At 37.3% G+C, this 288,358-nt stretch overlaps 1 protein-coding gene across 1 annotated transcript; it reads right to left on the bottom strand.

Moving 5' to 3' along the window:
* Positions 1-64,201: 64,201 nt before the first annotated feature.
* On the bottom strand, positions 64,202-275,636 carry mtm (phosphatidylinositol-3-phosphate phosphatase). Its single transcript, XM_090373306.1, has 14 exons — positions 275,336-275,636; positions 223,668-223,752; positions 212,918-213,012; positions 206,935-207,153; positions 196,429-196,512; positions 172,026-172,100; positions 158,800-158,874; positions 150,868-151,056; positions 133,268-133,552; positions 113,124-113,231; positions 95,615-95,707; positions 88,380-88,493; positions 75,182-75,361; positions 64,202-64,433 (listed from the first exon to the last, which is right to left on the bottom strand). The coding sequence occupies exons 1-14, from the start codon at positions 275,567-275,569 to the stop codon at positions 64,287-64,289; spliced, it is 1,983 nt and encodes a 660-aa protein (XP_090229432.1). The 5' UTR covers positions 275,570-275,636; the 3' UTR covers positions 64,202-64,286.
* Between the last annotated feature and the right edge of the window lie 12,722 nt (positions 275,637-288,358).

The following is a 288,358-nucleotide window of genomic DNA, read 5'->3' as shown; positions in this document are numbered from 1 at the left end:
ATAATAATAATTAACAAATAAATAAAAATAATAAAATGAAATAAAAAATAAATAAAAAGGAAATTAATCCTATCATCCTATGCGCTTCCCTTACCCGAAAGTACTATCCAGATGACCTTTGAATTTCCCCAAACTGTCGGCCTCTACCACCCATGAAGGCAACTTATTCCAGTAATTTATAGCTCGCTGGCTAAAATAGAACTTCCTGCAATCCAATCTAAACATTTCCCCCCCGTAACTTGAATTTATGTCCCCTAGTTCTAGCATCATTTATAATCTTGAAAATTTCGTCCTCATTCATTTTACTGATGCCTCTCAGAGCCTTAAACACCTCAATCAAATCTCCTCTAAGGTGTCTAGTTTCCAAACTCTGCAACCCACATATTCGAAGTCTAGTATTGAGCTTGTATTATGTACGAGTTTAAAAAAACCTATTTGTTAAGAATTTTCACTCGGTACAATAGTGGAAACTAAAATTATTAAGTGCAACAAACAGGTGATAATCGGTACGCTTGTTTTTTTTATTAAAAGCATTTATTTTTTTATGTCTATAGAGTCTGTTTGGGAATGAAAATTAAAATAAATCAACTGGTCCGACTATACTCTAACAGTGAACTTTATATGTAAGATTTTATGAATAAATCAAAGACCTGAAAGAAGACACAGTGTGGCCAAAGGCTGAAAATTGTATGTGAGCAAGTATCCATCGTATCGATGTTTAAAATATCCAAATTTCGCCATCTAATTTAAGCGTGTCTTTTGTGGCATCACGGTGTATGTTCCACAAAGCAGCAACCTGGCGGCCAGATACGAAAGACCAAATAAAAGGCGATCTAAAGCGTTGTATAGTGATGATGAACCCCGGAATATGGAGTATCTCTTCAACAAACTTTAGCCTTCAATTACCACGAGCGAACAATAACATTGTAATGTGAACTGGGAAGCTGCAATCAGAGGTAAAAATAACTCGCAGATATTTATAAGATGACACTCTCATTAGCTTCCATTAAGAAAGTATTCATATTTGTACGAAGAGTACAAGGGTTCGTGTACGCCATTACAAAACATGTCGCTATATTTATATTAAAGTTATTAAGAAGATTCTTGAGGCACTCCAAATTTTAACGCAAAATAAGAGCACTGACTCCATTAATGTAGAAAGAGAGGACAACTCTTTGATCAAAGTTCCTTTCCTCTTAATATTTAAATATTTTGGTCCCATACCCAACATAAAAATGAGCGTCCACCACATTGAATTTCTATCTGTTGGTCCAATTAAGATAAGATGAATCGCATCAGCGATGCCTTAAGTTCTATTTCTTAAGTCACTCTGTAACGAATTTCTCTTTTATTATCTCATACGTTTATCAACCCAGTAAGCCAGCTTCATCGAGACCAGTGGAGTATTTCTGCGCTTCTTTCCACCGACGCCGGCTGCCCACACATCCCTTCCGAGACCAAATTCTACAGCCGATAAGTCCACAGCAAGCACGAGAAGTCTTAATGATAAAAAGAGCCAAACAAAAGCCATCCATCATGGGCGCGACTTGCACACAGGTGTATTTGCTGACGGACAGGCAGAGAATATTAAAGGAACACCCCAATCTCTTTATGAACGCATAAAACAACCCCACCGCTAGCAGTTGTTTCCGCAGCCAAACAACGCAGCTTACAAAGTCCGGCGGAAAGTCCTACGATCACGGCACGTATCTCCGGAGGCGATCAATGTTTGTAAGACTGACTGATGGTCGAATGTGATTCCACTCTCCTTGTTTTTTGTCTGTTCCGTTCCCTTCCGCAAAATCCACTAGAGAAGGTGTCGTCGTTGCATGCGCTGATAAGACGACGGAGCGGTTTACGATTTAGCGAAAGAGCTAAACAAGGAACGTGATGCTCTCTGAGGCACACCGTAACCTGGAATCAGATAAACAAACACAACCCTTCCTTCCCCCGCTAATCTAAACGTTTGTGCGCGCAGAACTTGAGGCGATGTTTGGGAAAGGGAATGTGAGCCATCGGTGCAACGTTAATTTCACATTGGTGGACTCGAAGACATCGAAATGTCGAGTCGCAGAGGATTCTGGAGGTCTTTCTCGTCGGTAGTCGTAATACTCGGTAAGATAAAGAGGACCCGATAAGGTTAGAAGAGGTTGGTTGATTTTTTTCCATCCGAAAGACAATTTTTTGTTCGTCGTCCAAAGTCAAATAGCGAGATTATAAAACCCAAAAGTTCAGATTTTGATATCCATAGGGCCATCTTAAGAGGTGAATGCGATCGCCAGTGCACCCGAATCTTTCAAATGGCTAATTTATTTTCTTTTTCTTATTATTATCGATGTAATTACATTCTTTAAAGGTTTTTATACATTTCGGCACATCTTATACACGCTGTTCTACAAAAGTCATGTGACACCTCTAATTGCAGGAAACTGTGTGTGACTACGAAATAATAAAACATTTTATCTATAAAGATGCAAAAGGAAAGAGCTGACACAGTTTCAGAGGGAAATCATGGTTGGATGCTACGTGGAGAAATTGCCTTTGCGTGCTTTTTGTAAAGAATTGAATATTCCAAAGTTAATAACCAGCGCAGGGTACTGAAGAAATGGAAGTCCAGAAGTGATAAGGATTAGCAAAACATTATCCGATAGGGGCAGATACCCCTTGAGACGGCTCGGATTCTCTTGAGTCGGCAAAAGGGTAACTCAACAGTATTCGAGTTTAGAGCTACCATAGGTAAGTCTGCCCACCTTGATTTCAGGCATCTATCTTAGCGTGGCGCTGTCTACAGATGGTTCTGGAATTGTTGGCAAATCCCAGTAATTCTGAGGAAGCCGGCAAGAGAGTGCATTGAACCTTCCAATTCAATGAAATCTCTGGAGAGATTCCATTGGATTGGAGAAGTACAACGCATCGCCAATATGTAAGGCGGTTCTAACAGTAAAGTCAATAACTACAGCTCAGTGAGACTGATTTCCATGGTAGGAAAAATGTTGGAAACAATGATGAAGAGTGCAATCCAGGGACATTTAGATAGAAATGGCATTCTGAAGGAAACAAAACACTGTTTTGTTAAGGGAAAATCGTGTTTAACTAGCCCGGTAACCTATTTTGACACAGGTATTCATGAGCTGGATGGGATGAAGGGAACAATTTTAGCAAGGCATTCTGATTCAGTACTCAAAAGAGGTTACTGTATAAGCTGGAACATGTTGGGATTACTGAAAAGATTCTAAGATAAATTGCATGATGGTTGCAGGAGTACAGGATTCTGACTGATGGATGTTCTTCAGATTTGTGTAGCATCAGAAGTGGGATCCCCAAAGATCGGGCTTGGACCACTGTTACTTCTGATTTTCATTAACGATATCAACGAAGGGACAGAGGGTGTAATGTCAAAATTTGCAGACGATGTAAAGATTGGGAGAGTTGTTAATGATCGGAGCCAAGCAGTGCTCTTTCAGGATGACTTGAACAGGCTGCAACAATGATCAGAAAACTGGCAGACACATTTTAATGCAGCAAAATTCAATGTCTTACACTTATCAAATAACAACCTTAAAATAACGCATACATTTGGTACTGTCGAATTAAAAACAGTAGAGAAAGAAAAGGATCAATGAGTTACGATACGGGCAGATATGAAGCTCTCTGAGCAGTGTAAATAGGCGGCCAGGAAAGTCCATGGTGTCCTATCGATTTATCGATTAATAACCTGTAGAGATAGGGAGGTCATAATCTCATCGTATAACGCAATTGTAAAACCGCACTTAGAATACCATGTCCAAGTATGGAGATCTCATCTGCAAAAGAGCTTCATGAAAGGGTCCAAAGACGGACAACCCGCATGGTGAGATCGGCAAAAGGGCGACCATATGATGAAAGACTCCGAATACATGGGCTGCAGAGCTTGATAAACAGGGACTTTACTGGGGAATTGTTTGAGGTTTGGCTGGTTGCTTGGTTGTTGTAGGGTTTTAGGCGCTGATCAACTTACACAATATTGGCCCGTATGTATTATGTCTGTAAACTATATGTGTTCTGGGATCGATTTTTTGTTTGCTGGACGAAAAACCCAAATTTCCAGGGCAGAAAGCCATGCTACCCTCATCTGAGACTGACTAACTCAGCAACATTGGGAAAAAGGACGATAGAAATTCTCGCGTTATTGACGGGATTCGAACTCAGTTTTTTTCCAGTCCATTGTGGGGAAGACGGTAATTATACCAACTGCTACCCACGAGGGTGATTAAGGTATATAAGGCTCTGAAAAGGGTTAGTAAAATGAGTGAAGGCAGAATTTTCACTGTTATAAAGAATCCTATTTGTCCAGATAGTCCAGTAATTAAAATCATCGTACTCCCCACACCTGGTGGAAATGGCCCAGGTTCTAGTGCCATCAATGACGAGGAATCCAAACTGTCGGCCACAACTCCGGAGGAAACTTGTTCCATAGTCAAGAACTCGTTGGCTAAAAGAATACTTTTCCTCGTAATTTGAATTTATAGCTCCTAGTTCTGGAATTATTTATAACAACAAAAACAGAAACAAAAAAAAAGAAAAAAACTGTCATATTAAGGGAACGCGAGAACCATTTCATCTGTCTATATGGCGTGTCTGCGCGCGTAGCACAGTGGTATCGTCACCGTCCTCTCCACACCGGGTGGAAAAGGCCCGGGTTCGAATCCCGTCGATGACGCGAGGAACTTTAATGGGTTATTTTCACTCCGTGGCTTAGTTAGTCGGTCTGAGGAGTAGATAGCAAGGTTTTTTCCCCAGAAATTAGGGTTTTTCATCCAGCAAAACAGGAAAATCTACCAGAGAATACACGCAATTTACAGACACAAAACACATGGGTAGATGTAATCAATTACGGGTGACCCTAATAAATAATTTGATTTTTTTTGTCCATATGGCGTGTGTTCTCTGGTCGATTTGCCTGTTTTGCTGGACGAAAAGGCGAAGTTCCCGGGTTACAAAACATTGCTACTGGCCTGAGACAGACTAATTCAGGTACGGAGCAAAAAAAAAGTCCATGAAAATTCCTCGCGCCATTGACGAGATTCGAACCCGGGTCTTTTCCAGCCGGTGTGCTACCAGCTGGTAGGATCTACAGATGGATTAAAGATATAAAGAGGAATCTACAGATGGATGTACAGATGGATTAAAGATATAAAGAACTTTGGTAGAAATAAGAGCAAGAAAAGGTTCACTTGCTACAGATTGATATAATCGTTATTAATCCAGGTCAATAAGTGGAATTCGTATTCGTATCTATTAAGAATATAGAAGTATCTGACTCTCTGTTTCCACTGTTGACAGACCTAAAATCCACGCACCGAATCCTTAAAAAGAAACACGATGACCATCGTTTACGTTAAACAGAATATCTCGTGGAGGACTCTTTATATTGAACTCATGACCCATCTGTATTGTAATGCCCCAGTTAGATTAAAGTGGCTTTTTTAATATTCTCCAAATACTCTAAGTGAGAGCAGCACTGCTCTTTGCCCTTTAAATAAATATCATTGCAGATCTGGTTTCTTTGAAAACGTTCCTGGAACTTACTCGTTAATTTCACACAAGACTCCAAAGCCCTGTTCACCAAAGTGAATAACTTCATATGGCTCATCTTAGAGTGCGCATATAGAGATACCCAACTATCTCATTAGCAAGTAAAATCCAAGAAACTTAATTTAAGCTGACAACCTTGTCCTTCCTAAATCCTCAACTCTAAAGTTCGCTCCGCTTTCAGTTGCATAATCCCTGTTAAATGCAGCTCACAGACACCGAGTGTGTGCCTTTTCGATTCATTTGAAACTTTCTCTCGCGTGCATTCTAATTTTCATTGGCCTATCATTGGACGAACGAAATTTGCCGATGAAGACTTTTTCCGAAGAAGGGGTAGCTTCATTTACCATTAATCCCTCCCCCCAAAGTAATTTCTTCACAAAAACCCCACTTAAAACGTTAATGAACAAAGCGATTGGACCGTTTTAAATGCTTCCTCGAGAAATACAAGAAAGGAGGGCGGATGCAGCCAATGCCCCCCCCCCTCCCCTGACATCATTTAGGGGTAGCGGGACAGTTCGAATGATGGATCAAAAGTTGGATATCGCTTGTTATTAATTAATTATTTCTTCCATCATCCACTGTATTAATTAAGTCCTCCTTCTGAGCAATTACACCCCACCTCGCTGTATCGTTTTCGTGTGGTGTGCAACTCGGGCTTGTTATTACCCGTGAGGCAATTTTTATAAGAAGGCGGTAATTAATGAGTAATTAAATAAAATGATTGAGCTAATGTAGAAATCAGGCGACACACTAATGAGAGGTAGGCTTAACGAAACGTAAAATACGTTAATAATCCCTTGTCACGAATACGCCATGTTTTGCCAGTTACGACATAAATCTTAACTCCTGCACGCACATCGGGCATCCCAATTAGTCGTCATGCTCGTGCATGGGGTGTTTATGACACTGCGGAAACTCGTTGACCTCCGCTAAGATCTGCGTCGCTTCTGCAGGAAATAAGACGCGACATGTGTCACTGATTACCACTTGTTTTGTCAATCTCTTTCTCTTTGTGTCTTTCGGTAGCCATCTCTTCTTTCCCGTTGTTTTTCAAGCCTTCATCGCACAGCAGGTGTTGAGAATTCTTTTGAAGGATTTACTTGTATCGATGCATTTTGATACTCTTGAAAAGCAGTGCAAGTTCAAATCAGTTAACCAAACAAATGCTTTTTGTTTATCAGAACTGTTCATTACATAGACAGCAATCTTAAATTCTAAATAAATATAAGCGAATTTTAATTAATTGAAAACAGATCATACTTACTTAAATAACGGGCTGAGTCCATTATAAATGGGCTCAACCACTGGGATGTAGCCAGTCCATTGTCTACCAGGGTCACCTGAGCTTCCTGATAGAGACAACAACAACAAAATAATAATAAAATAAAAGAAGAAGAAAGCGAGGATAGTTAAAGAGGGGGAAGTTAAAGTGGGAAGGAAGAAAGAAGGCGTCCTCCAGATGAGGGAGGGGGAGGGTACGAAGGTTGGAAACCCCTGGCCTGGAAAACCCATTCACCCAGTGCCACGGAAAGAAAAAAGGTTGCAGGTTAGAGTTACCTTGTAAATGAGGCACCACCGGTGAAAACCACGGAGGAGATTTTGGATATGTTTGGACGACAGAAGGTAGGAAAATTTTGGTAATAGCTTCTTTGATGGTGTTATTCCACGAGTCTTGACAAATTTCGACGAGTTGATCTGAAATACGTTTTCTCTCTCTTTTGGGATCGTTGGCCAGATCAAGGTGGTTGTCGAGGATCTCGGAGGGAATACCTTGCTTTAGTCTTTGAAATAGGCCTCTCTTGATCACCTCAAGATACAGGGGTAGATATCCAGCCACGACTTGATTGGCAGGCGTACCAACAGTGCAAAAGGCTCCAGTAACTGTGAGGAGCAGAGCTCTCTGAATGGAATCTAGCTTAGCTCTATTTCGCTGGATGTTGGCTCTAGTACATCACACTGCTGCACTGTAGCAGAAGATGGTTTCATATATTAAATGCAAGTGCCCTTCGTTTAAAGCCCCAGTCTACCCTACTAATTCTAGCAGTCAGTGCCGTATATTTTCTTTATTTTGATTACAACATGAACTAGATGCGGGAAAAATGTCAGCTTCATATCGAGTAGAATGCCTAAGTATTTTATTTCAGGGAACAATTTGATGGGTGCACAATTAATTTTTATGGTTGGTGGTCTAGTTAGTTGAAGCGAACCCTTGAACAAAATACACCTGGTTTTCTCACCAAAAGTGAGACGGTGTGTGAAGGCCCAGCCCTGGAGCTTTCTGAGGGCCAGATTTGCGTTGACTTCCAACTGGACTCTAGAACAAGAATGGTCAACCAAGACCAGAGACACAGCACACTCAACGTCCATCTCCAGGAACTCATCCAAGACAATGGACCAGAAGACAGAGCTCTGAGGATACCCCGGGTAACCAGCCTTGAGACTTGCTGGTACTTGATGGTGAGCATGATCTTACGCTGGTTTAGGTACGAGGAAATACATTGTAAAAGGGTGCTTGGCCACCACAGGGGATCAAAAGCACCAGACAAATCCACTGCAATGGCCAGGGAGTATGTTACAGGACTGTTTTTGTTCATAGAGATGAGGTACTGAAGCGTATCTTCCGTACCAGTTTCGCGTTTGAATCCGAATTGGTGGGAGGATGCCAGGTTTGGTTCTGTGTAATATCTTTCCATCCGAATGTGAAGAAGCCTTTCAAGCAGTTTGGAGAGGAGAGGAGAGGAGAGGAAGCAAGGCAATTAGTCTGTAAGATTTAGGAATTTCTGGAGGCTTTTCAGGACCTTTGATGATAAGTTTTATATTAGCCTCCTTACACTCTGTGGCTATAAAACTATTATTTTTAGGCCACCCGAATTCATCTGCTGTGCTGTATGTCTTATGTCTGTTAATTGCCTGTGTTCTATGGTCGATTTGTCTGTTTTGCTGGACGAAAAATCCCAGTTTCTGGGGGGGGGGGAACCTTCCTATCTACGCATGAGACCTACCAACTCAGCCACGGAGTGAAAAACTCTGCGGCTATAGAGTGTAAAGTGTATTGTAAGTGTACCGGTTCGCTGGGAAGGCCAGAGATTTAAAAGTGTATGGATTTTGTATCGTTCTTCTGGCCATTTAGCCGCTGGACCCCTGCTAAGGCCCAACGTTGCCCACATTTTGTCCCGTGGAGGCAGACCAGGTACCCAGTAGATTGAGATTTATACTCTGGCAAGCCCTGCCACCTAGTTTCCTGGGATTTCAGTGGCTAAGGCTTAATAAAAAAAAAACATGTAGGAATGATCGCTGAGGTAAGTTAGGCCAAGAGAGATTTGCGTAAACGTTTGGAATTTTTACCCGTTTGATTTTTTATCACTGTGTGGGGAGTACATTTAGTGGACAGACAAAGTAGGGGAGGGAGGGCTGAAGACTGGAGGGGAAAAGACAGAAGTATGGGGACGATAGGGAAGGCGACCCCAGGTGATCAGCGAGGCATGCTCATGCCCCATCAGGCGAAGAAGGGGACTGCGGGGAGGGAAGAGGACGGAGCAGGCCGTCCCCTATCCCCGCCTGGGAAGAGGGGGAAAAATGGGGCCACGCAAGGGAGCATGGCCTGCATCAATCTGTAGTTGGTCCACTGTTATATGGAGGTCTCCATTTGGGTTGTCACTTGTAGGACCAGGTCCCGTCCAGTTCAGTCAAGTCAGTTGGATGGAGTTTACCATCCTCTCTCTCATTCCTGGTGTATTGCTTATAGCGTTCTCCTTCTTGAGAAGAGTTCTTGGCCATAATGAACCATACTATGGGAAATCGCCTGCACGACAAACTTAACAGAACAAAATATTTTTCATGAATATTTTATTGTGAACAGTGTTGCTGAAGGTGAATATTTGATATAATAGGCATCCTGGCATGCAAATTTCTAGTTTCCAATAGAAATCGATCTACCACTTTACAGAGCCGTACATTACGCAAATTATTCATGCCTATAAAAACATGGGTTGCGACCACATCACTTTCTTTTCTTTCTTTTTTTCTTTTTTTTTTTTGGCTTGCTGAGTGGGATAGCCACATTTCCAGTACTCAGGATGGCAAGTCATCGTTGTTTAAATGATTATTTCAGATGGTGGGGCGTTGAACAATTTGAACAGGGTAGTCGCAGACAGCACGTTCGCTTAATGACACAGTGTCATCTCGTCACTATGGAACCAGTTTCAGGAGACAGAAACCATTACAAGAAGAGCGGGCCAAGGTAGCACGAGGGCTGAGAACCAGAACAGACTGCTATCTAACAGCAAGACGGATGTCCCTACGATGTCCTGTCATCAACCGTCTCTTGTGGTTGCTGGCGGCCACAGGGGAAAACATTTTAAACCGGACTGTGTCAAGAAGGCTCAATTCATTTGGGCGACTCTGCGCGAGGAAACCAGTCGTTTGTATCTCATTTATCCCAAACCACCGCAGAGACAGTCGGAACTAGTACCACGAACATGTTACCTGAAGCCCTGACAAATGGGGTACAGTTATTATTTCTCCAAGGATACTAAAGTTACTGCTACTGACCAGGGGGTGAAGATACATATTCAATTATGTTACAGAATACACCGATGAGCCAAAACATTATGACCACCTACCTATTATGATGTTGGTCCTCCACGTGCAGCCAAAACAGTTGGTACCCGGCGAGGCATGGACGCTACAAGATTTCTAAATGTGTCTTGTGGTATCTGGTACCAACACGTAACCAGCAGATCCTTTAACTCCTGTAAGGTACGTGGTTGAGACGCCGCAGATCGGAGTTGCTGTTCCAACACAAACCACAGATGCTCGATTGGATTGATGTCTGGGGAATTTGGAGGCCAGGGCAATACCTGGAAGTCTTCCTCATGTTTCGCAAACAAGTCTCGAAGAATCCGGGCAGTGTGACATGGCGCATTATCCTGCTGAAAGACGGCACTGCCAGAGGGGAAGACCGTTGCCATGAAAGGGTGTACCTGGTCAGCAATGATGTTTAGGTAGGTACTGAATCAAGCAGTGAATCTCACCGATTCAACTGCTGGGGGCGAACCACATGCCGAGGCCTCCCCTTTTTTTTTTTTTTTTTTTTAAGGTAAGTGGTAGACGTTAGAGTGCCCGGAAAATGGTATCCCAGCAGAACATCGCCCAAAGCATGCCACCACCAGCTTGTTTTCGTCCCACGGTGCATCCAGGCGCCATCACTTCCCCAGTTAAACGATGCACACGTACCCGGCAGTCCACACGGTGCAACAGGAAACGTGATTCATCCAACCAGACGACCTTCTTCCAATCACTCAAGGTCCAGTTTCGATGCTCGCGTAGCCCATTGTAGGCGCTGTCGCCGGTGAACCATGGTTAGCATGGGCACTCGGAGCGGCCTGCGGCTACGCAGCCCCATGCGTAAAAAAGAAACCTTACGCAGCGCTATGGACCTCCAGACAAGAACTGGTAGGTATCAGGAACCCTGACCTTGTTAAACAATATATTTTAAGATGCGTCATCCCCATCCCTCTCTACGCATCTCAGATATGGTTTCTGCCCCAGATGCTACCATCAAGGCTTTCTTAGGTTTAGAGCACTGGACGCTGAGATGGTTAAACAGGATCACTACGCAGCCATTTACAATCTCAAGAGCCATTTTATATGCCAACTTGGATGTCACGTCTTGGTCTCACATAATTGTCACCAAGAATATTCTCACGCTTGCAAAACTGCTGACCGGGAGACTCGACCTGCTGACTCGGCCCCGCATGACGCAAAGGTGGGCGAATAGAACACCATCCCCTCCCATCAGTAGCGCGCTCACGCAGCTGGAAAGCCTTCGGCGATTTTTTACTTTTAACACCATTAAGATGTACAGTACAACGATCTTCAAGCAGACGCAGAAAAGCTTTGCACAGAAAAGAGGTACAGGACTGAAATGTTTCAGAATGCATTACTCCACCTATAAATGTTGAGTGAAGCCCACAGATGAAAATAAAAGAGAATGCAGGAAGTGAAGAATGAACTGGTCGGGGCTGTTTTTGCTCCTGTTATGTTTATATTGGACGTCTTGTCTTTCTGATATATCACTGTAAATAGTGGTGTAGATGTGAACATTCTTTAATTCCTTGTAAAATTGCAAATTATGCTTGTGCTCTCTTTCTATCTGCCTGTCATGTAAAAATAAGGCAATGATATGTATAATATAGTTAATTAGACAATGTGTAATTTGTAAATTTATTAAGAAAACGATATGTATAAATTATAAATGGATAATTATGTATATAACTTATATTTGTATATCTGAATGTGCACCCCCTGGTTAACAGCCGTAAGCGGAAGCCTCTTAGGAGAAAATAAAGATGATAATAATAAAAAAAAAAATTTCAGCAGGGTTCGATGTACTGTGTGTTGTGACACATTACTCGCGAGGCGCCTCCGTAGCCAGGTGGGCAAGAGCAGCAGCGCATAGCACACGCTTCTTGATTAGACCGGGGTTCGAGCCCGTGACCACCAAATACGGAGGATGCGGAAAGGTCAGGGAATGACCACCGCATATCCCCGGAGCAATATAGCCTTAGTTGCTAATGCTCCTAAAAACCAAATAACAACATTACTCCGGTCACTAACATTCTAATTACCGGCGAATTACTACAGTCGCCTTTCTGTAGCCACGTACCATCCGGTAGAGCCTTCGCTCACCTCGAGCATCGATGAGCCGTGGTCGTCCAACACCTCGCCGGTGGTTCGTGGGTTTCCCCTCCTCGGACCACTTTCGGTAGGTACTAACCACGGCTGACCGTGCGCATCCCACCAGCCGCGCCGTTTCGGATATGCTCTGACCCAGTCGTCTGACCGTTACAATTTGGCCTTTGTCAAACTCGCTTAAGTCCACTGCCTTTCCCATCTGAAGAACAAGAGTAACACTGATTAACGGAGCTCAGTATCAGGTGTGTTTTATACCGTGTCCCGACCCGCGCGCGCTGTAGTTCACCTGCAGTTGCTTCGATTCGCATAACGACTCGCTGGTCATAATATTTTGGTTCATCGGTGTATAAGACTATACAGAATTTTAAAATACGGTTCTGTTCTCTGATGAGTCCCGTTTTAGCCAACAAACAGATTCTAGACGTTATTTCATCTGAAGGCAAAGAGGAATGCAGTACCGTCCCTCCAACATCAGAGAAAGGGACACTTAAGGTGGAGGCGGTGTTCTCGTAATTGAAAGCGTAAGGTCCTTTTCAATTATGAAAAGATCTCAGGAAAATGCTCGTGTAGCTAGTTCTACACTGGAGATGATTTAGGAGATTCGCTTTGAAGTGTTTCCCCATTCTGCATCTTGGCTTCGTCGTTGGATCGCCGAAGGATAAGTACGAACCTGGCATTCAGACGCCAGACTGTTCAGGCCAGACGAAGAATGTACAGTCTGACATTCAGACGCCTTTGGAAGTTATTTGCCGTTGATTCTAAGGTCTGGCAATGATACTAGAGCGCATCATAAGATTCTAGACAATTGTATAACCCCCCTTCATTCTAGACAACTTGTGGTTATCTGGAATGAGACATTTATTTACTTTCAGTTTATTTATACACCCCAAAACATCATGATGCTGAAAGGGTAAAAGTATTTTCTTCTGTGTGGACTTGATCCACAGATATAAATATTTGGTAACAGATTCTGTTTATGTTTTAAATACAGTTGGAATAAATAAATCGAGAATGAGTTACTCATTTCATTTCCGGGAAATCTTACAATTGGATTGGGGGATTTGTCAAAAAGTTTTGAGAACAGAATATTTAAAACGTATTAATAAATTATAGAATACGTTATTTTCACATCTTTTATGTCCTATAAAATGACACGAAAAACAACTGTATGTCAACGTCTGTTGTAGTTTCTAAAATTTAATTTTTTATGTTGGGGAGGTGGAAGAAGAATGAATATACAGTACAGCATACGAGCGTCCTTCAGTAATCAAATTTTTGACCAAAGAGAGCAGAAATACCACAGAAATCCGTGAAAGAATGACTAGCGTGTTTGGAGAGGAATTGCCCAGTTGTTGCAAGATGGCCGGCAGCGTTCAAAAGAGAACGGGAATCGGTTGAGGACGATTCGAGGTCTGGTCGGCCATCTGAGGCAATTGGTTCTGAAACAATCGCCATCGTTGAACAAAAAAAAAATTAGTAAACAGAATAATTAAAAGTGTTTGGACTTGAAGAAGTACTTAACCATGCGTGGAAGCATTTTAACAATTATACATGAACAATTGGGAATGTTCAAAGTTTGTGAAAGTTGAGTTCCCAGAAATATTTCCATTCAGAACAAATATCAGAAGATGGAGTCATCAAAAGAGAATTTAAAATTAATTCTTGCTAATCCAGATAGATTTTTATCCCTTTTGGTGACTGTCGATGAAACGTGGCTACATTTTTATGATCCTAAATCCAAATTAGAAAGCATGTACTGGAAGCACAAGGGATCTCGAACCCCGAAAATATTTCGAACCCAACCACAGTTGGAAAAAAGTGTTGGCCTCAGTTTTCTGGGACACCAGAGGATTGTTGTGAATTTACTACGTTGTATGCCAAAACCACAGCTTGCGCTATCCTTATGTCAAATTAAAAAAACAAAAAAAAAGATAAATTCGCATTTAATAAGTAAGATTAAGAAAATATACGTACATATTCATGATTAACTCGGAACTACTTTTAGCAAATAAAAAAACAAAACATCACGCGAGTGGTTCAATGCTTAAGTGAAGTCCAAAATCGGTCATGATTCACATTTCATAAGAAAAGATCTCATACATCCAAATGTTATTCAGTTCTGTGGTGAACCAAGGAGTCCATAGTTTCAAACTCCGGTAGTTTGCAGTAAAGTTCACTTCTCTCTGAGAAACAACTTCATTCGGAGCTACAGTGGATCCAGTCCACACCACGTATTGCTGGGTTTGTCTAGACACTGAAAAAGAGTTGCATCTCAGGAAGGCTGAAACAGCAAGGAGTCTTTGAAGAAAGATAAGGAAACAGCTTCAGACAACAGGTATATTCGCACGTTTGATCTTCAAAAGGCCCTACATTTCCATAAGCCCACTGTTTATAATGCATATAAGAGAAACATGTATATTTATAATTATGGTGTCCATGCTTTTAACAAGAACCAAGTATTCGTGAATATGTGGGATGAAACAGATGGAGGTAGAGATTCTCAGGAGATAGCAGCAGTTCTTTGTACACATCTTGCACTCCACTCCTCTCACTATTAGCACATAATCTCGCAATCTGATGCCTGTACTGGGCAAAACAGAAATTAGAAACTGGTTCTATTTCTAATGAAATTGGTAAATGGGACTCTCAGCAAATGTCATTGATGTGAAATTCATGGTTTCGGTTCATTCATTCTTACTTAACGAAAGGGACCGCACGTTAATTGAAAAAGCTGTCCACAAAAATAATCTTTGCATATCTGTAATTGATGTCACAGATAAGAAAAAAGAGAATTTACCACTCATGTGGTAAATTCTCAGAAACATGTAAATAATGAAGACGATGAAATGAAGGATGAATGTGTATGCTAATTAAGCTTAAGAAATAATTTAACGTCTTCTGAGAATACCTTTTCTTTAACCTAAAATATGAAATGAAGCAATTCTAGATTTACATCAAATTCAGGAATGAAGTGAATCGAGTCCAAAATTATTATTATTAATTATCATTAAATCTTGAAAACTATCAACTATTAATTAGCTGATACACTAATGTAACATCTTCTGTTCAGGTGTTTTTTAGAAAAAAGATCAGATAATTATACTGTCTGTAAATTGCGTATGTTCTGAGGTCGATTTTCTGTTTTGTTGGACGAAAAACCAAAGTTCCCGGGAGAAAAACCACGATACCCTCGCCTGAGACCATGCGTAATCTAGTGAAAAGGTCAATACCAATGGACTTGACTCACTTCAGCATTGAACCACTCACAAAGAAAACGGGGCGATACCTTTTATTCAAAACGAACTTTACGCTGTAGTGGTAACGTCATGCCCTTCTACAGGGGCAAAAATCATCGTAAAATTTCACGAAGTGGGAGGAAAACGAAATTTTTACGTTACTCCTTCGGCGGATTTGTTAGGCCAGAATCAGCCGATATGGGTTGGACTTCGCATCCTTCTGCAATCCGTGCAATTAGATCAACAACAATCTTTTAAGCTTACCAGCTGTCTACCGAACTCTACAGCGAACAGAATACGACAAGGGGGTGGGAAGAAAATCTCGCGTCCACCTCCCCGATAATAACTATTATTCCTCGCCGAATGCTTCGTCAACGTACCCTTTCTGCCGAACATCGGCGGAGTGAACAGTAATGAGTATTTGTGTGTAGCGAACGATTACACTCTTCAGACAACACGGGCCGGACTGCACGCGTGTGTAATTATGACGACGTGTCGTTAATATCTTCCCTAAGCATCCCTCGCCGGGTGGGTGGGAAGGCTTTTATCGACGTAGCTTCCACTAACAGTCCGACACCGCACACGATGAGACACGCTTTCAGTCGTGTGATTTCTCAAAACGACTGCCTTGTCTCGTCTCACCCTTGGCCAACTTTAATTACGTGCATTAACAGCCTGATGCGGCTCTTAATGCACGGCAAAATAATGACGCAATATTTTCCGCAGCTCGCTCCATAACGGCTACGAATTGCTTCGGACAAGCTCCCTCTTTGTGGCCTTTCGATTAAATGCGATCAGTAGTCATAACCTTTGGAATAACGCAACCGTTTTACTGCTGTTTAATATTTCTCCCTAATTGGCCAAATGACTTGCACGCCAATGGCTGGAATACAACAAGAAGTGGGGAAGGGTGGGAGGGATCTGGTCCCAGTGTGGTGGTCGAAGACGTCTTTGCTGTCTCTTATACTTGCTCCCAAAATCCTAGCTATGGTTCCCTGCTGTACTGGGTCTTTCACCCTTATAATCTATTCATATTAAGCCTCTCATTGCTCAGTCCTCATCCAAGTAACCATTTTTCTGAGAGAAATGAGCCTCAGTTTCGTGTATTTGTTCTCCATTACCTTGGAAGCACTCTTTAGTCAGCGATGACCACGAAATATAAAAATTTCCACCTAATTTTAAAAACTAAGGATTATATCTTAGCGATTTGTACACCTCATGACGTAATAAATGCACAACATTTAATATCTGGATACACTGACCAAAGTTCAATTTTAATAAGAGGTAATGGCGCTTGTTGTATATTAAATTTCTTATTCAGAAGGACAACTTAACAACTCCTAGTTATATACACTGAGTGATCACTGAATTATGACCATCTTCCTAATACCGTGTTGGCCCGAAGGAAACAAGAAAAAAGCAGAAGGAAAAGCACCTTTGGAATAAGAAAGTGAAAAAAGGCGGCAAAGAATAGGAGTAAGTTCAGAAGCACAGATTTTGAGAACAAGTGGAGAAATACCATCAGGTCCTGGAGCTTTCTGAGCATCAAGATTCGTCAAAATCCTTCTGACATCCTTTTGACGGAAGACCACAGGAGGCATTGAATGGAGTGTGTTGGGAATGGTGGGAGGTGTTTTACCAAGATCATTAATACATGAGTTGGAAGAAAAATGGGATGCTAGCAGGTCAGCTTTATCCTTGGCTGAAGTGACAACAGAACCATCTGGTTTGGACAGAGGTGGGAGCACAAATGAGCAAAAGTTGCGACCAATAGCTTTGGCAAGAGACCAGAATGCTCGGCTACCATTAGGGCAAGAAGCAAGTTTTCTACTCTTAGACTGTTCAAACTCTAGTTTGGACTGATTAATAACTGCTTTACAATTGTTGCGAGCTTTGGTGTAGGCAGAAAATGAAACTGGAGAATTAGAAACAAGCAAATTACGATATGCAACATTCTTCTCTTGAACAGCCTTAGCACATTTATTGGAAAACCAAGGTTTATTTAAAGGAGGAGATTTTAAAGTGGAGTGTGGGATAAAGGATTCCATTCCTGCAAGAATAATTTCACTGATACCATCTGAGCAAACGTTGACATCAGAAGTTTTGAAACAGTAATCCGACCAAGGAAAAGAAGAAAAGAAGTCTCGCAGGTCATCCCATTTTGCATTCTTGTAATGCCAAACAACACGAGGTTGGGAATAGCCACGAGATAAAGGTTCCATTGGAGAAGAGACAATCACCAAGTTGTGATATGAAGTGCCTAAAGGACCTCTCACTTCGACCGTGTGCTTAGAAGGGTTGTTTGTGAGAAAAAGATCAAGCGTATTGGCTGTATGATTAGGATTGTCCGGTATTCTTGTAGGTAAATGAACAATCTGTGCTAGGTCATTAGTAATTGCAAAAGCCTCAGCATCTCGACCTGCTGGGTCGGTGTGACTAGAAAACAGAAGCCAGCTGGAGTTGTGAACATTAAAATCACCAAGGAAAATTACTTCATCGTTAGGAAAGTTGGACTGGAGAAAGTCAAGTTGCAAAGAGAGGAAGTCAAAGAGCTCCAAGTGATTAGTGGAGTTGGGAGAACGGTAGAGACAACAGATGAATTTGACACAGTGAGGTAGAGAGATTTTAAGCCAGAGAAGATCAAAGAGAGGAGATTCCAAATTGCCAAATCTCTGGCAGGGAATATCAGAACGGACATATGCACAAGTACCACCTTTGAGGCGAAAGGAATCATACAGCGAATAATTTGGGCATCTGAGATGAGCAGTAGTTGAATCAACTGATAACTGAGATTCTGTCAGAAAAAGTACATGGGATTTGGCAGACTCAATGATGTCCAAGTGGAAATGGACATCGTTGAGATTAGAATTGGGACCACGTATATTTGTGAAATGAATTAGGAAGTCCTTGGGAGGTTTAGATCTTTTCGCAGATAAAGCTTGCTCTATTAGTTTGACAATTCATGGTGTATTCAATAGTAAGAAAAAGTGGGTGGGACATGCTGTATGAAGTAATGAAATTTTTGGATATGGCGTACACATGGTAAGAATATACCCAGATCCTTGACATAACGTGGCCTCGACAATGCTCCCCGCATACACACTACTCGGACTCCCTCCAGTCACTATCTGGCAGAGTAGAGGTAGCAAGATTATACACTAGCTGATCCGGAAGCCTCCTAGAGAGTTACCAGTAGGTTCGGTCCGGTGTACTATCTAGCGGCCGGCCTGCGAACAACGTTTTAGAGCTGTACCCTCGAAATTGATACAAGATTATAAATTAGAAATTTATAAGAAATCGACAGATTTGAAATTGATACAAGTGCGTTTAGTACTCAACCGCTATACATATAAAGAAAACATTTCTTAGCAACCCGAGTTCGCTTATGCACACTTCCCACTAGTGGCATTCTCTTCGACACACTCACTCCACCAATTCGGTACGGTTGTCATAGCAACGATCACCGAGCATCCGCGGTACATTAACGTAGTTCATCGTTCAAAGAGATGGGGGGGGGTAACTGGAACACGAAAATTATAAACACCGTTTCGCCGCCACCACCACCTCAGTCACCTCTTCGCACACCGATGATCGCTATCGTTAGGCATTCAGAACGATTGTGGCTGATGGAAAAAATATTTGCCAACCCCACTCACGCAGCCATTTACCTTCCCCGTCGATGAAGTCACCATCAGAAACACATTCGATCAATGACTTCGTACATTACCTTAGTTTATCCATTTAAAGTAAGTTTGGCCCACCGGAAGTCATCGAAAAGAGGAACGCCACGTCTCCCCCCCCTTTTGTTTTTCTCGCGCAAGATGGTTCCACGCGGATCGGTGTGATAACGATTGTTGATACCGCAGCATCGTTTGGAACGCGGGGACGGTGGCCTCGTTCAGTCATTACCAAAACTATTTTCCCCTTCGAGTGGTCCCTGCAGGGGTGAAGTGTAAATCTGTCGATATTCCTTTAATCTGGATGACGGATTGCAACAAAATCGAAGTCCTCTATTCAATCGCGAGGTCCGCTGCCGCCCTTCTGCCTATGTACGGCTATTTCGAAGTCCGTAACAGCTGCACGCCATTGATCGTTAAGGGTCAGTAGACCCATCGAAGTAAAAAACGAAGCCGGGATCTGGTCTTTAAAAGACACATATATTCTCCCGATGTGTTTTCTTACGCACCCACAATAAACAGAGAGAGAGAGAGAGAGAGTAGAGGAGGTGGATACGAATAACGAAACTATTTTATCATCCGGGCAGCCAGAAACTGGATAGACAGAGAGATAATGGATCAGAGCCCTCTAGTGGCTATAAATATAACGCAGATACGGCTCTCTTCTTTTGCTCTAAATAAAATCTTGATTCAATTTGCATTCAAAAAGGCAAACGCATAGCTGGCCAGGAATGCCGAGTGTTAAATGTTAATTTTCCTGAAAATTTCGCTTTGAATGGGTGCGAAACGTAGTTTAAAAAGCGTTCCACTTTTATTCGCAACGTTCGCTTCAATGGACTATTTTATAAACACCCACAAAAGCGTTGAAAAGAACGCATTTCAAAAATTGTTTCCTTTACAATTCGAGATTAAAAAGCAAATTCGGAACGTTCTGCGCACGCGTCATCTCGTGGTTATCTGAACGTAATGGTGGTTCGCTCGTGTGGCGTAAACAGAACAGACAATGAGTCCGAATGTGTGGCAACGTATGTTTTTCATTCTTCTATCATTCCAGGGCTGCCAATGTCCGATTTACTCTTCCGACTGCAGGTGTCCTTTTCAGGAGGATGTGCGTGCCGGCCGGCCACCGTGCTGATTTCCGTAACAAAGGAGAAATGTTTCGATAACCCTCCCAACAGACCCCTCCTTCCCTCCCATTGGTTGAAGTGGGTCGCTAACTGATGTAACTATCAATTATAGGCTCCAGAGTATCTAATTAAGAACCGGATACCGATAAAAGAGAAATGAAACTACCGATGAGCGACTGATGGAACTCTCCACTACCGGCAACCCTCTGCCGGCACTTCCTGCTATTAAATACTGTGAAGGGCCCTTCCGATTTGGCCACCGTATCACCTCACGGTAGTGCCCGTATTCGGTTGCACTCGGTTCATTAGCGGACCACCATTTTTCAGGGTGCTTTGCAGAGGCATCCCCCCGCCCTCCCGTGCTCTTAACTCCTCCAGCGTCTTCTCTTGTATTCCACCTGATTACGATCCCTTTGTTATCACCAGTTTCGGATTTCCGGCTAACCGTCTAAACAATTAATTGATCCTCTGACTCTACCCGTTCGTTAACAAAGAGGCTAATAAACACGCAGCCGGTGCTGCCACCTATTCTCGTCCTTTGTTCTGTTGTTGCCTCTTTTCAACGGGCTACAAGGAAAGTTCGAACAAACTCGAAACAACTGAACAAAGATTCTTCGCGATTAGCATGCACTCGGCTCTATTTAAGACGGAGATGCGAAGGAGAAAGGTATGAATATCGAACACGGTTTTCTTCCGGGATGACAACGTAAGAAAGTCGAGTAACACGAACCCTCACTTAATACAATTAACTCCCAGTAGCGGAACAATAGTCAAACAGCTGTGGTAAGGGGCTGTCTTAAACAAGGCCCCTTTTTTTTTTGTTCTTTCTTATTTCTTTCACTCTTTGTACAGTCTTTGCTTGTTTTCCAAGTTATAACTTCGCTGCAATGTACAGAAAATAAAAATCAAGGGATCTAACCATATATTGTCAAAAGTGCCCTTGTGGCTAGCGCAGTGGTTATGACCGTCGTGTTCTACCTCCCATCTAGAAGAAAGGAACAATATACTGACTCCTCCTGCCATAGTTAAATGGGTTGAGGTTTCGAGATCTCTCAATGATAGCTGTAATTCTTCTGGAAATGTTTTCAACCAATTTATTATAACAAGCGGTTGATAACTTGCTAACCTAACCAAACCAAAGTGTGAAATGCCAACGGATGTAACTGTTAGAAAAGTCATTTGCGATTCTAATGCTCATGGGCATCGAGAGCGAATACGGGCCCAGGGGAAAACAGATTCACCGTGCCCGCCCACCCTTTTCCAGTGGTGGTCTGAGCGTCAATTCTGGGCACCCTGCGCGATGTTCGAGCCTGGGGGAAGCTGACCCATCCCCTCCCATCGATTCTTTTGCTACTTCACTTCGTTATAAGAGACTTTTATATCATTTGAACTGAAAAAAAAAAGATGAAATTTCAAAGAGAAATATTTTATTCATGCCCCCCTTCATGAGTGTCTCAAGTTCGTGTTAAAATACGACCAAGCGGTGACTCGGGTTAAAACTGCAGGATGGAAGCCTCCTCAACGATTCATGTCGATGGAAATGGACCATAATCTGCCACACTGGTCCAGTGCGGTTGGCAGATCGACTGTATTTAGCAGTCAAGGGCTTGAACCCCGGTATACTCAAAGAGCGCGTGCTGCTGCACTCTCACTCCTGACCACTCGACTACGAAGGCTTTTACTGTGATTTTGAGTACGCTGTTTAGTTCAACGATACTTATACCGTATTCTTACTGACCACAGGGATAAAAACATTAGTCATTTAAGCATAATTATGAAAAAAACAAGTAGCCAACAAGAAAAGATGGCGCAAGCGCAGATATTGCCACTTTTCTTACTTCGCATATAACCAAATTCGACTTATTTCACTAGCGCCGGAGGGATGTACGCATACTTTTTACAATATAGTCAGCAGGGGTGGGCAACCTTTTTCGGAAATAGTGGAAAAGCCGCACCGATCCTTCGAACTAAAACATACTTAATTATCAGTGTTCAATTTTATTACATATAAGTATAGAAAAGGCAAATAAATTTCAATAAAACATACATAGTTGCAATATTCTCATCATAATACATCCACCTACATTTTATACGAACACAATTTTAAAAATATAATTATAAAGATAATAAATTATTTTCTGAGTCGTTATTCAAATGAAAATTTATAGCAATTATTTAACATTCTTTCTCTCTGTGTATTGTACAAGAATAATTAGAAACAAACTGTACTATTGTAAAAAATAATTTAATATGAGTTAACTAATGAGTTGAAGATTTGATGCTTGAGTTGTTTACCAAAAAAGATGTCTCGACTGAAACCACTTCGATTGCACATTTTTAATGAGCTAAACTCATCAGAATGCATTGGTTTCAGCCGAAACATCTTTTTTGATAATTAACTAATGAGATTTTTGGGTTTGTTTTTTATTAGATAACAACTGGATATTAATTAGGCTCCATCTTAGTGGTACGCAACTTGAGTTGGTCTTCCAAATGAATATCAGAGTCCTTAAATGACTTTTAATTTGTGTAAGGTATGAAAAAGTTGATTCTCAACAACACGTAGTTGCAAAGCAAGACAGCATCGTTGACAGTTGGGTATTTAACTGCATTTTTCCATATTTCAACAGGATCTTTTTTTGTATCAAGAAAAGTCTTTATCATATTATCTTCTCCTAATTCAATTAATTCCATCTGTAGTTCCGTGGGTGCCGTCAGGATATCAACTAAATGTGGCTCATACGCCAATTTCATTTCTAAAGTGTGTTCTTCGAAATCAGAAAATCTATCATTGTATTCTTCAATTAGCGTGTCCAATACAGTTATGTAGTCTTTGAAAGTGTCACATACAACATATTTCTGCTCCTTTAAAATATTTTTTAAATGAGGGAAATGTTTCTTGTTGTTGTTCCTCGTAAAATTTTTTAATTTGTTCTCGCAAAGCCAAAACTTTTTCTAAAATTTGTCCTTTTGATAACCAGCGCACTTTATATTAATATGGCAAGTCGACATTATATGTCTCATCATCCAATATAAGCGTGCTTCGAAATTGGCGATGTCTTAAAGCATTTACTCGAATAAAGTTAACAATTTCCTCCTTGAGGATAAATCCTCAATGTGGAGGATTAGCACAAAGGTCTTGTTGGTGTAATATACAGTGGAACGAAATTAACTTTTCTAAATTGGGCTTTTCTGTTTTTTAACAATGAAACGAATCCTCTGGCTTTCCTCTCATAGAAGGTGCATCGTCCGTGCATACACTCACCAGGTTACCAAGGTTTAGTCCTCTCTCAAGACACATTTCTTTAAAGTTGTTAAAAATATCAATTCCACGAGTCCTTCCAGTGAGCGTACCCAAAGCCAGTGGTTCCTCGTAACAATGAAAATCTTCAGTTATAGCACGAATAAAATATAATATTTGAGCAGAGTCATTTCTATCAGTGTTTCATCTAACGCTATTGAAAAATGTACATCTTTAGAGTGAATTATTACCTGAAGTTGTTCTCCTACATTCTGAGCTAATTCGTGTTGTCTATTAGTTATAGTTTTTCTTGAGAGAGGTAATTATTTGTATTTGTCAACTTTTTCCGGATCTAAACATCCTCTTGCTTCAACAATACATTATTTTATCATTTCGATGTCACTAAATGGTTTCCCTTTTTTTCCAAGTACATGCGCTATTTTGTTTATAACATCGGTTGCAGAAGTTCCTCGCTTAATAAAAGCCTTTTCCTGGTGCTGTTTTTCTTTCTTCATTTTTTGAAGTGCAGATTTACGAGCTTCTCCTTCTAATTTTACATAATTATGGTCCTTGTGAGATAGATAATGTTGATTTGCATTGTATTTTTTAAATGTTGTTCGTGCTGTATTACATATCAAACAAACCATTTTGTTTTTCACAGAAATTTACAGATTTTTATTAATAAAATAAAATAAAATAAAAAAATAAAATAAAAAATAAGAAAATACTGCATCTCCCAATCTTCTTTAAGTGTTCTGTTTTCTTCATTCAACTTCCTTTTAACTTTTTTGGACATAATGGGCAATCTAAAAATTAAGCAATTGTGAAATCAAACGTAAGAAATTAAGGATTACAAAATTCGAGAGAAGTACATACGCGGTTGTGAAAATATTCGCAGTTACAAATATGCACATAAAAACAACAGATAAAAAATCACGATGTCACAATTTAAATTTTAAAATAAAAAACTATTTTCGTCAAATTATTAACTCTTAAAATATATTTTTTTTTTATTTTAACAAACTTAACAGAGGATTAGAATTTTTCTTTTATTAAATAGCTTTCGTTTTTTATCATTTGTGGTACATAAAAACGATTTTTAAATAAATAGAAAAAGTTAAACATGATATATTTTACTTTTAAAATTTTAAAAAATATTAGTTTAAAAGTAGTAGGATTATTTAATGATTTTATTTCATCTTTGTGTGACAAAGGCCGCACATACGATCTTAGAAGGCCGCGGGTTGCCCACTCCTGATATAGTGTATATGAAATCCTAAAATTACAAGTTTCATTCAAACACAACACGAATGAATGCTAGAAGGCGCACACATTTATATATTTCTAAACAGTCATTGGAAAGACAACTAATCAAAAGAATTGACTGAGCACATTTTCAAAGAGATTTAACCGTACTATCGATCTCGGTCTCGCCCCCTCTATGTCATTATTATCAGCGTCGCACTCGATTGCAATCGCAATAGATTCGTGTCATCGCATTTCCAATCCCATCATTGTTTACAAATTAATCATGAATTGTTTTGTTGTGGTTTTTTTTTTTTTTTTTTGCATTGGAGGCTAATTGAAAACATCAAGCACTTACCCTTGCGAAGTGGGGGGAGGGAATATATTTAAAGACCTTATTATATTACTATTCTACACTTTACTTTTCCTTTAGTATCTCTCTGTACACCTTAGTATTGCTCTCTGACGATTTGTGTCTATCTTTGAAACAACAGCTCCCTTCAAAGTTGGATTCATGGCTTTAATCGCCCATGCGCCATAAAAACCAAAACCAGAAACCAAACCAAAGCTCCAAGGCCCACAATGCAACCTGATTCTCAATATAAATAAGATCTTTATTGTAAAGTTCATCGGTACACGCAAGTACCACGACCCTACATAAACGAACCGTTGCTAATAAATGCTCCACTTTTTTTTCATTCTATTACACGTTCTTGCACCTTCTTTCGTTCATTTAAAGTTCTCTTAACACTACAATGCAACTTCAATTAATCGCATAAGCGCAATTAGTATTCTCAAAATTGGCCCGACACTTACCTTTACAGTTCAATATGCAAATTACCTCTTATTCAATTATGCTGAATTCAGCCAAGCTTCTAACATTAATAACCATCATTCCATCCCTTGTGGACTGCCATTCCACAATACTTACAATTCTTAATGAACGCAATTATCATTAAAATTGCCATATTTCCAATTTAAATTCCAATCCCTTAAGTGTAAATCTGTCAAATCTCGCCAATACAATGCTCTCTAACCAAGAGAATAGAGCGAATCGACTAATACTAACTTTCAAGTTATTATGAATTGATTATTTTAGAGGCATTCTATTAGTTGTACACGACTAATTCTTCTTTCTTTTGAGTTCTCAGTACAATACATAGCATCGTGCCCTGTTATTCATAAACCTTCAATTCATATAATTCATAATCTGTCCTTCACAAATCGTAAAGAATATCTACGACTCATAAGTGTGTGTGTGGGAGGGGGGGGGATTGTCATTCAATCTTCTACTCTAATTGCGTTCTTAAACTTAATGAAATTTATTTTCCCACTATCTTCACTTGCATTTATTTTCAACTTACCTTATTTTAATATTCATTTTACTTTCATTCCTTGCCAATTACTTTAAGCCTTTCTATTTTTTCCTCTCATATATTTTCTCTCTCTCTCTCGTGTATTCTACTTTGCTTTATTCATACATTGGCCGCTTTGTTATTATAATTACGTCAGTTCTTATACAACTATTAATGTTTATTAACAATTCTGCTGGACCACTTACATTTTCTTCCACGGTGCCTTTATCTGCATTGTCCGGACCACCCTCCTAAGGCTAGAACACTTCATCCTCCCCACAGACCATTATATTTTCACGTCTACAGTTCTTCTAGCTAATAAAGTTGGGCACCTGCGTATAACGAGGTAATTTGACTAGACTTGTACCCTGGTTCTCAACAAGCAACAGGTCACAGTCCGCCTGTGGAAAGCTACAGCTCGATTCCGGCCATCGTCGACTTCCTCTTGCCATTTTTCTTCCTCAGCTGCTTTTGCACTCATATCACGTCAATTTTCTATTCGCTGTTAACTGGTAAAACCTGTCTTTCCCTATTAAACACTTCTTTTTCTTTTCTTTACCTAAGAAAAGACTGAACGGAACTGCTTTAAAACTATATCTTTCCTCCTCAGAATCAAACTGCCAGTTCTGTTTCATACACACTGGGTTCCTTACACCGATTTCTTTTAATGGCTGCCTTTTCCTATTCGTCTAAACCTTCAGTTTTATAAGTATCTAAATTTGTTTACTGCGCCTTTTCAAATTAATGTATTTCCTCCTGTTTAATTTTTTTCGGTCATCAGTTCACACGCTGATCAATCCGTATTAGCCATTTTTACACGCAATTATCAAAGCAAGAGACGTCTCTTGCTGTGGTAATTGCTCTTTAAGGTGAATCCGGAAAGTCCTGCTTCCTTCTCTACTTAAGCCTGTATGTTCCCATTTTAATTGAACACACTGGTTCCGTTCTTTGTTTGCCCGTTTATTTTTACCTAAATCTAAATCCTGCCTGTATAATTTCATACATAGATATACTGTATGCACATACGAGTATAATAATGATAATAATATTGCTTCCCTTTTCATTTCTACATTAAAAATTATACTCGTAAAACTTACAAGACATTATTAATTAATTTTACATCGAGCAATTATTTGCACACGACAGTGAATCCAAAGCATGGAATTTCTGACTGAGTAATTATAGGTATTATTAGAAAAGTAATTCCACACCTTTTTCCACTGTATCAATTTTACCAGAATAAGCACAGAAGCCTTCGCACGCTACACCTACTAAAAAGAAAAAAAAAGGGGGTGGGGGGGAACAAAACACAGAGCCACATCAGTAATGGCGTCCACTACTATTTAAATAACAGAGTACTCCAGTTTGACACAGAAATGAAATGTCTGCCCACAAATACAAATTTATGTAAACGTTCGGGCATGTACAGAATAGAGTTGTCTTGCTATTCTAAAGATCAATCCTCCCTGCATGGAATTAGGAAGGGAGTAATCATTTACTGTTCTTCCACTATGCTAAAAGGAAACGGATTCGAGCCCTCATACTGTGGCCGAGTTAATCGGTTTCAGGAAAGACTATATAATATTCTTTCGAAAGTTTGAGATTTTTACAAAACAAGCAAACCGACTAAAGAGTACACACAATATACTGACGCCTAATCGCCTTATTTTACCTCTGAGTTCTAATCCCATTGATGACCGGAGGAATTTTTATGGGACTTTTTCCCAACGTGGCTGAGTTAGTCAGTCTCTTACGAAGTTGGAAAGTTTTCTAAAAACATGAAGATCGCGAGGTTTTAAAAAATGGGGTAGGTCGATCTCGGGACCTCACTTATTTTGAAAGTAGCCCATGTGGAAAAGCTAACTGGCCTCTGTCTTAACTAAATCGCTGGACATTGTTGAGTCATTATAAATTATAGATTTATAGTTTTTTAAAAATTTAAAATTATAGTTTTTTTTTTTCTTTCTTTCTTTCTACATCCATCGATTATACTCAGTATAGATATTCATTTAAAAGGTGGCTATATAGAAATTCAGTTCAATCATTTATGTTCAACTGAAGTTGCTGACGCCCGGACCACCGGTAACTTCTTTTTTTGTACTCAGCAGAAGGCCATTTAATTAAAACACTGGAGAGAGAAAGAAACAGACCGGTGACGTAATCCAAACCAAGATGAGAAGATTGTAAAACAGCAGGGCGTAGTGCATTTGTGTTGATAGCAAAGACCCAGGAAAACAGCTTGACTGTTTCGATACAAGAGGAGGCCAACTCCTAAAAAGATCACGCTTCGGTTAACAACCTCAAATGCAAAATCTCATACTTGCGTCTGTTTTAAAGGATGCGGCGGCCACCTAGCTTCATGTAATAAACATCACGATGCATATTTACCACTGAAAAAACAATCTTCCACCGCTGTTTCAAATAAGTCGAGTGGAGATTGCTTTCCTTCTGTACACAGCTCGAACCGGCTCACTTTATGTTGGCTCGCATTCTTTTGCCACATATATTGAATTTTAAACGCGCTTCGTCCACACTTCTCCACTCCCGAAACAGGTGGCACCCATAAAAATAGGCCGTGAGGTAACAATATTAAAAACAACGCTATCCCGCGCGACTGGGGTTACCATAGTAACCACAAAGGTAACGAACTTTTGTCGGAAATGTTCCGCGATGTACTTAATACAATAACCACCACGCCCCCTCTCCCTCCCTCTGTCCCCACACACTTCTAACGGAATTACCGAAATTACAGAAGTGCCTCGGATCGGCGAACTTAAAGGCACCGAGTGACAGCACCATCCCGGCCAAGTTAATTAGTTAATAAATTAAGAACATAACCAAAAGATGACTTTGTTAAAGAACTCGTATAAAGGGGGTCGACCCATAAATAACTACTTAAAAGCTTTGTCCAAAGCGAGTGTTGAAAATTCATTTTTATTCCCCCAGGGGACGCAATGTGAGTTTGGCTAAATTGCGATTTTATGAGCGACAGACGAAAATGTACAAATCTTCGTTTGTTGCCGGCTAATAAACGCACGTACTTTGATCGCTTAATTTCGGCCCGAAAGAAGTGACTCCGCAACAACAAGCTCAACACTTAATTACTGTACGGTTAATTAGAACATAATTCCTTGTCATTTCTAATTACCGCCGGATGCACAGCGGACTAAAAATCTTCGCCAACAGCCAGTACGCCTGCTCGATGCGGGTGAACGCACGTAGAGCGTGGAAAGTAGTCGTATTCGTCGCTGAAGATCGGCTCGGGCAACTTTTAAAAATGGCCCGTTTAAGCGTCTTTTCTTTGTGAGCGGCTAATGAAAATAGATCCCCATATCGGATGAAATGCGACGCAGTGACGTGTCGCGTTTGAAAGCTGGGTTGCCGGCTACGAAGGGGGAGTATTACGCTAATAAATGTCATTGCTACACACACAGAAAGGACACGTCACCTCTCGCTTCGTACAATTGGCGATAAATCACGGCACGGCTTGCATCAAAAATAGGCGCTTTCGAAAAATGACTTCGTAGGTGTCGTCAGATAGGATGGACGGTTCTGATGCGGGCAAAGGGAACGTATTTATGCGGGGTTATTAATTAAATGGGTTATTTGATGCGCAAAGAGGTTTAAGAGTCGGAAGTGCTCGAAGTTGTTGAAGCACGCGAAGTGACGATCGTAGTAGTAAAAAAAGTGAGAGCTTAAGCGAAGAAAGTGGGTGGTCATTGTTGGTGTGATGAATCCCCTTTCTGCGATCCCCTCAATGAAACTTTGCAGGGATTTAGAACGAGCGATTTGGCGTAAATATTCCGTTATTGCGTGCGATGTCATTCATTCATCGTAGAGTTTGCAATGTTTTCAACATCGTGGATTGAGCAACATTTCAAAGATACTCCTACTTCCTCGTCCAGGGTTCCAAAATCTGCCTTTTTGAGAGGAAGGCTCACACTGCCTCTCTAAGTGTCTCTCGTTAAGACAAACCATCTACGCTACCTCAGTTTCTTGTGCGTTCCATCGCCCCATTAGGTAGTTAACTAATCCAACAGTCCATCGACCTTGTTTGCATCAGAATGTCCGCTTTTGTTGCGCATTGCGATTGAGTGATGCGCCACGCGTTTGACGAGTCCCGGATGACAGAGATATATGGAAGACGCTTTTGGTTAATTAGCCCACACCGAAATAAAGGGAATCGGATGATCGTTAGAAGAGAGTGCAGTAGCTCCCTCTGGTGGCGAGTGGGCGCACTGCCGCTAGACAGCAAGAAGGGCAATCAATATTCATTATGTTGTCAGTGCGCGGAAAAGCCATTCATCACGATGCATCGTCTACTTTACATACAGTTAATTTCGCTGCCAGGAAAAACGCACCGCTGTAGCTATTGGAGAACACGTCACTTCACACTGTTTAGCCGAACATCAACTGTAATGCGAAGTTCGCCATTTTTTATTCGGCTCCGTCCAATCTTATTCTTTTGGCTATAAGCAGACGCAATAAATTTCGTTCAGTCCCATTGAGAGGATTTATTTCGTACTCGAATTAAGCGAATGCGATTACCCCACTGAGCATTACTATTTGCAAACTGTTCACTCCTCCGTCGCCCTCACTTTTGTCCACATCCTATGTTTATGCTTTTCATTGAATCTTTCCTCCCCGTTCTTTCTCTCATTTTTCTATTCCTTTCTCTTCCTTTCTTTCTATATAAATAAATATATATATATATATATTATATCCTTCCCTTCTCTCACTCAGTTTTCTTTTTCTTTATTGCTTTCCTTTTTTCTTTCTTTATTTACTTGTACTTTTTTCTTTCTCTCTGTTTGCTTCTTTCTCCCTCTCTCTATTTCGTTCTTTTATTTTTATTTTTGATATTGCGGCACCTACTACATTGAGAACGGTAGTAAAATCAGTTTGTCACGATTTTGCGACGCGGAAATGACGTCCTTTGACGTCATTTCCGTTTCATAACAAAGAAAAACGGAGTCGGGAGAGGAGATCGCCCAAAGGATCATCGGAGGTGATCTTGGATCTTGGCAGAAACCTTTTGGTAACCAGAGAAATTGATATCTTGAGGGCAGTGATCTTGGATGTGCTCAGAGAACATTATATTACATTCTTCTGCCTTACCAGTTGAAGTGCACGTAATATAGGTGTTAAAGTACCCGTCTGTATTACTGAAGAGGTTGTATATTTCCATCAAGAGGCGAATCATACGTTTTTCCACAACCAGCTGGGCCGGTCAAGAATATTTGAATCGGTTCGCGATTGGGAGATAACAGACTGCAAATTACACGTATGAGTAGAATCTTTTGTTGCCAATTCTCATTAAGTTGCAGAAGTTCTCGTTGGTCATCACGTTTTCGCGTTTCTTTGCAATTGCGCTGAGTCGGTTGATCGTGGCGAGCTTTAGACTTCATTCATCTCACCGTTTGAATGATCGTAAAAGTTTCGAAAGGGGACTTCTTTTCTCAGTCGCGTTACAAGGCTATGCAGGTCATTACCGCATGCTTCGTCAGGGTCAACGTCGTCGTTGTTTTGACACATCGTCTTACATATTCCGATCGTTTTGCAAAGGTCCAAGTCCGATTTGACAATTTACGATCTAGTATGAGCTCTTCGTTGTCGTCGTAGATCTTGAGATATTTCATCTCTGTTTTCTCATTGCGAAATGGAATGTGTAGCATTACCATCTTGCGCTTGTACTCGTTGAGATCCTCAGCCAAGTCATAGTTTCGATAGCGTAGTATGCGTGGATGCTGTCGTTTCTTTCAGATCTCGTAGCGTTGCATGTGTAATTTGCGACAAAGCATGACAAAGTAACATGATCCAACACGATAATATGATTGTAACGCAATCATACTATTCAACAAATGGGTAATTAGGCTATTGGCCTAACCACTTCCAAACGTAGAGTAAGCAGAAGGCGTGTGTATCCTATTTATCACTAACATTGATTCGATGGAGTAAGTAGCGGGCGTCAGCATAAATTACATCGTTCATGATTTCGATACTAGCTGTTCGAAATTCGGTAGGTGTCGTCAAAGATGTTTACACATAAAACATCTTTCTTGAGAGAGAACAAGAGTCAGTCAGAAATAGAAGAGAATGACCAAGAAAGAGAAGAATGACGGTATCCAGCTGAGGACCCTGGGTGTGCCAAGCCCATACCCGCCATATGTGATTACTCTTATATATCTCTGTATACTCGTATATATAAAACTGAATGTTGCCCTTTGATCGTCACAAGATGGATGAGGACACCCGTTAGTTATTTCCTTTTTTATTAGCTTTTAAATGTAAATATAAAGGTGTAAGGCACGCGCATACGTATAGGCAATGCTAATTCAATATAAAAACAATCGAGAACTTTCTCAGCAAGTAGGAATCTTTAGGATTCTCCATAACAGAGGTCAGCAACCTGTGGCTCCAAAGACGGTCCCTGTATGGTACCGAGTAGTCATTCCTTCAAGGGATTACCACAAAAGCAGACAGTGTGTCAATATGACTTCAAAGTGAAGCCGCCTTCAGCTCAGTTCACAAAAACCCACTCACCGGCTCCAGTGCTCCAACAGACCCGCACATTTCGTAATTAGGCCCAGAAATTCAATTTCATTGCAAGTGCGAATCTTAAATATTAATTATTATTTGAACATTGGCCTACAGTTGCCTATTTGTACGTTTGATGGCATAGAGAACAGCTGGTACTGCTCTTTGGATTTTGGAATTTAATTTATGGAACGAGAAAGAAAACCTGTTGCTATTTGATGCCTGCCCGAAACCACCATTCAGATGAAAAAAAAAAACTAATGAAAAATTTTGAATTCTAACAGAAGAACCCTCACGTTGCGAAAACACGAATTATACATTTCTCCAGTACACATTTATAATACACCCCGTACACATTTCTACAGTATATACACGGAAGTAAACTACACATATTATTATTATTATTAGCCTTAAGGTGCAAGGAAGTCTGAGGGTTATGCTGCACCAGCCAAAAAAAAAAAAAAAAAAAAAATTCCCGTGTTACCCTGAGAGAGAGAGAGAGAGAGAGAGAGAGTCAGAAGTAGAAGGGAATCACCACAAAAGCAAGAAAGAGAAGAATGATGATATCCAGCTCAGGATCCTGGGTTGCCAAGCCCATACTCATCAGATGTGAGCCCCTGGATTTTATTATTTCATAGATAGACAGATAAATAAATACGTAAATAACCTCTTAAATATTTATAATTAGAAGTGTTTCTTACCTTTCTGCATCCACAACTACCGAATTCTTTCGAAAATTCAGTTTTCAGTTTCGTAATTGAAAGCAAGCGTTTCTTCTGTAGCTGGTCCAAAAAAAAAAAAAAAAAAAATGACTTCGGGAATATTTAGCCTGCTGTGATTTTCGACAATGGCAGTTCTGTGGCTTGCAATAGTGACCTCGACACTGACACAAAGTGGTTCTTGAGACAAAATAACTCCACAGTAACCTTCAGACTGACACAAAATGGTTCTTGAGACAAAATAATTCGTCTGCATTTGCCTGTCAAAGAAGAATTAAGTGTTTCTAAAACTGAAAAGAGCTTTCGGCTGGCAATTGAAATATCCCTTTTATTAAAATGTTCATAACTACAGCCCCCCCTTCTTTCTGACTACTTAAGTACGTGACGCCTATTTTATCTCTTTGCAAGGTATAAATCGTTTTGATTGCTCTTCTATTCCTGTTTTACACCCCAAAAATGACCCAGCACTTCTACTGAGAGTTCTTGAACGAAATGCTTTATACAGTGTGAACAAAGTACAGCAGCACTTTTAGTGGCGACATTATGTATTATTAAAAAAAAATTCATCCAGTTTGCGAGATGCGTCTGATATAATCAGCAGCTTGGTTTTATTGAAGAGTGGTTAGGTCGCGATCGCATTCCTGCTACATGTCTCAGTAAAGTCAACTGGAAGGATCTACAACGTAAATCAATAGACGTCTCTAAATCAAACTTGGCAAATAAGCCAGTTGAAATTGCCACGCAAGGAAATGGAAAGCAAATTAAAATCTCTTGAAGATCTACTTCATGGTTCAACACTGAAGTCAGGGTAGTATTCAACAGAAAACAAACAAACAAAAAATGGAAAAAGTATAATAACTCGGCTGACTACCACATTTACGAGAAAGAGCGGGCCACTTTTCTCAAATATTTAAATAAATGAAATACAATGAGGCAGGTGTACTGAATAGAATAAACCATTCCAGAATAAACATCCAAATGTAACAAGTAATTCCACAAAGTGGAAAAGGTCATTCGGGAATGGTTATCTTTCACTTCCAGCCAAGTGCTATCAAACCTAAATGGCTTCATCTTCCAGTCCAAACAGACCCTTTCAACTAGATATAACAAAAAACACCTCATAAATACTACAGGGTACTGTACTATCAACGAACAATCCAACAAGCCTAACATAGGTCCTGATGGTTTTCTCTCTCCATAGTTAAAGTGCGTAGCGCGTACCTTCTTACAGTCTTAATCAGATCTTAAAATCTAGGACAATATCGACCATCAGAAATGACCACAAGATTAATAATGTAATATTAAATATTACATTATTAATGTAATATTATATATTACATTATTAATGTAATATTATATATTATATTAAAATTATATAATTTTAATATGTATAATAATCAATCAAATATTTATTCAATCTAAAATCATAATATAAAACGAACAACAACGATTTTTGTGAAATGTTAGAAATAATTCTTCTAACGGGACCGTGTGAAAGCAAACTTTCGCTCTAATAAAAGAAATTAATAATAATAACAATGTACACATCCTGATCAGCTGCATAACCAAGAATAAATCACACCACTAGGAGAGCCAGAATATCATGGAAGAGCAGCAGAAGGGTTGCAAACAGATCAGTGAAGGATGCAAGGAGCAATTGACTATTGACAGAGCAGTTATGGGGCAAGCCTACAAGAAGCACTGCCACCTATTACCGAAAGGCCTTCGACCCCGTGCCACATAGCTGGCACTGAGTCGAAATGGAGGACCACCAACAAGGTTGAGAACATCACGACCAGACCGATACCAACAGAAGAGGAACCTTCCAGGGAGATGAGCGTACTGTGGTTCTCCCCAGCATTCAACCCACTGTCCTCAGGCACGAGGGTGCATAGGTACACGTGCTTTGAGCGACTGGTTAAAGTCTGCGTGATGACTAAATACGGTTCTGTTTCTTGTATTCTCTCTATCTTGTGAACTTGTCTACGCAGGTAGTACAGTGGTATCGTCACCGTTCTCCCCACACTGGGTGGAAAAGGCCCGGGTTCGAATGCCGTCGATGGCATGAGGAACTTTTATGGGCTTTTCCACTCCGTGGATGAGTTCTCAATGGATCTCAGGCGTAGATAGCAAGGTTTTTCCCCGGAACTCTGGGTTTATCGTTCGGCAAATCGACCAGAGAACACATGCAATTTACGGACACAATACACATGTGTAGATGAAATAACTTTCCGGGTAACCCTAATGAACAGTTTTTTGTTTTGTTTTTTGTCTTGTGAATTCCTCTGACCGTGTGGTCGTCTCGGGGTATAAACAGGAAGTTTATTTATAATACTACTAGTAGTAGTGAAGTTAAATAATGCAAGAAAGCAAGCTTATATAGCATCAACCCAAAAAAATACAGTTCACACATCCGTACCCTCCAAGAATTTTTCTAGTTCTCCCTTGGTTTTATTCAACCCATTCACTTCCACAACAACAGATGGAAGCCTGTTCCAACAATCAACCACTGGTTGGCTGAAGGCAAACTTCCCCACATCTAACCTGCAACCACCCTTCCTCCACTTGAATTTATGCCCCCTCATGTGTGCAGCGTCAGCGAGTGGAAGAATACCGTTAACATTCAGCTAACTCAATCCATTCAAGGCTTTAAACGCCTCAATCAGATCTGCCCGCAGGTTTATAGTCTCGAGACGCTGCAATTTGCAGAACAGAAGCCTTTCTAGGTAAAAGCACTTTTTTGTTCTCTTAACCAATCTGGATGCCTTTCTCTGCACCCATCCAGCAGTTCTATCTCCTTTAAAATGAGGCCTCCACACCAGTATACAGTACTCAAGATGAGGGATAACCATGGCCTTATACAAAGGGATAATCATCTCCTTATCCCTGCTAGCAAAGTTTCTGTATATCATTGACAAAACCCCATGAACTGTACTGGCACATGTCTGCACTGCTCAGAGAATTTCATGTCTGAATGCAGAATAACCCCCAGGTCTTTTTTAATCTCTTCTTCCCTGAGTCTATTTCCACATAGTTAATAAGTTATTCTGGGATTATTGCTGCGCATATGCAGTACATTGCATTTGTCAATGTTAAACTTCAACAGCCATTTCTCAGCCCATCGGTCCAATTTTCCTAGATCTTGTTGCAGTAGCTCACCCTGTGACTGTCGTTAACCAACCTGCCAACCTTTATATCATCTGAAAACTTAGTTACTATTAAGCCTGCTATATCTTCATCAATATCATTGATAAATATTGAAAACAACAATGGACCCGCATTGAACCCTGGGGAACTCCACTAACAACATTAATCCACGAAGTGCAGTGGCCATTGTTTAACCATCCCTTTATCCATAGCAGTAACTTCCCCTTAATGCCATATTGCTCCAATTTGTGCAGCAGTCTTTTTGTGCAACAGTATCAAAATCCTTCCGGAAATCCAAATATATGATATCAAAACTACTTTTTAGATCGAGTTCCAAGGTCACTGCATTACAGTAATGGTTACACAAGACCGCCCCTTAACAAATCCATGTTGTGATTACAGTATAATTGCAGTCCTGTCCTTTACCAGATGGTCCTGCATTACTTCTTTTAGTGTTCCATTATTTTCCCTGGAACAGATGTTAAGCTAACAAGTCTGTAATTACTCGTGTTGCCTTTTGATCCCTCTTTGTGAATTGTGGATATATTCTCACATCTCTAATCCATAGGGACCTCCCCTGAATCCAAGAATGCCCTCATAATTATGACTAAGTGTTTGTTTACCTCCTTTGCTGCCTCCCTTAATATAATATGATAGATTTCATCCGTTCCAGGTGTCTTTTTACGTCCACCCTCAACAATTTCTTCACTTTCCTTTCGGTTATCACAAAGTCATTTATCTTCTCGTTAGAGCTTGATAAACTTCTAGCATCCCTTTCCCTAAAGATTTCCTCATGTGTGAATATAAATGCAAAATACCTGTTCAATTTGTCCGCAACCTCAGCAGGGTCAACAGTTAATCCATAGACACCAAGCTGCCCAATGAGATGCAACCCTTTCCTTCTACTGTTAATATAAACATAGAAGTCTTTGCTATTTTTCTTTCATTTTTTGCCAGACTTCTCATAATCTGCCTTAGATTGCCTAACCCCCTTTGTTGATAACGTTCGTAGTATGTCTTGTGTTGTCGAAAAGCGATGATCTCCGAGTGGTTCTTTCATCTTATATAACAAATAAGTCATTTAAAATTCTTCTCGAGGAACGTGCATGACATATACGGTGTTGGCTGAAGAAACAGCATAAAACAAAATGATGCCATCCCAGTATTACGCAATAATGAGAACTACTTTTGCGCTCTCGTCGGCTGCACAGTTGGTAGAATCACCGTCCTCCCCACACGGGTGGAAAAGACCTGAGTTCGAGTCTCCTTCGATGACAACAGAAATTTTTACGGGTCTTCACAACATGATTCAGGTCGGTCTCAGGCGAGGGTTGGATGGTTCTCTCTCCCGGAAACAGGTTTTTCGTCCATCAAAAAGAAAATCGATTACGGAACACACGCAATTTACAAGACTTTATACACGAATCAATATGGCCTTAGTCGCTGATACTGCTAAAACCTAACAACAACAACTACTTTTGCATTTGCTGTCTTTCGTGGGTAGCACAGTTGGTATGATCACCATCCTACCTACAACGAGTAAAAAATATCTGCGGTCGAATCTAATGACGCGAGGAATTTTAATGGGCCTTTTTCCTAACGCGCTGAGTTAATTGGTATCAAGCCAGTGTAGCATGGTGTTCTCTCGAGGAAAATCGGGTTTTTCGTCCAATCGACCACAGGACACTCGCAATTTACAGACATATTATATACCGCTGAATGCAGCCTAAGTTGCTGATGCACTTAAAAACCATGCGAGAACCAACAACCATCACATTCTCTGATTATTGTTTGAATTTTTTTTTGAGAAGCCCTCCTTCCCAAAAACAAATCCAACGATTGGTGCTATCCAAGTTTTAATTTTGGACAAGAACAATTTGGGTAGCACCAATCATTGGAGAAGCGTTTGAGTTGTGGCTCATAACATGGAGCCCAGGTTTTCTCCAGTGCGATTATATTAAAAGAACCAAGGAATATGGAAGTGATGATGCTTGCTGAATATAACTGTATTCAATAATATTCAATTGTATCTATCGCTGTAAATGCCGCGTGCTACCACTCATTCCTGGAGAAGTGCATTGGCTATGCAACACAACGAAGTACCACTATTTCTTGGAGATAGAGCCAACCCACCTTGAACAACGATGCAAGGTGTTATGTGTCGTTACAACTGTGACAATTCTGGGGGTGTTTCTTGAGTCCCTCCCAACAAATCAAAGTTTTTTAAACTTTGATTTGTTGTACAAGATGAAAGAAGTACTCAGAAAAGAACGCTTTCGGATAATGGAAGACATAATGCGATCGCCCCTGGCGATTTTTCAACAAAGCCAGGCATACTTTGAGGGAATGTAACTTTCAAATGATTGCAAATAAAGTCTTTTTTTGTAACAGTTCTTCCGAGACTATTTCCGAGCAACCTTCCTAATTACGCTAAAAAAGAAAACGACAACCACTATTTCCTCTTTATTCATTATATTGGTAATATGGAAAAGGAAGCGACGATGTACACAGCTTGAAAATGCTGTAACTGTATGTCAAGATCATTTCCAAAAACTTGAAACCTAATTTAGCATTAAACATAAACTGCATTCAGTTCATAGGCTGTACACCGCATAGTCTAAGAAAAATTTTAATTTTTAAATTTTTAGCAAAAAAAGTAGAATTGTTCCTTGCATTTCATTTTGGCATAACTATCCCTTAGAATTCTCCGCGCGGTAGCACAGTGGGTTGGTCAAAATCATTATCCTCCCCCACTTTGGGTGGAAGTGGCTCGGATTCGAATCCCGTCAATAACACGAAGGAATTTTATGGGCGTTTTTCACTCAGTGGCTGAGTTAGTTGGTCCCTGGCAAGGATTTTCTCCAGAAACTCGAGTTTTTCGGCAAAACAGGCAAATCGACCAAAACATACGCAATTTAGGGATAATACACTGGAGTGGGTGAAGATATTCTCAGGTAACTCTAATTTGACAGTTTTATTCTTTACAGTTTAAAAGACTGAAGATATTACTTATTAATGTAATGCTATTGGAAGCCTTATGCGAATTAATATTGTTGGGTTTGGGAGCATCACTGACTAAGGCCATATTTTTCCTTGTGTTCTGTGGTCGATTTTCTGTTTGCTGGACGAAAAAAACCGAGTTTCTGGGAGAAAAAACCATGCTACCCTCGTCGGAGACCGACTGACTCATCAACGTTGTTAAAAAAGGCCCATAAAAATTCCCCCATCATCGACGGGAGTCGAAACCAGGTCTTTTCCACCAACTGTGGGGGGAGAACGGCGAGTCTACCAACTATACAATCCACACGGTTTGCGAATTAATGATTTACTTTATAATTTGGATCAACAACTATCGAACTTTCAACAGCACTGTTCGGTCTGTTTCTTATTAATAGGTACAAAACCAATTTCCTTCCTCAGTTTATCCCTTGACAACGAGAAGACCAAACTAGGTTAAGTATTAAACAAAACCGCTCTCTTTATGTAACTCACGACTTGTAAAAATAGGCGAGATTAAGAAAAAGGAAAGCGAAAACATTAGCGCTTTTTCTTGTAGGGCAAAAGAAAAGCATTTTATTACGAGGTTTAAACATAATTTCAGAAAACGGTTGTAATTAATGACGCTGCATTACTTGTCGTGTCATTAATTACAGTCAAATATTGTGTGACAAGTTTTTCACTTCTGACGATAACAACTCACTTTTTCAAAAGTTGTGGCCATCTCCATTTTGCCACAATGCCAGCCAGGAATGAACAAGGAACGGCTCTTGAAGAAATAAAAAGTTGGCGTCTCCTGAAAATGTAAGCGTGGTAAAATTAATTGCCTTGGTTTGTAGTCGGTGGACAGCCTATTGTTATCACACGATGCTGAAATTATGACTTTTTTTTTTTTTTTTTTTTAATACATTTTTCTGAAATATATGTATTTAGTCACGGTTAGCCTGTTTAACTTTCTGCTTCACCGAAATATTCCCAAATCTATCTAAGTTTATCTACAGGGTGATTTACCATTCTACGGCTTATAATCAGAAAGTTCACCGACCGGCTTTTTATCTTCAAATGGCTGCATCGTAGCGAGTTGAGACTGGTCAGTTAGAAAGTGTTCGGTGACTCATTTAGACACAGTAACACACCAATTTATTTGTAGTCAGTTGGAATTCGGGCTCGTTGAATAGAAGGCGTCTTATGTGTTTCGTCACATTTTTAAAATGATTGTGATTGATAACACTGAGGCGAATATTCATTCGCTTTTGTTTCAAGTTAGGGAAAAATGTAAAGAAGAAATGAAATGTTAAACCAACTTTCGGGAAAGATGAGATATGTGTCTTTAGAAGAATTTACAGTGGTTCGAAAACTTTTAAAGACGTTGTTTGTCCGTCGAAGATACTCTTCACTCTGACCACCCTTCAACTACAAAAACCAATGATCAAAGATATTAAGTTGCTTGCGTTCGCGCTGTGATCAGGAGTGTTAGATATTTACCAATATGCAAAGTTGCTAGTGAAATCGTTATTTCTCATAAAACATGTCATTCAAATTTTACACAAAATTTGGTAAGGCAACACATTTCAGTTAAGCCTGTGCTCTGCACCTTCACTGATGATCACAGAGAGCAGCAAGTGATTTCTCTCACGTCAAAATTTCGTAGAATTTTTTTCAGCCTGGACTGTACTTGTTAACAGGAGAGATTGCTTCTACAGGGATGGGTACACTTAAATAGAAAGGGTGCAAGAATATTTGCTGATGCTATCGAGGCAGTGTTAGGTGGGTCGGAAAACTGCTAGTTTGGGGGGATACAAAGACTAATAGTTTAACAGTAACCGCAGGCAGAGGTGAAGGTGATTCTTGCACAACTTCTATTAGAATAAGAAGCGACCTGGAGCGAGGGGTGTTGGGGGTTTCAGGGACGGATGGCAGTCATCATGGAATAGTTGGGTATATGGGATGTGTTAGGGTAACAAGGAATAGGCATAGGAGCATGTATGCTTGCATGTATACCAATGCTAGAAGTATAGTAAATAAATTTGATGAATTTGAAGTGTTGGTCAAGACATCAAAGGCGGATATTGTTGGGATAGCAGAGACGTGGTGTCACAAAGATATAAGGAATGCAGAACTGGAATTTGGGGAGTACAATGTGTACAGAAAGGATAGACAGGACAGAAAGGGAGGGGGTGTTATGCTGTTAATTAAGAAAAACATAAAATCAAAGGAAGTGCACCCAGTTAATATAGATGAACAGTGCTCTGTTGAGTCAGTTTGGTGTGAGATAAGCACTGCGAAAGGAAAAATAAGAGTAGGAGTGTGTTATAGGCCTAATGACTTGAATGAGTACAATGAACAATTGTACAGAGAAATAGAGTGGGCCAGTAAATCAGAATGTCTTATAATGGGGGATTTTAACTTCCAGATATTGACTGGAACTTGTGGGTTGGTCACTCACACACTAGTCAGACTTTTGTGGATTTATTGGATGATTGTTTTCTGCAGCAGCATGTTCGAGAGGCAACCAGAGAAAGTAACACTCTTGATCTGGTTATCAGCAGTGATCATTCGTGTATTAAGAATTTGCAGATAAAGGAACCACTAGGTGGCAGTGATCACAGTGTGCTGAAGTGGAATTTACTCAAAGAGGTAACTACCGTCAGGGGTAAAGGAAAGGGTTTTTGCTTCCGTAAAGGGGAGTACAGTGGTCTCAGACAGTTTTTAAGTTCTGTACAGTGGGATCAACTGACGATGTTACAAACAGTAAATTCTAGGTGGGAAGCATTCAAAGAATTAATCGTGGAAGCTACTAGACTTTATATACCGATTTTTGATAACCATTTATAGGCCTAAATGGTTATCAAATGAACTAATGAGACTCGTGACAGAGAAGAAAAATGCATGGGATGCATATAAATTATCAGGTGACGCAGAAGCCTGTGGCAGATATAAGCTAGTCTGTAATCAGGTCACAAAGGAGGTTCGGCAGGCGAAGGCAGATTACGAGAAATCCTTGGCAAAAGATGCTAAGAAAAACAGCAAGGATTTCTTTACTTATATAAACTCCAAAAGGAAGGGGATGAATCTGATCGGTCCACTTCACATCGATGGTTCGACTGTTGATGATCCTGCTCAGATAGCAAATAAACTGAATGAGTATTTTGCATCTACATTCACACGTGAGGAATTATTAAGGTTTGAAAATGGCAGAAGGTTATCAAATTGTAGCAGGATACTTAATGATTTTGTAATAACCGAGAGCAAAGTGGAAGAGAAATTGTTGAAGTTAAACGTAAGAAAAGCACCTGGGGTGGATGGGATCTATCCAGTTATATTAAAGGAGACGGCAAAGCAACTAAGCAAACCCTTAGCCATAATTATGAGAGCATCCTTGGACTCAGGGGAGGTTCCCACGGACTGGAGATGTGCAAATGTGTCCCCAATTCACAAAGGTGGATCGAAGGGTGACACGAGTAATTACAGACCAGTTAGTTTAACTTCTGTTCCGGGTAAAATAATGGAGTCACTGGTTAAAGATGCATTGCAGGATCATCTAGACAAGACTGCAGCAATAATTCAAACACAGCATGGGTTTGTTAAGGGAAAGTCTTGTCTGACAAATTTGATTGGTTATTATGATGTGGTCACAAAGGAACTGGATGCAAAAAATAATTTTGATATCATATACTTGGATTTCAGGAAAGCTTTTGACACTGTTGCGCATGGAAGACTACTGTACAAATTGGAGCAGAATGGTATTAAGGGTAAGTTGCTACAATGGATAAAAGGATGGTTAAGTGGGAGAAGACAGAGGATGGTAATCAATGGGTGCTGCTCTTCGTGGACTAATGTTATTAGTGGAGTCCCACAGGGTTCGGTGTTGGGTCCACTGTTGTTTTGTGTATTTATCAATGATATTGATGAAGGTATATCAGGCTTAATGTCGAAGTTTGCAGATGACACAAAGGTTGGCAGGGTTGTTAATGACAGTAATGGCAGTGTGCTACTGCAACAGGATCTAGATAATTTGGGCAGATGGGCTAAGAAGTGGCAACTGAAGTTCAACCTTGACAAATGCAGAGTACTGAATATGGGTAGAAGTAACCCCAGAGAAACGTACCAACTGTGTGGTACTACACTTAAGGTGGTAGAAAATGAAAAAGACCTGGGAGTAATTGTGCAGTCAGATATGAAGTTTTCTGAGCAGTGCAGACAGGCTGCTAGGGCGGGTCATGGGGTTTTGTCAATGATATATAGGAATTTTGCTAGCAGGGAAAAGGAGGTGATTGTCCCTCTGTATAAGGCAATGGTCAGGCCACGCCTTGAGTACTGCGTACAGGTCTGGAGGCCTCATTTTAGGAAGGATGTAGATTTGCTTGAGCGTGTACAGAGAAGAGAAACACGATTGGTGAGGGGAATGAAGGGATTCTCTTACCAAGAGAGGGTTAAGTTCTGCAAATTGCAGTGGCTGGAGACTAGGCACCTGCGCGGTGATCTGATTGAGGTCTATAAGGCCTTGAATGGGTTGAGCACGCTGAATTCTGATGGGATCCTTCCACTTGTTCAGATTACCAACCTACGGGGACATAAGTTCAAATTAAGAAAGGACAGATGTAGAATAGATGTGCGGAAATTTGCCTTTAGCCAGCGGGTGGTTAATTGCTGGAACAAACTTCCATCTGTCGTTGTGGAAGTTGATAGGTTAAATAAATTTAAGGAGGAACTGGACAGGCATTTGGAGGGAATGGTGTGATTTTTTTTTTTTTTTTTTTTGGCTGATGCTGCATAAGCTCCTACACTTGCTTTCTTGCATCATGTGCCACTACTACTACTACTTTGTTTCTTCCATCATTACTGGTGACAGATCGTGGGTTCATGGGCCATGATTCGAAAACAAAGACTCCTTATTCTCCAAGACCAGAAAAGCAAAACAACCTCGATCCAATTTAAAGATCATGCTTATCGTATGTTTTTTGACCCACAGGTTCATTGTGAATTTATCCTGCATGATCAAAACAGTGAACAGTTACTAAGCTATGCTGTTCGGAGGAAACATCCAGAAAAGCGGGCTTTGGAGAGTTATGTCAACACCATACACACTCAGCGCTTCCATCGTTGTTGTGCTCCATCCACCGTACTCATCGGATTTAGTTCGCTTCGCCGTGGTTTTTCTTTTATTCCCATTTTGTTTCCCAAGCTTAGAGCTCCCTCGAAAAAAAGCCCCTATACAGCTATCATACTCTGTTAGCTCTATGGAATGAACTCTACACTTTCCATCCACACAGCGAATAGTGTGAAAACTTGGTTTGAGGAAAACGAAGTCCAACAACATATTGTTATTGGTTTTTAGGAGCATCGGTGACTAAGGGCCATGTTGCGCCGTGTATACTGTCTGTAAATTGCGTGTGTTCTGAGGTCGAATTTATGTTTGCTAAATATAAATATACGAAAAACCCGAGTTTCCGGGAGAAAAAACATGCTACCCGCGTCCGAGACCGACTAACCCAACCACATTGTGAAAAAGACCCATAAATATTCCTCCCGTCATTGACGGGATTCGAACTCGGATCTTTTCCACGCGGCGTGGGGAGGACCATGATCCTTCCAACTGTGCTACCCACGAGGGCCCAACAACAACATATACGGCCGGCCTAGAATACAGAACTGAATTCGATCCAGTACCTTTGGAATCAACTGGAAAGCCGAATCAGAGCGCGATCAATGTGCCCCACTTCTATAGCCGAACTGGTGGATGCACTAAAGGAGAAATGGACACAAATGCCCGCTACAAGGAACTGATAGAAAAAGTGTTCTACGACGGCTTGATACTTCCAGGAAGCACACACACACACACCTTATTAATTCATTCCTTGAAACTTGCTTTTCCAAATGTGGTGGCGTTCAATTTTTGGTAGGGTAGTACACATTACTTAACAATAGACATTTTTATATAAATCGGTGTGATGAGTATGTTGTGACAATCAAAAAATACGACAATAATCATTTTGAATGCTTATTACAAAATATTTGAAAGAAAAAACGAATATTCAAACATAAAAATGGAATTAAAAGTTGATTAAAGGTATACATTAATTATATATAGAGAAAAAAAATTAAAATTATACAATCCGTAAATGAATGAAAATTCTGAAAAAATAAGAAGAAACCAAACACTTCGGTAATTAAAACCCAAACAGAATTACATTTCAGTTTGATTTAATAAAAAATATAGTTTATAAAATAATTTTTTATAAAATATAAATTTTATATATTTTATAAAATTTTACAGCATACTTTTCTTCTGATTGTGTCCTTAATCAGGATTTGACTAATATTATTAGGGAAGTGGGGTCATCTGTTTGATGGAGCGTACCCCTGAAATTCCTTTTTGAGAAATGAAACTGATGCATTGTATGGTTCTGCCATCTAGGGATAACACATGGCAGTATAAGAGTCAAGTTATATTTTTTCAGTAAATAATTCGTACACTCAAATTCATTTCAAGATTATTTCTGTACTTTTTTTCATCCTTGCTGTTTGATTTAGAGACAAATGTACATGTCTTTTGAATTAGTTTACTCCCTGTGAAATTGCTAAAAAATTGGAATTTTTAAAGTCACGTGGCATTCAATTTTGTTCACTAAATACTCGATACATCGAGTATTTAGTGAACAGACTTACGAGAATGGATTACATTCTCGTAAGTCTGTTCACTAAACACAATTTGCAACACGGTGTTTGTGAGAACGTTACCGTAACTTGGACTTATCCCGGTCATGCCTACTGAACTTACTTGCCTGTAAAACGAACGGTCGTGTACAGTGGATAGCATCGTTGTTCTGTCATAAACAGTAGGTATATACTGAGCAATATGGCCTTAGTTGCTGATGCTCCTAAAACCCCACGACTACTAGTTGCTTTGACATGCTATGTGCAAAAAATGGGTCCCATTTTTTGTGAAAAATTCTTCATATCGGAAGAAGGGAAATTTCAGGCTTTTTTCATACTATGGCTGAGCCAATCACTATTAGGTGAAGATTGCATGGCTTTTCTCCTAGAAAAGGGAGATTTTCATCCCGAAAACTGACCAGAGAATGCCTAATATACTGACCCCGATTACCTTAATTGATTCAGTGAAAATCGTAAATAACCAAACCTACTCAAAAGTTGGTTTGGTTATCTGTCTACTCATCTGGATCAAATCACGTGGCCCACACTTGCAAGCTAAAATGTACAGGTCGCAAGCTGATCAAAGAGACTTTCAGAACCGATTTTCATTGATCCACAGACACAGAACAGGTTCTGAGTGCCTTGCACCATGCCAATCAACTGAGTGCATCTTTTTTTGTAATCAAAACCTGGGCTATAGCTCCTTACACAGGGCAACATAGGTTTGGCTGTCCTCTGTGACAGCTTAGCCACACAATACATTCCTGTCTACAACTCGTTTGGAACGTATAGAGTTCGTTTCTTGTTTATGCCTGTAGTTAGCCGGTCACAAAAAACTATGCTATTTAAGCCACCCGATTAATTAAATTCATCTGCTGTGCTGTGTCTTATCTATGGTCGATTTGTCTATTTGCTGGACGAAAAACCTTGCTATCTACGCCTGAGACCGACTAACTCAGCCACGGAGTGAAAAAAGCCAATTAAAGTTCCTCGCGTCATCGACGGGATTCGAACCCGGGCCTTGTCCACCCGGTGTGGCGAGACGGTGACGGAACCACTGCGCACAGACCAGTTAGCCGGTCACAAGAAGAGTGGAGCTCACCCCATGTTGTCCAAATATGCAAATTGGCCAGTGAACACATTCCTAGACAAGGCACACTGGCGAGCGCCACGTTGCAACAGCACAGCAATTAATGAATATTCTCCTAATCCTGTTATACGCAGTCTGCATGGAATCTTCACGATCGTCCCCACACCGGGTAGAAAAGGCCTGGGTTCGAATCCCGTCAATGACGCGAACGAAATTTTATGGGCTCTTTTCACTCCGGTTGAGTTAGTCTCAGGCGTCGATAGCAGGGTTCTTTCCCCCCCCCCCGGAAAAACTGCAGCCTCTCTTCCAGCAAAGCAGGCAAATTGACCAGAGAACACACAATTTACAGACACACTACACATGGGGTTGAAATAAATTTCCAGGTGATCCTAGTATAATAGTTAATCCTGCTATCCCTAGCTACGAAGCTGGATACGCGATTATGGTTGGCTGTGGCTGCTTGCAGCTCGACTCAGATTCTCGAGGATATGATAGTGCATGTGTCGATCACAATCACTCAGTATTTTACGCTTCCGGGGTTATCATTGATTCGGGCTATCACATTTTGTATTCACGACTTTTTACATTAAGAATAGTATCCCATGACTTTTGGCAGAATACTATACTTTCAGATATTTGGCTATTTTCGTTGTGCCTATTCTTTAGCATGACTATTAAATGGACAATTACCAGGCATACATTTTTACACAACTGTTAGGTGCCCATTTTATAGTCATTTAAGCTTGTGTAGTATCTCATATTTCTTCAGCTTGCTGTTATTTGGTTTTTAGGAGCATTAGCAACTAAGGCCACATTGCTCCAGGGATATACGGTGGTCATTCCCTGACCTTTCCGCATCTTCCATATTTGGTAGTCACGGGCTCGAACTATGGTCTAATCAAGAAGTGTGTGCTACGCACTGCTGCTCCTGCCCACCTGGCTACGGAGGTGCCCTTTCTTCAGGAGTTATGACGTATTAGTATTTACATGCACGGTACATAAATGAGAGCATCGTTTCGTTTTATACTCTGATGCAGCCACAAGGTGTAGTTCACAGATTTACTGAACTGTTTCTGGCAGCTGATATATGATGCTTGTTCAATAGAGAATAATCAATTTTTTATGAACCGCTTCAGTTATTTCTAGCTGAGCTGCGGAATTTAAGACTAAACCAAGCTGCATCACAAAAATGCAATGAATCATGAGAACAGTGACCTTGGTGGTTAGTCAAGTTATGCCTGTTCAGTTTTGCCTACGTAACAATGGATGTGACATTGCAAGGAACATCAGCTGAAGCACATGAAATGTTGAGGCTTATGGTGAATTTAGCACAGCTCACAGGTGGTTAAAAATGTTTAAAGATGGACCTGATTCAGAAAACCACGTCCATCTCCAGGATCGCCGATTCACAAAAATCTGCGACCTTTTAGCTCCAACCACTGATGTCACCACAGAAACCGTAAACACTGTTTCTGTAATTGTGAGATCGTCATGTAACAAAAAAGGCAACTGGCAGATGTTGAGAATATCAGTAGGAGGCAAGGACGGTATTTCTATGACAATTTGCATGTGACGTGTTGATGTACTCTGGGTTCCAAGACTACTTGCATGTGAGCAACAGTAAGTTCACATGGTTTGTCAGGAGTTGCAACAAATGGTTACTGAAGACAGTGAGGTGTTGCATAAGATGATGATAGCAGATAAGACATGGCTTCATCATTTAGACCAAAGAGTAAGCAATAAAGCTGTTTGAATGCATACGTCTTAGCCAACACTGGAAAAAAGCAAAAGCTGTGGCTTCTGCAAGAAAGACTGACCATCTTTTTTGACCTTTAAAGAATGGTTTACAGCATACTGTTGTATCGTACGACCGTTATGGGACCTTATTACAGAACTGTACTGCACACTTTGCAGGATCATATTCATCGCAAACGACAACTGCACACAGGTGGGTGGATGTTGCATCACAATGCAAGACATTGCTCATACTATTATGTACTTAGCTAGCATTAATGTCAAATGTGTTCATTTGCACTGTAGCCCTCACCTTGCACCCACCCTGTGATTTCTATTTCCAAAGTTAAAGAAGCTGCAAAGAAAACATTACCAGTTGTCACAAGTTGTAGACATCAGATGCAATTCTCAATTCTCTACCGTGTTTTTTGAAGAATTACCGAAACATTGAAGCTTCATCAAATGGAGACTACTTTGAAAAGGACCATCAATAATAATGAATAAAGGTATTACGATCATTCTTTACTAAACCCTCATACAAATGCCTTATCATGGACTGTGTAACTGGGCAGTGAATTGACAAGGTTTTTTGAAAGTGCATGGCTCAATTTAATAATGTAATTGCACTGAGCACCTCCGGTTACAAGGCATGTGCATTCTGTGGGTTTGCTGGACGAAAAACCCAAGAAAAACCATAGTAAAAAAAAAACTACATAAAAATTCCTCTCGTGATCGAGGGGGATTTGACCATAGGCGTTTTTCGGCTGTATGGTTCGGAAGACTGATTATTATCAATTGTGCTACCCAGGCAGGTTGTTCATACTCTTGCACCCTTTGTTTTCACCTGACAAACAGCTCATTTGAGTCATAGAAGTAGCTAGATCTGTCCAAGAAACAACTTCAGATCAATTATGAAGATGGCATTTGCAATAGAAGTGAACCAAAATGGACTTCTGAGGCAAAAGCCTCAAGTTATTAACCAGATGTTTTTCTCCATGACTATTTACTCTTCCCCTATCACAAGATATTTTAAAAAAAAAAATTTACATGTCAAATAGAGGACCAAACTGTTTTACAAAAGCATATGTTGTAGATATTTCTAGTTATGTTAGATTGTCTAGTGCATGTAACTGAAAATGTCATTTTTTATAACCTTGTAATGGGTATTCACCATTCCCTATCCCTATAAGATTTTATTTACAGATATACAAAGCCCTTTCAGTACTGGGACATTTCATACCTAGGAAGTAATGGTTAATTCCAGATGTCACATGACAGGTAGATGGCAGTACCAGTTAAAAATAGGATATAAAAGGCTTGAAATCAATGATGGGTAGGACAGATTGGGATGAGCAGAGGAACTAGAGCCCACACAGTAGGCTGTCATACAGCATATCCAATTACTAGACAGTAAAAAAATTGGTACACTTAAAATCAACATTGGAAACATTAGATAGAAATTGAAGAAAGAAGGTAATGTGTCCATTCATCCCAAGTCAGGTAGACAACTATTAATGACTTCCAGAACATAAAAATTAATTTCTGTTTATACTCCAGGACGACTACACAGTCAGAGGGTCTTACAAGATATATTGTTGACAATTGAAACAGACAGCGAGAGAATTATTTGTAAAGTACTCTTAATGAGCTAATTCAAGAAACAGCTGACATGGATTTTAATGATAGTTAAAACCAAGAAGGTTATTACAATTGATAATTGCAAACTGACATTACAATTTTTTTTCCAACTAAAACTTTTCACTTACTGTCCTAATACATGTCGGAGGGCAGTAATGTGGAAAGCAACTCAGAAGGCACACAGTTTAATATAAACATATCAGTTGTCATGGTATTTATTTTCACTCTGTGGGGCTGATACTGCATCCAAGAATAATACCACCTCTGCAATTTTCTCTGCCAAGTATCACTAAATGACAATTCAGTCTGTTTTTGTTTCAATTTACTACTGATTATATATAAAGGATTAGCTGAAAAAGAAATTACTCGTGCAATGACATGCCACTGGTTCAATATACTCCAAAAATATATGTAGTATACATGTGCATTGGGGTGTTTCATAACACAGGGCTGCACTTTTAGGACCAATTTAACACCTGAAAACAATGAAAAAAAAAAAAAAAATCCATATAAACATATCCAATTCTGAACAGTTACAGAGCTATGGTTGATTGAATTTTACAAAATGGCTGTGGAGTTGTCAATGGTAAAAATAATAAGAATAAGCAAGCATGTACCTCATATGAGGTACATGTTTACTAGGTATGTGTCTGCTATCATTTTTACCATTTGACAACCCCAATCAGACACGCATTTATATCATTTTTTTTTTTTTTTTCATTGTTTTCAGGTACTGAATCCATTGTCAAAGTACAGCTGACATGTATGAAATCCTAGATACAGATAATGACAAGTTCAGGCACAAACAATGGTAAATGATATCTTTGTGAAAATTGGGATATTGCATGTAACAAACATCATGTGAAAAGCTGATTGGATCTACAATGGTAGCTTTTACAAGCTTCAACACACAATACAATTATATAAAATAAAATAATATTCTTGGGAGAGCTTCAGCTCATCATTCTTAGCAAAGCAAGCATATATGGTAAAAATGCACTGAAACTAATTAAGAAAGCCAAAGTTCATAAAAAATATTGCATGTTAGAAGAAGTGCTAAAATGGTTTGGTTATTGAATAAATTTTGGCAGAAACCAAGAGTTTGTCAAGGAAAAAGTTCAAAGTTGTTACCAAATAGCAATTCATTTCAATTACTAATATTTTATCAAGAGAAAAAGACTGAATTTTTTGATGTTACTTTAAAATCCATTAAAAATCCTGCATTAAGAATAAAAATTTAATAAGCAATGCATATTTGCTCCTAATTATCCTGTGCAAATAATGAAATACAGAAACAGGCCATTCAAATTTGTTTGACAAAACTGGAATAAGAAGTGAAATATCTATGCAAAATAACTCATACAAGGTTTGATCATGTTTGGTGAACATTACAGAAAATTTATTTTATTCAATGGTAAATGCTTGTCATTATATTGCTTTTGATTGGATTCCTTGAATCAATTCAAATCATTTTCCCTTCATGCCCTCCAAAGCAGGTGAATAAGGTGGGTACAGTATGATGGGAATGTTTTTGTTGGTCAAAAATGGCTGGATGGCAAGCGATGTGTGGCATGGTACTGTGAAGGAGTCAATGTTTTTCCATTTTTTGGGTCACTTGCAGTGGATTACATCTCAACCATTTTAAAACTTCTTGGCATAGGCAACATTAACATCTTGCAGAACAAAATTCTAATAACATTCCTTCATTGTCAAAAAATGCAATTAGCATGATGTTAACTTACCATGCTTTTTTGGTCTTGGCAATGTTTTCCACCTTAGCCTCTGGGTCATATCCATACATCCAAGAATCCTCACCTGTTTTAATTTTTGCTAAAAAATGCATACCTGGCTCAAACTTGATGAAATGAGGACTTGCACTGTTTTTAACCTTGGGAGAATGCATGGAATAAACACACACAAATCCCCAGTCAAATAGCCTAAAAGACTTCTTGTCAGTAATTTCTCAGTCAGTTGTCAATCTGACTGAATGATCGTGTGCACTTCATTGATGTTTTGATCATTTTGGCATGTTGAGCAGCAATCACTTCACTTTCAAGTAGAAAAATTTCCCCTCATGAAGCCTTTGAAGCACCTGAAAATTTTATCACCATAGCATCATATCTGCAATGAGTTAACAACCATTGTTAATATTTCAGTGGCTGATATTCCAAGTTTCACACAAAATTATGTCCATACATTGAAAACACAGTTCAAATTTAATCATTTTCAGAAGATATGCAACAAACAAAAAAGTATTCACCCAAAACAGTTTTCTGCTAGACTGGTGTGTAACAATAAGTTAAAACTTTGTAATAACCTTTGCTAAATCTTTTAGTTACTGCCATGCATTTAAGAGTAAGACCATTCACCAAACTTTTTGATCCAATAATGGTATGAATGATATATCTACTGCACACATCATTTTCAGTGATGTATTTACAAATGAATACATTAGCATATCATCTGAAAGATAAATGTTAACATACAAATTGATTTTTAGAATTTATCAATAATTGCAAGTGGTAAAGAGCTCCACGAGGAGTTAAAATGGGTATATCACCTTGCAAGCAAGGAGCAGAAACACAACATAGCTCTATCTGATAATTAAAAAAAAGCACATCTAATATTCAATTTTTTTATTTTAAAAAAGTGCTCACACATACACACAATTTTTACACATCAAACATTATATTAATGAGGTCCGATGAATATGATTTATAAATGAGATTGTCTGAAAAACCTTAGAAATGCTGTATGAGATGTGTCTACATTTCAACACACACAGTTGAAATCGTTGTAACCAAGTTGCCCACACAAGGCACGACAACATAAGCTTCATATCACATCATATGAAATTTGATTGACAGTTACACTATAACTGATACACACAAAGTTATGTACATCTAAATAAATTTTAAAACTCCTAATATCATTGTGAATATTTGTTGCTATGATTTAAGTCCTCCCATAGACTATTTTACAGTAACTATACATTAATTAATCCAAAATTTTATACTGCTGATTTTTTTTAAAAAAAAACCATAACTTATTGCAGTTTTCAGAAACAATTAGAGAAAAAAATAATAATAATAATACTCAATATAAACATTTCAATAGGAATTCAATATTTAAATATCTGCTTCATAATGTGCAAAAATTGTTTTCCAAAATTTTGAAAACAAACAATTTTGGCAAAATAATTATACTACATACAGTACAATATAAAAATGGCATACTTTACAAGATGAACAGCTACCATACTCTTTAAAACTACATAACAGAAGTTGCATATTATGAATTGTTTTTAAAAAGGTTTAAAAGTATGGTAAGTGTAAAAGGAAATTAGGCCCAGCCCTTACACTATGTACAGCAATATATATATATATTTATATACACAGATACACAAACTCAGATATTTATATTTGCACATATCTATAATAAAGTTTTCTACAGCAAAAGAATAATAAATTAATGAATAAAATTTCTGTGAAAATATTTCTTGAATAACGTTGGCTTTTTTAACAATTTAGAGAATAAAGCTAACCTCATTAACAATTTAATTCTGACGTTGGGATCTGATATGATAAGTTACAAAGGAAAGTAATATATAAATTACTAAATAATATTTTTATTCATGGTAATGTTAAACAAATTCCAAAAGAACAAGCATAGTTAATGACATAAATATACAATAACAAAGATAATTCAAAACAATTCATGATTACAAATATTTGATTTTTGCTTACATTTTATCCCTTTTTTCTATAAAAAAAAATTCAAATAAACAGCCACTGTTAAATTAAACTATTAGCCAATATAAAAAACAAAACATTTTGGCATATTTCTGTAAATAGGTTAAAATTTGATATGACCTGATCTGAAAATACACGGCTACTTTAAATGGGGGAAAAAAAAAAAAAAAAAAAAATCTCACGTTCCACATTGCTTTAAACCACAAAATAAACTAGCTATATTTTATTAAACATAATTAACATGAAACTCTCATTTAAGCCCTTCAAATCAGCGAATTATGTTTGAGAGAAAGAAAGAAAGATTAATTATACATCACATTAACTGTGTTCAGATATGATATACAATATAGTTATAATACACTGCATCTATGTCAGTACATTTCAACCTTCTTTCCTTCATTGCCATTTTCAGAGAATATGATATACTGCTGTTAGAACTTTCCACATAAATATTAATATATTCACATTAGATAAATTTAATTAATAAACTGTTCCCAAATTTAATACTAACAAAAACACATTGTGGTTATTTATAAGAACTTGCCACTTAATTTTAACTATACACTACCAATGGTATGCTGCTACAAGCTTAAAAGGTCTAATCTATATTACAGGTCAAATTTAATAATTTGGCATCTCCAGAAAAAAATAAAAATAATAATAAAAATTTTTTTTTTTATTAAAGCCAACATGCTTTGAATTCTGTGCAGTAATTAGTTTTAGCCACTTTTTTAATTATAAGAATTACTTCCTGTAGTTCTGAATATCTATGAAATGCAAAACAAAAATCTAATATTTTATAGAATCTTACCCCAAAATTATAAACATACAGAAAATGACATACAGGATGCTAAAAACAAGATTAAAAAGCACCATTATGAACATTGTAGTAAAAACATTCACTAAATATGGAGCAAGAAATTTTCCAAATGGCAGAATTTTACACTGCTTTACAATTTAAAAAGCTTTCCTTTTGCAGCTCTGTTTTCTTTGCTGCTCACACATTGGTTTTAGAATATTTCTTTGTATTCTTTAACTATATATTTATTCTAAGGATGGTTTGTTAATTTTACAGAAAAAGGCAAATAAATTCTGGAGGGAAACTTCATTATCGCATTCTGAGATTGATGAACTCAGTAATGGGAGGAAGGAATCCTGGTAGAGGGAAAATACAAGGACAATTCCATCAGGATAATTCAAGATGTAATCAAAAAGTTCCTGGACTGTATTAAAAAAACAATAAAAGAAATGTTATTGATTACCTGGTATTCCATGCCGTTACCTCACATGTAGCCCCCATGAGTCTTATTACATGCTAGCTCAACTTTTCTGTCACTGCTGGAAACATTTCTGCAGCTTCTGTTTCTTGATCTCCTTTAGCAGAAACAGCCTTAGAACAGCTGCTAGCAACAGTACCCTAAGCAAACCACACATTTGGCATCCCCCCCCCTCTGCCAAACCTTAAAGGCAGATGTATGTTGAGATTTTTTGATACTTCAGGCACAACTGACTAGTTGGCCTACATGGATAGGACACTTTTACTTTCAGCATGTTCTGTGATTTTTCTCTGAAATGGCATAATATCATTATTTTAGCTTTGAGAGCAAGAATAAAATTACAAAAAGCTAGACGGAATAATACGTAGACAGAGGACCACAGCCATGTTGCATTTAGCCAAAAATTGCTTTACATTCTCACTAGTGTGAACAGATCTGCTTGAATATCAGAGAAAATTTCCCATATTGTGTGCTTTATATTTTTATAATTTTTTTATTTTATTTTTTATGAAAACCCCAACACGAAAGGTATCAAAACCTATAGTACTTAGTACCGTGCATGGGTTGAAGGAGAAGTATGGGGGGAGGGGGGTACCGGAAACTTTGCTCTAGAGACTAAACATAGGTTTCACCACTTCAAGCCCCCAATAAGCAAAGTGGTGGTATTTCACCGGTTGATGAAAGTCATCTACCACCTACGGGATCATCCATTGAAAATTTGTTCAGTGAGTCAAACTATCAACACTTCTACAAAGCAGCAAGTAGAGGATGATGCAAAAATATTTGAAAAAATACATATTGGAGATTAGATATTATTCATGCCAGTCTGAAACAGTGATATTCCCCATCCCCAAACCAAATTCTGCATTCTACACACACAACATGATTTCTTCTTGTTCCCACATCTGACTTTCACATTCAAAATCACAAAACAGCAGCTCTGGAAATGCTTTCAACATTAACAGACTGCACCCAGCAAGGAATAACCTTTTTTCATTTTGGTGGAATCTGTGAACTTTTTTTGATCATAACATGAGATCTAACAATTCAACCAATAAGCAAGTGAACGTTCAGTTATCACACATTCTGTGACTTTTTTTATGCTCTCTCCAAAGTTGTACACTGTCTTATAATAGTCATATACATATAAGCCAGTTTGTGTGTGCTCTTGGTCCACTTTATACAATTATTTCTCCTTTGTGCTCAATCAATGAAACAAAAAAAAACAACAAAAAAAAAACCTTTTAGGACTACGGGTTTTAGAAAAGACCATGCTTCACATGAAATTTAAAATTTAGTTTATAAAGGGGAAAAAATACAATCTGACCAAATATGAAAAGTAATCTATGTTCTAAAGATGACTTGCTTACTAGAACAAATTAAATAAATATTACACTGATACTCCAGAAACTATGCTACCACCCTTTTCCAATTTAAATAGCTAGGTTACATTTAAATTTAATGGATGTAAAGATATAATAATCACCTGAAGATTCTGCACAATAAATTCAGCAATTTGTTTTGTATCTTTATTCCTGCTATTATTATTAAAATCTGCTCAAAATATAATTATATTTTAATATAATTTATATAATTTAATCGTTTTAATTAAAAAAATTATGTAGCATAGCTTTTGAAACATCAGTGTAACATTTAACTAGTTTTAGCAAATAAATCCATGATCCCAGAGTAATTTCTGGGTTAGTTTCCAGAAACAAAAAAAAAAAAAAAAAAATACATGGCCCATTGTTAGTTGTCACACTGGTAAGTCAGCTACAACATAACAATTACAATTAGTTGTAAACTCTTTTGGCCTTGGCTCTCCAGAGTATAAATAGAAGTTTATTTATCTATCTTTATAATACAGGTTAGCATCAAATTTGGTCAATCTGAACTGCTACATCATGTTGCATAAAAATTATATTTGTTAAACATCCTCAAAAAAATAGAACAAAACAAAAATAATTTAAAAATGGTGAATATTATTCATGATGTTTACTGCACTGATAATGCAAACTTTAAAACCACAGGAGAACTATCTCCAGCATTGTCAGAGACTAAAGTACTTCACATTCAGTCTGAACAAAATATATTCCACTTGAGATACACTGCATGACAATCTACCCCAACACCATTAAAATAAAATATATGAGTTATTTGAGAGTGTCATACATAGTGAAAGATATTAAACTTATACTACCAGGAGGAAATAAGAAATAATAAAATTAAAAAAGTTGACAGGAAGAATGACAGCTAGAGAAGAGCTCACAGTCAGATTAATTTCTGCAAGCCAGTTGCCAAAAAACAGGAAAGCACAGCAATTTAAATTCTGAGTAGTCATAAAAAAAATAATAATAAAATAAATAAATAAAAAAAAAACACCACCCAGAAGATGTTGTTATTTGGTTTTTAGGAGCATTAGCAACTAAGGCCATATTGCTCCGGGAATATGCAGTGGTCATTCTCTGACCTTTCCGCATCCTCCAAATTTGGTGGTGACGGGCTCGAACCCCGGTCTAATCAAGAGGATGTGCTACGCCCTGCTGCTCCTTCCCACCTGGCTACGGAGGTGCCCCACCTAGAAGACACTGATCTCTAATTTTAAGGGATGATCAGACACCAATACTAAAGAAATTAATAAATTCTGAATGTCTCCCTCATATTAATGTTTAGATAACCTTTTGGTCAGCACAAAAGTTTTAACATAAAGGAAAATAACTGCATTAATGGAAATTAATGTTCTAACAATATTAAACTATTAAAGAACTATTTCTTACTAAATTTAGGACACATACTTAATACATTTCAGGAGGAAGAACAATTTAACTCAAAAAATTCACTCAGAACAACTTCCTGAATTCTGATTTATGTGATAAAGTCAACAAGAGTACTAATTCCACACACAGAACAATTTTCCAGAACTGTACATAATGGTATTAGATCTTAACTTCCTTTAAAGCATGTAAAACCTTAAGAATATCACAATCACTACTCAAGAACTTCTCAAAACTTGGAAGTTAATGTAAGAAGGGAAAAGAGAGGTAAGATCTCAAAACATACAGCATGCATTTCATGAAAAGTCTATTGAATATTTAATAAAGGAAAAAAATTACTTATGAGAAAAAAGGAATAAATTCTTTCAAAGGATTATCACTAACACTTTAAAATTGTTTCATACAGCTTGTACTTCTGAAGAATAAGGAGGCACCTACTTCTCAAAAGAATTTTGTTAACCTTCCTGTTGCTTTTATCAAAAATTTACATAAATAACTATGGACATATTTTATATTCCATATTTTTATACGGAAAAAATTAAAGAAAAATGGTATTTTTAATACAAACTTTATATTCAATAAACAGGAAACCAATGTGAAATTTGCAGAAGGAAACAAAAGCATATCTCAGAGACTTGTCTGGTTTCTTGTAAAAACGAAGTTTACAGATTCAAAACAATTAGTGCAGAAAATTCATTAACAAACTTTCAGTTTTTCTCCCCCAGTTTGGGATATTTTTGTCTCTAAAAAAGCAATGGAACGTCCAAATCAATAACGAAAATCACCTAACAACAACAGAGAAGAAAGATGTAAAAATATTTATTTTTACATCTTTCTGTTAACAAATAATAATATATTTTAATATGCTTTTTAAGATTATATAAAATTAGAAGAAAAAGAAAATATTTTAAGTTATCAATAAAAATCGTAACTAGAGTATAGAAAATATCCTGTACGGTAACAGAAAGGTTGGCAATAAATTCTGCACCCTGACTGTTGATTCAGTAGTTTCTTCTTTAATTACCCACACACTTGCTTTAAAAAAAAAAAAAAAAAAAAAAAAAAAAAATTTTTTTTTAAAGCAAAGGCATGTTATGGTATGGATGCTGCTTTTAACATTCAAATAATGCAGTTTCACAATAAACTTTACCTATGGTAAGATTTTCACCCAACAAAATGACATTCGAATCATGAGGAACTTAAAATATTTAGCAGATTATTTTGATATAACATCACACAGCATCATAGATGCAATGTGGTTATTTTTATTTTATTATAAAATAAAACATAATTGGCACTAACCAGTGGGGGAGCTAAGGGTGAAGAGATAAACAGAAGCAACTTCTCACTGCAGATATACAAATCCATACAGCCAGCACATTACAAATTTCTTGGGAAACAGTATATATCTGCCTTTTCTTAAGAATATTAATTTAAATATTACTATTAAACATTATCAAAGGTCAATCTTTATCTTTCATTCATCAAGGATAATTAAGAGTTTATCCTCTAATAATTTATTTATTTGACAGTATGAATTTCTTATTTATAAAACTTCTGAAGTAGGAAAGGTACAACTGACAAAAAAAATGGTACCATCTGCACAACATATGTAATACGAGGAAGAACGCAACAAAGTTATCAAGTATTTAAACAATTTGCAAGCAGTATTACTGTTGCTCAATTTTCTCTTAAAACAGTCCACCAAGGTTCACTCTGAGCAGTGGGTTTAAATTTTAACCCCTTCAATTTGCAATGAAAATTTCTGCCACTAGAATCTAAAAGCAAATTAATGACGTCTAATAGAAATTTCTCTTTTAAGGAGCAAAATGTGATTATTTTCTCCCCTAGTTTGCCACCTTCAATGTTCTAAAGAACTATCTTTAAGTATACTACTGGCCTTCCCCCCCCTTTTTTTTGTATTAGGTACTCTGAAACCCTGGTTTTATGTAATAAATAAAAAAAAGTTACAAATAAAGAAAAAACTGAATAACTGCTAATCATGTAGTCTCATTTTATCTACATAAATACAATAATAAGAGTGATGTATATAAAGTAATCACTTTTTACATTGTATACTGCACTTTCTCTACAACAAATGAACACTAAGCATAGAAACATCTTGGATATTCCAAGGTTTTTACATGTAAATCAAGCCTATTGACTTATTATGAAAGAAAAACACTTATATCATTAAATAAATTTCAAATATTAAGCTGGAGAAAAATAAAATTTTCTAATGATACAGATGATTCTCGATAATCCAGGTTGTTGCAGATTAATCAGAGTTTTTATGGCTCGTCAAAGTCAAAGTTGATCTAGTCATATAATAAAAAGAAATAATTCTCATTCAAAAGAGTGACAACCCAAAAATAGTTCTCCCCCTCCACCTTTAGAACTAACATTCTAGATTGGTGCACTGAAAATGTAACTTATAGGAAGTAGTGCCAGCACTCTACCATCCATTATTACTTTTACTTGTGACACTTTTCTTAATAAAAATATGCCCTTTTTGCAATTTATTGTACTAAATTATACAGTACTTCTGAGTTTTTAAAACTCAAAAATGAAGGTTTCTGAGTTATATAAATCTTCTTCTTGTGAATGAGCAATATGAAAAATTCATTACAAACTATTTGTTGTTGTTGGTTTGATTTACTGGTGCAAGGCCATAATTCACCTATTACAATATTACTTGGTACAGGCTTGATACAAACTATTTGCTTACATACCGTAATATTCTTGAAAACCAGACCTCTGAATTTCTGAGAAACCCTCATCCCAACTTTTGCTATCTGCTGACTAGCTCACTCAAGTCATATTTCAGTAATCCTTTAGTTTACTATTGTACAGTGAGCTCCCAATTTAAAAATGTGATCTTACAAACAAAAATTTTTGACACCTGACATTCAAAACAAGCACATATGATGAAATGGCAAATTAAGGACAGCATCTCCTAATAGATAAGTGATTTCTGTTTAGAATAGTTCAATTTATTGTCCAGGGAAGCTGTCTGCTGTTCTTTCTGAAGCCATTTCATGTTTCCAATGGTAAATAAGCAGCTTTTGATAATTTTAATGCAGCTGCAAGGTGTCGTTTCCCTTAGATTGATGCAATTTGACTTGACTGGATCAATCAACTGTAAGTATTACAGTTGTATATTACAGTACTTACTGTTGTTACAGTACTATAAATTATATAGTACTAACTGTTCTTTATAACAAATCCAAAGCCATTGTGCTAAACTGCAGTGCTGAGTGCTACTTCATTAACTCTACAGTATGACTCCTCAAATGCAATCTAACTCTACTATTCTGTATACTGCAAGTCAAGATGTTACTGAACATTTAATTTTAACACTCTTTGTTCAGTATTTATTAATTAATTTATTATTATTATTTTTTTTTTTGCATCTATCATGTCAAAACAGAAAACATTCTTTCTATTGAACAAAAACTCAGGTCATCAATATATGTGAAAAAGGTAGTGAATGGTAGCTTTAATGAGTCTCTACTCAACTAAAGAGAACAACATGGACTCTGCTCTTACTGACAAGATGATGCTTTGAAATTTATCAAGTACTAATCGCAATAAGGCACCTGAAAGGAAAAGTGAACTCCACTGTTTTACTTAAAAAAAAAAAAAAAAAAAAGCAAGCAAGCACATATTAAATTTTCTACCAAATATTTTTCGTGGTGTAATATACTTTTATAAATATAAATAAAACTTTATGTACATAAAGTTTTTCAAGTTGTTTACAAGTTTTTCTTCCTTCCTGTGGATTAACCGAGAAGATTTATTTTCTGACCACCCTGGATAATCGGGAATCTACTCTTAAAACAAAAAAAAAAAAAAAAAAAAACACAAGTAAGCTGGGATTAAATCATACAATTCTGGGCAAGTAATCGCAAATTTGGTGGATACTAATAGTAGAAAGATAATTCAATATCATTCTACCATTAGTATCAATATATTCCTTCAAAAAAGTGAAGATAACCTCCACAGATATCAGTTTAAATGATATCAGTAGACATTTTGTCAATAAGCAGGCTAAAAATACGGCTCAAAATAAAATTTTCCCCCTTTTTAATTTTTATTATTTAAACTTCATTAAACAAATACACCAATGAGCCAAAACAAAATCAAACCAACAGGTGAACTACAGCACGTGCACAGGTAGAGACACGGTATAAAAAACACCTGATACTGAGCTCCGTTAATCAGTATTACTCTTGTTCTTCAGAAGGGAAAGGCAGCGGACTTAAGCAAGTTTGACAAAGGCCAAATTTTAATGGCCAGACAATTGGGTCGGAGCATATCCAAAATGGCACGGATGGTGGGATGCTCATGGTCAGCCATGGTTAGTACCTACCAAAAGTGGTCCGAGGAAAGAAAACCCATGAACTGCAGGCAATGTGTTGGACAACCACGGCTCATTGATGCTCGAGGTGAGCGAAGGCTCTCCCAGATGGTATATGGCAACAGAAGAGCAACTGTGGTGCAACACACTGGTAATTGAATGCTGGTGACGGAAGTAATGTGTCACAACACACACACAGTACATCAAACACTACTGAAAATGGGGCTGCATAGCCGCAGGCTGCTCCAAGTGCCCATGCTAACCATGGTTCACCAGCGACAGTGCCTAAAATGGGCACGTGAGCATCGAAACTGGACCTCGAGTGATTGGAAGATTGTCTAGTCCAATGAATCACATTTCCTGTTGCACCATGTGGACGGCCAGGTATGTGCACATTGTTTACCTGGGGAAGTGATGGTGCCTGGATGCACCATGGGACGAAAACAAACCTGTGGCAGCGTGTCATGCTTTGGGCGATGTTCTGCTGGGATACCTTGGGTCCAGTCATCCATTTGCTGGGCACTCTAATGTCTAGCACCTACCTAAACTTCATTGTTGACCAGGTACGCCCTTTCATGGCAACGGTCTTCCCCTCTGGCAGTGCCATCTTTCAGCAGGATAATGTGCCATGCCACACCACCTGGACTGTTCAAGACTGGTTAGCAGAACACGAGAAAGACTTCCAGGTATTGCCCTGGCCTCCAAATTCCCCAGACATCAATCCCATTGAGCATCTGTGGTTTGTGTTGGAACAGCAGCTCCAATCTGTGGCATCTCAACCATGGACGTTACAGGAGTTAAAGGATCTGTTGGTTACATGTTTACCACCTACCTAATCATAATAGGTAGGTGGTCAATGTTTTGGCTCATCGGTGTATAATCCATAGTATTTTGAAAATCAAATGGAGTTGAAATACCTGATCCAACATATCAACTGTGAACATATCAACACAAAAAACTGTCATGTCTAAACTATTCTTTAAGAAATTAACATTTGTTCAAATCTACATTTAAACCACAGATTAATTACAAAATGATTCCTCAGATTTTGACTGGTTAGAATAAACCATATTATAAAAATATGTTACATAAATGTTCTTAATTTAGTAATAGTTAGACAAATTAATATGTAGATGAAACTGAAGATGGTATAATATAAGAGAAATAAAATTCCTTATCCTTCTTGGTTTCCTTCTTTAGCTGATTATGGAATGATCAACGTGAATGATCTATAAGTAAGTATAAGCCTTCAGTAATCACAAACTTTGAAATATATACTGCTTTTTTAGAATGGGCAGACTTTCTCTAAATTGCTTTCCACAAGGAGCACTTCAAGTTACAGTCATTATAGTCAACTTTGGCATCAATAACCACTTTAACAAAAACTAAAATTCTTTGTAATCTCAGAATTCTATTAAGTTTCACTATCTTATTTCCCTATTGCATCTGCTTATCACACTGTTACTGGAGATGAAACACGAGGAGAGGGTGCTAGGTTTCGAGTATTCTTTGCTTCCAACTCTTTTTTAAGCTCTTCAAGCATTTTTTGAAGTTGGTTCTTTAAGTCTAGCAGTTCACGACATCTAAGATGGATAGGCTCCTAAAAGTAATAAAAAAAAAAATGTAAAATATTATCTAGATTATGAGATGTGGTTTTCAATGAAGATATTTAAATTACACTGAAATTGTACATATGCACAGTGCATACTGATGGCTGAAACTTTGAAGGGACTCCCTTCAATGACAATTTCCTTATCATATACCTTGTTCTATTTAATATCCTATGAATCTAATGAACAGGCAAAAATTTCAAGCCCTATGTGGATTTTAACCACTTCTTTTCTCCCAGTCTCAGATAGTATAAGAACTGATAAAGCTAGATGATATAGCATCCTCGATCATTTTCACTGCCAGGATGTATACAATGGATGAAATTTTTAACATTTGCAATATCATGCACTAATGGCTAAGTAAAAAATGATAAATGATATACAGTAAACACTCGCTAATCCAGTTACAGTTAATCCAGAGGTCAGATTATCCAGATCAAAATACGAAAAATTTTGTTCACATTTGAGTACTTTGAAAGACAGGATTTTGGAAGGCAGATGAGTCATCTGACTGTGCAGAGAGAGGGACCATACATTAGATTGTCATGCATGTTGCTCAGTATCATTGCTAACTCTGAGCCAGATGGATGTTATTGCTTATATGGCTTCATTTGCATACTTCTTTATACGTATATATGTACATAAGTTGACATATTTTATATAATTATGGGTTCTAAAGAATTGAAAAGTGGAATAAAAAGAAAACACTTTACTTTAACTACATTAACAAGCTCAAAGTGATAGAACAACTTGAAAATGGTGTTCCCAGAAAAAAAATTGCTGAAGAATTTGGTATTGGCCAACAGACTGTGTCAGATCACTGGCTAAAGCCAAATTTCTGCACACCTATTCTAGAACTGTCTTTCCTGAATTTGAATTTATGCCTCCTCAGGTGTGGAATCTGAGCAAGGGGAAGAATCCCATCAGCATTGAGCTTGCCCAAACCATTGCTCAAACCATTCAAGACCTTATACACCTCAATCAGATCACCTTGCAGGTGCCTAGTCTCCAGATTCTGCAATTTGCAGAACTTAAGTCTTTCTTGGTAACAGCAACCCTCTGTTCCATTCACTAATCTTGCTGCTCTTCTCTGTACTTGTTCCAGCAGCTCATCTTTCCTAAAATGAGGCTTCCAGATCTGTATGCAATACTCAAGGTGTGATATGACCATTGCCTTATATAAGGGGGTTAATCACCTCCTTATCTCTGTTAGCAAAATTCCTATATATCATTGACAAGACCCCACGAACTACTCTTGCAGCCTGTCTGCACTGCTCAGAAAACTGCACCTCTGATTGCACAATTACCCCCAGGTCCTTTTCATTCTCCACTACCCTGAGTGTAGTACCGCACAGTTCGTATGTTACTCTGGGGTTATTGCTACCCATATGCAGTGCTTTGCATTTGTCAATGTTAAACTTCAGTTGCCACCTCTAAGCCTATCTGCTCAACTTTTCTAGATCCTGTTGCCATTAACAACCTTACCAACCTTCGTATCATCTGCAAACGTGGGCATCAAGCCCGATATACCTTCATCAATATCATTGATAAATACAGAAAACAACAATGGGCCCAACATCGAACCCTGGGGGACTCCACTAATAACATTAGTCCACGAAGAGCAGTGTTCATTGATTACAATTCTCTGTCTTCTCCCATTCATTAGGTGGCAGATGACTCTCATCAACCGGTGCAATACCACTACTTTGTTTATTGGAGGCTTGAAGTGGTGAAATCCATATTTAGTCTCTAGAGCAAAGTTTCTGGCATCCCCCCACCATACTGCTTCTTCAACCCATGCACGGTACTAAGTACTATAGGTTTTGATACTTTTCGTGTTTGGGGTTTTCATAAAAAAAAGAAAAGAAAAACTCAACCATCCCTTTATCCATAGCAGCAACTTTCCCTTAACACATACTACTCCAAATTCTACAGTAGTCTTCCATATGCAACAGTATCAAAAGCTTTCCTAAAATACAATATATGATATCAAAATTATTTTTTGCATCCAGTTCCTTGCTTTTTGGGCTTGTAAAAACTGAAATTGAAGAATTTTTCTGGAATTCAGATCCAGAAGTTGATAAAACTGAATGAAGCAATACATAAATAGAGGTAGAATAGGATTTTCCAACCTAATTTGGCTAGAGGCCAAAAGTTACAATGCTAAAGAACATGGGCCACGTGGGTTCCTGCAGGCAGCAGGCTGCAAGAATAGTTCATAACCCTTAATTATGCATTTTTCAAAACAGGATTTAATTTTTTAATAAATAATTACTTTTTTTAAGACTAAATGCACAAAGCATAAAGTAGTGCAATACCTGGTATCTCATTGTGAAGGTGGCCACAATATGAAATAAAATCAAACGATGCTGTTACATTACTTATGTAGTTAAATTTATGGGTAAACTAGGGTGTAATTTACTAAGATATTATATAATAAATAACTACATAAAAAAACAACAAATACAGTCAGTCCTCATATAACACATGTTTACACTACACAAATTCGATCATACATGATTTATAAATAGGGGAACGATATCGTATATAACACGAACCGAATTGGCTTATTCACAATTCGCCTTTGTGTTTACAAGAAATGGCAGTCGAATGCGGAATCACCCCAACCGAATGCAACACGATAGGAACGAAGAAAAGATTCTGAAAATGTATTTATGTTTTTTATATCAGTGAAGGGGAACCACATTTCACCATAATAATGTAAAAACAGACAATTCCAGCTATCAGTATTATCGCAAATGCAATTAGATCGAGTTTACTACCAGTTTATAACAGATTCCACTAGCAGAAACGTAACTGGAAATTGTTTTTATTGTTTTATGGTAGTAAACCCCAGAAATGTGCTTTAGTAAAATGTGAGATAGTGAGGTGTTAATAGTGTTAGTCTGCCTTTACGGTGTTGTTTATTCAATTGCTACATGCGTGCAGCTTTGTTTATGTGTATCAAGCGTGCCTCTTCATTTTGTAATTGTGCTTTATTCCCTAAAAATGAGTAAAATACTTGGTGTGAAAAGGAAGCATCCTGGTGAAGACACTACATATTCAGAGAGAAAAAGAAAAGCAATACCGATAGACAGAGGTGGACTGGATCAAAAATTCTTACCCGGGAAAATTTGTCGTGGCATCATATTAGCGTTTATGGCCAAAATCACACTGGCCTCCGGCCCACCGGGGTTTCCCAGGCAAGGTTTATGGCCAGTCTGCCTCTGTCGATAGAGGAAAAAATATGAAATTGTGAAACGCTTTGAGTGAAATGAAAGACCATATGATATTGCACGTGCTACAGGCCTAAATGAGGCAATGCCGAGAATTAGAAAGAATGCAGAGAAAATAAAAACAACTTTCATAGCAGGAACAACTCAAAGTGTAATTAAAATCCATTAGATCAATACACAAAGAATTGGATTGTTGTTATTGTTGTTATTTGGTTTTTAGGAGCATTAGCAACTAAGGCCATATTGCTCTGGGGATGTGCGGTGGTCATTCCCTGACCTTTCCGCATCCTCCGTATTTGGTGGTGACGGGCTCGAACCCCGGTCTAATCAAGAAGCGTGTACTACACACTGGTGTTCCTTCCCACCTGGCACAAAGAATTGGAAGAGATGGAACAGCTGTCATCTGTTTGGATAGAAAATCAAACAAAGAACAAGTCTGCTTACGATAGCAGCAAAATCATTAGCAATACAGTATTTTATTACGACTTTATAACCAAACACAATAAATAATCGTAATAAAATATTTACGCATTTTATTACGATTATTTATTGTGTTTGGTAATGTTTTGGTTACAAATGTGTGTTCAATCTTGGGTGGTTGGCACCTAACCCTATTTTTCCCATAGGGCCTGTTGTTTATATTGTACGATTTTGCATTGCATGAGGGTTTCTAGGAACACAACTATCATGCTATACGAGGACTGACTGTAATTACATACAAAAAAACTAATATAAAATTTATTTGATATTAAATGGGTTGTAATAATATTGTTAAACACTAAGAATGATGCCTAAAACATCATAAGAAAGCTATACGCAAAAATTAAATACTGCTAAGAATAGATACTTTTTGGAAGTCACCTTGAAACTACATTTTGTGACATTTTAGTTTTAAGATTGGGGAAAGTGACAATGCTTAGAGCTACCTACATGGCCATATAATATGAAGAAATGGACAGCACTTGGACATGAGTAATTGCATCGAGAGAGAGAGAGAGAGAGAGAGAGAGAGAGAGAGAGAAGATAAGAAAATACAAATTATTTGCTTTCCTCCTCACATAACTATCCAGTTGACCTTTGAATTTATTCAGATTGTCAGCCTCAATTACCTGTGAAGGCAGCCTGTTCCAGCAATCAACAACTTGCTGGCAAAAAGAACCTACAATCTAGTCTAAATCTCTTCCCTTGTAATTTGAATTTATGCCTCCTAGTTCTGGAATCTCTATAATAGTGAAAATTCCACGTCCATTCATTTTACTTATCCCTCTCAGAGCCTTATAAACTACAATCAGGTTACCTCCGAGATGCCTGGATGCCAAGCTGTGTAGCCACATAGTCTTTTCTCATACAGTAGTCCTCTTGATGATCTCACCATTCGAATTGCTGATCTTTGGACCCTTTCAAGAAGCTCAATGTCTTTGTTCAGATGAGGTCTCCATACTTGAACACAGTATTCCAAATATGGTCTTACAATTGCCTTTTACAGTGGGATGATAACCTCCATATCTGTACAGGATAATGTTTGATAAATTACTGAAAGGACACCATGGGCTTTCCTGGCTGCCTGTTTACACTGCTCAAAAAACTTCATATCTGCCCTATTTCTATATCCTCCTCTACTGTTTTAAATTCAACCTCACCAAGTGTATAATTTATTTTGGGGTTGCTATTCCTCAAGTGTAAGACCTTGCATTTTGCTAAATTAAACATAGCTGCCAATTTTCTGGCCATTCTTGTCGTTTGTTCAAGTCATCCCGAAGGAGCATTGCTTTGCACTGATCATTAAAGTGTTTATCAATGTTTCACTGTTAGCAAATTTTGACAAGAAGCCTTCTATCCCATTGCTGATGTCATTTATGAAAATCAGAAACAACAGTGGTCCAAGAACCAATCCTTGGGGGACCCCACTTCTGACTTTACACCAATCTGAAAATATCCATTAGAATCCATGAAATATCCATCACAATCCTCTGCCCCTTCTGCCCTGCAGAAGGGGCAGAGGATTGTGATGAGGTTATTCAAAAAAAAAAAGAGCCAAAGTGAAGGAGAAACAGTGGTTTCACTTTCAATATTGAAACAAGAATTGATAACTAAGTGGCACATGATGCCCTTCTGAACATTGGCAGAACATTTAGAATACCCACCCCATAGTCCATTATCACATTGGCAGAAAGCCTTTAGAACATCCAAACCTGAATCCTGCGATTTTTAAGCTTTTCACAAGTGGAAAAAATAAATCTTTGAGAACAAAAATTCGCAAGCAGTATGGAAGTGAAAATTGCCTTAGCTGTTGCACTAAAAATTCTCTCAGAAAATGGAATGTGCACATCTTTGAAATGTGACTGGGCCACTGTAAAAGGCATTCAGATTGTCAACGTTTGAGAACAAAACTAATTACAAGAACACGGATACCAGAAATGATTAATAGATATAGTCATATAATTTTCAATCTACACTTGTAATAAATTTGAATCACCCTGGCAGCTACAGGGTGTTTCAAAATTCATGCACTCTAAATTGCAAAGGCTAAGTTATCATTGACAATTTGATGGAATTTAATTCTGACGACTACAGTAATAGCACTGACCATCCTCCGAAGTACAACGGTTGTTATTTATACGATTTTTAAGCTTTTCACAAGTGGAAAAAATAAATCTTTGAGAACAAAAATTCGCAAGCAGTATGGAAGTGAAAATTGCCTTAGCTGTTGCACTAAAAATTCTCTCAGAAAATGGAATGTGCACATCTTTGAAATGTGACTGGGCCACTGTAAAAGGCATTCAGATTGTCAACGTTTGAGAACAAAACTAATTACAAGAACACGGATACCAGAAATGATTAATAGATATAGTCATATAATTTTCAATCTACACTTGTAATAATTTTGAATCACCCTGGCAGCTACAGGGTGTTTCAAAATTCATGCACTCTAAATTGCAAAGGCTAAGTTATCATTGACAATTTGATGGAATTTAATTCTGACGACTACAGTAATAGCACTGACCATCCTCCGAAGTACAACGGTTGTTATTTATACATTAGCTTTCAGTCACTAACCAATAGTTAGTTTACAATGAAGGTGTTGGCAGCACACCGTTTTCCAGACACAGCATATGTTCATAATTGGATAGCCATGAATTTCAAATTTTTATCTATTGGACTAGTTAAAAGGAGTGATATACACTAACATCCTTCACATATTGGTATGGTTAAATATCAAATCAGAAATATCGATGATAACTGTTCAAAAAGTTAAGATCTTTGAGGAGAAAACTATTTTAAGTCTCAAAGAAAAGTGATAAGAGTGAAAAGATTTACACTTACATTTGGGAAAACACTTTTCAACATTTATTGCAATTGCTATATTATATTTAATAATAATTGAAATAAAGCTGAAAATGTACTATGGGCTGCATGTTTTTTGAATCACACTGTAGTATCTATAATACAGAGTAACTGAGAAGTTATGCGATTCAAAATTCAGGTGGCTGTACATTTGTGTGATAATACTGTTTCTTGCTATTTTGCAAAAAATGGTACCAGAAGAGTTATGCATAACAGTTGCTGATGGAAGTGTAATGTGCCCACATTTGATAACATTAGTACTTTTTATGACGGGCTTAAGATATTTCTGCATGGCCAAAACATATTCATAATCAAACAGTATTCTGCAACTTGCTTATAAGCACAGATAGCCAAAGAGTTTAACAAGATGGCAACAACACTGCTGGACAACTTTCATGAAAGTAGAAGTGTTTGTGACAAGAAACAGCATGGAAAACCATCTGTTTTGACCAATAATATTAAAGTGAATGAAGTAATGGAAAAGTTATGGAGATCATAATAAATAAAAAAAAAAGTCTCAAGAAACTTGCAGTGCAATCATAATTGTCATATGGAAGCATGCACCAGGCTGTGAAACAGTTACACTACTGACCATATCACATTTACTTGGTCCAGGAGCTGAAGAAGTGGGATTAAGGAAAATGCCTACTCTGCTCTACTGTAGGCAGTTTCAGATATTCACTAGCAAATATGGAATAGATAAGCTTGATCCAGTTTTATTCATGAAGAAATCTCATCCTTGTGTTTTGGCTGTTCACATACCATCTCAGTGGATAAATGAACATCCAAAACACGAGGATTTGATCCACTGAAAAACGTGTTCTACAAAAAGCCCTTGCCGTCAAAAAAAAAAAAAAAAAAAAATTAGGATATGGTGGCAGGACCTATTTTCTTTGAGACTACAGTGAATGGTGCAGTATACACTGAGTGATCACTGAATTAGAACCACCTACCTAATGCTTCTCAAGTCCTCCTTTTGCCCTCAGTACAGCAGCTATCCAACGTGGTATCAATTCAACAAGATGTTGGAAGCGTTCGGGAGGTAGGGCCAACCAAGCTGTGTGTAATGCGGTTAGCAATGCAGGTATGGAGGTGATTGGTGTATCCAGACGTCTAATGTGCCTTTCCATAGCGTTCCACAAGTTGTCTATGGGATTGATATCAGAATCAGTTTGGATGCCAATCAATATGCCGGAAGTCAGAACTGTGTTCCACAAACCATTCCTGCACAACAAGTTTGTTGTTGTTTGTTATTTGGTTTTTAGGAGCATTAGCAACTAAGGCCATATTGCTCCGGGATGTGCGGTGGTCATTCCCTGACCTTTCCGCATCCTCCGTATTTGGTGGTGACGGGCTCGAACCCCGGTCTAATCAAGAAGCGTGTGCTACACACCGCTGCTCCTTCCCACCTGGCTATGTAGGTGCCTGCACAAGTGCCCGATAGCTCGGCACATTGTCATCTTGGAAGACGCCATCGCCATTCGGGAAAATATATAACATAGCGGGGTGTACACAGCCAGTAAGCAGTTGATGATAGCGGAGACCACTGATACATTGTTCCACATGCACCAGGGTTTCAAGTTCCTGTCAGTGAAACATGCCCCATACCATACAACCTCCTCCACTGGCCTGCACTTTCGATACCATGCACGGTGTATCAAGAGCCTCATACGGTTGACACCAAATCAGTACACAACCATCCATGGTGTGGAGTAAATAACGTGACTCATCTGACCAGCACACCTTCTTCCAGTCTTCTAATGCCCAACTTGCATGCTTTTTGCATCAGACAAATCTTTTACACCGATGAACCTTGGTTAGGAGAGGATGCCGTAGGGGTCGTCTGCTGGTATAGCCCATACATGCCAGATATTGTTTTGGGTTGGCCCACGTTGTATTGGGTAGCCAACTCTTCAACAGTGCTGTGCCTGTACAAGTCATCAGACCCGGTGCTCACCTCTAACATCAACACGTCACTGGCCTTTGCAGTTTTGCCGTCGGGTCATTGTTTGACCATTTTGACACCAGTCCTGGTACACTTTAACTATGGCAGCTCTCGAACACCCCACACCAGTTCAGCCGTTTGGGAAATCAAGGCACCAGCTCGTTACGCACCCACAATCTGTGCTTTATCAAAGTCCGATAAATCCTTCCTTTTGCCCATCGTGCTCGGAATTTTACTACCTACTGAACCACTGACACCTTATCTATGCTACACAGGTCGACTAACTCTGCACTCTTGTACCTCACATGGTCAACGGGTCACATTGAGGTTTCAGAGGGTTGGTCATAATTCAGTGATCACTCAGCGTATACTGGCCCAGTTCATTTCACTCCTCAAGTATGATCGAATATGATTATTGGTTTCAGCAAGGTGGTGTAATGTGCCATACCTGCTAAAACCATGTCCTTTCTGTGGGAGTTCTTTAGTGTTCATCTAACTCAGTGGTTTCAACTTTTTTTTTTAATAATGGCACCCTTAAGTAGTTTATTTTTTTTTGTGGCACCCCTACTCAATTTTCTACCTGTTAGATCCAACACTCTCTCTCTCTCTCTCTCTCTCTCTCTCTCTCTCTCTCTCTCTCTCTCTCTCTCTCTCTCTCTCTCCATATATGATCAAATTAATCCAAAAATTAAATAGAGAAATAAAAATTATATATTAAAATAAATAAGAAAAATAATAGGAAAAGCTAACATCAGTTACAGCAGGCAAGCACAATCCACTACATGTTGTGTATAATAAGCTAAATAAAATAAAATATTGCCAGTAGCATGAAAATGAACTGAAACAAATAAAATAACAATAACAGAAAAATATGGGGGGGGGGGTTAAAGAAAAGGGTAGTGTTGAAGCAACGTTCCTAAAATAATTTAGAAATTAAGCCAATTAAGAGAAATTTAGCGGCACCCCCTCGATGGCACCCATTTGCGAATTATGTGAAATCTCACTAAGGTGGATTTTGGGTACTAAGCCAAGAATATTACACTGCCCATCCAAAATATTAAAAACTGAGAGTGCATCTCAAAGAACTCCCATGTACCCAAATTAAATGTGCAGTTTCAACTAGTGGCTGAAAGGTATCCAATGAAACTGCAAGACACCATTACAGCAACAATTCCTCTAGTTACTTTGGTGATGACAGTGATAGGCTGCACACCCATATATATGATATAACGAGTCCCACAGATTTTCAATGGAGTTCAGATCCAGCTTTTTATTTTGATTACAGGGATATCTTTGATCCCACTGAAGACAAAGTTTGACTATATAGTTGCTGTTCCACTTAAGAGACAAATATTGTTATCTGCAATTATGTCCAATTTACTAATATCCTTTTGGTGTTCTGATATATATATATATCAGAACACCAAATTCAAATTACAGTTTTTTTTAATCAGAACAGTGGGAAATTAATTATCTTACCAATGTATGCCAAATTGTAAATAATAAAAAAATAGGCATTTTGGTCAAGCAGTGCACAGAACAAAATCTTATATTTAAAAACATAATAACAACATTGCTACATGACTGCTAAATATAGTTAATGATTGTATTCTTGTTAAAATGATTAGATGTAAATTCCTCTGGCCTACAGGATAAAATATAAACAGAATAAGTTCTGTTTATATTTTTTTATATTAGTTTAATGAAAATAATACAGTTCACAATTTTGAAAACCAAAATATAATAAAAGTGAAACTGACATGACAAACAATATCATCGGTGCCAACATAGTAATGCAAGTCCAGAGCACTATAAGCTGAGGACATCTCATGTTAAAAGCAAACAAGTATATGAATTATCACCATATAAGTGATTGCACTACATAAGCTGTGGGAAAAATATTTTTCAGCTGCAATAAAATTATTAAAACAGTGCAATCAAAAGAATTCTGAATATCAAATAAACATGTTCTCAAGTCATGAATAATTTATAAACAAACTGGTTTAAACCCAATTTGTATTTCAGACACCTTTATGGTGGAACTGGTGAAACACAGAATGCCAGTTTCAAATTGCTACCCAAGCTTCAAATGCAACCGTTTTTGATTTTGTTGGAATTTTTTGGAACTATCGGTAAAGGGTTCAAGTACCGTACTCTTTTATTCACAAACCAAAATTTTGAATTGAATTGTTTAATGAATTTCATATCTTACTTGTGGCCTCATACGTGGATTCCACCTGCAATAATATCTTTTCCAAAGAGTCAACCATCTCATGCTAGCAACTGGAAATAATGCATGATTTTGAGAGGAGGGAGTATGCATGGGATTTTTAAAGTCTTCTTTATTGCTGTTAATGAATGACCACAAAGACACTGTTCGGTTTTTTACATCCTAAGGAATATGAAAAAAAATAATAATAATAAATAAATAAAACAAAAATATATATAAATAAAAAAAAAAAAAATATATATATATATATATATATATATATATATATATACAGGTCGACTGTCATTAATCCAGCAGCATTGGGACTTGTAGGATGCCGGATTAGTGACTTTGTCGGATCACCAGTAGTTATTTTAGCACATATAGTTTACCCAACAGCTAACCACCTCATCCTACCTTTAACACGTTGACTGCCAAGCTAGTTTAAGAAAAAAATTCCCCAGGGGCAAAAAATATTTAGCAAATAATTTGATTAGTAATTCTAAAATAAATATTGTAATATCAGTGTTGTCGCTTTTTCGCTTAAAATATCAAAAAAAAAAAAGTCTTTTGTATGTCGCATATATGTAGCCGACATGGCCCAGTAGATTAAATTTTGAGAAGCCATGTCAGGCACATGTGTGTGATGGTATTACAGCATACATACAAAGGTCATTTGTGATTCATTTACTGCACGCGCGGCGTGCAGTAAACGAATCACATTACGATAAAATAAACTCTCAAACGTCGCAATAAGGTTGTCAGTATTGTTAGAGATTTTGTGAAAACAAGTTCATCAGCACGCTGTATTATCCATCATTTTGTGTTGTTTTTCCGGAAGTTTGTACAAGTAAAAAAAAATATATATATATAAAAAGGAATGGCTAAAAGAAAATTACTATAATAAGAGGAACTGAAAGAAATTGCTGGAATTTATAATTAAGAAGAGTTAAAAACTTCTCACAGACACACTGCTGTCGAGTTTTTTCAGGTGTACAGTGTTTGCACTTCACACCACAAGAGGCACTTCCTTTAAACATTGGAACCATGGCTGGGGCTAAATGTGAGCAGGTTATAATAATAAATGCAGAAAAACAAGTGGGAATGGCTTGCCAGTGTTTACAAGTTTGTGCCAACAACTGATGATGCCACCAAAACAGTAGCAGCAGGTCTGTGTGCCGACCCAGGAAATTTGAAATTACGTCCACAGAAATTATGTCCGAATTAGCGGTGGAACTGGATTACCGGTGGCCGGATTAGTGATGGTCGGTGTGTGTATGTGTGTTGTGTATCAGAACACCAAATTAAAATTATTTTAATCAGAACAGTGGGAAATTGATTATCTTTGAAGGAATTTAATTATTATACAGGAATACACCACAAAGAAATAAAAAATTTTCCCCATGGAATTTTTAAAGTTTGAGAAATGCAAAAAGAAACTAAGCATCTCTTTTCCTGAAATATTTAATTTTCATTTATTTTAATGATGGTTATAAAAAAATGGATAAAAAGTAGTTGTGACAAAGAAGTGCTAATAGATTCCCTCCCCACCCAAGAATTTAGGCAACCTGTACAATTAAATGATTGTTACAATATAACAAATATCTAAAACGACAGAACAATTATCCAATATAGTGTGTGTAAATGAAAATATTTAACTATTCCTTAATTATTTAAGTAGCAAGTTTGCTGCATGTATATGGCTCCTCACAGTGAATTTTTATGCTGATTTCACCAATTAAACTGCAAGACGTGACTAAACTAGAAAAATGTAGCATATTGCCTATGATATTTCAATCATGTGGATAATTCCAGGCAGAGGCAGCCCTTGAAAGACAGGTGCACTGGTGTCCAAAAGTAAAGTTACAATTTTTTTTATATAACTGTATGAATTTTTATATGAAATTTGGCACCAAATGTAATTTTATTTTATGTAATAAATCAAAATGTCAGAAAATTCAGAAAATATAAAAGTGCAACATTCTCTTTTCACAGATTTTAGATGGCAATAGCAGCAAGGGAACTGACTTGAAGGCATCCCTCCTGGAAAGTTATAACAATACGGCCACTCCCCGACTTACATGAGGGTTGCGTTCCGTGAAACTCTACATAAGTCGGAATTTTCCTAAATGCTTATGTAGTATTCGCAACTATGCTTGCTGAATTTTGTCAAAGTGAAAAAATAAATATTCAATGAGCATGTAAATAGAATTATTTATTCAATTTTTTTTATCTTGTGCAGGAAATGATACAAAAGTGTGCAATTACGAAAACATTTCAAAATTATAAAATTACAAAAAAAAAGAGAGGAGCCAGGCATAACATCAGCAAGTGTTTACCTCTCAAGCATCATTGCCAGAATCAACATCTTCAGCTAATAAGTACACCACTGAGGAGATTTAGAATCGGCCACTCAACCTTACGAAAGAACATATTAATGGTTGGCTGGATGGTGTCTTTCTTATTTTCATCATAGATTTCTTTGTTGCAAGCAAGCGTATCATTCGCCTCTGTTAACTTTTAAGAATCATTTGCTGTCAGGTTCCATGTTCTCAAACTTTGCCATTGCCGATGCAATTTCATGTGAAATGCCACTGCCATCTCTCTGGTGGTGAAATGTCTCGGCTCCTCATTTGGTTCATGCTGCATCTCATCAGCATTTTCTTCTTTCACTATTGCTCTTTGCAAATCAATAAGTTCTTTGTTAGATAACTCCTCTTTTTCCTCTATTAACTCCTCCACGTCTTTGGCATCAACCTCCAACTGAAGTAGCTCTGCAAGCTTTACAATCTTATCTGTAACCTCTTCATATAATTCATCTTTTTCAAATCCTTCAAAGCCTTTTAATTTCCATGGGCATATTTTCTTCCATACACCATTTAAACAACTTTTAGTAATTTCTGCCCAGACCTTATTAATGTTTAAGATGGCATGGTAAATATTGTAAGATTTCCAAGTCTCTTAACGTCAAAATTTTCTCACCATCCACTGCAGACAATGCCTGAGCAAATGTACGTAGTATGCTTTGAAATTCGAAATAACACCCTGATCCATAGGTTGGATGAGTGAAGTCATGTTTGGCAGTAGAAATATAACTCTCAGGTTCGAATTGAAATCATCTAGGTGCATATGATGTCCATGGACATTATCTAATAGAAGTAAAATCTTGAAAGGAATGCCGTTGTCTTTACAATATTTTTCAGCCTCGGGAATGAAGCAGCATTTAAACCAATTCTCAAAGAGAGATACCACACTGGTATGTAAAATTTAAGGACCAGTCAGGTTTTCACCCATAGCTTCTCATAGGAGTGGCCTGGATATGGGAAAAGCATACCAAAGGAACCTTGTGAGGTACAGAAATGATGAAGGAAACAACACCAACACAACAACAGAAACAAAACAGTACAGAGGGAGGGACTTTATTTTTGCACCACCTGTCCATACTTAGAACAATGTTGTTGATAAGTTCTTGCAGTAACATCGTCCATTCCTCTGTCAGCACCATCTTCAGCTGGTGAACATTTTCTGGTGGGTGTGGTCATGCCGCTAGGTTTTCCCCCAGAGCGTCCCATATATGTTCGATGGGATTTAGATCGGCGGAATGGGCAGGCCAGTCCATACGAACAATGTTCTCACTTTCCAAAAGCATGTCAACAGCTGCAGTGCGATAGAGCGCATTACCATCCATAAACACGAACTTGGGGCCAATGGCACCTCAGAACAGATGCACATGGGGAAGGGTTACCTCAGCACAGTAGCATGCACCAGTTACAGTACTGCCTTCCAGTATCTGGAGTTGTGTACGTCCATCCAAGATGACGCCTCCCCAGACGAGAACACCTAATGTAGGTGTTCTCGTCTATAGGCCTAATGACTAAAATATAGGCCTAATGACTCTGATGAGTATAATAATATATTGTACAGGGAAATAGAGTGGGCCAGTAAATCAGAGAGTCTTATAATGGGGGATCTTAATTTCCCAGATATTGACTGGAATTTGTGGGTTGGTCACTCGCACACTAGCAAGGCTTTTGTGGATTTATTGGATGATTGTTTTCTACATCAGCATGTTCGTGAGGCAACAAGAGGGAGCAATACTCTTGATCTGATTATCAGTAGTGATTCTTCATGCATTAAGAACCTGCAGATAAATGAACCACTAGGTGGCAGTGATCACAGTGTGTTGAAGTGGGATTTACTCAAGGAGGTAACTACCATCAGAGTTAAAGGGAAGGGTTTTTGTTTTCGTAAAGGCGACTATGATGGTCTGAGACAGTATTTAAATTCTATACAGTGGGACCAACTGATGATGTTACCAACAGCAAACTCAAAATGGGAAGCATTCAAGGAACTAATCTTGGTGGCTACCAGGCTTTACATACCAACTAAGAAATATTGTTCAAGGTTTAGGCCTAAATGGTTGTCAGATGGACTAATGAGACATGTGGCAGAGAAGAAAAATGCATGGGATACATACAAATTAATGGGTGACATGGAAGCCTATGATAGATATAAGTTGGTCTGTAACCAAGTCACAAAGGAGATTAGGCAGGCAAAGGCAGACTACGAAAAATCCTTGGCAAAGGATGCAAAGAAAAACAGAAAGGAGTTCTTTACATACTTGAACTCGAGAAGGAAAGGGATGAATCAGATTGGTCCACTGGATATTGATGGTTCAACAGTTGAGGATCCTGCTCAGGTGGCTAACAATCTAAACGAGTATTTTGCATCTACATTCACGCATGAGGAGTTATTCAGGAAGGAGAATGATGTAGGTAAAGTAAACATTGGCAGTGAGATGGATGATTTTGTAATAACTGAGAGGAAAGTGGAGGAGAGATTGTTGAGGATAAACATAAAAAAGGCACCTGGGGTGGATGGGATCTATCCAGTTATATTAAAGGAGGCAGCAAAGGAAGTATGCAAACCCCTAGCCATAATTATGAGAGCTTCTTTGGACTCAGGGGAGGTACCCATAGACTGGAGATGTGCAAATGTAACCTCAATTCACAAAGGAGGATCAAAGGCTGACACAAGTAATTATAGACCTGTTAGTTTAACTTCTGTTCCAGGTAAATTAATGGAGGCACTGGTTAAAGAAGCACTGCAGGATCATCTAGACAAGAATTCAGTTATAGCTCAGACGCAGCATGGTTTTGTTAAGGGCAGGTCTTGCCTGACCAATTTGATTGGATACTATGATGTAGTCACAAAAGAACTGGATGCAGGGAATAACTTTGATATTATATATTTGGATCTTAGAAAGGCTTTTGATACTGTTGCACATGGAAGACTGCTGCACAAATTGGAGCAGTGTGGCATTGGAGGCAAATTGCTGCTATGGATAAGGGGATGGTTGAGTGGCAGAAGACAGAGAGTGGTAATCAATGGACACTGCTCAACGTGGACTAATGTTATTAGTGGAGTTCCTCAAGGTTCAGTGTTGGGTCCATTGTTGTTTTCGGTGTTTATGAATGATATTGATGATGGGATATCAAGTTTAATGTCTAAGTTTGCAGATGATACAAAGGTTGGCAGGGTCGTTAAGGACACTACTGACGCTATGCTGCTGCAACAGGATCTGGAAAGGTTGAACAGATGGGCTGAGAGGTGGCAAATGAAGTTTAACATTGACAAATGTAAAGTACTACATATGGGTAACAGTAACCCCAGAGCAATGTATCAACTCTGCGGTACTACACTGACAGTGGTGGAGAATGAAAAGGACCTGGGGGTAATTGTGCAGGCAGATATGAAGTTCTCTGAGCAGTGCAGACGAGCTGCAAGAGTAGCTCATGGTGTCTTGTCAATGATATACAGGAATTTTTCTAGCAGGGATAAGGAGGTGATTATTCCCTTGTATAAGGCAATGGTTAGGCCACATCTTGAGTACTGTATACAGGTCTGGAGGCCTCATTTCAAGAAGGATGTAGAGCTGCTGGAACGGGTACAGAGAAGGGCAACAAGATTAGTAAATGGAACAAAGGGTTGCTCTTACGAAGAAAGGCTTAAGTTTTACAAATTACAGAGTCTGGAGACTAGGCACCGGCGAGGTGATCTGATAGAGGTGTATAAGGCTTTGAATGGTTTGAGCATGCTCAATGCCAATGGGATTCTTCATCTTTCTCAGAATAATCACCTCAGAGGGCATAAATTCAAATTGAGGAAGGACGGATGTCGGATAGATGTGCGGAAATTTGCCTTTGGCCAGCGGGTGGTTGGTTGGTGGAACCGACTTCCATCACTTGTTGTTGAAGTTGATAGCCTAAACAAATTTAAAGCTCAACTGGACAGGTATTTCGAACGAACGGAGGGGTGAAATGGGAGAGGGTTTTTTTTTTTTTTTTTTTGGCTGATGCTGAATAAGCTTGCTTTCTTGCATCATATGCCTCTACTAATGCTAATGCTAATACCTCAACCACCACATCGATCCCGTTCAGTGATGTTTTCAGGGTGATACTGTGTGCCAATCTCTCGCCAGATTAGCTGATGTCCAGAATCGCTGAGCTGCTGTCCAGTCCTTGTATTCGATGCACCACTGTAAACGGTGTCTCCGATAGGCAAGTGTTAAAGGGACAAAGTGTACTGGCCGTCAGGCAAACAGTCCACCTTTGTGGAGTTTCATGGCCACAGTAAACCGCAATATCCTGCATCCTGTGCAGCTGGTTTGCAATGGATCCTACTGTCTGGTGTCAGTCCCTCTTGGCCTGTAGGAGTATATAGCGGTCATCATTGAGCTTTTTTTCGTGGACGACCACCACTGGTCCTTTGAACAGCTGTACCTGTCGTTCTGAAGGCCAACCATGCACGTGAGATGATGCTACGGGCAATACCGAATTCTGCGGCCACACTCCTCGCACTTCAACCTTCCTCGAGCTTCACAATTATTCGACCCAGGTAAAGTCATCCAGATGCTGTCTACTGGCCATTTCGTTGTCTGTAGCACTGTATGAAACCAATCAAACATCTGTAACAATTGTGCTCACCATTCGGTAATTTGCAAATAACTGCTGAACTGCAACTTTTATCTGTTTATGTGAACCCTCTAATCACGATTCAAATTTTTGAATGTGCAACAGCTTTCTACTGAATGGTCACAGTTATGCAAATCATCACAGGTTGCTTTGTTTGATTTTTTGATTGTAACCTTTAGAAATAGTGTTGGTTTGGCCATATTGCCATATTGCTCCGGGGATATGCGGTAGTCATTCCTTGACCTTTCCGCATCCTCCATAAATAGTGTTGGTCCTTAAGTTTGCACACCAGTGTATTATCCATACTCTCTGGTTGGACAAGGATTTCCCGAATGGTACACAAGCAGTGGCTTCAATCTGTAATCTCCTGCTGCATTAGTCCCAAGCAAGAACATTGCCCTATATTTTGAAGCCTTGAAACCAGGCATTGTCTTTCCCTCTTTGGCAACGTATGTGTGATCCGACATTTTTTTCCAATACAGAGCAGTCTCGTCATGGTTAAAAATTTGCTGTGTTGAATAGCCGCCTTCATCAATAATTTTTTACAACACATCACAAAATTTCTCTGCAGTTGCAGAATCGGCACTGGCAACTTCATCGCATACTTTAACCCCTTCATGGATTATCCCGAGATATCTCGTTTTTAGTTTTAAAAACTTTTTGGAACTGCACGAAATATCTCGGGATACAATAATACCTCCAAATTTAGGGCTGAAACATTTTCTCTGGCAATTATCTGGCTAATTTTGCATTACGCAGGTAAATCCTGAGTTTTCTTAAGGTTTTCTTATGCCTGGCAGCAAACGGCTGGCTTTCATTTTACTTATATCGTACAGCAATGTCAGAACAGTAGCACACGTTACTGTGCAGCCAGTAAGCAAAATATAATTTGCCGTCCTAAATGCAGAATACTAAACCCACGAAAATAATTCACAAAAACAATATCGAAAAATATTTTGCCGCCCTCTCGAACTGCCGCCCGTAAGCAACGCTTACCTATGGGCAGTATTGTCTATCCTATGACACTGTAAAAAAGTGGAAACAGGAGTTCCAGCGTGGTCGTACAAGTGTCTTTGATGAATGAGCCAAGAGAAGGAAGGCGATCAACATCCACAGACAGTGAGATGGTTGCAAAGGATGAGCAGCTGGTGCTCTGTGACAGGCGTGTGACAATTCATTTCATCACAAATGCAGTGGGAATTAGTTATGGGTTTGCCCACAGCATTTTATATGACCATCTGCATATTTCTAAGGTCTCCACACAATGGGTTCCAAGATTGCTGACGCCTTTGCAGAAGCAATGTCTAATACAATGTTCTTGCCAACTGTTGGGTTGAGAACTTTTTTTGATCAGTATGTGACAAATGAGGAATGCTGGGTGTACCAGTATAATCTGGAGACTAAAGACATATCAAAGCAGCGGAAGCACACCTCTTCGCCACCTCCCAAAAAGGCAAAAGGTGATTCCATCTGTGAAAAAGGTGATATTGTCTGTGTTTTGGACAGAAAAGGAGCTATCCTGATGGATTACCTACCTCATAGTTCCAAACTTACTAGAGAATACTACAGAAATCTTTTGAAAAAGTTTAGCGATGCTTTTAAGGTGAAAAGGTGTGGAATGTCAACCAAAGGTGTCTGTCTTCTGTCAGACAATGCACTGGGTCACACAGCCATTGCCACTACCAACTTTGTTGCCAAATTCCAGCTTCGAACTAGTGGAGCACCCACCTTATTCTCCTGACCTAGCACCATCAGACTTCTTGTTTCGAGAAATGAAGAAACCATTGCGTGGACGCCGCTTTGATTCGTCTCAGGAAGTCATCAATGAAGTGGAATTGTGGTTTCAGGCAAAAAAAAGTGCAGACTTCTATGATCAAGGCATTAAACAACTGATCCATAGATGGGAGAAACATTACCATACATGGAGTATATAGAAAAGGATTAAAGTTTCTAGGGCTTTTATTTCAAGGTAAGGTTCTTTCTAGGGCTATTATTTCTAGGTAAGTGTACAAACCTTTGATACCCCCTTGTATAGATTGTTTTTTTAAGGAATTATTTTAAAAATTTTGATTGACACTTTAAATATTTTAAGATATATATTTTAAAAAACTAATTTTTTTAAAAAATATTTCAAATAAAAATAATATATTCCTTTAATTATAATTAAAGGAATATATTTTAGCCTCTTATCTGTCCTTTGCTGATGAATAAGCACGATAAAAATTATGTTCAATAAATAATAAATAACAACCACTGAGGGTGAACACAATTCAAGTATCACAATGTATACATGGTAATCTAGGTATAAGTAATTAATTTTCCTAATTCTAAAAGGATATCTTGTTACTGAACAATAAAAAATTTACCATTCTCTTAATAGCATTAGCAGAGGCATATGATGCAAGAAAGCAAGCTTATGAAGCATCAGCCAAAAAATAAAAAAATTCCCATTTCACCCCTCTGTTCATTCCAAATACCTGTCCAGCTCAGCCTTAAATTTATTTAGGCTATCAACTTCTACAACAAAGGATGGAAGTCTGTTCCACCAACCAATTACCCCCTGGCTAAAGGCATACTTCCACATATCTATCTTACATTTATCTTTCCTCAATTTGAATTTATGCCCTCTCAGCTGATTATTCTAAGCAAGAGGAAAGAAGAATCCCATCAGCATTGAGCATGCTCAAACCATTCAAGGCTTTATACACCTCAATCAGATCACCTCGCAGGTGCCTAATCTCCAGACACTATAATTTGCAAAACTTAAGCCTTTCTTCGTAAGAGCAACCCTTTGTGCCACTAATCTCGTCCTTCTCTGTACTCTTTCCAACAGCTCTACATCTTTCTTAAAATGAGGCCACCAGACCTGTACACAGTACTCGAGGTATGGCCTGACCATTGCCTTATACAAGGGGATAATCACCTCCTTATCCCTGCTAGGAAAATTCCTGTATATCATTGACAAGACACCATGAGTTACTCTTGCAGACCATCTGCACTGCTCAGAAAATTCATATCTGCCTGCACAATTACCCCCAGGTCCTTTTCGTTCTCTACCACTGTCAGTGTAGTACCATAGAGTTGATATGTTACTCTGGGGTTACTGCCTCCTATATGTACTACTTTACATTTGTCAATGTTAAACTTCATTTGCCACCTCTCAGCCCATCTGCTCAACTTTTCTAGATCCTGTTGCAGTAGCATACTGTCATTAGTGTTCTTAACAACCCTGCCAACCTTCGTATCGTCTGCAAACTTGGAAATTAAGCTTGATATACCATCATCAATATCATTTATAAATACAGAAAACAGCAATGGACCCAACACTGAACCCTGAGGGACTCCTCTAATAACATTAGTCCACGTTGAGCAGTGTCCATTGATTACCACTCTCTGTCTTCTGCCACTCAACCATCCCTTTATCCATAGCAGCAATTTGCCTCCAGTGCCACACTGCTCCAATTTGTGCAGCAGTCTTCCATGTGCAGCAGTATCAAAAGCCTTTCTAAGATCCAAATATATAATATCAAAGTTATTCCCTGCATCCAGTTCTTTTGTGACTGCATCTTAGTATCCAATCAAATTGGTCAGGCAAGACTTTCCCTTAACAAAACCATGCTGTGTCCGACTATAACTGAAGTCTTGTCTAGATGATCCTGCAGTGCTTCTTTAACCAGTGTCTCCATTAATTTTCCTGGAACAGAGGTTAAACTGACAGGTCTATAATTACATCACGTGCACACACAAAGACATCCCCCATGGCAATATCATGTTCTGTTCCAGAGAGTTCGGAAAACATTTCACAAGTTGCACATTTTTTTAGGCTGTGATGCGTTGGAGAATCACCCCCCTCAGTTCTCCCCCGAGTCACAGCACTTCTGCCACTTTGTGCCCGTTGCTTTGCTGCTCTAGTTTGAGGCATGATATTTTAAATTAATAAGATCAATAAATTTAATTAATTATATGTCAATGCTATCTATCTAATAGAAACAGTGATGTGTATTACGCTATATAATTATACGTTAGAGCTACCTAGTTACCTCGATTAAAAATTTGAATTCCCTACCACTCTATACAAAAACAATGTCTGCAAGATTCGAATGAAATAACGGTTTTACACATATTAAGTTGTAATGCACAAAAACTCTTTATCTAAATTAAAATAAAAATAACCAGCATAACTATAAGACTACGTATAAAGTACGATATAAAATAACAATTATGTAAATAAAAAGGCAAACACTTACTGCTTTTTCGGAGCCTGTAATTCACAGCTGTAATTTTTAAGGAGTCAGCGCCCTCTCATGTAGATGCTAACAAACTAAATACTCATTTAGTTTGTTAGCCACCTGAGCAGGATCATCAACAGTTGATCCATCAAAATCCAGTGGACCAATCTGATTCATCCCTTTCCTTCTAGAGTTTACATAGGTAAAGAACTCTTTGTTGTTTTCCTTTGCATCCTTTGCCAAAGATTTCTCATAATCTGCCTTTGCCTGCCTAATCTCCTTTGTGACTTGGTTACAGACCAGCTTATATCTATCATAGGCTTCCATGTCACCCATTAATTTATATGTATCCCATGCATTTTTCTTCTCTGCCATATGTCTCATTAGTTCACCTGACATCCATTTTAGGCCTAAACCTTTAACAATATTTCTTAGTTGGTATGTAAAGCCTAGTATCTTCCAAGATAAATTCTTTGAATGCTTCCCATTTTTAATTTGCTGTTGGTAACATCATCACTTGGTCCCACAGTATAGGATTTAAATACTGTCTCAGACCATCGTAGTCACCTTTACGAAAGCAAAAACCCTTCCCTTTACCCCTGATGGTAGTTACCTCTTCGAGTAAATCCCTTCAGCACATTGTGATCACTGCCACCTAGTGGTTCCTTTATCTGCAGATTCTTAATGCATGAAGAATCACTACTGATAATCAGATCAAGAGTATTACTCCCTCTAGTTGCCTCCCGAACATGCTGATGTAGAAAACAATCATCCAATAAATCCACAAAAGCCTTGCTAATGTGTGAGTGACCAACCCATAAATTCCAGTCAATATCTGGGAAATTAAAATCCCCCATTATAAGCCTCTCTGATTTACTGGCCCACTATTTCCCTGTACAGTTTCTTATTATACTCAGAGTCATTAGGCCTATAATACACTCCTATTCTCAATTTTGATCTCCCAATGCTTATGTCACACCAAACTTACTTGACACTGCATGTCCAGCAATGTCGACTGGCTTCACTTCCTTGGATTTTATGTGTTTCTTAACTAATAGCATAACCCCTCCTCCCTTCCTATCCTGTCTATCTTTCCTGTACACATTGTACTTCCCAAATTCCAGTTTTCCATTCCTTTTATCTGTGTGACACCACGTCTCTGATATATCCCAACAATATTTGCCTTTGATGTTTGACCAACACCTCAAATTCATCAAATTTATTTACCAAACTCCTAGCATTGGTGTACACGCAAGTATACATGCACCTGTTCCTATTCTTAGCTACCCTAACACAACCCATGTGTTTACTTGGGTTGTGTATGTCTCCCAGCAGTCTCTGAAATACCGTGCATCTTGTTTTCCACTCTGCTGCTCATTCCAATAGAAGCAGTGCAAGAATCAATTTCACCTCTGCCAGTGGCTACTGTTAATCTATTAATCCTTGTAACCCCCAAGCTAGCAGTTTTCCAACCCCACCTAACACTGCCTCGACAGCATCAGCAAATATTCTTGCACCCTTTCTATTTAAGTGTATCCCACCCCTGTAGAAGCAGTCTCTCCTGTTAACAAGTACAGACTAGGCTGAAAAAAATTCTATCCCTTGAGCCTTGCACAATCTTTCCAGGGCCAAATTGATCGACAAGGCTCTCATCATATACTCCCTCCTATTGTGTCTGGGCAGAATTGCAGACACTTTCAAATTCAACTCTAATTCACAGCTTTTTTTTTCAACAGTCACCTGTACTTGTTAAGTAATTCCGCCGGTCTCCTACTCTTAATATCATTAGTGCCAACGTGTACAACAATATCACCTTTTGTGCCCTTAAAATATACCACCATTTTCAGGATTTCCCAGAAATCAGCTCCTTCACCCAGGGAATTCCTGGGATGAAGAAAGCTGCATACAAAGAGAAACCATAGTTATAAGTAAAACTTCAGGAACTCCTTCAACTGAAATGACTGTGGATAAAACTGTTTTTAAAATGTTGTCACCTACCTCCTTAAATCTTTGCAATTCATAGTTGAAAAGGAATGTTCCAAATAAGCAGCTATACAAGTGATCAAGGATGGTTATAAGGAAATGTTCATTGAACTCAAAGGCATTTGGAAACTGAAAGAAAAGTGATTAACATGGTCACAGAAGTACAAACTGCATACAACTAGAAAGAAAAGAATTGCCATTATGTATACTGAAATTAAACATATTATGCAATGTTTAATTATCCTAATAGAAAATTTGCATAAAATGAAGCATACCTTAAATGCTTCAATGCCTCTATAACAATAAATAAAATCAATTTTCCTATTAACCTAGAGAAGTCAAAAATATGATCCACTGAATTGCATGCATGAAGAATTAATTTTAAAATCTAAACAAATTTTAATCTCCAAATGTAATTATGAAGTACATTATAAATCAAATAAATTTGCATTATGAAGTATCTATTATCTGATTATTCAAATATAATAAATGCTTTATCTTTTGTAATTACACTAGCCAACACGATTTTTACCTCCAAGAACTTAAATGCTGTTTTTAACCAATTTTTATGTGTAGATTTCGAAAATCACCATGATAATTTCACATGAACGTTACAGTTATTAAATACTGAGGGAGTCATGTTTTACAAAAATATGCCAATTTCGCATAATCTAGCCAGTAGTGTATGACATACTGATTTATTTCAACAGATATAAGCTAATTCTCTTAATTTTAGCAACTGATTCTGGCCTTGGTTTCCTTGTGATAAACATAATCAGACTTCTACCTATGGTTCTCAGGTTTTAAATTCCGATGCAATAATTTACAATTTGAAGAGAGCACACAGCATTTTTGGTGAGGATTTTTGTAGGCTGTGCCAAGGTTTTCCAAGTATTAACTGATCATGACATGTTCTCAGAGTTGTAAATCTATCCTCCAAACATATAATCTTTTTTTACACTTGTATTACAAACTTGAATTATACATATATATCCCTTTATTTTAACATGCATTGGCACATCTTTTATTACAGACATGACAGAGACTTTTTCAGAATCAGTGTGTTTATTTCTTTCAGAATCACATCTTTTTTGTGGAGGTATGACAAAAAATATTTTTTGGTGGCTAGTGTTATCATTTACTTAAATGGATATATAGCTGTTTTTTTAAGAGTCTCAATCTAACTTTGGGAGCATCTGTTGAGAAAAATTGATGAAAAAAGTACATATGGATATAGAAACACTTCCTTTCTAAGTTACAGCTTGTTTTCCTTTTTAATAGAATGAAAGTAGATGTAGTCAACTGTCAAAATTACAGGCATTTCATGGAACCATACCATCAAGTGGTTCATGCATGATGGGGCATCTCATTTTAGACCCACTGCTCGAGAATTTCTCTACAACTATCCTGGCCAATGGATTGGTAGACCCACTGCATGGCCTGCACACTCTGATTTAAATCCCTTGGCTTTCTTCATACAGCACTGCAAGGATTTTTTTTTTTTACACTACACCAGTTTGCAACACACAAGTCCTCAGAAAACAATCTTGGATGGTAGTCAAACAATTCAAAACACTCCTGAATTTTTGAAGTTTGCCAATCTATTGTGTACTGCTGCTTGAGGAGCAATACCTTCACTCTATGAAAAGAAAGAAAATGGACTATAATTCAGAAGAGAAACATTTCCCAACTGAAGTCCATATGAACTTTTTTCATCACTCTGCTCAGTATAATATTCTTGGAAAGATTGACAAGACCTTTCAAAAATCCCTATATAGCAGCTTTTACCTCATGCATAACCAGTAATTACTATATAGAACCTGTATGTAGTGTGTCAAGACATTTCTAACAGCCAAACAATTCTCAAAATTAAAATAAATCTAGACATTTGTGTACAAGCATTCTAAAATCTCTTTATGCTATACAAGATGTGACATTAAAGTCCCCTGGTTGGTGCTGTTGCAGTCATGTTCGACGAGTTTTAAAATAAACAGAAGTGGTATGTCAACAGATAGTAACACAGAGTGCTACCATCTGTTGGAGGAAGTTTGAACATAAATACAGAGTTGTCCAGTTTGTTTGTTATTTGGTTTTTAGGAGCATTAGCAACTAAGGCCATATTGCTCAGGGGATATGCGGTGGTTATTCCCTGACCTTTCCACATCCTCCGTATTTGGTGGTCACGGGCTTGAACCCCGGTCTAATCAAGAAGCGTGTGCTTTACACTGCTGCTCCTGCCCACCTGGTTACAGAGGCGCCAGTTGACCAGTAGGCTGACAGGTTGCAAGTAACAGCCAGTTTCATTAGTAGATGTTCCATTTCACCATTTTGGAATGGAAGAGCAAACAAATATTGAATTTTGCTTTAAACTGAATTTCTGGGAAAATCTTAAACAGAATTATTTGTTTGTTTGTTTGTTTGTTATTTGGTTTTCAGGAGCATTAGCAACTAAGGCCATATTGCTCCAAGGATATGCGGTGGTCATTCCCTGACCTTTCTGCATCCTCCGTATTTGGCAGGCACAGGAAACAGAATTGTATGAAATGCTAAAAACTATTTATTTATGGTGATAAAATGTTAAGTCATACCAGTGTGTTTGAATGGTATAAGCAGTTCAAGATAAATGTGATCATCACAGGACCCTCAGGATGATGGCTAATGAGCTGGATATGAATAAGTAGAAAATTTGTCAAATTCTGCATGAAAATTTTGGGAAAAGGAAGGTCTATACAAAATTTGTGCCATACAGCCTCATGGGCAAGCAGAAGCAACAAAGAGTGTCATCATGTGAAGACTTCATCCAGACTTGTCAAGACAATCCAAATTTCCTTGACTGTTGCTGTCTTAAGGGTTTGAAAGCATAAGGTCAACAAAGGCCAAGATGTGTCATTCTAGGTTTCTTAATGTAACTCATGTTTAGTTAGATTTGTTAATCAAATCAGATTTGCTGAATGAAATTATACAGTTCTTCTAGATTTGAAGGGTAGGTGCATTCTGATTAAAACTATGGAAGAACAATAATCTGAATTTCTGAAATGAGGGCATTCCAAAATAATGTGTTTTACTGAAAGATGGAAGTGAGCAAAGAGGTGGTGGTGGCGGCAGGGGAGAGGGAAATTTTCTTTATCACTGGGGAAATTATCACTGGTATAAGATGCAATCAATCCATCGTCATTTGTTTGTGTGTTCTTAAATAAGGAAGTAACAGTGTTACATTGCTCAAAATTTTGTTTTAATTTTTTAAAATATTCTATATGTTTTTATATATTTCTATATATTTTAGGAGCATTAGCAACTAAGGCCATATTGCTCCAAGGATATGCGGTGGTCATTCCCTGACCTTTCTGCATCCTCCGTATTTGGCAGGCACAGGAAACAGAATTGTATGAAATGCTAAAAACTATTTATTTATGGTGCTAAAATGTTAAGTCATACCAGTGTTGTTTACAAACTTTATCAGCATGTTTCCATTTTAAGTGATCTAAAAGTCTTGATGGTTTCATAGCCTCATTTGAAAAACAACTATTACACATAAGAAACATGGTCTGTCTTAAGTCAAATGGACTTTCAATAAAACCATAAGCTAGATATTCATTCAAATACTGTCGACACTTTCTTTTCGGCACCTGACACAATTGATGATGGGTTGAATCTTGGATGGATCAAATGTTGAATCAAAAAATAAAATATAAACAATTTTTATTTAACACTCATAGCCCATATCACTCAAAAAAGCACTGTGGATCAAAAATAAAAAACTTCCACAAGGAAACAATAAATCAATACTAATTGCCGCTTAGAATGTGTGCACATGCGTGTGTGTGGTATCGCTAATGGCTCCTAGGCATTTGCCAATCTCCACCTTGTTCATCTGTGGTGGTGCAGAACCTCTGCAGAGCGGGCCCAAAAAAGTGTTGGCACTCATGTGTCAGCCTAATGTGCTGGTCTGGGTCCACTATCACCTGTAGTGCTGAAACGCACAAAATCCCGAAACCACTGGAGATAGTGAAATACCAGTGGGCGCCAACAAATCTGCTCCCACGTTGCCCAAACCAAGGAGCCGGCAAAAAAAAAAAAAAAAAAAAAAAAAAAAAAAATGTAAATTAACCTAGTAATTATTTTACTCAGAAATTCTGATATTTTATCTTACTTGAATTTAAGTTTTAGATATTACAATGCAAGGAAATTTAAGTTAAAGCTAACTATATACAAAAAAATTTAAAAGGATAGCTGGTGGCAAGTAGTCATGATGAGACTACTGCTGCCACAGGAAGCTTGTTGATATTCATCACTTCTGCTCCAAGGTACACAGCAATGAAATACATCTTAACAATCTTCCCCGAGAAGAGGCATACTGGAAGCAGATGATAAAGCCAGTAGCATGAACAGTGAAACAACAGCCGCAATAAGACTGGTTCTCTATAAAGCATCATTTAGAAAGTAGAAACAACAAACATTTCCTCGTCCCATCCATGCCTCATATATTGACTAATGAAACAAAGAATAAATAAATAAACCATGCTGCCGCCAAGGTCACAGCTGTCAGAAAGGAGCAAACACCAAGGATTGCAGAGACATTACATCTGAAAGCACTTAAGCACACAGAAGGGGAGGTAGTGTTGCTATGTTCTTCAAAGATATGTCCTTCGAATCGACCAACACTAACTCCAGTGACTCACCAAATTTCAAAGCCCTAGCCATCACACTGCTCAGAAATGCATCCACAATAGATATCTGCATAATGTACATCCCGCCGGTACTCACAATTGATATCATTACTGAGGCAACCAACTAGGCAATAACCCATTTTCACCCCTCAGCTCACCATATCGTCATCGGGGATTTCAACCTTACTCCACAGCTCCACAGCGTGCCTGGATATTGAGGCTGCCTTTGACGCCATCAATGTGTCGATGCTCCTCTGCTTACTGGAAGGCCACTATCTAATCCAAAGTAATATCCTCTGGTTCATAGCATCAGTCCTCTATGATAGGGTACTACAAGTCAATGCCTATGGACAATCGCACAAGAAGGCGATCTCTGCTGGCGTTCCACAAGGAGTCCTATCTGGCTTATTATTTACAGCTATCATTGCGCTTTTGTCCGTAACAATGAGAAAATCATTCCATGCAGATGATATAAAACTTTTAACGCCTATTACTTCCAACAATCACCTCGAGGCTACAGCGTGTGTCAATAATAGCCTCATCAATGTCACCTTTTACCTCAAACAGCATGGACTCTCAATCAACCCACAAAAAACAAAACTAATGGTGTTCTCTCTCAGACCAACCCTACAATAATAGCCCCAACACTCGGAATTGTAATATCTGCCACTCCCACCCATGCAGATCTGGGAATAGTATTTGACCCAAATCTTCAGTTTTACACTCATGTAGACAAGCTCACTTCCAGAGCAGCCTCTCTCCGATTGGCAGCTAAACAACAACTAATTTATGTTAAGGAACCTCATATAATTAAGAAATTCATCAGAACAGTAATCTATTCTCCATTCCTCTATGCTGCTGAAGTGTGGGCATCAGCAGCTACTACAACGAAGAAACCAATCCTCACTGCAGAATTCTGGCTACTTAAATGGGCTAACCGAAAAGCTTGTCTCCCAACCACAGGACAGAACTACAGCCTTAGCTACTTCACTGGGGATGTAGCGATTGCCTGATATCATCGAAATACGACTACCGATAGCTACAGTTAAAATGATCACAGGTCAGATCTCAACATCATCCATTTGGGATTCGTGCTACTGGCAAATACCCAAGCCAGAAATTCAGTCAACCCTGATGCTCTGCACGAAGCATCGGAGGCTTCATATCTCAGACCGCTTTCTCCCAAACCAAATGCCACCAGAAGTACAGCACCTCAACTTGCTGACTTGCATAGGTTTTGCAGCAACATATTGGGGTCAGATGGCCCGATATGCTAGCATTATTTGGAATGCAGTTAATTTCAAGGTGGCAGCACCCTTGCAGTCATGCACCAAGGTAGACATGTAATCTATAATCCATTTTCTGAATGTGGAAGGAATAACACCTGCTGAAATTTAATGCAGAATGTTGGTTCAGTATAGTGAAGCAAGCTGACAAGTCAGCAGCAAGTCTACAAGATGGTAAATAAGTTTAAGAACAGTATTGAAAGTACTGAGGATTTTCTCTGATCAAGCAAACACTGTTTTTTAGGTGCATCAGTGACAGACCATATGGCACCATTGGGTATTACGCCAGCATAAAGTATGATCGTTGGCCAATTTTTTATGTTGTATGGGCAAAAAAAAGGAATAACTCGTGGGGGGAGGAAGACCTTACTCTCTCCACTCGCACCCAGACCTTTCCAAACAAACAAACAGCAAGTGATGAAATCACTATACTATCATGGAGGACTACATTATGTTGTAACACAAGAAATCACAGTGGCAGTGGAAGAATTTATACAAAGAAACTGTCACAGTATAATGTTTAGTGTTGGTTCAATGCATACTATTGTTATGCAACCAGCTGCACTTTCAAAAAGTGTTCGCTCAATGTATTTAACATCAGAATGGAAGGAATGGCAACTTAATGAGTGTTCCATGTTTCTTGGATGATATGAGCATGAATGCAATGTCTTTTTAGAACACACAGTAATTGAAGATGAATCCTGGGTGCACTATTACACATCAGAAAGCACACATGCAAGTTCAGAGTGGCACCACACTCAGACATCTGCAAGGAGAGTGTATTCTACGATCATAAAGGAGTAATTCTAGAACATGAGAGAGAGAGAAAGAGAAAAAAAACAAGGAACAGTGATTGATGAGTTATAAACAATGTGCTTCTGAACCAATTAAAGCAGAAAATTTAAAATAAACGTCATGTTTTTCTGTCCTCAGGTGTGGACATATCTGAGGACAGCAAATGCCTGAATTATTTTGCATATTTACACCTCCTATGAGTGAGGAACTATGTACTGAAACAGTATCTTATTTAAGTTTATTTAAAAGGTTAAGAAGAAATATGTCCATATGCAACTTTTTATATATTTGTTTCCTTCTATTTCACAAAGCAATAAAAATACTGAAGTGTATCATCATTAATTTTATGAGTTACTCTGAATATATGAACAACTAGAGAGATAAATAACAAGCAAGATTAAACAATTCTCACAGTATATTAAAAACCAAATTGTGTAAATAATTTAGAGGGATATTCATTTTCTCCATACATTATAATATAAAAAATGAATGAAATACTTGCCTGATTTGTTATCTGCCATACACAATCAATAAACTGTAAAAATACTGGAGATCGATCAGCATCTGAATGCTTATCATCACCATGGCCAATGCGCTATAACAACAAAATAAAAAAAAAATTCCCATATAGCAAATAAAAATTTAGAGACCCGATCTTTAGCCAACCAAACCTATATTATTATAAAGCAAATTAGAAATTTTTATGCAAATCATGTAAGTAGTAAATTGCCAAAGTTGATGAAATGGCATAGTTTTCATTACATCTCATATTGTGAATACCTTCATGAGTTGCCTGTCATTGTACTACTTTGAAAAAGTAACACTTCCATATTAGAGAAGACTTATTATTACTTATTCTCAGTGGATACCACCACCACCACCACCCAGATAGCCATTTCAGTGCTATTTGGCCTTCATCGGTGGGTGGGTAGTTACCTGGTGGAACAATGACTGATCTGACAACCCCAGTTATGAAGCTAACTTCACAACATGAGATGTAATGACTGGGTTTTCAGTCTTTATACCACCAGATACCTACCCACCCATTGATAAATGTGCTTGTCTCACAGGAGATAGCTGCTGCCGGTGACTTTAATGTCAGGGAAATGGGAAATATATTGTGCAAAAAGGATAGGTGAAATAGGACCAGGGTATGTCTTCTGTGGGGCAAAAGTTGATGACGTACAGCAGACAATATTTTAAGGGCACAAAGGGTGATATTGTTGCACATGTTGGCACTAATGACATTAAGAGTAGATCTGCAGACTTACTTAAAAAGTACAAGTCAATGTCAAAAAAAAAGTCGCAAGTTAGGGTTCAATTTGAAAGTGTCTGCAATTCAGCCCAGACATGATAGGAGGGAGTATAAGATTTGGTTCTGCAGATTGTGCAAGGCTCATGGGTTAGAATTTTTCTCAGCACAGTGTGTGCTTGTTAACAGGAGAGACTGCTTCTACAGGGATGGGACACACTTACATAGAAAGGGTGCAAGATTATTTGCTGATACTATCAAGGCAGTATTAGGTGGGTTGGAAACCTGCTAGCTTGGGGACGGGATACGCAGACATAGATTAACAGTAGCTGCAAGCAGGGGAGGAAGTGATTCTTGCACTGCTACTACTGGAATGAACAGCAGCCTGGAAAGCAAGTTGCTGGAGATTTCAAGAACTGCTAGCAGTCATCATGGAACAAGTAAATACATAGGCTGTGTTTGGGCAACTAACAGTAAGAACAAGCAGATGTATACTTGCATTTACACCAATGTTAGGAGTATAGTAAATAAATTCAATGAATTAAGTGCTGGTCAAGACATCAGATATTGTTAGAATAGCAGAGATGTGTTGTCATAGATATAAGGAATGCAGAATTTAAATTTGGGGAGTACAATGTACATATATATGTACCCTGTCTATGGTAGCTCCCACACTGATGTCCATCTCCACCTAGTGTCACTGATGAAATACAGAAACTCTGTAAAATGAGCCTGATGTGTGGTTGATGAATGTACATGTATTGTTAGTGAATGTTCTGTAGTATGTGTTGTGTCAGACCTCTTTGCCACCAGGGAGCAGCCATCACCTGGAAAACTGCTGCCCAGTGCCTGTCCTTAGCATGTAGAACCGGACCTGTTTCTTGTATTTTATTGAATCCACTGGGATTATTGCAAAACCAGTGGATACATTGACCCCTTACTCAGGTTGCCCGGTCCTGAATACCATACTATCTTAACTAAGAGCCTTTTCCACTGTCAGTGCGCAATGCACAAAATCCCACATCCACAGGAGGTAGTGTTATAACTGTGGATGCATACAGAAAGGACAGACAGGATAGGAAGGGAGGAGGTGTTATACTGTTAGTTAGGAAATGCATAAAATCTAAGGCAATGCATCCAGCTGACAAGGGTGGCCAGTGCAATACTGAATCAGTTTGGTGTGACATAAGCACTGGAAAAGCAAAAATTACAGTAGGAGTGTGTTATATGCCTAATGACTCTGATGAGTACAACGAACAACTGTACAGAGAAAGAGTGGGCCAATAAATCAGATTGTCTTATAATGGGGGGACTTGAACTTTCCAGACATAATTGAAAATTGTGGGTTGGTCTCACGCACCCTAGCAAGACTTTTCTGGATTTACTGGATGACCATTTCTACAGCAGCATGTTCAAGAGGTAACCAGTGGGATTAATACTCTTGATCTGATTACCAGCATGATTATTAATGAATTAAGAATTTGCAGATAAAGGAACCATTAGATGGCAGTGATCACAGTATACCAATGTGGGATTTACTTACAGATAAATAAATCCCACAATGTAAGTACAGATGTGGGATTTACTTACAGATGTAACTACTATTAGGGATAAATGGAAGGTTTTTTTCTTTTGTAAAGGTGACTATGGTGGTCTCAGACTGTTTTTAAATTCAATACGGTGGTAACAACTGATGATGTTAGCAACAGAAAATTCTAAATGGGAAGCATTCAAGGAATTGATCTTGAAGCTACTAGGCTTCTCATACCAACTAAGAAATACTGTTCAATGTTTAGGCCTAAATGGATGTCAGATGAACTATTGAGACAAAAAAAAAAAAAAATCTATAAAAATTATCAGGCGACACAGAAGCCTATGATAGATATAAGCTTGTCTGTAATCAAGTCAGAACATGAATTGAAGAAAATAAAGAATCAAAAAGCACAGGGTGAAGATGAAGTTACTTAGAGTTGGTAAAATTGGGAGGAAGACACATTACACAGAAACTGGCAAGACTCTTCACAAATTACATTAGGAAAAGCTGGACCTCTAAGCAGTGGAATAATGCAATCACAATTTTGCTGCATAAGAAAGGAGACAAATCAGAAATTCGAAATTATAGACCAATTAGGCTTGTTGTCCCACATCTACAGGGTCATCGCTAACAGATTAGAAACAATACTTGATGAGAATCAACCAAAAGAGCAAGCCAGCTTTAGGACAGGATTCTCAAATATGGATCACCTTTCCGTAATATTACAGCTAATGGATATAAAACACCATTATGCCTGGCATTTGTGGATTATGAAAAGGCATTTGACTCTATATAGGATACGGCAATGTTTCGCACAATGCAAATACAAGGCACAGACACCTCATACATTATGATTTTGAAGAAAATATGAGAACACTACCTCCTTTATTAGACAAGACAGAGACAGTAACAAATTTAAAATTGAGAAAGGAGTCTGACAAGGAGACACTATCTCCGAAGTTGTTTACTGCTACCGTAGACGGCCTCCATAGCCGAGTGGTCAGGAGCAGGAGTGCAGTAACACACGCTCTTTGAGTAGACTGGGGTTCAAGCCCCTGACTGCTAAATACAGTCGATCTGCCAACCCGCACTGGACCAGCGTTGCAGATTATGGTCCATTTCCCTCAGCATGAATTGTTGTGGAGGCTTCCATCCTACAGTGGGTTGATAATGGCTGCAGTTTTTTCTTTACCACAGAGGAAACTTTCACAAGATTGGACTGGTCACAGAAAGGAGTCAATGTGAATGGAGAGTACCTAAACCATTTACGATTTGCAGATAACATTGTGATCATAAGCAACGATTACAGTTCAGATACAGCATGGGTATGTTAAGGGGAAATATTGTCCAACCAATTTGACTGGATACTACAATATAATCACAAAGGAACTGGATATAAAAAATAATTTTGACATCATATACTTGGATTTCAGGAAAACTTTGGATACTGTTGCACATAAAAGTCTGATGTACAAATTGGTGTAGTAGGCATAAAGTGCAAGTTGCTGCTATGGATTAAGGGATGGTTGAGTGGGAGAAGACAGAGCGGTAATGAATGGACACTGGTCTTCATGGAATAATGACATTAGTGGAGTCCCTCAGGGTTCAGTGTTTTGGCTCATTGTTGTTTTCTATATTCATCAATCATACTGATGAAGGTATATTAGGCTTAATATCGATACAAAGTTTGCAGATGATACAAAGATTGGCAGGGTTATAATGACAGTAATCACAGTACGCTGCTGCAACGTGACCTAGGAAAGTTGGAGAGATAGGTGAGAATTGGCAACTGAAGATTAACATTGACATATGCAAAGTACTGCATATGGGTAGCAGTAACTCCAGAGTAGCATACCAACTGTGCAGTACTACACTAGTGGAGAATGAAAGACTTAGGGGTAATTGTGCAGTCAAATATGAAGTTTTCTGAGCAGTGCAGACAGGCTGCCAGAGCAGCTCATGGAATCTTGTCAATGATATACAGGAACATTGCTAGCAAGGATAAGGAGGTGATTATTGCTTTGTATAAGGCAATGGTCAGGCCATATCTTGAGTACTGCATATAGGTCTGGAGGCCTCATTTTAGGAAGGATGTAGAGCTGCTGGAACAAGTACAGAGAAGTGTAACGAGATTAGTGAGGAGAACAAAGGGTTGCTCTTAGCAAGAAAGGCTTCAGTTCTGCAAATTGCATCGCCTGGGGACTAGACACCAGCGAGGTGATCTAATTGAGGTGTTAAGGTTAGAATGGTTTGAGCAAGCTCAATGCTGATGGGATTCTTCCCCTTGCTCAGATTACATACTTGAGTGGGGGCAAAAAATTCAAATGAGGAAAGACAGTTGCAGAATAGTTGTGCAGAAATTTGCCTTTAGCCAGCAAGTGGTTAATTAGTGGAACAAACTTCCATCTGTCGTAGTGGAAGTTGATAGCCTAAATAAATTCAAGTTAAAACTGGACAAACTTCTGGAGTGAATGGATTGGTGAAATGTTAAGTGTTTTTTTAGCTTGCTTTCTTGCATAATTTGCCACTACTAATGCTAATCCCCCCCCTAAGCTCAAGGCTTAAATGGGCAGGACACGTGATGATGAATAGAGGAAAACAGATGGCCAAGGAAAGCAATGGAAGGGCAAGTAGGAGGAAGAAGAACGAGAGGAAGACTGAAAAGGAGGTGGGTGGATGACATAAAGAACGAACTACGACAGCTTAGGGTGATACGATGGAGAACAATGGCCAGGGAAAGAGACAGCTGGAGAAAAATCATTGAGGAGGCCAAGGTTCTACAAGGACCGTAACACCTTGGAGTAAGTAAGTAAATAAGTAAATGCTAATGAAGAGCCACATAGCCCTGAGACAGCAATCTGGGTGATGATATTCACTGAGAATAAGTAACAATAGACTTCTCTAATGGGAAAGTGTTACTTATTTGAAGTAGTACAATGCAAAGCAACTTGATGTGAAGGTATTCACAAAATGAGATGTAACGAAGGCTATGTCATTTCACCAACTTTAGTGATTTACTACATACAGAACTGATGCGAAGCACCAACTTGTATAGCTGAATTATGTTTTAAATGTCTACAAATGTAGAAGAAATCTTCAAAATAAAAGATTAAACTGAATAAGTACACTGATCAACAAAATGAACAGAACAAAATGTTTTTCAAGAATATATTACTTTTATCTTTTTACACATGACCATGTTCTGCATATTCCATTTGTAAAGTTTCATATTTTATATTTATGTATGTATTCACGCAGCTGATGAAGGGATACTTAAATCTCGAAAGCTCCAGTTGATTAATTACTTATTAAACCCAGTTACTGTTCTTACTAGTCACAATGAATTTCACTGTCATCTAAGGAACCCGGTACCACAGGCCTCTTTAATTTCAAGAATATTTTATTGCGAACAATGTTGCCGAAGACAAATATTTGATATAATAAGCATCCTGGATTGCAAATCCCCAGTATCCAATAGAAATCTATCTATCAGCTTACAGAGCAGCACATTATGCAAATTATTCATGCCTATAAAAACACTGTTTGCCACCACATCACTTCATTCCCGTTTTCAGGCTTGTTCAGTGAGATAGCCACATATCAAGTACTCTGAATGGCAAGTCGTCATCATTTACATGATTCTTTGAGATAGCAGGCCATTGGACAACCTGAAGTAGTCGCAGACAAAAGTGCCACGTTGGCTTAATGTGTCACACAGTGTCATCTCGGCACTATGGAAACAGTTTTAGGAAACCAGTACTGTTACAAGAGCTGGCCAGGGCCACTCAAGGGCTACATTAACCAGAACAGACCATTAACAGCTCTAACAGCAAGACAGAACCCTATGATGTCCTATCATCGGCTGTCTCTTGAGGTTGCTGCGTCCACAGATGAAAACCTTTCCATACAGACTGTGCTAAGAGGCTCAATTCAAGTGAACTCTATAAAAGGAAGCCAGTGGTTTGTATCCCCTTAACCCCAAACCACCAACACAGCTCGTTGAAACTGGTGCCATCAACATGTAACCTGGAGCCCTGACAAATCGGTACAGTTCTGTTCTCTGATGAGGTCTCGTTTTAGCCTATAAACAGAATATAGACATTATTTCATCTGGAGACAACAAGGAATGTGGTACCATCCGCCCAACGTCAGAGAAAGGGACACTTATGGTTTTCATGTTTTTGATAGAGGTACCATAACTGCATGGAGGTACAAAGAACAGATCCTTGAACCCTATGTCCGACTTGTGAGGGGTTCACCCAGGCTTTCTTTTCATACATGAAAATGCCTCTGCACATAGAGCTCAAGTGGTGGAGGAATATCCTGAAACTGAAGATATCCAATGACTGCCCTGGCCAGCACAATCACCAGACTTAAATCCGATTGAACAAGTGTGGGACACTCTTGGGTGTTGCATTGCAAACCGACAACCAACTCCTCAGTTGTCACACCCAGGGTCCTCAGCTGGATATCATCATTCTTCTCTTTCTTAGTTGTTTGTTTGTTTGTTTTGGGATTTATTGGGTGCATCAGCAACTATGGCCATAGTGCGCCATCTTTCTTAGTGACTCCCTTCTACTTCTGATTCTTGTTCTCTCTCTCTCTCTCTCTCTCTCTCTCTCTCTCTCTCTCTCTCTCTGGGTAACTCAGAAATTTTTTTTTGGCTGGTGCAGCATTAGCCTCAGGCTTCTTTGCACTATATGGCTAATAATAATAATAATGTCTGCACTGGTGGAAGAATGCAACAGAATCTTATAGGCACCCTCATATCAAGCACGGTTTACCGCTGTCAGGCCTGTTTAGCCTTTGGAGGGAATCATATGCCGTACTGTTGTCATGTGACTATATTTTCAAGCAACTTGCATCGACTTCTGTTAATATGAAGTTTTTGGGAATTCTCATACAACCCCTATAAATATCTCTTATACCTGTCTAAAGTTTCTTGCTGTCTTCTCATTTCATCATTATTCTGTGGTACACCACCATACCAAATTTTGTCCTGCTTTGGCGCAAGCCACACAAGTAACACCACATTTTCTACGTGTTCTGTTAATTTTGTCAAGCAGTGTAGTTGGTAATCACTATACTGTATTTGATTTATTATCTATTTATTATAATCTTACTTTTAGTAAGGTAGCATCAACAAAATGGGAAAAGTAAATCATTTTTGTAGGATAGATGTGCGGAAGTTTGCTTTTAGCCAGCATGTGGTTAATTGCTGGAACAAACTTCCATCTGTTGTTAGAAGTTGATAGCTTAAATAGATTCAGGGCAGAACTAGACAAACATTTGAAGCGAGTGGATGGGTGAAATTAGATTTTTTTTTTTTTTTTTTTGGCTGATGCTATATAAGCTTGCTTTCTTGCATCATGTGCCTTTACTAATGCTAATGCTAATTTCTGATCGTGCAATACAAATTACACAAAAATTAGTTCAGTGGCTGATATATAAATAAATAAATAATATTAAAATAACATAATAAATAAAAATCACTTCATAAACAAGTGTCTGTAATGGTAAAAGATCACTTCAATGCATATGTTAATTTATTTTAAGTTTGTCATTTTCCAAATTGTAGGGTGCACTACTCTTGGGAGCAAACACTAGTTGTGTGAAACCTAATACAAATAAAATAACATATGAGAAAAATTACAATTAACAAATGGAGTACACTAAGGTGGAATGTGACAAATGAATTTAATGTGTGATGAGCATGCAGGGAATGAAAGTTTGAACACATAAATAATAGATTTATCTAAGATCTGAACTAAGCAAATCTTTGAACTTTTTTCAAAAGTTAAAAAAATAAACAAAATACGGCTGCATATGTCAATTCGTTTGTATACTAACTTTTTTCACACTTTTAAAGCAAATTATTTAAGGAACAGTCCCCCCCCCCACACTTAAAACGTTCAAGAGAAGCAAATTCTGTATTCTTAAAAGTGCAAAACAATGTTACTTGTTTTGCACTTTTAAGAATACAGAATATACAAGAGGATAATTACAAGACTATTATCTTCTGTTATTATCCAAGATGGAAGATTTAACTGTTGATATAAATTGCTTTATTCAAGCCAGAAAAAAAATCACGAACAGACTTCCTGAATGAGTGAGGACAGAATGATCAGCTTGCCTGTATTGTTTAGGATTGATTCACTAGGAGTTAGCAATTAAAAAATTCTTTTTTCTGAGTTCACCAAGTTGTCTTCTTTCAAAACCTTTGGTCCATGAACTGGATTAGAACATGAGTCAGTGTCACTCATTAGTGATCACTTGTACTTTTCAATTTGATAACTCTGAAAAGTGCTCAAATGGTTTTTCTCACTACTTATAATCTCTTTAATTCACCAAAGGTTGACACCACTTTACCAGTATAGTTAGTATAAGTAATGACCACATGGTGCAAGGAAGCCTATGCTGCAGCAGCAGCCAAAAAAAAAAAATAATAAGAAGAAATAAAAAAAATATAAATAAATAAATAATTAATAAAAGCAAATGAAATAGACAATCTATGCATTTCCTCCTACTGTAGGTAACTATTCAGCTGACCTTTGAATTTCTGCAAACTGTCAACCTCTACCACCCACGTAGGTAACTTATTCCAGTAATTTTTAACTCGCTGGCTAAAATAAAGCAGTCTAAACATCTTCCCCCATAACTTCACTTTATGGCCCCTAGTTCTAGAATCATTTATAACTGTGAAAATTTCGTCCTCATTCATTTTACTTATGCCTCTCACAGCCTTAAATACCTCAATCAAGTCTCCTCTAAGGCACTTAGTTTCCAAGCTCTGCAAACCCACATATTCGAATTCTTTCCTCATATGGACGCCCTTTTGCTGATCTCACCAGGTGAGTTACCCATCTTTGGACCCTTTCAAGAAGCTCAATGTCTATCTTTAGGTGCGGTCTCCATACTTGAACACAGTGTTCCAAGTGGTCTAACAACAGTCTTATATAATGGGATTATGACGTCCTTATCTCTATTAGCAATTGCTTGATAAATCATCGATAGAACACCATGAACCTTCCTTTCAACCTGTCTACAATGCATGGAGAACTTTGTGTTTGACTGTATTGTAACACCCAAGTCCCTTTTCTCCAATACTGGCTTTAGATCAGCTCCACCAAGTGTATAAATTATTTTGAGGTTACTGTTCCCCAAGTGTAATACCTTACACTTTGTGGGATTAGAGCATAGCTCCCATTTTTCTGACCATTCCTGAAGTCTATCTAGGTCACTCTGAAGAAGCTCTGCTTGGCAGTGATCATTAAATACTCTACCAAGCTTTACATCATCTGCAAATTTAGACATCACGCCCTCTATCCCTTCATCGATGTCATTTATGACAATCAAAAACAAGTGGTCCTAATACTGATCCTTGGGGCCACTTCTTACTTCAACCCAATCTGAGGAATAACTATTTATCCGAACCCTTTGCCTCCTGCCCTGAAGCCAGCTTGCTATCCATCTAAGGATTTTTCCTGCGATTCCAACCTGTTTCAGCTTATAAACTAACTGCTGATGTGAGACTGAATCAAATGCCTTGCTGAAATCCAAATAAACAGTGTCGAAATTTCTTAAATCCAGCTCACAAGTGACTGTCAAAATAGCTAACCAGATTTGTTAAACGTGATTTTCCCTTTACAAAACCATGCTGAGATTTCTATCTAAATGATCCTGAATTTCACCACTGATCATTGCCTCCATGATTTTCCCTACTACTGAAGTTAAACTGACTGGTCAGTAATTTCCCACTTCACTCTTAGAATCACACTAATGTATGGAGATACATTGGCAGTTTCCCTGAACCTTTAAGGTATCCTCAATAATACTGACAAAAACCCTTGCACCACCTTTGTTTTAACGTATCCCATCTCTACAAAACAGATTCCTTCTACCTTCAAGTGCCAGCCAAGCTGATAAAAATTTCCCCCCCAAAAGCCTTGCAGAGTCCTTCAAGTCTTGAGTTAATCCACAAGGAGTGTTATTACACCTTCAACCAAGGAGAACTAAGTTTACACACATTTCAGAATTTTTTTACATCAGTGGCATGCAGCAGGCAAAATTGTTTAAATCTATCTTTCCTTTTAAAGTTTCTTTCTAAATAAGAGTAAATTTCCAGCAAATATTCACCCACTTTCAAATGAAGGCATGTGGCTACCTTTCTGGCACACAAATTAATAAGATGACAAGACTAGTCTATTACACCAAGTGCTAATAGGCTGGCAATCTTCTCTCTTAATACACTTTCTACTATTATTTTTGGGCCTACCATTAACAAGCACATTATCAACACCAAGTTCCATGTTTTTTCCAAGGAATACCATATGCTTTTAGGCTGTTCAGATGCCAAATGCTGAACCCTGTAGTCACTCTCCAATGCTAGCACTGAAAAAAAAAAAAAAAACTTTACCCCCCCCCCTTTTTTAATTACAAAAGGTCACCACAATGGCATATAGCAAGAAATCCCTTTGATTAATGCCATGTGTAGTAATCAAAAATAGCCCATTTTTCAGAACCATCACTACTTCTTATATCTATGCAACTTCACTTACAATTTCTGTTGTTTTTGTTCTTCCACCATTTTTCTTTTTTTTTTTTCTTTTTTTTTTTTTTTGCTATTTTGCTATCAGAAATATATTTCTGAACAATGTGCCTGTATGATCCACACAACTTAGAGGAAGTTTATGTTCTATGGCAAAATGTGCAAACAATCAGTACATACGGCATCATTGTTACTATGCAACTACATTATTTTTTTCTTTCTGTGCACTGCACACTGTCCTTATGCTATGCTCCACACCTGCTGTTATTAGAAACAAAGGTAGCCCAATCTGAAACCGAATAAAGATTGATGTATTTTTTTTTGTCATTGTATGAGAGAGAGAGCAAATACAGTCAGTCCTCGTATAACACGTGTTTACACTACACGAATTTGATCATACACGACATCTTATATAACACGAACCGAATTCGCTTATGCACGATTCACCTTTGTGTTTACAAGAAATGGCAGTCGAACGCGGAATCACCCCAACTGAACGCAACACGATAGGAATGAAGAGAAGATTCTGAAAATGTATTTATGTGTTTTATATCAGTGAAGGGGAAACACATTTCACCATAATAACGTAAAAACCAACACAATTCCAGCTATCGGTATAATCGCAAATGCAATTAGATCGAGTTTACTACCAGTTTATAACAGATTCCACTAGCAGAAACGCAACTGGAAATTGTTTTTATTGTTTTATGGTAGTAACCCCTAGAAATGGGCTTTAGTAAAATGTGAGGTGTTAATAGTGTATCTCTGCCTTTACAGTGTTGTTTATTCAGTTGCTACACGCGTGCAGCTTTGTTTATGTGTATCAAGCGTGCCTCTTCGTTTTGTAATTGTGCTTTATTCCCTAAAAATTATTAAAATACTTAAAAGGTGTGAAAAGGAAGCGTCCTGGCGAAGACACTACAGATACAGAGAGAAAAAGAAAAGCAATATCGATAAACAGAGGCAAACTGGGTCAAAAATTCTTACCCGGGAAAATTTGTAGTGGCCTCATACAATGGTTTATGGCCAAAATCACACCGGCCTCCGGCCCAACCGGGGTTTCCCCAGTAAGGCTTATGGCCAGTCTGCCTCTGTCGATAGAGGAAAAAATATGAAATTGTGAAACGCTTTGAGTGAAATGAAAGACCATATGATATTGCACGTGCTACACGCCTAAATGAGGCAACGCCGAGAATTAGAAAGAATGCAGAGAAAATAAAAACAACTTTCATAGCAGGAACAACTCAAAGTGTAATTAAAATCCATTAGATCAAGACACAAAGAATTGGAAGAGATGGAACGGCTGTCATCTGTTTGGATAGAAAATCAAACAAAAAACAAGTTTGCTTATGATAGAAGCAAAAGTAGTAGCAATATTTTATTACGTAATAGTCGTAATAAAATACGTATTTTATTACGATTATTTATTGTGTTTGGTAATGTTTTGGTTACAAATGTGTGTTCAATCTTGGGTGGTCGGCACCTAACCCTATTTTTCCCATAAGGCCTGTTGTTTATATTGCATGATTTTGCATTGCACAAGGGTTTCTAGGAACACAACTATCATGCTATACGAGGACTGACTGTAGCATGATTATGTACTCCTATGTTAACTCAGTAATCTTCCTACAAAAAATATTTTCTTTTCAATCTTTTAAATTTCACCTTTATTAGTATCAGTATTAGCCATTTGGTGCAACAAAATGTCTGAGGTTTTTTGCACCATAAATAAATAATAAAATAAACTACCTACTTGGCTTCCTCCTCACATAGTTACCTATCCCAACTTTTTGAACATCCCCAAGCTATTAGCCTCCACCAACCATGGAGGCAACTTATTCTACTAATCAACTCACTGGCTAAAATAAATCTTCGTGCAATCTAGTTTAAACTCCTTTTCCTTTAATCTGAATTTATGAACCCTAGTTGGGGAATCATCTATAGCAGTCAAAATTTCACCTTCATTTATTTTACTACCACTTCTCAGGGCCTTATAGAACTCAATAAGTTCCCTCTAAGAAGCCTAGTTGCCAAACTCTGTAGCCCAGATATTCACAATCTTTCCCATATGGACATCCTTTTTCTGATCTTACTCAGCACTTTGCCCACCTCTAGACCACTACAAGAAGTTTAATGTCCCTTTTTAGGTGTGAGCTCATACTTGAACATAGCATTCCAAGTGCAGGCTTGCAATTGCCACATACAGTGGAATTATAACCTCCTATCTCTACAAGCAAATTGGTGACAGCACATAATGGGCCTTACTGTCTAAACTGCTTGGAGCACTTCATGTACAACCATATTGTAACTTCTAAAACCGTTTCTTCCTCTACTATTTTTAAATCAACATGAAGTGTATAGGTTACAATATGGTAGTCATAATATGAGATACATTATCATACTGTGATAATTAAATCGATGCCTTTACACTACTTATGTAGTTTTTCATTACGAGTTCACTATGGTGTACACTGATATTTTAGTGTATTTTAAACTCATAATATATTATGCCTTGAGCATTTATATTTTGTTTATTTAAGTATTACCTTGCACACCTTTTGGCATCTCTCATATTGTGAAAATAACTTCACAACTGGGTTGGCATGATTGCAACACCAGGGTACCTGCCATCTGGGTAGTGTTGCCCACTGAGAATAAGTAACAGTCTTCTCTATTAGTGAAGCGTTACTTATTCGAGATAGTGCAATACATGGTAACTCGTTGTGAAGGTAGTCACATTACGAGATACAATTAAAGCGATGCCTTTACACTAATGTAGTTTTTCATTATGAGTTCACTACAGTGTATTTACACTGATATTTTATAATTAAAAATTATATAAAATTTAGCTGCCACTTCTCTGACCATCTGTGAAATCTAACTAATCCTGAATAACTTTAACATTATTGTAATATGAATTAAGAAATAACCAGAATTCAGAACAGTCTAGGGCAGTAGTTTTAAAAATGCATTCTATAGAACCCCCTGCCAATGTTTCATTTGTTTTTATCAAAAATTTTCTTATTCAATTTGTACACACATTATGTTTTTAATTTATTGTTAATTATTACAAAGATATTGGGGTTCTGTAGATGATTTAGATTTGTAAAAGGGTTCCACAGCCAAATAAGTTTGAAAAGTTCTGCTCTGGTCTATATTTGTTAACAGAACTTTTAGATACCTCTTTAGCAGATGAATGTTAACAACTTTCATTCCTCCACTCATAGAATTAAAGAAATAAAGTCACTATCACAATAAGCTTTACCTCCCTGTCCGATACATGAGCTGATACAAATAAATCTACACAGTTTATTCCATGCAGATGGCTCAACTTTTGCTAAAAAATTTAATGCAATGTTTTTGCTTTATTGGACATGGAAAAAAAAATTTTGGATAAAATATCTTCAAAACTAATTTTGAAGACATTCAATCCAAAATATTCTCTGCATGTTCAAAAGCAAAGGTATTGCATTAAGTATTTCAGCAAAAGATTAATGCCTGAACTGTTTTCTGTTTCAAACTTGTCAGAGAATTGACAAACAAGACAAAAATAAACTTTGCATTTCCCACTTACCTACATTCTCATGTTATGCATGGGAAAGTGAAAATGTTTAACAAGCTCTTCATCTACCACCATCTTAGTAAAGATGTCCACAGAGAATGTCTAAGTTTGTCATTGGCTGTAATGGCTTGCACCATATGCAACTTGCATGGTTTCAGATGCAGTCATGGTTTCAGATTCATTCATGCAACAATCTACACATTTTTTTGTGGTAAACCAAGTTTTATGATGGCCAGATACACTGAATATGAGGACTGTGGATGAAATCCCTTCTCACTTACAGTAGGCCTGCTGGTCTTCTTAACATGTTGCACAGAACACCTGGTAACTGTAAAAGTCATGTGGAATTGTAGATCAAATGCTCGCATGCTCTTTCCGTACTAGTGTATGTTTTTCTATTTCTACTACAACAGTGCCACAGGTGCTAACCTCAGCAATCAATAACAAATGAGCATAAGCACAACAACTTTAATGTGATCTATTTTTACCATAGCCAGCATGTGTGACTGTAGTGAACACATTTACAAACTTAAATGTTGTGAAGCTACTTCTGAACTTGCTTTTACCTCTCTTTTGGAAGTACTGTTTATTTTTAGTATAACTGGAGAGCATTTGATAATAGTTTGAAAATGTGAGAATTGCAAAAGAAGACTTCACTTATAATGCAAACTTTGCTTGCTATTCCCTGTCTCTTAGCAAAAAGAAAATGAAAGTGTCTAATGGATGTTAATTAGCACAAAGTTATATTGTTGGACCTCTCTTTAATGAACTTCCATATAGTGAATTTTTCTATTTAGTCAATTTTGACTAAATCGGTTTTAGAATTGTGGGAAGTCGTGGATAACATGGTATTTTTGAGTTTTTGTGCTGGGAAAACCCAGCTATTATGTTAGATGTAATTTTCAATGTTTCCATTCCTTTTTGTGAATCCCTGCTGTTGACCCACTAGTCGTTATCACCTTCATGTTATTTTTCTAAAGCACATTTCTGGAGGTCACTACCATAAAACAATAAAAACAATTTGCACTTTCCGGTTTTAGTCTTCTCCTTAGGTGAAGCGTTACTTATTCGAAATAGTGCAATATCATGGCAACTCATTGTGAAGGTATTCACAATGTGAGATATGACTTAAAACGATGCCGTTTTACTAATATTCTGATTTATTCAGATATAGCTATGTGTTTCTGATGCATTTGCACTATATTTATACATAGTTTATAAATGGGTAGTAAACTCTATCTTCTTGCATTTGCAACAATACCAACAGTCGGAATTCTGAGGGTTTTCAAACGTTATTAAGGTGAAATGTGTTTCCCCATCCATCAAATATTCAATCATATAAAAAACATAAAATTAAATTTGCAGAAACTCATTACTCCATATCGTGTTTGTTGCAACTTGTGTGTGCCATGTTCTTTGTTATTAATTGCTTATTTTTACTGTTTTAAATTTTACAAAAAAAAAGTCGGTGAACAGAAATATCAATTAGTTAGTATGTACATATTAATTAAGTTATGTCATCATCATCATCAGCCATTTTCAATCCACTGCAGGATGAAGGCCTCTCCAGCAACTTTCCAGTTCCTTCTGTTTTGAGCACTGGCCATCCATTTACTACTCAAAAACTCATGAATTTCATCTATCCATCTCCGCCTTTGTCTTCCAGGTTTTCTTCTAGCTCCTCTTGGGTACCATTCTGTTATTTTCTTAGTCCATCTGTCATCATGTCTTCTAGCTATGTGTCCTGCCCAAGACCATTTTAGTTCTTTAGTTTTGATAAGAATGTCCTTTACTTGAGTTTGCTGCCTAATCCATGTGTTTCTCTTCTTATCTAACAGTCTGATTCCCAATATAATTCGTTCCATTCTTCGCTGTGTAGTTCTTAGCTTCTCTTCCATTCTTTTGGTGAGTGCCCAAGTTTCACTTCCATAAGTCATGGTGGGGAGTATACATTGATTCATTATTTTACGTTTCAGACAAACTGGGATATTGCTCTTCAGTATGTGACTATATTTCCTGAATGCTATCCATCCAAAATTTATTCTTCTCTTGACTTCCAGCCATTTATCATTATTACAGCTAATAACTTGTCCCAGATAAGTATATGACTCCACCTTTTCAATTACTGCTCCTTCAATCATTATTTCCCTTTCCGTGGCATACTTGTTCATCATTACTTTTGTTTTAGCCATATTCATCTTTAGTCCAAAATCCTTACTAACTGTGCATAACTGATTAAGATTTTCCTGTACTAACTGTGCATAACTGATTAAGTTATGTATGTAAGTGTAAATTTATTTTTATTTTGCTAACTGGAAAATATTCTTCCGATTTTCATGTATCATTTAAAGCGGGGGTCCACTGTATTTTGTTGGAAGATCCCTGGGTTAGGTTCTGTGCTATTGAACTTGTGCTTGTTTGAGACCATAAAAAATAATTGTGACTTCGAAGAGTGCAGTTCGTGACTTTTAAAGAGAGCAGAAGGTGTGCAAAATCTAGATGCTGCAGAAGGGATTGTGCTTAGCAGCGATGAAGAGGAAGGAAGAAAATTAAATGACCGTACATTATCTCACATACAAGTATCACAGTTTGTAAGGTAAGATGTTTGTTCAGTTATTACTATTTAAGTTACTATTATAAAAATAAAGTTAAAATATTAAGTTATTACTATTATAAAAATTAAGTTTCTGATAGTTAAAAAAAAAAAAAAAAAAAAAAAAAGGCATATTTTTGTTAGCTTTTGGAACATAACCCCCTTTTTGTACTGGTTCTTAGTCCCTATATAATGTGGTTTCACATTACACGAGATTTCATAGGAATCAAACTACCGTGTTATTCAAGGGTTGCCTATACAGTAAAATCCGGTGTATAACAAAAAAATAACCAAATATTTTATTATTTAATAAAATAATACTTATTTTTGATTTATTTCTGAATGTTGAATTACAGTATTTTTCATTGTTGAAAATGTGATATTTCTTTATAACGAAATTTCTGTTTAACAAATTTTTTTAACAAATGATCAATTTTATTATATAGAGTTCAAACTATATATTAAAAAAAAAAAAAAAAAAAAAAAAAACACTTTACAAAGAAAATTAGCTCATGTTCTTACCTGGGCAAATTTATGGCCAAAACTTATCCATTCTTTTTCGACCAAAACTTCGAAACCTTCAATAGTACGATAATAGGAATCCAGCATTATCATAGCTAAACTTGTGAGCTGTGGATATGCAAATAACAAAATGTATGCTGAAATACAGACAATATGTAAGCACATAGAAATTTAATTACTTCAAAGAGTAAAGAACTAAACCAGTTTTAAAAAAATAAGCACGTTGGTAATAGGGAAATCAGAACCTTAATTAAAATGGTAATTACTATTTACCCTAACTAGTAAATAAATAGTAATTATTGTCTTAATTGAGGGGTTCTTAATCAGAAAACATAGGAAATCTGATATTTTATTTTTATGCACACTCGGTGATCACCAAATTATGCCCGCCCCATCTACAGTATAATGGACTACGCTGCATAGCTTGCAGTATAAAAAGCCGAACAGCTCTGTATGCTAGAGTAGTGGTAATTTGCTTCTATTCATATAAGTCAAAGTGATAAAGTAGTAGTTACAGGACACAGTAAAGTTATCACTGAGTTTCAAAAGGGTATGATGGGAGCTCGTGCATCACATATTTCCATACCGGAAATGGCACATCTTGTCAGTTGCTCACAGCCCGCTGTGGTTACAGTGTACAAAGAATGGTGCCAAACGGATCAAACCACCTTCCGACAGAACTGTAAAGGATTATACATGGTAGATGGTCATGGTAAGTGAAGGGTGCAGCACAGACTGGATGACAGGTCACTATCTGACAGCTGACATAGCAATACAATGAGGAATGCAGAACAACATCCAAATGACAATGCTCCGCACACTCAGCCATATGGGATTCAACAGATAGCCCAAGGGACACCCTCTCCTCACAGTCTACAGTGAATGCTGTGATGTCAACAACAAGCTGGTTGGACACTGGAGGACTGGTGAGTGTGCTGGTCGGATGAGTCCAGATACCTGGTGCAACCTGCTAACAGCCACCTTCGTGTGTGTGTGTGTGTGTGGTGCAAGCAACATGAGTCCATGGACCATTGTGCACAGTGCCCACTATCCAGGCAGGGGGTGGTGGTTGCTTAATATGGGGCATGTTTCGCCGGCAAGAACTAGGACACCTGACACGCACAGACCAATGTTTCTCTGATGAGTCATCCAGCAGCTCTTAGAAGACCACATGCATCCTACAATGCTGCATCTCGGATAGAAACAGGACTTTCCAAGACAATAATGCACTGTGTCATCAGGCCCACATTGTGTATGAGTGGTTCAAGGAATACAGTGCAGATATCGCTTATTTTGATTGGCCTCCAAATTAGCCTAATCTCAATTCAATTGAACAACTGTGGAATGGGAAGTGAAGCATATGGATTATTGATCTTCTATTCTGACACAGTAGAAAGCCTTGCAGGCAGCAGTGGAGTCAATGCATAGGCAAATAGCAGTGGTTATCGATACGAATGGTGGCCCAGCATGGTATTAAGTAGGTTATCATAATTCAGTGATCAGAGAGAGAGAGAGAGAGAGAATTATTATTATTATTTTTTTTTCTTAATAAATCACATAAAAGAGCAAACCTCAAATTACTCTATGATACATCTCTCTCATATATACTAGGTTATAGCAATTAAAGTAGCCACATTCAGAGATGTCAGAAGTGCCAGGTGGTACATACATGTGCATGTGTGAATCCATGTGTGTGTTAGTCATGAATATGCAGGGGTGAATGGCAAATGAAAATGCAGTTTGGAGATTTCACTACCAGAGGAAGAGTGCCTCTGTGCAATATGTTTCACATATTGTCAGAGAATACACTAATGTTCATGTTCATCCAATGCAGAGGGTTGTTAACATCACAAACTGTGTGACATTTGAAAGTGATGTTTGAAGAAAGGGGACGTCTCACTGGCACTGATGAGAGCTGAAACCCATCAGCAGTACAAGAAAGTCTAAGTTGCAATGTCAGTGCAAACGAAGGGTTAAAAAGAAGTAGACATATTATATTCCACAGTATGGAAGATGCTATACAAAATTTGACATTAATATTCCTGTAGAATCCACCATATGTGATAGCTGCAATCCAATGATGCACAGGCTATATAGCCATTTTCTCTCTTCCCTCAAAATGGAGCTTGATGACTAGTGATCATCTTCAATTACTGGGCCATTCTTATCTGAACAGATTCATCTTACAGGAACTCTAACCACTGTTTCTTCCTAGAGATACTGGAAAATTCTGGATGGCTATCTCTGTTTCTGCACTGCAACAGTAGGGATGTCTTCATATGATGTTATTCATAAAGGATAAGACGCCTCTGCATATCAAGCACCTGTGCAAGAACTACTGTGATGGCATTTCACTGACAATAAAATGACGAGCAGCTCCTGGCCTACAATGTTTTATTCATCCAAATCACTCCCCATGCCTTTGGCTCTGGGGTTATCTGAAAAGCTCTGAATACAGATACTGCAGTTAACAGTATGTACCTAAAAATCAATACAGAATGATCTCAAATCTGCCTTGCAATGGAATATTGTTCTCACATCTGGGGTAGTGACTGCAAAACTTTTCTCAAGCTTCTAGACTCAACTCAAAAGAGGGCAATAAAGTTAATTAATGACCTTACCCACCTCTTACAAAATCTCTCCACTCTGTCTCATAACAAACATTCAGTTTTTGCTGCATGCCTTTTTCTATAGATACTTCCATGAGCTCTGTTTTTTTTTTTTTTTTTTTTTTTTTTGTTAGTTGTTGGCGCATCAGCTTCTGTGGCCATAACACACCTCCCAAAAGTTTTTTTTTTTTTTTGTATTTTATTTTGATCCAAGCCCAAGGCAGGATTCGAACCTGCAACCTTTGGGTTGCCAGGCAGGCACTTTACCCACCTGGCTAGCCCAGTTGGCCCATGAGCTCTGTTCTCCTGAATTGGCTTCTGTAATTCCTCCACTCTTCCAAACCAGTCCAAAGATGTGCTGCAAACAGTCAGCATCCATTCACTGTCCAACTCCAAAACCAGAGAACCAACTTTTCCCCATTTATCCTTTATACTTCTGTTTTTTGTAACAACCTTCCTTCACATGTATCTCCTGAAAATTACAATCTACAGAAATTCAAGTCTAATGTTAACAAGTATCTCCTGTCTTCTCAACCTACAACCCATACACGGTACTAAGTATTATAGGTTCCAATATCTTTTGTGTTTGGGGTTTCATTAAAAAAAAATAATAATAAATTTACTAGTAGTTTTAAGTAAAAAATTAAATAATTATTTTAAAAAAAACTAAATTATTTAAGGGTTACTAAAAAGTCTGAGGTTATCTAACCAAGAGGAAACCCATGCATCTAGGTCAGGTTTGTGGGAATTAGCAATAGCATGCAAAGAAGTCCTAGGCTTTTATGCTTGCAGAGTATACAGATTAATTTCTTACAAAAAAGCAATTAATCTGTATACTCTGCAAGCTATAGGTATTAGGAACGACATAACGTCACACATTTTTTGCCACAATAAAATTACATAAACTGGACAGACCATTTCGACCCATCGTATTGTACAGACACTTAGCCTTTGCTAATTTATCTTCTTACGTTGTCAAAATCATATTTCTGCTTATAAAATTTTCAAAGTTCAGAATACTTAATACAGCTCATGTTTACATGCTAATTAGCAACATTAAGTTATCCAACACAGACATTTTGGTGTCATTTGATGCCAAGTCATTGTACACCAATGTCAATGTAGATTACACAATATCTAAATTTAAAGAATGGCTAACACGTGATACTAACCTTAAATAATACACAACTCTTTCTGTGGATAATATCATCATACTCGCATCTCATCCAAACCCAGAAATTTTAGATTTAACTCAGATATCTATAAACAAATACATGCACTACTGATGGAAATTTCAGCTTCATTATCAGAAATATGCTTGGCATCTGCATAAGATCATACCCTTAACTCTCCTCCTCCCCCCAGTTAAACTATTCATTTGTTCTGCTTATAATCTCTGACAAACAAACCATAGGTAACCTTTTCCTCAAAATTTAATTCTGTTCACCATAGACTAAAATATACATTTAAACAAGATAATAGTATACATTGCTTAAACATTTTATAGTGACAAATGGGCCTGGAGTACTGGGGTCCATAGTTTAATAAATAGATATTTACAGTATACCCAGTATAAAATAAAATATAAGTACAAATTCAGTAGCTACTGAATTTGTACTTATATTTTATTTTATACTGGGTATACTGTAAATATCTATTTATTAAACATTTTATATTTTAAGCACTATGATGAACTAAAAAATTGTATTTATAGAAAAAAGAAACACTGGGAAATTTCTGAATTTTTATTCACATCATCCAAACATTTTAAAAAGATCTGTTTTATATACACAGATTTATAATGCAATTAAATATTGCCATAATAAAAATGATTTACAAACAGTTACAATATTTAACTAGTGCTTTTTCAAAAAGGAAATATCTTCATAGTCTAATTCAAGATACCATACATAAAACAAAAAATAGATTACACAGACCTACTGTAATAAAATAATCAGTCACTAATAGAAAAATAATATACTTTATCAGTGTCAACTTTCCAGACAACATAAAAATGTATTCTGTAACACTAATTTTGCTTTAGTTTTCTCATCTTACAATAAAATTAAAACATAAAATAATTACTCCCATTTTTAATTCTTTCATAATTATTTTTTTCTTTTCTCCTTTGTTCTTTTTTCTTTCCCTTTCTCCTTCCTTTTCTTTTATTCCCTTCCTCTTTTTTTTCCTTCCCCATTTTTTTCTCTCTTCTCCCCCCACATTTTTTTTTACAAACTGCAAACTCACATAAAACGTTAAACTTTCAACTCAACAATTACTAATATAAATAAAACCTCATCAGTGCAAAAATAACTGTGATATAAATAACTCAAAAAAAAAAAAATATATATATATATATATATATGCAACATTTAAATATGGCATATAAATAGTTGTGGTAATATTTATATATTATATATATAAATACTACCACAAGTATTCAAGTATTTGTGTTTGTTAGGCGGGATCCAGGGTTTCCCCTATACACCGCAGTGTACTCTAAAAGCATATCGCTGAGCCGGCAGAAAAAAAAAAAAAAAAAACTTTTCAAGGAAAGAACAACTAATAAAATGTTTGAACCCGTTACTGTGTGTAAGTGTGTGTTCTGTTGTATGTTGTGTGCCGGCTCCTGGCATTTCGCAGTCTGGGGGCAGAAGCAATTTCCTTCTACCCCCAGACACCCGTCCCTAGCCACGTGGAGGCAGCCAGGAACAACTATACTTCATACTGATGCAAAACATCAAGAATAAATGGGAAGGACTTAGTAGGAAAATAGTTAGAAGAAAGAAACGGAAGAAATAGGTTAGAAAAGGAAACAGAAGAGGAAAAAAGAATTTCCTCAACACTAGTGGCAAATAATTAAAAACATTTCAACAAATATTGCTTTAAAACTCTTACTATTACAAAATATTATTTATATTTTGTTATATAAAATCTTCCAATTGAAAGCAAAAATAAGTAAGTATATTCAACTACAGTTAAGTTAAATTTGATTCAATAACACCAATTAACTTATTACAACAAAATTCAGCAACTATTGGAACAACACTTAAGTAAATAATTACATTTACCATTTAACTTAATGAATCAACCACCAGCCCGAATGGGGCTGAAATTTACAAAATCTCAATTTCTCAGAAGAGATATACATATATACAAAACTAGAAAACAAACACAGAACAGACTCAAAAACCCAAAAACAAAACCAGGTAATAACTGTAAGTTACAATATAATACAAAAGTTCTAGAAGAGTTAAAACTTTGTTACATATTTACATTTAACTACGAGCTAAGACATCTCATTTACAACAGAAGTACAAGAAGAAAGACTCCACCCTAACCAGGGCAAAACAAAAACTGTGCATTATTATACCTAAAACACAAGAGTTAGATTCCTAATGGTGTCGATGTTATCTAAGAACTATCTGACATTAAGATTTTCCGACGTTTGAAAACCTTATCCGCAAAAGTTGAAAAAGCCCCAAACAATTCCAAAGAGGAAACCAAAAGAGGAAACTCAGAAACATCAAACACGTTTGTTATTAATTGAAAAGGAAGCCGTAAATCAACATATAAAGGACAGTCTAATATTATGTGTGGAACTGTTTCCAATTCACCACACAAACAGTTTGGAGAGTTAGCAAGACCGAAATGAAAAAGCTTAAAATTAATGCTACCGTGCCCAGAAAGAAGAAAGGTGAGATATAGACCTGGCGTAAACCAGGGAAAGTTATCCCTAGTAAAAATTTCTACTGTAGGTTTAAAACTATAAGTTACTCTTCCTTTTGTATTAAGATTCCAATCCTGTTGCCAGGAATCTTTAAAGAGTGCTGTCAACCTTTTACATTCCTCCTTATAGGTAAGATCCAAATTGTTAGAATACTGGTTCAATTGGACAAGAATACCTCGACTTTTATGGAACATAAGAAAATTTTGAATAACCTCATATTGAATTGGTAATTTCCCAGTTAAAACTAACAGGGCTGGGGTAGAAATGGTTCTGCAAGCACGTGATGTTGCTAAAAGGAAAAAACGTTGCGCTTGTATAAGATACTTTGCAACCATAGTTGTAGTACATTTACGGCCCCAAGCACCAGCAGCATAGACAATAATCGGGATAAAGATGCATCTGTAATATGTTCGAAGCACACTGGATTTTAAACCAGAAGTACATCTTGCTATATGAAGTATTTTGCCAGTGAGGATTTTAATTTTCTTTAGCAAGTATTTCGCATGCTGGACGAAATTTAGCTTATTATCCAGCATGACTCCTAAATATTTGAAAGAAGTTACAAGGCCAATAGAATTATCATTAAGTTTTACGGTTGGTGGTCTGTTAACAGCTAGCCGCCCCTTCAACAGCATCTGCTTTGTCTTTGAGACTGAGACCTCGAGCTTATGCAGTTGGCACCAGCAGTCAAGATCAAGGAGTGCCTCATTGGCACGTTCCTCCAATTCCAACCTGGAATTACCAAGGATGAGAACGACCAAATCATCGGCGTAAGCAACTTTATGTGTAAATAGTACCACAGTTAAATATGGCACCTCCAACATAAGCAACAGTAGAGCTTATCACCAAGCCAGTTAATGTACACAATACCACAGAACCAAACTCAGCCAACACTCCAATTAACATCCAGCCAACCTTAGATTGACTCTGCCATAACATTAGTTAAATTATACGCTAGTTACAAATTAACCACCTATGAAAAATTAGCAATAGAATGGTAAAACAAAATTGAGATTCCAGCTCTCAATGCAAAACTATCTACAAAACCTTTTCATTAATACAAAATTCGAACTTAAACAATACAAAACTCCCAATGCACATGTACAAGTTGCACCATGGGGAACTAAGGCTTATATATTCAGAACACCCCTTCTTCCTCTTTCCAATCATGAACCAAATGATAATATTTTTCGAAAGTTTGCCATTTGAACTCTTGCTTCTGCAGTATGATTTTAAACACAGCAATTCTCCATAATGAAGATTAGAGATGAAATCTATGGGATTTCATTTTAAATTTCATTAGAAATAAAATCTATGGGATTTCATTTTAAGAAATTAAGGCTTATATTCTTTGTAATTTAATTTCGTCTTAACCATACAAAAGCAGTAAGGAATAAGTTCCATTATATAAAGCATACCAATTACTTCATGTCAATTATAATCTTAGTAATTAATTGATAAGATAACTATACAGGCAGCCCCCGTAAACGCGGTACTTCTACAACACAGATTGTTCTAACATGTTCTAAATTGCAGCAATCCTCATACAACACAGTACTTATATAACATGGTTAGAGAATGGCGGCAAACCTCTCATAACTCAGTATTTTTGAGTTTTTGCCAGGAAAACACTGCTATTATGTTGGATGCAATTTTTTAACATTTCCATTCTTTTATCCCCACTATTGACTGACTAGTCATTATGCAAAAATCCCCATGTTAGGATTTTTCTGTGCTATTGAACTTGTGCTTATTTGATATCATAAAAAATTGACTTCGAAGCTTGCAGTTCATGAATTTTAAAGTTTTTGTAAGGTTATTTTGGTTTTTATTTGATCATTTATAAATGTTTCCAGGTATATTACTAAACTTTGTTCTTAAGAACCATTTTGGAATAATTTCTTTGTTATGAATTAAATTCCAGCCATAATTATGCCTAAGTAAAAAAGCACCACTCAAAAAAAATTTATTTCTCTAGAATCAAAGATACAAATTTTGGACTGTCTTAAAAAAGGGGAAAAGGTATTATACGTTGGAAAAAGTTTAAATTTAAATTAAGCAACAATCCGGACCACAAAGAAAACTGAACAGAAAATTAGAACTGCTGTTGTTGCAGGATCTTTCAATTTTACAAATATGATAGCTCGTCCCCGAGCGTTGATAATTAAGAAAATGGAAAAAGCACTTGGTATTTGGATTGATGATAGCAGTAAAGAACGAATCCAAATAGATGGCAATGTAATTAAACAAAAGGCACTAAAAATTTATAACCATTTAAAAGAAAATGGAGAATCTTCTGTTAGCCCTTAGTTTGTTGCAAGTAAAGGGTTGTTTGAGCTATTTAAAAACTGCTTCTCATTACATAATATAAGAATTGAAGGGGAAAGGCATCGGCTGATAATGAAGCTGCAAAGACGTATGCAGAGGAATTTCAAAAAAATTATTGAAGAGCATGCATACACAACAAATATTCAGTGCATATGAAACAGGTCTTTGGTGGAAAAAAATGCCCGAAAGAATGCTTATTTCAAAAAAGAGAAAACTGCACCAGATTTTAAAGCATCAAAAATAGTGTAATGTAGCATTAGCATACGATGCAAGAAAGCAAGCTTGTGCAGCATCAGCCAAAAAAAAAAAAAAAAACCTCCCATTTCACCCCTCCGTTCGTTCCAAATGCCTGGCCTTAAATTCATTTAGGCTATCAGCTTCCACAACAATCAACCACCAATCAACTACCTGCTGGCTAAAGGCAAATTTCCACACATCTATTCTACAACTATATTTCCTCAATTTTAAACTGTCCCCTCAGGTTCTTAGTCTGAGCAAGAGGAAGAATCCCATCAGCATTCAGCTTGCTCAACCCATTCAAGGCCTTATACACCTCAATCAGATCACCGTGCAGGTGCCTACTTTCCAGGCACTGCAATTTGCAGAAGTTAAGCCTTTCTTGGTAAGAGCATCCCTTTGTTCCCCTTCACCAACCTTGTTGCCCTTCTTTGTACTCGTTCTAGCAACTACATCCTTCCTAAAACGAGGCCTCCAGACCTGCACACAGTACTCTAGGTGTGGCCTGACCACTGCCTTGCATAATGGGACAATCATCTCCCTGTCCCTGCTAGCAAAATTCCTATATATCATTGACAAGACAATGACCCTGGCAGCCCATCTGCACTGCTCAGCAAACTTCACATTTTAATGCACAACTACCCCCAGGTCTTTTTCACTTTCCACTTCCCTGAATGTAGTACCACACAGTCGGTATGTTTTTCTTCGGTTACTGCTACCCATATGCAGTACTCAACTTCAGTTGCCACTCCTCAGCCCATTTTCCCAAATTATCTAGATCCAGTTGTCTACTTCTCTAGATCCAGTTGGAGTAGAATATTGTCTTTACTGTCGTTAACAACACTGCCAACCTTTGTGTCATCTGCAAACTTGGACATTAAACCTGATACACCTTCATCAATATCACTGATAAATATACAAAACAACACTGGGCCCAACACCGAACACTGGGGAACTCCACTAATAACATTTGCTCATGAAGAGCAGTGTCCATTGATTACAACTCTCTGTTGTCTCCAACTCAACCATTCCTTTATCCACTGTAGCAACTTACCCTTAATGCCATACCTCTCCAATTTGTACAGTAGTCTTCCATGTGCAACAATATCAAAAGCTTTCCTGAAATCCAAGTATATGATATCAAAATTATTTTTGGCATTCAGTTCCTTTGTGACCACATCATAGTATCCAATCAAATTGGTCAGACAAGACCTCCTTTTAACAAACCCATGCTGTGTCTTAACTATTACTGCAGTCTTGTCAAGATGATCCTGCAATGCTTCTTTAACCAGTGATTCCATTATTTTCCCCGGAACACAAGTTAAACTAACAGGTCTATAGTTATCTGTGTCACCTTTTGAAACCCCTTTGTAAATTGGTGATACATTTGCACACCTCCAGTCCATGGGGACCTCCCCTGAGTCCAAGAAATTTCATAATTATGGCTAAGGGTTTGCTGCTTTCTTCCTTTGCTTCCTCCTTTAATATAACTGGATAGATTCCATCCACCCCAGGTGCCGTCCTTATATTTAGTTTCAACAATTTCTCCTCCACTTTGCTCTCAGTTATTACAAAATCATTTAGCTCCCTGTTAGCATTTGATAAACTTCTGGCACTCCCCTCATTGAATAACTCCTCATGTGTGAATGTAGATTGCAAAATACTCATTCTGTTTATCAGCTACCTGAACATGATCATCAACAGTCAACCCATCTATTTTAAGTGGTCCAATCTGATTCATCCCTTTCCTTCTAGAGTTTACATAAGTAAAGAACTCTTTGCTGTTTTTCTTTGCGTCCTTTGCCAAAGATTTCTCATAATCTGCCTCTGCCTGCCTAACCTCCTTTGTGACTTGATTACAGACTAGTTTATACCTGCCATAGGCTTCTGTGTCAACTGATACTTTATATGCATCCCATACATTCTTCATCTCAGCCACAAGCCTTATTAATTCATCTGATATCCATTTAGGCCTAAACCTTGAACAGTATTTCTTACTTGGAATAAAAAGCCTAGTAGCCTCCAAAATTAAGTCCCTAAAGGCTTCACATTTAGAATTCAACGTTGGTAACATCATCAGTTTATCCCACTGAACAGAATTTAAAAACTGTTTGAGACTTCTGTAGTCACTTTTACGAAAGCAGAAGCCCTTCCCTTTAGCCTTGATGGTAGTTACATCTTTTAAGTTATTCCCACATCAGTACATTGTGATCACTGTCACCCAGTGGTTCCTTTATCAGCAAATTCTTAATGCAAGAATAATCACTGCTTATAATCAGATCAAGAGTATTACTCCCTCTGGTTGCCTCTCGAACATGTTATAGAAAACAGTCATCCAATAAATCCACAAAAGTCTTGCTAGTGTGCGAGTGACCAACTCAAGTTCCAGTTAATATCTGGAAAGTTAAAATCCTCCATTATAAGACATTCTGATTTACTGGCCCACTCTATTTCTCTGCACAATTGCTCATTATACTCATCAGATTCATTAGGCCTATAACAACACAAGTACTGTCATTTTTCCTTTCCCAGTGCTTATTTCACACCAAACAGACTCAACACTGCATTGTCCACCAACATCAATTGGATGCACTTTCTTAGATTTTGTGTTTCTTAACTAACAGCATAACCCCTCCTCCTTTCCTGCCCTGTATATCCTTCCTGTACACATTGTACTCCACAAATTCCAATTCTGCACTGCTTATATCTGTGTTACACCACGTCTCAAAAATCCCAACAATATCTGCCTTTGATGTCTTGACTAGCACTTCAAGCTCATCAAATTTATTAACTATACTCCTAGCATTGGTGTACATGTAAGTATACATGCACCTGTTCCTAGTCTTAGTTATCCTAACACAGCCCATGTATTTACTTGTTCCACTATGACTCCCAGCAGTCCTGGAAATCTCCATTACCATGCTTTCCAGCTGCTGCTCATTCTAATAGAAGCAGTGCAAGAATCACTTTCACCTCTGCCAGAGGCTACTGTTAATCTATTAGTCTGTGTATCCCCCAAGCTAGTAGTTTTCCGATCCACCTAACTCTACCTCAATAGCATCAGCAAATATTCTTGCACCCTTTCTATTTAAGTGTATCCCATCCCTGTAGAAGCAGTCTCTCCTGTCAAAAAGTACAGACCAGGCTGAAAAAAATTCTACCTCTTGAGCCTTGCCGAATCTCTCCAGGGCCGAATTGATCAACAAGGCTCTCATCATATACTCTCTCCTATCATGTCTGGGCAGAAGTTCAGACACTTTTACATTCAGCCCTAACTTGCAACTTCTTTTCAACATTGACCTGTACTTATGTGCAGTAATGCATCAGGAGATTACACGATAAAACATATGCTAGTTTATAGATCCTCTAATCCTCATGCAATGAAAGGCGTAAATAAAAACATGTTACTGGTATATTGGAAAGCAAATAAAAATTCTTGGGTAACTGCTGATTTATTTAAAGAATGGTTTCTAAATTTTTTTTGTGCTAGCTGTGGAAAACTATTTAAAGTGGAAAAAATCTAGATTTCAAAGTTTTATTACTATTGGATAAAACGCCAGGCAATCCAAATGGTTTAAGTCATACAAACATATGACTTAATCTTTTGTAATTTTTGAACATTACTTAAGTAATGGTCCTACCACCTAATACAATTTCTTAATTCAGCCATTATATTGAGGCATTATACTTATCTTTAAAACTCATTACATCAGAAAATCATTACAATGGATTTTAGAAAAAATTGATTCTGAATCTATTGAAGTGATGGAAGCAAGGAAACATTTTTCAATTGTGGACTGTATCGAAATCATAGCTTTATCGCTCAAAGAAGTAAAACTGTTAACATTAAACACATTTTGGAAAAATGTATGGCCAGAGTCAGTTCATTCGGAAAATATGGTTGAACTGGTACAACACAGAATCGGTGAGATAGTAAAACTTGCTAAGTCGGTAGGAGGGGAAAGTTTTGAAGATATGACCACTGAAGGCTTCAAAAGAATTATTGGTAGAAAAACAGGCTGGCAAAGCAGATTTGGTGGAAATAGCATCAAAGCATTCAGATAATAACAGTGCAAATGAAAATTCCAAAGTTACAAATTTTACACTAAAAAGCATATGGGAAGGCGTAAACTTACCCAAGCAATTAGAATCTTATTTTTTGAATGCAGATCCTTCGACTGAAAGGAGCACAAAGTTCAAAAGGGAGCTTCAAAAATGCTTAGCTCCATACAAAGATCTATCAAGCAAAAGCAAACAAACCCAAGTTACTGATTTTTTAAAGAGAGCAGAAGATACACAAAATCTAGATGCTGCAGAGGAAAGTTCACAAGGTGAAGATATTCCACAATAGATAAAAGTTCTTGTTTGATTGTGATAAGCAGCAATGAAGAGGAAGAAAATTAAATGAATGTACATTATCTGACATATACGTATCACAGTTTGTAAGACGTTTGTTCAGTTATTACTATTTTTAATAAAAATTAAGTTGCCAATAGTTATAAAAAAATGGTGCATTTCTGTTAGCTTTTGGAATGTAACCCACCATTTTTGTACTGATTCTTAGTCCCGTATAACACGGTTTCACACCACACAAGATTTTATAGGAACTTAACTACAGTATTATACGAGGGTTGCTTATATTTAGTTTCCATTTCTTAATCACAGAAATAGAAAAAAAAATTCACGAATTAAGAAAAAATTACCTTACTTGTTTATTACATGGTAAGAGTGTTCTGTTATTATTAATTTCAATATTTAAAGGTTATGTTTTGAATTCACAGTGAAACCCTTCCTCTGTCCAAATGAGGGAATAAAATTCAGAAAAAATATATATTTGTTAATATACAATGTTAAGTAATTATTTATGGATTAAGATATTCAACAGAACTGACTTGAATCATAATTACACAGCAGCATGCCAGAGAGAGAAAGAGATAATGTCATTTTGTGACAATGTACGGTTGTCTCAATGCTAAATATGAGATAATAAGAATGAGTCATTTATATAATAAAACTGCTTATCAAATTAAATACACATAGAACTGTTTGAAATATAAGGACTTATTTGGCTTGCTTGATGGTTCTTAGTATAATAACAGCAGTAAATTATAATTATTAAATGAATGGCTCCCAGGTATAAACCTGGGGGCCATTATTCCTTGAGGTTGCCACAGACATTCTCTCAGATATGCCAGACAAGCTGCACTTGCTACATGGGAGTCTAAAACCTGATGGAACTGATATTCGGGTGACACTCAAGTCAAGTGGACCCAATTTCGGCGAAGTCCGGACAGTCTGTGACAGCCAAATCCTCTGCTTGCACCTTCACGATGGTGGGACTGTTAGTAATACTGGGTATAACCTCCATGCACAAGTACATGGTGGGTGACCAACCAGGTGTGAACCAAAGTAAGCAGGGGTCGAGGTGTGGGGCCCACACCACATGGAGGAATGCCACCCCTCTATGTTACCAGGCAGTACTAGGTGGTAGATGACTCTCATCAACTGGTGCAATACTACCACTTTGCTTATTGCAGGCTTGAAGTGGTGGAACCCATGTTTAGTCTCTAGAGCTAAGTTCCAGTCAACCCTTCCCTATCTCTTCCATCATGCAGTATGATTGATGACTTTTGAGGTTATGATGAACATTGTGGCGAAATCCAATATTCCTTAGATTTTGAGGATACAGCTCTAAAACGGTGTTTGCAAGCCAGCCGCTAGTTAGTACACCGGACCAGACCGAACCTATTGGTAACTCTCTAGGAGGCTTCCGGATCAGCTAGTGTATAATCTTGCTACCTCTACTCTGCCAGATAGTGACTGGAGGGAGTCCGAGTAGTGTGTATGCGGGGAACATTGTCGAGGCCACGTTATGTCAAGGATCTGGGGATATTCTTACCATGTGTACACCATATCCAAAAATTTCATTACTTCATACAGCACGTCCCACTCACTTTTTCTTACTATTGAATACACCATGAATTGTCAAACTAATAGAGCAAGCTTATCTGCGAAAAGATCTAAACCTCCCAAGCACTTCCTAATTCATTTCACAAATATACGTAATCCCAATTCTAATCTTAACAATGTCCATTTCCACTTGCAGTCTGCCAAACCCCATGTACTTTTTCTGAAGAATCTCAGTTATCGGTTGATTCAATTACTGCTCATCTCAGATGCCCAAATTATTCGCTGTATGATTCCTTTCGCCTTAAAGGTGGTACTTATGCATATGTCCATTCTGATATTCCTTGTCAGAGACTTGGCAATTTGGAATCTACTCTTTCATCTTCTCTGGCTTAAAATCTCTCTACCTCATTGTGTAAAATTCATCTGTTGTCTCTACTGTTCTCCCAACTCCACTAATCACTTGGAGCTCTTTGACTTCCTCTCTTTGCAACTTGACTTTCTCCAATCCAACTATCCTAACAGTGAGGTAATTTTAATGTTTACAACTCCAGCTGGCCTCCATTTTCTAGTCACACCGACCCAACTGGTCAAGATGCTGAGGCTTTTGCAATTACTAATGACCTTGCACAGACTGTTCATTTATCTACAAGAATACCAGACAATCCTAATCATACAGCCAACACGCTTGATCTTTTTCTCACAAACAACCCTTCTAAGTACACGGTCAAAGTGAGAGGTCCTTTAGGCACTTCATATCACAACTTGGTGATTGTCTCTTCTCCAATGGAGCCTTTATCTCATGGCTATTCCCAACCTCGTGTTGTTTGGCATTACAAGAATGCAAAATGGGATGACCTGCGAGACTTCTTTTCCTTGGTTGGATTACTGTTTCAAAACTTCTGATGTCAACGTTTGCTCAGATCGTGCCAGTGAAATTATTCTTGCAGGAATGGAATCCTTTATCCCACACTCCACTTTAAAATCTCATCCTCTTTCTAAACCTTGGTTTTCCAATAAATGTGCTAAGGCTGTTCAAGAGAAGAATGTTGCATATCGTAATTGGCTTGTTTCTAATTCTCCAGTTTCATTTTCTGCCTACACCAAAGCTCGCAACAATTGTAAAGCAGTTATTAATCAGTCCAAACTAGAGTTTGAACAGGCTAAGAGTAGAAAACTTGCTTCTTGGCCTAATGGTAGCCGAGCATTCTAGTCCCTTGCCAAAGCTATTGGCCACAACTTTTGCCCATCTCTGCTCCCACCTCTGTCCAAACCAGATGGTTCTGTTGTCACTTCAGCCAAGGATAAAGCTGACCTGCTGGCATCCCATTTTTCTTCCAACTCATATATTAATGATCTTGGTAAAACACCTCCCACCATTCCCAACACACTCCATTCAATGCCTCCTGTGGTCTTCCATCAAAAGGATGTCAGAAAGATTTTGACGAATCTTGATGCTAAGAAAGCTCCAGGTCACGATGGTATTTCTCCACTTGTTCTTCAAACCTGTGCTCCTGAACTTACTCCTATTCTTTGCTGCCTTTTTTCAGTTTCTTATTCCAAAAGGTGTTTTTCCTTCTGCTTGGAAATTTGCTCATATCCAGCCAGTTCCTAAAAAGGGTGACAAATCCCTCCCATCCAATTATCGTCCCATTGCAATTACTTCTACTCTTTCTAAAGTAACGGAGAAATTAATTAACCGCCAACTCTTAAACTACCTAGAAACCTTCCGTCTGATCAACGATCGCCAGTATGGATTCCGTCAGTGTCGATCCACTGGTGATGTTCTGGCTTATGTTACCCATTTATGGACTAATTCAATGGAAAGGTTCGGTGAAACACAAGTAGTTGCTCTTGACATCTCAAAGGCTTTCGATCGTGTTTGGCCTAAAGGTCTTCTAAACAAGCTTCCATCTTATGGTTTGCCAACTGTTTTTAGTAATTGGTTATCTAGTTTTCTCTCTCTGATTGCTCACTGAGGGTGATGGTAGATGGCTCTCTGTCTTCTAACTTCTCCACTAATGCCGGTGTCCCACAAGGTTCAGTTCTTTCCCCCATTCTTTTCCTCTTGTATATTAATGACCTTCTTCCATTGACTGGAAATCCTATCCATAGTTTTGCCGATGATAGCACATTGCATTCCACTTTCCATTTTGAGAAACCTTGCCCTGTTCAATCAGCTTCAACTTCTCGAAAATCTGCTACCAATTCCTTAAATGCCGATCTTCGGGTAATTCTCCAGTGGGGCAAAGACAACTTAGTTGATTTCAACCCTTCTAAAACTCAGTCTTGTCTTATATCTCTCAAAAAGGATTCTTCTGCTCCTATGCTTATCTTTAGTGACACTCCGATTTCTAGGCAAAATGATATATCTCTTTTGGGGATTACCCTGACTTCTAATCTCTCTTGGCACAAGCACATTACAAATATTGCTTCCTCTGCATCTAAAAAACTTAGTTTTCTCTATCGCTCTGGGCGTTACTTTTCTTCGAAACAGCTGCTCACTCTGTATAAATTGCAAATCCGTCCTGCCATGGAATATTGTTCCCACATCTGGGGTGGTGCCCCCAAAACCTCTCTCAGGCTTCTTGATTCCATTCAGAAGAGGGCGGTTAGGTTAATTAATGATTCATCTCTAACAGAGTCTCTCCACTCGCTGTCTCATAGACGTACTGTTTCTGCTGCATGCCTCTTCTACAGATACTTCCATGGGCACTGTTCTTCTGAATTGGCTGCTATAATTCCCGCTCTCTCTCTCTCTTTCAAAACAGTCCGAACACGTGCCGCCACCAGCCAACATCCATTTACTGTCCAACTTCAAACTCACAGAACCAACTTTCCATCTTCCTCGTTTATTCATTCACCTGCCGTTTTCTGGAACAACCTTCCTTCATACGTATTTCCTGAAAATTACAGTCTACAGAAGTTCAAGTCCAGTGTCAACAAATATCTTCTTTCGTCTTCTCAACCTCCAACCCAAGCACGGTACAAAGTACTATAGGTTCTAATACCTCTCGTGTTTGGGGTTTACTTAAAAAAATAAATAAATAAAATAAAAAAATAAATAAACTAGTCTCCCCCCCCTCAAGAATAGGATTTTATACTGAATACCGAATCCAAATTGTTACTGTTTCTTGCTGAATCAACTTACTTTCTGAACAGACAACCTTGTCCCTATGGATTATGCCTTGTTGCATTTAGTTTATTTAAGTAAATTAATTAAATACCTGGTAATAGATGTATCATAATTTTTATTTTTGGATAATTTATTCGAGGTAGTGCAATACATGGGCAACTCATTGTGAAGGATGAGCACAATATGAGATACAGATGAAATTATGCTTTTCACACTACTGTCGTATTTGTTCTTTAAGAGTTATCCATGATGTATCTACTCCGATATTATACAGCATCTTAAACTCTTAAATATTATGCCTTGTTGCATTTAGTTTATTTAAGTAAATTAATTAATTACCTGGTAATAGATCTATCAATTTTTATTTTTGGATGCTTCCATATATGGACATTCCAAATTTAATGCTCATGCATATTTAATTTTAATATGCATGGCTTGTACTTAAGTTGCTAAAGTATTTACTAACTTAAGTGTTAGTAGCCTAGTACCTTGAGCCTATACATTTTGGTTTTTGTACGTTTAAAAAAAATTAATTTTAATGTTTATATTTAAAAAAAAAAAAAAAAAAAAAAAACCTTGCAAATCGTGATATTTTCATTAATATACTTGTTAAAAATTTGTATAACAAGTTGTTGTACAACTTTAAAAGAATAAAAAAAAAGTAAATATCATTTACATGGTATGTAAAGGTAAATTATTTAGTCATATTTAAGGTCATATTTGGTTAAATTTAATGACATCATTTCATCTCACACTAATGACCTCACATAGCTTGTTCATTTACCTATCAAAATACCAGACAATCCTAACCATATACCAGAAGTTGTAAACAATAAACAACCCTTCAAAGTCAATGTTAATAGTCTTCTATGCACCTCAGATCAAAACTTGGCCATTCTCAGCCTAGTGTAAATTGGAATTACAAGAATGCAAAATGGATCATTGGCATGATTATATTCTTTCTATCCTTGTTTGGATTACTGTTTTAAATCATCCAATCATAATGTTTCTGCTCCAATTGTTTCAGTGAAATTATTCTTGGAGGGAATCCTTTATCCTGCACATTACATCCCTAGAATTGCATCATTTATTTAAACCTTACGTTTTCCAATAAATTGAACAATGCTAAGGCTGTTAAAGATAAGGAGGTAACATATCCCAAATGACTTGTATCCAAATCTCCAGCTTCATTTTCTACTTATGCTAAAGCCTGTAACAATTGTAAAGCAGTTATTAATCAATCAAAACTCAATTTTGAACAGGCTAAGAGCAGAAAACTTTTCTTCTTGTCCACTGGTAGTTCTACACTCTTACCAAAGATATGCTACTGGTGACAACTAATGCCCAGCTGTACTCTCATCTCTATTACAAGGTGATGGTTCCATTGCATCCTCTAAAAACAGAGCAGACTTACTAGCATCCTACTTTTCTTCTACCTCTAGTCTATCACTTGTTACCAAATCCAATACACTCCACTCAATGGTTCCTGTGGTCTTCCAACAAAAGAACTTTAAGCAATCTTGATACCAAGAAAGCTCCAGGTTCAGGGAGCTTTCTGCACTTGTTCTCAAAACCTGTACTCCTGAGCATGCTCCTGTTCTTTGTAACCTTTTTATACTTTCCTATTCCACTGGTGTTTTTACATGGAGTAGGAAAGCAGGACTGAGAAAAAAAAGCATTCTTTTTAACATTAATACTTGGCCCTATAGCTGCCAATACAACCATTGCAACATTCATTATTCTGGATTGGGAGTTCCTGGACTAAAACATTTTTACAGTCTAAAGATATCAATCAAATTTCCACCTCTTTGGATTATTAAAAGAATTTTCTCCAAGGGCTGGAATACTCCCATGTCGACAGGATAAATGTGTGCATGTAGGGAAAGAATACCAGACAAGACTGCCTAATATAAAACAGATAACACAATTCACTGACTAATTGTGATCTAAATTCTTGATGAAACTTGAACTGCTCTCACAATTTTATTATTCTTGATGCTAGAAATTTGCATCCCATGTAAACTTTATATGAATATAAAGAGAAAAGGTTCTTAAAATTATCATATAAGGATATCTACACCTGGAAACTTGGCATTAACAGGATTAAAAATAAAGGATTAATTATTTTTTTTGATGAATTAATAATAAGAACGAAACAAAACTTAATAATTTAAGCTACAAAAGATGTAAATATTACCTGTGCAGTTCTATCCCAACCATCACTACAGTGAACGACAACTGATGTTTTATTACTCTCAACTTTATCTGCGATACGCACTGCTCCAGCTAAGATACAACGAACATGCTCAAGCCAATGGGTAGATTCAATATTAGATAACCAACGTGTTTCATCAATGGATGGAAAGCATATTTCTTTCAGTTTTCGAAGACTCTCCCTCATTACGTGGATATTATGGATATCTAAAAATATGAGTTCAGCATTCTGATAAGCATCTTCACTTTCATAACCACCACCTCTTGCCTGTAAAAAAAAAAAAAACAAACACACACACACACATATATAATTGAAAGAAATGAAGAACCAACAATTCAAGAAACAGAGAAAAGGCATATAAATGAAGAATAATAATATGTAAAGTAAATTTAAACTTAACAGAACTGATTAATATCATAAAATAAATGATTAAACATAACATACAAGACTGTATTAGAGAACACAAAATTTTACAGATATTTCTATTCTATATATATATATATATATATACAAATTGTATATATATATATATATATATATAGAATGGAAAACAAGCTAATTAATACTGGAAGAAAAGGCATGCATGCCCTAAGCTATAAACAAAAGAGAAGCCTAAAAATTAATATTATAATAATAAAATTACACATATTACTAAAATTATTATAGATAATTTTCTATAATAATTATAATTATCATATAAGGATACATTGAATGGTATGTTATCAAGAGCTAACAACGTTTAGTACAACTAACTAATAATCAAAAAATCTATTTGTTTCTGGTTACTACCTGCCAGTAATAACAGAACCTAACAATAATTTGCCAACAGGCCTGATTTTGAAAGATATTATGAAGGTAATGAATAGTATAGCCAGTAATTGTAACAATGGAAATATTACAGAACTGAAACACAGAAACTGAAATAATAAAATTTGGATGTAAAAGTCAAAAATATTTTTAGAAAACTTAAATTTAGAATAACTTCTAAATTTATAAGCCATTGAAGAGACTGACTGAAGATGTGAGAGACTAATATTACAACAATATTAGTCCAACAGTATAAAAAAAATAATAATAAAAATTAAAAAAAATAAATAAAAAAATTTTGTCAGCCATGAATCTAATCTCTTCGCAAAGCTGCTAAATCCATACATAACAAAGCAGTATTTTATTAGCCAGACATCAAAGAACCATGTAACTTGTCTGAATGGCTATTGGGGAGGAGGGGGAAACAAAGATAGCACAAAGAAGCTTATTCAAATGCTACTATATATATAAAACTTACAAGAAAACAATAAATGGATTATTGAATAATGTGTGAAGAAAAACTGTAAAAAAAAAATATTAAATACTTAGCAGATATGGAGAGACAAAGCAGCAGAGACCAATAATAGAATTATTATTTTTCTTCATTTCTTTTGGTGAGTTTCATCATCATCATCCATTTTCAATCCACTGCAGGATGAAGACCTCTCCAGCAACTTTCCAGTTCCTTCTGTTTTGTGCAATGGTCATCCATTTACTACCCACGAACTCATGAATTTCATCTGTCCATCTCTGTTGTTGTCTTTCAGGCTTTCTTCTAACTCCTCTTGGGTACCATTGTTATTTTCTTAGTTCATCTATCATCATGTGTTCAAGCTATGTGTCCTGCCCAAAATCATTTTCGTTCTTCAGTTTTGATAAGAATGTCCTTTACTTGAGTTTGCTGCCTAATCCATGTGTTTCCCTTCTTATCTAACAGTCTGATTCCTAATATAATTCGTTCCATTTTTCACTGTGTGGTTCTCAGCTTCTCTTCCATTCTTTTGGTGAGTGCACAAGTTTTGTTTCACTTCCCTAAGTCATGGTGGGGAGTATACATTAGTTCATTATTTTACGTTTCAGACAAATTGGGATATTGCTCCTCAGTACATGACTATATTTCCTGAACGCTATCCAACCAAAATTTATTCTTCTCTTGACTTCCAGCTAATGGAAGTCAAAAGATCATTATTACAGCTAATGACTTGTCCCAGATAAGTATATGAATCCACCTTTTCTATGAGTGGCGTCTCCGTAGCCAGGTGGGCAGGAGCAGTGCGTAGCATACGCTTCTTGATTAGACCGGGATTCGAGCCCGTGATCCACTAAATACGGAGGATGCGGAAAGGTCAGGGAATGACCACCGCATATCCCCGGAGCAATATGGCCTTAGTTGCTAATGCTCCTAAAAAAAAACCTAACAACAACAACAACCTTTTCAATTATTGCTCCTTCAATCATTATAACCCTTTGGGCGCCTCCGTAGCCAGGTGGGAAGGAGCAGCAGTGCATAGCACATGCTTCTTGATTAGACCGGGGTTCGAGCCCGTCACCACCAAATACGGAGGATGCGGAAAGGTCAGGGAATGACCATCGCAGAGCAATATGGCCTTAGTTGCTAATGCTCCTAAAAACCAAATAACAAATAACAAATAAATATAACCCTTTCTGTGGCATACTTGTTCATCATTACTTTTGTTTTAATCATATTCATCTTTAGTCCGAAATTCTTACTAACTCTGCATAACTGATTACTTTGCTTGCTCACAGCTAAGTATTCATACATAGTCTGTATAAAAATATTTTCACACACAGTTCATTCCTTTATTAATATGTTACTGAAAGTTCTTGGTTTGGTTTTTGCTGTAATAGCTTTCCATTCTAAAGTATTTTAGCAATATAAAAGTTGCAGCAATTCAAATAAGTTACACAGGTTCTTGGTTATCTGTTAATGAAATACTACTTTCGGGTTGACAGATCTAGCCTATGTTATTTTCTTTTATATTATTCTTTCTATAGTATTGTCTAAATTCTTTTACCATTTATGTTTTATACTGCCTTGGATTCCCACATTTTTACCGTATAGTTATACTGTTTCAATCTGTGACTTTTTACTTCAATTGACAACTTAAACTAAAGGACCTTCTACAGGAATTTAACTCCAACTTTTTAACTATACTATATTCTTCATTTTTATTTCTCTGAAATTACTAGGTTTACCAAAGGACAGACATGAACCTATTTCTAAATAAACCAGTATCTCTTCACCTTTACAGAGCTTTCCTATTCCATTAGCTGTTTTTACAACTATACTATTGCCAAGTTTCATTATGCCTGAAATTAATATATTACATAGAATATATTCAAGCACCATATTGAACATTTTACCATGAACACAGAAGTTGCCTTTATCCAAACCTTTTTTTTCTTAGAAGTCTCTACTCTACAGAAATGAAAAAGTGGTTGCACTTTTTCATTCCTTTAATTAGTAGCTGTGGTCTATGTATGATTTATTGCTCGGACATGGTAAGTCTACTCATTACTTTTGTTTTGAAGTATTTTCATTTGGTTCTCTGCCATGTCAAAGTGGAAGAGCAAAGTGGAGGAGAAATTGTTGAAGTTAAACATAAGAAAGGCACTTGGGGTGGATGGGATCTATCCAGTTATAATAAAGGAGGAGGCAAAGGAATGAAGCAAACCCTTAGCCATAATTATGAGAGCATTCTCGGACTCAGGGGAGGTCCCCATGGATTGGAGATGTGCAAATGTATCTCCAATTCACAACCGGGGGGATCGAAGGGTGACACGAGTAATTACAGACCAGTTAGTTTAAATTCTGTTCCGGGTAAAATAATGGAGTCACTGGTTAAAGATGCATTGTAGGATCATCTAGACAAGACTGCAGCAATAATTCATGGGTTTGTTAAGGGAAAGTCCTGTCTGACAAATTTCATTGGATATTATGATATGGTTACAAAGGAACTGGATGCAAAAAATAATTTTGATATCATATACTTGAATTTCAGGGAAGCTTTTGACACTGTTGCACATGAAAGACTACTGTACAAATTGGAGCAGAATGGTATATATTATGGGTAAGTTGCTACAATGGATAAAAGAATGGTTGAGTGGGAGAAGACAGAGGGTGGTAATCAATGGGCGCTGCTCTTCGTGGACTAATGTTATTAATGGAGTCCCACAGGGTTCCGTGTTGGGTCCACTGTTGTTTTGTATATTTATCAATGATATTGATGAAGGTATCAGGCTAATGGCAGTGTGCTACTGCAACAGGATCTAGAAAATTTGGGAAGATGGGCTGAGAAGTGGCAACTGAAGTTTAACATTGACAAATGCAAAGTACTGCATGGGGGTAGAAGTAACCCCAGAGGAACGTACCAACTGTGTGGTACTACACTTAGGGTAGTAGAAAATGAAAAAGACCTGGGAGTAATTGTGCAGTCAGATAAGAATTTTTCTGAACAATGCAGACAGGCTGCAAGAGCAGGTCATGGGGTTTTGTCAATGATATACAGGAATTTTGCTAGCAGGGAAAAGGAGGTGATTGTCCTTCTGTATAAGGCAATGGTCAGGCCACGCCTTGAGTACTGCATACAGGCTGGAAGTTTCATTTTAGGAAGGATGTAGATTTGCTTGAGCGTGCACAGAGAAGGGCAACAAGATTGGTGAGGGGAATGAAGGATCCTCTTACCAAGAGGCTTAAGTCTGGAAATTGCAGCGGCTGGAAACTAGGCACCTGCAAGGTGATTTGACTGAGGTGTATAAGGCCTTGAATGGGTTGAGCACGCTGAATTCTGATGGGATTCTTCCACTTGTTCAGATTACAAACCTAAGGGGGCATAAATTCAAACTGAGGAAAGACAGCTGTAGAACAGATGTGCGGAAATGTGTCTTTAGCCAGTGGGTAGTTAATCGCTGGAACAAACTTTCACCTGTCGTTGTGGAAGTTGATAGGCAAAATAAATTTAAGGAGGAACTGGACAGACATTTAGAGGGAATGGCTGTGTGAATTTTTTTTTTTTTTTTTTTTGGCTGATGCTACATAAGCTCATATGCTTGCTTTCTTGCATCACATGATTACTATTACTATCAATGATAATTAATATGCACTGTGGATGCAATTTAAAATGAAAAACAGTAATAATAAAATTTAAATTATATTAAATTCATATATATTCCTTAACATTTAGGCTGGATTCTTTTTTTGATAGACATACTGCATGTTGATTATGTAGAAAGCCCTCTTTTTTTTGTTTTTTCCTTTCAATCTAAGTGGTTGACCCCTGAAAATATCACCATATATTCAAAATACTATTGTATTTTCTTTATATAATACAATAGTATTTTGTATATAATTAAAATTATATACAAAATACTATTGTATTTTGTATATAATTTTAGAAATTTTAAACATTACTCTGCCTGTACCCCAAGGGTTTACCTCTGTATTTCTGTCAGATATGCTCTACTCTTCTTCATTAATTCATATACATACATTTTCTCAAATACTCTAGCATTATTTTTATACTGTGCATATGTATGTATGATATTTCAATTACCAAAATGCTTAAAGTAATAATAAACAGAAAAAATAGTTAATGAGAGCACATGACTACCCTACATACTTAGAATACAGACAATTTTCCTATTAGCTTGGTTTTGAGTATATTTACAATAGGTCTGAGGGGCATTTATGGATATTTACCCAACAAAATATTTTGAAGTGGCCTTCACTACTGGTTGAACTGATGGATATGAGTGTACTTGTAAATAATTTTTTTTTGTTATTTTTTAAGGACTTTTATTTTATTAAATACTTGATATGCAGTTAAAGATTAATCAATAATAAGAATAAATTGAGAATTCTTGTAATTCTCAGTTGTAGAAGCAGTCTCTCAGGAGAGACTGCTTCTACAGGGATGGGATACACTTAAATAGAAAAGGTGCAAGAATATTTGCTGATGCTGTCGAGGCAGTGTTAGGTGGGTCAGAAAACTGCTAGCTTGTGGGGGATACAAGGACTAATAGATTAACAGTAGCCACTGGCAGAGGTGAAAGTGATTCTTGCACTGCTTCTATTGGAATGAGCAACAGCCTGGAAAACAAGATGCAGAGTATTTCACAGACTGCTGGAAGTCATTGCGGTACAAGTAAACACATGGGTTGTGTTAGGGTAGCTAAGAATAGGAACAGGTGCATGTATACTTGCGTGTACACCAATGCTAGGAGTTTGGTAAATAAATTTGATGAATTTGAGCTATTGCTCAAAACATCAAAGGCAGATATTGTTGGGATATATCAGAGATGTGATGTCACACAGATATAAGGAATGCAGAACTGGAATTTGGGGACAGAAAGGATAGACAGGATAGGAAAGGAGGATGGGGTTATGCTATTAGTTAAGAAACACAAAATCCAAGGAAGTGAAGCCAGTTGACATCACTAGACAGTGCAGTGCCGAGTCAATTTGGTGTGACATAAGCATTGGGAGATCAAAATTGAGAGTAGGAGTGTGCTATAGGCCTAATGACTCTGATGAGTATAATAAGAAACTGTACAGGGAAATAGAGTGGGTCAATAAATCAGAGTCTTATAATGGGGGCCTTTTAATTTCCTAGATATTGACTGGAATTTGTGGGTTGGTCACTCACACACTATCAAGGCTTTTGTGGATTTAATGGATAATTGTTTTCTACATCAGCATGTTCGGGAGGCAACTAGAAGGAGTAATACTCTTGATCTCATTATCAGTAGTGATTCTTCATGCATTAAGAATCTCCAGATAAAGGAACCACTAGGTGGCAGTGATCACAGTGTGCTGAAGAGGGATTTACTCAAAGAGGTAACTACCATCAGGGGTAAAGGGAAGGGTGTTTGCTTTCGTAAAGGCGACTACGATGGACTGAGACAGTATTTAAATTCTATACAGTGGGACCAACTGATGATGTTACCAAAAGCAAATTCAAAATGGGAAGCATTCAAAGAACTTATCTTGGAAGCTACTAGGCTTTACATACCAACTAAGAAATATTGTTCAAGATTTAGGCCTAAATGGATGTCAGATGAACTAATGAGACATATGGCAGAGAAGAAAAATGCATGGGATACATATAAATTAACATGAGACACAGAAGCCTATGATAGATACAAGTTGATCTGTAACCAAATTACAAAGGAGGTTAGGCAGGCGAAGGGAGATTATGAGAAATCCTTGGCAAAGGATGCAAAGAAAAACAGAAAAAAGTTCTTTACCTAAAAAGTTCTTAACTCTAGAAGGAAAGGGATGAATCAGATTGGTCCACTGGATATTGATGGTTCAACTGTTGATAATCCTGCTCAGGTGGCTAACAAACTAAACGGGTATAGTGCATCTACATTGCACATGAGGAGTTATTCAGAAAGGGGAATGCCAGATGTAAACTCTGGCAGTGAGCTATATGATTTTGTAATAAATGAGAGGAAAGTGGAGGAGAAATTGTTGAGGATAAACATAAAAAAGGCACCCGGGGTGGATGGGATCTATCCAGTTATATTAGGCAGCAAAGGAAGTAAACAAACCTTTAGCCATAATTATGAGAGCTTCTTTGGACTCAGAGGAGGTACCCACAGACTGGAGATGTGCAAATATGACCCCAATTCACAAAGGAGGACTAAAGGCTGACACAAGTAATTATAGACCTGTGAGTTTAACTTCTGTTCCAGGAAAATTAATGGAGGCAATGGTTAAAGAAGCACTGCAGGATCATCGAGAGAAGACTTCAGTTATAGCTCAGACACAGCATGGTTTTGTTAAGGGAAAGTCTTGCCTGACCAATTTGATTGGATACTAAGATGCAGGGAATAACTTTGATATTATATATTTGGATCTTAGAAAGGTTTTTGATACCGTTGCACATGGAAGACTGCTGCACAAATTGGAGCAGTGTGGCACTGGAGGCAAATTGCTGCTATGGATAAAGGGATAGTTGAGGGGGAGAAGACAGAGAGTGGTAATCAAAGGACACTGCTCATCGTGGACTAATATTATTAGTGGAGTCCCTCAGGGTTCAGTGTTGGGTCCACTGTTGTTTTCTGTATTTATAAATGATATTGATGATGGTATATCCGGCTTAATGTCCAAGTTTGCAGACAATACGAAGGTTGGCAGGGTTGTTAATGACAGTACACTGCTGCAACAGTATCTAGAAAAGTTGAGCAGATGGGCTGAGAGGTGCCAAATGAAGTTTAACATTGGCAAATGTAAAGTACTACATATGGGAAATAGCAACCTCAGAGCAATGTATCAACTCTGTGCTACTACACTGACAGTGGCAGAGAATGAAAAAGACCTGGGGGTAATTGTGAAGGCAGATATGAAGTTTTCTGAGCAGTGCAGACAGGCTGCAAGAGTAGCTCATCGTGTCTTGTAATAAGGAGGTGATTATTCCCTTGTATAAGGCAATGGTCAGGCCACACATTGAGTACTGTATACAGGTCTGGAGGCCTCATTTCAAGAAGCTGGAACAAGTACAGAGAAGGGCAACAAGGTTAGTGAATGGAACAAAGGGTTGCTCTTAGAAAGAAAGGCTTAAGGTTTTGCAAATTACAGTGTCTGGAGACTAGGCACCAGTGAAGTAATCTGATAGGTGTATAAAGCCTTGAATAGTTTGAGCATGCTCAATGCTGATGGGATTCTTTCCTCTTGCTCAGAATAATCACCTGAGAGGGCATAAATTCAAATTGAGGAAAGACAGATGTAGGATAGATGTGTGGAAACTTGCCTTTAGCCAGCAGGTAAGTTGGTTGGTGGAACAGACTTCAATCCCTTGTTGTGGAAGTTGACAGTCTAAATAAATTTAAGGCTCAGCTGGACAGGTATTTCAAACGAACGGAGGAGTGAAATGGGAGTGGTTTTTTTTGGCTGATGCTGCATAAGCTTGCTTTCTTGCATCATATGCCTCTACTAATGCTAATACACCTTGTTTTTATAAGAAAACAAAATTTTACCCATTTTTTTTCATTCTTGTTCAATTAAAATTAACTAAAATTAGAAAGGGGCAAAAAAAATAGCATGCATTTAAAGAAATCAAACAAAACTGACAAAGAGATAATGATCAATACATTGAGTTTCATATGATTAATATCATTTCTTATTCTGGAAACAAAGTTGCTTTCGGATAAGACTAGTTTGGCTTTAATTTTACTGATCAAATTACATCTAGTCTAAAATTTGATACATCTGCATCAACAGCTTTATACAACCCACGCTTAAAATTCTACTGCTGACGGTCAACACAGAAGTGATAATGCATTTCTCTGATTCTTCTGATATCTGCTTGAATCTCAGAATGTTCTAACACCTCTCTTTTATTTTTGAACCTGTTCATCCCACTACTTTGAATTCCCTATAGTGATAGGGAATTCAAATTTTTAATTGAGGTTGTTAGGTAGCTCTAACGTATAATTATAGAAACGGTAATACGCTTCACTGTTTCTATTAGATAGCGTAGTATTGACATTTAATTTAATTTATTGATCTTATTAATTTAAAATATCATGCCCCAAACTAGAGCAGCAAAGCAACGGGCACAAAGTGGCAGGAGTGCTGTGACTCGGGGGAGAACTGAGGGGGGCGATTCTCCAACGCATCACAGCCTAAAAAAATGTGCAACTCGTGAAATGTTTGGCAAACTATCTGGAACGGAACATGATATTGCCATGGGTGATGTCTTTGTGTGTGCGCGATGTAAGAAGTGTAAGGAAATCAGGCGACAACTCAGCGTTGCTATGGGCCTATATGAGAGTTTGAAGGACAGGGTGGATGCTCTCGAAAGATCTAAATTGAGGTGCCCATCAGGCTCTCAGCTGCCCACATCAATGCCAGAGCTTGCATTGGTCATCGCGCAACACAGCAGCAACCCCCAAGGCAGAATGCGCTGGTCCCACAGGAACTAGTAGTTGTTGGTGACTACTGTCAGGGAGACGGGAAATATATTGTGTAAAAGGATAGGTGGAACAGGACCAGGGTATGTCTGCCAGGGGCAAAGGTTGATGACGTTGTAGAGCAGATATCATCTTTTAGGGGCAAAAAAGGTGATATAGCTGTACACGTTGGCACTAATGATATTAAGAGTAGGAGACCGGCAGAATTACTTAACAAGTACAGGTCACTGATGAAAAAAAGCCAAGAATTAGGGTTGAGTTTGAAAGTGTCTGCAATTCTGCCCAGACACGATAGGAGGGAGTATATGATGAGAGCCTTGTCGATCAATTCGGCCCTGGAAAGATTGTGCAAGGCTCAAGGGATAAAATTTTTTTCAGCCTTGACTGCACTTGTTAACAGGAGAGACTGCTTCTACAGGGATGGGATACACTTAAATAGAAAGGGTGCAAGAATATTTGCTGATGCTATCGAGGCAGTGTTAGGTGGGTCGGAAAACTGATAGCTTGGGGGGATACAAGGACTAATAGTTTAACAGTAGCCGTAGGCAGAGGTGAAGGTGATTCTTGCACAACTTCTATTAGAATAAGTAGCGACCTGGAGTGAGGGGTGTTGGGGGTTTCAGGGACGGATGGCAGTCATCGTGAAACAGGTGGGTATATGGGATGTGTTAGAGTAACTAAGAATAAGAATAGGTGCATGTATACTTGTATGTATACCAATGCTAGAAGTATAGTAAATAAATTTGATGAATTTGAAGTGTTGGTCAAGACATCAAAGGCGGATATTGTTGGGATATCAGAGACATGGTGTCACACAGATATAAGGAATGCCGAACTGGAATTTGGGGAGTACAATGTGTACAGAAAGGATAGACAGGATAGGAAAGGAGGAGGTGTTATGCTGTTAATAAAGAAAAACATAAAATCAAAAGAAGTGCATCCAGTTGATATAGATGAACAGTGCACTGTTGAGTCAGTTTGGTGTGACATAAGCACTGCGAAAGCAAAAATAAGAGTAGGAGTGTGTTATAGGCCTAATGACTTGAATGAGTACAATGAACAATTGTACAGAGAAATAGAGTGGGCTAGTAAATCGGAATGTCTTATAATGGGGGATTTTAACTTCCCAGATATTGACTGGAACTTGTGGGTTGGGCACTCACACACTAGTCAGACTTTTGTGGATTTATTGGATGAGTGTTTTCTGCAGCAGCATGTTCGAGAGGCAACCAGAGAAAGTAATACTCTTCATCTGGTTATCAGCAGTGATCATTCATATATTAGGAATTTGCAGATAAAAGAACCACTAGGTGGCAGTGATCACAGTGTACTGACGTGGTATTTACTTAAAGATTTAATTACCATCAGGGGTAAAGGAAAGGGTTTTTGCTTCCGTAAAGGCGAGTACAGTGGTCTCCGACAGTTTTTAAATTCTGTACAGTGGGATCAACTGACGATGTTACCAACAGTAAATTCTAAGTGGGAAGCATTCAAGGAATTAATCGTGGAAGCTACTAAAAGTTTCATACCTATTAAGAAATATTGTTCAAGGTTTAGGCCTAAATGGTTGTCAAATGAACTAATGAGACTCGTAACAGAGAAGAAAAATGCATGGGATGCATATAAATTATCAAGCGACTCAGAAGCCTATGGCAGATATAAGTTAATCTGTAATCAGGTGACAAAGGAGGTTCGGCAGGCGAAGGCAGATTACGAGAAATCCTTGGCAAAAGATGCTAAGAAAAACAGCAAGGATTTCTTTACTTATATAAACTCTAAAAGGAAGGGGATGAATCTGATTGGTCCACTTGACATCGATGGTTCGACTGTTGATGATCCTGCTCAGATAGCAAACAAACTGAATGAGTATTTTGCATCTACATTCACACATGAGGAATTATTAAGGTTTGAAAATGGCAGAAGGTTATCAAATTGTAGCAAGATACTTAATAATTTTGTAATAACTGAGAGCAAAGCGGAAGAGAAATTGTTGAAGTTAAACGTAAGAAAAGCACCTTGGGGGTGGATGGGATCTATCCAGTTATATTAAAGGAGGCGGCAAAGCAACTAAGCAAACCCTTAGCCATAATTATGAGAGCATCCTTGGACTCAGGGGAGGTTCCCACGGACTGGAGATGTGCAAATGTATCCCCAATTCACAAAGGGGGATCGAAGGGTGACACGAGTAATTACAGACCAGTTAGTTTAACTTCTGTTCCAGGTAAAATACTGGAGTCACTGGTTAAAGATGCATTGCAGGATCATCTAGACAAGACTGCAGCAATAATTCAGACACAGCATGGGTTTGTTAAGGGAAAGTCTTGTCTGACAAATTTGATAGGATATTATGATGTGGTTACAAAGGAACTGGATGCAAAAAATAATTTTGATATCATACATTTGGATTTCAGGAAAGCTTTTGACACTGTTGCGCATGGAAGACTATTGTACAAATTGGAGCAGAATGGTATTAAGGGTAAGTTGCTACAATGGATAAAAGGATGGTTAAGTGGGAGAAGACAGAGGGTGGTAATCAATGGGTGCTGCTCTTCTTGGAATAATGTTATTAGTGGTGTCCCACAGGGTTCGGTGTTAGGTCCACTGTTGTTTTGTATATTTATCAATGATATTGATGAAGGTATATCAGGCTTAATGTCGAAGTTTTCAGATGATACAAAGGTTGGCAGAGTTGTTAATGACAGTAATGGCAGTGTGCTACTGCAACAGGATCTAGATAATTTGGGCAGATGGGCTAAGAAGTGGCAACTGAAGTTTAACCTTGACAAATGCAAAGTACTGCATATGGGTAGAAGTAACCCCAGAGAAACGTACCAACTGTGTGGTACTACACTTAAGGTGGTAGAAAATGAAAAAGACCTGGGAGTAATTGTGCAGGCAGATATGAAGTTTTCTGAGCAATGCAGACAGGCTGCCAGGGCAGGTCATGGGGTTTTGTCAATGATATATAGGAATTTTGCTAGCAGGGAAAAGGAGGTGATTATCCCTCTGTATAAGGCAATGGTCAGGCCACGCCTTGAGTACTGCGTACAGGTCTGGAGGCCTCATTTTAGGAAGGATGTAGATTTGGTCGAGCGTGTACAGAGAAGGGCAACAAGATTGGTGAGGGGAATGAAGGGATCCTCTTACCAAGAGAGGCTTAAGTTCTGCAAATTGCAGTGGCTGGAGACTAGGCACCTGCGCGGTGATCTGATTGAGGTATATAAGGCCTTGAATGGGTTGAGCACGCTGAATTCTGATGGGATCCTTCCACTTGTTCAGATTACGAACCTAAGGGGGCATAAATTCAAATTAAGAAAAGACAGATGTAGAATAGATGTGCGGAAATTTGCCTTTAGCCAGCGGGTGGTTAATTGCTGGAACAAACTTCCATCTGTCGTTGTGGAAGTTGATAGGTTGAATAAATTTAAGGAGGAACTGGACAGGCATTTGGAGAGAATGGTGCGATTTTTTTTTTTTTTTTTTGTTGGCTGATGCTGCATAAGCTCATACATTTGCTTTCTTGCATTACATGCCACTACTACTACTACTATTTGGATGATGGGAAACACAGTAGACATACATTGTTTTTGATACCTTCTTGGTTGGCTATTTGCCAGCAATTGTGAGTTCCTGTTTGACATTGTGGATGACTTTCTTGATGCATACATTTTGAATGGATCTTTAATTCTGAAATGTTTGGGAACCAGATTCTCTGCCTTCCATACAATCAGAAAATATAGTTGTTCTTTGCTTTTCCATTCTTGTTCTTTCTTCATCAGGAAAACTATCCACAATAAAATAGAGATCATTAAAAAAAAAAAAATTACTTGAAATAAAAATCAATTTATTTTTTATTTTTTTATTTTTTTTATTTAGCTGGATAAAAAAAAAAGAAAAAAAAAGACAATGACTTCAAAAATTATAAAATTGAAATAATGGTAATTGAAGAAAACTACTTCAGGTTTGCCCTACTGTTCACCTATAGAGTAAACAGGCATACAGTAGCATTAGAATGGTTGCTTCAGAACTCAATTGGACAAAAAAAAAAAAAAAAAAAAAATTGGCCAAATTTTAACTGAAATTTTAGGAATGAGAAGACTCCAAGTTTATGAAGATGTTTTGAAAAAAAATTGAAGATTCAGACTTTGAGTACTGTAATTACTTGCAATGAAAGTCGGCTGTTCCAGTAGGACCCAGAAACTAAAAGACAGTCAATGCAATGGAAAATAAAACAATCCCCCCAGACCAAAAAGCATGTCAAAATCAAGATCAAAAACATGCTTCTTGTTTTCTTCAATATTAAAGGAATTATTATGGTTGAATATGTCACACCAAATCACACTGTCAATCAAACATACTACATTGAAGTGCTGACAAGGCTGTGTGAAAAAATTTGAAAGAAAAGAGATGAATTGTGGAAGGATGGTTGAATGCTCCATCAAGACAATGTTGCAGCGCACAACACACTCACTGTTCACCAGTTTCTGGCCGGGAAAAAAAAAAAAATCTTCTCTGTGCATGAACATGCAACTTACTCACCAGACCTAGCCATTTGACTTTTTCTTCCTTAAACTGAAGAGTGTACTTAAGAGAGCCCTCTAAGTACACCTGAAAGTCTTCAGTCTACTGAAGACATTCAGAAAAAAATGATTGAAGTGTTAAAAGAGCTTACAGAAAACGACTTCCAAAAATGTTTCTGTGCTTGCTGAAAGAAATGTATGGTACAGTGTGTGTACAAGCACAAGGCCATTATTTTCAAGAGGATAACTTGTAAGATACGAAATATTTCATTATATTTATTTTATTGAAATAGTCTCATTATTTAATAGCCACACCTTGTATGATGCAAGAAAGCAAAACGTATACAGCAAAAAAAAAGGGGGGGGGTTACCATCCCTTCCAATAATTTTACCACACCTTCCATAAATTTACTCAAAATACTATCCCCCTCCACAACACTCGGTGGAAGATTGCTCCAACTACCTTTGACTGAATGCAAATTTTTGCACATCTAATCTGCAACCACTCTTTTCCACTTTAAATCTATGCTCCCTTCTGTGTTTTAACCGAGAAAGAGTAAAAATGCCATCAGCATTTAGTTTACTTAACCCTTTTAAAGCCTTATACACTTCATTTAAGTCAAAACAGATGCCTAGTTTCTCAAGAATGCAATTTACAAGGAGTGTTCAATGAATTATCTACCTACCTATGAAGGAAATGAGATCGAGGCAAAAATCTGTTTATTTTTCAACATAACTGCCCTGAACTTCAACACACTTGTCCATTTCGTTGGCAATAAGAAAATAACAGACAAATAAAATTCTTTGTCATCATCTCAATCAAAGAATGCAGAAACAGCAAACTTCAGTTCATTATCATCAGCAAAGCAACGTCCACATATGATTTTCTTGGTGTTGAAACAGGAATTAGTCACTGGGCGCCAGATCCAGACTGCAAGGTGTACGATAAAATTCTGTAAAGTCAGTCTCTCAAAGCAGCAGCAGCAGCAGCAACAGCATGTGACCTGTGCACTGGTGCATTTGTCCTGAAGAAGCAGCACACCTCTGGAAAGTTTTCCACAGCATTTTTCCTTTATGGCATCATTTAGATTGTACAGTAGGGATACACGACTCCCCAGTGACTGTTCCAAGGAGTGAACGTACAAAATTCCCTCAACATTCCAAAAAAATGGTGGCCATAATCTTGCCAGCTGATGGTTGTGTCCAAAATTTTTTGGGTGCAGGAGAACCCTTGTGCCTCCATTGCATTGATTCTTGCTTTGTCTCAGGATCCCAGTGATGAACCCATGTTTCATCACCAACAACAATTCTGACCAATTCAATAAAGCTCTAAATTCTCCTAGCAACACTGTACTCTGAACTGGTTCTGCACAGGGGTCAGAAATCTGGGGACCCACCTTGTACTGACCTTAGTCATCCCCAAATGCTCATGGAGGATGGTTATAACTGCTCCCTCAGTTATGTCATATTCCCTAGAGATTTGGGATACCTTTAAATGTCTGTCATTCAGCACAAGGTTTGGCACATTTCTGGAGCCATTGTCAGAAGCCTTCCTGGATATGGATCATCTTCAATAGACTCTCTACCCCACTTGAACTATTTTGACCAGAATTTCACCTGTTACTCTGAAGGTGCACTGTTGCCATACACAGCCACCATTCTTTCATGAATGGCCTTTGTCCCATTTCCTTCTTTGGTGACTTGATGACTGAATGATGCTCCAATTTCAGCAAATCCATAATTCGATAGAGGTGTCTTCCTTCTTTCTGTTACAGCAGTACAACTTAAAAACAGTGGAATCAAAATTAGAATGATTCAAGTTGATATGCAGAAACATGATAAATCATGAATCACTGAAATATAACTATAAGTACCTTAGATAGACTATTTATTGAATGCCCCTCATACAGAACTGCAATCTTCCCTGGTAAGAACATCCTTTGTTCCCACAACTAATCTCGCTACTCTTTTCTGTACTCTTTCCAACAGATCATGTCCTTGAAATGAGGTTTACAAATCTGCATACCATATTCCAGGTTTTGCCTCTGTGTACAATAGGATGATCACTTCTTTGTCACTGCTGGAAAAGTTGCTATATATCATTGACAAAACCCCACGAGTTGTTATAGAAGCCTGTTTGTGTTGTTCAGAGAATTTCTCCACAATATCTTTTTCCTTATCAACTGCCTTGAGGTTTGGTATTCTATTCTGGGATTACTACTACCCAAACAAAGCATTTACCAGTGCCAAACCTCAACTGCCATTTTCCAGCCCATCTCCTTAGTTTATCTACATACATACTCTTGAAATTCATGTCTAGTAGACAATTTGTGATTCATCTTTCCCTCCTACTGTTAATATATGCAAGACTTCCTTGATGCTTTACTTTGCACTCTTGCCAAGGATTTCTCATATTCAGCCTTAGCCTATATAACCCCATGAGTAACTTGATTAGACAAGTTTGTACTTATTGCCCAACCCCTTGATAATTTATAATCATCCCAGGAATTTTAATTCTGTCACTGAGTTCATCAGTTCACCTGATCTTGAATAATACCTCTTGGTTGGATAAGGGAATTGTGAGATCCTGCTTTCACAATCCCTCTATCCAACATACTGATATATGTAATGTGATTATTCTCCTTCAGGAAAATATGGATTCAAGTAAGTTGTAAAAATGACTGCTTTTATCATGATGTATATGATTCTATTTAATTTTTCCAAAGTAGGAATTTCCTTTGTGCCAAAATAAACATTTCTAACTCAAAAGTTTAAATAAACTGTACAGCACTCATCGACGAAAAAAAAAAAAAAAACATTCAATGTGCCTGACAGGAAAGTAACAGTATCATACATGCAACTTTACATGCATTAATAGTTATGCTGAAAGTGAATTTTAATGATGAACATTTCCAAATTAATTTCTGTGGTGAAATGAAAAACAGTATGTGATATGAGATGACCAGAATACTTTGTATTGAGCAACTTATATATCATGCAAAGGAATTTTGGTGAATATCTGAAATCTCATCCTCTTTCTTTGTAAATTTCTAGTCTCATGATCTCAGATCCACACATATTTGCCAATGAGTTTGCTATCAAACTCATTCAGGTCTGTCATGTTATACTCCTACTCAGAAATGCAATAAAAAAAAAAAAAAGTAATATTGTTAAACTCCTACTCAGAAATGCAATAAAAAAAAAAAAAAAAAATTATTATTTTGCTTGTGAAAACAGAAGGCAAGTGGAAGGTTATCATGCAATGGATCTTTGCAGGCATTACAAACAAATTCAACAAAAGTATTAAAAAATACATACTTTATTGGCAACAGCATTTACACTTGGCCTAGCATCCATAATAAATATTTTATGAGACTGAGCATTTGCATCCATAATCATCTGAATATATCTTTCATCATCCTTGCTACGCTTTCCACTAACGCCTACTAAGGGCTGACCACAGCGGGTAATGGTTGCCTGACTTTCACGATGTATCCAAGAAAGAACCTAAAATAGTTAGTACAAATCTCAAAATTTCAATTATAAAAAAAAAAAAAGAAAGCATTTTTAAAAAAATTACCATATAACGGAGCTAAAGGATATTTTTAAATTACACAAGATTTTGAAGGCCTCTAATTTATGATAATTAAAATAATGTTGCAATGCCAAAATAATAATTCCTAAAAAAAGTGGTAGTGGAAGTAATTTTAAAACCAACTCTTCAGATTTGATTTTTACATGATATCCAGTTATTGGGGTGAAATAGTTTATTATTTTTTTTATTGTACTTTGTTGTAAGTACTAAATAAAAACTTCAACTCAATCACTCAAACTTTAACTAATTCAAATGATACTGTGGTTACAGGCCAAGGCAGAAAAAGTAATACATCTAATGTTTTGCTGGTATTTTATGTTAAGATGCTGACTGTTTACATATACATTTAAAACTGAAATAGTTTAAGCTAGGAAAGGACACTTGATTTACTAAACAATTAACAACTACAAAGCAGCAATAAAACTTTTAGCCACAAACATACAAGAATTATGGAAGCAGTAGAGCAGCAAGGTGATGAGCAAGTATAGAGAAAAGGCACCCACATTACTGGTTCAGGTCATTTCTCCCTCCATCAAACCATCCATAGCACACATTGAAATTCACATCTTAGGCTTCTGCTGCAATCATTATAAGTGCATCAAGTTTTGTGTCAGAATGGAGAAAATGGAACAGAAATAATCCATGAATTGCATTTGGTAATATCAGTGGTTGAAACATTTCCAAACCATCTGAGAAAGTGACCATTTGGCAATGAAGCTTCAAAAAATCCCATAATCAGAAGTCAATGGGATTTAAATTGGGCTTTGCACAGATCATTTATATCATTTATACCAATGCAGAATTGCTGAAACCATGCTAAAAACCATGCTACACTTCAATGGAAATGAAGTAGCACTTCTGTCAAGGCTGCCTGATTTACTTAAAATTCTTCCCCAAAGAAAAAAAGATCAATCAAAAATTGTGAAATCATACAGTAACCTTTTCATCACAGAGAGGAATTTCAATAAGAATGGGAATTCTTTAGAAATGAGTCTCATTTATTCAAACACATTAGCTAGCTAAGTCTAGGTTTTCATTTTACCTTGATAAACAAATGTTAACAAAATCCATCCTACTTGATCATTTTGGAGTTATTGACCAAGCAGTTTTGATCTTACATGGATGTAACTTTAATGTTTGGCCTCACTTGTGACTTTTAAAACTATCATCTGTAGAATTCTCCAAATACACTGTAAATGTTTAAACTTTATGGTGAAGTAATTTCTTGAACAGTTTCAGATATTTTCTGCAAACAGGAACTGTTTGCCTACCACTACTAGGGGCATTATGTACACACTTTTAAATGTTTTCAGAAGGGGGAATAAGTACTTAGTAAAGCGCCGGAAAAAAAACTGTTCTTCATTTTTATCTCTCTAATAGGTATCCCGGGACAGCAGAATCATATTTATATAATAACAAATTTTTGATTATTAGTCATTTCAGAGCAATTAAAATAGTGTTCACAACATTCATCCAACCTATCGTGCACATTTCTTTATTAATCAGTACCCAATATGTAAAATTTGCATTTCATGAACTTTTGCATGATGATTAAACAACATCTAAAAAAAAATTTTAATTCATCATGGAAAGTTATTTTATGCTCACAAGATATATCAATGACCTTCCTCAAATCAAATCCAATCCATAGTTTTGGCTACGTATACTACATTCCTTCCTCCTTGGGTGACTTAGCACTGTAGAAACACATGCAATTATTCAAAAAATACCACAGACTTCAGCCCTAGTTTGTGTTTGAGATCAACTTAAAAATATATAAGCATTAGAAGAATGGGCTTAGGAGACTAAGGCCTGAACTGTACTTATGCTCTTAATTATTCCAATTTCTCATTTACTCCTCTTTCATTTCTAACCATCCTCTACATAATTCTGTTTCCAAATACATCTCTCCAGTGCTTCCCTACATTTCTTCTCTATTTTCAATGTTCATATTTTTCATAATTTTTTTAAGTGACCGGTTTTGGTTTAATGGCATCTTTTATGATTTCAACAATAAGTTTTGTTCGCTTAATGAAAGAAGCCATTAAAATCAAACTCCAGGCTTTCTCTCACGCACTCTCTCTCATTTTTCTTGTCCTACCATGAAGCTGTTCTGCAACTCCCATTATATTTAAAAAATTTTTTTTTTCATATTTCCTTCCCTTTTCTGAGCATTGCAGATGTTTTCTTATTTTTCTTTAATTCTATGAAACTAAATCCCCAGTTTCATAGTCATGAACTTGGTCATCAGCAGTATATGATCACCCTTCATTGCAACCGACATCACTTTTTATGTGATGTCGGTTGCAATGAAGAAACCATGCTAAAAACCTGCTACACTTCAATGGAAATGAAGTGTAGCAGTGATAAAGTTCTGCTGTAAATCCAGTTTTTTCATCCATTCCCTCACTATCAGAAAGAAATCAATTATACATTCAAGCATTCAATTCCAACTATATCTAGTAATTTTGTGGCTGTCCCTTTTTTTATGAACCAGATATTTCCTATTTTTTTTAGGGCATTTTTGTTACAAGTTTAAAAAAGTCTTTGTCCTTTAGTATTTTTTCTTCCACACTCAAAATTTATTCTCGTTCAAGCCCATCCAGTTAACCATTAAAATCTCCCATTATAACTGACCTGTTGTTGGTAATAGTAGTAGTGGCAAATGATGCAAGAAAGCAAGCTTATATTCCAAGAATTTGTCTAGTTCTTGAATTTATCCTTTGTTATCATTAGTCCTTGAATTTATTCAAACCACTCACTTCCACAAAAACAGATGGAAGACTGTAGCAACAATCAACCACCTCCTGGCTGAAGGCAAATTTCAGTACATTCATCCTGCAACCATCCTTAACTTAAATTTATGTCCCCTCATGTGTGCAGTCTCAGCAACGGGAAAATTGCCATTCACATTCAGCTTACTCAATCCATTCAAGGTCTTAGAAACCTCAATCAGGTCACCCACAGGTGCCTAAGTCTCCAGAAGCTGCAATTTGCAGAACTGAATCCTTTCTAGGTAACCCCATCCTTCTGTTCCCTTCACCAATCAGGTTGCCCTTCTCTGCACCCATTCCGGCAAATCTACATCCTTTCTAAAGTGAGACCACCAGACCTGTATACAAAGGGATAATCACCTCCTTATTCCTGCTAGCAAAGTTTCTGTATATCACTGACAAAACACTATGAACTGTCCTGGCAGCATGTCAGGGAATTTCATGTCTGACTGCACAATTGCCTCCAAGTCTTTTTCATTCTCCACCACCCTGAGTTTAGTACCACACAGTTGATAAGTTACTCTGGAATTACTGCTACCTATGTGCAGTACCTTGCATTTATCAATGTTAAACTTCAACTGCCATTTCTCAACCCATCAACCCAATTTCCCTAGATACTGTTGCAGTAGCTCACCATGATTGACTGTCGTTAACCACCTTGCCAACCCTTTGTATCATCTGCAAACTTAGACATAATCTAATATAACTTCATCAATTTCATTGATAAATATCGAAAACAACAATGGAACCAGCACTGAACCCTGGGGAACTCCATTAATAACGTTAGTTCAATGATAGCAGTGCCGATTGATAACCACTATGTCTCCTTCCACTTAACCATTCCATTAATCATAGCAGTAACTTGCCCTTAATGCACATTGCTCCAGTTCGTACATCCTCTTACATGCAATAGTATCAAAAGCCTTCCTGAAATCCAAATATATGATGCAAAAATTATTTTTTGCATCCAGTTCCTTGGTCACTGCATCACAGTAACCTATCAGAATGGTTAAACAAGAATGCCCCTTGACAAATCCATACTGTGATTGCCTGTCCAAACGGACCTGCATTAATTCTTTAACCAGTGACTCCATTATTTTCCCTGGAACAAATGTTAAGTTAACAGGTCTGTAATTAGTCATGTCACCTTTTGATCCCCCCCTTCATGAATTAGGAATAGTTAATAGTTTATGTCCTAGGACAATTCAAATGTCTGCTTTTTCCCCCTTCCCTGTTATAGTGCAAAAAGCTGAAAATATACTGCTCTCACATTTAAATAGTCATTTCAACAATCCTTTCATTTATCATATCTTATAACTATTCTTTTATTATTACTCTAGATACAAAAAAATCAATTCCATTCATCACTTACTTTTCCAGTACAGCGTAAACCCTTCTAGGTACTTCCTCCTCCTTTCTATTTGGTTTAGCTAATCTTATTACATCCAGTTTCTGACATTATATATCAATCAATTTCTCATAATGCTAAACTTAAGACATTTACTGTTCATATAACCTTGTTCTGCCCAGGTTATTTATTCAATGTTACCATCCAGTTTTAATTTTAAGAATTTTCTTTAACAATGTAATAATCTACCATTGGCTTGCAGGGCATGTCATAGCTTCATCACTGCCCATTATCTAAATGTTTTCAAGGTTTCTGATGGGTTTCAAAGTTACTTTGGAAACAGGATGCTCAAAGTCCCCACTATACATTACCACAACTGACAATACTCTATTTACATAGCTTGGATGTAGGAGTTGGACTTTGTGAGAAAATTACAATGAAGTTATTCAACTCTCTGGCCACAGCTACATAGCATATTAAACAAAAATTTATTCATTTTTGAGCTCATTTATGAATTAATTTTTTATGAATTTAATTTTTGAACAATTTAAATATAAATTTAGTAATAACTTACACTGACAAAACACTGACACTAAGTTGTGTTAATGCCAAGATAACAACATAGAAAAGTAGTGCTATCAACTGCCTTTTTAAGAGTGGTATAATAGAACTGTTTGCAAAAAATAGCAAAGTTGTTAGAAGCCTTATCCACTGGGGTGATGATAAAGTTCTGCTGTAAATCCAAAATGGGTTTTTTAAGATAAGAATACTTCATGTGCAGATTATTATAAAGATTATAAGCCTCAGAAACTGTTTTTACAATGTCTTGGTATACAATGTTTATCCAATTTTGAAATGCTTCATGAGGTATCATATATTTGTATGCTAATTTATTGCAAAAATGCAAGATATTGAGATACAGATCTTTGTAGATGTTATTTAAATAAGCTTTAGGGATTGGCCTGAATTTGAATCCTTTTTCCATGCAAGCTTTGAGCAAGATGTGATAATACACTGTGCTGCCTAGTAGCATGTTGATCTTTCTTTAGCCTTCAAAACAGCCTGAATTTGACTAGGCATGGATTGAACAAGATGCTGAAAACGTGCAGGAATGGAGTACCATGCAGACACGAGAGTGTCACGCAGTTCCTTGAGATTCGACGGAGGTGTAGGCCTGCAGCAAACAGTCCTTTCCAGCTCATCCCAAAGATGTTCAATAGGATTGAGATCCACAGACTGCAGCAAAGAAAAGTCATTGTCATGTTCCTGGAACAATTCCATAGTGATTCGGGCTTTGTGCACCGGCACATTATTCTGCTGGAAGTAACCATCTGACAGGATAAACTTCAACATGAATGGATGCACTTGGTCAGAAACAATGTTTAGGTACGATGTGGCATTCAGACGTGAATCTATGGGTATCAATGGACCCAACGTGTGCAAAGAAAACATTTCCCACCCATAACACTGCCCCCACTAGCTTGCAGAGTAGTCGCCAGACACGACAGGTCCATGGATTCATGCCGTTTTTGCCAAATTCTGAGCTTGCCATCAACATGATGCACCAGGAACTTCGACTCGTCAGACCAAGCAACTGTTTTCCAATCCTTGATAGTCCAGTGCTGGTGTTGCTGTACCCACAGGCGGTGTGCTCTCTTGTTCTTCATTGATAACAAAAGTACGTGATGTGGCCGTCGGCTGTTATAGCCTATTCGCAACAAAGTGCGACTAGTGGTCAGTTACGATATTTTGTTCTGCACACCAAGGTTGTATTTTGATGTGATGCACGACATTGTGGCCTGCCTGTTTGCTTGCACAATTCTAGCCATCCTCCTCTGACCTCTCTCTCATCAACAAGCAATTTTCTTCCACAGGAGTGCCTTTGAGAGGATTTCTGTTCGTTGCACCACTCTCGATACACCCTCAAAACTGTGGTGCAAGAAAAGTTCAGGAGAACTGCCGTTTCAGAGATGCTTTGTCCAGCACATCTTGCACCTACTACCATGCCACATTCGAAGTTCATTAGATCACTCCTTTTCCCCATTCTTGCTATGGTTTGTACGCTTAACTGATACTAGAAAGGTTGTTTGCTGCATTTATATCCACAACTCTTGTCATGTGACTTTCAACGTTGTAGGACAGACCATGTGTGTGCACAGCAGGGGTGTACCTAATAAAGTGGCAGCACAGCATATGTCCATAATGTTGATCTACGAAAGGATATATGCGATTATTGCAGTGACATGGAGGATCTGAAAGCTGCAAATTGCCTAAGTTGGTAGCTAATGTTTTATATTTTAAGTCCAATAGGAGATTCATAGCTGAAACAGTGATGAATATTGAATCTAAAATTGCTATTCAATGCGAGAAAACTATTACAATTATTAAGCAAATGATGCCAAGGAATTTTATCAAACCAGCAATGCACAAATTTAATGATGCAATATTCATTGCTGTAAGTGGTGATGTTACCTATTCTAAAAAGCGAGATATCCTGAATGATATGTTTAAGCTGGACATTCTTGAATTTAAAATTATTAATAAAAGAAGTTAAGGCTTTAAGATACAGAGTCCTTAATGTTGAAAAGAAAAAAAGTAATATTGTGTACATCAAGAATAATGTCATCCCAAGAGCTTACAATATTGCTGAAATTATGGCAAATATGCCTGCAATGGCAAAACATTTTATTACCATGCTTGTATCAATGTTTGGTATCATTGAGGAAATGACTAAGATGAAATAATTTGTAAATACAATAGTTAGTGTTTAAACAACCATTACTTAAAAATATTTCGTTAAAAAATTTGTTATTAAGACCATATGGACATAAAAACTTATACACACAAATTTTCATAATAATCACGAAGGATATTATCATTAATGATAAAACCATGGTGGTGGAATTGTATAATTATATATATCTATATAATTATAGAAGGTTTTTCAAAAGTGCATAAAAAATTTTTGCAATGTATTCCAGGATTCAAAATAAAAAAGTCATACAAATGTGTCTGATTTCCAACATATGATGATATGGCTGTTTAAATTGTAAAAAGTAGATATAAAAAAATAAAAATTAAATAAGAATGTGTAGACAGTATTTAGTGAAATTTTTATTCAAACTAGGTATATGTCTGCTTATTCTTATTTACTTTATTTTATTATTTTTAACATTTGAAACCCCATATCCAATTTTTAAAATCCAAATAGCCATAGCTCCATAACCATTCAGAATCAGATATATGTGATTCCCCCCGCCACTTTATTTTACGCCCTAGAATATGCTCCAGAATTTTCTGCGCATACTTCTGAAACATCCTGTATATACAAGATATTTTAGTCAAAATAATTCTTTCTTTAAAATTATCATCACATTAAAGCATGTATTATTTCTAAAAGCAAGTTCATTCCATTTGTGTTGTATTCTACAGGTTGCCGAACTATGGTAAATCAATTTCATAATTGTTTTGCTTGTACCTGCTTAACACAAATGCGAAATAGATATAAAATTAAAAGTTTTTTAAATACATACTGGTATTCTTCCTCTGCTACGAAAATTTGCTACTGCTCTCAGATCTTCATCTGTTGCTGCTGCAGGAACAGCCAGCTAAAAAAACAATGACAGAAACAACTCAGCAAGTTCACTTTATTAGTAATTTAATTCATCTTTATCAAATAGTATTAAAATTTTAAGGACTGACCACTTAGACGGTGTTTACAGTTTTCCAAATGTTAACCAAATTGTAGTAAAACTGATGTTATTTTATTTACACCTTATTTTGAACTGAATAAACTGATATTTGTTTTTTTGTATTATTTTTCACTCAATACAGCTTACACCCACTTACTCTATTATGTACTGCACTTTTGTGGAGATCAATCTAATGTCCTGGTGACTTTTTAGCACTCCTCAGGGCTAAACTACCAGTTGGGGTCCTCCAACTGTTTGTTTAGTTTTCCTTGTGATAAAATTTTGTTATACTCCATATTATTTTTTATTTTTTGGCATCCATCCAAAAAACTGAATTGCAAACTTCTGTGGGGGGGGGGGGAACTGAGGCATTATTCTACTTAAGTAATTCCTATTACCTCAATAGATTATTTTTACTTGGTGTTTTCTTGTAATAATGGTGATATCCTCCTCAGTTCAAGGATATCAAGTGAATGAAAAGAAGAGAAGATACTCTGTTGAACATTCATCTTCTCTGCTGGAGGTGGGGAAGATGAATATTGGCAACATAAGCAGTTGTTTATGTTGTGAACATAAACAACAATGGTTTACAACATAAACCTTTCATAAAACGTTGATGGGGATGCCATTCTTAAAACCTATTTAATGGTAGATAATTCATCTTCCAGCAGATGGGACTACAAATCTGGAAAGCCAACCTTTTTACAATTCTAGCTTTGGTATTAAGACAGTCAGAATTTAAATGCAGGACTGTGCTGATTCAGTATTCTTCCTGTACATATATTTATATATAAATACTGTTGTTGCTAAAGTTTAACAAGTATGTAGACACAAAAGGGATTTGTTCTCCAATTCTCCAGGATGAAGTCAATGTTTGCATTCAAGTTGTTAATAGTATGAACCAGAGCTGTAATGCTCAATACGTTCTACGTTGATATCAATATTTGTACAATAAGAGAAAGTTGTTAATGTAAGAGAGGAAGTTACCTAATACATATTTCCATTTCCTAACCCTTCTCTGGTATAGTTTCATACTGCTAGGACATCAAAATACTAAAAACATAACTCAGGTGTACATGTATAACTGGGTATGAACTTGGCCTTGAAGCTGGCTACAAGTTTCACCAAGGAGTGACACAGTGGATCCCTATGCTTAACCCATTCTTTAAGAATGTAGGAAGAAACCTGGAACTGAAAACAGGCTAAGCCAAAACATGAATGAGAAGCATAATATCACTAATAGATAAAGATATAGAGTGTACTCTGTAAAGGTCTTGATCAAACTGTTTGCCAAACTGGTTTTTGCACTGCTTCTACTGGATAATACAGAACACTAAAAAGCAAGGTGCTGGAAATTACAAAGCCTGCTGGAGATCCATGGGAAAACAAATACATGGGTTGTGTTAGGGTTATTACAATCAAAAACAGGTACATATATAATTGTTTATACACTAATGTCAGGAACATAGTAAATAAATTTGAAGTCCAAATTAAGTCAGAAAATGCAGAGATAGTAGGGCTGCTGGAAAATGGTTCCACTCAGACATAAGCAATGCAGAATTTGAATATGGTTTTGTTATTTGTTTTTTTTAGGAGCATTAGCAACTAAGGCCATAATTGCACCGGGGATATGCGGTGGTCATTCCCTGACCTTTCCGCATCCTCTGTATTTGGTGGTCATGGGCTCAAACCCCGGTCTAATCAAGAAGTGTGTGCTACGCACTGCCGCTCCTGCCCACCTGGCAATGGAGGCGCCGTTTGAATATGGTGAGTACAATGTGTACAGGAGAGACAGAATGGGGTGAGAAGTAATGCTCTCTGTCAAGGAGCACATAGAATAAAGGCAGTGCACCCAAATGATGTGGGCAACTAGTGCAATGTTGAGTCAGTTTGGTGTAACATAAGTACTTTGAAAACTAAAATGAGAGCAGGAGTGTGTTATAGGCCTAATCACTGTGACGAGTACAACAAACATCTGTACACACAAATATAGTGGACTAGTAAATAAGAAAAGACTGTCTTATAATGGGGATTTTAATTTTACACATACTGACTAGTACCTGAGTTGGTCACTCATACAGTAGCGGAAATTTTCTGGATTTATTGGATGACTGTTTTCTACAATAGCATGTTAGAGAAGCAACAAGAGAAAGAGATACTCTTGATCTGATTATCAGCAGTGACTCACCATGCGATAACTACTGTCAAAGGTAAGGAAAAGGGATTTTTCTTTCGTAAAAGTGAAAGGCAGCTTTTAAATCTTTTCAGTGGGAAAATGCATGGGACAATTATAAAATATCAAGGAAGATGGAATCCTACAGCAAATACAAATTAGTCCACAATCAAGTAACTAAGGGGGTTAGGCAGGCTAAGGCAGATTGTGAGGAGTGCTTGGCTAAGAATGCAAAGAAAAGTAGCAGAGAATTATTTGCTTATATTAATACTAGAAGAAAAGGGATGAACAACATTGGCCCATTAGATGTGAATGCAGTAACTATCAATGCTCCTCTTCAAGTTGCTGATAAACTAAATAAATATTTTGCATCTACATTCAGGTATGGAGAGATTTCTAGAAATAGGGACACAAGAAGTAGACACCAAGTTATACCTGGGAGCTAAATGATTTTGTTAAAATTGAGAAGAAAATAGAAGAGAAATTGCTAAAGCAGTAAGCAAAACCTTGGCTATAAGAACATCCTTAGATTCATGGGAGGTTCCTAGTTATTCCTTGAGCAGCATGGTGTATAGGTAAACTGTGTTTGAAGATGATAAAGCATATCAAACATATGTTGGTATAATTATGTTTATTTCCAATTTGAAAATATGTATACCTAATGGAGTCAAACAATTTGTGGTATTTTATTACCACTTCTTCAGTGACTGCAAAAACATTAACTAAGAGTTATTTTTATAGAATTCTTAAAATTTTTAAGATTTTTTTTATTTTTTAATTTACAAGTTGTTGTGACTGAAGTGACCTATTGTGATGGTGATACTGCAAAGACAGCTGGTAATTGTCCACATATTATTATTATTTACATATATAAAATTAACCTTAAAATAAAATTCTTCAAATTAGATATAAGTTTCATACTCTTTTTGCAGTTACTGAAGGAGTAGTAAGGAAATACCATGAAACACTTGACTCCATTATGTACAGAGAGTCAAAACTTGGTTATAATGAGCATGGAAATAACGAGATCAAGGCTTTGTATAAGTATAGTGCAAAAGCATCAGTAATACAGCCAAATCTGAATGAACAGAACATTAGCAAAGCAGCATCGTTTCAAGTTATATCTCATATTGTGAATACCTTCACAACGAGTTGCCACGATATTGCACTACTTCGAATAAGTAACGCTTCACCTGAAGAGAAGACCAATGTTACTTATTCTCAGATGGATACCACCACCCATTATACGAGATCGTGGCTGTAACGAGCAAAAAGCCATAATGATTTAAATTTATGCATATTCCTATACAATCGCTCACTGTTATAACGAGTGTACTACATGGATATACCAAACAAATTTTGGTAACTATGCAAACATTCTTAATTGCACGGGTAGTCGAAAAAAATCCAATCCTTGGAATAGATGAAAATGAAAAGGGTGACTTAGCTCTATAACCACCTGCATTGGATTAGCGGCCAGTTTATGACCTTTTCCTTCCGAGGATGGGGGCTATACAATATCGCATTACCCTATTTACAGATAGTCTTGTATTCACTGAACCACAAATTTATTTCGGGACTTCTAAGAACTCTGTATGCAGATCACTTTTTCATTTTAAAGTAAAATCAGTTAGAAACAAACCTTTCCTTCGGAAACATGTCTATTAACAAAAGAAAGTGACTCTAGATTCGCAAAAAAGTCGAAATTATTCATGAATTAGAACGTGGTGCAAAAAAGGTTGAAGTGGGTAAAAAGTTTTTTGTCCTCTTCAAGTGTATCAACATTGTGGAAGAATAAAGATGTTTACATATCAGCACTGAAAAAGAATATAGCCGAAAAAAAAATAATAATTTTTTTTTGAAATTGCGGGGTTACAAACGATGAAGCATTGCATCAATGGTTCGCCACACAAAGAAGTGCTGGATTTTCAATAGACGATCTGACCTTGAAGCCTCAAGCGGAAAAATTTGCTAAACAATTTGGATGTGACGATTTTATGTGTAACAACGGTTGGCTGGATCGATTTAAAAACTGACATAACATCGTTTATGCAAAAATTATTGGAGAGTCTTGATCTGCAGATCCAATAATGGCAAATGAGTAGACTGAGAGTGTTTGGGCAGAAATTAGGAAAGGTGACAATGACGAAGACATCTACAACAGTTGTGCTACTGCAACAGGATGTAGAAAATTTGGGTAGATGGGCAATCTGTTAAACTCCATCATCATTGGCAACTGAAGTTTATCACTGACAAATGCAAATTACTGCATATGGGTAGAAGTAACCCCAGAGGAACGTACCAACTGTGTGGTACTACACCTTAGGGTGGTAGAAAATGAAAAAGACCTGTGAGTGATTGTGCAGTCAGATATGAAGTTTTCTGAGCAATGCAGACAGGCTGCCAGAGCTGATCATGGGGTATTGTCAATGATATACAGGAATTTTTGTAGTAGGGAAAAGGAGGTGATCATCCCTTTGTATAAGGCAATGGTCAGGCCAAGCCTTGAATACTGTATACAGGTCTGGAGGCTTCATTTTAAGAAGGATGTAGAGTTTCTTCTTGAGTATAACCCCATGGGCTCACAATCAGGTGAGTATGGGCTTAGCACACCCAGGGTCCTCAGCTGGATATCATCATTCTTCTCTTTCTTGGTGATTCCCTTCTACTTCTCTCTCTCTCTCTCTCTCTCTCTCTCTCTCTCTCTCTCTCTCTCTCAGGGTAATTCAGAATTTTTTTTTGGCTGGTGCAGCATAAGCCTAAGGCTTCCTTGGACCACATGGCTAATAATAATAATGTAATGTACAGTGAAGGGCAACAAGATTGGTGAGGGGAACAAAGGGGTTTTCTTACCAAGAAAGGCTTAAGTTCTGCAAATTGTAGTGGCTGGAGACTAGGCACCTGCAAGGTGATCTGATTGAGATATATAAGGCCTTGAATGGGTTGAGCATGCTGAATTCTGATGGGGTATAAATTCAAATTGAGGAAGGACAGTTGTAGAATAGATGTGTGGAAATTTGCCTTTAGCCCAGCAGGTGCTTAACTGTGGGAACAAACTTCCATCTGTCACTGTGGAAGTTGATAGTTTAAATAAATTCAAGGAGGAACCGGGCAAATGCTTAGAGGGAATGGTTGTGTGAAATTGTTTTTTTTTTTTTTTTTTTTTTTTTGTTGATGCTACATAAGCTCATAACGTTTGCTTTCTTTCATAACATGTCTCTATTACTATTACTACAACGCCAACAAAATGACTTTTTTTATAAATTGACACCTGATAATACATTTAAATTCAAAAGGGAAAAATGTGTTGGTGGGGGTAAAAATCAAAGGCTCGCTTGACGGTGCTCGTATGAGCAAATATGACAGGTACAGATAAAAAAAAAAACTGTGTTATCGGAAAATTGTTCAAAAACGTAAGGAAACTTCCTGTGGATTAGATTGCAAACAAGAAAGCTTGGATGACTTTGGATATTTTTTCAGCAATAAGTAAATGATTGGAATAAGGAGCTATTCAAAAAAGAAGAAAAATATTTTATTGTTAGTTGATAACTATCCTGGACATCCCCAGATTCAAAATCTGTCCAACATTAAGCTAGTGTTTCTGCCTCCCAATGCGACGTCAATTTTACAACCAATGGACACAGGTGCAATCAAGAGTTTGAAAGGATTTTATAAAAGATTTCTATTATTCTATAAATTTATTGAATGATGTGTGGAACAACTTTACTTCGACAACCATATCGAATTGCTTCAAGAAATCTAAATTAAATTCAAATGAAATTTCAATTGTAGATGAAGATGGAAACGAAGAAAACAACTTAACATTATCCAAATGGTTGCTATGTAACAACATTGTAGGTTTTAATACAGATAACATCGATGAATTTGTACGAGCCAATGACAACTTATTAACTAGTGGTCTTCTTACAGAGATGACATTGTAGATGCTGTGCTCAACAAAGATGATAATGACGATGGTAAAGACAATGATGATATGATGACAACTGAAAGTCAATCAAAATCAATACTGACAATCTCACAAGATGCAATGGACACATCAGTCAATATTTTTGAAAGGAACTATGACAAGTAATGAGACTTATGCATTGAGTGTTTTAAGGGGAAACTTAAGAAATATCAAAGTGAAATCTTAAAACAATCATCAATTTTAAGTTTCATAAATAAAGACTAACGAAATAGTTTAGTATTAAGTGTATGGTTTTAAAATTAGACAAATAAATTGTGTTTAATATTAAGTGTATTGCAGTTTATACAAGCATATTAATACAAATAATATGTAGGTATATACTTATATTTTTTTTCTCTCTCTAATATTTGTTTTGTTTTTTGAATATCTTTTTATCAAGTTATTGAGAATTTAAAAAAAAAATAGGAGGTACATTTAACTCATCACTGATATAAAATGTTCATTGTTTAATGGCCCCAGGCATTCCCAATCTAAGTTAGCATTAATAGAGGTATACGATGCAAGAAAGCAAGCTTATGCAGCATCATGCAAAAAAAAAAAAAAAATCCCATTTCACCCCTCCATTCGTTCCAAATGCCTGTCCAGCTCAGCCTTAAATTTATTTAGGCTATCAACTTCTGCAACAAAAGATGGAAGCCTGTTCCACCAATCAACTACCCGCTGGCTAAACGCAAATTTCCGCACATCTGTTCTACAACTGTCTTTCCTCAATTTGAATCTGTGCTCCCTCAGGTTCTTAATCTGAGCAACAGGAAGAAGCCCATCAGCATTCAGCTTGCTCAACCCATTCAAGGCCTTATACACCTCAATCAAATCACCTAACAGGTGCCTACTCTCCAGGCACTGCAATTTGCAGAACTTAAGCCTTTCTTGGTAAGAGCACACCTTTGTTCCCCTCACCAATCTTGTTGGCCTTCTTTGTACTCGTTCTAGCAACTCTACATCCTTCCTAAAATGAGGCCTCCAGACCTGCACACAGTACTCTAGGTGTGGCCTGACAATTGCCTTGTATAACAGGATAATCACCCCCCCCCCCATCCCTGCTAGCAAGACTCCTATATATCATTGACATGACCTCCACCCTAGGTGTCTTTTTTATGTTTAACTTCAACAATTTCTCCTCCACTTTGCTCTCAGTTATTACAAAATCATTCAGCTCCCTGTTAGAGTTTGATAAACTTCTGGCACTCTGCCTCGGGCTTGGATCAGAGTACAAAATACAAAAACCTTGGGAGGTGCAATATGGCCACAGAAGCCGATGTGCCAACAACTAACAAAAAAGAAGAAAAAAAAAAAAAAAAAGAAGAAAAAAAAATAGTGTATTTTATGTCAGAGGTTCCCAAACTTTCTTGGTTCGTGGCGCCCTTAGTGTCTCAGCAATTTTTTCACAGTGCACCTATAACAAAAGAAATACTTAACAGTTCCGTTTATTAAGTAGTTAGGTCCAAACAACTTAATAAGAAATGTTGAAACTGTGAATTATCTCAAGCTAATAGTTCGTGTGGTGTCCGACAGATGTCAAGTACGCTGTGTTTCCCTCAAAAATTTAAAATATTCCGTGGCGCACAGTTTCGGAACTGCTGTTTTATGCAATATACATTTAATTCCCTAATTATTTTCATTATCTTTTACATTGTATACAGTTAAAAAGTTATTTAAAAGGTATTTTTAAAATTCTTTATGGACATTCCAGAAGATCAAGGACCAATTATAATTTTTCCTATTGATTATTATATTCTATTAACGCGTTTCCGTTTTGCCCGAAGCACTCGAGGGATGAATTAATCACATTAATCGAGGCCAGCCTATACATGCACCTGTTTCTACTTAGTTACCCAAACACAGCCCATGTCTTTATTTGTTCCATTATGACTCTTACCAAGAGAGGCTAAAGTTCTGTTGTTGTTATTTGGTTTTTAGGAGCATTAGCAATTAAGGCCATATTGCTCCGGTGGTCATTCCCCGACCTTTCCGCATCCTCTGTATTTGGTGGATCACGGGCTCAAACCCCAGTTTAATCAAGAGTCATGTGCTACGCACTGCTGCTCCTGCCGCTTAAGTCCTGCAAATTGCAGCATCTGGAGACTAGGCACCTGCGAGGTGATCTAACTGAGGTGTATAAGGCCTTGAATGGGTTGAGCAAGCTGAATTCTGATGAGATTCTTCCACTTGTTCAGATTACGAACCTAAGGGGGTATAAATTCAAAGTGAGGAAAGACAGATGTAGAATACGTGTGTGGAAATTTGCCTTTAGCCAGCGGGTGGTTAATTGCTGGAACAAACTTCCATCTGTCGTTGTGGAAGTTGATAGGTTAAATAAATTTAAGGAGGAACTGGACAAACATTTAGAGGGAATGGTTGTGTAAAAAAAAAAATTTTTTTTTTTTTTTTTTTTGGCAGATGCTGCATAAGCTCATATGCTTGCTTTCTTGCATCACATGCCACTACTACTACTACTCCCAGCAGTCCTGGAAATCTCCATTGCCTTGCTTTTCAGGCTGCTGCTCATTCTAATAGAAGCAGTGCAAGAATCACTTTTGCCTCTGCCTGCAACCACTGTTAATCTTTTAATCTGTGTATCCCCCCCCCCCAAGCTAGCAGTTTTGCTCGATATAGTGAGTAACAGTTATAACAAGGAAATTGTGAATCCCTTGATGCTCGTTATAACCAAGATCGACTGTATTTCCAATTTATAAATAAACATAATTATACCAAAGAAGTTCCCACAGATTGGAGGTGTGCAAATGTGTCTCCTATTCACAAAGATGGATCAAAGGGAAAAGTCATCAATTATAGACCTAAGTTTGCTTTCTGTTCCAGGGAAAACAATGGAGTCAGTGGTTAAAGAAGTACTGCAGGAATGGAATTATATGGAAATAAATGCATGGGTTTGTTAAGAGGGATCCTGTCTAACCAATCTAATTAGCTTTTATGATGCAGTAACAAAGAAACTAGATGCAAATAATAATTCTGATATCATATACAGTGCAACCTCAATACAACATGCCTCTTCATATCACGGTTTCAGATATACTCGGATAAGATCGTATCCACCAAAACAAATTATGAAAAAAATGTAGTGTGGTCAAAGAACTAGCAATTTAATATCAGAACTGAAAAAAGTAAATATTGTATATACTCTTATCTCCTGTACATCCTACTACCATATTTCCAAGAGGGAAAATTAGCTAAAAACTGGCTGTACATTTGCTTCAATATATTCAGTATTCAGTTGCAGAGTAATTTTAGTAAATAAGAGAGATTAATTACTGGAGGCACCCAGTTTCTCCCCTTAGCATGAGTTGCAATAAAAGAATATATCAGTAGATCACTAATTACAAACAGCTACCTCTGGAGGGGAATATCGCCACTGTTCATCAAGTGCATTACATCAGTTACAAAGTAAATTTTTGTAAACAACAGCATACAACATCCTTTCTTTGACTAGAAGTTACACTTAAGATAGCAAAAACTGCTAAGGGCTAAACTAGACAAAAATATACGTGAACTGACAAGCAATTTATGGAGAAACCATGTGACTTAACTTCAGCACTATGATAGAGCGGATTAGTTTGATTTAGCTTTCTCAAAACATGGTAAATTCTAGGGAATCAGAAATAAATACACAGAAAAATAAGTAAGTCAGTACGACTGAAGAAATGGCAACCAAAAAAAAAAAAAAAAAAATTATACAATTGAAAGTTAAAGGTTATCGAAAGAATTAAGGGTGGCGAAACAAAATGCAGTATATTTTGCAAGTGTGGAATTCTAGAAGGAATGATCCATGGCTTAATGAAAGAGGAAGGAAATATGCATTCATTTGTAGACTCTATAGAATATGAAGTAGCCCTCCAAAGAAAGAAAGAAAGAAGGAAAAATAAACTTTGTGAAAAGTGGTGTGGACTAATGATGTTACAAGTGGTTTCTACAGATGCATAGTGAAGGAGTACCGATAAAAGGGGAAATTTTGAAATCACAGGCACTTAAATTTCATAATCTACTTGATGGAAATTATGATACATTTAAAGATTCTGAAGGGTGGTGGAATGTATTATGATACATTTAAAGATTCTGAAGGGTGGCTTTGGAGATGAAAGGCTCATACAGAATATTTTATGTTAGTCTTACAGATGAATCTGCATTTGGTGACATTACAGAAACAGAAATGTTTCCTGAATTTCTGGGTAATGCAATTCAAGATGGTGAATTCAGAGCTGAACAGGTGTACAACTGTGACAAAATAGTGCTGTAATATAATCTTCTCCCAAACAAATCACTTAATAAAAGGCAGCCAACAAAGGAGCATAAAAACTAACAAAGGGAGAATTACTGTGTGCAAACAAGAACAGAAATCACAAGATAAAGCCACTATGCAATCAGTAAAAGTTGAAGTCCCCAGTGTTCTCAATGTGTCAAACATGAAATCTCTACCTGTCATTTATAAAAGTAACTCCAACACTTGAATGATGGGTGATATTTTTGCTTCAGGGGGTTGAAAGTAAATTTGCACCATCAGTGAGATGCCACTTTTTTTCCAAAGAACTTGAAGAAAAGGCAAAAGAAAACCCTTAGCCATTATTATGAGAGGATCTCTGGATTCAGGGGGAGATCACCATGGACTGCAGAGGAGCAAATGTATCACTAATTCACAAAGAGGGGGTCAAAGGATGACAAGTAATTATAGACCTGTTAGTTTAACTTCTGTTCTGGAGAAAATAACAGAGTCACTGGTTAAGAAGCATTGCAGGATCGTCTAGACAAGACTGCAGTTATAGTTCAGACACAGCATGGGTTTGTTAAGGGGAAGTCTTGTCTAACCAGTTTGATTGGATACAATGATATAGTAACAAAAAAACTGGATTAAAAAAATAATTTTGATATCATATACTTGGATTTCAGGAAAGCTTTTGATACCGTCACACAAGGAAAACTACTATACAAGTTGGAGCAGTATGGCATTTAGGGCAAGCTGCTGCTATGGATAAAGGGATGGCTGAGTGGGAGAAGACAGAGTGGTAATTAATGGACATTGCTCTTCACAGACTAATGTTATTAATGGAGTCCCCAGTGTTAGGTGTTGGGTCCATCATCAGTTTTCTGACGATATGAAGGTTGGCAATATTAATGATAGTATGATTCTGCAACAGGATCTAGAAAAGTTTAGCAGATGGGTTGAGAGGTGGCAACTGAAGTTTAAAATTAACAAATGCAAAATACTCCATATGGGTAGCAGTAACCCCAGAGTAATATACCAACTGTGCAGTATTACACTCAGGGTAGTGGAGAATGAAAACGACGTGGGGGTTATTATGCAGTCAGATATGAAGTTCTGTAAGCTGTGCAGACAGGCTTCCAGAGAGCTCATGGAGTCTTGTCAATGAATATACAAGAATTTCTCTAGCAGGGATAAGGAGGTGATTACTCCTTTGTATAAGGCAATGGTCAGGCCACACCTTGAGTACTGCATACAGGTCTTGAGACCTCATTTTAGGAAGAATGTAGAGCTGCTGGAACAAGTACAGAGAAGGGCAACAAGATTGGTGAGGGGAACAAAGGGTTGCACTTACCAAAAAAGGCTTAAGTTCTGCAAATTGCAGTGTCTGGAGATTAGGCACCTGTGAAGTGATCTGAATGAGGTGCATACAGCCTTGAATTGTTTGAGCAAGCTCAATGCTGATAGGATTCTTCCTCTTGCTCAGAGTCCACACCGGAGGGGGCATAAATTCAAATTGAGGAAAGATAGTTGCAGAATAGATGTGCAGAAATTTGCTTTTAGCCAGCAAGTAGTTGATTGCTGTAACAAACTTTCATCTGTTGTTGATAGCTTAAATAAATTCATGGAAAAACTAGACAAACTTTAGAAGGAAATGAAAAGGGTTTTTTTTTTTTTTTTTTTTGGCTGATGCTGTATTAGTTGTGCTTTCTTGCATCATATGCTTCTACTAATGCTAATGCTGTTTCTATATTTGTCTTTATTTCTTGTATGCTTTTGCCTTTCTGATTTAGAACTGTTCCTAAATATTTGTAATCTCTCTCTCTCTCTCTCTCTCTCTCTCTCTCTCTCTCTCTCTCTCTGTGTGTGTATTCACTATTAGCTGTGTTTCAAAAGTTTCATGATTACTATAAACTTTGTCTTCCAGAGATTCATTTGCAAGCCATTCATTTATTCATTGACTCATCTTCCAAGGCCTTTTGGAAGATGAGTCAATCAGATTGGTTCTGAATATAAGTTGAATAGCAAAGGTGACTACATCTCTCTTATCCCTCACCCCACCTTTTTTTATATCAATGTCTTTTGTCATTTCATTTTCTATTTCTTTTTTTTTTGCACAGTTGCTTTTTTTTTTTTTTTTTGCTTTCAATACAAATTTGAAATTATCTGAATGTCCTGAGTTTCTGTATGTTTATCTTATAGTAATTTAATTAAATAGACCTGTCTAATTTATGAAAATTCTTGACATATGATATTTGTTTATTTTTTATTTTTTTATTATTTTTGTCTAGAAAGTAAAAAAAATGCAGTATGAAATCTCTGTATGCATTATACTACTTCTGACAGTTATGGGGAAAGTGAGTATGAATTTTTTTTTTTTTTTTTTAACTATTGCTATTACAAATAACCTTTTTATTGGTTGCTTATAGTAATTTTGACCAGAAAAAAAAAAATAATAAAAATATGGAAAGAAATTTTCATAATGAGAAATACTGGAATAGTCATGTTATATGCATTTAATTTGTGTGAAAATTTAGCTCATGTGCCCACGAATTAAACTGAGAAAAAAACTAAAGATCATTACAAAACAAATTATGTACTGTTAAGCAAATTATATTTCAGAGTATTTTAAAATTTTTCTTTAATATCTTTTCCTGGATAAAATACAGATAAGGTTTAAAATGCACACTTACAACTGCTGGATATGTGTCACAGAGTTCATAATTTTCATTAATTTTTGTTATCTTCCAGCTTTCAGTCGGTAAACCCTAAAAATGATTATTATACAAAAAAAATTTTATAAGCTAAATATAAATGCACATCCTCTATAAACATTTACTGTTCATATCCAAATAAATCTATTACAAATTGAAATAATTCATGTAAGTGATGTATTGAAATATCTAATATATGAATTATGTTTAGTGTGATAACTCACCAACTATAACAGAAGAAGTTTAATTTTTATATTTAGAGAAATTAAAAATTACTACTCATTCTATGACAAACTGTGAATCACAGTATGATGTACTGATTGTCAAAGTTATACTATGTGTTCTGCAAAAGAGAATTATCGTCCTGCTGGCTGGAATGAGGGCTACTTTACTCTAATCTTTAAAGATTATTGACCTACTTTCAATGCCAGACTGTTTTTCTATTGTATATTGTTGATAATATTAATGTACCTTTTTTTATAATTAACAATCTTCTGTGTGTGTGTTTCTAGAAAGTAATGCATGAGAGACCTCAGTATATTTTTTTCAAAGAATTGGGAAATGTGCAAAATTTTAAAAATTATTCAAAATAAAAAAAATTATAAAAAACAAAAATACTTAATTTGTTTTTTTAATTTGCAATAATATCCTTTACATTTATATCTTCTAAATCTACAAGAAATTCTAAAAAATATCTTGTCAAACCTGACTTCTCAAATTTTATCATCAAAGTTTCTTGTGACGACCAACTTTGGTCATTGCAAGAAACTTTGATGATATAATGCAACCCGACGGTACAACACCTGTTTTCTAAAATTCTCAAATTTTGTTGAAAGAGTGCACCCTTCTGTGCCAATTTTCAAAATAACATAAAAACAGCAACTATTACTTGTAAAGACATTTAATACATTGCAGCACATATACAGACGTGATTTTTTGATAATTATAAAAAAAAAATTTGTTGGCCAGTGTAATTAATATTTAGTATTTTGCAAGCCAAATTATGCAGGGAAGCAGACTGTTTTTTGCAACAGCCAAAATAAAAATAAAAGAAAGCCAATAAAAATAAAAACATGAAATAAAATTAAGCATAATATTCATACTATTCCCATTCCCAAAGATAACCACCCATTTCTGCTTCGAATTTAGTCATCCCTCACTGCCTCTACCACACTGGGAGGCAACTCATTCCAGCATTCAACAAACTGCTGCCCACAGGCGAAATTCACAAGATCCAGTCTGTTATTCTCTAAGATTTTATATTTATGCCCTTTGGTTCCTGTCTTGCCTATAAGGGAGAATACACCTTCCTCATTTCTTTTATTCGACCCCTTCTGCACTTTATGCACCTTGATCAGATCTCTCCCTACATGTCTAGTTGTCAAACTTTGCAGTCCACACCTTCTAACATATTGAAACAAAAAAGTGCATGGAATAAACATATGAGCATATCATATGGCTAGAAATAAGAAAAAAGAGGTTTCTATAAGCATATGATCCAAATTTTTGAGATATTAAACATTAATCATAAAATATTACAAAACAAAAATAATCCGAAATAAACCTCTAAAACGAAACCATCTAACAGAGCTTTTTAAAGTGACCTCAATTTTATTCAATGCAGCATTCAGAACAACAAATCAATGATTCTCTGGCATATATTATCATTTCAGGATTATTGTTAGTGGTTTCAGCTGCTTCCAAAATGCAACTTCTCAGTTTGTCTTGTGCATAATACACGTGGAAAAAACAATGAATTTCATAGGACCCCATACAAAGTTATGAGGGTTTGCAATCAGGTGATCATCGTAGCCATTGTACAGGACCATTCCAACCAATCCTACTTGCACTCTAGAAACATCATCAGAAAAGATCTTGTGCAGTAATGCACAAACCACATCCTCTGAGGATTTAAGAGATATGCCTTTGAATAGTTCCTACAAATTGTTCCACAATTTAGATATGCCATTCCTGAAAGCCTTACTGATAGAAAATAAAGACAAGTTTGTCCCCAAGAACATCATATATGGATTTTCTTTGGCACAGGCATGAGTGCTTCAAGAATAGAAAATTCTATTCTTGAAAAACATGATTCATCTATAACCAGAACATGGTTGAGAAAAGGATCACATGTATGTTGAAGGGGAAAAAAAAAACCACTGACAAAAGTTTCTGCATTTATTCATATCTTTTGGCAAGAATCCTCATAAAGGGTACTGTAAAATGAATACAATTGCTGTTCCTGTAACATCTTCCACATGCTTACATCTGTAAGCAGGTGTAACGTCCTCCACATGCTTACAGATGTAGCATTTATGTTACCTGGGAGACTTCTGGTACATACAATACAGTAGAGGATATAAAATTGTGTGTGGCTATCAAATATAGTCACACACAAACAGACCTATCTGTAGAATTGCAATACCTCACCAAAAAATTCATCAACAGGAAATACCCATTACAACTAATAAAAGAAACCATCACCAAAATCCATAATAATACTAATAACCCAAGAAAAATTAATAACCACGTGAATAAGATACACAAACCCCTTATCGCCCTCCCATACCATCAACAATATGCTAGACGACTTCAACAGATTTTTAAGAATACAGATATCAAATTAATATTTACATCTTATAACAAATTAAGTTCTAAATTAAATTCATACAAGACAACATATGAGTATGGGACACAAGATCATAATAACATTATATATTTGATTAGATGCCAATCAGGTTGTCAAGCATGTTACATAGGCAGTACAACAGCCAAATTTGGGACATCAAAAATTTCTAACACGCGTGCATACTACCACTTTAATAGCTTCAAATCTAATTTAGCAAGTACAGAACTAACACAACATGTTCAATCTTATAATCATAACCACTTATCGATTCAGCGATCACAATAGTTAAACTAAATTCCAGTTATAAAATCCTTCAAAACGAAGTCCTCGTCATTGAGTGGTTTAGGTGCCACACATCACCTAACATATTAAACAAAAAGATTCCCGCCAACTTCTCCCCTATTTGGAATTTAGCACAGTATTAAGTTTCCACATGCACTGAAATGCATTTCGGGAACTCAACCTGTATATAACACACTCGCACACCCTTCCCTCCCCACTATAACTAACTGAAGACGATTTCGAAAGTCGCTCGTGCGTGGCTATTAGCTTTTATCTCACTTCATTTAATTTATTTTAATTAGAAAACCATAGAATGGAAGGTGCACTTTCCTTTCTTAGAAAAATTTTTAAAGCCCATAACTTAATTTTTAAATTTATAATCCCCGGTTTTACTTTCAACCAACTAAGCAGATTACTATGAGGTGAGTGCTGAAAAATTAAGTAAGCTATATCTACGATCTAGTCATTACATCGCAGCACATAAGGACTCCTTAAAATACAATCTGTCAAGAATACCTTCAGCCATAGTGAGAAGAAAGCCCAAAAATATCTCTGCTCGTCCCAATCCAGACTGACTCAATCCCATTTCAATCTGGGTTGAAAAGGTCATCGGAAAAGCCAGTAGTGAAAGCGTTAGCCCCAATCAGTGTTAGACTGATGTCTGCTACCCCAATCATGAATTTTCCCCGATTTTGAGGAATATCCTGTCTTACAAAGATGACATGATTTCTGATGTCTGTCCATCTGTGAAAAGTTAATTTATATAATAATTTGCTTATGTCCCTCTGTCTGGAATGCTCTTTGAACTAGAATAACTCAAAGACTAAACAAGCTTTTGATCCAATTCCTTTTGCAATAAGTTATATTTAGCAGTAAAATTGAAAAAAAAAAATAAAATAAAATTTTCAAAAAATTTTCTGACCAATTTTCAAATTCCAAGAAATTATTCAGCTCCCAGTGAAACTAACTTGCCATTTACTTTGAAGATGAAGAGACAACTATTTCTCAGCTTTTGTCATCACAATTAACAGATCTCAGGATGAGACTTTCAACAAAGTGGAGTTTTTGCTCAGGGACAACTTTACATAACAGTTTCCAGCTCCAGATAATTTCTGTGCAATAATTGTAATTTTTTTAGAAGCTATATTCATACGTGTAAACAATTATCAAACTGCATTTTTATCCAAGTCCATCTCACTGACACCTTAGCTAACAGCAAAGAGAGCCAAGGGAAAGGTTTTTGTAATTACTTCAATATTAATCTTTACCTTCTTCTCTGAAACAGTTTTGGCAAAATAATCACCACAGGTATTCTAATGTTCTTATAGTATTCTTCATTCCTTGTTTTAAGTTTCTTTTCAGTTTCTGTAATGTAAATTTTGTCACATTATATTCAAGTTGATAACAAACCTATCTTTCTCTTCTCCATTTTATCAACCTTTTTTTTTAAATTTATTACTTAAATAAGCAAGAAATAAAATTAAGTAATAAAATATTTAAAAAATAAAATTAATAAACAATAAGTAATTAATAAAATTATTAAATGGTTTGAAGTTAATTTCAATACTGTAATTATTCTAGGGACTTTTAATTTGGTCAAACAGGCCCTTGGACATCAGGAATAATTAAATTTGCTATTCTCAGCCACAGTCTAGTGTAGCTTGTGCTTTCAACTGTTTTGTGGATTAAACATCCTGGACAGCCATTACTGACCACTGCTTATGAACGTAGTTGTTACACACCTTTAAATGTTTTCTTTTCTGTCAAGTCAGAGTGGTTGTAGTGAAAATTCAGATATCTACATCAAACTTTAATTAGCTTTTTCCATTGTAACAGCTAAAAACACAAGTTTATTTTGATTTCACTTACATACTGAATCTTATTTTTGGAGGACTATCCTTTCTACATTCTTATGAGGCTCTCAAACTTTCCCCATACCAGAAATACATTGAACTATCATTAATATCCAGACACTTCACTGAATAACTCCTCACACATGAGGAGTTATTCAATGAGGGGAATGCCAGAAGTTTATGAAACTCTAACAGGGAGCTAAGTGATTTTGTAATAACTGAGAGCAAAGTGGAGGAGAAATTGTTGAAGTTAAACATAAGGAAGCACCTGGGGTGGAAGGAATCTATCCAGTTATATTAAAGGAGGCAGCAAAGGAAGTAAGCAAACCCTTAGCCATAATTATACTGCGTAAGCTTGCTTTCTTGCATCGTATGCCTCTACTAATGCTAATACTTGTGAGAATATTAATATCCAGACACTTCAGCACATATTAATACCGGACACCTGGCATTAATATGTGCTGAAACTTCCTTGGACTCAGGGGAGGTCCCTGTGGACTGGAAGTATGCAAATGTATCACCAATTCACAAAGGGGGTTCAAAAGGTGTCACAATTAACTGTAGACCTGTTCTGGAGAAAATAGAGTCACTGGTTAAAGAAGCATTGCAGGATCATCTAGACAAGACTGCAGTAGTAGTTAAGACACAGCATGGGTTTGTTAAAGGGAGGTCTTGTCTAACTAATTTGATTGAATACTATGATGTGGTCACAAAGGAACAATGTCAGAAATAATTTTGATATCATATACTTTGGATTTCAGAAAAGCTTTTGATACGTTGAAACTGTTGCACATGGAAGAGTGCTGGACAAATTGGAGAGGTATGGCATTAAAGGTAAGTTGCTACAATGTATAAAGGGATGGTTGAATGGGAGACAAAAGAAAGTGGTAAACAATGAACACTGTCGTGGACAAATGTTATTAGTGGAGTTCCCCAGGGTTCGGTGCTGGGCCTATTGTTGTTTTGTGTATTTATTAATGATATTGATAAAGGTATATCAGGATTAATGTCCAAGTTTGCAGATGATACAAAGGTTGGCAGGGTTGTTAACAACAGTAAAGACAACTGGATCTAGATAAGTTGGACAAATGGGCTGAAAAGTGGCAACTGAAGTTTAATATTGACAAATGCAAATTACTGCACATGGGTAGCAATAACCCAAGAGAAATGTACCAACTGTGTGGTACTACACTCAGGGAAGTGGAAAAGACCTGGGGGGGGGTAATAGTGCAGTCTCAAATATGAAGTTTGCTTAGCAAACTTCATATTTGAGACTACAGGCTGCCAGGGTCATGGAGTCTTGTCAATGATATATAGGAATTTTGCTAGCAGGGACAGGGAGGTGATTATCCCGCTGTACAAGGCAATGGTCAGGTCACACCTAGAGTACTGTGTACAGGTCTGGAGGCCTCATTTTAGGAAGGATGTAGAGTTGCTAGAACGAGTACAAAGAAGGGCAACAAGATTAGTGAAGGGGAACAAAGGGGTGCTCTTACCAAGAAAGGTTTAAGTTCTGCAAATTGTAGTGCCTGGAGAGTAGGCACCTTCGAGGTGATCTGATTGAGGTGTACAAGGCCTTGAACGGGTTGAGAAAGCTGAATGCTGATAGGATTCTTCCTTTTGCTCAGATTAAGAACCTGAGTGGGCACAGATTCAAAGTGAGGAAAGACAGTTCTAGAATAGATGTGTGGAAATTTGCCTTTAGCCAGCGGGTGGTTGATTAGAAGATGGAACAGACTTCCGTCTTTTTGTTATGGAAATTGATAGTCTAAATAAATTTAAGGCTGAACTGGACAGGTATTTGGAATGAATGGAGGGGTGATATGGGAGAGGTTTTTTTTTGGCTGACACTGTGTAAGCTTGCTTTCTTGCATCGTATGCCTCTACTAATGCTAATACTTGTGAGAATATTAATATCCAGACACTTCAGCACATATTAATACCGGACACCTGGCATTAATATGTGCTGAAACCTGTAGCCTTCCTGACAGCCTCTAGTCTTTGTGGAACACTCTCCACCAGTCTTTTGTAAATATCTTCTAATACTTTTCACCATTCGGCACTCAAAGCAGCAACCAGTTCTGCTCTCTTCTCTTTATTTATTTTTATTTTTTTTTGGGCAGCCTCCCCTTGTACATGACCAAAAAAATAATTCATCCCAGAGGTTCTTTATAGGCCTGAGGTCAGAGCTCTGGGCTGGCCAATCCACCTTTTGATGCTGACATCCTCTAACCAGTATGACATTTAGTATTTAGTATTAGTAACGGCCGCATGGTGCAAGAAAGCCTATGGCTTATGCTGCACCAGCCAAAAAAAAAAAAAAAAAATCCGAACAAAACAATGATAAAAACAAAAAATAAATAAAATAAATAACTAAATAATAATAATTAATAAATAAAAAAATAAATAAAAAGGAAATTAAACCTATCATCCTATGTGCTTCCCTTACCCGAAAGTACTATCCAGATGACCTTTGAATTTCCCCAAACTGTCGGCTTCTACCACCCATGAAGGCAGCTTATTCCAGTAATTTATAACTCGCTGGCTAAAATAAAACTTCCTGCAGTCCAATCTAAATATTTCCCCCCGTAACTTGAATTTATGTCCCCTAGTTCTAGCATCATTTATAATCTTGAAAATTTTGTCCTCATTCATTTTACTGATGCCTCTCAGAGCCTTAAACACCTCAATCAAATCTCCTCTAAGGTGTCTAGTTTCCAAACTCTGCAACCCACATATTCGAAGTCTTTCTTCATAAGGACGCCCTTTTGCCGATCTCACCAGGCGAGTTACCCTTCTTTGCACCCTTTCAAGAAGCTCGATGTCTTTCTTTAGGTGTGGTCTCCATACTTGAACACAGTATTCCAAGTGTGGTCTAACATAAGCCTTATATAATGGGATTATCACGTCCCTATCTCTACTTGCAAAAGTTCGATAGATCATCGAATTTTTGCAAGTTTTTAATTTTCATAAATTTTGCAATTTATGAAAATTAAAAACAACAGTGGTCCTAATACTGATCCTTGGGGAACCCCACTTCTTACATCAACCCAATCTGAGGAATAGCCATTTATCACAACCCTCTGCCTCCTGCCCTGGAGCCACCCTTCTATCCATCTAAGGATTTTCCCAGTGATTCCAACCTGTTCCAGCTTATAAAGCAACCGCTCATGTGGGACTGAGTCAAAAGCTTTGCCGAAATCTAAATAAACAATGTCGAAATTATTCCCTAAATCCAGCTCATGAGTGACCCTTTCGAAATAGCGAATCAGACTTGTTAAACATGATTTTCCCTTTACAAAACCATGCTGAGTATCCTTGAGAATTTCAATTCAATCCAAATGATCCTGAATTCCACCCTTGATCATTGCCTCCATGATTTTCCCTACTACTGAAGTCAGACTGACAGGCCGATAATTTCCAACTTCACTTTTAGAGCCACCCTTATGTATGGGAGATACATTTGCACTTTTCCAATCCAAGGGAATCTCCCCAGAGTCTAGTGATGCTCGCATAATTGGCCCCAATGGTTCAATGCACTCGCTTGCCGCCCCTCTTAAGATTATAGGGTATATTCCATCAACTCCAGGAGCCTTACTGGTCTGTAGGCTCGAAAGTTTTTTCATTAAATAATCTTGCGAAATTTCAATATCATTAATTACATATTTTTTAACTTCGCTCCCACAATTTCCCACTGCCACAAAAGGCTTTTCATTTGTAAATATCGATGCAAAATAACTGTTGAGTTCATCTGCAACGGCAGCTGGTGTATAGGTCCGATCTGGTTTGTCCTGCTCTTCTTGGCATTTATATATGTGAAGAATTCTTTATCCCCCCTCTTTGCTCTGTTTGCTAGTGATTTCTCATAAACTGCCTTTGCCTGTCGAACCTTTTCTGTGGCTCTATTACACATCACCTTGTAGCTGTTATAGGCTTCAGTACTTTTTATTGCTCTGTAACCTTTCCATGCCACCTTTTTCTGCTGAAGTAATGCGGCAACTTCACTATTCATCCAACTTGGAACCCTTCTCATGGAGTATTTTTTTAATGGTATATACGCATTCAAGGCATCTGTGATTAATGTTTTAAAAGCGTACCACAGTTCAATTGTATTCATTCTCTGCGTGATATCTACCCAGTTAATAGAGGCCATGTAGTACCTTAAGGCATCGTAATTTCCTTTTCTGAAATTAAAACCCATTCCTTTGCCTTTTACTTCTGCTACCTCTCTCGTCATCATCCACCGTAGAACTCCGTGATCACTTCCTGCTACTGGTTCCTCTACTGTCAGCCCTGTTATGTCATTTGATTCATGTATGATGATGAGGTCTAGGATATTCTTTTCTCTAGTACTTTCCTTGACATGTTGATACAAATAACAGTCATCTAGTTGATTTAAAAATTTTGTTCCCCATGTCGAGTTTCCTTCCCATTTAGAGGCAAATTGAAATCACCCATAATAAGGCATTGACGCTTACTTGTCCATTCCATTTGCATGTAGAGGCTTTTGTCATAATCTTCACAATCACCTGGTCTGTAGATTACTCCTACTCGCATTATACCTTTGTTTCCAACTATCTCACACCATACAGACTCTATACTAGCTTGTGAAATGTCTGAATCCGGGAAAGCTATCATCGCACTCAGGCTGCTTCTGATAAGAAGCATTACCCCACCACCCCTTCTATCTAACCTATCCTTCCTAAATACATTATACAAGCCGTACTGAAACTCATCATCCCCAATTTCCGGGTGGCACCACGTCTCTGTAAGCCCTATTATGTCCGCGTTACTTGTTTTAACCAGCAGTTCGAATTCGCTCATTTTATTGACGACACTTCTAATGTTACTGTATAAACAATTAAGATTTACTGTTCTTGTATATTTAACAACCCTAACAGAACCCTTGAAGTTTTTTAGGCTCTCTTCCCTGATATTAGCTACCCGCTCATGTGAAACGTCTTTGCCCCCAGAACATCTAGATAATACGTCCAGTTGGGGTAACAGATAAGAACTCTTAAGGTATGTGCAAGAGTTACATTGACCAATATTATCAGATAAACGCATGTCAGTATTACCCACATCCCCCCTAACTAGCAGTTTCCCTGAACCTTTAAGGTATCCTCAATAATACTGGCAAAAACTTTTGCACCACCTTTGTTTAAGTGTATCCCGTCTCTACAAAACAAATTCCTTCTACCTACAAGTTTGGGCCATGCTGATAGAAATTTACCCCCTAAAGCCTTGCAGATTCCTTCAAGTCTTGAGTTAATCCACAAGGCTCTTAACATATAATCCCTCCTATCGTGTCTGGGCAGAATTGCAGACACATAGACATTATTGCCTAGCTCGCGACATTTCCTCAGCATGGTCCTGTATTTTTCCAACAAATCGTCAGATCGTGTACGTTTAATATCATTTGTCCCCACATGAATAATAATATTTTCTTTACCCCCTTTAAAATCTGACAATCTGGTGACATCATCAATAGTTGCTCCCGGCAGACATACCCTGGTTCTGCTCCACCTATCTTTATTACAAAAGATATTCCCCGTTTCCCTGACAATGGAGTCTCCTAATAAAACAATGTCCTTTTTAACCAGAGTAGTTTGCACTTGGTTTTTCTGTTTTGAGGCTTGAATCGGGTGTGAATCACTTGGTAGATTGCTGGAGTTTTGAGTCCCTGACGAGCTCCCAGATGCATTATTTTCGAGGGCAAGCACTCGTTTTTTCAGGGACTCAAATTGTTCCATCAGTGCACCAAATTGTAATTTAAGATCGGTGCACTCCTTACATCGATCACAAAGAAAAGAATCCCCAGGTGAGGTAGGATTAGTCACCAGGTCGACCTTGGAAAACATTCCACAGGTTCCACAACGGATTAAATCATGACTCACCCGTAAATCGCCATCTGCTATTTCCGTGTGAGTCACGATACTCTGTGACGTGTTTAAGACAGATCTCGTAACTACCATTATAAAATTAAATAAATATCAATGAAAGTAACTTTAAAAAATTATATCTATAATATTATTAAAATCAAACAGTTACAAGAAAACCTATAACAAAATAATCCAACAATATCTAAATAAATCAAATATTTAAAAGCATTATCCAAAAGTAAGCCACTTAACTGAGGAGCCCTGTCTAAGCGCGTCGGCTCACCTCGAATGCTAATGTATTATGTCCCAACGTACATGACCAAAAAATTAATTCATCCCAGAGGTTCTCTATAGGCCTGAGGTCAGAGCTCTGGGCTGGCCAATCCAACTTTCGATGCTGACATCCTCTAACCAGTCCATCCTCTAACCAGTATGACATGGCACATTGTCCTGCTGATTGTCCAGCATGGGCCTTCCCTGACATGCTGCCACAGCGTAGGTAAGGCATTATTGATAAAGGTGTTTCAAAAATGATGGTCAATAATTTAAAGGGGAAAAGTACAAACTAAAATAAGCAAAAAGTCCCAGTGAACATTGGGCAGCAAATGAACCGTTTTTGAGATAATGCACATTTTCTGTTAAGCTCCACCACTGACTATGGGAGCACTAGTTTAGCAAAAAGCTGTGAATCCTTTTGCTAAGGGTGGTTTTATTAAACATAAGATAATACATTTTAAATTTTTGGTTTCAACACCACAGTATTTTACATTTGTTAAATGTTACAGGATGTCCTTTCTAACACCGTTTCCTCAACATCAGGTGGTTATGCTTCTGGGCCTACCTGCTTGTACTCCATGTACGAAGGCCCCATGTTCTCTAAGGCGTTGATGTACCCTGATGAATGTGTACCTGTTGGGCTGCCTTTGGTGGGGAAATGCTTCTTGGTACAAACATGCAGCCTCAAGTGCACTGCCATTGGCTTTACCATACATGGTGCAGGTCTGCATACTCTTCGTTGCTGTAACCTCTTTTCACATTGACTATCCTTTGACAAGTACTAGTATGCCTGCTACGTCTCAGAGCATAACCTAACCTAAACAAACAAGTCAGTGGTGGATCCCAACTAGAAATGTGCAATATCTCGAAAACGATTCACTTAAGGATCCATGTTTACTAGGCTTTTTTTTGCATATTGTAGTCAGTACAGTTCACCTTTCAATTATTGACCATCACTTTTGAAACACCCTGTATATAGATTTCAGCATTCATGGTATTGTCCAAAATAACCAATGGTTCCAATAGGCCAAGCCATGAAAAGATCCCAGACCATCATGATGCTTCTACCAAATTCACTGTCAGGATGATACAATCCAGCAGGTAGCTTTCTCCCAGCATCTACCACACTCAGGCACAACCATCAGACCAGTAGACCATCATAACTCATCACTCCAAAGTACAGCTTTCCACTGGTCTATGGTCCCAGGACTGTGCACCTTACACCAAGCTAGATGGCACATGGCATTAGTTAAGGTGAGTAGTGGCTATCATGTAGGTTAGTGCAAATGCATCATTTTAACATAGCTATCTACCCACATGATTGTCATTCTACCTCGAAGCATGAGGCCTTTGCCCTTAAACACTGGTCAGTAGTGGCTTGTGAATGAACTGTGATAACCCATATTGTGCAGTGTCCTGTGAAATGTACTGGTGCTCACATGTCCCAATTGTTTAAATGAGGATCTATGTGATGTGTACTGCAACATTTGACCTATGTTCCATGAAGACAATCCTTTGCAAGCTCTCCTGTCATTTACCATCAGCGTCGGAAGTTTTCCAGGCCATTTTGTGATAGTTTCAGCACCAGTCAGCTTCTATTTGCAGAACACATCACGAATCATCGACCTAGGGATTTTTCAGTGCCACTGAAATGTCACATACAGGCCTACTGCTTATGGGGCAACCTATAATCATTCTGTGCTGGAAGTCTGTCAACTGCAGCATCTTGCATTCACAATCATCCTACTGTCTCCTCAAAAGCCAGTGCCTCCTTAGCCAGGTGGGCAGGAGCAGCAGTGCATAGCACATGCTTATTGATTAGACCGGGGTTCGAGTCCGTGACCACCGAATACGGAGGATGCAGAAAGGTCAGAGAATGACCACCACATATCTCCGGAGCAATATGGCCTTAGTTGCTAATGCTCCTAAAAACCAAAAAACAAACAAACCTCAAAAGCCTGTGAGCATATTTATAGCTGTATCTGATGCATGGTGCTTGAGTAGGACATGATCAACCATCAATGGAGGGGTTTCCAGATATTAATGGTAGGACTGTATATATCTAATCGTTATAATTTTTATGGAAGATGCTTCTATTGCTTTTGTCTCAGACTTTTCTTTTAAGATATCTGACATGAGCAGATGTGCAGGTGGGGTGCAGAATTCATCATGCTTAATCATATTTTCAGGAAGTACACTATATATAACCAAAAATATTCAGAAGTATTCACAAAAATGGCATTTAATTCAATAATCTAATAAATAGCATGCTGCCTTCATTCCATATGACAGCCTTCTAGGCATACTTTCTCTTAACTAGTTACTTCCAGGTACAAACATGCAGCCTCAAGAATATTTATGAAAAAGCATAAAAATGTATGCTTTTTCATAAATATTCATCAAAATATGTCAGCTACAGCTTTCTACGGGGATTCTAAACTGCCTGTTAAGCTGACTCAATTTCAGTGAAGTATGGAAGAAATCCACAGCCAAATCTTCTGCCTGCACCTTCACAGTGGTGAGAATGTTAGTGGCCCTGTATATCCTCCCCCCAATGTGAACAGTCAAACACTGCACCTACTATATGGGAGGAGAAACCTGTAAACAAATATAAACAAAGGTTGTTGTTGTGATTGGAACTTAACAACACAAGGACAGTAAGGCCTAAATGTGTGTCTCTAAGATTCAACTACATATCAGATTATGAGCAGCACATCGATGTTGATTAAATACAGTGAAAAAGTTTGATCTGACTAAGGAAGACCAAAGTTTTGTAAAATTTGCTGTATTTCCTGAATCTTGTAGTGCTAGAAGGCCCTATATGTTTGAAAGAGTCTGAAAAGTGTTAGACCTGATATTACAGTAACAGGGACAGTCAATTAAGATATGTTTGACAATGAGCTGAGTTTTACACAAAGTGCATTGAGAAGAGCATTTGCCCATAAGTAAATGAAGGTGGGTAAGATAAATGATTCAATAATTCAGTAATTTTTTCCAGTCGCCACATATGAATGTGAAGGATGGAATCTGAAAAGAGTTGACAAGAAGAAAATTGAGGCATTTGAAATGTGGTCTTATGGAAGAAATACTGCTATTTCTTACCTTGATCAAAGAACAGATGAGTAGGTATTAAATAAAATTGGCAGGCCTAAAATTCTTCTTCATAGCATCAGCAGAATAAAACTCAAATTTTTTGGACATATAGCAAGAAAGGATAACTTTCTGTTGAAGAATATAATGGGAGGAAAAATCGAGGAGAAGAGGAGTGGAGGAAGATCTGCAACTAAGTGGAAGGATGGGATCAGTGACCTTCTGTGGGCATGACAATTTGTGATGCCACTTGTGGAGCACAAGATCAATGCAGTTGGAGGAAATTGTTAGAGGCCACAACAGCTCCCCAGGGAGCTATGTGACTGAAAAAAAAAAAAAGATAAGTGTGGCCAATCCATAAATGTGCTAATACAACTTCCTCTTGTCTGATTTGGCGGGAAAATTAAGGACCAAGGTGGGGTACCCACATCACACAGAAGAATGCCACCACCCCTCTATATCACCACACAATACTAGTGATAGATGACTGTCATCACCATTTTGCTTACTGAAGGCTTGAAGTAGTGAAAGCAAAGTTTAGTTCCAGAACAAAATCCCTGACAATCCTAATCTCTTTTAGTATGCAATATGAGTGATGTCTTTTAAAGTTAAGACAGACACAGAGCAATAAACATTCTTTACATTTTAAACACTTTACATTTCTGTAATTATACTTCTGTACACCTCTTTACATTTCAAAGAGTACAATTCTAAAATGAATTTTCCAGGCAGGATAGTCCACTGAACTGAATCTATTGGTAACTTTCCAGGAGGAATCTGATCAGCTAGTTTTTAATCTCACTGCCCCTACTCTGCTGGGTAGTGACTGGAGGAGTTCAAGTAGTGTGTCATCATCATCATCAGCCATTTTCAATCCACTGCAGGATGAAGGCCTCTCCAGCAAAAGTAGCGTGTATGCAGGAATAATTGCCGAAAGCACACTATGTCAAGAAACTGGGCATATTTTTGTAGTGTACAACAATATTCCTACATGCTCTCCCCTCTACTTTTACTCTATCTACTGAATGTCTTGCAAATAGTGAAAGTGATAGAACAACCTTATCTACAAAACAACCAAACTTTTCAAAAACTTCATTCATTTCAAAAACACAAAAGGGGCCAGTTCCAATCTCAAAGATGTCCATTTCTACTTACAATCTGCCAGTCCCCACTTACTTCTTCTGATAAAATCTCAACCATTAGTTGCCTCAATCACTACTTATCTTAGTTGCCCTAATTATTTTCCATATTATTCCTTTGCTTTAAAGGTGGTACTTGTACCTACTATGATATTCCTTGTCAGAGACTTCCTCACAAGGAATTTCCTTTTTATCTTCTGAGATAAAACCTCTACCACATTCTGTCAAATTCACCTTTTCCCTCTATTTTATTATTTACTAACCACTTGAAATTCTTTAACTTCCTTTCGTTGAAAGTCAACTTTCTCCAATCTGACAATGAAGATTAGTAATAGTAATCGCGGCATGTGATGCAAGAAAGCAAGCGTATGAGCTTATGTAGCATCAGCCAAAAAAAATTCACACAACCATTCTCCTAAATGTTTGTCCAGTTCCACCTTAAATTTATTTAACCTATCAACTTCCACGACAGAAATTCCAGCAATTAACCACCCGCTGGCTAAAGGCAAATTTCCGCACATCTATTCTATAGCTGTCTTTCCTCAATTTGAATTTATGCTTCCTTAGGTTCGTAATCTGAACAAATGGAAGAATACCATCAGAATTCATCGTGCTCAACCACTCAAGGCCTTATACACCTCAATCAGATCACCTCGCGGGTGACTAGCAGTGTTGCCAACTCTTAATAATATTTCCCGCTAGCCGCATACTCAAAATCCGCTATTTTTAGCACTTGACCCGCCAAATTTTTAAAATTTTCATTTGTTTTGAGCTTTGAGCGAAATGAAAGACCACGTGATATTGCACGTGCTACAGGCCTAAATGAGGCAACGCCGAGAATTACAAAGAATGCGGAGAAAATAAAAACAACTTTCATAGCGGGAACAACTAAAAGTGTAATTAAAATCCATTAGATTAAGACACAAAGAATTGGAAGAGATGGAACGGCTGTCATCTGTTTTTATATAAAATCAAACAAAAAACAAGTTTGCTTACGATAGAAGCAAAAGCATTAGCAATATTTTATTACGACCTTTACGTAATAAAAAAATACGTAATAATCGTAATAAAATACTTACGTATTTTATTACGATTATTTATTGTGTTTGGTAATGTTTTGGTTACAAATGTGTGTTCAATCTTGGGTGGTCGGCACCTAACCCAATTTTTCCCATAGGGCCTGTTGTTTATATTGCACGAGGATTTCTAGGAATACAACTATCGTGCTTTACGAGGACTGACTATACTAAGATATTATTACACTGTGGTTATTAGAAATAATTATTACCTATTGCTCTGTGGTTATTAGAAATAATTATTACTTATTGCTCTGTGGTTATTAGAAACGTTGAAAGAGATGTCGGTAATTCGGATCGCATTTCTTGGAAGCCAAACAAATACGACGAAGAAAAATTATCCAATGCCATTCCTTTGCGGTTTCAAAAAAAAGGCGTCATTAGAATTTTTTCCACATTTTTAGATTTGATTCAACAATTTAAAGCTATGACCCAACGATCAGGTCGTTTGACCGCGAGCGTAACTACGTAAAATTGTTGGGGTTCTCCTCAGGGAAATCCAGAATAATATAAAACCGATTCTTCACTTTATAAAAAAAAAAACTATGAAATATGATATCCCTACTATTTCAATTATGAATTATTTTTAGTGTTAATTAAATAATTGATTGAACAATTAATTTAATATTTCTTAAATTAATATTTCTCAATTTAAATGTTACATTGCCAAAATACATAAAATGCTAAACATTTATACTCTTCCCGCTAAAAAATCCGCTATCCGCTATTTCATATTTTTATCCGCTAAACCTGAAGCAATTCCGCTAAATCTAGCGGGAAAACCGCTAAAATGGCAACACTGGTGACTAGTCTCCAGCCGCTGCAATTTGCAGAACTTAAGCCTCTCTTGGTAAGAGGATCCCTTCACTCCCCTCACTAATCTTGTTGCCCTTCTCTGTAAACGCTCAAGTAAATCTACATTCTTCCTAAAATGAGGCCTCCAGACCTGTACACAATACAGGATTTTCTGACAAGGTTCCAGCAAGATGGCACTCCTGCACATTACAGCACCCATGTAAGAGTTTCTGAAACAACAGTTTCCTGGTAATTGGATAGGCCATCTAGGGTCTGTGGAATGGACAGCGAGAAAAAAACTGACTCAACAGCTGTAATGTTGAGTCAGTTTGGTGTGTGCACTGGGGAACACAAAATTGAGAGTAGGAGTGCGTTATAGGCTTAATGACTGTGATGAGTACATCAAATCCAGCAAATCAAAATGTCTCATAATGGAGGATTTTAACTTTCTAGATGTTGACTGGAATTGGTTGGTCACTCACACATTAGCAAGACTTTTGTGGATTTCTTTGATGACCGTTTTTGGCAGCAGCACTTTAGAGAGGCAACAAGAGGAAGCAATACTCTTGATCTGATTATCAGCAGTGATTCGTATTGCATTAAAAATCTGCAGGTAAAATACCCACTGGGTAGCAGCATTGACAGTGTACTGATGTGGAATTTAATTAAAGACATAACTACTGTCAAGGATAAAGGGTTTTACTTTCATAAGGTTGAATACAGAGGTCTCGGACAGTTTATAAATTGTGTGCAGTGGGACAGACCAACTGATGATGTTACAAACAGCAACTTCTAAATGGGATGCATTAAAGGAGGTAATCTTGGAAGCTACTAGGCTTTTTGTTCCAACTAAGAAATAAATACCATTCAAGGTTTAGGCCTAAACACAGGTCAGAAAAACTAATGAGACATTTGGCACAGAAGAAAAATGCATGGGATACATATAAATTATCAGGTGACACAAAAGAGTATGGTAGCTATAAGCTAGTCTGTAATCAAGTTGCAAAGGAGGTTAGGCAAGCTAAGGCCGATTAAGAGAAGTCTCTGGCAAAGAATCCAAAGAATAACAGCAAAGACAACTATGCCTATATTAACAGTAGAAGGAATGGGTTGAATCACATGGTGGCAACTTGATGACTGTGGGTTAACTGTTGATTACCCTGCTCAGGTTGCGGACAAACTGAATAAGTATTTTGCATCTATATTCACACATGAGTAATTCTTTAGGGAAGGGGATACCAGATGTTTATTAAACTCTAACAAGAAGTTAAACGACTTTGTGATAACTGAAAGGCAAGTGGAGGAGAAATTGTTGAGGATACACATAAAAAAGGTGCCTGGGGCAGATGAAAACTATCCAATTATATTTAGGGAGACAGCAAGGAGGTAAGCAAACCTTTAGCCATAATTATGAGGGCATCCTTGCATTCAGGGGATGACACTATGAACTGGAGATGTGCAAATATATCCCCAATTAATAAAGGGGGATCACAGTGTGCTGAAGTGGGATTTACTCAAAGAGGTAACTACCATCAGGGGTAAAGGGAAGGGTTACTGCTTTCGTAAAGGCGATTACGATGGACTGAGACAGTATTGAAATTCTATACAGTGGGACCAACTGATGATGTTACCAACAGCAAATTCAAAATGGGAAGCATTCAAAGAACTTATCTTGGAAGCTACTAGGCTTTACATACCAACTAAGAAATATTGTTCAAGGTTTAGGCCTAAATGGATGTCAGATGAACTAATGAGACATATGGCAGAGAAGAAAAATGCATGGGATACATATAAATTAACACGTGACAAAGAAGCCTATGATAGATACAAGTTGATCTGTAACCAAGTTACAAAGGAGGTTAGGCAGGCAAAGGCAGATTACAAGAAATCTTCGCAAGGGATGCAAAGAAAAACAGCAAAGAGTTCTTTCCTTATGCAAACTCTAGAAGGAAGGGGATGAATCAGATTGGTCCACTTGATATCGATGGTTCAACTTTTGATGATCCTGCTCAGGTAGCTAACAAACTAAATGAATATTTTGCATCGACATTCACACATGAGGAGTTATTCAGCGAGGGGGAATGCCAGAGATGTATTCAACTCTGGCAGTAAGCTAGATAATCTTGTAATAACTGAGAGTAAAGTGGAGGAGAGTGTTGAAGATAAACACAAGAAAGGCACCTAGGGTGGATGGGATCTATCCAGTTATATTAAAGGAGGCAGCAAAGGAAGTAAGCAAACCCTTAGCCATAATTATGAGAGCTTTCTTGGACTCAGGGGAAGTACCCATAGACTGGAGATGTGCAAATGTGACCCCAATTCACAAAGGAGGATCGAAGGCTGACACAAGTAATTATAGACCTGTGAGTTTAACTTCTGTTCCAGGAAAATTAATGGAGGCACTAGTTAAAGAAGCACTACAAGATCATCTAGACAAGACTTCTGTTATAGCTCGGACACAGCATGGTTTTGTTAAGGGGAAGTCTTGCCTGACCAACTTGATTGGATACTATGATGCAGTCACAGAAGAACTGGATGCAGGGAATAACTTTGATATTATATACTTGGATCTTAGAAAGGCTTTTGATACTGTTGCACATGGAAGACTGCTGCACAAAATGGAGCAGTGTGGCACTAGAGGCAAATTGCTGCTATGGATAAAGAGGTGGTTGAGGGGGAGAAGACAGAGTGGTAATCAATGGACACTGCTCATCGTGGACCAATGTTATTAGTGGAGTCCTCTGGGTTCAGTGTTGGGTCCATTATTGTTTTCTCTATTTATAAATGATATTAATGATGGTATATCCGGCTTAATGTCCAAGTTTGCAGACAATACGAAGGTTGGCAGGGTTGTTAATGACACTAATGACAGTACACTGCTGCAACAGTATCTAGAAAAGTTGAGCAGATGGGCTGACAGGTGGCAAATGAAGTTTAACATTGACAAATGTAAAGTACTACATATGGGAAACAGCAAACCCAGAGCAACGTATCAACTCTGTGGTACTACACTGACAGTGGTAGAGAATGAAAAGGACCTGGGGTAATTGTGCAGGCAGATATGAAGTTCTCTGAGCAGTGCAGAAGGGCTGCAAGAGTAGCTCATGGTGCCTTGTCAATGATACACAGGAATTTTTCTAGCAGGGATAAGGAGGTAATTATCCCTTTACATAAGGCAATGGTCAGACCACACCTTGAGTACTGTATACAGGTCTGGAGGCCTCATTTCAAGAAGGATGTAGAGCTGCTGGAACGAGTACAGAGAAGGGCAACAAGATTAGTGAATGGAACAAAGGGTTGCTCTTACGAAGAAAGGCTTAAGTTTTGCAAATTAGTGTCTGGAGACTAGGCACCGGCAAGGTGATCTGATAGAGGTGTATAAAGCCTTGAATGGTTTGAGCATGCTCAACGCTGATGGGATTCTTCCTCTTGCTCAGAATAATCACCTGAGAGGGCATAAATTCAAATTGAGGAAAGATAGATGTAGGATAGATGTGTGGAAATTTGCCTTTAGCCAGCGGGTAGTTGGTTGGTGGAACAGACTTCCATCCCTTGTTGTGGAAGTTGATAGCCTAAATAAATTTAAGGCTCAGCTAGACAGGTATTTTGAATGAATGGAGGGGTGGAGTGGAAGTTTTTTTTTTTTTTTTTTTGGCTGATGTTGCATAAGCTTGCTTTCTTGCATCATATGCCTCTGCTAATGCTAAAAGGCGACAGAAGGCGACTACACCTAATAGGTGAGTAATTACACACCTATTAGCTTAACATCTGTTCCAGGAAAAATAATGGCTCATTGGTTAAGTAATGCATGACAATCTCGACAGGAATGCAATTATACTGTAATCACAGCATGGATTTGTTAAGTGGCAGTCTTGTCTAACCAATCTGATAGGTTACTATGATGCAATGACCAAGGAACTGGATGCAAAAAATAATTCTGACATCATACACTTCAATTTCACAAAGGCTTCTGATAACATTGCAGTAAGAGACTGCTGTACAAACTGGGGCAATGTGTATTAGGGGCAAGTTACCGTTATGGATAAGGGAATGATTAAGTGGAAGGACACAGTGGTTATCAATGGACACTGCTCTTTGTGGACTAAAGTTATTAATGGAATATCCCAGGATTCAGTGTTGGTTCCATTGTTATTTTCAATATTTATCATGATATTGATGAAGTTATATCAGGCATCCTCTCTCTCAGGGTTACTCGGGAACTTTTTTTTTTCCCCTGGTGCAGCATAAGCCTCAGGCTTCCTTGCATCATATGGATATTAATAATAATAAGTTTGCGGATGATACAAAAGTTGGCATGGTGGTTAATGACAGTCATCACAGGGAGCTACTGCAACAAGATCTAGGAAAATTGGGTCAATGGGCTGAGAAATGGCAACTGAAGTTTAACATTGACAAATGCAAGCTACTGCACACAGGTATCAGTAACTCCAGAGTAACTTATCAACTGTGTGGTACTATACTCAGGATAGTGGAAAATGAAAAAACCTGGGGACAACTGTGCAGTCAGACATGAAATTCTCTGAGCAGTGCAGACATGCTGCCAGGGCAGCTCATAGTGTTTTGTCAATGATAAACAGAAACTTTGCTATAAGGGATAAGGAGATGATTACCCATTTGCATAAAGCCATGGTTAGGCTGCACCTTGAGTACTGTATACAGGTCTGGAGGCCTCACTTTAAGAAGGATGTCGATCTGCTGGAATGGGTGCAGAGAAGGGTAACTAGATTGGTGAAGAGAACAAAAGGGTGCTCTTATTTAGAAAGGCTTGTGTTCTGCAAGCTGCAGCATCTCAAGACCAGGCACCTGCGGAGAGAGAGATCTGATTGAAGTGTTTAAAGCCGTGAATGGATTGAGTAAGCTGAATGTTAATGATATTCTTCCACTTGCTGAGACTATACATGTGAGGGGGGGCATAAATTCAATTTGAGGAAGGATGTTTCAGAATAGATGTGGGGAAGTTTGCCTTCAGCCAGCAGGTGTTGGAAGAGGCTTCCATTTGTTGTTGTGGAAGTGAATGCATTGAATAAATTGAAGGGAGAGCTAGACATATTCTTGGTATGGATAAGCAAATTTTTTTTGTTCTGATGCTATATAAGCTTGCTTTCTTGCATCATTTGCCATTATTACTACTACTTTCAGTGGCCAGAATTTGCTTCTATTCCTCCTACAAAGCAGCTACCAGATATGGTTTAGAAGGCCATTTTGGCCACAATAATGGAGTTGAGGTCCAGGCTCCAGGTTGGCCAATCCAACTTTCAATGTCACTGTTCACAAAACAGTCCTACATAACTCTTGATGTACATCATTAAGCTTTGTTGTGCTGATACTGATGGAGCACATTTCTTATACATTCAAAATGCCAAAGCAGGTCACGTACTTCATGTTTTTTCATGAAGTACTACCACCAAAGGACCAAGTCTTAGCCACATGAAACAGAACATATCACTTGACTGCCTTCACCAAACATAGACAGACAATATGGGAATTCCCAGGAAATGCTTTCTGGGAATTCCCATATTGGTAGTGAGATTCATCACTCCACAGTAGCTGTCACTGTTCCAGAGCTCATGAACACTGGAGGGGGGGGAGGTGAACACTACTCCAAATGTCATTTCACATTGGTGACCATGATATTGGGTTTATGTGCAACTGCCCTATCACCAAAACTGTGCAGCTCCCTACAGATGGTTGAAGCACTGAAAAATACTGCTGAAGCCTCTTGGATCTGCCTACTTTGCAATGTTTTCCACAGATGACTTGTGTGAGGCATGAACTATCTTCTTTATGGTTCACGAGCATGTTCCATGATTTTGTGAGCCCATCTAGCTTTCCCCCACTTTTTCTTTATTGAGATAACATCTATAGCTGTTTATCCTTGAATAACATTCACCACACTGGATTTTAAGAGGTTCAAACGGGTCATAGTTGCATGCACAGAAATGTTAATGATGTGGCATCCAATCACATGCTGAAAGACTACGTTCTGATTCACAACCATAATGGTTTCTAATGTACTACTACTGCTACATGGGCAGACCCACAGGATTTATAATAGTATGTCTTGGCTGATACATATGTGGGGCACTTCTGACATAACAGAAAATATTAATGGAGGGGGAGAAACTGAATACTTTTGGTCACAGTGTGTGCACTCGCACGCACACGCGCGCGCGCGCACACACACACACCTTTTCTTTAAATTAAAAAAATAAAAATGTAATTGTATTCTTCATGGGTTAAATCAATCAAGAACAGCAGCACTTTACCACTTCACAGGAATTATGTTCCTGATGATTCCCATAAACAGAGTTTAGATGCCTATGGGAAAAGATCAATTAGGTTCTTGGCTAGCAAGATACTTTTATATAGCACAGATTTTAGTAAAGTATTAATGTGTGTGCATATTGACTGGTCATTAATTCTGCCAGGTGTACACCAAATACAAATTAATTGACTACAGAGTTTATAATATAAATTAATTTGTGCCTGAAAATGGTTGTATAGCCATCTTCAGGGCACAAATGACCCAATCGTGTTCATTAATAGAACCCTTTTAGGCCTGATGCATTAAATATAATGTCAGACTTTTACAAATATTATACACGATACTGAATAACAAATGGGCATACTAGGCATTAAAAATTACCTAAAAAAAAGTAAGTAATTAATAGGTGTTTCCAGGACAATGACCACATAGACATAGCAAAGTTTCTAATGGATGCATAGAACCAACTACAGGCAAGTTCAGATACAATGAATGTCGAAGCACCTGATCCATAATGGTGTACAGTAGAAATTTTTCGCAAAATAACATTAGACCTAGAATAACTGCCTCTACAGACTGAATTTTCTTATAAATTGATCGAGGTTTTGACACAAACCTGTAGGTCTTTCAAAAGGTTAATATTTTGGTCCACCTCAAGCTTAACCTTTTCAAAAATGAGATTTCAGAATACACATGGGGTCTGGACAGTAAATTTCCAATAGTAGTAAGAACTGCGAAGCGAGATTTTGTGGAATTTTAAAGTTTGAATTGGTGAACCACAACAACTTGAGGTGGCTTGCTTCACAATATGAGAATTTGGCAATTTGTAAAAAAACTTTGCTTTCTTTTAGCCACATACTCAATGAAGTTTTTGCTATCTCAGGTACACAACTTTTATTGCTCTCATATGCCTTACAGAACCTTTTCTCAAAATTTACTTGTGGGTTGTATGTACCAATATTTGAATTTTATATTAAACAGTTAAATTCTTTTTAAAATTTGAAAGACTGAAAGATGCATAATTCCCTCCTCCCTTATGCCAAATAAACAGCAGCACTCAGAAATACAACATACCTGTCTTTTATATTCTGCAATAGGTTCAGCCACTGTCCATCCATTTACATGATAGGTCTCTTGATAGTCAAATGCAAATAAATTCTAAAATTAAAAAATAACAAATAAATAATAATAAAAAACCCATTTTAATAATAAGATTAGAGCTGTAATATCATAATACTGATTTTCAGCAACACTGAATTAACACTATTACTTAATGGTAATGATCCAGTTATTTTAAAAAATATGTAAATACGTATACAAAAGAATGTTTTCCAGTGGCATCAACTCTGAAAAAAAAAAAAAAAAAAAAAAAAAAACACCGAGTAACTTAGAAATATTTCTAAACTACATATACACAGTCAAAGTGTGTGTGTGTGTGTGCGCGCGCGCGCGCAACAAACGATACCAACTTTACATTCAAATTAAATTCAAGTATTACACTTTTAACTTTAATGATGTGATGTCCATTGCATATTGGATGCAAATCATCATGTAAACTCCCCTATATCCTATTGTCTGAGTTATTTACATCTAAATAATCTAGAAAAGTGTATCAAATTGATTATATTGAAAACTGATCTGTAAGTTTTAGTCAGTTTCCTTGCACAAACTGTCACTAACTGATGGTTACATTTCTGTGCTCAAGGTGTAGAGGAACTTGATGATCTTAAGTCAAAACCTGGCTTACTAACAAATGAGATCAAGTCTCAGAGACAGCAAGTGGAAAGTAACATATAATATGGCTCGACAGTTATTCAAGTGTCTAGTATTAAGCCAAGAGATGTGCCCCCCACCCAGAGAATTAGGCATCAGGAAAGCATCAGCGGATGCAGAATCTGGTTCCCGGTGATGTAATTAGTTAGGTAAAGTTAGAGAGTCATTTAATTGTAAGACAAACTGGAAATGGATTCTGTAATTGAGCCGAATAGAATACAACCAGATATGTCTATCAGGTACTAAAATTGAGGATGTCACTAACCAGTTGTCAGTTGTTAAGAGAACTAATAACTTAAAACAAAAACAAACTAATGACTTTGTAAATAAATATGAGGTTATGCTGGGAAAAATGCCACGAGATAGGTTAAAGTTATTACATATGTAATTTTGCCCAGACATGACAGGAGGGGGGGACTATATGATGAAAGCCTTGTGGACTGACTTGAAGGACTGTGCAAGGATTATGAGGGAAAGTTTTGGTCAGCATGGCCTGACCTAATCAAGAGAAGGGATTTATTTTGTGAGGAAATAATTTACTGAGATAGGAGAGGTGAAGGGTCTTTGCTGATGTTAAAGGAGAACGGGTTCAAAGAAACTGATAATTGGGGGAGAGGATATAAATATTCAGATTAAGAGTATCAAAGTTACACTTATATCCCTCCTTGAGAGTACTTCCGGAATACATCATTAATTTTATATATATATATATATATATATATATATGGAAAGACTCAATGAATTAGAAAACAATCTCCAGCAGTTACATGCCACAGAAAAAGACTTGAGAAAATAACTATAAGGAATATATTAAGGCAGTGAAAGTAAAAAAAATACCAAACTTACTGTCTGTATAACAAAAGGATGTGTGTGGGGGGGGGAGGATTATGCTGCTTATATAAGGCTGCTTGAAGCAACAATATTGTTCCCAGAACCTGATCAAGTCCAGGCATCTAGATGTTGTTCCATGTGGTGTAAAATGATTAGTGGTAACAGAAAGATGATAGTGGGGATGCTTTACAGGCCAAATAATTTCAAGAGTATAATAAAAATCTTTGAGCAATTTTAGTCAGAATGCAAGAGCAAGTTAATTTTCCTCTTATACACAGGAGATCATGGACATGCAGTAAACACAGTTGAAACAGTTTCTTGAATCAACTAGATCAGTGCTTCCCAGCCTTTTTCGCACCAGGGCACACTTGGAAAATGATAATTTTTGTACGGCACAGAGATAAACCGGGGCAGATTTTGGGGTTTCTATAAGGACTTTGTGAAAAAATTTATTACATTTGCATTATATTATATATATAATTATGAGAAGAAAAGTAAAATATAAATGCGGAAGATATTAAATATTTAATACTAAATTCATACAAAACTTCAAAATAAAATTTTTTCAAAGTTTTTTAACGAGAAACTTCTGTGAACATAATATTTTTATATCAGGTTTTATTTTTGAAATGGCTATGTGCTGATCTAGACTTTTTAATGATGATCTCTTTAAATTCTTGATAGTCACCACCAACAAGAAACTTGGTTTACAGAAATAGATGGTAGCAAATGGAAGAAGAGTGCAAATGGATTGAAGAAAAATTGCTTTTTCTCCAGTTGAAGGAAACTCCTTTCTGCCACTAACCAAAATTCGGATAAGTCTATTTCTATAAATTGTACTTGAAGGGTGGGTGCAATCATTTTTTAAATCTAACAGCTCTTCTTTTTCTTTCATTGATAAATGTAATGTAATGTTGGAATTTCTAGTGATAATGCAAATGGATTTCAAATCCAATCAAATTTTTTTACAACAAGTATTTCAAAATAGTGAAGTTTTTCCTCAAGCAACAAACACAAATGTTGCTCTACTAATCCCAATAATTATTCTTTAGGATTTAAATTATAATACCGATTAAACATCATTAGTAATCCGTTTTTAGCCTCATTTTTCCAATGTCGAATTTTTTCTTTGAATCCATAAACCTTGTCCAGACACATTAGTATGTTTTCATGTAATCCTTGCAATTTTTGATTTATCTCATCCAGGTGTTCAGAAATATGAGTTAAGTAAGCTAGTTTTGGAGCCAATAACTATCCTTCATTAAAGCTACAAAGTAAGAATTATTCACAAAAAAAAAAAAAAAAAAAAAAATTTAACTCTTCTCTTGGCTCAAACTCTTGATAACTCTTCCTTTGGACAGCCGATGTACTTCAGTGTGAAATAGCAGAGCGATAGAGAAATAGAGGGTGATATTCTGATCCCATTTCTTCACACAAAGCTGGAAACAGACATTACTTTAACAGCTTGGATTTTATTAAATTCACCATCTTGATAACATAATGTAATGTGGAATTCAGATCCATCAACAGGCAAACTTTTAGATATGATAGCTTCTCTGTGAAATGAATAAAACAATATATTTCCGGGTTTTCAGAACGAACTCTTGAAGTAAAACCTCTAACACTTCCAGTCATTGCAGCTGCACCATCAGTACACAAACTTTAGCAATCTTTCCATTATATCTTATTTGTCTCAAATACCACTTTGAATATTTCATCCACAGTAGTGTGATTTGGCAGTTCTTTGCTGAACAAATAATGTTCTTTCAAGCGTTTTCTTTCCCTTCGATGATTCTGACTAGTGCTATTAACTGAGCACAGTTACCAACGTCTGTAGATTCATCAATTTGCAAAGAAATTTTTTTAGATTCATTAATTCTCTGAATTAATTTTGTTTCTATGTCATCTGATATGTCTTCAGTGCATCTACTAATAGTGTTATTCAAAAGCGGCACCTTTTCAATTTCCTCTGCTGCTTCTTTTGTCCCAAGCACAGTGTTAACAATTTCAATGCAAGTTGTTAAAATAAGTGATTCTGAAATTGTATGAGGCATTTTGGATTTGGCTACCAATTGGGCGACCGTATAACTAACCAAATATTTTTCTGAACATGATGGATGTTTTGTGGTAAGGTGCCAGCGTAGTTTACTTGTTACCATTGCTTCATTCGATAATTCTTCTAGACAAATAAGACATATGGGTCAAGGAAGAGAAGAATTATTATATATTTTTTGGACTGCTTTGTTCTGATAATCTGATGACTTTCTAGCTCTCTTCAAAATGTTTTCCATTATGGGTGGAAAGTAAATATCTACAAAAATTAAATTTGGTTAAATATAAAGTACTTAAAGAAGCAATTTAATACATATATTTTTAATATATTATTTGTTTTCAGATATAAACATTGATTTTTATTTCTAAAAGTAAGCAATAACTTATTATACATATATATTTGGGCACCTCCGTAGCCAGGTGGGCAGGAGCAGCAGTGCGTAGCACATGCTTCTTGATTAGACTGGGGTTCGAGCCCGTGAGCCACCAAATACGGAGGATGCAGAAAGGTCAGGGAGTGACCACCACATATCCCCAGAGCAATATGGCCTTAGTTGCTAATGCTCCTAAATAACAACAACGATTATACATATATCTTTTCAGTAGAAAAATGTGAAAGCTGGTCCAGAATAATTTGAAAAAACAAATCACAGCTAAAGTAATTAAAATCAAATTTTTTTTGTGATTAAGCGGCAAGGTAGAACTTGATTTTCATCAAAAATAAGAGAAAAAACATTATCATATATATTTAAAGTGCTTCACTGATTTTCTAATTATTTTTAAATTATAGAAATTTTTCTTTTATAAGAAATGATTTAATCCGTTTTTGCCTTGCATTAAAAAGATATTTTTCAAATTTAAGTTAACGAAAAAAAAAAAAAAAAAAGAGAGAAAATATAAAAATAAAAGAAAACATGATTTTTATACTTCCAAAGGTCAAACCGAAGTGCTTATAAACTAAAATCATTGGCTGGTGGAAATCGCATTCAACCATACCCAGTTAGCGATGACACAATTCATTCTAATTAGGCTCGTATCTTTTCATAAAATAAAATTACAAACCAATAAAATTTCGAACGGTTGTACAAATTGGATTTGATAACTATGAAAATTTTATAAAATTAAATCAATCTGCAGCAGCACACTAGTGTGCTGTAGTATACCAGTTGGGAAGGTCTGAACTAGATAACCCCTATTCATTTTCAACATACAGGTGACCCCCGCTTAACGCTGATAGTTCGTTCCGGGAAAACAGAGCGCTAAGTGAATCCACGCTAAGCGAGCGCCATATTCCCATAAGGTAACATATATATTTGTGAGTTGCGGTCTATTCCATAGGATATTTTCTAATCAATAATAAATGGTAGTGAAAATATGCACCAATATCGATTAAAAATACTTAATATTCAAAATTTTGTACATATAAAATATTCTACATTATATACACATATAATTATGAGGTAATTAACTTACGAAAATCATGAATTTATTAATTCGATGGCCCTGTGCTCTCGAGTTTTCGTATCTTTGGACTGAAAAATGAGTCGATTTTGGGTTGTGCTTTGGCCTTCTTCCTCTCATTGTACAACAACATGTAGGGATTCATTTCTTTCTTCAAATTTCTTATTACCTTGGCACTTCGTTCCATGTCAGGGTCGTTCTCCCGGAAATAATCACACATTTTTTCGAAGTGTTCAAAAGCTTCACTAAGTCCTTTTGCAGTCAGCGACTTCATCGGTTCTTCATCTATAGTATCTTGATCATCATCTCCCTCAATAGCAAGCTCTTGTTCTTTTAAAATTTCCATTAGTTCTTCATTAGAGAGGCCATCCCTGTCGTTGTCGATCATCTCTTGTACGATGTCTTCGTTAATTTCGTGTAATCCTGCTTCTTTTCCGAGCTCAACAATTTGTGTTTTAACATTTTCAACGGAATCATCAGGTTCCTGGGAATGCTTTATGCAATTTTTCCAAACTTTCCTCCACACTCCATTCATGGTTTTCTGAGTCACTTCATCCCAGGCACTTGAAATGTTGTAGATGGCGGTTTTAATGTTATAGGATTTCCAAAACTCCTTTAAACTCGGTACATTTTCAGTGTTGATGGCTTTAATAGCCATCAACACTGAAAATGTGAAAAGGGAAAAGGTGTTCCTTATGTAGTACGCTTTAAATGTGGCAATTACTCCTTGGTCCATTGGTTGGATCAGAGACGTAGTGTTTGGAGGCATGTAAAAAACTTTTATGTGATTTTTCAAGTCTTCTAAGCTCTCTTTGCTTGGGTGTCCTGGCGCATTGTCCATGATTAGAATAGCTTTATAACCAATGTTATTTTTTGCACAATATTTTTCCACTGCAGGACAGAAGAACTCAGCATACCAATCAATGAAAAGCGGTCTGGTTACCCAAGCTTTTTTATTAGCCTTCCAGATGACAGGTAGGTTTGATTTAGCTAAACCTTTAAGAGCCCTTGGATTGTCGGAATGGTAAACTAAAAGGGGTTTTAATTTAAAATTCCCCGCAGCGTTACCACCCAACAACAAAGTTAACCGATCCTTCGCCGCTTTGAAGCCTGGCATGTTTTTTTCTTCTTTCGATATGAAACTTCTTTTAGGCATTAGTTTCCAAAAAAGACCTGTTTCATCTATGTTAAAAACTTGTTGAGCAGTATAACATCCCTCTTCAATAATTTTAACAAATTCTTTTTTGAAAGTTTCGGCTCCTTGTTGATCTGCACTTGCAGCTTCTCCCTGTATTGCTACATTGTGCAGGTTATAGCGCTTTCTAAATCTATCAAACCAGCCCTTACTAGCGTTAAATGGTTCCACATTTTTTTCGGGGTGAGCTTCCTTTAAATCTTCATATAGGCTCTTCGCTTTTTCTTTAATAATAATTGAACTTAACGGAATTCTACGTTGAATGTTGTCTTCAATAAAATTATGTAGAAGTTTCTCCATTTCAATCATAATAGCCGGCCTAGCCCTGGTCAATTTAGTTGCCTGCAGGGGAACAGCGGTTTTTCCAGCTGCTAAAATTGATTCTTTATTTTTTATGATTGTTCTTACAGTTGAACCTGCCAGTCCTAAATTATTGCACACATCCACTTGTCTTTGACCGGAATCAATTCTCTTCAAAACGTCTAATTTAATTTTCAAACTCAATGTTTTTCTTACCTTTCCAATCTTTGCACCGCGTCCAGACATTGTTGCTTTTTCATTCTTATCCGCCATAACTCTCTGCAAATGTAACTTCGTTGCACTGATTGTGATACGATGTTCGAGTACAGTAAACTGTCTGTATGTATGCACTGAATGATATCTAGAATTCTTCTGGCAAGTGAGCTGAAGACGGTGACAAATGTTTTATTTATCTGAAAAGTTCGATTTTACCGTGCAGTAAAATCAAATGGTTGTTTATTGCACGAAAATACTGTAATAAATTATGGTGTGAGTCATGGAGAATGTTTATGGAATTTCCAAAACAGTAAAACAAACAAATTTTATGTACTTCGGGTGACCACAAGGTCAGAGGAGTTCAGAAGACAAGAGAATACTGACAAGAAACAGCACCGCATTTAGCACTCATGGGATTGATTGTGTGAAAAACATTTCGCAAGTTATAGTTCCCACAGTAAAACAAAAGAAGAGATAGGGAGTAAATCTATTTTTAGTATCTTTCTATTACATGTCAGAACAGAAAATGCAGACTTCGTAACAGCATATGACACTGGATGGTAAATTTTTTCAGCTGGTGTACTAAAAAAAGAATTTCTCCCTTGAAACTATCCACACCAAGAAAATAGAGCATATTGAAAGTTTCAATTTTGTACATAGAGTAGAAATTATAAAAATAATTACTGTAGTTAATTTCATGGTGACTATTTTCTCCTTTTGCCAAAAAAAAAAAAAAAAAAAAAAAAAGGCTCAAAACAGACTGGACTGAAGACGGATTTGCCAAAAATTCAATCTGTATGCTAGTAAAATAGCGTTATAGTGAGTTTTGACAGCGTTATAGTCAGATACGGGTTATAATATAAGAACAGCGTTATAGCGAATCAGCGTAAAGCGAACCGCGTTATAACGGGGGCCTGCTGTATTACAAAAAGAGCAAGGGGATCAAATATGCTTGACCCCTACTTCTCACTAAGAATCCAATCAAAAATATGAACCCAGGAACTGGTAACAGGGAATAATCATATCGTCATAAAATATCAGTAGTATCCAAGGAAATTTTGGTAGTCAAATGGAAAAATAATTTATAGTTGAGAAATATTACAATAGAGAGATATCAAAATGGATGAAAAGAGTGCTGAAAGACCTAACTGAGAAAAAGAAACAAGCATTAGGATAGTTATAGCGTGACTACTTCATATAATAACTATAAGCAGATATGTAATAAAAACACTTTATGAAGTATGACTTATGGAAGTCGAGCATGAAAATTCATTTAAGAAGACAGCTAATAATAGAGAAAAGAGGTTCTATTCATATATGAATGCAAAAAAGCAAAAAAAGTACATCTGGCAGTGAGATTATACACTAGCTGATCCAGATGCCTCCTAAAGAGTTACCAATAGGTTCAATCCGACGGACTATCTAGAAGTCAGCCTGCAAACACCATTTTAGAGCTGTACCCTCGAAATGTAAGGAAGAGTAGATTTTGCCATAATGTCCATCATAACCTCAAAAGACATCAATCATACTGCATGATGGAAGAGACACTAATTAAATTAAATATAAAATTTTACACACACAATGTATGTGTGTATACCGTAATACCTTGTGTAACGCGGTTTTGATCAGAACAGGTTTTGCTGCAATGCAGTTTATAATTTCAATAATTTTAAAAGATTTTGAATTTTAAAACAAAATTTATGATTTTAAAACAAATCTGAATGTCAAAATCAGTTGTCGGCCATAACCGCTATGTTGCTGCATGCAACAGTGTTGCGTGTGGCAACGTTCCTGCATGCAGTTCACACTTCAGTGTGTATTAGAGTAGTTGGAAGACAGTTGTGTTTGCACGTTATCGTCTCAGTTGCTCGTGGCTGTATTGACTCTATCTAGTGGTTTGCATTGTGAAAATTTTATTAATATAGTAATTATGAGTGAAAAAAGGTAAGGCCAACAAGATAGTGCATCAAACAAACGTAACTGGTTATCACTAGAACAAAAACTTGAGATTACAAAGAGTCACAAAGATGGTGCATCACTTGCTAAAATAGCATGTGATAATGGAATGAACAAGTTGTCGGTTGGAACTGTAATTAAAAACAAAACGAATTTGAAATGCAAATTATAATAACAAATCCGAAAACGTTGCTCAGCTTGGAAATGACCTTGGATTTGAGAATTTAAATACCACAGATATACACCAATACGTGGAATCGCATTCACAAGAGCTTGATGATGAAGCTCTTCTGCAAATTGAGGAGCAGCGAGCCTATAAAGACGAAAAAAATGATGTCCAGGTGTCTACAAGGGGATTTTCATTAAATGATCTTTTGATGTTGCTCATCAAAATGGTCATGAAGGTTGAAGATGTTTCTGATTTTCTTATGAATGCTGATCCTAACATTGAACGAGGCTCTAGAGTTCGACATGCTATAGAAAATGCAGTTCATTGTTATAAACATGCATAGTGAGAAACAGAAGAAAAAGTGTGTACAAACTTCACAGTTAAACTTTTTTTCAAAACAATAAAAAATTGTGGTGAAGGTAAAGAAAGCTCACATGAGAAGCACACAAAAGTTCGATAAATTTACCGGTAAAAGTACTTTGTCATAAAGGCATTTGTATTGTTGCTCGCTTGGTAAACAGACAGTGGGTGTTATCAGTCAGGAGTAGAAATTGAATCCCATGGGAGGTTGAACCCTTCCTGAAGTGGAGGAGGTAACCTGACCTTTTTTCTTTAGAATCACTGGTGGACTAATGGATAAATTGTTTATTAAGAAAAAAAAGGCAAAGGTAAAAAAGGAAGCCCACACGAGAAGCACGTTAAACTTTGAAAAAGTTTACCAGTGACACTACACTATGAACATTTTTTTACGATGCCAGAACTTCCAATATGACTCTGTTCATGATTCAATTAGCAATTCTAAATAAAAAAAAAAAAAGGTCAGGTTATCCCCTACTTTGGGAGGGTTTCAAGCTCCCATGGGATTCAACTTCTACTCCAAACCGATAACACCCACTGCCTGTTTACCGAGCGAGCAACAATACAAATACCATTACGGCAAAGTACTTTTACCGAACTTTTGGGCGCTTCTCGTGTGGGCTTTCTCTGTCTTAGCCAAAATTGTTTCTGGCTTTCAGTAATAAACATTTCTAAAAATATGTTTTTAATTTTTTGGTACCAAATAATAATTAATTGATCATCGGTAAGGCATTAACAGTGTAATTAAAGGATGGCAAGGTGTACATTTGGCAAAATAAAATAAAATTAAATTAAATTTTAAAAAAAACAAAACAAACAATAATCCACTGTATGTAATAATTAACCCAGTTTTCTATAGTGCGGAACTTCCTTGGAACCAATTAAATGCGTTATACACGGTATCATATCATTTTATATTTCATTTAATTTAATCTTACATATAAAGGTGTGGATAAAAAGTTTAACTTCACATTACAGCATTTCTTTGTATATTGCAGGCACCTATATAAAGAAAAGGGCAATGTTCATGCAACCATCTCCTCTAACAAATCCTTAGAGATGTAATATTGTAACTGAGTACACCATATTACTTACACATGACTAATGCTAACAGAAAACATGTTATAACAGCAGCTACTTAACTACTTAATTCAAGGGTAATTAGGAAAGAAGTTGCTTATGATGCACCAATGCAAATTATATAAATGTTGCTCACAGCACTTTAATTTAATCTAGTCTTAAATAATGGATAAGATAATATTCCACTCACAAGTTTGTTTGATAAAGGAAAAGCATACTGCTGCAATTTTTCAAAAACATCTCTCCTTGAATGGTTTTCTTGTTTGTGTGCAAATCTTAAATTTCTCATATCTTTGCAAAACAGTTCAATGCCATATGAATTTTCTCCTCTACTGCTTGCTCCACCCACTTTCTCAATGCGACTAACAACACCCAATGGCACATCCAATATGAAAGGCGATGATGGATCCTAGACAAAAAATTAATCCTCATATTACAAACAAAATAAGAACTACATGTTTCAATATGTATTGCAAAGCTCAAATCAGGATGAAATTAGAAATATTTGTTTAAATCTAAGTTTTTTTTTTTTTTTAATAAATTAAGCATTTCAAAATGATTAATCAGCTTGGTGGTCATTGAAGTATTAAAAAAAAAAAAAAAAAACTCACAGCCCAATGGTTAAAATCTTTCACATAAGTTTTTTTTTTAAGTTGATCCTATAATTTTTACCATTTTGAAAAAAATCTTTAGATAAGTAAATCAATCTGTAGAGCATGTACATTTTTAAATATTCATTCTATTATCAATTTAAAAATATATTCAATTTATTTTTATTACATATATACAACCTGAATTGAGCTTTTTATATATATATATATACATATATATAAGAGAAAATGAATAACAGAAGAAAAAGAAGAAAGTTAATGCAGTCAAAGACAGCTAATGCTAAACCTTAGCAATGTATGGATGATAAAAAATAAGAATAAGAGAGAGGGAAAAAGGAGAGGAGAGATAGAGTAAAAAAAAAAATATATATATATATATATATATATATATAAATTTTGGATAAAATGAGTTAAAGTAATGCATAAAATATGGAGATAGTAGCTAATTATGTTATGAAAGTTATATGGCCAATGCACCTAAGCAGCAAAGGATACAAAAGTATATTTAAGTAAATATTTAAGGTTAAAGAGAATTAGCGAGAGAAAGAGCTAACAGATGGAAGTGTAAAGAACACAAGGTATCAAAGCTAATAGGGAAAGGAAAGAAAGAAAAAAAAATGTATTAAAGATGGATGATAGGAAAAAAATGTAAAAAAACTTAAATGATGTATTGAATTGTAAGTAATTAAAGGCTGAATTATAAAGCCAATTTAGAAGGAATGAAGTTATAAAGGAAAAATAAACGATTAAAAATATTACAAAGATATAGCAAGCATCAAATAGGAGGTGGAAAATTTTTTTAGCTGTTATGAAAATCTAATAAAAAGAGAAAGAGAAATAAAAATTAAAATATTTGATGCATGCTATAAAACAGTGGTTCCCAAACTACTGAGATCTACGGACCCCTTCAAAAATGAAAAAAGTTTGCAGACCCCTATATATATATACTATCATTGATTTGTATTAAATATTAACATAAATTAAATTATAATAAAGGGAATAAATAAATAAATAATTAGGCATTCATTAGAGGCAGCGACATGCAATTCCTCCATATGAAGCTGAAATACATCCAATATTTTAAATTAAATGAAACATAAGCCAGTAGTATGGCAAAAACTATAGAGCGAAAATTAACATAAAAAATAACCCAAATAAACAAACGAACGAAAAAAGAAATAGACATAATAGTAGCCCGATAACCCTTATGTAATTTCGAGTTTTAAATCCGATTAATAAAACTGTACAAATTTTAGAATAATGCCAATTATATAATAATTTAGCGGTACCCCCCAGAGGTACCAGTTCCGAAAGACGTGAAATATCACCAAAAGAGGGTTAAAGGAACTACCAATCGATAACAAAATCAAAATAATTTAAAGTAAAATATAGACTGACCATTATGCTGGGGGGTACCGCTAAATTATTATATAATTGGCATTATTCTAAAATTTGTACAGTTTTATTAATCCGATTTAAAACTCGAAATTACATAAGGGTTATCGGGCTACTATTATGTCTATTTCTTTTTTCGTTCGTTTGTTTATTTGGGTTATTTTTATGTTAATTTTCGCTCTATAGTTTTTGCCATACTACTGGCTTATGTTTTATTTAATTTAAAATATTGGATATATATATATATATATATATATATATATATAGTCATACAAATTAGAATAAGGTTTAAAATAATGCCAGCAGTACGGCAAGACAAGAGCGAAAAAACAAAATTAAACCTAGATTCAAATCTAACAGGGAGGGAAGAGAAAGGTAACTAAGAATAAAAATATTGCAACAGAAACTCTGAATTAATTTAGAAAATCAAATTATACGAATAATTCATTAAAATTTAAAGCCAATTAAATAGAAATTTAGCAGTGCCCCCTCTGATGGGCACCAGGTCCAAATTTATGTGAAATATCACCAAACAGAGATTTAAACCATTCACAATAAAACAAAACAAAACAAAAATAAAAAATAGACTGACCATTATGCCCCATCTCAACAGAGGACCACAAGGCCAATAATGGTCAGGGAATCGCTGCATTTCGAACACTGAACAAATCGCCGCAAAGGCGAAACGATCGCAAGATCAGTCCGCCACACCGATCCCCAGATCGAACCGCCAATGCAGGGAATTGAACAGCGGTGGTCCTGATGCAGCGAAAATAAAAAATAGGACAGACAAGAGCACTCCAGTGCAAAGCCACACTACTGACAAAAATAAACTTAACCCGTTTATATAAACGAACAATAAACTATAGATGGCAGTACAGGCGCAGCGCTAGCAATTCGCCCAATACTATCATGTGACATAATTATATTTAAATAATGTTGGAAAAGCTAAATATAATAATGTCACATGATAGTATTGGGCGAATTGCTAGCGCTGCGCCTGTACTGCCATCTATAGTTTATTGTTCGTTTATATAAACGGGTTAAGTTTATTTTTGTCAGTAGTGTGGCTTTGCACTGGAGTGCTCTTGTCTGTCCTATTTTTTATTTTCGCTGCATCAGGACCACCTGCTGTTCAATTCCCTGCATTGGCGGTTCGATCTGGGGATCGGTGTGGCGGACTGATCTTGCGATCGTTTCGCCTTTGCGGCGATTTGTTCAGTGTTCGAAATGCAGCGATTCCCTGACCATTATTGGCCTTGTGGTCTTCTGTTGAGATGGGGCATAATGGTCAGTCTATTTTTTATTTTTGTTTTGTTTTGTTTTATTGTGAATGGTTTAAATCTCTGTTTGGTGATATTTCACATAAATTTGGACATGGTGCCCATCAGAGGGGGCACCGCTAAATTTCTATTTAATTGGCTTTAAATTTTAATGAATTATTCGTATAATTTGATTTTCTAAATTAATTCAGAGTTTCTGTTGCAATATTTTTATTCTTAGTTACCTTTCTCTTCCCTCCCTGTTAGATTTGAATCTAGGTTTAATTTTGTTTTTTCGCTCTTGTCTTGCCGTACTGCTGGCATTATTTTAAACCTTATTCTAATTTGTATGACTATATTTCAAGCGTCATGTAGAGGAGTCTATGCTTTTTGCTGCCTCTGATGTGTGCTGTACCCTCCTTTTTATTTTTTTAAGTAATATTTCTTTTCCAACATTATTTAAATATAATTATATATATATATATATATATATATACTGTATATACACACACACACACACACAGAGGGTGTGGGTGTGTGCGTGCACACACTGGGTTTTCTGAAAAGAAAATTCAAAGTTTTATGATTAAAACAACTCAACTTTATTCTTATTTTTACATAAATATATAATTTTTTTTATTAATCCTCAATTTGCTATACATACAACGAATAATTTGATCAGTTCTAGAGTGTCGTTTCATGGGGCCCATAGAACTGGTCTACGGACCCACAGGGGTCCAGAGACCCCCAGATTGGGAACCGCTACTATAAAAGATTGACACATAATGCAAATATTTCATCGGTGACCACACCTGATTATGTATCAATAAACTGCTTTTCTATGCCTATGTATAGTCATGGAAGAAAAAGATTAAAAAGGGAACTCTAAACAGAGCACATGAAAAATATATATATATATAAAAAAGGTGGGTAAAAGCAATAGATTCTTCCATAAAAATAGGGAGGGTAGTCCCAATGCAGTGTTTGTGAAATTAAGGCAATTAAATAGTAATAAAATTAAAATAAATAAATCAATGTATGTGTAAACATAGTAAAAACTGAAGGAAAAGTAGCTTGAAGGATTAGAATTAATTTTGTATGTAAAAATTAGATAAGTAAAACAAAACAGAAGTAGTATGAGGCCTGTGGTACTGGTCTATGGTATTCCCAATATCATAGGCCAGTACTTCAGAAGGAGTATTCCCAATACTCCTTCTGAAGACTGAAATACTTCAAACTCTGAAAACCAATACAGGTGACCCCCGCTTAACGCTGATAAATCGTTCCGGAAAAACAGAGCGCTAAGTGAATCCGCACTAAGCGAGCGCCGCATTCCCATAAAGTAACACATGTATTTGTGAGTTGCGATCGGTGCTATAGGATATTTCCTAATCAATAATAAATGGTAGTGAAAAGATGCACAAATGTCAGTAAAAATATTTAATATTCAAATATTTGTACATATAAAATATTCTGCATTACATATGTATATAATTATGTGGTAACTACTTACGTATCAAAATTAAACTTAAAATTCCAATTAAAATCGTGAATTTAATTGATCTAAATTGATTTAATTTAATTGATGAATTTAATCATGAAAAATGTGTCGATTTTGGGTTGTACTTTGGCCCTCTTCCTGGTAAACTAAAAGGGGTTTTAATTTTAAATCCCCTGCAGCGTTACCACTCAACAATAAAGTCAACTGATTCTTCGCCACTTTGAAACCTGGCATGTTTTTTTTCTTCTTTCAATATGAAACTTCTTTTAGGCATTCATTGCCAAAAATGTCCTGCTTCATCTATGTTAAAAACTTATTGAGAAGAATAAACACATGATACCCCTCTCCAATAATTTTAACAAGTTCTTTTTTGAAAGTTTTGGCTCCTTGATCTGCACTTGCTGCTTCTCCCTGGATTTTAAATCTATTCAACCAGCTCTTACTAGTTTTAAATGGTTCCACATTTTTTTTTTTTTTTTAGGCGAGTTTTTTCCAGATCATATAGGCTAATCTCTCTCTCTCTCTCTCTCTCTCTCTCTCTCTCTCTCTCTCTCTTTATAATATTTAACTTAATTGAATTCTGCATTGGATATTATCTTCAATAAAATTAGTTAAAGTCTCTCCATTTCAATCTTAATAGCCAGCCTAGCCCTAGTTGCTTGCAGTGGAACAGCTGTCTTTCCCACTGCTAAAATTAATTCTTTATTTTTTATAATTGTTCTTACAGTTAAACTTGCCAGTTCTAAATTATGGCACACATCCGCTTGTCGTTGACCGGAATCAATTCGCTTCAAAACGTCTAATTTAATTTTCAAATTCAGTCTTTTTCTCACATTTCTCTCATTCGTACTGCATCCAGACGTTGCTTTTTCACTCTTATCCTCTTCGAAAATGTAACTGCGTTGGTTGCATTAATTATGATTCAATGTTTGAGTAAACTGTCCGTTATGCACTATGTCTAATACTGTACTGAGTGATGACTAGACTTCGGATAAATGCATATAACGCAAACAATATACTTGATCATTTTTTAAAATGTTGAACTCTGAACTATGTAACAAGTCACTGTACTGCAATTAAATTAGCATGCGAGAAAATTTCTCAAGTCGGCGTGGGAAACGTTTTAATGCTGTTTTGCAAGCTATCGACTTTTCAAGCATTTTCAAGCTATCGACTCCATCAAATGAAACGATTTCGTTAAATATGCCAAAAATGCATCTGTAAAAGAGTGTTATAGTGAAGCGAACCCCGTTATAACAAGGGCCTGCTGTATATAAAAACAAAAGATACAACAGATATCTTTATGATATTATTATCTATATTATGAAATAATAAATATTTATCATTTTAAAAAAATTATAAAGAATAAGAGCTTATTACTATTAAAAATATAAATAGTCTCACCCTATCCACACTTTTGAAATACAATTTATAGTTGGTTACATAAAGTGTTCCACGAACTGGACCAGTATACGGACATAAATAAGTTACATCTCGTGCTGAAAAAATAATAGAATTCATTACAAATCATCGCAATTCCTATGTATGATAATTACAGAAGGAAAAAATAAAACACAGCATTCAATTTCATTTATAAAATACCATAACCAATTTGGCTAGATACTAACCAACTGGATGGCTAAATTTTACAAAAAAAAAAAAAAAAAAAAAAAAAAAAAATCTCACTCTGAATAAGAAATGGAAAATTATAAGTACACATTAGCACTGAATATACACCAACCATATATGACCAAAACTATAAGTAGTTTTGGTCATATATGGTTGGTGTATATTCAGTGCTAATGTGTACTTATAATTTTCCATTTCTTATTCAGAGTGAGATTTTTTTTTTTTTTTAAGATAAATTAAAATAAAATATAACAGGATAAAATTTTGATGTAAAAATAAAAATACACTGACAACTGTAGAGTTAAAGCAATAAAAATATAGATAAAATTAAAATATAAAAGAAATATTACAAATTTAAAAGCAATAAAGATGATAAAAAAATAACATCATGGCTATCAAAGGTGACTGCCTCCTTTATCAACAGTAACTTTACTGTCATGGTACATCCTTAAATAACATCAGCAGGATTACAGCTCATAACAGCATGGGAATTATCCTTTGCACATGCTTGGAGACCAGAAATGGCTCAGGAGTGTGCTGGGCAAAACCATTCATCCTATCCAAGAATTATTGTCTCAAAGAGAAAAAAAATCCACAAACTCTCACGTCATTTCCGGTGCTAATATCTATGAGAATGATCAATGATAACAGCAATGCCTGGGGAAATTTGATGGTTTTCCTTCCAGAAGTGCTCAGTCACAACAGATTTCCCATGATATATATATATATATATTATTCTTTAGTAATATGATAATTTATGTTGTATTTTACTTTTAATATACTTTTATAGTGGTTTTTCTTTAAATTATTTCTAGATTTTTCTGTTGTCCCGGTAGCTGTTTTAGCAATGCCCGGGTACGAACAGAGTACATATTATTATTTTATCTTTCTGTTGTGGTTTATTGTGTTTATTTTCTTAATTACGGGTGTTTTCTACTAATAGGTATTATGGTTAATACATTACTGGTCTTTAAGCTAGCCTAAACTCGGTTATCTTAAATGCCCAGGGCCTATTCATTTATTATTTTTCAACTTGTTACGTATTGCTAAAGAAATTGTCATATTAATTATAGATGAAAAACTGTAGCAATACTACTTTATGACAAAATGATAAAATATTAAACATTTTTATACATTTATTGTATTACATCTTTATACATATTTGTATTACATCACATGGTCGTCAATCCCCTACTTCATCGGGGGCTTTGAGCGGATTGACGGTCCATTCGATGTAATGCATTACTTACTTACCCGTTTCTGTTTGTATCTATCACAGCTTTGCTATTTTGTCCGATACTGAATTCTAAGTTTCTTTTAAATTCCCATTTTTGTCCCTTTCCCATTGCTATTAGTTAAATAGGTATTATTTATTATAAATTTATTATGAACCGAATTAATATCCCATAATTTCTACAGCAACTGTGATAGAATACACAAAGCCCAACGGGTGAGTTTTTTAAAAAATTACAATAACTTGATGTGTATAAGTGGAGGTCGTAGTGTCGAATCAGGAAAGTTTCCCATCCTACTTGATGTGTTTCGGTGGAGGTCGTCGAGTCGATAAAGGAATGTTTCGCACCCTTAACTTGTTTTATAGATGGCTATTTTTATGGCTTTGTCGCTTTAGCGTTTCCCTGTGTTCCGATGGTGTTTTGGCGGAAGTCCCCGAACTTCAGGCCAAGGTCTATTATGGTGGTTTTGTGGCAGGTTAAATGAAGGTTAGTTGTTTGAAGTATTTTTTTAATACTTCAAACAACTAAATAAATTCATTTAACCTGCCACAAAACCACCATAATAGACCTTGGCCTGAAGTTCGGGGACTTCCGCCAAAACACCATCGGAACACAGGGAAACGCTAAAGCGACAAAGCCATAAAAATAGCCATCTATAAAACAAGTTAAGGGTGCGAAACATTCCTTTATCGACTCGACGACCTCCACCGAAACACATCAAGTAGGATGGGAAACTTTCCTGATTCGACACTACGACCTCCACTTATACACATCAAGTTATTGTAATTTTTTAAAAAACTCACCCGTTGGGCTTTGTGTATTCTATCACAGTTGCTGTAGAAATTATGGGATATTAATTCGGTTCATAATAAATTTATAATAAATAATACCTATTTAACTAATAGCAATGGGAAAGGGACAAAAATGGGAATTTAAAAGAAACTTAGAATTCAGTATCGGACAAAATAGCAAAGCTGTGATAGATACAAACAGAAACGGGTAAGTAAGTAATGCATTACATCGAATGGACCGTCAATCCGCTCAAAGCCCCCGATGAAGTAGGGGATTGACGACCATGTGATGTAATACAAATATGTATAAAGATGTAATACAATAAATGTATAAAAATGTTTAATATTTTATCATTTTGTCATAAAGTAGTATTGCTACAGTTTTTCATCTATAATTAATATGACAATTTCTTTAGCAATACGTAACAAGTTGAAAAATAATAAATGAATAGGCCCTGGGCATTTAAGATAACCGAGTTTAGGCTAGCTTAAAGACCAGTAATGTATTAACCATAATACCTATTAGTAGAAAACACCCGTAATTAAGAAAATAAACACAATAAACCACAACAGAAAGATAAAATAATAATTATATATATATATATATAGAGAGAGAGAGAGAGAGAGGGGGGGGTAGCTGTTTCAGAAAACAAAAATAGAAAAAATAAATGAAGGGCATGAAGTTAAACCAAACAGATGTTGACCGTGGCTTGGGAAAAAAATGTGAAATCAGATGTCACTTCAGGAAAATCGCAACCAATCTAATATTGTGAAGCTAGGGACCACAAGATGCTTCAGATAGAAAGCACTGCTCTCTATCTGAAATATAGATGCAATATCAAGGCAAATTCTGATGGATTGCTCTGCAATATGAGATCAATGCACTGAATTTTTCTTTGCTGCATAAACCAGTGGTCTCCAAAGTTGGATGCGTGCACCCCTAGGGGTGCGCGAGATAATCTGCAATAAATAAATATTTATTAATTATGAAAACTTTTGTTTTCCGAAACATAATTGAAAATAAAAATGATAAAGAAATGTTTTTTTTTAATACTTCAATATGTGACTTTGTTTGATCATGCTGTCATTCACCCATATCCGAAACGAAGCAGCCACGTGCTCGCTTCAGGCTCTGAGTACACCTTCCATCCTTGTTTAACTTACTGAACAAATGTAGATCAAGAAAAGATGGATTGTGCTTGCGACTATCGCTGAGTTGTATTTGTCCGTAAGCTGTCGTTACTTGCAGAACTGTGTTTATATTTTAAAAACACACCACAGTAAGAATCCTCACGTGTATTTATCACCAGAGCTGGGAAGCATTTCAGTAATATTAAATACTTTTTAGTAACTTAAATACATTTTATTCTCAGTATCTTGTATTTAAAACAAAAGATAATTTTGAAAAATATTTGGTATCTTCTAGAAAAAAAAAAGTATTTAAGGTACTTAAGTATTTTAAATACTTGTTATGTATTTTTAGTACTTGGAGAGTATCTTAAATACTTGAAATTATTTCGATGCTTTCAAGTATTTAAAGCACTTAAGTTTTTAAAATACTTTTGAAAAAAAGTTTTGGAATTTAGTATTTTAAAATATATCTGGAAAAAAGTATCTTGCATCTCGTATTTAAAATACTTTATAATAAGTATCTTTCCCAGTTCTGCTTATAACATATTAATTCACAAATTAAATTTATTTCTCATTAGACAACGTCACAAAATGGACAGCTGGCTTATTAAAATAGGCGCAAAGAAACCTCGAATTGATACTGATACTTCCACAAACGACCAACAAGAACATACTGAGACTGATATTTCTCTTAGTATGAGTACATCATCAACCACATTGCGAACTAAGAACGATGCCGACTTAATTTTGAATAAGAACCTTTCTAAGAAATTTCGAAATTATCAAGAAGACTTTAAAATTTGGTTTTACATTTATCATCATCAATGATGAACCATGTCCCAAATGTGTACTCTGTCCTGAGATTTTAGATAAGGATAGCATGAAACCATCACAACTAACAAGACATTTAAAGTCATGCAATAATCAGACCACCATTTTGCAAAACTTTACAAAAATTAATGACAAATGTTTGCAAGCGTCTCTTGAGATTTCCTACTTTACTGCAAAAGAGAAGCAGCACATCATTGGTGAAACCCTAGTTCTGCCTGCTGCAGTAAGAACGATGGAAACCATACACAGTAAAGAATAAATTGACAATAAGTCAATTCCGTTGTTGGCAAATACCGTTGGAAGACGAATAGAAACCACTGCAGAAGATTTAAAGACACAGATAACAAAACCAATAACTCTGTGTGGAAAATTTGCTCTGCAGTTGGACGAAAGTACAGATGTAGCTAACATGTCTCAGTTTTTGGTATATGTTAGAGTCTATTTTGATAACGAAATACAGAAGAATTGCTTTTTTTGTGAGCCACTCAAAGAGAAGTGTACTGGAGAAGTTATTCTCAACAGTGGATAATTTCTTCAAAAAAAAACCCAAAATTATGTGGAAAAACTGATTATTACTAGCAATGGAGGGGCTGCTTTGACTGGAACAAAAAAAGATTTAAAGGAAAAGTTCTTGATAGAACCACACATGAAATTCATTCATTGTACCATCCATAGGCAAGCTATTTCAAGCAAAGAAGTTGGAACCCAAAATACATAAAGTGCTGCCAGATGTGATTAATGTGGTTAATTTTATTAAAAAAAAAGCCCTTGGAGTAATAGTTTTAAAAATACTTTGTAATGAGATGGGGAGTGACCATGAAAATCTTTTATATCATACAGAGGTACATTGGTTGTTGCGTGGTAAAGTTCTCAAAAGAGCTGTTGAACTCAGATGAGTTACGGATTTTTCTTTTAGAAAAAGAGAAAGGTTGCAAATGGGCCATTTTTTTTTTTCTGTGACAAGAAGTGGTTGTCAGTAGTGTGTTACCTTGCAGACATTTTCATAAAAGTGAACATCCTTAATCTATCTCTCTAAGGTAAAGGCAATGTTTTAGGGAAGTACAAGAAGGTAACTGCTTTTAGAAAAAAAAACTCACTTCGGAGAGAGCAGTTTGAAAAAGGATGTTTGGAAATGTTTCCATTGTTAAGTGATTTTTCTGTCGAAAACGATTTGAATATATCACTAATAAAAACAACTATACTTGGGAACTTACAAAAATTGGAAACAGAATTTTCAAATTTGTTTGGAAATAGGTCAAATGAAGAATATCAATGGGTTTTGAGTCCACTTGTTGAAACTGTAAAGATTCAACACCTGCCGAGCACTGCCTAAGAACAGCTGATTGACATTAGGGAAGATGGAAATTTATGAGCTGAATTTCATGAAAAACCGTTGCATAATTTCTGAATGGGTTTGAAAAATGAGTATCCTGATTTGTTAAGCAGAGCGAGCAATGCAGTCCTTCCATTTGGATCAACACACCTATGTGAGGTGACTTTCTCTGCAATGACTATTATTAAAACCATGTTTAGAAATAAATTTAACTTGGAATCAGAACTTCGGGTAGCTGTGTCCCAAAATATGAAACAATGATAAACAGCAATAATGAAAAATATTAAAGCACATTGTTCCCACTAAAAAGTGCTGATTTCATTTATACCATTTTGTACTTTAATTTCGTTCGCATTTGTTGATGGATCATGCATCAACAGATAGAATCTGTGAGAGGGAATCCCACACACTAAAGAGACATCTTTTGGGCATCTGTTAATGGAACATGCATCAACAGATGCAATCTGTGAGAGAGAATCCCACACACTAAAGACAGCCAATAATCTAGGTATTTTTTTAGAAAACAGGCCTTGTGCATCGGGTTGCATTATATCAAAGTTTCTTGCGACAACCGACTAACTGGTTAAAATAAATTTATTAAAATAAAAATATAATATATACATAAGATAAAAGAGTTAAAATATATATAATAAAAGCGTTAAAATATATAGTAGTTTTCGAAGCGAAGTGCCTCTTCATCAGCTAGTCTGTGAATGGTGTACTTCAGTATATATTGATGGTCACAGTAGCACAAGTCAGCTGGGCATGATCATGTATCACGAGTCTGGTGTTGATAAAGCAGAATTACGTACACGTGATGATCACCAGCACTCATCGCACTGGGTACATTCTATAATAGGGTGTAAATGTACTCCCCTCGTCCGATTCATAGTACTATTATTGGTGGCTATGTGTAGTGCTTCAAGCCATGAGCGCTGGCAGTAATCACGTGAACAGTTGACGATTTCAATATCCCGTTGGGGATCAAGATTGTGCTGCTCAACCCAATAATGTACAGCGACTGCGGAGCATTCAAAATTAGCCGTTCACAGAGCAACCTCATGCTCAGAAACCCGATCTTTCAATCTTCTACCAGACTCACCTACACGGTAGAAGATTGAAAGATCGGGTTTCTGAGCATGAGGTTGCTCTGTGAACGGCTAATTTTGAATGCTCCGCAGTCGCTGTACATTATTGGGTTGAGCAGCACAATCTTGATCCCCAACGGGATATTGAAATCGTCAACTATTCACGTGATTACCGCCAGCGCTCATGGCTTGAAGCACTACACATAGCCACCAATAATAGTACTATGAATCGGACGAAGGGAGTACATTTACACCCTATTATAGAATGTACTGTATTGCAGTGCGATGAGCACTGGCGATCATCACTTGTACGTAATTCTGCTTTATCGACACCACTTGTGATACATGATCATGCCAGGTGACTTGTGCTATTGTAACCATCAATATATACTGAAGTGTACCATTCACAGACTAGCTGATGAAGAGGCGCTTCGCTTCGAAAGCTACTATATATTTTAATGCTTTTATTATATATATTTTAAAGCTTTTATCTTATTGTATTTTAACGATTTTATCTTATTTCTGTTTTATCTTATGTATATATTATATTTTTATTTTAATAAATTTATTTTAACCAGTTAATCAGTCGTCGCAAGAAACAGTTGATAGGTATTTTTTGTTTCTGGAAATTGAGGAGTTCCCCCCCCCCCCACACACACACACAATTCCAGTTTGTGACAAGCTAGTATAATATGTTTCATCCACCCTTAAGTCTTCACTAATTCCTTTTGCTACTGGAACAAACTTCCTTCTGTTGTGGAAGTTTGGATAAATTCAAGGAAAAACTAAAAAACTATTGGTGGGGATGGGCAGGTGATGTGGGAAGGGGTTTTATTTATTATTTTTTTTATGATGCTGTGTAAGCTTTCTTTCTTCTTATATCATCTGTCACTACTATTACTAATAAAAATTATTTCTAACATACTTATTCAAAGAGGTCAAATTAGATTTAATCCAAGAAAACGATGTATTCCCATCTTGAAAGAGAAACACGAGCAGCAAATTTTTTTTTTTTTTTCATGAAATGAGACAAGAATAGAATTTAACAGGATTAAAGTTAATCAACTCCTCCTCTCAGCCCACAAGGAAGATTAGCAACCTGTAGATAAGCATTTAGAAACATGGTACCAGAATGCATAGAGCTGTGGCTATTTGCACAGAGGAAAGTTTGTCAAACTGAAAAGGAGAATGCAGCATACAATCACAACAGGATTTCCAATCCATGAAACAGTTTGAAATCCAAAGATGGGCAAGGCGCAAAACTTTCTTTATTAGACATGATACCAGAACCAGGGGCCATAAATTCAAATTACAGGAAGAAGAGATTTAGACTGGATTATAGGACTGCTTTCTTTCATCCAGCAGACCATTAATCATTGGAATAAGTTGCATGAATGGATGGTTGAGGCAGACTGATTATGAATATTCAAAAGGTCAGCTGGATAAGTACCTGCACAAGGAGAAAAATACATTGGTAGCTTTTCTTGTTATATAGTTTATTATTATTTTTTTTTTTGGCTGCTACAATAAAAGCTACAGCTTCCTTGTACTATATGGCTAATATTAAATATATACTACTTACTAGGGCTTACAATACCGAGATCCCGAACACCGGTTTTTCGGTACTAATTTTTAAAAAATTTGTTTATAATTTAATCACATAAAGGTTATAAAATCACCTTTATGTGATTATGGCGTCCTTATCTCTACTAGCAAATGTTGGATAAATCATCGATAGGACACCATGCAACATTGCAACCTGTCCACAATTCTCGGACAACTTCGTGCCTGACCGTATCGTAACTCCCAAGTCCCGTTCCTCCACTACTGACTTTAGTTCAACTCCACCAAGTGTATAAGTTATTTTGGGGTTGCTGTTCCCCAGGTGTAGGACCTTGCATTTTGCTGGATTAAAGCATTGCCACTTTTCTGACCATCCCAGAAGTCTATCTAGGTTACTCTGAAGAAGCTCTGCTTGGCGGTAATCATTAACTATTCTACTGATCTTTACATCATCTGCAAGTTTAGACATCACACCCTATATTCCTTCATAGATGTCATTTAAGATAATCAAAAACAACAGTGGTCCCAATACTGATCCTTGGAGAATCCCGCTTCTTACATTAATCCAATCTGAGGAATAACCATTTATTACAACCCCCTGCCTGGTGCCCTCAAGCCATTGTGCTATCCATCTAAGGATTTTCTCTATGATTCCAGCCTGCTCCAACTTACAAAGTAACCACTCATGTGGGACTGAGTCAAATGCTTTGCTGATATCTAAATAAACAATGTCGAAATTATTCTCTAAATCCAGCTCACGAGTGACTTGTTAAAATGGCTAACCAGATTTGTTAAACTTATTTTCCCTTTACAAAACTATACTGTGTATCCTACAGAATTCCGTTTCCATCTAAATGATCCTAAATTCCACCCTTGATCATTGCCTCCATGATTTTCCCTACTACTGAAGTTAGATTGGCCAGTCAGTAATTTCCAGTTACACTCCTAGAACCGCTTTTATGTTCAAATTTACACCAATCCAACAGAATCTCTCCAGAGTCCAGTGATGCTCTCATAACTAGCCTTAATGGTTCAATGCACTCACTTGCCGCCTCCTTTAAGATTTTAGGGTATATGCCATCAACCACAGAAGCCTTACTCACCTGTGGGCAGGAAAGTTTTCTCATGAAATCAACATGTGAAATTTAAACATCATTAATTACATTTTTTCAACTCACTCCCATAATCTCATTGACGTGAAGGGTTTTTCTTCTGTAAATATCGATGCAAAGTAACTGTCGAGTTCATCTGCAACATCAGTTGGGGTATCTAATACTATCCCATACAATTACATATGGGTCCGATCTGATTTGTCCTTCTCTTTCTGCATTTATATATGTGAAGAATTCTTTATTCCCACTCTTTGCTCTCTCCCAGACTCAGTAAAGATACTATAGTGAAAATTATACTTTGCTGAATAAAACATCTTTCTCCTTCAGAAAATGATGAACATAATTCAACCATGGAAGACCAACATGGAACAGAACATCAGTGTTCTACAAATTCTTTCCAAAATAAGAAATTTGCGAACTCCAATGAGATTTTAAAAGATGAATTTGAGTCGGAAATTAATGAAATACTTTTAACTATTTTTGCTAAAAAAGTTAAAAGCCTAGAAAATATGGACTGAGATCGTCTATGATTATCTCGGTACAATAGTACCAGAATAGAATCCGAAAGGGCATTTTCTGCCACTAATCAAATATGTACCAAAATTAGATCCATTTTAAACGATCATACTATTGATTGCTTATGTTTCTTAAGAACTCGCTTTATTCGGACAGGTAGTGTGGATGCTTAAACAACTAAACTTTGCAGTAACAATGTGTATTTTTTTTGTTTTAAGAATAACTGTATTTTTAATGATTTTTTTTTCAGAATATTTATTACTGCAGTAAACGTTTATTTAAAACTTGAATTCAAGAACTGACAGTACTTGTTTTTTCCTTATTTTATTGCACTGTTATCAAAATTTATTGATAAAAACTTTGTTTTTGGAATACTGGTATTAAGATTTTAACCGGTATTGTAAGCCCTACTGCTTACCAAACTGATGAAGATTATGACTATGCAATACTAATGAGAACTATAAAATTCAATGATACTGCACCCCTTATAAAAGCCGGGAAATTTATCTGCTAAATATAATGTATCATATGTTGCATTTTAAGTGTGAAAAATTAGATCACTTTTGTTTTTGTTATCAGGATGGTAAGTATCATTACTTCCTGCTACAATGTCTGATGACATTAAACAGTTATTAGCCTATAACCTATCATTAAGTGACAGATGAATGGCCTCAGCACTGCACTATTCAGAATGGGAGGAAGGTGGTTCAGTGATGAAATTGCATGATGTACTATGTGAATGGCTTCTAAATTTCAACAAGGCTTTCTTTCCTGTCATTTTATCAGTAAAAGAAAAAATTACACACTATCTTATTATTTTAGAAGCCAAAAAACTCATTGTTCCAAGAAAGTATGAATAAAATTCATCTACAGATTGGCAAGTCAAAGTTTTATAATATAGCATTATAGTTAACCACATTTTTACCTCTAGAATTTCCAGGTATTTTTTCCCCTGGAACAAGAGGAGGTTCATCGCTTCGTGGAGGCATTTGTGACTCCCTTTGACTGGCCTAAAATTAAAAAATATATATATAATCAAATTAATAACAAAGAATATGCAACACACGAGGATTAACTCCTAACAATGATCAGAGTGAATGGCACACAAACATAGAAACACAACGTTACTACTTTTAACATAGTAATATCTAATTAGCACAATTTAAACAATATAATACAGGTACATCATAGCCTTGTATCCCATAATAAATCTCTAAAGGGTGCATGTAAAATACATGGTATCCTCAAAATGGTATACTGCTTACACTTGCAGTCAGGCTACACTGAAATGTGCAAGATGATAAATTGCATTCTGACTTTCATATGTGGTAATAGTAAAATATTAGTAACTGAGCAGTGTACCAATATCAAATTTTGTTCACTATAAAAAAGTAGTCTCCATCTTAACCTTTACAATGTTACAGTATAAGTACATAAATGTTTCTGGACTGTAACTTTATACAGACAATACTTTGAAGGAAAATGTTATTCAGAACAGGATTGTCCAAGATGGTGCCCACAGGCATCACAGTATCCATCTTTTCTGGGAATGTGTCAGAAATTAATCAATTTAAAATAAAATTAAATGTTTCAAATATTTAAATTTACCCTCTTTCCCTGTCTTCTACCACTAAAATAATGTTCTGTTATGGAAAATAATAAAACACAAACTGCTTAAAAATTGTCCATAAATTTAATAAGCAATAATTAATTTTCATTTAGGTTAAATAATGTAATGAAACACTATTATACCATGCAAATAAATTCAAAGTTACTTTCAGTGCTTTACCTAATTTTGATACAAAATTAGGTAAAAGCACCAAAATTTGATACAAAAAAGATTCTCATCAATTCAGAAATAATTACATAGCTGATAATGTGTGGTCTACATCATCCCTTCCCTATACGTATTTGCATTTCTCCAAATAATAATTTTCATCCTGTACAAAGAAGCACAATGTAACCATTATTACAATTTAAGAAAGGATTTTAACAAGGTAAAAATTAATTCAAGAAATACAGTTACTTGACAATTAGCAGTCACAGAGTGGATGTGGGCCAGTGAGTGCAGCAAAAGAGTGAAGATTGGATTAAGAGACAAATAGACAAATTTTTTCTTTTTTAAAATTTCTTTAAACATCTTATAATTTTCTTTTCTTTCTGTGATTTCATAAATTTAATTTTGTGAAGTTATTTCCTGCAATATCTGTAAATTTAATTTGAACATTTTCTAAAACTAATTCCACTATAAAGTTTTGGTAACTATGTAATTATGGTAAGATTCATCCAAAATTGTTATTGTTGTTATTTGGTTTTTAGGAGGCTTTAGCAACTAAGGCCATATTGCTCCGGGATATGCGGTGGTCATTCCCTGACCTTTCCGCATCCTCCGTATTTGGTGGTGACTGGCTCGAACCCCGGTCTAATCAAGAAGCGTGTGCTACGCACTGCTGCTCCTTCCCACCTGGCTACAGAGGCACCATCCAAAATTGTGACTGACAGAAATGGTCATTGGCAATTCCCATATGGTTCACAAGCTCATTACTTGCATTGATGTATCATATACTCAAAGGTTGATCTAGTTGATAATCACCACTCAATTAACAATTCTTTTCTTTATTCCCAATGTAAAGAGTGTACTGATCTCAAATTAAAACTTGGTGCCTTACTAACACATGACCAATGAGTTGGAGGAATTTGTTGGTGGCCACAACAGCTCCCCTGGGAGCTATGTGACTGGAAGAAGAAACCTTACTAGCAGGGCGCCTCTGTAGCCAGGTGGGAAGGAGCAGCAGTGCGTAGCACACGCTTCTTGATTAGACCTGGGTTCGAGCCCATCACCACCAAATACGGAGGATGCGGAAAGGTCAGGGAATGACCACCGCATATCCCGGAGCAATATGGCCTTAGTTGCTAATGCTCCTAAAAACCAAATAACAAACAAACAACAAACAAACAACAAACAAACTTACTAGCAGAATTAGTGACTGAAGGAAAAGGGTACTTGCTTTAGAGAAAAATATAACTGTGAACTCATCACAGATCTGAAGTATCTAGTAATCTGCCAAGTGATGAACCCCTGATTCAGGTCCCAGAGTAGAATAATGAAATATATACTCTCTGGTTCAACAGGATTCAGTTTCATTGGGAGGTTCCATCATCAGAGCAACAAGTTATATTTCTTGTAAATAAGAATAGGTGGACTAGAATCAAAATGTGTTAAATTGTTGATGCTACCATAAGAATGTCAGATTTTAAGGAGGAGGGATAGGTTAAGAAAGCATTATTATTCATGTCAGGACTAATGATATTAAACATATGCAAAGTGATGATCTGTTGGATTTGTTTTTAGGACTGCTGACAAAAAAAAAAAAAAAATTCAGGGAGTTCTGCCCAGAACCAACAGGATGGAATATGTGCTGAAAGCCTTATGGACTTGAGGCACCGAGACTTTTGGAGGATAATTTTTATCAACATGGTTCAGTTCCTTCTACTTACACTTGTAGGTAGAAGAAACTGATTTTGTAGAGATGGAATTCATTGGAGCATAGGTGGTGCAAGAGTTTTTTCCAGTATTGTTGAGGATACCTTAAGGCAGTGCCCACAAGTACCTAGTACACACTAAGGCTTTTTTTGAGTGGCTGCTGGAAAAAGTCATAACAAATAATCAAGGCTGTAATAGGAGTAGGGAACACAAATAAGATTAAAAAATCTCACAAGGTATGTCAGTTCTATTCACATGCTAAGGCATATCAATGTTTGTAAGCAGTAGTTTACCTCCTGGTGGGAGTGCTAGTATCACATAACATGCACTACATAGTGAGAGAATACTGCTTATCGATCATTACTAGTAAGCTTACAAGAACACAATGTGACTGAAAGGATTGTGGGATGTACTACAATATTGTAATGTTGCTGTTTTCACTCCATTTTGTGGTTTATTACACTACGAGTTCTCTGCACTAACTGTGCTATTTTTTGCCCCAATTCAGTGATTGGTGCCCGCCCTCTTGCGAACTCTCAAATGTGCCGAGAGGCACAAAAAAGGTTGGGGACCACTGCCTTAAGTGTTTGGGAGAAGGGGGGGGTAATATAAATGAATATTTATCTGATGATATGCATCAAAGTAATACTTGCATACATCACCGAAGTTCTTGTTTGTTGCTTCAACAGTTAATATTGGCAAGATGTACAAGGGTAGCAATTTTTCAAACAAACAGGATGCTAATGGTAGGGGAATAAGTTTAAATAACTTCACAGGGAGTGCCAGAGTAAAATACTACACAAAAACACTTAGTCTCAAGTCTGTCTATAGTAATATCAGGAAAGCTGTCAATAAAATGAGTGAACTCACATCTTCTGGTTAGAACAACTAATAATGACATATAGGGCTAATGAAAATATGTAAGCATAGTAAAACTCATCATCCCAATAGGGGATGATGAGTTTCACTATGGTATGTATAATGTCTTTAGGAAGGATAGACAAGATAGAAGGGGTCAGGAGTCATGCTTATTAAAAACATGGTTTATCACAACTAAAGCATTCCAGATTCACACCAAACAGATTCTATGATTGCCAGCATAGAATTTATGTGGTGTGAAGCAGCTGGATGCAAAGATAAAATGAGAATGGGAGTATGCTACCAATGGGAAGACAGAATATGATGAGAGCCTCTACATGCAGATGAAATGGGCAAACAAACAAATGGGAGGAAACCCATCATGGGGGCAAAATTTTTAAACAAACTGGATGATTATAATTTTCATTAGGATGTTAGAGAAAATACTAAGGATAAGAATATTCTAGACATCATTGGGATCACAACAGATAAACCATTAATAAGAGGTGATAATGTGATCCTCAGTTGAAAAATGGTGGTTGCAGCTTTTAAAGGTAAAAGCACGGGGTTTAATTTCAAGAAAGGGGACTATGGCAATTTAAGATGCTACACAGCCTCTATCAACTGAACAGATATCAGAGGGATGGTTAATACATTAAAATTATGGAACATCTTTAAAGCAACAGTCACAGAACCCACTAAATTCATATATACCATTAAGAAAATATAGTACAAGGAAGATGCTGACATGAATACAGAACTGGCCATTCTAAATAAAGTAGAAAAAGATGGCAAGGGACAACAGTGATAAAAGTACTAAACCCTATGGCAACAAGCTGATCTATAATAGTACCACAGAAAATGGGAGATTGGCAAAAGCTAAGTATGAGAAATCTCTGTCTAACAGAGCAAAGAATGGGAACAAGAAGTTCACATATGTGAATACAAAGAAGGAAACAAATCCAATCACACATTTGCATAACAGATGTGGAAGAGCCCTAGATAATCCAGCTGATGAATTGAACAGGTGCTTTGCATCAATCGATGAAAACCCTTTAAGTGAGAAAAAAACTGTGGGGGTGAAGCTGAGTAGCACAAAATTAGATGTTGAAATTACAGAAGATTCTTTAGTAAAAAAAACTTCCAAACCTAAGGGCAAGTAAGGCTCCCAGAGTCAATGGCATATATAATTTTGAAGGAGGAAGTACTTAGTTGTTTAATGCATGGGAGTGCATTAAACAACTAAGTTTAATTATGAAAGTGCCAAGAGACTTAAGAGAGATTCCTCTGAACAGGAAGTATGTGCCAACATATCACCAATATAAAAAAGGCAGTTCTAAGGGCAAAGTAGGTGACTACAAGCTGCAAGTCTGACTTCAGTAGCAGGAAAAATCATGGAGGCAATGATAAAGAGTGCAGTACTGGGACATTTAGATAAAAAATAAGTTCTGAAGGATGAACAACTTAGTTTCATCAAGACTGATAGAGGTGTATAAAGCCTTGAATGGTTTGAGCATGCTCAATGCTGATGGGATTCTTCCTCTTGCTCAGAATAATCACCTGAGAAGGCATAAATTCAAATTGAGGAAAGACAGATGTAGGATAGATGTGCAGAAATTTTCCTTTAGCCAGTGGGTAGTTGGTTGGTGGAACAGACTTCCATCTTTTGTTGTGGAAGTTGATAGCTAAATAAATTTAAGGCTCAGCTGGACAGGTATTTCAAACGAACAGAGGGGTGAAATGGGAGTGGTTTTTTTTTTTTTTTTGGCTGATGCTGCATAAGCTTGCTTTCTTGCATCATATGCCTATACTAATGCTAATAGGGAAATTTATGTTTAACTAATCTAGTTGGCTATTTTCACACAGTTACACAAGTTGGAAGTAGAAAAATTTAAACATTTTTTAAATTTAAATATATGGATTTTACCAAGGTATTTAACTCAGTCCTTTATGAGAGTTTACTGTATAAGCTGGAACATGCTGGAATCACAGGTAAGTTTCTAAGATATATTGCAAGGTGAAATTTTTTCAGGACAGAAGGCAGAGGGTTTTGTTAATGGTTACTCTTCAGACTGCTGTAGTATTAGACGTAGGGTATACCATGGATTGGTTCTGGGACAACTGTTGTTTAAGATTTCTTAAATGGCACTGATGAAGGGATAGAGGGTGCTATGTTAAAATTTCAAATTATGTAAAGATCGGAAGAGTGGATAATGATCAGTGTCAAGTAGTGCTCCCTCAGGACAACTTGTACAGACTTCAATATGCTTACACTTGGAGAATAGCAACTCCAAAATAACTTTAGCATTAGTAATGGCATATGATGCAAGAAAACAAGTTTATAATAGAGCATCCACACACAAAAAAAAAAAAAAAAAAAAAGGAAGTTTGTTCCAACAATCAACCACTTACTGACTAAAGGCAAATTTCCATACATCTGTTCAGCAATTGTCTTTCCTCAATTTGATTTATACCCCCTCAAGTGAGCAAGAGCAAGAATCCCATCATCATTGAGCTTGCTCAAACCATTCAAAGCCTTAAACACCTCAATCAGATCACCTTGCAGGTTCCTAGTCTTCAGATGGTACAATTTGCAGAACCTAAGCCCTTCTTGGTAAGAGCACTCCTTTGTTCCCCTCACCAATCTCATTGCCCCTCTCTGTACTCATTCTAGCAGCTCTACATCCTTCGTAAAATGAGGCCTCTCGACTTGCATGCAGTACTCAAGGTATGGCCTGACCACTGCCTTATGTAAAGGAATAATCACCTCCTTATCCCTGCTAGCAAAGTTCCTGTATATCACGGACAAGGTCCCATAAGCTGCTCTGGCGGGCTGTCTGCATTACTCTGAAAACTTCATATCTGGCTGCACAATTACCCTCAGGTCTTTTTAATTCTCCACTATCTTGAGATGCTGACCGGGCTAGCCAGGTGGGTAAAGTGCCTGCCTGGCAACCCAAAGGCCATGGGTTTGAATCCCGCCTCAGGCTTGGATCAGAGTAAAATGCAAAAAACTTTGGGAAGGTGCATTATGGCCACAGATGGCAATGCACCAACAAGTAACAAAAAAAAAAAAAAACTACCCTGAGTGTAGTACTGCACAGTTGGTACTGTTACTCCGAGTTACTGCTACCCCATATGCAGTACTTTGCATTTGTCAATGTTAAACTTCAGTTCCACCACTCAGCTCATCTGCCCAAATTTTCTAGATCCTGTTGCCGCCGCATACCATCATTACTGTCATTAACAACCCTGCCAACCTGTGTATCATCTGCAAACTTGAAGATTAAGCCTGTTGTACCTTCATCAATATCACTGATAATACAGAAAACAACAATGATCCCAGCACTGAACCCTGGAGGGCTCCGCTAATAACATTAGTCCACGACGAGCAGTGTCCATCGACGAGCAGTGTCCATCGACGAGCAGTGTCCATTGATTACCACTCTCTGTCTTCTCTCACACTTGGTGTTGAATTAAAAGCAGCAGAGGAAGAAAGAGATATGAGAGTTACAATATGTCAGACATGGAGTTCTCCAAGCAGTGTAGACAGGCAGGCCCAATTCTATCTATCATTTATTCAACATATGCTTGAAGAGATAGGTTGGTCATAACCTCATCATATAAGGTGATTGTAAGACAGCACTTAGAATAGCATCCAAGTATAGAAACTGAACCTAAAAAAGACAGAGCTTCTTCAAAGGGTCTCCAAAGACGGGTAGTCTGATTGGGAAATCTGCAAAAGGGCACCCTTATAAAGCAACACTTCAAATATGCGGAAACCTAAATGAGTTCTAAAAGGATCTGAGAAGGGGTAGTAATATGAATGAACACAAAATTTTCTTTGTTTCTGGCTAAAAGAAAACTTTGCATTCACAAAGTTGTCTTTTAGCCAGAATGTTGTTAATTACTGGAACAAGTTACCTCCAGGGAAAGGTGACGCTGAAGGCTTGAGGAAATTCAAAGGTCAGGTCAGGTCAGGTCAGCTGGATAGTTACCTACATATGGAAGGAAACATAGATTTTTTTTTTTTTTAGACAATGCAGCAAAAGCTGATAGTCTCCTTGCAATATATGGCTAATACTAACATTCCCCCACCCTTAACCTCCTAGCTTATCTTCATAATAGCATTAAGAATATTCAAGATCCCAATGCTAGTGATTCAATCTAGTAGTCATACAGATACTGAAGAACACAGACTATGAAAAAATATGTAATTTGCATCAAATTTAAGGTAATTTGATCAATCACTTAATAAACTAACTTTGCAGTTATACACAAGGCATAAGAGTGTTTTAATACATTATTTAATCTATGGATAATTGCTACATACCATCGTACCCAAATTACATCACTTTCAGTTAATTAAGTTAGTTAGTTAAGATGGTATTATTAACAGTCATTTGAATTTCATTTAATGAGTTTAATTTCTTCAATGTTTAACATTTCTGCATGGAAAATTACACATTTTGTTATATGACTAAATGACAAAATAGTGATGGGCATAATTGATGATATGGTTATGATAAATATTGTAGGGAGAGTCCAAACAGAACTACAGGCTGTCGATTTTGTAGGCAACTAATTTGCATATAATCGATTATTACAGTTGCTGAAATAATCGATTATTGATCATTAGATTATGCCCATCACTAATATGGGCATAATTGAAAACATACTTATTTCTGGGAGAAAAAGTGTACATATGCTTATATATAAATATTTAATGTTATTTTCTTCTTTTAGTGATGCTCTCCAACTTCTTAAAATTATACAAAAGACATCCAGCCAACCTAAAAAGGTGGGACATCACTGATTCAGAATATGCACATTCACTTATATATACAGTCCAATCAAAACACTATAACCACCCACCTAAAAGTGGGTATATCCTCCTCTTGCCATTGGTACTGCCACCACACAGTGAGACATTGACTCTATAAGGTCTCTGAATGCTGCAGGAGTTATGCTGTATCCTGTCAGCAGGATTACTTCCCACAGATCTGCAAAGGCCCATGGTGGAGGATCTAAATGATTTGTCAATCTATGTAATTACAGAGATATTCTACAGCAGGGGTCGGCAACCTGCAGCTCTTTGAGCATGTAACTGTGGCTCTAAGTTTTAGTCGACATGAAGCAAAGTTTGAAATGGAGTTAAAGGACTTAAAAATCAAGGATGTGGAGAGCAAGACTAAATTGCCTTAAAACTGAAATTGAGCATTTGGAGAGGCAAAAGGCTACCCTTACAATTCTACATAAATGGATGCTCATAGATGAGTTGAAAAAGCAAGACCAAATTGTGTTCGATGCATGGTGTAGATTACCGGACACACACAAATTTGAAAATATTTGCATTTGGACTTTTCTCAGTTTTTAGTACGACGAATTTCTGCGGGCAAATATTTTCGAACATGAACTATATTAAAAATAAATCAAGAAACCATCTGAACGATGCGAGTCGCTCAGCATGCTTAAAGATGAAAATTACGGCATACTTCCCTGATGCTGAGAGACTCGCTCTACAAAGTTCATCAGCAAAAGTCACATTAATTAGAAATATTATTAATAAATAATATATTTTAAATATATATATTTAATAAAACACCTTCCCAATTCAATTTCTTAAAAAATTCTCCCCCCCCCTGCTTGAGCTGAAGTGCGGCTCTTCGGATTCTCTCTTTTTTATAATTAGATCAAAAATGGCTCTTCACTCAAAAAGGTTGCAGACTCCTGTTCTACAGTATTTGTATCCAGTGAATTCAGCAGCCAAGGTAAATAAATAAATTTTCTGCTTATACTCCGGGACAACCAAACGGTCAGAGAAGATTACAAGATACACAGAATACAAGAAACAACACCATATTCAGCAGTCACGGGCTTAAACCCCGGTCACTCAAGGCACGTGTACTTGTGCACCCGTGCGACTGACCACTAGGCTACGGTGGCCTTGAGAGCACCTGGAAGCCACTTTCATGTTCAGTGAAACACTCTCAAACAATACCAGCAATGTGGTGGGGCTCATTATCCTGCTGGAACACACCTGTGCCTTAGAGAAGGCCAGTCACTATGAAGAGGCATACCTGAGCAGCTACAATGAATAGGTAGTTTTCAGCATTCAGCGTGCAGTCTAGGAGTATAATGACTCCAGGTATAATGGCTCCAGGAGATTCCCAGGAAAACATCCCCATATCAAAATGCTGCTGCCAACCCAAATGTTTTTGCTGAATTGGGTCATCATAGTGATTCCTTTCTGCGTTTTATTACCATACCCTCCAACCACTATCTAACGCAGCATAGCAAAAAAGGTAATTCAGTGGAAAAGGGCAACTTTTTTCTGGTTATCAATGGTCCAATGATGCCATTCAGATGCAAACTTTAGGCACCATTGATGGGTGGCCATAAGCATGGGTACATTGACCAAGCACCTACTTTTGGCCTATATAGGTCCTTGAGGTTGTCACAGACATTCTCTCAGATAGGCCAGACAAGCTGTACTTGCTAGCTGGGAGTCTAAAATGCTGATGGAACTGATATTCGGGTGACACTCAAGTCAAGTGGACCCAATTTCGGCGAAGTTCGGACGGTCTGTGACAGCAAAATCCTCTGCTTGCACCTTCACGATGGTGGGACTGTTAGTAATCCTGGGTATAACCTCCATGCACAAGTACATGGTGGGTGACCACCCAGGTGTGAACCAACGTAAGCAGGGGTCGAGGTGTGGTGCCCACACCACATGGAGGAATGCCACCCCTCCATGATACCAGGAAGTACTAGGTGGTAGATGACTCTCATCAACCAGTGCAATACCACCACTTTGCTTATTGGAGGCTTGAAGTGGTGGAACCCATGTTTAGTCTCTAGAGCTAAGTTCCGGTCAACCCTTCCCCATCTCTTCCATCATGCAGTACGATTGATGACTTTTGAGGTTATGATGAACATCGTGGCGAGATCCAATATTCCTTACATTTCGAGGGTACAGCTCTAAAACGGTGTTCGCAGGCCAGCCGCTAGTTAGTACACCAGACCGAACCTATTGGTAACTCTCTAGGAGGCTTCCAGATCAGCTAGTGTATAATCTTGCTACCTCTACTCTGCCAGATAGTGACTGGAAGAAGTCAGAGTAGTGTGTATGCAGGGAGCATTTTCAAGGCCACGTTATGTCAAGGATCTGGGGATATTCTTACCATGTGTACACCATATCCAAAAATTTCATTACTTCATACAGCATGTCCCACCCACTTTCTCTTACTATTGAATCCACCATGAATTGTCAAACTAATAGAGCAAGCTTATCAAAAAGATCTAAACCTCCTAAGCACTTCCTAATTCATTTCACAAATATACGTGGTCTCAATTCTAATCTCAACGATGTCCATTTCCACTTTCAGTCTGCCAAACCCCATGTACTTTTCTGACAGAATCTCAGTTATCGGTTGATTCAACTACTGCTCATCTCAGATGCCCAAATTATTCGCTGTATGATTCCTTTCGCCTCAAAGGTGGTACTTGTGCATATGTCCGTTCTGATATTTCCTGTCAGAAACTTGACAATTTGGAATCTCCTGTCTTTGATCTTCTCTGGCATAAAACCTCTCTACCTCATTGTGTCAAATTCATTTGTTGTCTCTACCGTTCTCCCAACTCCACTAATCACTTGGAGCTCTGACTTCCTCTCTTTGCAACTTGACTTTCTGCAGTCCAACTTTCCTAACAGTGAGGTAATTTTCCTTGGTGATTTTAATGTTCACAACTCCAGCTGGCTTCCATTTTCTAGTCACACCGACCCAGCTGGTCGAGATGCTGAGGCTTTTGCAGTTATTAATGACCTTGCACAGATTGTTCATTTATCTACAAGAATACCAGACAATCCTAATCATACAGCCAACACGCTTGATCTTTTTCTCACAAATAACCCTTCTAAGTACACGGTCGAAGTGAGAGGTCCTTTAGGCACTTCATATCACAACTTGGTGATTATCTCTTCTCCAATGGAGCCTTTATCTCATGGCTATTCCCAACCTCATGTTTTTTGGCATTACAAGAATGCAAAATGGGATGACCTGCGAGACTTCTTTTCTTCTTTTCCTTGGTTCAATTACTGTTTCAAAACTTCTGATGTCAACCTTTGCTCAGATCGTGTCAGTGAAATTATTCTTGTAGGAATGGAATCCTTTATCCCACACTCCACTTTGTTTAGCATATTTATTGGAAAACCTTGGTTTTCCAATAAATATGCTAAGGCTGTTCAAGAGAAGAATGTTGCATATCGTAATTGGCTTGTTTCTAATTCTTCAGTTTCATTTTCTGCCTACACCAAAGCTCGCAACAATTGTAAAGCAGTTATTAATCAGTCCAAACTAGAGTTTGAACAGGCTAAGAGTAGAAAACTTGCTTCTTGCCCTAATAGGTAAATGAACATTCTGGTTTGTTGTCAAAGCTATTGGCCGCAACTTTTGTCCATCTCTGCTCCCACCTCTGCCAAAACCAGATGGTTCTGTTGTCACTTCAGCCAAGGATAAAGCTGACCTGCTAGCATCCCATTTTTCTTCCAACTCATGTATTAATGATCTTGGTAAAACACCTCCCACCATTCCCAACACACTCCATTCAATGCCTCCTGTGGTCTTCCCTCAAAAGGATTTTAACATAACGTGATTCCCAGAAAGCTCCAGGTCCCGATGGTATTTCTCCACTTGTTCTCAAAACCTGTGCTCCTTAATTTACTCCTATTCTATGCCGCCTTTTTTCACTTTCTTATTCCAAAGGTGTTTTTCTTTCTGCTTGGAAATTTGCTCATATCCAGCCAGTTCCTAAAAAGGGTTTTGTTTGTTTGTTATTTGGTTTTTAGGAGCATTAGCAACTAAGGCCATATTGCTCCGGGATATGCGGTGGTCATTCCCTGACCTTTCCGCATCCTCCGTATTTGGTGGTGACGGGCTCGAACCCCGGTCTAATCAAGAAGCGTGTGCTACGCACTGCTGCTCCTTCCCACCTGGCTACGGAGGCGCCTCCTAAAAAGGGTGACAAATCCCTCCCATCCAATTATCGTCCCATTGCAATTACTTCTACTCTTTCTAAAGTAATGGAGAAATCAATTAACCGCCAACTCTTAAACTACCTAGAAACCTTACGTCTGATCAACGATCGTCAGTGTCGATCCACTGGTGATGTTCTGGCTTATGTTACCCATTTATGGACTAATTCAATGGAAAGGTTCTGTGAAACACAAGTAGTTGCTCTTGACATCTCAAAGGCTTTCGATCGTGTTTGGCATAAAGGTCTTCTAAACAAGCTTCCATCTTATGGTTTGCCAACTGTTTTTAGTAATTGGTTATCTAGTTTTCTCTCTGATTGCTCACTGAGGGTGATGGTAGATGACTCTCTGTCTTCTAACTTCTCCATTAATGCTGGTGTCCCCCAAGGTTCAGTTCTTCCCCCACTCTTTTCCTCTTGTATATTAATGACCTTCTTCCATTGACTGGAAATCCTATCCATAGTTTTGCCGATGATCGCACATTGCATTGCACATTCAATCAGCTTCAACTTCTCGAAAATCTGCTACCAATTCCTTAAATGCCGATTTTCAGGTAATTCTGCAGTGGGACAAAGACAACTTAGTTGATTTCAACCCTTCTAAAACTCAGTCTTGTCTTATATCTCGCAAAAAGAATTCTTCTGCTCCTATGCTTATCTTTAGTGACACTCCGATTTCTAGGCAAAATGATATATCTCTTTTGGGGATTACCCTGACTTCTAATCTCTCTTGGCACAAGCACATTACAAATATTGCTTCCTCTGCATCTAAAAAAACTTGGTTTTCTCTTTTGCTGTCGGCGTTACTTTTCTTCCAAATAGATGCTCACTCTATATAAATCGCAAATCTGCCCTGCATGGAATATTGTTCCCACATCTGGGGTGGTGCCCCCAAAACCTCTCTCAGGCTTCTTGATTCCATTCAGAAGAAGGCAGTAAGGTTAATTAATGATTCATCTCTAACAGAGTCTCTCCACTCGCTGTCTCATAGACGTACTGTTTCTGCTGCATGCCTCTTCTACAGATACTTCCATGGGCACTGTTCTTCTGAATTGGCTTCTATAATTCCCGCTCTCTCTTTCAAAACAGTCCGAACACGTGCCGCCACCAGCCAACATCCATTTACGGTCCAATTTCAAAATAACAGAACCAACTTTTCATCTTCGTCGTTTATTCATTCAACTGCAGTTTTCTGGAACAACCTTGCTTCATACCAATTTCCTGAAAATTACAGTCTACAGATGTTCAAGTGCAATGTCAACAAATATCTTCTTTCGTCTTCTCAACCTCCAACCCAAGCACGGTACTAAGTACTATAGGTTCTAATACCTCTCGTGTTTGGGGTTTACATAAAAAAAAAAAATATATATATATATATAGAGGAGGGTTTGTTGGATCGTGATCTTGGAAACTCCACTGGTCATCCCCTGGTTAAAATTCATGGTCAACAGATCCACTGTTTTCTATCTAGTGGATCGTATAAGATGAAACATCATATGTTCACCAGGACCATCAAAGCAGTGTGGGTGCCCACCATTGGCCCAGTGATTCCTACTCTATATCCATTACCCATCCATGCTTGGAACACCTTAACCTGAGCACTCTGTGAACTTTCCAAAAGATTTGCAATTTCCTTAATACTGCCACCCTTCAACCAGTATCCGAACAATCATTCCTTTCTCAAAGTCCATCAGCTCATGTCCCTTGCCCAGGCCAATGAAGTACTTCCTACAGACCACCAACTATAGTAAAAGTGATACTACAATCTGCAGTATCACTTTTACTGGTTTTCACAACACATGTCACCAGGTGGGCAGAAATAGAAATTGCTAAAACATGGGGATGGTCATAATGTGTGTGTGTGTGTGTGTGTGTGTGTGTGTGTGTGTGTGTGTGTGTGTGTGTGTGTGTGTGTGCGCGCGCGTGCGCGCACTTGTGCACAAAGAATTTTCTGAATATACTCTGCATAACACTTATGTAATCGGAATGCTCAGAATCACAGCATGTTTTATAATGAAAATTTTACTAAGAATGATATAAACTTCACTTACCTATAAATGGAATTTAAACTATTCTTTGCTGAAATTCTCATTATACATGAAATACTCTCACAACAAATATAATATAATATAATATCAAACAATCCCTTTGTTGCACATGATTATATACAAGGTGTCTGAAAAGTTTTCAATTGGTGACATTTTCATTTTTCATTATTTCTTTGTTTATTTTAGAACATCTCTCGATATAGGTGTTTGACATTTTAATCATAAAAAGATCAGTCAAATGAAAAAAAATAACATTAAACCAATATTGCTGGAAATTCTTGCTAGTTTACTAATTTATGTCTGTTGACAATACTGAGCACCCAGGTAACACTAATTGCTGCCATTATTTGGAAACAGCTAATTTTCAAGATGGTGGCACCCTTGCAGCCATGCACTGAGGTAATTCAATCTGTAATGCAATTTTTGAATGCTGAAGGAACAAAACCTACTGCAATTTACCACAGAATGGTGGATCAGTATGGTGATTTTACATGACTCAATGGCAAGTCTATAATAAGACTAAGAATGGTATTGAAAATGGAGGGTTCTCCTCAATCAGAGAATATTCGTCATATCATCAGAGCCAAGCCAACCTGGTGGTTTACAGCCTCTTAGTCTCTACCACACCAGGGTGGCAGAGACTAAGAGGCAGTAAAGACCAATGTTCTGTAAATAAAAGAGACGACAAAGACTAAGGAGACTAAAAGTTCAAAGTATCGAAGAATGTATTTTGTCATATTTTATATTAAGAAATAATGAATTTTAAATTTAAAACTGTTTTTTCCCAATATTTCTCAGATGTCTGATGGAAGGAAATGGCCTCTCTGGTTACGAATAGAGGAAAAGAAAAAAAAAATTAATTCACCAAATAAAAAACAGCAACAAGTTCGATTATCAGGCTTCTGAACATCCAGTCACAGCCAGTCCATCGACTTTGATTTCCTCTAGCTTTACTACTATTAATGAAGAAACTGAAATACTTGAATTATCACCTGTCCAAGATATTGCCATTCCAATTCAGCAAGAAACACTAGGTGCAAGTGAAGCAAATTTGGATGAAGAAGAAAGTGAAGACCACAATACTGGTATAAAAGATCAACTAATTTCACTTAATGATCCAGTAAATGGCCACAAATTATAGATAATAAAATAAAATTGATGCTAATTGAAAACAAACCAGATAAATTTAAAAAAACAGATTTTCCAAAAGATAAAGATAATAATAGACAAAACTTTTCTGTTGAATATTACACTAAAAAAATTACAAAAGGGTGAATCACTTTTGTGTAATTGGTTGCTGTATTTGATTTTGCAAAATCCTCTCTTTTGTTATAATAATAAATTATTTCTAAATAGCACTGTTTCAGTTCCACTTGTAAACTGGTGGATTTAAAGATTGGCAACAAGCCATTTGAATATCATGAAAAAAGCAATATGCACTAACAAATTAATTAATTTGCGTAAAAACTTAGAATTACTAAACACAGCAAATGCACATCATCAAAGTCTGATAAATCAAGAAAAAGTAAGATGGCAATCAGTATTAAAGAGAATTGTTCTTTGCATTCAATATTTGGCAAAACAAAATTTGGCTTTAAGGAGTACTAATTCAAAATTATTCGATAACAATAATGGAAACTTTTTTGCAATTAATACAAATTTGGCAAATTGCCAAATTTGATTCCACTTTATTGGAACACATCCACGTATTCAGATTGATAAACTTCACATCAGCCATTTTCAATCCACAGAAGGATGAAGGCCTCTCCGCAACTTTCCAGTTACTTCTGTTTTGTGCAATGGCCATCCATTTACTACCCAAGAACTCGTGAATTTCATCTGCCTAACCTCCGTCATTGTCTTCCAGGTTGTCTTCTAGCTCCTCTTGGGTACAGTTCTGTTATTTTCTTAGTCAATCTGTCATCATGTCTTTGAGCTATGTGTCCTGCCCAAGACCATTTTAGTTTAGTTTTGATAAGAATGTCCTTTACTTGAGTTTGCTGCCTAATCCATGTGTTTCTCATCTTATCTAAGTTGGATTCCTAATATAATTCATTCCATTCTTCGCTGTAAAGTTCTCAGCTTCTCTTCCATTCTTTTGGTGAGTGCCCAAGTTTCACTTCCATAAGTCATAGTGGGGAGTATACACAGGTTCATAATTTTATGTTTCAGATAAATTGGGATATTGCTCCTCAGTATGTGACTATATTTCCTGACTACTATCCATCCAAAGTTTTTCTTCTCTTGACTAACAGCCATTTATCATTATTAAAGCTAATGACTTGTCCCAGATAAGTATATGAATTCACCTTTTCAATTAGTGCTCCTTCAATGGTTATATCCCTTTCCGTGGCATACTTGTTCATCATTACTTTTGTTTTAGCCCGAAATCCTTACCAACTCTGCATAACTGATTAAGATTTTCCTCTAATTCTTTGGGGGTCATGGCTTATGATCACAATGTCAGCTACAAATCTTAAATAATATGGGTACTCACCATTCACAATGACTCCTTTCTCCGACCAGTCTAATCTTTTGAAAGCTTCCTCAAGGGCAAAGGTAAACAACTTTGGAGATATTGTCTCCTTGTCAAACTTCTTTCTCAATTTTAAATTTGCTACTGCCTTTGTCTAGTCTAATAAAGAAGGTAATGTTCTCATATATTTTCTTCAAAATCATAATATATGGGGTATATATACCTTGTCTTCCCAGTGCCCAAAACATTGCCTTATGCTGTATGGAGTCAAATGCCTTTTCATAATCCACAAATGCTAGGCATAATGATGTTTGATATTCATTTGCTTTCTCCATTAGCTGTGATATTACGTGAAGGTGATCCATAGTTGAAAATTCTGTCTTAAAACCAGCTTGCTCTTTTGGTTGATTCAAATCAAGTATTCTTTCTAATCTATTAGTAATGAACCTTGTGAACAACTTGTAGATGTGGGATAACAAGCTAACTGGTCTATAATTTCCAATTTCTGATTTATCTCCTTTCTTATGCAGTAAAACTATGATTGCATTATTCCACTCCTTAGGCATCATCTTTTCTAATACATTTTGTGAAGAGTCTTGCCAGTTTCTGTGTCATGTCTCTTCCTCCCAATTTTGACAACTCAACAGTAACTTCATCTTCACCCAGGACTTTCTGATTCTTCATGTTCTTCAACGTATGTTCTGCCTCATCAGGAAAGTTATCGGACATGCCGTATGTGTTACTAATTTTTGATTGACCTTCCCCACTGCTGGCATCATTCCCTTACTCCTTATATAATTCTTTATAATAGTCTTCTGCTATTTGAATTATGCCATCTCTGCTATTTATAAGTACACTGTTTCAGTATCTGTCTTTCTGTATTACTGCTCGTGGCTGCTGGATTTATGTCCTTTGTTTTTCCATAATGCTTGTTCTTCTTTCTGAGTCTCTTTCTAATGGCTTTGTATAACTCATTATACTCATTTTTATCCTTGTCAGTGTTTATTTTGCTCTTCATGTCGTCTTTGGTTCATCATAACAAGTGTTTCTTGACTAAATTTTTCTTCTTTGGATTTCTTTTTACCTATAGGTTTCTTGGGCTTAATCACTTTCAGAAAGTTGTAGTATTTCTCGTCGATATCTTGGTCCTGAACAATCCACAAAAGCTCACACTTGTTCTGAAGTTCCAGTACATACTGCTTTTTCTCCTCTTCTGTTATCTCAAAGATCTCTTCGTATCATTTACTTGAGTCAGTTTTTTTCTCTCTTTTCTTACATCTATATCAGGTCATCACTTCCATGATTTACCTTGTTCAGGTCGGTAACATCATTCACAATACAGCAAACCCCCGCTATTCGCGGGGGTTACGTTCCTGAGAAATGCCGCCAATACTGAAAACGCGAATACTGAGTTATGGCTCCCATAGTAATAAAGGGGTTCCGTTCCAAAGTATGAAATATATAAGAAAAACTAGTCTAAAATTTTGTCTATGTATGTATTATATGTACCTTCATAATATGACTATGTACACAGACAGTACCTAGTGAAATGCAAGCATATGGCATCGAAATGAAAATAAGAAACAATTTAATATTAAATGTAATATTTATTAGAAATTTCAAACAAATCTTTCAAACCAGCGTCTTTGCTAACTAAAAAACCTATCCCGCCAGTGCTATCACCAGTTTCGCTAAAGTGTTGATAAGGAGTTTTGCGTTTTCACGAATGATGAGTGAATTTAACGGAATTTTATTTTGAGTTCGATCTTTTATCCACAGATTTAAAGCCTTTTCCGTTTTTTCTAATTTAACATCACGAGTTACAGAGCAAATTTTTGGCTACGGCGGATTTTTTCTTCCGATTTTTTGATTGATCGTACCTTTGACTCGTTGATTTTATAATGTTTTGCCACTGAGGAGACACTTTCACCATTAGAAATTTTGTCTAATAACTCAATTTTATTCGCTAATGTCATCACCTTCTTTGATATTTTCACATTTCTCTTGTTATTCGTAGTTATATTTTTGTAGGGGTTAGAAAGAACTTGTCCACAATAAAGTCACTTTCTTCCGTTAACACACTCGAAAAAGTCTGTTTTACACTGCAAAACGGTAGATTTATCACTTTTGTAAGCATATGAATTTATAAATTTATTCGATTTATAAGCATATAAATTAAAAGCAAACGACGAAACCTTCCATAACAAGCGCATAACACATATCGAACAAGGATTAGCGAGAAACATTCACGCTCGCGATTTTGTCACCCCTCTCCCCCCACCCACTGAGCGCTGTTTTGACCGGGAAAGATAATTTTAGTCATGCTCATGTTTTTTTATGGCGGAAAATATCCACGGCGCTTTAAAATTCACATTTTTTAGGTTTCATTTTATATTAAATCGGCGATCGCGAATACGCGAAACCGCGAATACAGATACCGCGAATAGCGGGGGTTTACTGTATATCTTCTTTTAGTAAGGATGAAGTTGATTTCATTAGTTGTTAATCCATTTTGGATCTTCCATGTCCACTTTCTGTTCACCCTTTTCTTGAAAAAAAGTGTTCATTACTGACATTCCTCGAGATTCTGCAAATTCCACAAGTCTTTCACCAATTCCAAAATTTCCTATAGTTCCCCTTTCTGTGCTGTTTTGTCTCTTTCCAATCTTAGCATTGAAATCCCACATAATGATAGTGTAGTGGGTTTTCTGCTCATCAAGAAGACTCAATTTTGGTGTACATTTCTTCAACCTCTTCATCATCATGGCTCAATGTTAGTGCATAAATCATTATAACCTTTAGCTTGTACCTCAGAAATCCTGAGTAGTAGTCTTGACACCCTTGGTGATGTACCTTTCAATTCCAAAATGTTGTTTTTTATATCTTTATGGACCAGAAAGCTAACTCCACCTTCGCTCCTTTCACTGTTTCCATTTGTGTACAGCAGATTTCCACTTGATAAACTTATGCGATTCATTTCTTCTTGTTTCAGTCAAATCGATGGTATTCCAATTCACATTTTCTAATTCCTTTTAGAGCTATAATATCCTATCTTCATCGATGGGCAATCTTAAAAAACGGCCAAGTTCAGTTTCTGTGCATGGCAGCCTGGTCGTACCCAGAGATTCTTAGCACCCTCCGCTTACACTCTGATCCTCTCACTGCCATAAGAGGGGAAATGAAAGCCACTGAGGACTGAGGATTTGGTCTTTTCCTCTTCATGCTGGCCAGGTATCTTGAAGAGAACCACCCTACATGTTCGTTGCCACCTAAGTGACGTAACAGGGCTTACCATCAGGAAGGTGCACATGAGTGGATTTTAGGGAGGCAGGCCAACTGGACTTATCCTAAATCTTCTGAAATAGAAAGATATTGGATCCATCAGTGTTTTAGACTGAGTGTCTGATACCACACAGAATGCCTGTTCCCCTTTAACCCCCGATAAACTTCACATACCACATTATTTAGGAGACAAAATTCAAAATGATATTTTTAAATATAACAGGAAATAGTACAAGGACAAAATTTTAGATAAGTTATAGGAAGCTAAATATTATTCTTTGATTTTAGGTTGTACACCTGATGCCAGTTATCAGGAACAACTGACAATTATTTTAAGATTTATAATGATGGAAAAAAAAATTGAAATTAGGGTAAATTTTTTAGGTTTCTGTGAAATTGACAATATGACTGGTAGTGGATTAACTACATTCATTTTAGAATTTTTGGAAAAATATAACATTAATATTCAAATTGTGTGGGCAAGGCTATGACAACAGGGCCAATATGAAAGGAAAACATAAGTCTTCAGGAAAAAATTTTAGATATAAATCCCAGAGCCTTTTTCATACCTTGTGCTGCACATACTTTGAATTTAGGGGTGAATGATGCAGCAAAAATATCTTTAGAGGCAATTGATTTTTTTGGAATTAGGCCTCCGTAGCCGAGTGGGCAGGAGCGGGAGTGCAGTAGCACACGCTCTTTGAGTAGACCGGGGTTCAAGCCCCTGACTGCTGAATACGGTCGATCTGCCAACCCGCACTGGACCAGCGTGGCAGATTATGGTCCATTTCCCTCAGCATGAATTGTTGAGGAGGCTTCCACCCTGCAGTGGGTTGATAATGGCTGCACTTTACTTTTTTTTTTTTTACTAAATGGTGGGCAATATTAAAAAACCAAGTTTCAAATCTTTCGCCAAAACCTTTGTCAAACATGCATTGGGAAAGTTGAACTGACATCAATAAAACCTCTAGTATACAATCTACAACAAATTGATGATGCTCTATGAAATATAACTGGATTCTGATAATAAGTTTGATTTAAAAACAAAATATTAGTCTCAGTCATTGTCGAATAAAATCAGATCTTTTAAATTCGTGTGCTCTACTATTATTTGGTTTGAAATTTTATCTAATGTAAATTTTGTAAGCAAATTATTACAAAATACACAATTGGATACATTAACATCACTAACACATTTAAAAAAAATTAAGGGAAATGATTATAAACTTTAAAACAAAAGCATTTCGTACGTGTACTTGAAAACAGAACAAAAAATTGCTCTCATTAAAAATTGGCACCGATTTTCCGAAAGAAAACTTAAGAATAGGAAGGAAACAAAAAATTATTTTATTACTGATCTGGAGAGGAATTTGTGCTAACAAAAAAATATAATTTTAAAATAAAAACTTATTTTTTGCCATTTCAGATACTACATGAAATGCAATCATAGTAGTAGTGCCATGTGATGCAAGAAAGCAAGTGTATGCAGCATCAGCATGAGATACAAAAAAGCAAGAGCTTATGCAGCATCAGCCAAAAAAAAAATTTTCGCACCACCATTCCCTCAAAATGTTTGTCCAGTTCCTTCTTAAATTTATTTAACTTATCAACTTCCACAACAAATGGAAGTTTGTTCCAGCAATTAACCACCCACTGGCTAAAGGCAAATTTCCGCACATCTATTCTACATCTGCCTTTCCTTAATTTGAATTTATGCCCCCTTAGGTTCGTAATCTGAACAAGTGGAAGAATCCCATCAACCCATTCAAGGCTTATGCACCCAATCAGATCACCGTGCAGGTGCCTAGTCTCCAGCCGCTGCAATTTGCAGAACTTAAGCCTCTCTTGGTAAGAGGATCCCTTCATTCCCCTCACCAATTTTGTTGCCATTCTCTGTACACGCTCAAGCAAATCTATATCCTTCCTAAAATGAAACCTTCAGACCTGTACGCAGTACTCAAAGGGTGGCCTGACCACTGCCTTATACAGAGGGACAATCACCTTCTTTTCCCTGCTAGCAAAATTCCTATATATCATTGACAAAACCCCATGACCTGCCCTGGCAGCCTGTCTGCATTGCTCAGAAAACTTCATATCTGACTGCACAATTACTCCCAGGTCTTTTTCATTTTCTACCACCTTAAGTGTAGTACCACACAGTTGGTACGTTTCTCTGGGGTTACTTCTACCCATATGCAGTACTTTGCATTTGTCAAGGTTAAACTTCAGTTGCCACTTCTCAGCCCATCTGCCCAAATTTTCTAGACCTTTTGCAGTAGCACACTGCTATTACTGTCATTAACAACCCTGCCAACCTTTGAATCATCTGCAAACTTCGCCACTAAACCTGATATACCTTCATGAATATCATCGATAAATACAGAAAACAACAGTGGACCCAACACCAAACCCTGTGGGACTCCACTAATAACATTAATCCACGAAGAGCAGCACCCATTGATTACCACCCTCTGTCTTCTCCCACTTAACCATCCTTTTATCCATTGTAGCAATTTACCCTTAATACCATTCTGCTCCAATTTGTACGGTAGTCTTCCATGCGCAACAGTGACAAAAGCTTTCCTGAAATCCAAGTAAATGATATCAAAATTATTTTTTGCATCTAGTTCCTTTGTAACCACATCACAGTAACCAATAAAATTTGTCAGACAAGACTTTCCCTTAACAAACCCATGCGGTGTCTGAATTATTAGTATTAGCCGCATGGTGCAAGAAAGCCTATGGCTTATGCTACACCAGCCAAAAAAAAAAAAAAAAAAAGCCGAATAAAACGATGATAAAAAATAATAATAATAAATAATAATAATAAGTAATAAAAGAAAAGGAAATTAAACCTATCACCCTATGCGCTTCCCTGACCTGAAGGTACTATACAGATGACCTTTGAATTTCCCCAAACTGTCAGCCTCTACCACCCATGTAGGCAACTTATTCCAGCTATTTATAACTCGCTGGCTAAAATAAAACTTCCTGCAGTCCAATCTAAACATTTCCCCTCGTAACTTTAATTTATGTCCCCTAGTTCTAGCATCATTTATAATCTTGAAAATTTCGTCCTCATTCATTTTACTGATGCCTCTCAGAGCCTTAAACACCTCAATCAAATCTCCTCTAAGGTGTCTAGTTTCCAAACTCTGCAACCCACATATTCGAAGTCTTTCTTCATAAGGACGCCCTTTTGCCGATCTCATCAGGCGAGTTACCCGTTTCTGCACCCTTTCAAGAAGCTCGATGTCCTTCTTTAGGTGCGGTCTCCATACTTGAACACGGTATTCCAAGTGTGGTCTAACAAAAGCCTTATATAATGGGATTATCACGTCCCTATGTCTACTTGCAAAAAGTTTGATAGATCATCGATAGGACACCGTGGGCCTTCCTTGCAACCTGTTTACAATGCTCAGAGAATTTAATGTCTGACCGTATTGTAACACTCAAGTCCCTTTCCTCCAGTACTGGGTTTAGTTGAACTCCACCAAGTGGATAAGTTATTTTGGTATTTCTGTTTCCCAGGTGTAATACTTTACACTTTGTTGGATTAAAGCATAGCTGCCATTTTTCTGACCATTCTTGCAGTCTATCTAGGTCTCTCTGAAGAAGCTCAGCTTGACAGTGATCATTAACTACTCTACCAATTTTAACATCATCTGCAAATTTAGACATCACTCCCTCTATCCCTTCATCGATGTTGTTTATGAAAATTAAAAACAACAGGTGTCATAATACTGATCCTTGGGGAACTCTACTTCTTACATCAACCCAATCTGAGTAATAGCCATTTATCACAACCCTCTGCCTCCTGCCCTGAAGCCATCCTGCTATCCATCTAAGGATTTTCCCAGTGATTCCAACCTGTTCCAGCTTATGAAGCAACCGCTCATGAGGGACCGAGTCAAAAGCCTTGCTGAAATCTAAATAAACAATGTCGAAATTATTCCCTAAATCCAGTTCGTGAGTGACCCTTTCAAAATAGCGAACAGGATTTGTTAAACATGATTTTCCCTTTACAAAACCATGCTGAGTATCCTTGAGAATTTCAATTCAATCCAAATGATCCTGAATTCCACCCTTGATCATTGCCTCCACGATTTTCCCTACCACTGAAGTTAAACAAACCGGCCGGTAATTTCCCACTTCACTCTTAGAGCCACCCTTATGTATGGGAGATATATATTGGCACTTTTCCAATCCAAGGGAATCTCCCCACATTCTAGTGATGCTCGCATAATTAGCCTCAATGGTTCAATGCACTCACTTGCAGCGTCCCTTAAGATTATAGGGTATACTCCATCAACTCCAGGAGTCTTACTGGCCTGTAGGCTTGAAAGTTTTTTCATTAAATAATCTTGTGAAATTTTAATATCATTAATTACATATTTTTCAGCTTCGCTCCCACACTTTCCCATTGCCACAAAAGGTTTTTTTTTGTAAATATCGATGCAAAATAAATGTTAAGTTCATCTGCAACAGCAGCTGGTGTATTTAATACTATCCCTTTTCCCTTATGTAAAGGTCCGATCTGGTTTGTCCTGCTCTTCTTGGCATTTATATATGTGAAGAATTCCTTATTCCCCATTTTTGCTCTGTTTGCTAGTGATTTCTCATATAGCCTTTGCCTGTCGAAACTTTTCTGTGGCTCTATTACAGATCATCTTGTAGCTGTTATAGGCTTCAGTACTTTTTATTGCTCTGTAACCTTTCCATGCCACCTTTTTCTGCTCAAGTAATGTGGCAACTTCACTATTCATTCAACTTGGAGCCCTCCTTGCAGAGTATTTTTTTAATGGTGAATACAGCGATATCTACCCAGTTAATAAAGGCCATGTAGTACCTTAAGGCATCGTAATTTCCTTTTCTGAAATTAAAACCCATTCCTTTGCCTTTTACTACTGCTACCTCTCTCATCATCATCCACCATAGAACTCCATGATCACTTCCTGCTACTGGTTCCTCTACTGTCAGGTCCTGTTATGTCATCTGATTCGTGGGTGATGAGGTCTAGAATATTCTTTTCTCTAGTAGATACAAATAACAGTCATCTAGTTGATTTAAAAATTTTGTTCCCCATGTCGAGTTTCCTTCCCATTTACTCCAATCAATTAGAGGCAAATTGAAATCGCCCATAATAAGACATTAACGCTTACTTGCCCATTCCATTTGCATGCAGAGGCTTTCGTCATAATCTTCACAATCACCTGGTCTGTAGATTACTCCTACTTGCATTATACCTTTGTTTCGAACTATCTCACACCATACAGATTCTATACTAGCATGTGAAATGTGTGAATCCAGGAAAGCTATCATTGCTCTCAGGCTGCTTCTGATAAGAAGCATTACCCACCACCCCTTCTATCTACTCTATCCTTCCTAAATACATTATACAAGCCGTACTGAAATTCATCGTCCCCAATTTCCGGGTGGCACCACGTCTCCGTAAGCCCTATTATGTCCGCATTACTTGTTTTAACCAGCAGTTTGAATTCACTAATTTTATTGACGACACTTCTAACATTACTATATAAACAATTAAGACTTACTGTTCTTGTATATTTAACAACCCTAACACAACCCTTGAAGTTTTTTAGGCTTGCTTCCCTTGAAACGTTTCTGCCCCCAGAACATCTAGATAATATGTCCAGTTGGGGTAACAGATAAGAACTCTTGAAGTATGTGCAAGAGTTACCTTGACCAATATTATCAGATAAACGCGTGTCAGTATTACCCACATCCCTCCTAACTAGCAGTTTCCCTGAACTTTCAATAATACTAGCAAAAACTTTTGCACCACCTTTGTTTAAGTGTATAATGTCTCTACAAAACAAATTCCTTCTACCTACAAGTGTGGGCCAAGCTGATAGAAATTTCCCCCCTAAAGCCTTGAACAGTCCTTCAAGTCTTGAGTTAATCCACAAGGCTTTTAACATATAATCCCTTCTATCATGTCTGGGCAGAATTGCAGACACATAGACATTGTGGCCTAGCTCGCAGCATTTCCTCAGCATGGTCCTGTATTTTTCCAACAAATCATCAGATCGTGTACGTTTAATGTCATTAGTCCCCACATGAATAATAATATTCTCTTTACCCCCCTTAAAATCTGACAATCTGTTGGTGACATCATTAATAGTTGCTCCCGGCAGACATACCCTGGTTGTACTCCACCTATCCTTATTACAAAAAATATTCCCTGTTTCCCTGACAATGGAGTCTCCTAATAAAACAATGTCCTTTTTAACCAGAGTAGTTTGCACTTGGTTTTTCTGTTTTGAGGCCCAAATCGGGTGTGCATCACTTAGTAGATTGCTGGAGTCTTGAGTCCCTGACGAGCTTCCAGATGCATTATTCTCGAGGGCAAGCACCCATTTTTTTCAGGGACTCAAATTGTTCCATCAGTGCACCAAATTGTAATTTAAGATCGGTGCACTCCTTACATCGATCACAAAGAAAAGAATCCCCAGGTGAGCTATGATTAGTCACCAGGTCGATATTGGAAACTATTCCACAGGTTCCGCAACGGATTAAATCACGACTCACCCGTAAATCGCCATCGGCTATTTCCGTGTGAGTCACGATACCCTGTGACATGTTTAAGGCAGATCTCGTAACTACCATTATAAAATTAGCTAAATATCAATGAAAATTAACTTTAAAAAATTAGTCTTCTGTATCTATAATATTATTAAAATCAAACTGTTACAGGAAAACCTATAACAAAATAATCCAACAATATCTACATAAATCAAATATTTAAAAGCACTAATCAACAGTAATCCGATCCACTTAACTGAGGAGCCCTGAAGAAGCGCGTCCGCTCACCTCGAATGCCAACACTCAAAAAGTAGGAGCAAGGCCGGGATCTACCATTGCTGCAGTCTTGTCTAGATGATCCTACAATGCATCTTTAACCAGTGACTCCATTATTTTACCCGGAACAGAAGTTAAACTAAATGGTCTGTAATTACTTGTGTCACCCTTCGATCCCCCTTTGTGAATTGGGGATACATTTGCACATCTCCAGTCCATGGGGACCTCCCCCCGAATCCATGGATGCTCTCATAATTATCCCTAAGGGTTTGCTTACTTCCTTTGCTACCTCCTTTAATGTAACTGGATAGATCCATCAACCCCAGATGCCTTTCTTATGTTTAACTTCAACAATTTCTCCTCCACTTTGTTCTCAGTTATTATAAAATCATTAAGCACCCTGCTACAATTTGATAACCTTCTGGCATTTTCAAACCTTAACTCCTCATGTGTGAATGTAGATGCAAAATACTCATTCAGTTTGTTTGCTATCTGAGCACGATAATCAACAGTCGAACCATCAATATCAAGTGGACCAATCAGATTCATCCCCTTCCTTTTAGACTTTATATAAGTAAAGAAATCCTTGCTGTTTTTCTTAGCATCCTTTGCCACAGATTTCTCATAATCTGCCTTCGCCTGCCTAACCTCCTTTGTGACTTGATTACAGACTAGCTTATATCTGCCATAGTCTTCTGTATCGCCTGATAATTTATATGCATCCCATACATTTTTATTCTGTGCCACAAGTCTCATTAGTTCATTTGACAAACATTTAGGCCTAAACCTTGAACAATATTTCTTAATAGGTATGAAACTTTTAGTAGCTTTCATGATTAATTCCTTGAATGCTTCCCACTTAGAATTTGCTCCCAAATTCTACAGAATTTAAAAACTGTCTGAGACCACTACTCACCTTTACGGAATCAAAAACCCTTTGATAGATGAACGTTTTGAACAGCTCAAGGTTTATAATTACAATTTAAATTTTTTACAATGTTTTAGTGAGCTAAGTAAAATGTCAAGAGGACATTTTAAAACATTGTTCAGATTTAGAATTACAGTTATCAGATGCTACCAATGAGGAATGTCCAAAAGATATTGTTGCTGTTGATTATGCAAATCAAATAAAACTTTTTCAAAATTTTATTCCGTGAATCAGACTCCACAAAAAATTTTAAGTTTTATATTCAAAAATAATTTAACCACTCTACTTTCTAATATATTTATTTCATTAAGAATAATGTTAACAATTCCCATATCAGTAGCTAGTGGTGAGTGCTCTTTTTTAAAATTAAAATTAATAAAAAATTACCTCAGTTCATCAATGCATCAACAAAGATTAAATAATTTGGCAATATCTACAGAAAGTGATATTTGTGAGTATTTAGATATAAAAAAATATTATGACTGATTTTGTTACAGCCAAAGTAAGACAAGTTAAATTTATATAATGTTTTGTTATTGTTTCATTATCATTATTTAATTTTTATTTTAAGTTTATACAGTATATAGTTTCATTTTATTGTCTGTAGCCAAAGAAAAATTAATGTATTTTAGTTTTTTATTTTATATTTAACATATTTACTTCATGTATCATAATATATGTTATTTTGTGTTTAAAAAATAAAATTATATATTATTTTGGAAATATATTTTTTTAAATTTCCAAAAAAAAAAAACTGATATAAGAAAAATTACTGTGGGGGGGGGGGTGACGACAATAAGAATTTTGCACCAGGGCAGTTATATAGCCTGGCATGGCCCTGCATATCATGATACTGAAAGCCATAGTGGCAGTGGAATAACTCATACAAGAAAACTGTTGTATTACCAGGGATGGACTTACTGTTGTTAGTTCAGGTGGCTCCCAACAATTTTGGCCTCATCCCCTCCCCCTCTCACAGCAGTAATGCTATAAAAACACTCTTGGCTCTGGTGGCAACTGGCACATAGTCACTCAGGCCAGTCCACCCCTGTACATCTATTGAAGAAATTGTCATGACATGTAAGATTAGCAATGGTGCAGCAAATACAATCATCAACAAGGAGTTGCATGTTCAAAAAATGTATACTAAATGTATTTCTCAGCATTTAACACCATTCCTGAAGGAAAAACAACTTAGTGTGTTTCGTGCTCCTTGTATGATGAGCATTGCCTTCTCAGAACACACAAAAACCAGAGACAAATCATCAGTGCATTATTACAAACAAGAAAGCAATTACATACATTCAGTGTCATACCATACCTTGATCTAAGAAAGTCCATGCCTGAGCATCATCAAGAAAGTGTTATTCGCTGTATTTTGGGCTCATAAAAGAGTGATTATGGATTAGACCACTTCTTGATTAGACCGGGGTCTAATCAAGAAGTGGTTCTTGATTAGACCAGGGTTTGAGCCCATCACCACCAAATACGGAGGATGCGGAAAGGTCAGGGAATGACCACCGCATATCCGCGGAGCAATATGGCCTTAGTTGCTAATGCTCCTAAAACAAATAACAGACCTAACAGACAGTGATTATGGAAAATTACCTGGAGAGAAGGAGAAATAATGATGCGCGACAGATACTATGATGCACTTCTAATCAATCAAAGCCAGCAATTTGAAAAACATGATTTGCTACCTTCAGGTGTATGCCTGCAGCATGATAACGTCTGTCCTACAGAAAATCAGATATAGGAGTTGAAGTCGGAGGTATTACCCCATCTTCACCACACTTTTAGCTCCATGTGGGCATTTATTATGTTATTTTGGTCACTGACAGATGCACTGAGAACATTAGCATTAGCAAAGGCACATGATGCAAGAAAGCAAGATTATATAACATCAGCCAAAAAAAACCCCTTATTTCACCCATCCACTTGCTCCAAATGTTTGTCACGTTCTGCCTTAATTCTATTTAAGCTATCAACTTCTACAATGACAGATGGAAGTTTGTTCCAGCAATCAACCACCCACTGGCTAAAGGCAAACGTCTGCACACCTATCCCACAACCGTCTTTCCTCAATTTGAATTTATGCCCTCTCAGGTGATTATTCTGAACAAGAAAAATCCCATCAGCATTGAGCATGCTCAAACCATTCAAGGCTTTATACACCTCAATCAGATCAACTCGAAGGTGCCTAAGTCTCCAGACACTATAATTTGCAAAACTTAAGCCTTTCTTTGTAAGAGCAACCCTTTGTTCCATTCACTAATCTTGTTGCCCTTCTCTGTACTCGTTCCAACAGCTCTACATCCTTCTTAAAATGAGGCCTCCAGACCTGTATACAGTACGCAAGGTGTGGCTTGACCATTGCCTTATACAAGGGGATAATCACCTCTTTATCGCTGCTAGAAAAATTTCTGTATATCATTCACAAGACACCATGAGCTACTCTTGCAGACTGTCTGCACTGCTCGGAAAACTTCATATCTGCCTGCACAATTAGCCCCAGGTCCTTTTCATTCTCTACCATTCTCAGTGTGGTACAACACCGAATATGGCTGCCGTTGTGTTCGGACGTACGATATATCGCTCTGTGATTTTTGTGTAAAAAATGTGTTTAAACTACAGTTTATGTTCTACAGTGTGTTCTCTCAAGAAGATATACAGTACAGGAGTCCCTTGGTGGAAACGTTTTGCATTCTACCCGGTATTTAGTTAGATCCCAGCGTCATTTATGTTTCCTTTGTTGCCAGACCACACCGGTCACCATGTGGCTGACGGCAGGGAAATAAAGAGCCGACCAATATAACGTGGCTGGCATGCTGGTATCTGGCAGTTGACTGGAGAGGTTGCCCTGATAGTGATTTCCTCCTGTATTAACTTGTACAGAAACAATGTTCCAATATTTCTGGACTGTGTTTAAAGCAATATTATAGAGAAAATCATGACTTTTGTGCTTTCCTCCCCCCCATAAACTTTTCATGGTGACACGTGAACTTCTTACTAGTGTGACACACTGAAATCGTGATGTCACTATCATCTTCGGCGTTCCCCGAAAACACCACAAGGAACTAATCCCATCGCTCTGGGTGCATTTAGCACTTGGCTGTTCCCTCCCCCCACCACGTGACCAAGGGGAGAACTTAAAGTTTCGATTAACAGTTGCAAGACACGTAATAAACCTACAGACTTGTGGTTAGGGTCCATCGACAGCTCTCGGAGCCCTACTTTCAACAAGCACGCCCAAAACCCGATAATCCGGAAAACCTCTTAAATCCAGAAAACCAACAAAATGGAGAGAAAATCGGACAGAACTACCGTCGCCGCAGAACAAGATCAAAACAATGACTTTATATTGATAGAAAACCAAGAAGACACAGAGAACCCCTGCTCAGGAGCCCCCCCCCCCGACCAAAGGAAAAAATTGGAAAATGACTGCCCCGAAATCAGAAAGGAAAACACTCGCAATCCGAGCAAAAGGAGACAAATGAAGTAGCTGCCACACAGAATGACATTACAGAGGAAAACGGGATGCCAAAGACTCACCAAAAAATGCAGAGTTTCCCCCCATGGACCCTACACTGCCCGGGGGTTCTGTTCTGGACCAGATGCTGGTCCTCCTGGTGCAGCTTGAAAACAAGTTGAAGGAATCCTCTAGCAGAATAACCACTGCCCTCAGAGGAGAAATCGTGACCATCTGGACCAAGCTGGAAACAGTTCTACAGAAGGTCCAAGTAGAAGCGGTAACAAATGAGGCCAAATTGGAGGCTTACATGGAATGTGGGGCAAAACAAATGCCACAGCGGGTGCACACTTACGCAGAAACGCTGAGGAAACCTACAAATGTACAGACCAAAAGTCAACCGGTCCAAAGAAAAACCTTTCTGCCCACACCCAACATAGTGGTTGTATGACCAGTAGGGAATGAAAAATCCACCAGTGAGGAAATAAAGAAGAAAGTCACAGAGAACTTGAAAGAGGACTTCGGTGCTACTAGAATCAAAGCTATCCAAAAAAACCAGGAACCCCGTAATAGTTATCGAAACGGCAACCAAAGAAGAAGCACAGCAGATAACAAACCCCAAGATCTTCACCCTAGGCCTTACCGCAGAGGCCCCCACAAGAAAAGGGCCATCTGTAATCATTTTTGATATTGACCAGGATATGACATCTGAAAGTGTAAGGGAAGAGATATACAGGAAAAACCTCCTAAACAAATTACCTGACAAGGATGAAAAACAGATGATTATACCCAAGTACAGAACAAAATCTAGAAATAGTGGAAACTGCAACTGGATGGTAGAGCTGACCCCCGAAGCATGGCAGATCCTGCGAATGCAAAACACCATATACATAGAGTGGAGTAGTCATAGATTTAGAGAACGTGTGGATGTACCAAGGTGCTTCTGATGCTGCAAGTACGGCCACACAACACACACACACACCTGCGCCCAAAAAGAAGCAACATGTGGCCACTGCTCTGAAATGGGCCACAATTACAGCAGCTGCCCAAAGAAAGAAAAAGATCCCATCTGCACCAACTGCAAATCCCTGAGGTTAGATCATGCCCAATCCACACACAACATAAACTGCCCAACCTACCAGAAAGCTAAGAGTTCATACTAGTCACAAATCAATTATGGGGATACACCATAAGAAATTTAATAACGGATTCCTAGTGGTGCACCAAATAAACGCGCAGCGGGCCAGAGCAGTAGCCGACCAAGTACGGCAAAGCGCTGATGAGGCTAACGCAGATGTTATCCTGATACAGGAGCCCTACACTCACACAGGGCAAGTCAGGGGCTATCCGCTCCGATATAAAATTGTACAATGCAACGAAGACACTCCGAGGGCGGCGGTGGTAGTACGGAACCCGGAGATAACCACAACAAAAATACATCTGCACGCCATGGGCAGCATGTGCCCATATTATTAGCTCTGTTGGCAGCCTATATATGATCTCACTGTACTGCAGACTCAGAATAGAAATAGATTTTGCTATCACTTACCTACAAACGGTGCAAGAAACCCTAGCAGGACAAAGAGCCGTAATCGGCGCCGATGTAAACTGCCGCTCTCCTGTCTGGCGCAGCACTACACCGGACCGACAAGGTACCAGGAATAGACAGAGGCTTGAGGAGTTCCTAGCAAATTCTATCTTCACTGTAAAGAATCAACCATTCAATCTACCGACATACTGCAACACCCTATGGGAATCAACCATAGACATCGTGCTAACCACAAGAAACATAGAAGCTCATGTGACCGATTGGACTGTGCAAAACACCTGGACCACATCAGATCACCGCACAATCACCTTCAATATCAAGAGAACGATGCCAAGACCAACAAATGGCAAATACATGGCGAGCAGGTTCGCCATCAAAAAGGCAAACTGGGAGGTCTTTCGAGAACAACTGATCCGCAAAGCACAAGCACAGGAGGAAGTGACCGGATGGGAGAGTGACAGGATGGAAAACGTAGACAGGATGCAGGAGAAAGTCACCCACCTTATAACCACTGCAGCAGAAATGGCAATGAAAAGGAAGACACCCTGGTAGGAGCCATGCCGTGGTGGACCCCGGAGTTACAAAGACTACGAAAGCAAGTTCAAATAAAGAGAAAAGAATACCAGAAGGCGCAGAGAACCTGGCCACCAGCAGAGGTAGCCTATCTAAAACATCAATACCAACAGCTATGCAATGCCTACACTGAAAAAATAAAGAAAAATAAGAAAGCCTCCTGGGGGCGACTAGTCTCTGTGACCAAAAATGAGGTCCCCTGGGGGGATGGTATACAAAATAACCACAAATAAGCTCCCCAGGGGGAAAATAACAACAGAAACAAAAATGCCTCAAGGATCCCTCGCTAAAACATGGGATGACGTTTGTTTTATTTTGGTTTTTAGGAGCACTAGCAACTAAGGCCATATTGCTCCGGGATATGCGGTGGTCATTCCCTGACCTTTCCGTATCCTCCATATTTGGTGGTGACGGGCTCGAACCCCGGTCTAATCAAGAAGCGTATGCTACGCACTGCTGCTCCTTCCCACCTGGCTACAGAGGCGGCAACATGGGATGATTCAATTAACATTCTGAATACAATCATTCTAGAACCCCCACACAACCTTAGTGAAAAGCAGGAAGAAATCTCCCAAGCGAACGAGGCATACACATTGCAACAAATGGAGCAGCCCTTCACATGGAGGAGCTACAAAATGCTGCGGCACAGATGTGAAATAGGAAATGCTCGGGACCGGACCTCCTGGAGCTGGAGCTGATCAAAAAGGCTGTGGAACACATACCTGGCCTCCTGCTCAAACTTCTAAACTGCTGCCTGCAAGTGGGAAAATTTCCGACCTCCTGGAAAATCGCAAATCTGAAACTCATTCTGAAGAACCCTAACAAGCCACCGGAACAACCGGATTCCTACCGACCGATAGCTTTACTGACTACCCTGAGTTTGTTATTGTTTGTTATTTGGTTTTTAGGAGCATTAGCAACTAAGGCCATATTGCTCTGAGAATATGCGGTGGTCATTTCCTTGACCTTTCCGCATCCTCCGTATCTGCTGGTGACGGGCTCGAACCCCGGTCTAATCAAGAAGCATGTGCTATGCACTGCTGCTCCTTCCCACCTGTCTATGGAGGCACCACTACCCTGAGTAAACTATACGAAAGGCTGTTGCATAAAAGAATTATGAGCCACTACAAAGCCGCAAACCTAGAATCACCAAAACAATATGGATTCAAACCGGGATTATCAACCATAAAAGCAAGCCAAAACCTTATATTCAAAGCAACCCAATGCGACAGAAGTACTTCCTAGTCATCGCAGTGGCGTTCGACACCCTGTGGTGGCCGAGCGTCCTCGGCCAGCTCCGGGAGGCAGCGCTCCCAACAAACCTCTACAAGTGCATAAAGGATTACCTAACTGACCAAAGAATTGAGGTGGTAACACCTTTTCGAAAAATGGCTCGATGGGTCCACAAGGGCTGCCCCCAGGGCTCAGTACTGGGGCCGCTCGTGTGGAACATTGTCTTTGATGACTTCCTGGCTCAGGACTTGGGTGAAGTAAGCTGCCAGGCCTTTGCTGATGATTTGGTCTTGATGGTGGAGGCGGACTCCAGATCGGGCCTGGAGACTCATGCAAACCAGGCAATACAGGTGTTACAGGATTGGGCAAAGCTATGTATGTTGAAGATCTCACCCACGAAGACGAACTGTTCTACTGAAAGGAGTGCTCGACATCCACAGACCACCGCAAATAAAGATAGTAGGAGCAACCATCAACCTTGCAAAACAAATACGGTACTTCGGAATTACATTCGACAGTGATTTATCCTTCACCCCTCACATCATCCACCTGAAAGAAAAACTAAGGAATTTCGCAGAATTAATAGCAAGAGTCTCAAGCAGGGACTGGGGATTAAACAGAAAAACCCTGTCCCTGTACTACAAAGCAATTTTCATCCCAGCCATTAGCTATGGATCCCCGACATGGTTCAAAAAAGCAGGAACAGTAGTAAATAAAAGACACCTGGACACAATCCAGCATAGCATTATGCTCATCATCTCTCGTGCATGCAGAACAGTGAGCACGCACACCCTCCAGGTCTTGACAGGAGTCCTCCCACTAGACATGGAGGTGACTCGCTGCGAGCTGATGTATCACCTATTTAAGGGAACACCCACTACAATCTATGGACTCACCCTAGAACCAAACAACAACCTCAAAGCAGAAAAGCATAGAATCGTGGCTCACCTGTTACAGCAGGACAGCATCAAACCACTGGTTGCCAAAACATATCCAAAAGCCCCCCTTGATTAACTCCTCATGTGTGAATGTAGATGCAGAATACTCATTCAGTTTATCAGCTACTTGAGCAGGATCATCAATAGTCAAACTATGTTAAGTGGACCAATCTGATTCATCCCCTACCTTCTAGAGTTCACGTAAGTAAAGAACTCTTTGCTGTTTTTCTTTGCCAAAGATTTCTTGTAATCTGCCTTCACCTGCCATGGACTCTTCATGGACTAATGTTATTAGTAGAGTTCCACAGGGTTCAGTGCTGAGTCCATTGTTCTTTTCTGTATTTATTGTGATACTGTCTAGGCTTCTAGATGATACAAAGGTTGGCAGGGTGGTTAATGACAGAATGAAGGTATGCTGCTGCTGCAACAAGATCTAGAAAAACTAGGCAGGGGGCTGAAAAATGGCAACTGAAGTTTACAATTGACAAATGCAATGTACAGGGGTCCTTGGTATCCGAGTCCCTGCAATTACGAGGATTTGAAAATTAAAAAATTAAAGCATTTTCCCCTTGAGAAAATTGACCACGCATTCAAATATTTTTTGTAAGAATGATCTTCTTCATGATTGTCCAACAAAAGTTAAGCGTGAAGTTAAAGACATAACTAAATGCTACGACAATTTTATCTGGATTCATTCTTTATATAATCGTACAACTGAAAAATAGTGTAACTTCAATAAACTTTACATAACCTTACATTGTGCAACATATTATAAAAAAATGCCTAATAAAATAATTTTTTCATTTTCAGTTCCTTCATCCATCTTTTACAAGTACATAATAAACATTACTATATAATATCAGTGTAGATACACCATAGACTACACTTAAAGAAAAACAGTAGTAGTGTGAAAGGCATCATTTCAACTCTATCTCATATTGTGCTCACCTTCACAATGAGTAACCCATGCATTGCACTACCTCAAATAAGTAACGCTTCACTAATAGAGAAGACTTACTTATTCTCAGTGGGCTTGCAAAATGGTATGGGATAAGAAACTGTGTTATCCACATACTATCCCTATTACACTTAGGAAAGCAAAAAAGTGTAGGAAAGTGATAGTAGGAGAGGAAGAGATGCTGTCGAAAGAAGAAAGGGACAGTTACTCCCACTCATTCACTGAACTAAATCACTCCCGAATAGGCAACGCTTCCCCATCCTTCACAACAAGTTACCATGTATTGCACTACCTAGAATAAGTAACGCTTCACTAATAGAGAAGGCTATTGCTACTTATTCTCTGTGGGCACCACCACCCAGACAGCACCATTTCGAAGCTAGTTGGCTTTTCATCGGTGGGTGAAAAGCCAACTAGCTTTGAAACAGTGCAGTCTTTGTGGTGGTGCCCACCAAGAATAACAATAGTCTTCTCTATTAGTAAAGCGTTAATTATTCAAGGTAGTGCAATACATGGGCAACTCGTTGTGAAGGATGGGCACAATATGAGATACAGATGAAATGATGCCTTTCACACAACTACCGTAGGTCTTCTTTAAGAGTTGTCTATGGTATATCTACACCGATATTATATAGATATAGAATCCTAAACTCTTAAAATATTATGCCTAGTTGCAGTTAGTTTTATTTAAATAATAAACATTACAAAAATTTAGTCCTGTTTTAAGTGGAATTTTCTTGAACCAATTATCCTTGGATAACGAGGATCCCCTGTACTCATATGGGTAGCATATGGGTTCCAGAGTAACGTATCAACTATGTGGTACTACACTCAGAGTAGTGGAAAATGAAAAGAACGTGGGGGGGTAACTATGCAGTCAGACATTAAGTTCTGTAAGCCATGCAGACAGGCTGCCAGGACAGCCTCATGGGGTTTTGTCAATGATATACAGGAATTTTGCTAGCAGGGATAAGGAGATGACTATTCCATTGGACAAGACAAGGTTTAGGCTGCATCTACCAGATGCAGCCTAAACTGAAGAGAGAACTTCAGTTCTCTCTGGTAAGAGAGAACTGAAGTCTCTCTTACCAGAGAGACTTCAGTTCTGAAAACTTCAGCATCTGGAGAACACTAGGCACCTTTGATGTGAACTGATTGAGGTGTTTAACGCTTTGACTGACTTGAGCAAACTTAATGCTAATGGGGTTCTTCCTCTTGCTAAAAATTTGCACATAAGGGGACATAAATTCAAACTGAGAAAGGATAGTTGCAGAATAAATGTGTAGAAGTTTGCTTTCAGCCAACAGGTGGTTGATTGCTGGAACAAGCTTCCATCCATGGTTGTGGAAGAACTAGACAAACTATTGGAAGGGTTGGATAGGTGAAGTGGGATTTTTTTTTTTTTTTTTTTAACTTGCTTTCTTGCATCATTTGCCACTACTATTACTAAAATATTTTACCATTGTCTGCTGAATTTTTGCAAACCATGTATTTCATAAAGGAATATAATAATTAAATAATTAATATTGCTAAACATAAATATGCCACTGAATAGTCAAACTGCATTGCTCAAGAAGAGAATCCACAATAAAACAGCTTTCAATGAGGTCACTACAAAATTCTTGATATGGATATATATCCTAACAGTGTTATTTCTTACTTCTTCAAATATGATAATAACAATTAAACAAAGTTATGAACACCTGTTATTGTTAAAAAGATGATTCAGAACTGTGACCCATTCAGTGTAGGGAACCGCAGACTGCTGTTTAAAAAAATGCAGCCAAAGTTTACTGACATAAACATTTCTTTGCAATAAATGCTGTTGACAACATTTCTTTAAATTACTGCACAGATGCAGATCCAGTCAAGTTCATTCTCAAAAAACTTTCTTGCAAAGATTACCAGGGATTGCTAAGATGTGATGATTCTAAGGGTGGCAACTTGTCCATGGAATCCTTTATGTGATGTTCTGGGCATTGCTAAGATTGCTAAAATATTGCTAAGATTAGCAGGCACTGCAGCAGTACCTGGTAATCTTACCAATACCATCACTCAAAACTGTAGTGGGTTAAGTTGCACTGAAGTTGTTTCTGAGTTGTATACATGAGGGTTACTCCCTTTCTTGTGAACGTGCTGCTATTAACAATTCCTGTAGTTACTTATTTTGTAAGCTTCCGTCATAAGACAGCAATTTCTTCAACATTACTGTTGTCAAATATGTCAATTCCAGTTTGGTTAATTAGCTAAACAATGTCACTAAATCTTTGATTGTGCCTCCTCACACCTCACTGCATGTCTCTGGTCAATTTCCACCATGTTCACATACATGTCAATGCTTTCCTCTCATGATATTTTGAGTCAATAGGGATGTTAGAATGTTACATCTTCTAGAATTTTCTTATTGAAAACTACTTATCTTTCTTATCGGTTACTCAAATAGCTGCTTAAAGGTGTGCTGAGGTCATAGGCTTTGAAATTGAAAATGACTCCTTGATCCACAGGCCGCAAGGTTTCCATATTAGATAAGAAGTAGATAACTTTGACCAACAGGCATGAACAGTACAAGACAATACTGAAAAAAAGCCAAGAGTTAGGGTTGAATTTGAAAGTGTCTGCAATTCTGCCCAGACACGATAGGAGGGAGTATATGGTGAGAGCCTTGTCAATCAATTCGGCCCTGGAGAGATTGTGCAAGGCTCAAGGGGTAGAATTTTTCTCAGCCTGGTCTGTGCTTGTTAACAGGAGAGACTGCTTCTACAGGGATGGGATACACTTAAATAGAAAGTGTGCAAGAATATTTGCTGATGCTATCGAGGCAGAGTTAGGTGGGTCGGAAAACTGCTAGCTTGGGGGGATACACGGACTAATAGATTAACAGTAGTCACTGGCAGAGGTAAAAGTGATTCTTGCACTACTATTAAAATGCAATTGAGCAGCAGCCTGGAAAGCAAAGCAATGGGAAATTCCAGGACTGCTGGGAGTCATAGTGGAACAAGTAAATACATGGGCTGTGTTAGGGCAACTAACAGTAGAAACAGGTGCATGTATACTTGCATGTACACCAATGCTAGGAGTATAGTTAATAAATTTGATGAGCTTGAAGTGCTAGTCAAGACAACAAAGGCAGATATTGTTGGGATATCAGAGACATGGTGTCACACAGACATAAGCAGTGCAGAACCGGAATTTGGGGAGTACAATGTGTACAGAAAGGATAGACAGGGCAGGAAGGGAGGAGGGGTTATGCTGTTAGTTAAGAAAGACATAAAATCTAAGGAAGTGCATCCAATTGATGTGGGTGGACAATGCAATGTTGATTCTGTTTGGTGTGACATAAGCGCTGGGAAAGGAAAAATGAGAGTAGGTCCGTGTGTTATAGGCCTAATGAATCTGATGAGTATAATGAGCAATTGTGCACAGAAATAGTGGGCCAGTAAACTAGAGTGTCTTATAATGGGGGATTTTAATTTCCCAGATATTGACTGGAATTTGTGGGTTGGTCACTCACACATCAGCAAGGCTTTTGTGGATTTATTGGATGATTGTTTTCTATAGCAGCATGTTTGGGAGGCAACTAGAGGGAGTAATACTCTTGATCTGATTATCAGTAGTGATTCTTCATGCATCAAGAATCTACAGATAAAGGAACCACTAGGTGGCAGTGATCACAGTGTGCTGAAGTGGGATTTACTCAAAGAGGTAACTACCATCGGCAGTAAAGGGAAGGGATTTTGCTTTCGTAAAGGTGACTATGGTGGTCTGAGACAGTATTTAAATTCTATACGGTGAAACCAACTGATGATGTTACCAACAGCAAATTCAAATTGGGAAGCATTAAAAGAATTAATCTTGGAAGCTACTAGGCTTTTCATACCAACAAAGAAATACTGTTCAAGATTTAGGCCTAAATAGATGTCAGATGAACTAATTAGACATGTGACAGAGAAGAAAAATGCTTGGGATACATATAAACTGGCCTGTAACCAAGTTACAAAGGAGGTTAGGCAGGCAAAGGCAGATTACGAGAAATCTCTGGTAAAGGATGCAAAGAAAAACAGCAAAGAGTTCTTTACTTATATAAACTCTAAAAGGAAGGGAGATGAATCAAATTGGTGCACTTGATATCGATGGCTCAACTGTTGATGATTCTGCTCAGGTAGCTAACAAACTAAATGAATATTTTGCATCAACATTCACGCATGAGGAGTTATTCAGAGAGGGGAATACCAGAGGTGTATTCAACTGTGGCAGTAAGCTAGATAATCTTGTAATAACAGAGTAAAGGAGAGGAGAAATTTTGAAGATAAACACAAGAAAGGCACCTGGGGTGGATGGAATCTATCCAGTTATATTAAAGGAGGTGGCAAAGGAAGTAAGCAAACCCTTAGCCATAATTATGAGAGCTTCCCAGGGGAGGTACCCATGGACTGGAGATGTGCAAATGTGACTTCAATCCACAAAGGCGGATCAAAGGGAGAAACAGTTAATTACAGACCTGTTAGTTTAACTTCTGTTCCAGGGAAATTAATGGAGGCACTGGTTAAAGAAGCATTGCAGGATCATCTAGACAAGACTTCAGTTATAGCTCGGACACAGCATGGGTTTGTTAAGGGGAAGTCTTGTCTGACTAATTTGATTGGCTACTATGATGTAGTCACAAAGGAACTGGATGCAAAGAATAACTCTGATATCATATATTTGGATATTAGAAAGGCTTTTGATACTGTTGCACATTGAAGACTGCTGCACAAATTGGAGCAGTGTGGCACTGGAGGCAAACTACTGCTATGGATAAAGGGATGGTTGAGTGGGAGAAGACAGAGAGTGGTAATCAATGGACACTGCTCTTCGTGGACTAATGTTATTAGTGGAGTCCCTCAGGGTTCAGTGTTGGGTCCATTGTGTTTTCTCTATTTATAAATGATATTGATGATGGTATATCAGGCTTAATGTCCAAGTTTGCATATTATACGAAGGTTGGCAGGGTTGTTAATGACACTAATGACAGTACACTGCTGAAATAGGATCTAGAAAGGTTGAGCAGATGGGCTGAGAGGTGGCAAATGAAGTGTAACATTGACAAATGTAAAGTACTATATATGGGAAGCAGTAATCCTAGGTAACGTATTAACCCTGTGGTACCACACTGACAGTGGTAGAGAATGAAAAGGACCTGGCAGTAATTGTGCAGGCAGATATGAAGTTTTCTCAGCAGTGCAGACGGTCTGCAAGAGTAGCTCATGGTGTCTTGTCAATGATATACAGGAATTTTTCTAGCAGGGATAAGGAGGTGATTATCCCCTTTTGTATAAGGCAATGGTCAGGCCACACCTTGAGTACTGTATACAGGTCTGGAGGCCTCATTTTAAGAAGGATGTAGAACTGTTGGAATGAGTACAGAGAAGGACAACAAGTTTAGTGAACAGAACAAAGGGTTGTTGCTCTTACGAAAAAAGGCTTAAGTTTTGCAAATTACATTGTCTGGAGACTAGGCACCTGCAAGGTGATCTTATTGAGGTGTATAAAGCCTTGAATGGTTTGAGCATGGTCAATGCTGATGGGATTCTTCCTCTTGCTCAGAATAATCACCTGAGAGAGCATAGATTCAAACTGAGGAAAGACGGTTGTAGGATAGTGCGAAAGTTTGCCTTTAGCCAGCGGGTGGTTGATTGCTGGAACAAACTTCCATCTGTCATTGTAGAAATTGATAACTTAAATAGATTCAAGGCAGAACTTGACAAACATTTGGACCGAGTGAAATAAGGGTTTTTTTTTTTTTGGCTGATGCTATATAAGCTTGCTTTCTTGCATCATGTGCCCTTGCTAATGCTAATAAAGCCTTGAATGGTTTGATCATGCTCAATGCTGATGGGATTCTTCCTCTTGCTCAGAATAATCACCTGAGAGGGCATAAATTCAAATTGAGGAAAGACAGATGTAGGATAGATGTGCGGAAATTTGCCTTTAGCCAGCGGGTAGCTGGTTGGTGGAACAGACTTCCATCCCATGTTGTGGAAGTTGATAGCCTAAATAAATTTAAGGCTGAGCTGGACAAGTATTTGGAACAAACGGAGGGGTGAAATGTGAGTGGTGTTTTTTTTTTTTTTTTTTTTTTATCTGATGCTGCATAAGCTTGCTTTCTTGCATCATATGCCTCTACTAATGCTAATATGAATGATTAATAAAGATATATCATGGGAAAAAAAATTATCATCATTCTATATTGAACAGCCCCTGTAGTTACTGTTGTTATTTAAGCTGTTCAACTGGTGACAGTCAAAGTAAAATGTCTAAGGAGAGAAAAGGAGAAATAAAAAAAATCCTACTTTGTATAAACAGTTAAATATAAAACAGGCAAAAACTTCATGAACAACCTTAATGTTAATCACTCGAATAAGCAAGTATCTACTAGAAAAACTGGAAATAGCTAGAAGTAGTGAGAGCAGAAAAAGCTGTTGCATAAAAATGGCGGGTTTAAAAGTTTTAAAAAAATATTGTTACATTATATGGGAATTTCAGCTTTTTCTTCTCCACCCCCCCAATAATAGTATTCAGTCTAAAAGTTATGTTATACAAGGTATAATCAAAAAGTTTAGTGAATTATAAAAAAATTTATTTTATTCATGATAAATGTCTACATTGTTCAAAACATTTTTGAAGTCTTCTTAGGTAAATGTTTTTAGGAAATCTGTGCATTTGACTGATTTCTTGAATTGACTCTCACTATTTTCCTTTGATGATCTGTTTTAATTTAATTTTAGGAATAGTCAAAAGTAGCATGGTGCTAAATCAGGAAATTAGGTTGACAGGCACAACAGGAATGTGTTCTCTGTTCAAAAATTGCCAGTGGCATATGATGTGCGATACCATATTGTTGGGATGAAGAGGCCAACCATTTCGCCATAGTTTTGGGATCTTTTACAACCTTACAGAACAAATACTGATAACACTATCCCCTTGCTAACAAAAAATGAATCAGCATAACCTTCACATGTAATTTTGACAGCCAATGCATTTTTTTGGATTTGGTGACTGTTTTCCCACTAAGAGTTTTGAAATGTGATCTCTAGGTCATGTTCAAACACCTATGACTCATCAGCTGTTATAATTTTGCTAATCCAGGATCAAACACAGCTTGTTTAAATATCTGGGTTGAAAATGAGGGCTATGCTCTTTGACCTCGACAGCGAATGCAGAGAACAAACTTGTTGCTCACTCACCTCATGCAACTCCATAATCAAAATGGCCTGATAAAAGAGCCAAATGAAAGCAACATCTTAGAATTTCTCAACTGGTCAGTCGTTAATATAACTGCATGATGGTACATATTTCATTGATGTCTTGATCATTTTGGAATGTTGACTGCTTTTTTTTTAATCTTCAAGTGAAAAATTCTCTTTGCGAAACCTTTAAAACCATTTGGGGGGGGGGAGGAATTCCAGTCGTACATAGCATTATCTACGTAAACTGAAATTAGCACCTCACATTTCCATGTCTGACTTTTCAACTTTAAAACAAAATTAATGCTTGCATGTTGTTCATTTTCAGTACATATGAGAAAAACAAATCTTCAATCAAAGCAATTTCAGTTAGACTCTTGCATAACAACATAAGTTAAAACCTGATGTGCGCATGCTCAAAAGATGCCATTGTAAGCTCCGCTCAATCCTTTAGCTATCACTATGCATTCAAGAATTATTCAATTAAGACTGTTTTTATCAAATTTTTTGATCAAGCCTTGTACTTAAAATGTGTGTGTCGATAGTTTTACTATTTTAGTCAAAGCAGAATTTATCACAATAGCACAGTTCTTCAGAGCCCCAAAGTTGTGGGTAGAGGTCTTCCAGACTATACAATATACTAACAAAAATAAATGTCAGTTTATATTCTGGTTGGACAAGGCCAGCAGAGCAACTTTATTATAACTGTTTAATTGCGAGTAACATAACAGCACAAGTAGCTAACAATGGGCTGTGCACCTTTTGTGGCAGTGTATGGACTCATCTCACAATGTGCAAATTTGCATCCACATATATCATCCTAGGACCACAGCCAACTCAAGAAATTGAGTTGTTTACCTTTTAATTGCATATCATTTATTACCCCCAAAATCTATTAAAAATATATATCATAGCAGTATATTAGTATTAGCAGTGGCAACTGATGCAAGGAAGCAAGTTTATATAGCATCAGCCAGCAAAAAAAAAAAAAAAACACATTACACACCTCATCTGTCCATTCACTCTAATAATTTGTCTAATTCTTCCTTAAATTTATTCAAACTATCTACTTCCACAACATCCACATATAAGTTTATATTCTGCATCCAATATTTATTTTTAATTATGCCACTTTGTTTTAAACTGATATAATATTCAGTGTATTTATATGTTCTGCAATTCCCATCACCTAGCATTTACTTTAGTTTAAGAAAAACTATTCAACAAACTGATTTTAAAACTACAAATAATTGAACTGGTAGATTATTTTACTGTTTGAGTTTATTGTATACACACAAGTGGCAAGTTCATTTTAGTGTGATAATAAACAATACTTAAAAATAGGGCTTGGTAAGAAGTTCTTCTATTTTTTTTTTGTCCTGATGACCCATATTTCAGAAAAATTTACAACTATACTGATTTACAAATATTTCTATAAGACATGCAGCATGAGTAACTCTATAGCTGCATACTGATCTTTTGATTATATAATATTAGTAGTGACAAAATGATGCAAGGAAGCAAGCTTATAACAGTGTCAAAAAAAATAAAAACATACCCACTTCAATCTATACCTCGTGATAAATTGTCTAATCCCCTTTAAATTTATTCAAACTAAATGCTTCCATGGCACCATGCAGAATTTTATTTTGACAATCAATTATTCTCTGAGTGAAAGCAAATTTCCACACATTATTTCCTGCAACCATTTCCAGTGTGTGTGTGTTAAACACTCCAAATCAGGTCTCCTCAGATGCCTAGTCTCCAAATGCTGCAGTTTAACTCAAGTCTTTCTTAGTAAGCATATCCTTTTATCAACAACTATTTCTGTTGCTCTTGTCTGCACCCATTCCAACAAACCTACATCCTTCCTACAATGAAACTTTTAAAGCTGAATGCAGCCTAATCACTGCATTATCCAAGATAATCACTTTGTCCATGCTGGCAAAATTACTGTATAACATCGAGAGAACCCCAAAGGCTATCCTAGCTGCCTGCCTACAATGTTCAGGGAACTTGCATGTGAAACTATACAATTATCTCCAGGTCTTTTTCATTTTCAGCTACCCTCACTTTGTTACCACCCAAATGGTATGTTATTTGAGATTACTGTTACCTAAATGCAATGCCTATCATTTAACAATCTTAAACCTCAAATGTCATTTTTCAGCTGATTTACCTAATTTATCCTGGTATTGTTGGAGTAACATACTCTGATTACTGTCATTAAACACCCTGGCTCTTTGTATCGCCAGCAAACATATTCCAAAATCAATATAATTATTAAAACATTGAAAACAGTACAAGCCAACAGCAAACATTGCAGGACCCCACTCATAACATTGGCCCATGAACAGCAGTGGTCATTAATAACCACTCTGTCTCCTACCACTCAACCACCCTTTTACCCACAGCAGTAACTTACCCACAATTCCACAATGCTCAGACCTGTATGGCAGTCATTCATGTGAAAGAGTATCAAAAGAAGCTTTACTGAAATCAAAATATATGACATTGAAATTATTTTTTGCATTCCATTTCCTTTGTGACTATCCAACATAGCTAATCAGACAAGGTCTTTTCTTTTCACGTTATGATTGCTGTATAACTGTATTCCTGTTAAGATAATCCTACATTTGTTCTTTAACCACTGACTGCATTATTTTTTCTGATGCAAAAGTCACAGTTTGTAATTATTTACTTTGCCCGTTGATTCCTCTCCCCATGAATAGGAGAGACATTTCACATCTCCAGTATGCAAAGACATTCCCCATATGATTTGCTTACCTCTTTTGTTGCTTTTTTTGGTGAATGGCAGGTATGGGACTCACCTGATATTACATTTAATACTTCACTTACATAACAATATCAATTTTCTAAATGAATCACAGTTCTCTGTGATTCATTTAGAGTCACTGATACCCAACATGGAATACATCCAGAAACTGTAAAAGCAATGGAATCCATTTAGTGTCAAGGAGACTACTTAAAAGGAAATCCATCCAAACAGCTTTTCAGGGTCAGGGTCTGAACTAATATTTCCCAAATATTAGTTCAGACCCTGAACTTTTTGACCACACCTTTTATGGTTTGTATCACAAGTCACAATCACAGTGATGTAGCAGAGTGGTCAGGAGCGAGAGTAGCATGTGCTCTTTGAGTGGACTGAGGTTCAAGCCCATGACTGACAAATATGTTTAATGTTTGTAATGATAATTTATTGTCAACTCCACTGACATGGTGGTCATGCTGGAGTATAAACAAGAACATATAAACGCTTGTTTGCATGCAATATTGTGGTGTACTTAATAAGGTCTGCACTGAGTTTGTAATCTCCCAAAGACCAAGTACTTTGAAGAATCTGTGTTACTATTAAGGTCACGAAGTTGATTGACCAGTCGGCCCTTCTTTAATCTTTTAGTATCATCATCATCATCAGCCATTTTCAATCCACTGCAGGATGAAGGCCTCTCCAGCAACTTTCCAGTTCCTTCTGTTTTGAGCACTGGCCATCCATTTACTACTCAAAAACTCATGAATTTCATCTATCCATCTCCGCCTTTGTCTTCCAGGTTTTCTTCTAGCTCCTCTTGGGTACCATTCTGTTATTTTCTTAGTCCATCTGTCATCATGTCTTCGAGCTACGTGTCCTGCCCAAGACCATTTTAGTTCTTTAGTTTTGATAAGAATGTCCTTTACTTGAGTTTGCTGCCTAATCCATGTGTTTCTCTTCTTATCTAACAGTCTGATTCCCAATATAATTCGTTCCATTCTTCGCTGTGTAGTTCTTAGCTTCTCTTCCATTCTTTTGGTGAGTGCCCAAGTTTCACTTCCATAAGTCATGGTGGGGAGTATACATTGATTCATTATTTTACGTTTCAGACAAACTGGGATATTGCTCTTCAGTATGTGACTATATTTCCTGAATGCTATCCATCCAAAATTTATTCTTCTCTTGACTTCCAGCCATTTATCATTATTACAGCTAATAACTTGTCCCAGATAAGTATATGACTCCACCTTTTCAATTACTGCTCCTTCAATCATTATTTCCCTTTCCGTGGCATACTTGTTCATCATTACTTTTGTTTTAGCCATATTCATCTTTAGTCCAAAATCCTTACTAACTGTGCATAACTGATTAAGATTTTCCTCTAATTCTTTGGGATCGTGGCTTATGACCACAATGTCATCTGCAAATCGTAAATGGTTTAGGTACTCTCCGTTCACATTGACTCCTTTCTGCGACCAGTCTAATCTTCTGAAAGCTTCCTCAAGGGCAGCAGTAAACAGCTTCAGAGATATTGTGTCTCCTTGTCGAACTCCTTTCTCAATTTTAAATTTGCTACTGTCTTTGTCTAGTCTAATAAAGGATGTAGCACTCTCATATATTTTCTTCAAAATCATAATATATGGAGTATCTATGCCTTGTCTTTCCAGTGCCCGAAACATTGCCTTATGCTGTATGGAGTCAAATGCCTTTTCATAATCCACAAATGCCAGGCATAATGGTGTTTTATATTCATTTGCTTTCTCCATTAGCTGTGATATTACGTGAAGGTGATCCATAGTTGAGAATCCTGTCCTAAAGCCAGCTTGCTCTTTCGGTTGATTCTCATCAAGTATTCTTTCTAATCTGTTAGTAATAACCCTTGTGAACAACTTGTAGATATGGGATAACAAGCTAATTGGTCTATAATTTCAAATTTCTGATTTATCTCCTTTCTTATGCAGCAAAACTATGATTGCATTATTCCACTGCTTAGGCATCACACCTTTTCTAATGCACTTTGTGAAGAGCCTTGCCAGTTTTTGTGTTATGTCTCTTCCTCCCAATTTTAACAACTCTACAGTAACTTCATCTTCCCCCGGGGCTTTCCGATTCTTCATTTTCTTCAATGCATGTTCTACCTCATCAGGAAGAATATCGGGTATGTCGTATGTGTTGCTACTTTGCAATCCATCTTCCCCACTGCTGGTATCATTCCCTCGCTCCTTGTATAATTCTCTATAGTAGTCTTCTGCTATTTGAATTATGCCTTCTCTGCTGTTTATAAGTACACCATCGCTATTCTTCAGTTTCAGTATCATTTGTCTTTCTGTATTACTGCTCATGGCTGCTGATTTAAATCCTTTGTTTTCCCTTAATGCTTGTTCTACTTTTCTTGTGTTAAATCTTCTTATGTCCTCTCTAAGTCTCTTTCTAATGGCTTTGCATAACTCAGTATACTCAATTTTCTCCCTGTCAGTGTTTTTCTTGCTCTTCATTTGTCGTCTTTGGTTCATCATGACAAGTGTTTCTTGACTAATTTTGTCTTCTTTGGATTTCTGTTTCCCTATAGGTTTCTTGGGCTTTATCACTTTCAGAAAGTTGTAATATTCCTCGTCGATATCTTGGTCCTGAGCAGTCTGCAGAAGCTCAAACTTGTTCTTAAGTTCCAGTACATACTGCTTTTTCTCCTCCTCTGTTATTTCAAAGACCTTTGTATTATTTACTCGAGTCAGTTTTTTCCTTTCCTTTCCTACATCTATATCAAGTGTACATCTTACCATTCTGTGATCACTTCCAACATTTACCTTATTCAGGACGGTAACATCATTCACAATATATCTTCTGTTAGTGAGGATGAAGTCGATTTCATTAGTTGTTAATCCATTTGGACTCTTCCATGTCCACTTTCTGTTTACCCTTTTCTTGAAAAAAGTGTTCATTACTGACATTCCTTGAGATTCTGCAAATTCCACAAGTCTTTCACCTCTTTTATTTCTTTCACCAATTCCAAAATTTCCTATAGTTCCTCTTTCTGCGCTGTTTTGCCTTTTTCCAACCTTAGCATTGAAGTCCCCCATAATAATAGTGTAGTGGGTTTTCTGCTCATCTAGAAGACTCAATTTCAGTGTACATTTCTTCAACCTCTTCATCATCATGGCTCGATGTTGGTGCATAAATCATTATAATCTTTAGCCTGTACCTCTTAGAAATCTTGAGTATTAGTCTTGACACCCTTGGTGATGTACTTTTGAATTCCAAAATGTTGTTTTTAAAATCTTTATGGACCAGAAACCCAACTCCTCCACCTTCACTCCTTTCACTGTTTCCATTGGTGTACAGCAGATTTCCACTTGATAAACTTATAAGTGATTCATTTCTTCTTCTTGTTTCAGCCAAACCGATGATATTCCAATTCACATTTTCTAATTCCTTTTCCAGCTCTAATATCCTGTCTTCACCGATGAGTGATCGTATGTTATGATGACATATACTTTTAGTATATGTCATCATAACTGATGAAAAATAATATATTTCTTGAATGAGATAGAATGGAACTAAACTTTTGTGTTCAACTGTATCATGCAGTACTGCCCTAGTTTTTCAAAGAACATGTGTCAATGTGTAGGGGCTCACATCTTGTGAGTATGGACTTAGCACACCCAGGGTGCTGAGCTGGATATCATCATTCTTCTCTTTCTACTCTCTCTCTCTCAGGAATTTTTTTTTTTTGGCTGGTGCATTATAAGCCTCAGGCTTCCTTGCACCATAAAGTGGCTAATAATAATAACACTGACTCCATGTGCCTTATTTATAGGATCTAACCCTAATATTCCAAATGTGTTATTTTGTGCACCCACAGAGCATCATAATGAACATATTAAGCCCATTTTTTAAATGGCATTAAAAAATATGAATTTTTTTTTTATGATTACTCATGAGTTAAATATAATTAGCAACCATTTTGATTTAGCCTGTGCCTTTATTACACCATTTTGTATTTTTTTCGTTTTTCTTTTTGAAATGTCCCACAAGTATAGGAAGTTTATTACACCATTTTGTATTTTTTTTTTTTTTTTTCGTTTTCTTTTTGAAATGTCCCACCTGTAACTTTATTACACCATTTTGTATTTTTTTTTCCCCGTTTTCTTTTTGAAATGTCCCACACGTATAGAAACTTTATTCACCCTTTTGTATTTTTTTTTTTTTTTTTTTTTCGCTTTGAAATGTCCCACACGTATAGGAACTTTATTACACCCTTTTGTATTTTTTTTTTTCGTTTACTTTTTGAAACGTCCCAAATGTATGGAACTTTATTACACCATTTTGTATTTTCTTCGTTTTCTTTTTGAAATGTCCCAAACGTATGGAAAGATAATCTACGATAATCCAGTCGTACATGCTTCATGATTTCCAACTTTCTAAGGAACGAGGCGTAAAGTCATTACGCAGAAAAATTGCGGTTCTTCGTGAAAAACAATATCCATCCAAATAATGAAAATATTACACTAGTTCATGAAATAATCCCCAATATTACAATTATTTTACATTTTAGCATGCAAATCATTGAAGTACGTAAACTTAATATGCAGAGCTTATTATTCAATTATATAAAAAGTTGTTTCATAGTAAAAATCAAAAAATGCAACTTGCAGTTTATACTATCCAGTTTTACATCTAATAATATTCTCTCTTTAAACAAAAAATTGAAATGAAAAATACTGTGACGGAGAAATAAAATGTCAAAATGAGTACTAAAATGGTTTTAAAATTTTCGTAATATGCAGGCACCTACATCGCTGTCTACATAACGTAGTTTAATTATTTTTTTAACCACCTCCGTACTTCACAAGTTACAAATAAGTCTCACTGCAAATAACTCTTACTCTGCAAATAATTACTGGTACACGAGTAACTTACATCAAAATATAAACCAAAAAAAAACGTACCTTTAGCTCTTGCAGAGGCAAATTTTCATACGACGTAGATGAAGATGAACAAACTGACTTCGACGGCGAATGTGACCCTTTGGAACGTGAGCTTTGGCTACCAGCCGACTCATGTCCCAACTTGGAATTTAATGAACTCGATTTCGACTCTGAACCTGCTAGCGATTCTGAGCTTGCAGCTTTTGCCCTGTTATTATCCGGTTCCACAAATTCTACGCTCCTTGATTTTTCCATACCTCGGTGTTATAAAAAGTCCACAAAATAACACATTAACGCTATTTTATTATAACATATTATCATTTAAAAGTAAAAGGCGTGCAGATTCTCGTGCGAAAATCTACCTATTTACACTGAATGGATCCATATAAAGCAGTGCCCTCTACACGCTGTCAGTTCACTTCCGTGTGGCTTGACTTGGTAGGAGTGTTTCGCGCGTGTGCTTTGAATTTTACTGCTTCTTATCAAAAGCATATTGTGCCATACTGGAAACATTCACAGTTAGTGGCCTGATGCAATGCATCACGGTGAGAAAAATTAGTAGAATGGTTTCCGATCACCTTCTCTACCTCATGTACTGTAGCCTGCATTGCACCCTAAAGACAAACATTGGGACCACAAAGTAGATTCCAATCTTTTGTCTTTAATGTTAAGGCACATTTACTTTATTGTAGACGAAATACCAAGGCAACGGTTATCAAAGAGCAGTTCTTAATTAATTATTATGATTATTATTATTTATAGCAGTGTGTGGGTTCGATCTCATAGTATGCGCCCGAATGCACGTAACTTGCACAGATTAGTAAATATTCATTTGTGGTACGTTGCCCCATAACCATACAATCGATATATTTTTCCAGCCATTTTTTTTTTATAAAATGGAATTAGCCGCTTTTAACATCAAATACTTTAGTCCATGACGTTTCCTAACGCTTGTTAAGTAATGGTACGAAATTAGTATATTATAACGAACGTTCTTAGGGTTGCTCCGCCTGTTTGTGATATTAAAAAAAAAAACTCCGTCCACTGAAAATCAACTAATTTAACACTATTTACAACGACTTGGAAGAGTTTATACCAAATCAACTCTGAAAGAGTGTTTACTCTATACTCCTAACACTACAAAAATACAAGGCTTTACAAAAAGGGAAATAACAATCCTAAAACAACGTGCACTGGAATGGGCTGAATTAAAAACACAAGAAGAAAGGGAAAGTTTTTCTCTAGCCAGCGAGTTGCTAATCATAGGAACAAGTTGCCTCGTGTGTAGTTGAGGCCGATGGTTTGGGCCAACTGGATCAGAATCTATGAGAGGAGTGAAACGCATATAGTAGCGTTTTTTTGTTTGTTTGTTTTTTAATCTGGTTGTTTTCTTGCCTGGAGCAGCAAGCCTCGGGTTTCCTTGCACCATATGACTAATAATAATAATAATAAAAGCCCTTTACTTGCGTGCACTGTATGGCAATGAAGCCATGGATTGCATAATACTCTGCCTGAATTTTGGATATGCTCACAAAACAAAGAAGAGAACGTCCTTCGGCAGCTAAAAAACTTACAATGTAGGATAAATATTAAAAATTACTCTACATTGTCACGTCATTGATGAAACATAAGAACTGGTTTTGCACTTAATTTGCATCAACGAACGTTTGACTATGCGTCAACCTAAATCTGCCATTTTAATGATGTATATTTCTTAGGGGCTTTACGCATTTTTCTTTTTATTCAAAAATAATCATACTTTGAGTCCAATTAACCAAAGTGAAACATTAAATTAATATTTTCATATTAAGGTTACCAGAGAGAACAATTTACGGGCATAATCGACACGTGCATTAATGCCGTAAATTCCGTGTGCTCTCTGGTCAGCCTACCAGTTTTGTTTTGCTGGATGAAAAACCTAGAAATCCAGAAAGGAAAATCTTGCTGCCAGACCGTCAAACCCAACTACAGTATAAAAGAGGCCCATAAAGGTCTTGGCAACATTGAAGACATTCGAACCCAGACCTTTCTACATAGTGTGGTGAGGATGGTGATTTCAACAATTGTGTTACCAGACCAGAAAGGAAAGGATAATTGAAATATAGTGGACATAGGTGTGCGTAACTGTCAACGGTGGCAACTGTCACTCACAAAACCACAAGTCTCCGTGTTGAAGCAAAGCTCGGCCAAGGAAAGAAGCGTTGTTTCAACACGGATACCCATCTCGCAGTTTGTTCCCCCAGGTGACGTACTAACTGTGTGGTAATACATTCAAGGTCATGGGCACTGGTAGGACATTTTTAGAGGCGGTGAATGTGGGAATAAATTTTTGTTCACCAAATTTTCGAATATAGGCAATATCTTATGTTTCAATAAATTAATGAAAATATTAAAAATTGTGTATTACTTCAAAATCCAGAGGTAGTGCATTTGAACCACCTCTGGGGGCGCCCATGCTCAGGGTAGCGAAGAATGAAAAAGACCTGGGGATACTGTTGCACGTGAAAGACTGCTGTAGAAATTGCAGCAGTATAGCATTAAGGGCAAGTTACTACAATAGATAAAGGGATTGTTGAGTGGGAGACGGCAGAGAGTGGTAATAAATGAACACTGCTCTACGTGGCCTAATGTTATTAGCGGAGTCCCCCAGGGTTCGGTGCTTGGTCCATTGTTGTTTTGTGTATTTATCAATGATATCGATGAAGGTATATTAGGCTTAATGCCCAAGTTTACAGATGATACAAAGTTGGCGGGGTTGTTAATGACACTAAACACAGTATGCTACTGCAACAGGATCTATAAAAGTTAGGCAGATGGGCTAAGAAGTAGCAACTGAAGTTTAACATTGACAAATGCAAAATACTCCATATGGGTAGCAGTAACCCAAGAGAAACGTACCAACTGTGTGGTACTACACTTAAGGAAGTGGAGAATGATAAAGACCTGGAAGTAATTGTGCAGTCAGATATGAAGTTCTCTGGGCAATGCAGATGGGATGCCAGAGTAGGTCATGAAGTTTTGTCAATGATATATAGGAATTTTGCAAGCAGAGACAAGGAGGTGATTATCCTTCTGTATAAGGCAATGGTCAGACCACACCTTGAGTACTGTATACAGGTCTGGAGGCCTCATTTTCGGAAGGATGTAGAGTTGCTAGAACGAGTACAGAGAAGGGCAACAAGATTGGTGAGAGGCACAAAGGAGTGCGCTTACGAAGAAAGGCTGAAGTTCTTCAAGTTGCAGAATCTGGAGACTAGGCACCTGACCTGGGAGGTGATCTGATTGAAGTGTATAAGGCCTTGAATGGTTTGAGCAGGCTCAACGCTGACGGGATACTTCCGCTTGCTCAGACTAAGAACCTGAGGGGGTATATATTCAAATTGAGGAAAGACAGTTGTAGAATAGATGTGCGGAAGTTTTCCTTTAGCGAGCGCGTTGTTGATTGCTGATTGCTGGAACAGACTTCCATCCGTTGTTGCGGAAGTTGAGAGCTTAAATAAATTTAACGTTGAACTAGACAAACTTCATTTGGAGTGACCGGATGGGTGAAATGGAAAGGTTTTTTTTTTTTTTTGTCTGATGCTATATAAACTTGTTTTCTTGCATCATATGCCTCAACTAATGCTAATGCTAACTGTGTAGTCAGTTATGAAGTTTTCTGAGCAGATGCAGACAGGCTGCCGGAGAAGCTAATGGGGTCTTATCAATGATATTCAGGAATCTTTCTAGAAAAGATAAGGAGGTGATTGTACCTTTTATAAGGTGATGGTCAGGCCTCACCTGAGCACTGCATACAGGTCCAGAGGCTTCATTTTAGGAAGGATGTAGAGCTGCTGGAACGAGTACGGAGAAAGGCAAAGAGATTGGTGAAGGGGTACAAAGGGTTGCTCTTACCAAGTAAGACTAAGTTCTATAAACTGGAGCGTCTGGAGAACTGTGAAGTTATCTGACTGAGGTGTATAGGGCTTTGAATGGTTTGAGCAAGCTCAATACTGATGAAATTCTTCCTCTTGCTCAGATTATTTACTTGAGGGGGCATAAATTCAAATTGAGGAAAGACAGTTGCCGAATAGATGTGCGGAAATTTAGGAGCAGACAAGTTTAGCCAGAGGGTGATTGATTGCTGGAACAAGCTTCCATCTGTCGTTGTGAAGATTGATAGCTTAAATAAGTTCAAGGAAGAACTGAACAAACTTTTGGCGTGTATGGATATGTGAACTGGGAAGTGTTTTTTTTTTTTTTTTTTTGGCTGATGCTGTATAAGCTTGCTTTCTGGCATCATATGTAACTACTAATGCTAATTCTAATGCGACGATCAGATGGGTGTAGTGTGTTGTCATGCTGTTTGTGTTGTGCATCTAGTTACTTAGTTACTGGAAGGCCCAATCAACATGGAAATTGTCTCTCAGCATCCATCCACTGCCATGAGGAGCCAGGGCAGCAGTAGGAAGGATGTCTGTAGGATGAGAAGACCACTACAGTAGAGCACAGAGAGAGAGGGTGGGCTCAAGGAACGAAACGGAGAAATAGACTAAGAATTGGGGAAAAAAAAAAAAAACGGGGGAAGGTAAAGAAGAGATATAGGGAAATATCCCTTGAGGCAAGTAGAATAGGACCGCTTAAGGACGGTAAGGTTAAAGCTGTGAAAAGTTTAAAGTACACAGAGTTTCCAGACAGTGTCCTCAAGGCAAAAGTGAGGTCAAGAGGCAAAATGTGTCCAGCCTAGTGTACTCAAACACCTGTAGTGAGAAGGGAACTTAGGGGTGAGGGCATATTCATCGTTGATGAAGGCGTGGAAGGAGTGAGAAGTCGCCGAGATGGACTGCACGAATTCATTCTGTCCCCAAAAGAGGGGTTAGCAGCAAGTGTAGGAGATCCCACTTTAAAGATCCCACGCCAAAGTTTGGCATCAGCAAGGTCTTAGCAGCCAAGTGAAACAGGCGCAGTGCTTGTTACAATAATATACTAGGTCAGCAGATATGGATTTATCAATAATCAATATAGTTAAGGGCTTATGAGCACTCACCGGTATTTTCAATTATCATATTAACCCCGCAACCCAGTGGTCACGCGCGAGGGTACAGAAGCACACGTGCTTTGAGTGACCGTGGTTCAAGACCGGGTTCCTCTGAGCGAGTGATAACCCTGCAATATAAACAGAATTTTTATTTATTAAAATATTCGAAAATACAATAGTTGAGAGTACAGCTATTTGTTGTGTAGATCTGTGTTTCTCGCTTCTAACAATCCCATTTTTGATAGAATCAAAATTCATGGAATTCATATTGGTAATAATAGTTTATTAGAGATTCTTTGTGTTTTAAATTCATTATTATTGTATGCTACAACCACAGGAAGGAGGGGGGGGGGGCATGGGAGATGACTACGAAAGTAAGTGGAAATGCATCTCTGCTCACAGTTATGGTTGTGTGATAATCATATCACAGGATATCTGCCAAAATTCCCTCATGAGGAGTGTATGGGTCTCCTTAGTTGAGAATTATTAATTCACCACTGTACAAAAAACTATTTATTAGGGTCACTACGAAAATTATTTCATCTACCCATGTGTATTGGGTCTGTAAATGGTGTGCGTTGTCTGATAAATATACCTGCTTTGCTGGACGAAAAACCCCAGGTTCCTGGGGGGAACCTTGCTATCTACGTCCGAGACCGACTAACTCAGCCACGGAAAAAAAAGCCCATAAAATTTTCCTCGCGTTATCAACGGGATTCGAACCCGGGCCTTTTCCACCTGATGTGGGAAGGACGGTGACGATACCACTGTACAGCTATTGGCTACAGAAAGGCTACTGAGTCAGGTATATTTAACTATCCCCTGATATTTAACAAAACAAGCATGTCAAACCATAATTCGCCCAAGAGTAATCCTCTTGCTCCCACTGCAGCGGCATACGTGGTATGTATGGTAGTTTAGCCACTGGTTTTAGGTCATATAGTGAAGAACACGGTTCATTATGTCTTAAAACTGGGACATATGATGGTATACTGCGGAGGCAAAGTGCAAAGGTATTTTCCGGTGGAAATTACTTATTTTCTACTTTTACTGCCTCCAACTTTTTCTGATAACTGTTAAGGGGCGGCTCGTCCATAAGCACTGCAGCATCCCCAGCTATTTACGTAAATCTTGATATACAGTGAATGGAGTTTTGTGAAGAATAATGCAACGCAATGAATATTTTTATTAACAGGACCCGCATATCGTATGCTCATCCTCTATTTTCAGCAATCATTTCAATAATAAACGAAAAAACACGAAATCGTTTCCAACTTAAGTTTAATTAACCATAGGCCTCTTTGTGCACCAGGCAGTGACACATTTCGCATTCCAATGAATATCTGGTAGTTGATTGCATTGGCAACCAGCATATTGGCAACTTTCCAATATACATTTTTCATAGGTGAAACGAATCAAAGTTGCTGTAAAGCGCGCAGTGCAGATTTCATCGTTGACCATGATGGGTGTGTAGCCACAATGTCGGTTTATTTTTGTTATTATGAATATGAATAAACTTCAGCAACTTAGTTTTTCCCAATTATCTCTCCAAGAAAAAAATCCAATTAAAAAAGAAGGCCATCCCACACCAAAGATTCAAATTTCTCAGCGGGGAATAAGTAATAATAAGAAATATATTCGCAGTTTTAAAACTGAATGGTACCAAAGGAAAAGTTGGCTTTGTGGTTGTGAAGTTAAAAATGCATTGTTTTGTTTTCCATGTTTACTGTTCGGAGGTGACTTAACGTGGACAAAAAGTGGCTTTACAAACATAAACAGAATGAAAGAAAAAAACTCTTAAAACATGAGAGTTCGAAGAAACATTGATAATGTGATTTCACTGTCGCTTTTGGGATGCGTAAATATTAAAGAACAGCTTAGTGAGACCTACAAACTTTCGATCTGCAAACATAACAGAAAAGTTACCAAGAATCGTGAGGTATTATCTAAAATAATAGACTGCATTAAATTTTGTGGACAGTTTGAAATTCCTTTACGTGGACATGACGAAAAAGACGATTCTAAAAATCCAGGAGTATTCAGAAGAATAATAAAGAAGTTTGCTGCAAATATGGCGGAATGAAATAAAAAGAGAAATTAAAGAAGCTTCATTCGTAGCTGTCATGGCTGATGACACGACAGATGTTTCAGAACATATACAAATGGTAAGTGTTCTGAGATATGAACTGAATGGAGCCATTTTTGAGCGTTTTCTAGTGCATTCTAGATCGGTTAGGCGGATCAGACATTTGATGGCGCAAGTGTGATGAAAGGCAAGAAAGGGGGAGTTCAGGTTAAAATAAAAGAAGTGTACAAAAATGCACGTTTTATTCACTGCTATGCACACCAACTGAATCTGATGATGAGAAATAGAGCAAGTAGTACCAGAGATTCAAGAATATTCTTTTCGAACCTCATGTCGATACCAACATTTTTCTTGAGATCACCACAACGTCTCTCGGTTCTCAGAAAGCATATGGACAGCCTTGTTGCCCGTCCTTCCCCTACAAGATGAAACTTCAATATACGCATCGTGAACAGCGTTTATGAAAATTTTGAAAAGTGCATGGAGGAACTACAAGCGACAGCAAACGCAGATAAGACGATTTCAGAAACAACTGGAAGTTTGCACATCTTGAGTAATGAAAAATTCGAGTTCTGGTTAGAACTTGTCCATTAGACAATGCCTCACGTGGAAGTTATTTATAATCAAATGCAATGTCGAGAAATTAAGACAGTTAAAATACATGAATATTAGGAAACTTTAAGAATTCCATTCTAAAAATCAGGAATTCAATGTACTGTGGAAATCCTTCAAAAACACTCATGATGGAAGCGAAGGAAGTATGCGACTATATAAGTGTTGACATAGGTGAGAGATATTCTTTTACAAAGCGATTAATTTCTGCTAAATTGTTTAACAAGGAGAACTTTGTTATTTTTGATACGAAAATGCCCATGGAAGAGGTACGGGAGACTATTGAGGCATATCCTATGATTGAAAGAGAAAAACTTCTTACAAAATTACAAGTTTGCTATAGCAGACATGATCTACATAATTTTTGCAAAGTAACTGACTTGCTGAAATTTATCTCAGAAAATAATCTAGCTGAAGTTCTTGGTGAACTTACAAAACTCATAAAAGTTCTTTTGACCATTCCGATGGCTACTTCAGAGCCCGAACTCTGCCATTCGACATTAAAAAGAATAAAAACATTTTTAAGGAGTACTATGAATCAGGAAAGGCTAAATGTTCAAGCAATGCAAAGCTTAGTCAACAGTGCACCAAATTTGAATGAAAGGGTTATTAACCTACTTTCAACAAATAAAAACCAAAGAATGGATTTCGTTTTTAAATAAAAGTTCGTCTGTTAATGGTAAATGTCTAGTTAATGTTTTGTAGTATTTTTAACTTACTTATTATTACTGTGTATGTCTATATGTCTTATAACCAAGGCAATTTAATGTAACTTTAAGACGCAGCACTTCCAAACATCAGAGTCACAGCCGCCACTATAACTGTTATAACCGTTTAATAAACTATCATGTTTGTTAAATGTGGACCATTCGAGTGACCATTCTATCGGTGCCTGAGTGCTTCACACCTACTGCCCTCCCCGTATGTGCAAGGCCTTGTACAGAATAAGTAAAAAATAATACGGGAAATTCATTTGACTGCCGCCTATTATAGCACTTAGTTTCTGCCGCCATTCGATGTAATTTCTTGCAGTGTCATAATAGTCAAAAAGCAAAAATTCAGTGCAGAATGCAATAGCAAAACTATAAATTCGAACGTTCCCCTCCCCTGCTTGATGGATCTGGGAGTATGGTAATTCCACCACTAGAAGAATGACCTAGATAAGAGAAATTTTTAACTAAAAAGCTCTTGTCATTCATCAAACGAAACAGGAAAATGTTTTCCTGTTTCGATCATCGAATATAGACAATTTATAAACACAATATACTAATGCTTTTTTGCTTTGGCACAAAAACAAAATAACCAAAAAAAAAAAAAAAACAATTAGCAGGATGGATTATATTCGTAACAAACACCTTCAAAATTAGGATGCTTCCTCTGGAATCTATAGTAAGAGAAATAAAAATCACTACACAGCAAAACAATGACAAGGCTCTTTGTTACTTTCAAATGATGAATCACCTCTACCTATTTTACACACTTCACATCCGATCACGAAAATTCATATTGTAATCTCTGACTACATAACAAGGAGACGCTCTTTCGTAGACAGTTGCTTTTTGTGTTTCAGACTGTATGGAGGAATGCCGTTTCAGTTGGCAATTAGTAGTAGTAGTAGTAGTAGTAGTGGCATGTGATGCAAGAAAGCAAATGTATGAGCTTATGCAGCATCAGCCAACCAAAAAAAAAAAATCACACCATTCTCTCCAAATGCCTGTCCAGTTCCTCCTTAAATTTATTCAACCTATCAACTTCCACAACGACAGATGGAAGTTTGTTCCAGCAATTAACCACCCGCTGGCTAAAGGCAAATTTCCGCACATATATTCTACATCTGTCCTTTCTTAATTTGAATTTATGCCCCCTTAGGTTCGTAATCTGAACAAGTGGAAGGATCCCGTCAGAATTCAGTGTGCTCAACCCATTCAAGGCCTTATATACCTCAATCAGATCACCCCGCAGGTGCCTCGTCTCCAGCCACTGCAATTTGCAGAACTTAAGCCTCTCTTGGTAAGAGGATCCCTTCATTCCCCTCACCAATCTTGTTGCCCTTCTCTGTACACGCTCAAGTAAATCTACATCCTTCCTAAAATGAGGCCTCCAGACCTGTACGCAGTACTCAAGGCGTGGCCTAACCATTGCCTTATACAGAGGGATAATCACCTCCTTTTCCCTGCTAGCAAAATTCCTATATATCATTGACAAAACCCCATGACCTGCCCTGGCAGCCTGTCTGCATTGCTCAGAAAACTTCATATCTGACTGCACAATTACTCCCAGGTCTTTTTCATTTTATACCACCTTAAGTGTAGTAGCACACAGTTGGTACGTTTCTCTGGGGGTTACTTTTACCCATATGCAGTACTTTGCATTTGTCAAGGTTAAACTTCAGTTGCCACTTCTTAGCCCATCTGCCCAAATTATCTAGATCCTGTTGCAGTAGCACACTGCCATTACTGTCATTAACAACCCCAATTGGGTCTACCTGATTGCTGGAAGTCGAGAAAGGGGAGGGAGATGCATTTGATGATGAAAAGTAAAATACTGTGGTTTAAAACAATAGACTCAAACGTTAGTGGAACTTTAGTTATAAATTGTGCTCATAATGCAACAAGCGTTGACAAAAGTTCGATTGGAAATTAAAGTTATGCAAATTAGTTCATGAGGCGTCACAAATGGTATACAGTGATAATTTAGGGAAGAATTATGCCCTAGTAAGGCTTGCGATCTCCCAAAGTGGCTATACAAGCGTAATGTCACTTCTCCATGCTCCTTCTGAAGCCTGTTAATTGGCGCTGGAAGTATTAAATCCAATTCTTTTAAAGAACCCTGAGTGATATGTTGGAATTTACAAAATTAAACGATGCTACCACAAAGAGTATTTATCATTTTGCTTCGTATTTGATTCATATTCATTGAAGTAAAATTAATCCTTTCAGAAATAAGAATTCCTACATATTCCTATATAAGATGAATATACTACCCTCCAACACGTATTGTGATGGCGGCTTGGAGAATTGAGAGACCCTGTGCAAGAAGGATCGGTGATTTCCCCCATTCCTCAAGAGATAGAATTACATTTAAGAAATTTTAAACAATTCAAAATTTTTATTCACCCTAAAAATATTTTTATTTGCTTTTCTGGAATTTACACTAATATAGACTGTTTTGGAGCTTGAGCTAGTTGCCATGGGCTTTGCAGAAATGCAGTCTTGATATTTAGAAATAGTCTCACTGAATACATAAAATTTTCTCAATTTAAGGCTATATCTAGTGCATTTTTAGCATCCAAAAGTTCAGGATGCCAAAATTGCTTAATAGTTATCAATCTTTCCACAAAACCTTGCCAGTTTTTTTTTTTTTTTTTCTTCTTTAAAATATAACTGGTTTTTCATGATCGATTGTTTTTCTTTCCAATAGTAGATGCTCTAAATCAAGTCATGTTGATACGAACTCCGTTTCGCGTATTTCTAATGCTGTTGTTGTTGTAATAGGGTTTTAGGAGCATCGGCAACTAAGGCCATATTGCTCCGTATATACTGTCTGTAAATTGCTTATGTTCTGTGGTCGATTTACTTTTTGCTGGGCGAAAAACTATGCTACCCTAGCCCGAGATCGACTAACTCAGCCACGTTGTGAGATGTCCTATAAAAATAACTCACGTCATCGAAGGGACTGGAACTCATGTCTTTTCAATCCGGTGTGGGGAGGACAGCGATTCTATCAACTGTGCTACCCACGAGGGCACCTTTTTAATGCAGTTTCCATATCTTTCAGGCCACAATATCCATGTAATACAATGGAGATCTGTTATACAAAAAATAATCATAAGCAATGAACACCGTTAAATTTTAATTATATCAGCAAGCTATAGTTCTGTTTTTCACCATTTTTAAAAGTTTATTGTAATGAAAGTTACTGAAATTACTCTTTTGTTAACTTATAGAAAATTAGAAAATTTTTCATCAGTCAGATGAGGAACCATATCAACATGACTTGTGCTTTTCGTCCAGCATAGGTTCTTGCATATTACAAAGCATTTTTATACTATATCGCTATGGATAACTCGGTGATACAATTAACTCATCTGGATTAAATCTAACAGAACATTTTTCAAGTTCACTTTGTGCACATCATAAGATATTTGACGAGCGTCTCGTTACGGTTTTTCTCAGAAACAGTTGCCCTCATGGGTAGCACAGTTGATATAATCACCATCCTCCCCACACCAATGGAAAAGACTTGAGTTCGAATTCCGCCAATGACGCGAGGAACTTTTGTCGGTCTTTTTCACAACGTGGCTGAGTTAGTAGGTCTCAGGCGATGGTAGCATGGTTTGTTCTCCCGGAAACTCGAGTGTTTCGTCCAGGAAATCGACCACAGAACACTCATTATTTACAGACTTTATATATGGCATAATGTGGCCTAAGTTGCTGATGTGCCTAAAAATCTAACAACAACAGTCACCGTTGAACTAACGCATCCATCTTTTAGAGATGAACGTTCTTTTAATTCATTTACGAATGCGTATTCTGTAGTTTCCTGAGCTCGTATTTAATTACACAGTCAGAAAATTCATAGTTGATTTACATCAGCTTATGAACTTCGTGGGTAGCACAGTTGGTAGGATCGTAGGATCGCCGTCCTTCTCACACCGGGTGGAAAACACTTGAGTTCGAATCCCTCGATGCCTAGATGAATTTTTATGGGCCTTTTTCACAACGTGGCTGAGTTAGTCAGTCTCAGGTGAGGGTAGCATGTTTTTCACTTACAGAAACTAAGGTTTTCCGTCCAGAAAACAGAACATCGACCACAGAACACACGCAATTAAGGTGAAGCGAGGCCCTAAGCTGTAGCTTGTTTAGCTTATGTGTAAATCCGGCTCTGCTCAGAACACAAGCAATTTTCACTTTGGCCTTAGTTCCTGATACTCCTAAAACCCTATTACAACACCAACAATAACATCAGCTTATCAGGAGAATCTGTTTAATTCTTCATCCTTCTTCCTCTCCAATTCACTTATCTGTTTTCTTTTGTATGCATCTGTTTCGAATTTCTTCTTACGTAGAAATCGGTTTTGATATGGCCCTTAAAACAATTTGATTTCGCACGTTTTTCTAAAGACCTTAAAAAAAGGAAACAAGTGTACATAAATATGTTGCCTTCGTGGTTGACACAGTGGTTATGATATCGTTTCTTCCTCACAATGTGGAGAACCGTCTGGGTTCAGTCCCGTTGAGGGAAAAGAATTATTATGATTATTTATTTATTATTAACACCGTGATCTAATTCATTGGCAAGGTTTGCACGGTTTTTGTCTCATGGAACT

The sequence above is a fragment of the Mastigoproctus giganteus genome, chromosome 5 (genome assembly GCF_048544385.1).
Source record: "Mastigoproctus giganteus isolate SK-2022 chromosome 5, ASM4854438v1, whole genome shotgun sequence".
Classification (NCBI taxonomy): Eukaryota; Metazoa; Arthropoda; class Arachnida; order Uropygi; family Thelyphonidae; genus Mastigoproctus; species Mastigoproctus giganteus.
Note: the sequence above shows the minus strand (reverse complement) of the source record. Positions and strands in the feature narration are given on the sequence as shown.

What these genes read in the sequence shown, in the direction of transcription:
- mtm (XM_090373306.1), bottom strand. Translation starts at nt 275,569, where the DNA reads ATGGAAAAATCAAGGAGCGTAGAATTTGTGGAACCGGATAATAACAGG. An exon ending in TAAATGCTGTTGCCAATAAA is followed by an intron (nt 133,553 to 150,867) that starts GTATGTATTTTT and finishes TTTTTTTTACAG; the next exon opens with GCAAGAGGTGGTGGTTATGA. An exon ending in TTGGCCATAAATTTGCCCAG is followed by an intron (nt 95,708 to 113,123) that starts GTAAGAACATGA and finishes TTGTTGTTATAG; the next exon opens with CGCATTGGCCATGGTGATGA.